Source organism: Gymnoscopelus microlampas, assembly GCF_963454915.1.
Source record: "Gymnoscopelus microlampas genome assembly, chromosome: 14".
Taxonomy (NCBI): Eukaryota; Metazoa; Chordata; class Actinopteri; order Myctophiformes; family Myctophidae; genus Gymnoscopelus; species Gymnoscopelus microlampas.
The window spans coordinates 32079056-32310024 of record NC_139951.1 but is presented as its reverse complement, the minus strand read 5'-3'; the positions used below and the strand labels follow the sequence as shown (position 1 = coordinate 32310024).

General features: G+C 41.8%; 12 protein-coding genes across 21 annotated transcripts in view; 3 read left to right on the top strand and 9 right to left on the bottom strand.

Moving 5' to 3' along the window:
- Window positions 1-26422, bottom strand: part of llgl2 (LLGL scribble cell polarity complex component 2) — a 30409-nt gene extending 3987 nt beyond the window's left edge. The window contains exons 1-23 of the mRNA XM_084078877.1: window positions 26066-26422; window positions 15805-15923; window positions 15231-15328; window positions 14238-14319; window positions 12606-12721; window positions 12001-12159; window positions 10983-11145; window positions 10626-10758; window positions 10474-10528; window positions 10024-10178; window positions 8727-8938; window positions 8187-8254; window positions 7590-7743; window positions 7277-7381; window positions 6720-6815; window positions 6381-6577; window positions 4997-5147; window positions 3577-3724; window positions 2052-2168; window positions 1668-1834; window positions 847-1111; window positions 325-475; window positions 206-234 (exon numbers count right to left, since the gene is read on the bottom strand). Coding sequence (XP_083935003.1) covers window positions 206-234; window positions 325-475; window positions 847-1111; window positions 1668-1834; window positions 2052-2168; window positions 3577-3724; window positions 4997-5147; window positions 6381-6577; window positions 6720-6815; window positions 7277-7381; window positions 7590-7743; window positions 8187-8254; window positions 8727-8938; window positions 10024-10178; window positions 10474-10528; window positions 10626-10758; window positions 10983-11145; window positions 12001-12159; window positions 12606-12721; window positions 14238-14319; window positions 15231-15328; window positions 15805-15879 — 2896 coding nt within the window. The 5' untranslated portion in view covers window positions 15880-15923; window positions 26066-26422. The remainder of the gene's footprint in view (window positions 1-205; window positions 235-324; window positions 476-846; window positions 1112-1667; window positions 1835-2051; window positions 2169-3576; window positions 3725-4996; window positions 5148-6380; window positions 6578-6719; window positions 6816-7276; window positions 7382-7589; window positions 7744-8186; window positions 8255-8726; window positions 8939-10023; window positions 10179-10473; window positions 10529-10625; window positions 10759-10982; window positions 11146-12000; window positions 12160-12605; window positions 12722-14237; window positions 14320-15230; window positions 15329-15804; window positions 15924-26065) is intronic.
- An 826-nt stretch (window positions 26423-27248) lies between these two features.
- Window positions 27249-34488, bottom strand: galk1 (galactokinase 1). The gene is made up of 8 exons (XM_084078489.1): window positions 34132-34488; window positions 33710-33899; window positions 33375-33494; window positions 33080-33215; window positions 31419-31600; window positions 31008-31158; window positions 30215-30377; window positions 27249-27562 (listed from the first exon to the last, which is right to left on the bottom strand). The coding sequence occupies exons 1-8, from the start codon at window positions 34294-34296 to the stop codon at window positions 27488-27490; spliced, it is 1182 nt and encodes a 393-aa protein (XP_083934615.1). The 5' UTR covers window positions 34297-34488; the 3' UTR covers window positions 27249-27487.
- LOC311060345 (BTB/POZ domain-containing protein KCTD21-like) lies at window positions 28129-29370 on the bottom strand. The gene is made up of 2 exons (XM_084078498.1): window positions 28843-29370; window positions 28129-28693 (listed from the first exon to the last, which is right to left on the bottom strand). Exons 1-2 carry the CDS (start codon window positions 29248-29250, stop codon window positions 28223-28225), a joined length of 879 nt encoding a protein of 292 aa, XP_083934624.1. The 5' UTR covers window positions 29251-29370; the 3' UTR covers window positions 28129-28222.
- A 4420-nt stretch (window positions 34489-38908) lies between the features above and the next one.
- Window positions 38909-39989, bottom strand: LOC311060344 (hemoglobin subunit alpha 1-like). Its single transcript, XM_084078497.1, has 3 exons — window positions 39830-39989; window positions 39494-39704; window positions 38909-39149 (listed from the first exon to the last, which is right to left on the bottom strand). Exons 1-3 carry the CDS (start codon window positions 39922-39924, stop codon window positions 39021-39023), a joined length of 435 nt encoding a protein of 144 aa, XP_083934623.1. The 5' UTR covers window positions 39925-39989; the 3' UTR covers window positions 38909-39020.
- Window positions 39990-42881: 2892 nt separating this feature from the next.
- On the top strand, window positions 42882-43794 carry LOC311060343 (hemoglobin subunit beta-1-like). Its single transcript, XM_084078496.1, has 3 exons — window positions 42882-43038; window positions 43214-43436; window positions 43593-43794. The coding sequence occupies exons 1-3, from the start codon at window positions 42947-42949 to the stop codon at window positions 43719-43721; spliced, it is 444 nt and encodes a 147-aa protein (XP_083934622.1). The 5' UTR covers window positions 42882-42946; the 3' UTR covers window positions 43722-43794.
- A 4632-nt stretch (window positions 43795-48426) lies between these two features.
- On the bottom strand, window positions 48427-51600 carry LOC311060341 (aquaporin-8-like). Its single transcript, XM_084078494.1, has 6 exons — window positions 51181-51600; window positions 50131-50257; window positions 49464-49678; window positions 48781-48915; window positions 48575-48694; window positions 48427-48531 (listed from the first exon to the last, which is right to left on the bottom strand). Exons 1-5 carry the CDS (start codon window positions 51438-51440, stop codon window positions 48652-48654), a joined length of 780 nt encoding a protein of 259 aa, XP_083934620.1. The 5' UTR covers window positions 51441-51600; the 3' UTR covers window positions 48427-48531; window positions 48575-48651.
- A 2002-nt stretch (window positions 51601-53602) lies between these two features.
- LOC311060342 (aquaporin-8-like) lies at window positions 53603-55883 on the bottom strand. The gene is made up of 5 exons (XM_084078495.1): window positions 55593-55883; window positions 55211-55337; window positions 54519-54733; window positions 53883-54017; window positions 53603-53785 (listed from the first exon to the last, which is right to left on the bottom strand). Exons 1-5 carry the CDS (start codon window positions 55850-55852, stop codon window positions 53743-53745), a joined length of 780 nt encoding a protein of 259 aa, XP_083934621.1. The 5' UTR covers window positions 55853-55883; the 3' UTR covers window positions 53603-53742.
- A 1642-nt stretch (window positions 55884-57525) lies between these two features.
- LOC311060162 (aquaporin-8-like) lies at window positions 57526-63362 on the bottom strand (the record flags this gene model as incomplete). The annotated part of the gene is made up of 5 exons (XM_084078292.1): window positions 57526-57662; window positions 59931-60065; window positions 61030-61244; window positions 62383-62509; window positions 63091-63362. 5 exons carry the CDS (start codon window positions 63360-63362, stop codon window positions 57614-57616), a joined length of 798 nt encoding a protein of 265 aa, XP_083934418.1. The 3' UTR covers window positions 57526-57613.
- Window positions 63363-63830: 468 nt separating this feature from the next.
- lcmt1 (leucine carboxyl methyltransferase 1) lies at window positions 63831-80071 on the bottom strand. Of its 2 annotated transcripts, none has more exons than XM_084078492.1 (12): window positions 79852-80071; window positions 79302-79490; window positions 78488-78579; window positions 76343-76464; window positions 75709-75785; window positions 75340-75401; window positions 74796-74898; window positions 72800-72920; window positions 70778-70879; window positions 70231-70322; window positions 69243-69340; window positions 63831-65888 (listed from the first exon to the last, which is right to left on the bottom strand). In XM_084078492.1, the coding sequence occupies exons 2-12, from the start codon at window positions 79391-79393 to the stop codon at window positions 65866-65868; spliced, it is 984 nt and encodes a 327-aa protein (XP_083934618.1). In that variant the 5' UTR covers window positions 79394-79490; window positions 79852-80071; the 3' UTR covers window positions 63831-65865. The 2 variants fall into 2 exon arrangements, with proteins under 2 accessions (XP_083934618.1, XP_083934619.1); XM_084078493.1 differs by having other exon boundaries at window positions 79302-79413.
- Window positions 80072-85825: 5754 nt separating this feature from the next.
- arhgap17a (Rho GTPase activating protein 17a) lies at window positions 85826-134282 on the top strand. Of its 8 annotated transcripts, XM_084078483.1 has the most exons (23): window positions 85826-86331; window positions 102981-103020; window positions 110651-110755; window positions 111462-111497; window positions 112529-112605; window positions 114244-114355; window positions 114565-114641; window positions 115245-115362; window positions 117417-117485; window positions 117828-117909; window positions 119763-119890; window positions 121683-121794; window positions 122058-122139; window positions 122683-122877; window positions 124619-124710; window positions 125526-125679; window positions 126623-126904; window positions 128076-128227; window positions 128388-128420; window positions 130321-130383; window positions 130562-131128; window positions 131699-131722; window positions 133768-133905. In XM_084078483.1, exons 1-22 carry the CDS (start codon window positions 86279-86281, stop codon window positions 131701-131703), a joined length of 2634 nt encoding a protein of 877 aa, XP_083934609.1. In that variant the 5' UTR covers window positions 85826-86278; the 3' UTR covers window positions 131704-131722; window positions 133768-133905. The 8 variants fall into 8 exon arrangements, with proteins under 8 accessions (XP_083934609.1, XP_083934604.1, XP_083934605.1 ...); XM_084078478.1 differs by lacking the exon at window positions 131699-131722 and having other exon boundaries at window positions 133768-134282; XM_084078479.1 differs by lacking the exons at window positions 111462-111497; window positions 131699-131722 and having other exon boundaries at window positions 133768-134282.
- Window positions 134283-161134: 26852 nt separating this feature from the next.
- Window positions 161135-215225, bottom strand: grid2ipb (glutamate receptor, ionotropic, delta 2 (Grid2) interacting protein, b; the record flags this gene model as incomplete). The annotated part of the gene is made up of 26 exons (XM_084078477.1): window positions 215184-215225; window positions 210014-210267; window positions 209523-209843; window positions 208552-208706; window positions 186971-187264; window positions 183325-183410; window positions 181586-181655; window positions 179916-180056; window positions 178934-179089; window positions 177993-178144; window positions 177035-177166; window positions 175291-175376; window positions 174394-174550; window positions 173378-173709; window positions 172317-172355; window positions 168924-169703; window positions 168182-168334; window positions 167760-167847; window positions 166177-166266; window positions 164942-165138; window positions 164029-164184; window positions 163699-163785; window positions 163475-163604; window positions 162145-162263; window positions 161800-161964; window positions 161135-161206 (listed from the first exon to the last, which is right to left on the bottom strand). Exons 2-26 carry the CDS (start codon window positions 210257-210259, stop codon window positions 161135-161137), a joined length of 4404 nt encoding a protein of 1467 aa, XP_083934603.1. The 5' UTR covers window positions 210260-210267; window positions 215184-215225.
- Window positions 215226-216325: 1100 nt separating this feature from the next.
- On the top strand, window positions 216326-222277 carry zdhhc4 (zDHHC palmitoyltransferase 4). 2 transcript variants are annotated; one of them, XM_084078491.1, is made up of 7 exons: window positions 216326-216446; window positions 217290-217424; window positions 217809-217882; window positions 218455-218633; window positions 219009-219134; window positions 220751-220995; window positions 221631-222277. In XM_084078491.1, exons 2-7 carry the CDS (start codon window positions 217302-217304, stop codon window positions 221934-221936), a joined length of 1053 nt encoding a protein of 350 aa, XP_083934617.1. In that variant the 5' UTR covers window positions 216326-216446; window positions 217290-217301; the 3' UTR covers window positions 221937-222277. The 2 variants fall into 2 exon arrangements, with proteins under 2 accessions (XP_083934617.1, XP_083934616.1); XM_084078490.1 differs by having other exon boundaries at window positions 216354-216582.
- The last annotated feature ends 8692 nt before the right edge of the window (window positions 222278-230969 follow it).

Sequence of the window (230969 nt, the reverse complement as noted above, 5' to 3'; positions counted from 1 at the left end):
CAGGCAGTCAGCACATCAGTACGCACAGGCACATACAAGGGGAGTGTGTGTGTGTACAAACAGACAGGTATATTGCATATTAGCACAAGCACATAGCTAGTTGACAACAAGGGCGCACTACATTAGAGAATGTAGTATTGTGAATTGTGCACAGTTGGGAATGTCGTGGGCTTTTTCATTATTGTCTCACAACATTCTCTTTTACCTGCATCATCACTGTCCCTTCTGGCATTTCTGGAATGACACAAAAAACAAGAGTTGATCAGTACAGAAATAAACTAGTTTCTGAATGAGTAAGAAGCCAAGCAAATAAAGCCAGTGAACCTGTGGTCTGCAGACGCCCCGTCAGGCTGTGCTCTGTGTTGGGTGGAGGTGGGTGAAAGAGGCGGCACTTCCACGAGGGACCGCGGCTCCACCACGCAGCGGGCGGACACAGAGAAACGCTCAAACTCAGATGGAGAGATTAGGTAGAAGCCTGAGGAGTGTGTGTTCATGGGTAATAAAGAAACAAAAAGACAAGCACATTCAGAATAAGTCAATACCAGAGAAAGCACTTATCGCAATGGGTGTACTATAGCAATGGGTGGTCTAATGGGGCAAAAGTACAGAGTCTGCACACTGTCTTGATACTTACAATAAACTTAATTTGGTCAACGTTTTGGGGCTTCATCAAGTAAAACAAAAATGTCTAGCCTATGGATATTATGGATTATAATGCATTTAAGAAATTAAGAAGGTAAGAGGATGTGTCGCTATCGAAAACCACAGATTTTCAAGCTAGGGACGCGTCTTAACGTTGTTAGCTTGTAAATCAATTGTTTTGTGTCCCGGACAAGCCTTTCTTACCCTGTCCGTGCTTGGTGAAAACACAGGAAGCGATGCCGCTGACGTCCTCACGGCGGATACACGGGTACTGCACTTGCATCTTCACCCCCGGCAGCGATATCACGTGGACGTCTCCCTGGTTGGTGAGGACCACCAGGCCGCTCTCCCCATAGTCCTCCGTCCGACTGCTGCCGAACCAGGCCACACCCACCCGCCGCACGCGGGAGCCGTCGATGGCCGTCAGCTTCAGCTTCATCTTGGCACTGACTTTTGGCAAAGTGAACACCTAGATATGCATGCACACGCGCACACATAAGGAAATAGGGTCAGATTTTAAGGGCTCCACTTGGGGTGAAGTTGCTATAACCAGTTAAGACATATTAAACAAATGGTGCAATTATATTGGTGCAATATCTTTTATTAATGCATTTTGACAATTTGATCAACTTACATCTTTGTTTATTGCCAAACTTGGTTTTGCGATTGCCACAATCACTTTATTAATTATTATTATTGCGTTCTTTCTTATTTTGTTCTGTTAGGATATTGTTTCTATTATTCAGAGTACCTCTGAACCTTTGTAATTATTTTTACCCAGATAGTTTTTTGGCAACTGCAATATTACAATTTCCTGTAGCATAAATGAAGTCAACCTGAATCTAATGCTGCAGTCTACAACAATGGTTCCTATGGTTCCTCACCCGGGTGGTTCCTCCCCACCCGGGTCATGTGTGAACTGTGGGACTGCTGCTTTGTGTGTGAGTGCTGTGTGAGTGTGTCCATGTTAAGTGTTGGCTGTGCAAGAGGGGTGTGCAAGAGGGGTATCCTGAAGTATTCCTGACCTTGAACTGCTCCTCGGATATAACTAGTAGATGGTGGGAGCCCTGCATATCGGGCGAGCGGGCCAGGTCGTGGGCCACCTCCAGGGGTTCAGGGAGAGGAGCGCCATGGCCATCCATCACCACAATACCGACCACCGGGGCACGGTGCATTAACTGTATTTCCTTGGCTAAAAGAACGGAGAGAGAGAGAGAGAGAGGGGAAGAGATGGAGGGGCAGAGGAAACGAGAGGAAGAAAGGACAGGAAGCAAGGGGGAAAGGGTGTAAGACTTAGATGTAATCAAGTGTGTTCCTTTTTTATCAAAGGCCTATTGTTGGAGTTGGCAAACACTTTGCATGTCGACGTGCCAACTACTCCAAACAGTTTGGGTCTGCAAGGTTCTCACCGGGTTGTGCGCTGATAGGGTCATCTGCTCGACGCTCTACAGGTGGAAGCCGGAGCATGTAGGCAAACACACAGCCGCCGTTGGTCCCTGCCCACAGGGAGGGTGTGTTGTGGTTGCCTGGGGGGGAAGAGCGGGAAACATCAGTGGAATGTGCCTCAAAAGCATCCAGATGTCAATAACTTAAATTTGCCCTTTTACCCACATGAACCCTGGCGTCCCTATTCTGGGGCGAGGTGAAAATAGCAGATCTACAATCTCACAGCGTGCCGTGACACGTTGTGAGCTTGTACATCGGCCATTTTGAGCTAAGAGATTTGGTGAGAGGGTAAAAAAGGAGCGGGCCAAGTATAGACCCCTGGGGGACCCCGGTCAACTAAGTACGGTATATAGTAGGGATGTCCGATTTTATCGGCCTCCCGATATTATCGGCCGATATTAGCATAAAAATTGATATCGGGAAAATATCGGTATCGGTTTTTGAAAAAAAATTTTTTTTTTTTTTTTTTGCTTTATAAATAAGTTACAGGAGTTCTTACTGTCAGGGTCCCCACACATTTTTTGCAATGAGTTTCCAAAACTTTTCCAAAACCTTTCCAGAATATTTATCCCAATTTCCAGGCCTATAAAACAATCATTCAGCGCAATAATGTGTCTCTCCTATGTGCAATGCCCAAAGATAGGCAGTGTAGCAAAAATAAAGCATAGAATATAAAATAGTACAATTTCATTCAACATTTCGTGCAAAATTAGGGCATAGTGACCCTGCGAGCGAAAATAGGAGGGGTGGACGACGACGTTGCACGGTTCGTTGTCGCTCGCGGTAGGTCAGGACGGTCTCATTCAAAAACATGTATTTTAATGAGATTTCATCGCCCGCTCGCTTCGCGTCACATCGCTGGCAGTGCGGATGGGGTGTTACACAGCCCGTTCGGCGAAAAACTACTTATGTTACATATTTCGTGTAATGTTATACATGCTTATGAAAATGTTTTGTATTAAAGAAAATTGCCAAAAACAATGCATAGCCAAATATTTTCCAGGACCCTTGATAAATTCCAGGACCTTTGATCAATTCCAAACCTTTTCCAGTACTGGATTTTTTAAATTTTTATTTCAAAATATTTCCAGGAATTTCATGACCGTGGGGACCCTGTACTGTATATGGTGTGTGTGATATGAAATTTGAGCTTACCCTAATCACAATAATCCCCGCATATATCGGTATCGGTTGATATCGGTATCGGTAATTAAGAGTTGGACAATATCGGTATATCGGTTATCGGTAAAAAAGCCAATATCGGACAACCCTAGATAGGGTGGTTAACACATCTGGCAGAAATCATCTTCAGGAGTGATAAGGAATCAAGCTTTCTTGCCCCCACCCTTCAAAAAAAGCCTAAACTTAATAATACATTTTATTTATAGTGCATAAAACAAATCTACAATACAGAGTAAAATATTTGCGACAAACAATACATAAAAAGGCCTTAATGACGACGTGGGAGGTTGTGAAACGTAAACTCACTGTCTGAGAGGAAGGTGTCTGCGAAATATAGTGTGCGCACAAGGCCGGTGAAGGAGTCGTCCGAGGAGCGTGCTTCTATCTTCCTCTGGACCGGAGCCAGCTCCATCTCTGCTAGCTCAGCTTCTAGACGTGCGTTGGCTTCCTGGAGCTACACAGAAACGGCAGAAGGTCAGAGGGAGGAGAAAAGAAATCGATCAGAGAGAGAGTGAGAAAGAAAGATGGAGAAAGAGAGAGATTGTTTAACAAGTGGCCAAATGCATATTTGGCATTATATTTTCTATTATATTCTAATTCACACAGAGTTGCTCTGTTTTTGCTTGCGCTGAGAGCAAAATGGAGGCCATATGAACTAATGAAAGTCCCGTGGTTCTCAAAGAGGGGTCCAGGGACCCTCAGGGTTCCTTGAGGGGGTTCCAAATGGACCCTTAAAAAAGGTCTGTAACTCTGAGGGTGTACAAATGGAACCAAATGGGGGTCCTTGAAATTAAAAAGTTTGATAACCAATGATAGTCCAGAGGTTCTCAAACTGTTTTGGCTCAAGTACCCCTTTCCCTGATTAATACAAAATCTAAGTACCCCCAGCTAGTATGATGCCATGAATGAACAATAGCCCACTTTTTGAAGAATATAAGATAAATGTAATCACAAAAAAATAAATTTAGATTTATTTTAAGCTGTGGCCATAAAATTTCATTAAGTACAGTTTTAGATGATTGTTTTATCAAACATTTTTCCATTTAACCACTTATCTAGTCAACTGCGCTGAAAAGGGTAGTTGTTCCCAGTGAAATGTTTTTACATGGAATAAAGCTAAATAAAATCTCATGATTGAAACATTTTGTCAGGCCAAGTACCTAATCTGTGATTTGTGAAACACCATGAAAGGAGCCCCCCCTCACACTAGGACTCTGTTTCCTAAACAATAAGCGCAATATGTAGAATTATGTTTGGGTATTATCGTTCTAAACCAGGGGTATGCAACCTTTAAAGTCAAAAGAGCCATTTTGGACTAAAAAATAAATACACAATCTGTCTGGAGCTGCAAAACCTATTTTAGCCCACTAATGCCGGTGCTGTGCCAATAAATGCGTTGCAGGCTTTGACGCATATTTGACAGAAATGTTGAAGCTTATTATTTATTCTACACATCTTTACAGTATTGGAGCATGTAAGAATCTATGTCTCATATTACAGCAACGATGAATACAATGTGACAAAAACGAAAAAACATTGCTAATTTCCATAATGTTTTCTATAGCTACAGGGAGCCACAAGGGAAGGGCTAAAGAGCCACATGTGGCTCCAGAGCCGCAGGTTGCAGACCCCTGTTCTAAACCTATGTTCTTGCCGTTCTGCATACAGCCAAACCAGCGAAAGAAATGGCGTTGTGGCAACTGAGAACCTTAATCCATGTGTTTACCTTGGCAGCGTTGTTGGTGACGTGGTGTTTCCTTAGGGACACTCTGCTGCGACGGATCCGCCTGAAGGACTGCCGGAGAGACTTCTTAATGCTCTTCACCCTCGACAGAGGACCCTCCATGGCCAGCTGGTCACTGGGGTTCAGGGTACACCTACGGAAGAGGCAGGGCAGTGTTTCACAAAAAAAATCATTTTAAAAAAGGACCCCCCAAGTTAGATATGCATTAGGCCATCGTTTCTCAAAGTAGAGTCTGGGGATCCCCAGGGGTTGTTTAGAGGGTTCCAGGGGGTCCCAAGCAAAATGAGTTAATATGGCATCAAAATCAGTTTAACCACTTAACCCTATACTGTACTGTATATACACAAACACAAATCTAGGGATCTTTCATGTCAGTTTCAACCCAAATTGTGTCTGCCAGGTCTCAAGGTGAAACACTATTCATTGTCACCATCATAGGTCATATGGATATGTGACCACCCCCATCACCTAAGTGGCTAGCTTATACTGGGGAGGGTGGAGGATATTCAATGTCCTATGTCCTTACACAATAATCCTCAAAAATATCATAAATAGTCTTAAAGGTAGTGTGATATGTTTTTGTTTTAAAAAGTTAAAGCTCTATATTCAGAGAGTAATCATTGATAGAGTGTTTGTTCAGTAACAGGGGTGTCCCAGTCTCTCCGGTTATTTAATAAAACAGAAAAAAAAATTCAGGTGGGTTGCCAATTTCACCCAATCAGGAGAGAGTACCCATTTATTAGCTTCAATTTAATAGTGTTCCAGTTCCAATTTTGTCTGCTCATTTCTTTGTGTCATCACTTCCAATTTCACTAAGAACTGGAGGGACAGGAGCCACCTGTTACTGAACAAACACTCTATACTGTAGCAATGATTGCTAACAGAATATAGAACTATTTTACACTTCTTTGAACAATAAATATCACTTACTGCCTTTACAAAATGATGAGTAATAAACATGGCTACTTTGTGCAGGCAGACAAGTATGGTATGCATAAGCAGGTTCAGGAATACAGACATTTATTGTCCATTTCCTGTATATATTGTTATCTTCCTCACACAAAGGGCAATATGGCAAATACAAGATAATCTCTGACTCACACACACACACACCCTTTTTATCCTTGCAGCCGTTCGACTGATTTACATTGACTACACTCATTTTCCAATTCCACCCTTTATCATCCCAACTGCATGGCCTTGACCTTTACCCAAACCATTATAATTCAAACTTTAAAAGCAAGTCCTAAACTCAAAAAAGCCTCGACCAAAGTGACGACCAAAAATGACCTGTGATTGTCCTCCTCTTTCTGTCCTTAAGGGAACATTAGGTTCTCACAAAGTACAAGCACACACGCCTCCTTACTTGACAAAGACGTTGTTCTTCTGTTGGTAGTCATACAGTCCAAATCCGTGGCTGGTGCCAAAGGCTACCAACTTCCACTCGGAGTGCAATGTGAGGGCAGTGACCACGGCAGGAGGCTGGCACTGGACCAGAGCAAAGGGCTGGAAGCCTGGAGGAAACATCACAGGCTCTTCTCGTACGTCCAGACGAGTGTGGCCCTGAACCAGGGAGTATAAACACCTTAGTCTTAGTGCTACAGCATAGATGAGTGATGACTATAGATACGCTCTATATTGATCAGATGAGCATATCCCATTAGCAGCATGATCATCCTGTCTGACTGGCACGGTTAGTTATTACCTTCCAGCGGAATCCCTCCTGGCCCTGCAGCAGGTCCACTACTTTAGCCTCCACTGTCTGCTCTGCTGCCTCATCATTCAGCTCCAGCACCAGGATCTGGACAACGCCACACAGACAAGATGGAAGGGAAACAACTTTAACCACATGAACCCTAGCATCCCTATTCTGGGCAAGTAATTCTAGGTGAACATTCAGGGGAAAATAGGCAAGCATTCAGGCAAAGTCAGCAGATCTACAAGCTCACAACGCATTGCAACATGTTGTGAGCAAGTAGATTGTTGGGGGACCCTCTGGTCAATGAAGTATATAGGGTTTAAGTGGTTAATATTTGAATTTGTCTGGAAAAAATACATGGCTCAGTGATGACAAATACACTATAGCAGCTATCGACAACCAACCAAATAACAGCAATTCTTTGGGAGTGCAGAGGCCTGGTTGCAGTTTAATGACAGATATTAAAACACAAATGACAGGCACTGGAGCTTTCTGCCATGATAAAATCCTGCTATCAGATGAGAGCGGTTTCAGTTAACATATGTATTACAGTGCTCTTTTACCTGTCCAGCAGTTCCCGCCACAGTCAGGTAACCACTGTATTTACACAGGTGGATCTTTTGTACACCCAGCCTTGGGTCATCGCTGTAGGGATCAAAACAGCCTACCTGAAAGAGAGGCAAGGAAGAATAAGGGAAAATAGGTAGACTTGTGCCAAAGTATATTATAGTCAATAAGAGTAACACGTTTGTCGTAATTGTGCGTGACTTTTCCTCTGGGAAGTTGTCCTTTATCTTTGCCCTTTTTGTTATGTTATCACAACATGCACTGTTTTGAGGGCCCTCTTTGTGTGTGGACACGTGAATGTGCACGTACCTTCCTGAACGGAGGCCATTCTCCTTCAGTGCCCTGGTTCATGTTATCATTGGGGTCGGCGTCCGTGTGGAACACGCTGGCTGTGCTCAACTTATACATGGGATAGAGACACACTCCTGATGCATCCCAGAAGCGCACTGTCCCGTCCTCATGCCTACGGACAAAAATGAATACACCATTGCTAATATATCCAAAAGATCAACCGAGTCAACATAATACCACAGAGGCGGTGCGGACAGCCTAGAACCACACCGGAGGTTAGCTTTCCTCCAGTCAGGATATATACGCTAAGCGTACCGTCAAAGACACTAACCGCCCCAGCCAAAATCTGTTCAGACTGCTACCAGCAAGCAGCCGATACCGTGGTATCAAATGCTGAACAAATGGACTAAGGGACCGTTTCCACAGCCAGACTGAACCCTGTTGCCATGTCTTACATGCTGCTCCCGTTACATTGGTACGATAACTTCTATATGACTGAATACATTCCCATATTTGATATCTGCAGCAATTTGCTGCTAGTTGTTTTGATATTAAATATTTTACTTCTATTTAATCTAACAGTAGGCAGTTTGCACAAAAAAAAATTAAACTGACCCTGTGAGTAGCAGGTCTCTCTGAGGGGGGTCTGGTGCCAGGTTCTGGCCTCCTGTGACAGGCCACGGCTGCAGGGAAAGAAACCACACAAGGGGAAATTAAAGTTTAACAATAATACCACCATAATGCGGTCAATTCCAACAAAAGATTGAGGCAACATCTATGTTTAGGATGCGCCATTCCAATAATACCACCATAATGTGGTCCATTCCAACAAAAGATTGAGACTACATCCATGTAGAATGTCTCAATCTTTTAGAACAAAAGATTGAGACATTCTAGGAGCATTTCTACATATGTCAGTAAAGAACATTTAATATGCTTCAAGCAGAGTGCATCCTTTCTTTATTTTTGTTTGTTTGCACAGTAGGTGGAACAGGGTTATAGATGCTCCTGCAGAAACTGATATATGACAGCCAGTCTAATAAGGCTTTTTGAACTTAACTTCTTTGCAAACTTTATTTATATATTGTATACATTAAAATGCCATTTCTATCAAGTGAAAGCGCACAGATGAAAAGTAGGTCAACGTCAGCCTACCTTTTTGGAGTAGTGTGTGCTCTGCAGCTCTCCGGCAGCGATGACGCGCTCCCACAGCTTGAGGGGGATTGCGGAGATGTGGTGAGAGCAGGTGATGGCAGAGCTGTGGAGCGGTACCAGGTAAGGAGTCTGGATGACCGGCCAGCCCTCTGTCAGCAGGTCAATGACCACCAGCTCCTCCTCCACCAGAACCACCAGAGCACTGGGATCACCTAGCAGACAGTAAGGCATTGGGAGACTCTAAACTCAAGGGCTCAAACTCCATTATGAAAGCAATAATGCACCACAGACTTTCTAATCCAATATCCAGCAGCTACAGTTTGTAAATGTGGGGTTCAGGGCTACTTACTGCTGCCATCATTAAAAATGATAAAACTTCTTCTGTGAGTGCAGACTGTGAGTGAGACTCTTTCTTATGACTGTTTGCTTTGAGCCAGCACACATCCTTGATTTCTTAAAATACTGTCAGTAGGAGCACACTCAGCTCGGGACATTAGTCTGTACAAAAACTGAAAGTGTCAATCTGTGAAACTGTTACACAGACAATAAAAGAGGCTGAAGTTGTAGAAGTGTACAAGGGGTCAGTTCCTTGACATATCTTTTCTTACAATTTAGAACTGCTTGACATGATTCTTCAATGTTATGTTCCATTCCACTAGCGGTCTTCACAGGTCTACCTCAACCGAAAAGATCCAACAATGCCCGAGACCCAAAAGGGTTCAGGTCCTTGTTTTATCATCATCACTCAGGTCTGGGTCAGTTCAGATTCTATGAAGTGCTGCGTGAAGTGCTGCGTGATAATTAGGCTGCACAATAAGAGTGAGAAAAAAAGTTGCGCTGTGGGTCCAATTATGGTTAAAAAAAAAACTATTGGGTCTCGTCATTTTGGACCCGAGCAGAGCTCAACATTCCACTTCAGGCTTTTGCCTGTGCCCTCCGTCAGCTATGCCATATATTTTAATATAGATTTTCCACAAACGGAAAACATACTTCCATTTGTTTGATCTTAGCAGGGTATACTGTAAATCTGTTCTTACCATTGCCAACAAAGTTAAGTCTGTTGTCAGGTGACTACACAATTATAAATAGCATTTTGACACACTCATACAAATCACCAACAGCCCAGAGGTATTGCCGTTAGCATTTTGTGACATGTGTCAACATTTGGCTTCTTAAAATATTTGGCAATGGTGATAACACAGCTGCCAAAAACGTAGCATAAGTGCAGTATGTCAGCCATGTTTATGAAAGAAGTCAGTGCGTGGGTTGGTTGTTTGGTTTGGTGTGTAGGGCCCACCTGTGTGCTGCGGCCCGTCTCTGATGACAAAGAAGTCAATGATCCGGGAGGTGAAGTCCAGAGCTACGTGTGTTTTATTGTAGATCACACTGATGCAGTGTCTGTCCCCATAACTGGCCCTTGGCATGCCACCACTGAACAGCAGGAACGGAGGCCTGCACACAGATAGAGAGGAAGGGAAGGGGAAAAAAGTTCAAGTTCAGCTCTATTTGCTGAGGATTAATGTATAACAGGTTGATGTGAAACACAGGTTAAACATTCAGATGTTCATGACACCAATAAGCTCAGTTACCACTTTCACTGAGAAGGCAGAAACAGAATGTCAATGTCACAAAGGAAGGAAGGAAGGAAAGAAAGACAGACAAATAATAAAAAAGAAATTAAAGAAACAAAGAAAGGAAAATATAAATAAAAAAAGGATGAATGAAGGAGTGCACTAAGAGAGCTTACCCTTCTGCTGTAGGTAGCTGAACAATTTTGGAAATGGCCTTACAGGGGAAGTGTCCTGCACAGATTAAATGAAGAGGGGTTTATTTGTAAACAGCCTGAAGAAAATTGCTACCCTGGGACGTTTGTAGTGAGGCTTGCATTTTGATCCTCACCGTAAGGGATATCTGATTTCTCCTCTTCGTCCTTTGAGTCCTCCCCACCCACTGTCCATCGACAATAGCTGCCGTCGCTATGGGAACTAAGAATATGGCCGCCGTCCTCTGTCCACCACACGCTTTCCAGTTGCTGTGGAAACAAACGGCGACGGTTACGGGGCAAATTTATGACGAACAAACAACTGAAACAAGTGAAAGAACGCCGCTCCTTACCAGAACTCACAATCTCAGTTTATACAGTACTGGGTGGCGTTCTTTCATAACAGGCGTTTTATATAAAAAAAAAGAAATGAACGTAAAGTCTTGCAAGAGCGGCACGTTACATTTTATTGGCTTGACTGCAGAGTAATATACCTGTGTAGCGGGTATGTGTTGGACAGCACACTGTCTCTCCAGGTCCCAGACGACCATGAGACCTCGTCCGTAGCCAATAACCACCTGGTTTGGATCGACTGGGTTCTCCTGCAAGGACTCTACGTGTTCCAGGTTCCTCCGGCCTATATAGTCCTCTGGTACACTGGACAGAGGGAGAGGGTGGACAAAAGGTAGTGTGAGAAGAAGGGAGTATGGTAAAAAAGGGAGGGAGACAGGAAAACAAAGACATTGCAGTTAAAATGTCATTATTGATCTGCAGCGGCCTAGAGCAAGGGTGAATTTGTGACCACGTGTGTATAGCAGTGATGTAGTGTTGGTGGCAGGTTTTATTTCCTATTGTTATGGAGGAGAGGGGCTATTAAGGCACACTGTCAATAGAGTTTCCATTTGTTTAACCATTTCATTAAAGGCATACCTTTTTTAAATACCCACATTTGCAAAAATAGATACATGAACAGACATGACATTTTTAAAACTATGGATTTGAAACATTAGGCTTTGAGGTTTTGAGAGTTAATTGAAAATAAGAATTGATTATTTTTCTATTACTTTTCTAATTCCATTACTCATGCCTCATTTGTTATTACATTCAGTCTTATTATTGGAGAGAACATATTGTCCAGCCCTAGAATTTAACCACTATCAACCTGGCGTCCCTATTTTGGGCATGTCATAGGTATTTAAAAATATAGTGAAAATATCAGACCTACAAGCGTGCAACCTTGTGGGCTTGCAGATCGGCTATTTTCACTATTTTTGAAATAGTGGAAATAGAGGTTAACCACTTGAACCCCAGCAGACATATCATGGGGGGGAACATTAGCCGCGCGCCGTGAGCTTGTAGATCGGCTATTTTTGATGAACAGATTTGGTTTAGAGACGGGGGGTAAAAAGCGGTCCACGTACAGAGCCAACTCGGGTCCAGTTTACTAAGTCAGAGAGTTTAAGTGTTTTTTAAAGTGCGTAGGCGTGGGTCTATGGTGTGATTGACACCAACCTGTTGGCAACTTGATCCAGGCTGATGTTTCTCTCCTCCAGCTCTCTGAAGCCAGGGACCTCAACCACAAAGACATGGCCTCCTTCCGTCCCCAGCAGTAGCAGCTCTCCTGAAGAGTGAGCCAGCACCGCGGTGACACGGGTGACACTGGGGGGAGCACTGAGTTGGGAGATAAAAGAGAGATCATGAGGTCGGTAAGCCAGAGATACATTAGAAGAAAATAAGGTCATGTGTAATTCATTGTCAATCCTCTAATCCACTGGATTCTCTATGTGGGGTCTGGAGACCCCCAGCGGTCCACGAGGGGGATCCAAGGGGTCTCGGCCAAATGATTGATAGTTAGGAATCAAATGGACCTTTTACGGATCTGTAACTCAGATTACATTTATACTCAGATTTTAATCAACTTATTTTACAGTGTAGATGGGGTCACAAAAAATAATCAAATGGGGATCTGTGGCCTAATGCAAATCAAGCTTGTCGTTGAAATTAAAAAGGTTTGAGAATCACTGTTCTTCTCTACAGAACGCTGAGGTATACAGTTTATTGAGTGTGTATTGACAGAGGACTAAGGGCGCGTGTGTGAGTTTGTGTATGCGTGTTACCCAGGGGGTCCAGTTAGCGTGAAGCGTCCTATCTCCAGTAGTTCAGACATTCCTTTGTGAGCTCTCAGAGTCCACATGTGGAGACTGTTGTCATCCAGTAGAGTCACCAGTTCAACCTTAAGTCATTATATAAACACAGGGACGTCACCAGTACAACCAGCTTAGTGTGAAAGATGAGTGTTTCAAGTCTTGTAATAACAATGGAATGAACGCACTGAAATAACCTGTGTGAATCCATTTTTGTTGTTTTAGTTGTTTTTTTTACAAATTCTCTTTCTTCTGTTGTATTATTGGGGGATTTGATATGTTAAATCCAAGAACGTTTGTATAATCAACCAGCATAATAAAAACAATAGCAAAATGCCCTATATGTAAGTAAGTAAGTACATTTAATTTATAAAGCACCTTTCGAAATAATGTTACAAGGTGCTGTACAATGGACAACAACATAAACAATCAAGTTAAGACAAGTTAAAAGAAGGCAATAGTGCAACAAGAAGTAAAGTAAAACATTGACCTGCACAAGTGGGTCAGGTAAAAACTTCATAAGACAAAATGCTTACGAAACAAATGTGATTTTACCAAGTTCTTAAAACTGTCAACTGACTCAGCATTTTTTTATTGCCAAGGGTAGAGCGTTCCACAGTGTAGGAGCAACCACTGCAAAGGCCCGGTCACCCTTAGTTTTGAGTCTGGTCGCGGGTATTTCCAAAAGGCCTTTGTCAAAGGACCTGAGAGATCTCACATTGGGCTTTGAGTGCAGTAAGTCTGTGATATAAAGTGGGGCTAGCCCATGTAATGCTTTATAGGTTATTAAAAGGATTTTAAAAACTATTCTGGACTTAATGGGCTCTACGATTGGTGTTGGTGAGAATTCTGGCAGCCGCATTCTGTACTAGTTGTAGTCGATGAATACAGGAACAGCTCAGGGTAGTATAGAGTCAGTTACAGTAGTCAAGACGGGAAGAGACAAAAGGCAGGTTGAAGTATGATTTTTTTCCAGGTCATGAGTAGTAAGGATTGGTTTGATTTTTGCAATATTGCGTAAATGGTAGATGGTTCTTTACATGGAACTAAAAGTTCATGTGGTTGTCAAAAAAGACACCCAGGTTCTTTGTGTTACATTGGATGCCAAGGAGACAGCTGAATTGCATTACTTAGAAATACTCTCAGGGCCTATGACAAGGATTTCAATGTGTGGTTATTATATACTGTGTTCCTCTGTCGTTTAGATGTTGCTCATTTTTCTCTCTATCCCAGATGCTTACCAACGACAGCATTGCTGCTGAGGAGAAACATATGGTCTAAACACTAACTATTCTAAATACTTAATATGTTCTCAGATTTTATCATAATCTTCCCCAAATTCCACAAACTTCCGTATCCAATACTTGAAATCAGTTTTTGTGTCCTTATTCTGTGATTCTGCCTCTTTGTTTCCACATCGCAGACATCGTACGTGCCAAAAAAACCTTGAGTGCTGATAAGGAACGTTCTGCCATTTTATCCAAGCCTTATGAACAAAGATTTTTCCATCCAAACTGACTTATTAAAATGTATTTCACTAACAATGGTACAAAGGTTCTGGGTGGGTACGTGACTGAGTGTGTGTGCGCGTGTGCGCTCACTCACCTGGTGTGGCAGGAAGTGCACCTGTGTAACGGCAGCATTCTCATCATGCAGACCCATGAACTCCACCCCTGGGGCACCATACCTGAACAATAGTCAAGAAACAACTGACCGTGGCGTGCATGCATGCGCTCACACTGGACAAACACACACACACAGAGATAATGGAACACAAGGACAACAGATACAGTATGTTCGTGCCCTGCATTCATACAGATAAACTGAGGCGCAGATGGCACAGTATACTGTACATTTGTCATGCTGTGTGGAACTAGGTACTTCGAATCATTACCATTTTGTGCAATAACTTGTAGCATTAAAACAATCTGTCCAGGCAGTCATTAAAAATAACACAATCTGCTCTGTTCTTTAGTGATTTAGCCTGAAGCATCTTGTTCTTAGCTAATAATAAATTCATTCACAGATTTCCCTTCATGGGTCCCTAGTGTTATTTTATCACAGAACAATCTGCCTCATTGTATGAATGGATTAGTCTAACGAGAGAAGGCACTGGGGTTATCACAGCCAGCGTGTGTGTGTGTGTGTCTGAATGTGTGAATGGGTAGAGTGTACTGACTGGCTCCACCACGCTGTCAATGAGTATAATTGTGTGGGAGGCTATAGAGAGAGATAGACAAGAGACGCACACACAGAATTCAGTGTCTGAGAGTACTAGGCTGCATTGGGCAACAGCGTGGGAAAATTAAATACCTTCGTCAGGTGCCCATGTGAACCACAGACGAGGATTTAAGCAGAGTCACAGCCACACATTAGCACCACCTGTCTCAAGTTCAAACATGACACGCACGAAAACGTAAAACCTAATTCCACCTCGTGCCGTGCTCACGTCCTCGCAGGAACATGAATACACGTGTTTGCACACACCCACTCCTTCCAATGCAGTAAAACCCTTAGTGTTTATTTATCCAATTGTAGCTGAGAATGTACAAATTAACACCGTGTAGGATTAGGCAGTATAGGAACCACAGAGGATACAGTTTGATGGCTCCGGAGCGGGAGCCTATGGCCAGGAGGTCCAGGGTGGGGCTGTAGCCCAGAGCACTAGGCTGGTGGGGGAATCCATGCTCCACTGTCTGAAAAAGGAGTGAAATGTAGAATGAGGCAAAAACCATGAGTGTAAGAAGACAATACCAGGACAGGATGTGGACAAAAAGGGGGGAAAGGCCCAGACGGCTAGGGTAGCGGTCCCGGCACCTAGGCTGTTGATGCAGCCTGACAGTGGGTCGCGGGTTCGAATCCCAATGATCTTTGCTGCGTGTCACTCCCCATCTCTCTCTCCCCATTTCCTACTGTATAAATGTCTCTTACTTGCACATTTTTATAAAAGAAATGTGTACCTTACCTTATGTACTTTTGATACTGTTGTCTGACTTTTTCTTTTGTTCCTTTCCCAGTTCTTATGACTATGTTTTGTAACTGCATATCATTGGGAGCTTGTAAATAATTTCCCACACACTCTTTTACACTGTAAACGTGTGGTGTGACAATAAAACTTGGAAGTTCAAGGGCGGCTCTAAGATACAGATGGTTCTTCTTGGTCTCCCTTTACCTTATTGAACTGGAAGAGCTCCTGTTTGATTCGGTCTCTTTGGGACTCCTGTCCATGTCGCCTGAACCTCCTCATCCTCTCAGCCCGGAGCCAACAGGCCCAGTGCCACTACACACCGCCTGGACGACAGAGAGAAAAATAAGATTTAGTTTATAGAAGATGCAAGTTTGGGCTAAAGCTAAAATCCAGACTTATTTTAATGAATAAAACATTATTCTATCTTGTACGGTAAAGTATGTTAATACAATACTCTTGTGTCGAAAAGGGCACCTTCTGGTTGACAACGTCAATAAAAGTTATTTGAAGCAGACAGCACAGATGATGTGCAGCCATCTTTGTTGTTCTTCGGACACTGTTGCAATTACATTATTCTATCGGGAGAGGCCATACACTTCGGAATATAGCCTTCATTACATTTGACTGGTGACTGGCTAGATCACTGTCATTCATTAAGTTCAAGATTAGAAGTTCTGAGTGGAGCGGGGAGGTTGCCAAAGAATGTGACAGCGAGATCTAAGAGATGACAGAGCAGTTCAGACCCCTGGTATGAAAGATAAAACATAACGTTCTTGGAACAGCCATAGGGAAGTAGAATTACAACAAACGTCTGTGGAAAGAGGGAACAAGCTTTGGAGTCATGCAGACTCAGCTCAGGTAGCTCAGGGAGTGTGTGTGTGTGTGTGTGTGTGTGTGTGTGTGTGTGTGTGTGTGTGTGTGTGTGTGTGTGTGTGTGTGTACTGACAAGGCTGATAATGAGAGACAGGAATTTTATGGGCAAAGTCAGGCCCTTCATCTCTTGCAGCCTGTGAAGTCTCTCTCTGACACACACACACACACACACACACACACACACACACACACACACACACACACACACACACACACACACACACACACACACACACACACACACACACACACACACACACACACACACACACACACACACACACACACGTTTTCCATTCCCTGGCTTTCCCTGGATCCTCTCAGACAAGAGACCAGGGTCAGGGGTCAAGTAGAGCACAAGTGAGAAACTATTGTTTTGCCACAGAAACCACACAAACACAAACAGTTAGCAGGCACACGCACGCTGATGAAAACACCTGTCATAGAAGTGGACAGTTTTTTTAAAGCATGAAAAGAGGGGAAAATCACAGGAAAGGGGAGGGGAGAGAAAGGGGAAGAAATGTCTTCCTTGCAATCTTTTGCTCATCAATAATGCAAAAGAACGGGAATAAACTGTGACATACCCCCCATACACACACATGCAGTACACAACCATCTGAACGAAAATTCTTGTCATAAGATACAGGCATCTTTGTTGATTTCTGGTATGATACCACCATAAACCAAAAAAGATGCCCATATCCACAAGGGATGAGTTCAAAATGTTGTTGTGCCAGTCCCAAAATTCGATTTATTTCTATCCGTTTGTACAAATAGGATCTTTTATTAAGCCCAGTAGAATATTCAAAATGTAGTTTTGGCAGTCATACACATCTCTATTACGCACCGATTATCCAATTAATAGAAAAAAATATTGATAAAACAACTTTTGTTGCAGGCCTGAAGGACGCAATATAACACCTTTCCTTACCATTTAGCCTAGAGAATTTGACTGGCTCCCATCATGTCTGTGTCTTATCATGTCCTAGATACAATACTTCTGGGTCATTTAGTTAACTCTGTAAGTTAACTTCCGTAGCAAAACAAAAAAGACTATTCTGACCCCAGCTTGATTTCCTCACCTCACAGAGGAATGGACTTACAAAGCTGTATCACGTGAAAGAAACGTTAAACCACATGTTAACCACATGTTAAGGGCCTCAAAGCCTCATTGCATGTGTTCTTCACTTCTTCTCTGCACAGGCACTCAAAAGCTAGCCGTTTCCCTTTGCCGAGTGACACTAAGGAATGTCCACGTCAAGAAAAAGAGCACAGAGGTTGTAGTTTCATGTGTGCAGGTTGAGCCAACAGAAAAAATAACAGTAGAATAGGAAAAATCAGACAACAGCCACTCAGCCAGACATATGATACACGTATATAAATATAAATCACAAGTCCATGACACAGGCCTAAGCTATGAGTCACAATTTCCATCCAAACCAGCTCATTTTTCTCAGTCCAAATGGAGACATAGTTCAGTTATTACCCTCATATCAGCGCCACTGGCTTACTCATTTCTGGCATTCACAGACTTCCCAAGTAAACTTCCTCAGACAGGACAACAGTTGGGCAACTTGGTTCCTGATAGGCCTGGGGGGTTCAAACGGGTTCAGCAGTCACTGGTTGCCAAACTGTACAATGTCTGGACTGGTGGCATCTGGAATGTTTTATCAGACAGAGTGAAACCACTCTGAGCCAATAGAGAATTTCAGTCATCATGAATCATGTGGACTATCAGGTAGAAATGCTACAGTAACAAAATAACCAATGTAGCTCTCACACTCACACTGCTGGCAAGCTCAAGTGAGATGCAGCAGTGGGACAGGCCTGTTGTCCTTGCAGACATGAGCATGTGGGTGACAGTGTATGTGTGTTTTTGTGTGCGTATGCACACTTGTCCCACAAGAGCCAGTGGAGCAGAAAGAGGGAGCTCAAAGCCATAAGCCTTGCTAACAATGGCAGGGTGGGAGGTCTCTTTCACACATTGAGAATGGCTTCCATGGACTCCTTCGACTAGGATAAGAATCCCCTGATGGAAAAACAACCAATATACACACACTCACGTCAATGTTTGGTAATCAATAAGTATTTTAAACTATTGTAAACTTGTTTTATCATACATGTATATCATCCCATAGCCACGTTCTCAACTTCAGTCCTGGACTCCTGGGGAACCAGACTACTCTGAGAGCCCAGTCATTTTATTGATCATGTGTCTCTCAGGTTTAAATTACTCTCCGACTAGAGAGGTCAAATGAAAGCCATCAGTGCTCTTTGGTCTCCAGGAGCAGAGTTGAAAACCATTGCACTGTAGATGGTTTCCATGTTCCATTGTCGCTGGGAGACATCAAACCCCCTTGTCATCATCCTGTCAGTTATTTACACCACTAGAAAAACAAAATAATTTATTAAAAACAAACAATATGGACATTTTCTGTAGGTAGGTTAGTTAGCTAACTAAGAGCTGTTTCTGAGCCAGGGCAACAGTTACAAAAAAGGAAGTTCACAAAGGTAATGTTCAGGACAATGGCATTACTGTTTTAAAATGTCTATAGAGAAAAGTAAACGAAACGTACACAAAGCGTTTTCCCTCCCCAGCGTTCAGACGTGCTAAGCTAATGGCAGTCCAAGTGGATTAATTGTGGCCTTTCCAATATCTTGAGAGACATTCGAGTGCAGCTTAACTAGCTATTAAATGCACTGGAGAGTATTACACCCACACCCAGTACTTATCAGGGGCTCGGCTTTAAATGAACAGCACAATTAACTTGGCAGAGCAATGTTTAATACTGTCAGATATGTCAACCTCCTCCTTTGCTCCCGAAGTATATAGCTTTGATTTAAGGTGCATCTGTGCCCATGTGTAAAAAGAAAGATATTATCAAACTCAAGGCTTTAACCTCTGTTAACCATGGGTCAACAATTTAGCAATCCTTAGGGACTTTGGAAAAATTCTATGCTGCTAAGCATAAAAAGACTAGCGCTGAAGCGGAATGTCATATGAGATATTTGAGGTTGGTTATAATATTGTAGAGGAAAATGGCAAAACCATCAACGATTAAATTTTCCACAGCAGGTCAGGTTTGGCGGGGATCATGTGGATACTATGTTTGACTGCACATATACACAAGCTTTGTTTGCCTTTGTCAGCCTGTGGACGACGTTCTAAAAGTTGCAGGGAAGTCCCTAAAGCAAATGCTTCCATCAGTTTCAGGTCATTCTGAAAAACAATGTCAGGTCATGGGTGAGTGACAGAGAACCGGAGTGGACTATGGACCATTCAAGCCAAACACTGAGCAATGGCCCATTCTAATTCTCTTCTCAGTTAAGAAAAGGCATTCCCTGACAACATATGGGCCAAAGAGGTGTAAATACCTTGAGTTAGGAAATTGGTTACATTCGACAGGGCTCCAGAGTGCGACCAATGCGGTTGCACATATGTCACAAAATTAAACTTTTTAACTGGTCGAACAAGTCTAGTTGTACAATAAACACAACATGCAGTACCACGATAAAGAGTCGCCTACAGCAGTGGTTCTCCAACTTTTTCATGTCAAGGACCCCCAAATCAATTGGCCATGGACACCCATCTGAAAATATTTTGTACCAGGGACCCCAATACAAGATTTGTGTTCAAATGTTTCAAAGAAATATTCTAATCCTGTCACGTTGTGAGATTGTAGATAAGCTATTTTCAAATAGCTGGCTCAGAGCTGATGTATATAGAGTCAAAGTGGTTAAACTGGTTTGGATGCTATATTAACACATTTTGTTGAGGACCCCCTGGAGGTCACCGGTACCTACTTTGAGAACCACTGGCCTACAGAACCCTCCACGGTGCAACGCAGCTTCCCAACGAAGCTTGGTGCACGGCGCTGATTGTAAAAAAAGATATACTGTTAATCATATTGTCATATTGCTTATTACTAATGCAGTACAAGATGAATTTAGCATCGTTGGTAAGTAAAGGTAAACATCTGGCACCTGCAATTGCAAGCTACATTTATTCCGATACAAGCATTTACTTAATGTGTTAAGAACTTGTGTATGGGTCCTATGGGAGCTGACAAATCTTTGGGTGCACCCAAATTTTATGCTGGTGCAAGTAAATGAAAAAGGTGTACCAGTGCAAGCTATATGTAAAAGGTTAGTCTGGAGCCCTATTCAACGTCACTGGATGCTTGCGTTGTCGGCACTTTGGTCGCCGTATTTGATCTGCACAGGGTGAGCTACTGTTGGAAGAACACTAGGTCATAAATTCCCCACTGATGTCAAATGCAAGAGATGGTAATAAATTCCCCAGTGATGTTAAATGCAACACACTGTATGTGTTATGCACATCTACACTCACACAAATGCCCTCTGAAAGAAAAGCAAAAAAAAAAAGAATGCAGACTTGGCCCATATGTGTGGCAAATCCTTCAGCTGTCCACACTCTACAATATAATTCCAAAACCTGTCAGTCTGAATTCATTAGAAGCATTGCTGTTGTCTACTATTGCTATGATCTACTAGTGAGGTCATCAAATTCCCAGTATATCAAGGGAACCATCTGAGTGGAGAAGGGAGTCAATGGAGGAAAGAAAATGTCCTAAACGTGCCTGGACATGGCAACAACAAGAGGAGTAAACTAGATTAGACCAACAAAGCTGCAGAGAGAGTTCTGTCTTTAAACAACATAGTTAACATACTACCCCAGCGTAAGAATGATTGGCCCGGAAATGCTTGGCATTCAAAATATTCTACTTATGCAATGGTTGGCTATGTCAGCACTTGCTGAGACAGAGAGAAAAAAGGCATAGTACTAATGAGCCGCTCCCTTGACAAACTCTTCATTTACAAAAAAAAAGAGACTAGCTTAAGTTCATGATGTCAAGAGAGCCAGGCTATAAAATCAAATTCGCACAATCTGAGAAAAACCTGCTTGACGCCTACAATTAAGATACTGCATACAGTCTGAGAGAATTAGCTCTGTAAGCAAATGAGGAATTCCCCTCAAAATGATCACATCACACCAAACAAGCTTCCTTTCTTTGCATTTGCAATAAAAGCATCGACAACACAAAGAAACAAGGGGTGCAGGACGAAACCTGTGACACTTCAGAGATCCATGATAACTGGGGCACAGCTTGGCTATTCTTGGCAGTGGTGACACTTCTCACACTCATTATTAAATGATATGGTGTGATCAGTAATATTATAACAGGTCACCAATAAGAGTGTGTGTGTGTGTGTATGTGGGGGGGGGGTCTCAATATAATTAAGTGCACATCCAACTGAAAGTCCTCTCTTAAAAACACAAGACCAAGAAGTCATGTATGTGAAATATAAATTCCCTCCCCGTGTTTACAGAGAGAAGAATGCAGCTAATAAGAGAGGCGAGAGGGAGGCGTGTTCATCATGAACGCTACAGAAAAACATTGTGGAGATGCTTCCTACCGCAGCTCGTCTTCTGCACTGTCCCTTACACAACAGAAATAAGATCTTGTCAGTTTAGGGTGTGGTTGGCAGGATGTCAGTGTCCCAACAACCCCCACCCCCTTTTCCTGTAATCAGACCCAGAGGGTGGTGATGGTGGGTCAGGAGGAGCACAGGTTTACATTGGTACAGCAGAGCTCCTCACCTCACTTTCAACTACTAAACTGCCCCTGACATAATCAATTGGTTTCTTTTGGCCTGTACTGTAAACATACTTTGTAGTAAAGGTATCACCGTATGGTGTTCGCCTGTGTTTTGACTTAATGCATCTCGTAAAGCAGGAGAATTCAATTTAGTGGAGGACAGGTTATTTTATAGCTGCTCAACATCCTATTGCTGTCTTATTAGTAAACCACAGACAAAGCTTTTCTCATCTGCTTGGTAAATCTCTTCCACATCGCAGAGGTAAAACAGGAATCAGATGAAAGAGGTAACAGAATTACCAGCATCAGTGACTGAGCCCAAGGATGCTTGGTCATAAAAATCGGTTAAGAAGAGCAGTGGTGGAAGAAGTACTCAGATGTTTTACTTAAAGTAAAAGTAGCAATACCACAATATAGAAATACTTTGAATGAATAAAAGTACTCATTATGACCCAATTTCACAATTTATTAAAAAACGTAAAAAATATTTTTTTAAAAAGAGCTGATATACTAGCTCACAGCGCATCACAATGCAACGCTTTGTGAGCTTGTAGATCAGCTAGCTTGTAGATCAACGTGCTAGCCAAAGTATAAGTTATATGTTTTGTATTAATCCTCCTAGTTACACATTAAAATTGGCTAATGGGAAGGCCGGCCGGCCAGCCAGCCAGCCAGCGGGTGGACCTCTGACTAAGCCATAACCATATAAGGAGTTCCCGATGCTGATACGGAACATGGGCACAAAAGGGGGCATGCCCATATATGGGCATATACTGGTGACATCAGTGACCTCCATATATGTGCATGAAAGGGCCATGGACTGACAGATACAGAGATCCGGTTGTCCAGAGCATGTATGGGACCGACCGACTTCAAACTTGGCACGTGCAACGGCAAGGACTCAAGGGGGTGTGGTGCCCGCCATTGAGTAGTTCGGATATCCAGTTATCCAGAATCGCCGGCACCCATCCAACCAATATGCCCATATATGGACATTCCAATATATGAGCATATACTGATGACAATATCAGGGATCTCCATATATGGGCATAAAAGGGACAAGGACTGACAGATACCTCCAAATATGGGAATAAAAGGGACACGGGTAGACAGAAACAGACCCCAACACTATGACTCAGAAATATTGGTCGGATCGGCAGTGCGGCGTAGGCGTGAGGGCCGCATAGCGGCCCGAACTCTAGATGTGAGGGCTACATAGCGGCCCGAACCTCTAGCAATCTAAATCTAGACTAGTAACTAAAGCTGTCAAATAATTCTAGTGGAGTAAAGTACAATAGTTGCCTCCGAGATGTAGTTGAGTAGAAGTATGATGAAGATGAAGTAAGTATGAAGTATTGAAAAAGTAAACATATCACAAATCTGATATCTAAATAAACTCTTCAGACTCAAATGTAAACATATGGTACACTGTGTAGTGTGCTTTGTTGCACTAATTTCGGAACCAACCTACTAGTGTATGTCAAATTCCTTATAGTAGAAAACATTGTCTTTCTTGTCGCATAATTTCTTCAAGTAAAATTGTGCATACAGAACATGGCTAAGTATAGGCTAGCTGTCATACCACTGATATTTTGATTTAGCACTCTGACCTGGCCGACCCATGGGAGGGGATATTTATTTTGCCATCACCAACAATAGTTTCAGGTGGACTTTACCATGCTGGTGTAATGGCACTAGGTTTGTTCAGAACAAAGGCTTTTTGTTTAGTTAGCCTTGCACTGAATGCAGGTGGGAGTTGGAAGGACACTGCTCAACTGTCCTTCACTTATCTTAGCCCATAGTGAGAGAGTCTATCCTGGACTCCCTTTCCCGACTCGCACCTGTTTTGCCTCTCAAAATGAATAAAGGTGATACAGCGAGGTATGAGATGATGTCATGTATTTACACTGACAGAGTAGCATGCCATATACATAAAGTTGAACAGTTGGTAACAGCTTCACCTACTTCCGATGTGTACTACAATAGCTTTGTCAGAAGAACTAAGAACGTAATGTAGACTACATTTGCAATTTGGTGTAATTGTATTTCTACTGAGGGTCGAGGTCAGATTGTTGTCGTGTGGATCATTGCATTAGTCGAGAACTGGACAAACCGGTGAGGCAGCTTCCCCCCCCCCCCCCCCCCCCCCCACACACACACACACACACACACGCCCCCCTCCCCAAACAGACTATTACTCATGGATGAAACCAGACCGTTGACTCAAATGGATTACTACAAGGAAGGCAGACACACCTTTCTGAATCCACCATCATACTCCTCTAGCCAAACTTATAAGTTTCCTTTATTATGCAAATGTAGACCACTATGAACTGACTTCAGCCTCGGGTTTACTACAATAAACACCACGGCTACAGCAGCACTTTTTTTTGCCTGCTATCCTCTCAACAAGGCATGTCCAAATGAATGAGTTGGTTCCTCACTGACACTGACTAAGTTAAGCACACATGCTAGCATGCTAACCAGTGTTGCCATATTCTGTGAGAGAAACAAGCAATTAGGTCTATGAAAACATAGCCTGGGCAGCATTCCATTTTCGGGTATATGATCCGGTCGAAAAAAAAGAAAAAGTGGCCGGATAGGCAGAACCGGAAAGACGTCTCACCCCAAAATAGGTCCGTGCTAATAAAATCCTTGATACGGCATTGTTTAGCTTATTTTTTAAATGTAAATGTGCGTGCACTATCCGGAGACTATTTAGCGTCGGTATTATCCCACGGGGAAATTCTATTCCATTTAAACCGCAAAACCGGATAGGCAGAACCGGAAAGAGGATTCTTTTTTCTTTTTTTTTTTCAGTAGGCGTGGTCTAGACAGGATCATATGTTGTCTTCTGGAACGCAGACCAGGCTTTCCTCCGAGGTGGAAAGACTGGTGATGCGAGGTTAATGAAAACAAGGCCAAAAGAAGCAACTGGCCACATGAGCATTTATTTGAAAATAGCCGAACTAGCTCACAACACGTCGCATCTGCTATTTTCAAAAACTCTTGCTAAAATGTGGAATATGTTTTTTGAAACATTCTACACAAATACTCCCCTGGGCACAAAACATTTATGAAAATATTTGAGAAACACTGATTTAAATAATAATAATAAAAAAAAATGGAAGCAAGCCTAAATAAGCAACTACACTTTAAAAACAAGCCAAAAAAACCGCAACCGCACAAATATTTACAAGCAACTTGTAAATACCAAAGTGGCTTATAATAAGCCGACATGGCAACGCTGATGCTAACGGCAGCTATGCTAGTTGGTCCACTCTCCACCAGATTAGCTGGGATTTAGTTGAATATTGATTATGGCTCGTTAGCTAGCTCTGTGAGATTATAGCCAGCTAGCATTAGCGTGAGTAGAGTTGCATTTGTATTCAGACAAACACTAATTTAAAGTTGAGACTAACTGGTTTAATAAGCCGTTTGTTTGAATTAACTAGGTCGGCACCGAACACCTGTGGGTGACCAGACATGGCAGGCAAAAAAAAAATGACGTACCTTCACCTGAAACAATGACGTCAAAATATTGTCATTTGGGGGTTGGGGGAAAAAAGTGTCAACGGGACTCGCGTCGACACTTTTCAGTCGAAATAACGTCGTTACGCCCCAAAAAAAGAACGGATCTCCAAGCCGCAACGAAGCGTCGCTAGTTTGTAGATCAGTTGGTTAAGTCCCAAAAATAGCAATTTTCTGGACGCGCGACACCGTCGTACGGTGCTTAAAGTGGAGCTGGACGTCCGGGGGCCTCCTCTAAAAGCAATGGTTCTCAAAGTGGATTCTAGGTACTGACTCTCTGGGGTTCTGTAATGACCCTTATAAGTCTGTAACTCTTGACGGTGTACAAATGGAACCAAATGGACCCGTCAGGTCCATTTGGTTCCATTTGTACACCGTCAAGAGTTAAGGGGAGACCTTGAAATGTAAAAGGTTTGAGAAGGGCTACTCTACAAACTCACCTGACTCCCAAACGATCGGTTTGTTTCTCCGACAACAATGTTCCACTGATTTTAACCGCAACTCCTCCGTGTGTCAGTCAGTAGTATCCAGGTTGGGTCGGGTTGGCTATAAGCAAGCAGCACGGCTGTTTGTTTCCCCCCCCGAAGCGAACTAGACTGGACGCAAACCCACGTATATTCCCTTCCCACTGGTGGTGCCGTGGTGGTGGTGTTGCTGCTGCTGCGGTGCCCCACGTTGTTGTTGTTATTGTTGACTGAATAAATAGTTCCGTACTCGGAGGTTTTTAGAGCTGGAATAGTTGTGGCTGGCTGCTGCTTTTCTTCTTTCTTGTTCTTCCACCACTCACTCACTGCAGCCTCGGTGTTTCCTGAATCATCAGCAGCAGCAGCAGCCAGCGTCCAGTGTTGCCAGATTATGTGAGAGAAATAAGCAGCCAGGTCTAGGAAAACAAGCCCAAAGGAAGCAACTGGGGGCACTATTAGGCCAAAATATCTTGAAATAAAATGTGGAATATTTGGAATATTTTTTAAAACATTCTAACACCACAAATCTGATATGAGGAGGAGGGGGCGTCCCTGGCACACATATTTTCAGATGGGGGGGGTCTGTCGACAAATACATATTCATTTGGGGGTCCTTGACATGAAAATGTTTGAGAACCACCGGTTTATAAACAGCCTTAGGAAACAAGCCCAAATAAGCAACTACCAAGATTTACAAGCAATTTTACAGAAAAAGAAGCTTAAAGTCGCTTACAACAAGCAGACATGGCAACACAGCCAGCGTCCCTCCGCAGGGCTAAACTTGACTCGATTGATAACTCCTCCCTTAACCCCCCCCTTCCTCCAGGGAGCTCATAATAATAGAACAAAACACATAATTTAATCCCCTTCATTTAAATAAATAAATTCCTCTCTTTTTGATTTCCTCAGACACATGAAATAAAAATACAATTGATTGTAACTTGAATTTAACTGAAGTAGGGCAGTCATTCCCCATGACCAAATAGTGTTATTTATTTCAATTTTCCTATTGCATCGAACAAATACATTTGGAAAACTATTTAACGAAACAATTGTGTTTTTCTTTTTCAAATAATTAATAGATAGACAATATGATGTTATATATATAATTATGCAGAAATAAATAAGAGAACTTCATTAATTTGCTGCAAGGCACTGAGATTACTTGTTTTATTTTGAAGGCATATTTCCCATATACAATACATACTATATATCATACTAACATTTGAGTCATCAGATGGCTGATCTTTTCATCTTCATTCAACAGTGTTTCTTTCAATAATCCAGCTGAGAACATTAAAAAAAACATTAAGATTGTAGAGAGGAATGCATCTTTTGTGGCTATACCACTCAGAATAGACTTGCGCACACACACACACACACACACAGTATTTGAGGTCATGACAGACGGAGAACCCGAGCTCCCTCTGAAGCAGTAGTGACATAGAATGTTGGTGATCCACTGTAGCGCTCCTGTTGAGAAGAACACATTGCCATTGAGTGCATGAAACTGCTTATCCAGTAATGAATTAAAATCAATACATGGATGTTTTGGAGGATTTCTCATCTCTCCACATTGCAGGAAGGAGGTTGAGGAGGGAACAAGAGGAAAGAGCCACAGGGGTTGTTTTGCAACCAGGCACCTTTCCTCTCTAATGGACGCAAATCTTTTCCTCTTGCATACTTCCTTCAGCACTACTTCCTCCTTGCTAAAATTACACACTCAGTCCATATCTAATCTGACCACTCCAGAATGAGAGCATCTCACTCCAAAGGCGGATGTACAGAATTTTCATTCAGGATGAGGAAGGAAGGACTTTCAAACATTTTAATAAATGTTCATTGCATTTCTACAAGCATCTATGCGCTAAGACTGGTCAACATTTTATAAAGTAAATAATTATTTAAAATAACCAAAACTAAGGTAGATGTTCAGATACAGAGGGAGGTAGAAACATTTATACATACATTTGTTTTAGTGTTTTGTGGTCATATAATTTCATAATTTCTTTCATCTCTATATTACGGTCATGACGTAACATGACAGTGTTTTGTTAAAAATGAGGTAACATTATTATTCTAGAAAGTTAAGTACTGGGGGTAGTGGGTTAAGTTTGTTATTTGGCCAAGAATTCAGCACTTGACAAGCCGCAGTGAGGCACAGTTAAGAATATCTGTGGGGTCAGGGGTCACTGAATCAACTTTGAAGCCCTCGGCCAGTGACACAGTCAGCAGCTCTTCCATGAAACTCTGCCCATCTGTGATGTCACGGGGGCTCCGGTTTGTACTGATGATTTCATCTGAGTGAGCCTGAGAGAATTCAGGGTCAGAGATGGTTAAACCCCGGTAACGCTGTTTGTCATACTGGTCCAGTGGTAGTTCATCTGGCCGAGGCACCCACTCTAGTTTCAGCCTGTTTTGTCTAGAGTTGCAGGGACGGGGGTGGGCCAGACCCTGTGGGGTCTGGTAGGAGAAGCGTTCACAGAGCAGTGCCACAAAAGCCTTCCAGGTACAAAAGAGGTCGACGGTGAAGAAACGCACAGAGCATGTGCGAAGCTCATAGTTCTCTGGCCCGCGGCGTAAGTTAAAGTGGAGAACTCGCACCTGGGGACGAGATGGCACAACATGCTGATGATGCATTCTGAAGAGTGTACACAAACAAAGAACTGGTCTTTCCATGCCCCCCCACACAGCACACATACACGCACACGCACACAGACAGTTTTTATGCATACAAAATAATATGCACACACCTTGCAGTCAACATCAACCATCAGCATGGCTGCTAGTGGCCCCCCTCTCTGGCTGAGTGGCACCGATGCCTCACAGCGGCGGATCTCCTCCAGCAGAGGGCGTATCTGGAAGAAATCTGCCTCTCTCCGAAGCAGAGTGAGCTCCCAACACTCAACCGGTAAATCCAGGGAGCTGGAACGCAGGTAATTCAGAATGTGCCTGAAAACCTTCCCATCGCGGTCTATGAAAATGTTTCCATGCTTGTCCCTGAGTGCGGGGATCTGCCCAGTGAACATGGCCCCGAGCATCGAGTCACGACACCGTGTCAGAGTGTCAAGTGTTGTAGTGTAGATTTCACCACCTACATTCAGCGATACTGGGTCCTGGAGAGAATTACTGTTGCTGTCTGGCGAGTTGAGGTTAAGCATCTTGGACAGTCAGGGAAGCCAAACTGCTGAGATTTTATGATCCCGGGAAGCCTTTTCAGCACTGGGCTTGATGGCCTTTGTGCCTTGTCTGGGCTGTGGATGCTGCCGTACAGAGAATAAGGATCCTTCTGCACTGTTCAGGAATGCAGCAGAGTGAGAGATGTGGAGTTTCAAGTGTTTCTTTTGCTCCCAAGAAAGACTTTCTCTTCTTTTGAGAGTCAGCAAGGCACATCAGTAACCAGGATACGGACAAGTTACAAAAGATGCAAGGAAATTTGCCAACACTGAAGATTTATTAAAAGAAAAACCGGTGTACCTTACAAATACAGTTCTCCACTTTGTTTTTGCTCCATTCTGTTGTATAAAAACAAACTGATATTCACAAGTTTCTGTGAGTTTCCGTGCAGGTCTTTTCCCATGATTAATTGTATATCCTTATTGATTCCTCTAGCCGTGGGATTGTAGACGGTGTCACTGCCAGTAGCCAACAGCAGGCCTGTTGCATAAGCCCAATTTGACAGCGTTTCAGTAGCCACAGACAGAGAATGGAAGTGAGGGGCACAGTGACAAGACTAGCATGCTAATAACGGGACTCTTCTGTCTCAGCCTCAGCGGAACTCGCTTTTATTCTCTGCTCATACCCTCCCAATCTCACACACAAAGTTGTGTACTCATGCTCCCACACGCACACACAGAGATTCTGGGGCCGTCCGGGCAAGACACGGGGGACTGGACAATTTATCTGAAATGTCCTTCTTAAAGTGACAGCCGAAGCACTGAAAAGTGGCTTTTATCCTCGGTGAACAACGCCCAGTTGAATTCACCTTTGAGTTAACATGTTTCTTCTTTACACAGAATTAGAAAAATGAAATTTAGCCTAAATACAAAAAAAGTGAAATGTTGGTTCAGAATACTTGAATGAGTGATTTACTCTCTATTTCTGTGTGTGTCTATAAACACCTACCTGTATATGAAGTATAGTCCTATCAATGACGTGGGCCGGCAGTAAAGTGACGGTGCATCCACCAAACCCTCCGCCTGTCATCCTGCTACCAAACACGCCATCCACCTCCATAGCTGCAGCCACCAGTTCATCCAGCTCCCTGCAGCTCACCTCATACAAGTCTCTGACAGAGAGGCAATGCATACACCGTGTCTTAATATGATTATCATACACAGCCTCTATCTGTCAAAATGATCACTGTGTACAGCAAAATCCAGTGTTCATTTCATTCAAAAACGTTGTTTTCTTTATCTTTTCTTTTTATGTTTCTGCCCAATTCAGTTGTTCTAGCAATTCCCCTTGAACAATGAACTATACAACAACACAGTCCCTGTCACGGCTAATCCCCAAAGTTGGCCAGAGGGTGTATACAACCGCATTGCCAGTCAGTTTCTTCTTTTCACCACACAATGAGGAGTTTCACCGGGAGGTTGTGAGGTGTGCCGCATAACACACTACGTTTCCCAGTTCTGTGCCCCGACCAACCTGTAATAGTCACCAGTGCAGTGACAAAGAACACAATCTCATGCTGGCTTCCCACTGATGAACAATTGTATTTGTTTGAATTGTGTACGCAGCAAGTACTTTACATCTACTGTACGTCACACGAACACCTCCATTTTTACCCTTTCATAGTTAAATCAACATTCAGGATTTTACTGTGTGTTGTGGGGATGATGCCACTTAAAAAAGAAAGGAAGGAAAAGAGGAATTGACACTTTAAATGTTTTTACAGTAACTGTGTGAGCCCTACCTCAGGGAGTTGTGACTCTCCACCATAAGCTTTCCAAATATTTTATATGAGCTTGTCTTCAGAGCTTCGGCAGCCTGGGAAGTCCTCTCTATCTCTTCGATAACATGACGAGCTCTACGATATGTCACATTATCCATTCGGTCCCTTGAATCTGAAACAATTAGAATAATGAAAGTCTTCAAATAGCTAATTTAACTGTTTTACCCCCTATTTTCTCACCAAGCACGGTTTTGTGGTTAGAAATCATACAGTAAGCCACGCCTTATCAATGCTATGGTTGGTCCTGTGTTTCAGGACAAGCTTTAAATGTTGAACATGAAATAGTCTATGGCACCACAAGAATTAAGCTGCAGAATTACGCAGGTTTGTTTTTTGTAATGTCAACCACCAACAGAATAGAGCATTATATACCCTCCAGGTCTTTCATGGTAGCCTCCCTGAGGCTGGCCTTTCCCAAGATGGAAGCAGCCTCCTCACATTGTCTGCGTCTGGTGGGGTACTCACTGCCAGTCAGAGAGTGTTTGACATTGGAATTGGTGATGAGTATGACCAGGCTTGGATCAGACAATGGAACTGAGGTTGCCTCCAGGGACCTGAGTAAGCGGCACAGAAATACATGATTGATAGTATTCAAATCACCAAAGCTAATGCATATCATGAAATCTTTTAACAGTGTGGCTGACGGCCGAGCCGTCTAGAACAGGGTTTGTCTGTATGTAGATCAATCATTACTCACGCGGCTAGTTAATGACATCCCGAAACAGAATATTAACAGTGCCCTGTTAGAACTCGCAGACACACATCACGACACAGCAATTAACATATATTACATAGTCTAATAATAATGACATAATAATAGTCTCCCCTCCCTGTCCAATCATTAGATATCAATAGCTTTTAGACTTGTAGTTTGTAAACAGCATAAATTTCGCAGTGTTCAGATGGCGAACAAATTGTTAACTTGCTGTGTTGCGATGTGTGTCTGCGAGTTACACCAGGGCACTGTTAATATTATGTTTCGGAATGTCATTAACTTAGCCATGTGAGTTTTTTTCCTTCTTTTTAATGAATTTCAATTTAGTCATTGCCAATTCCCCACAGTCCCTGGCAATATCCACTGCCAAAACCTACTGTGATTTTGTGACAACCACACATTATTACTGCAATATATACAACTATATAAAAAGTTATGAATTATGTTTTTATCTACTATATCAGTACTATGTGCACACTCATTTCCCAAAACAGAGGCAGATTCTATACCTTAAAACAGCGGTTCTCAAATATGTTCATGTCAAGGACCACCAAATTGGTCCCCATTTAAAAAGATTTTGTGGCAGCGACCACAACATTTGTCAAGATTTGTTTTGAAAATAGCAGCTCTACAAGCTCCCATTGCAACACACTGCTGTGAGCTTGTAGAGCTGCTATTTTCGAATAGCCGACAAATAAAAAAGCGCTTAATTGTCTTCCTCATTTTGCTTGGGACTCCCTGGAACCCCTTCAAGGACCTCTGGGGGTCCTCGGATCCCACTTTGAGAACCAGAGCCTTAGAAATACGGTGTATATATTTTAACCACTTTTGTATTTATTTAAATTGATCACGTCAAGTTTTCTAAAATAATGAAAATAGCAGATCTACAAGCTCACAACACAAATAGCTAATCTTGTAGATCATCTATTTTCGCTATGAGTACAAGTGTACCTTCAGATTTTGACTTGCTCACTGGTATGCCTTGAGTACACAGAGTTTTAAAACCACTGGTGTAGACAACCATGTGTATTCCACATGGAGTTGCCATATGCTTCTTTTCACCTGAAGTGAGGAGTTTCACAGTGAGGGCATAACAATGCCATCCTCCCAGTTGTGCTCCATTCTGAACAGCCACCAGGACCAAACTGTAGGACTCACTAATGCAGTGAGAGAGAACACCCTCCCATGCCGGCTAGCCAACCCAGTCTCCACCATGGTTGGCAGGAACTTTAACCCTGTGCCACCTGGACGGCGGAGACCTGAAGTGTTCCTTGTAATTGAAAACACATTGGAAACTATGTGCAAACTTTTTCATTACCTGCAGTCAATTAGCAAAGCATGAGCCTCTCTCCCCAGAACAGACACAAACTGGTCCATGATGCCGCAAGGCACGCCAGCATGGGTGTGTTCTGCCTGCTGACATGCCACTGCCTTGGCCACCTTGTCTCCATCATCTGAGGACAAGAAGTAGAAAATAAATCACAAATCTCAGCTCAAATCACCATTAACCGGTTTGTGCCATCAGTACAGATTAGAGCCAAGTAAGTAAGTACTGAACTGTATTGTGATCAGTGATCACTAGTGTGCCATCAAACCCAGGTTCTGACTCTGACCTGGGTTAAGCTGCTGTAGGAATGTGTAGACAGCCACCTCGAGAGATGCTGAGCTGGATAGGCCTCCTCCCAGTGGCACGCTGCTGGCTATGACGGCCCTGAAGCCAGGGACAGGTTGAGCTGAAGAGAGTGAGAGAGAGAGAAAGAGAGAGAGAGGGAGGGGGGGGGGGGGGGGGTGAGAGACAACTTATTGTTGTGCTGGTGTCTGTGTGTACACATCGCAAGTTAAATTCCATAACTAAATCTGGTGTTCGGCATCTTCACAAAAACAACATACATGCAACTTTTGGCATTCAATGGTTGTTGTTTTCTTTTCAGTTCACTCATTTCTTTACCCCTGTAATGCTGCACTACACCCTTCACGTAGTTTGCCCATTTGGGATGCCCAGGAGACAGAGGTGAACCATCACTGGGCAGGTTGAAGTCCACCCTATTGGGCTCCTCAATATCCTTAGTTACTGTTACTATGGAGACAGTCTGGTCAGAGGTTCGACTCCCTACCACCACAGTCACCATGGGCAGGGCCTAAGAGAGAGAGGCAGACGCTGTCATACATGTATGGAATATGGAAATGTTTTGTATTGTAATGACAATGTTTTATTTGCAACTTGAGGGGATAAACAATTTATACCATAATTCACAGTGTTCAGTGTTTTATGACGTTGTTTGTACATACAGTGAGTGACCAATGACCATACCTAAACATGGAAACCACAAATATGATGCATCACATTAACGTTTGATTGTGTTATGTTACCATTGGCAGCACGAATCCTTGGTTGTAGTCGGTGTGTTCCCCTATCAGGTTGACTCTTCCGGGGGCACATACCGCCACTTCAGGAGCCTCTCCGCCGAACACCTGCTCGTAGGTACGGCGAGCCTCCTGAACCAGCTCGGACACACTGGGAACTGGACTGGCCATTGAGAAAATGTGGTACAAAGTCCAATGTAATTTACTTTAAAGTAAATAAAGAGAGGCAGACATTAATACACTCACTTTGTCCAAAATGTATGAAACAAAGTGGGAGCGGAATAAGATACAACACAGACAAGTATAACGACAGTGAACACAAAGCATAGACACAAAGTTGTAATATTTGGCATATGATGACAAGTCAGCTGATTTAGTTCCTGGATTAGTTTGATTGGTGTAGAGACGTCACATGACCGGCTATGGCTTATGTTTGTCTTGCGCAAACATTTTTGTTTGTTCGATTTAGTCCTCATTCATTCAGTTAAAACGATTTGTTGTCAAAGAATTGCATTTACTATATTACTTGAATGTGCCAAATGTTCGTGGGGTATTAGTATTTATATATGCTTTTTCTCATCTCTGTTGAGCATCGAGGGGAATTAGCTCAAATGGTAGAGCGCTCGCTTAGCATGCGAGAGGTAGGGGGATCGATGCCCCCATTCTCCAAAGTTTTTTTTTTAATGACATAATCATCTTTCAATAAAATTCTTGTATACCCTAATATCATCATTTAAACCTCTTAATGTATTGTATTGTAATTGTATTGTAATAGAGACCCAGACTATAGGCTACTAGTAGCTCCATAAAGAACCTCTCACTCCGCTATACAGCTCCGAGATGAGGCTCTATGTCATGTGGTTCTCATCCGGGATCGGTCGAACGTCCGCCAAGGCTCCGCTGTTTACCCTTTTGTATACATCGTATCCCAAAACTAATGGTAGATTCCAAACCTCACGGATGTTTAAGGTTTGGACCGGAGCATAATATTTTAGGTCTGGAGCGAAACTACCCGTTTAAATCGCTTATTTAGTCAGCCTGTGGCCATGTTTCCCATTCAACCCGGAAAACCCCCCTACGTCCGCTGCCAGTACTGCTCCTGGTTTGGCTACAATGGGAAACATGGCCACCGGCGGACTAAATAAGCGATTTAAACGGGTAGTTTCGCTCCAGACCTAAAATATTATGCTCCGGTCCAAACCTTAAACATCCGTGAGGTTTGGAATCTACCATTAGTTTTGGGATACGATGTATACAAAAGGGTAAACAGCGGAGCTTGGCGGACGTTCGACCGATCCCGGATGAGAACCACATAGAACCTCATCTCGGAGCTGTATAGCGGAGTGAGAGGTTATTTATGGAGCTAGGCTACTAGCACTCCTAAGTGTATGTAAACAGCTAAATCAACCAAAGTTTACTTTAACACGGCTGAATTATATTGACAAAATTAATAAATTAACAAATCTGGTTACTTCATCTTCTATTATGCAACACGTTTGATATGAAGGGTTTGAAACGGAATACATTTAGTTGAAACTGAATAAATGAAGCGATAAGCTCGTGATGTGTGGAGTGTGACTCCCTCTGGTGGTTGTGAGGTGCGACGGATCTGCCCATAGAGTCCATAGAGTTATGATCTGCCACCCTGCCTGCTTCGTTGTTGTGGATCATGTCGCGTTGCGTTGGTGCCTTGTTCTCAATGGTGGAAAGTAACTAAATACATTTACTCAAGTACTGTACTTAAGTACACTTTTCAGGTATGTTTTACTTTACTGGAGTATTTCCAATTTTCAGTAGCCTACTTTTACTCCACTACATCTCAGAGGCAAATATTGTACCTTTACTCCACTACAATGATTTGAAAACTTTCTGGTCTCCAATTGGAGGCGTGGGTTCAAATCCCACTTCTGACACACGCTTTTGCGTATCACATTCACTGATGTAGCGAAGGTTTACATATTATAAATAAATATGTTACGTTTATGTTATTTGCCAACAAACTACATGCTTGTGGGAAGAGAAGACTAGCTCACAGTTGGAGTCAGTGTAGCCATGGTTCACATGACGCTCGTCTGTCATGTTTCAGGGCTAGAGTCAGTGGTGGAAAAAGTAGGCTACTCAATTGTTTTACTTAGGTAACGTAAAAGTATCAATACTGCAATGCAGAAACACTTTGTTGTAAAAGTCTGGTAATCAAAATGTACGTGAGTAAAAGTACAAAAGGATTGGCATCAAAAATATACTTAAAGTAGGCTACTAAAAGTAAAAGTACTCATTATGCAGAATGTCCCGTTTCACAAGTAATCATAATGTCTAAAATGTAGAAACATATTTTGAAAAGATCTGATACAAGCTCACAAGGCCTCATGATGCAATGTGCTGTGAGCTTGTAGATCAGCTATTTTCAAATAGTAACGTTTAATAGGGCTGAAGTGGTTATGTATGTTTTGTAATAATAATCAAAATCCACAAAAAGTTACTAGTAACTAAAGTTTTCAAATAATTGCAGTGGAGTAAAACTACAATATTTGTCTCTGAGATGTAATGGAGTAGAAGTAAAAGTATAGAAAATTGGAAATACTCCAGCAAAGTAAAAGTAAGCCTACCTCAAAAATGTACTTAGGAACACTACTTGAGTTAATGTACTTAGTTACTTTCCACCACTGACACACTGGATAATGCATGCTCCCCTTACCAGAAAAGTGAAAAACTAAACAAAAAATCACACCTGTGTGAAGGTAGCGGCGCCTTTGATACATTTTGTCATCAATAAGTGTTTATAATGTGTTTATAGCCACGTGTCACGTGAAGCTTGACCAATCACTTTGTTGACGTGTCTGACCAATCAGAACGTTGACGCAAAAGCCAGGTATAGAGGGCTACCGCTCTATACCTAAAGGTATAGAGCGGCTAGCGCCGCTAAAAACCCACAGAGACAAACTTTCAAATATATAGGCTACCTGAGCTGAGCTAACAAACTAAACAAACTAAACAAGCTGGTGGGAAGAGAAGACTAGCTCCGCAGTTGGAGTAAAGCAGTGGTTCTCAAACTTGTTCATGTCAAGGACCCCCAAATTGACACTTATTAGCCCACGGACCCCCATTTCAAAAGATATGCCAGGGACCCCCATAAGAGAAGATTTTTTTACGGCTCTAGCAGTGATTCTCAACCATTTTAATTTCAAGGATCACCAGTTTGACATGCATTAGGGCGACAGACCCCCATTTAATGGCATTTCTATCACTTGGACCGCAATTTATATTGTAAAATCTAATTTAACTCTGCGAGGGTGTAAATGGAACCAAATCCATTTGGTTCCATTTGTACACTCTCAGAGTTACAGACCCATAAGGGTCCATTTGGTGCCTAATCTATCATTTAGCTGGGGACTCCCTCAAAGACCCCTGGGGGTCCCCGGACCCCACTTTGAGAACCAATGGAGTAAAGGACCATTTGGAGGTGGAGGTGTTCCGAAGAGACGCAAATGAGGAGCCCCAAAAGCCCCGTCAGCGGCCCCTAGAGGCCGTGCTGCTTCTGATACAGAACCAGACATTTTGGCCAAAGGGTGGCGCTAAAGGAAAGGCAATGGTGTCACCAAAATCAGTAGGCTTCTTAGTTCTTCCATAATAAAATGTCATTAACATACGTTACCCTTACCATGCCATGCACATCCACCATGGAAATAGAAAACTAAATACAAGGACCAACGACATGTCATTTAAAGTTTATTTTATTTTATGTCATGGACCAGCTAAGAGCTCCAATCTGTTGAAGTTATCAAGATAGGACTAAAGACTATAGCTTTAAGGTTCACACCCTATAGGCTTTTTTTGCCCACATATATATATTCTATAGGCTACTGCACTTTGAGATTTGTTGCAAGTGTAAAGTGCACCACTTTATTTGTGATCGATACTATATTGTGCTGTTTATTCTCCTAATACATAATGTCTGTTTGACAGTCTGATTATCTTTCATTCTAATCAATTGGTAATGATCTACTCGCCCCTCCTGCCCAAGACCTCTGGTTGAAACATTAGTTTAATAAACATTCTGCATCGTGGCTACGAGTGTGCATCCTCCTCATCCATTTGAATTTAACCTTTTATACCAAGGTCAGAATCTCCACAATACTGGTGTGTGACTGTGTGCACCTTCCTCTTGTTTGTTATTTAGATACAGTAGCCTACCGTGTTTTCTTGTCTACAAATGCCAAGTGTTATTTAGCATGTTGTTCAGTCAGGTATTCCTCTACTTTGTAGCAAGGTTTTCTTTGCACTCTATTTACTTGCATTTAAGTCGTTTAAGTCATTTAAAGACATCTGCTGAATTGCAAATTGACAAATAGTCAAATTCATTTGTTTTCCTAATGGCTCAATTAATTGATTAACTATAATATTAATACTATAACATATATATAACAATTTCTTCGCCTGCAAAACAAACGCTCTTCTATACTGCCTTACCTAAATGAATCTAGGTATATAACCTATTTATTTTTAAAGAAGAAATACAAATTTAGATCGCCTAAAACTAATAAGTAGCCTATAGGCTACATACCTATCATTCTGCTCTCTGTCCTGATCCAGTGGAGATGTAGGCCTCAGGGACGTGCTTGGACTCTGCCAGGCCATTTAGCCAGTTATGGCCAACTATTATGGACTATATTAAGATTGGGTTAACTGCTGTGCTAATGCTGATGTCTTACAAAATGTATTTTTCTAATTAAAACATATTTTAAAAAAAACACCAACATATTGACATATTGAATAAAAGACAAGGTTTAAGTTTTGTATCAATTACATTTATTTATTATTTTCACCAGGAATGACAGATGTGGCCTTTCACTCGGCGGACTGCGTCTGGCGTGCAGTCTATCCAGGGCAGGCGCAGCTTATCTGTACTTGTCAGAGAGGGCCAGGGCTACGAGGTTCAGGAACTTATCCATGGCCAAGTGCATAACAGGAGTGAACTCATCCGGGAAAGATTTGGCAATCGTCAAATGAAGGTTGTAGATCAGGAACTGTGGACAATAAAGAAAGCGTATATTTAAGATCAGAACAGAAGTGTAGGTAGCCTACATTTAATTAATGCGACCTCAATCTGACAATGATTGCTGGTATCATTGTGGGGTGTTACTGTAATTATTATTATAATTATTATAATAATGCTATTATTATTTATAATAATAATTCAAATGATTTATAGTGTTGTGTACGCGGAAGGAAGCGCAACATCAATCTATTAAACAATCCAGTCTTAATTTGACAGGGCGGATTTATTTTTATTTTTATCTCATCAGCACACATATATAATTCTCAACCACGCACACCACTGTAACACAGTTATAACCTAGCAGTGACTCACCTTGTAGTTGACGGGATCCACACGGAGCTGGAAGGCGTGCTGCTCGCTAAGAGACAGCATGTCAGCCTCCATGGTGTCCATGTTGGCCACACAATCTGTGATGGCCTTCATGACCTTCTGGGCCTGTTTCTTCACATGGGGGCTCTTCGCGCTCAGGTCGGCTCCCCAGTGAGCAAAGTAGGTCTTGGATTGAGGGTTAACGAAGAACATCCTGTCAAACAATCAGAAAATATTTAAAATCGAGAAATTCGATGTGTTGCTGTAGACATTATGCATTGTCGACATAGCGTACTTTTATTGAACTGTATCTTTAATAATATGTAACACTATGCATACCTGGAAATGGCCTCAATGCCGATCGCATCCGATCTCTTTGCTACCATGGCCCACCCGACCTTGACCAGGCCCTTGTCTTTACTGTTCAGACTCATGGTGGCGGTTCTCTCTCTGTTTCTGGTCCTGAATCAAAAGGGGAATGGAGAGCACTGGGGTGGTCTGCACAGCCAACATGCTTTTATATTCACATGCTTTCGGGAGGGGCGCCTCTTGAATTGGTGCCAAGTCAGTGACGCAGGTTCACCACCACCCATCTTCCATCTTCAGCTGATAGACCTCTTCATGGAGGAGAGCCAACAATGTAACATATCATTGTAGGCTAGTCTGCATTGCGAAAATAGTGGAACAAAATGGTGTGAAATAAAAAATACCTCCATTTAACGTTATTGATTTAACGAATTTTAAATGTAGCTATTGATGCACAGAAGAAAAAATACAATGTTAATGCAACTTTGCATGTAAAAATGTATGTTTAATTTTAGGCTTATTGATTTATACTTCTCGATCTGTTCCAGTTGTAGGCTAGCCTACTAAATATCATATTATCCCAAGATTAGCAGGCATTTTATCGGCTTCTACATCTTTCTCGCCGTTCCCTCGCTTATTTCATGTTTCCTCAACAGGCAACACATTTTGAATTTAGCCTCAGAATATAATAATTATTATGCTATCACTATCCGATGTCATTGACACATTCTAATATCATGTAGGCCTATGTGTAGTATCAGATTTTCTTAAATATAGCCTGTTAAGGCCTATGGAATAGACCTATCTTGTTTAGTGACTCAACTTTAAGAGTCACAGATGTTGTGCGGGTGGTGGGTGCAACATGGAGAACGTTTGGCTACAATAAAACGCAAGTCTTGCTGTCGGGCAGAAACCTTGTATGCCCCAGAAATTATAATCCTTTTTAGCCTGTTAGGCCTATTAAAAAAGTGAAAATATCCAATCTACAAGGCAATGTTTTGTGAGCTTGTAGATCGGCCGTTCTTATTCTTCCTTCATGGTTCATGCCATGAGAGACACTCAAATTATGGTTGATATCAAATCATGTGCTCACATGTAGGCCTAGCCTATCTGACTGGTTATCTGAATGACTATGACATATTTTGTTTTCACAAGTTAATGTGTTGGGTCTGATTTTGATTTTCTGTTTGGGATTTACCTGATTGGGTTTTAGATTAGTCAGTGTTATTATATATAATTCAGAAAAGCTTCCTGTGGACAGGTGTTGAAAATTAGTACTCGTGCTATATACACTTTAAACAATGCATCTGTTTTTTTGTAATGCAATTGTGATGCCCATATCAAATTAATACACATAACATAACATAACATAACATAACATGAATAATTATCTACACATCATCATTACCGTATTCACTATTCAAGCATCTTTTCTGCACAACATCCTAGAAAACGTGTCTAATAGTGCACGCTTCTTCTTCTATCTCACCCAGCACCGGTCTACCGTTGTAGTGGTCTATGCGAGTTGCATTGACACATTAGAATGAACAATGAAGGATGGTGTTTGCACACAGACAATGCGTTTGACATTTCTCATTCTCTCAACATACCATTCTTATCAACTTATTTTCGTTCAATCATTCATAGTAGCTTATACATTGTTTTGCTTTCTGAATATATGAATAAACAAATCACATAGTGGGGTTTGGATAGGCCTATTGTAGCCAAACCTGCACCAACATGACTTTGATATTTCATTATGTCTATCAGTTCGTGCTGGGGTATAGGTCCGACATCATATCTATCTAGCCATGCCATTTGTTGGTTCTCAGCCATTCTGATCTTCTGGCTGAATGTCATCATCATCATCATCATCATCATCATCATCATCATCATCATCATCATCCTCACCTCCTCTCCTCCACAAGCTGCTACTCTAACCTGATATTAAGCTAACGGTAACAAAGACTAATTGGCAGGTGAAATCGGGGTTATAGGAAAAGCGATTGTAGAAATTGATATATATATATATTATATATTAACACCCCTAGGCTAAATTAACACTCCTACTTGGTTCCCACTGCCTCTCAGTAAAGAAAATAGACTACTGTGTATAGTGTTGCCCTTATTTCAGAATAATTAGTAATGCATCATGCCAATTCAACTGTGGGCTGTGATGGGGTGAGACGGAATCCTATAGCGTATATATCATATACATTGGGAGGACAGATATATTATTAGGCCTATTTTTGTTTTTATTTTTGCTTTCTTTTCTTTGGCCTAAAAAAGTTGTTATTCGTTATGTTTAGCGTCTTTGAGCGCTAAATAATAATTAGGCAATCATTAAACATATTACAATATGAACATGTCTAATATGTCTTATTTACACAAAACAGTTTGAATAAAAAATGTGTCTCGTAAATGTAGAACGAGACACCATTTAATGCAATTAAAGTAGTCTAGGCTACCGTTCTTAGATTCCCATGCAGTGACCATGCAGTGAATGCCATACTAAATAAATAAATAAATAACGCGTTCTGCTCAAGTAGGCAAGTTTCTTAATCAAGACCTACGTATTTGGTCCTCTCGTTGGCAGGGTGGGGGTGGCACATGCTGCTGGAGATAACACTTATGTTTAGACAGATAATGTGGAAAATATACTGTGCGACTGCCTGGTTTGCAAAAAAACGTAGGCATATTTGAACACATTTCCTGCGACATAGTTTAATTTCCCATTGGATGAGATTAAAAAAGAAACGAATGAATACAGAACTGCATTTCACCTTTAAGCTTAGGCAGATTAAAAAACACTACAGTGCTATAACGGGTTTGTGTGTTTATTTGTTTGTTTTGGTCCAGAGGGGCATCGTGAGGGCAAAGGGTGGTGACTTGAGCCACTGTTGCCACACCCTTCTGCAGCACGTGCCTGTCAGTAAAGATATACAAGCCATGGTGGTGCATCTCAAATCCAATCATCCACAAGCTAGGTTACGAAAAAAGCTCAAGCTTATCGGATACCTGCCAATGCCATCTCCAACCTATCACAACTCGCCCTCTCGTTTAGGGCGGAGGAAGTTTTAGGTATTTATAGGGCAGACGGGCCCTTTGGGGCCAGAGACTGTTTCTAAGTAACTCACCAAGAAAGCAAACATGGTTGTGTGGACAGATAGCGAAAAAGATTTCATTGCCAAAGTCTTCGCCAGTTTGGACTTTGACGACATCGGACCCAAGGCTCTGTCCAGGTATAACTCCACTCGGAATTAGTTGATTATAGGCTATAGTTCCAAAAAAAACATTATTATGATCCTATTATTATTATTTCTATTATTATATTAGATATTTTAACATAATATAAGCTGTTCTGATTATTCTGTCCAACTGCATTTCAATTTATCAATGTGAAATATATGTCCGCAGGTGTCTGATCGTGTACCCATGGACACAGCGGTACTTCGGGTCCTTCGGTAACCTGTACAATGCCGAGGCCATCCAGTCCAACGAGATGATCGCAGCCCACGGCATCAAGGTGTGCCACGGTCTCGACAGGGCCTTGAAGAACATGGACAACATCAAGGAAACTTATAAGGAGCTGAGCATTCTGCACTCAGAAAAACTGCACGTCGACCCCGACAACTTCAGGGTAACATTTATAAAACACACATGACATATAGCTAACTTGTAACTTTGAAATGATAAAATGGGTTTTCAGAATTTTCTGTTAAAACCCATAGGTGTATTCACATCACATGTCATTTTAAATATATATCTAATTGTGAATGTTCTCTGTCTCCCCCAGCTGTTCTCTGACTGCCTCTCCATCTCCATCGCCGCCAAGTTGGGTACAGCTTTCAACCCCGCCATGCAGGCCGCCTGGCAGAAGTTCTTGAACGTCGTTTGCTCTGCTCTGGGCAGGCAGTACCACTAAAGGGTCTCTAGACCTGAGGGAATTCAGCTTCTGTGCCCTTTCCTCAATAAAGAATCATCATTTACTAGACGTAGCCTATTTGTTGTGTCTTTGTTTTTCCTCTTACGCGTGCGTATTTACGCACGAGTCGACCTTAAAGCAATTTTTGTGGTAAGATCCAGGTCAGATTAGGCATTAAAGATACCATCATTCATATTTAATTGATTTGTCACAATCTTTGGATACATTTGTCCAAATTAGGCAAAATAAGGGGCTAGCTCAGTGGTTTTCAAAGTGGAGAGGAGAGATTTTTAAAATAAATAAATAATAATAAAACCATTTTATTTGATTTTTTATGAATACATAATGTATTAGTTTATTTGTATGTTTATTTAAAGGTACTTTAATATTTAGGTGATATTTTTTGTTAAAGTAAGCGTTAAATAGCTCTATATTACCATAATCATTGCTATAGACTAGTATTTGTTCAAAAACAGTGATCTCCCAGTCTCTCCAGCAGCTCTTTAGTAAACTGAAAATACATTTTCAGCTCGGGATGCCAATTTTACCCAATCAACAGAGAGAACTGAAACTTTAAGTGATGAAACAAATAAATTACTGAACAAAATTGGAACTGGTCTGGAACTGAAAATGTATTTTGTGGTTTCTAAAAAGCTGGAGAGACAGGGAGACCAGACCTCCATTACTGAACGAACATTATACTGGTTACTATCAAAATATAGAGCTTTATAGCTGTTTAACAAAAGTTTTGTTTTAACCAAAAATCTCATTTACACTACATTCAATTATTTAATTTCCATAATTAATTTCTAGATTATTGTACATCCTGTGAGTGCGGAGTCCCTATTTTGGGCATGTCATTGTCAAAGATTTTCATAAAAGATTACATCACTGATTACTGAGTCTGTTACATATTTTTTGTAGATGGGGTATTTTTGCAATTTATCCATTCTTTCTGGGATTTATGAAACAAATAAAAATAGTTGCCACTCCATTTTCTGTAAAAGATAATAATATTAATAATAATAATACATTTTATTTATCTGGTGTGAAACGAGAAAATCAAAAACACACAGGGTAGATTCCTAGCTCTGGATAGACAGAGAAGGCCAAATTGGAACCTAAGAAACACAATTAAGCTAAAGATGAACTAAAAATAGAAACAATATTTTTTACATGATATAAAAAACTAAACGCATTGGGAAACAGGGGTAGTTCTATACACAAAGTATTAAAAGTGAGAATCCAATAGGGTTAAATAAATATCATCTATAATAAGTAGGTGACATATACAAGGAAAGAGGAGTATAGGGGTGAGATGGAGTCTGAAGAGATGAGTTTTCAGACAGTAGCAGAAATGGGGAGTGAGTCTGCAGTCATGGCTAAGGGGGCTGTCATTAGCTTGGGAGCCCGAGGGAGAAGAGTCTAGGAGCGTTGGCTAGGCTAGATTCTTGTTAGGATAGGATGGACAGATGATTGTGTTAGTCATCACTACTATGCAACTAATAGAGCTATCAAATATTAGGCCATAAATATGAAATATACAAAACATAGGCCTATTTAACCTAGGCGGAGGGAGAGGTGATAAAGAACCCGGCTCTTATCTCAAGGCTAAAGTTGGCCATAGTCGCATTACTATCTCACCCAGCCATTATATCAATGATGATGTAGCCAGTAGCCTACAACCCACCAGGAAGGGAGCAGTGTTTTTATGGTGTGGCTCCTAGGGGTTCTGCTCTGCAACTTGCCACAACACAGATCCATTTCATGGCTCGAAAGAGCTCTCTTGTAGCAGGGAATTGCAGAAACAAGTTAAGAAGTGAATCAATTGCTACAGTTTTTAATATAAGGACAAAATAGAAACCTTGCACTGGTCATTTATGACCAGCATGGGAGCTGAACCTTTTTAAGTAATTGTTTTAATGGATGAGTTGTGTTGCTCAATTAATAGGATTATGGAAGGAGGAAGGGTTGGGAAGGGATGGGATGATGAAAGGTGGGTAAAGGGAGAAGGGTGGGGGATGATTTCGATAATGTTGATTTTGCACTGCTTGAGATGTAAATTTGATTCCATGTGAAAAAATCTATAATAATTGAACGAGGAAAAAAAAACAAGTCACTTTAACTCCATATACAATAGGGTTCCTGAGGTTGCCACTGGTGACTTCTAAATATGGCCATGGATTACCTGGATGGTGCAAAGAAATGTGTATGATTGCTATTTATTGACTTCTCGCGCTTTTTTTTATTTTCTTTTTTTTTCTTATGATTTAGAGTAGCCAAAACATTTTTTACCCCCCATTTCTCCCCAATTTAGTCGTTAAGCCAATTGATTCCTCCCCACACACATTTCTGTGTTGTCACTGCTGTCGTATCCTACTGACTCACCTGCCAGTGCGGAGCCCCCACCGGGAGGACTTAAGAGTCTTCGTCCTACTCCTCCCGCCCAACACTCCATAGCAACACTCCTGACGCTTTTAACTGTATCGAGCCTCGCATTTTAGGTATTTTTGACACTATTGTGTCCATGCTCAGTAATGATGAAACTGACCATGGTCCTGTGGTGGATTAATCTATTGACTGGTGCAAACACCCCTTCTTGGATATAAATGTGTCTAAAACAGAGGAAAGGAAAATTGAATTTAGGAAGAAGCCTCCCTCTATTCATGGCCAAGCTGATGTTCAACAGTATTTGAGGACATAATTCATGATAATTTAACCTTTGAACCAAATACTGGTGTTGTTTGCGCCTACATAGCCCTTTCAGTGTATGTATTTGTAATGGAAGTTAGTTCAGAGGTTTCAATGTTGACACCACCTTTATGATAATGTTATATTCTTGTTTTATAGAATCGGTTTAATTTTCTCTTTTATTTGCTGATTTGGGCCTCTTACGAACCTTGAAAAACAGGAACAAGATATAGAAGATATAGAATGTGCATTAAATTGAGGGTTTTGAGGGACCTCCCCCATGTCTACAAAGTCAGAGCCACAAAGAAGGCCCAGTCAATTATTTGCTGACGATAGTCACCCCTTGTTCAGTGGGTTCAGGTTGCTCTTATCTGGTTGCAGATATGAATTGTCTGTCTGCCAAGATGCAAGATGCAGTACCAATACCAATAGATAATCTGTCCCTCCCTGCTTCTTTTGGCCTTTTAAATAACACTATTTCTATGTGTAGCCGCCTTATGTTTCTGTGTGATTGCCATGTGTTGGTTGTTGTTGTTGATGATACTGCTGACTGTGCAAAGTGCCCTTTGAGGATAATACATCCATTGTGTTAAACCCTGAAAGTGTCAAATGTACCTTCATGTGTAGCCGGAGTGGCTAGCAGGCAGTGTCTTAGTCTTCGTCTGCTTAGTTTGTTGGCCTTGTCTTCTCTTTTTCTCAGACAAACCCTGTTAACAATCCATGGGCTAGTATTCAGATGACCTATAGCGAACTGGATCGACATGGAAAATCCAGGAAAACTAGGCCTACATGGTTATTGGCCGTTTTGACCACAATGAAAAGACAGTAATGAGGAACAACAGCCTTCCTCTTCAAATGGGTTATTCCACCAAACTGTGGCACAGTTACCACCTGTCAACCATTAGGCTGTTGAACTAGTGCTGAGCCCTGTTGCCATGTTAGTCTTGGTGACACAGGTTGTCACAAAAGCATGATCACATTAGCCTATTATGTACATCTTACAATGATTACACTCCATTGCTGCTGCACTGCACTGGCACTGGCACTATCGCTTATGGGGCACAAGTATGTTTGAAAGCTGCTGCTAAGTGATCTCTCTCACCTGCACAAATGTGATTCTATATCTGCAGCAAATGTTTTTCTACTGCACAAGCATATTCTGACAAATTTCTTCTATATTACAACCGAAGACTCTGACTCACTAGTCACTTAGGTTGTGCCATTGCCCGGTTACATAAACACTTCTCCATCTCCGTGGACATGGCCTCCATGGACAATTGCTCCATGGACAATTGTTTGCCTCACATTCAGCCATCCACACACCAACTGCAGAGGAAACCATATAGGCTACATGTTCCTGGTGAGCAGCTCTTGTGAAGAGTGAACCATATCTTCATATCACTGTACCTCACTGATGCCCATTATAAGATGGCACAATTTCTGCCTTTCAATGGTGGGCTATGGACAGTTCAGAAAACTGCCTACCAATGATATCATCGATGGGGAATCCAAGCTATTAGAAACTACAACCTTTCTCTTCCTGGAAGGTTAGCGTGCTGTTATTGCATTGATAGTTTGAAATCTCTCTGTGTGTGTGTGTGTGTGTGTGTGTGTGTGTGTGTGTGTGTGTGTGTGTGTGTGTGTGTGTGTGTGTGTGTGTGTGTGTGTGTGTGTGTGTGTGTGTGTGTGTGTGTGTGTGTGTGTGTGTGTGTGTGTGTGTGTGTGTGTGTGTGTGTGTGTGTGTGTGTGTGTCTGTCTGTCTGTCTGTCTGTCTGTCTGTCTGTCTGTCTGTCTGTCTGTCTGTCTGTCTGTCTGTCTGTCTGTCTGTCTGTGTGTGTGTGTGTGTGTGTGTGTGTGTGTGTGTGTGTGTGTGTGTGTGTGTTTGTGTGTGTGTGTGTGTGTGTGTGTGTGTGTGTGTGTGTGTGTGTGTGTGTGTGTGTGTGTGTGTGTGTGTGTGTGTGTGTGTGTGTGTGTGTGTGTGTGTGAGAGAGATACTGTATGCAAAAAGGACACATTTCAGTTACCTTGTTTTAATTGACAATAATGATATGAAGAAAGAAGAAAACAATAGAAAACACAATAGAGAGTACATTAGTACTATAGTGAAATGACATCTTCATCATTTCACTATAGTACTAATGTACTCTCTATTGTGATCTTCAAGTATTTACTGACATCTGCTGGTGGATAAAGTTCTAAGCAACATTACAGAAGGGAAACATCTACACAGAGAAGTTTATCACTTCATAATAAGCCGAATCTCTTCATCACCAAGGATGGTCCTGTAATAAAAAAATTAAAATCAAGATCTTTTCTAGGTGTTTTTGCTTTGTTACAAAGCACATGGGAAGGCATACACGGCACCTACCTGAGAAGTCCAACAGCCAGCAGGGCTCCACCTATTGGTCCAGCCCAGTAAACCCAGTGGTAGGTCCAATAGTTGGCCATCACAGCTGGACCAAAGGCCCTGGCAGGGTTCATGCAAGTCCCTGACACATCTCCACTGGATCAGAACAGAGAGCACAATGAGAGCTTTTGGGGGGAAAGTTGTTGGCTAGTTGGAATTTGCCAAAATATTCAAACATATATATAAATTATATTTCTTAAAAACTGCCTATTTAAGAAGGCGAGACTGTGGTAAGATGGTGAAAATGCTGTTTTACAGGTGAAGACAGATACAGCTTTTTAGGTTTTAGCTGTAAGGATGGCTATGTCCGACGGTTGGTTTGTCCAGCCATCCAATGCTTCTGGCTGGAATGCCATGGAATTAGCTGTGCAACTCCATGCTCTGTAGAGCAGTGGCTCAAGTATTCAAAAAGTACATGCTTTGGAAAAATATTTAAAAAATAAATTGGAGTGGAGTCAAAGTGCAATATTTGTCTTGGAAATGTAGTGAAGTGAAAGTGAAAGTCATAACTATCCAAAAATACAAATACTCAAGTTAAGTACAGACGATACTCAAAAAATGCACTTAAGTAGGCCTACAGCATTCTTTACTCTGCACCACTGTTCATTTCAAGGCCAAAGTTGGCCACAGCCACATTATCTCACCCTGCCAGGATCGTGATGATGACGGTGCAGCCCACTAGGAATGGAGCCAAAGGGTTTTTTGTCTTTTTGTTGACTGCCACCAGCAGCACCACCATAGTGATTAAGCAGGTCATTGCAATTTCTCCAAAGATGGCGCCCGCTAGCTGGTTTTCTGACTTAAGAATGTTGAAAGCAGCTCCAGTGGCATTGAAGTAACGGTCTGCAGGTGTCATGATCTAGGGTGAAATATTTGTAATAATAAAATCACAGATTTGTACTGTATTTGTACTAGCCTACCGTATGTTAAATGTAGTAATTTGTAAGAAACAATTAGGCTAAACTATATCAACTGCACTTCAAAGCCACACCCACAAGAAAACACTACAAAATGCACAATTTCACAGCTAGAAAGTGTCATACTATACAGCAGTTTCACTTGAATAATTATGTAGCCATGGCTTTATATTAAACCCTACATTTACTTAAACCCTATATACTTTGTTGACCTTTATTGACCGTCCTTTTTCCCACTTCACCGAAAATAGCTGATCATCAAGCTCACTGTGTTGCAGTCTTCTAGCGCTTTATGAGCTTGTCGATCTGCTATTTTCGAGGAATGTTCACCCCAGAATAGGGATGATAGGGTTCAAGTGGTTAATTTACCAATGGCTATGGATTTGACACTGACCTTTGCCATCCCAGCTCCCAGGACACCTCCGATGAGTTGACTGACAAGATAGGGCCCCACCATCATTAGCTCCATGCCTCCACACAGGTAGATGGCTATGGTGAAAGGCGGGTTGAAATGGGAACCACTGGGAGTGGAGTGAGAAATGAAGAGTGAGAAACAAAGACCAAGAGCAGGTGCCATATGGCCATTGCAAGTTAAGCCTATATGTGCACTGCAAGTGATGCAATTCTATTCTGAATATGCATTTAGCATTTTCCAAAGGATGCATAATAAGACAATGAGAATCAACAATACTGATTGTAAAAAAATCACACCCTGTGTGAAGGTAGCGGCGCCTTTGATACATTTTGTCATCGATATGTGATTATAATGTGTTAGCCATGTGTCACGTGAAGCTTGACCAATCACTTTGTTGACGGGTCTGACCAATCAGAGCGTTGACGGGTCTGACCAGTCAGAGCGTTGACGGGTCTGACCAATCAGAGCGTTGACGGGTCTGACCAATCAGAGCATTGACGGGTCTGACCAATCAGAGCGTTGACGGGTCTGACCAATCAGAGCGTTGACGGGTCTGACCAATCAGAACGTTGACGGACCTGACCAATCAGAACGTTGACGGACCTGACCAATCAGAACCTTGGCGAGCCTGACCAATCAGAACGTTGACGCAAAAGCCAGGTATAGAGGGCTAATATCCGCTCTACCTAAAGGTATAGAGCGGCTAGCGCCGCTAAAAATAAGATATAAAGCAGCATTTCCATATTCTCAGTGTAAGTCAGTGCAAATCTATTTTATTTGAAAAGAATCAAACACAAACAAAGAAACACACCCAGTGTGAAGAGAGTGGTGCCTTTGAAAGTGTAACTGGTTACATCCTTGTGTTGCAATCAGCAACAATATGTTGTCACGTGACACGTGACAACATATTGTCACGTGTCACGTGAAGCTTGACCAATCAGCCGTGCTCAAACATACGGACGGACATACGGACACACGGACAAAGTCAAATGTAGGAGTGGTTGGCACCACTCAAAAAACAATAAATACCTGATGTTGCCCATGACAGCAACCAGCACTGCCACAGCCAGTCCATGCACCAATGCCGGCTGCAGCCTTCCTGCTGCAGGCACATTTTCTATGACAGACACACAGCCAATGAACACAAAAAACATGGTCCCCACGATCTCCGCCAGGCAGGGCTGGATCACTGTCTCGAACTTGTTGGGAGGTCTGGCGGCAGGCGGCTCCTTGCCCTTCTCCATCAGTGTGGAGTCAATATCCTCCATCTCCATTTTTTCAGATGCCATCGTGGGTAAAAAGGTATTCTTGACCTGACTGTTATATAGTAATGTGTACAACAAACCCACTGTCCATGACTCTCTGTGGCCTGTCACAAGCAACACTGGATGAGTTCACTCTTGTTATGCACTTGGCCATGGATAAGTTCCGGAACCTCGTAGCCCTGGCCCTCTCTGACAAGTACAGATAAGCTGTGCCTGCCCTGGATATACTGCAAACCGGCGGTGTAAACATGTATGTTTTAAACCACTACTCCGGCTGTAAAACTATTTGCCCTTTTGGGACACTAATAAAGACCTTGACCTTGACCACATATCCTTGTCATTCCTGGTGAAAATAATAAATACATGTAATTGATACAAAACTTAAACCTTGTCCTTTATTCAATGTGTCCAAATGTTCTTTACTTCTTTATTTCTTAATTTTTGTATTTCTTTATTTCTTTATTTGTTCTTTTTTGTTCATCAGCATGATGAACAAAGCAGACATCAGTATTCAGCACAGCAGTTAACCCACAGGTCCAATAGTTGGCCATCATGGCTAAATGGCCTGGCAGGGTTCAAACACATGCATCTCTGAGGCCTACATCTCCACTGGATCAGGACAGAGAGCAGAATGATTGGTAGAATGATGTAGCCTAGAGGCTACTTATTAGTTTTAGGCGAACTTATCTAAATTTGTATTTCTTCTTTAAAAATAAATCGGCTATGTAGGCTACCTATATTCATATAGGTATAAGGCGGTCGTAATATAGAAGAAAGGTTGTTTTACAGGTGAAGAAATATTTTTTAAATCATTACTATAGTTAATAAATGAATTGGACCAATAAATACATTTTACTATTTGTCAATTTGCAATTCAGCAGATGCCTTTAAAAAACAAACGACTTAAATGCAAATAGAGTGCAAAGAAAACAAAGTAGGGGAATACCTGACTAAACAACATACCTAAATAACACTTGGCATTTGTGGACAAGCAAACACAGTAGGCTTCCGTATCTAAATAACAAGAAAAATCAAGGTGCACACAGTCGCACACCAGTATTGTGGAGGTTCTGACCTTGGTATAAAGATAAAATCAAAGGTATGAGGAGGATGCACACTCGTAGCCACGATGCAGAATGTTTATTAAACTAGGAGGAGTGAGTATGTATCACTAATTGATGCTCAACAGGGACAATTTGCAAGTCACCCCTGCAAAACAATAAACACGTGCAGCCCAGTCGAGTGCTCCAGTATATTTTATTTGATGAGATATGAGAATGTTATATTCTTGTTTTATTGAATGTGTTTAACCTTCTCTTTTATTTGCTGATTTGGGCCACTTACGTACCTTGAAAAACAGGAACAAGTTAGAAGATATAGAATGTGCATTAAAATTGGGGGGCAGAAATATATATATGACCTCTCCCATATGTACGAAGTCAAAGAAGGCCCAGTCAATTAGGCTATTGCTGACGGGGACCTACCAGCGACACAAATGTTACTGGTTCAAACAACAGCACCAGGTCATTTTCCAGCTGTAAACTGGTGAGAGAAGAAGCTAGTGCCTGGTACTACATCAATGTTGCCCGTGCCCAGAGCCGGATTTTGGGTTGTGAAGACCCCTGGACTTGAATCATTGATGAGGCCCCCCTACCAAAAAATGATAAACTTCAACTACGCAAACTAGGAATTATGACACATGCATATCATTGGCATAATTTAAAGCACACGAGGAAAAAGCAAGGCCGTACACTGAGAACGACAGGAAAAGCTATACAGGGCATTAATGGCTTCTGATTTTTGCAAGTCAACTTGTTGTTTGATGACGTCTCATCCCATTGACACACAAAGGGGCACCACGCACAGACAGCTTGGTGTCCAACAATGAGCAACTTGTTGGCCTGACTACAATATAGTTAAGTGCAGCAGCATGATTAGGCTACTGTCAACAACAACAACAAATACCATATGGCTTTTGGCTACCTTAAATTGTTTGGTAATTTAACTGCTCATGATGCACAATAGTGGTTGTACAACGTTATAGCATGTGGGTCTGTCTTTATTTCTGACATCTAATTTTACGGTCTCATGTCGGTGTTTCCTACAGTGCGTGTGTGTCTAGGAGATATGCACAAAGGACAAATTTAAGTTACCTTGTTTTAATTGACAATAAGTGAAGTGAAAATAGAAAACAATAGAAAACACAATAGAGAGTACATTAGTACTATAGTGAAATGACATCTTCAAGTATTTACTGACATCTGCTGGTGGATAAAGTTCTAAGAAATATTTCAGAAGGGAAACATCTACACAGAGGAGAAGTTTATCACTTCATAATAAGCCGAATCTTTTCATCACCAAGGATGGTCCTGTAAAAAAAAAAAATACAAAATAAAAATCAATCTTTTTTTGTAGGTGTTTTTGCTTTGTTACAAAAGCACATGGGAAGGCATACACGGCACCTACCTGAGAAGTCCAGCAGCCAGCAGGCCTCCACCTATTGGTCCAACCCAGTAAACCCAATGGTAGGTCCAATAGTTGGTCATCACAGCTGGACCAAAGGCCCTGGCAGGGTTCAAGCATGTCCCTGATACATCTCCACTGGATCAGAACAGAGAGCACAATGAGAGCTTTTCGGGGGAAAGTTGTTGGCTAGTGGGAGTAAAAATATTTAAAAATATATATATTTCTTAAAACTGCCTATTTAAGAAGGCGAGACTGTGGTAAGATGGTGAAAATTGTGTAGGTTTTAGTTAAGGATGGCTATGTCCATCGATTGGTTCTGAATGGACTACCATGGAATTAGCTGTGCAACTCCATGCTCTGTAGAGCAGTGGCTCAAGTATTCAAAAAGTACATGCTTTGGACTTTTTTTAATTGAAAATTGAGTATTGAAAAGTACAAATTTCAAAATAAATGTAGTGGAATCAAAGCACAATATTTGGAAATGTAGTGGAATGTAAGTGAAAGTCATAAATATCCAAACATACAAATACTCAAGTAAAGATGATACTCAAAAAATGCACTTAAGTACAGTATTCAAGTTACTGTGCGCCACTCTACATTTCAAGACCAAAGTTGGCCACAGCCACATTATCTCACCCAGCCAGGACGTTGATGATGACGGTGCAGCCCACTAGGAAGGGAGCCAAAGGGGTTTTTGTCTTTGTGTTGACTGCCACCAGCAGCACCACCATAGTGATTAAGCAGGTCATTGCAACTTCTCCAAAGATCGCGCCCGCTAGCTGGTTTTCTGACTTGAGAATGTCAAAAGCGGCTCCAGTGGCATTGAAGTAACGGTCTGCAGGAACCATGATCTAGGGTGAAATATTTGTAATAAAAAAATCACAGATTTGCACTGTACTTGTACTAGACTATGTTGTAACTATAATAATAATTGTGTAATAATTTGTAAGAAACAATATAGGTTAAACTATATCAACTCACTTAAAAGCCACACCCACAAGACCCAACAAGAAAACACCACAAAATGCATAATTTCACAGCTAGAAAGTGTCATACTATACAGCAGTTTCACTTGAATAATTATGTAGCCATGGCTTTATATTAAACCCTATATTTACTTAAACCCTATATGCTTTGTTGACCTTTATCAACCTTTTCCCTGCCACCAAATTGCTTCAACGAAAATAGCTGATCATCAAGCTCACTGTGTTGCAATGCAACGTGTTATGAGCTTGTCGATCTGCTATTTTCGAGGACTTTTCACCCCAGAATAGGGATGATAGGGTTCAAGTGGTTAATTTGCCAATGGCTATGGATTTGACACTGACCTTTGCCATTCCAGCTCCCAGGACACCTCCGATGAGTTGACTGACGAGATAGGGCCCCACCATCATTAGCTCCATGCCTCCACACAGGTAGATGGCTATGGTGAAAGGCGGGTTGAAATGGGAACCACTGGGAGTGGAGTGAGAAATGAAGAGTGAGAAACAAAGACCAAGAGCAGGTGCCATATGGCCATTGCAAGTTAAGCCTATATGTGCACTGCAGGTGATGCAATTCTATTCTGAATATGCATTTAGCATTTTCCAAAGGATGCATAATAAGACAATGAGACTCAGCAATACTGATTGTAAAAAGATATAAAGCAGCATTTCCATATTCTCAGTGTAAAAGCAAATCTATTTTATTTGAAAAAACAAAAACAAATACCTGATGTTGTCCATGACAGCAACCAGCACTGCCACAGCCAGTCCATGCACCAATGCCGGCTGCAGCCTTCCTGCTGCAGGCACATTTTCTATGACAGACACACAGCCAATGAACACAAAAAACATGGTCCCCACGATCTCCGCCAGGCAGGGCTGGAACACCTTCTCGAACTTGTTGGGAGGTCTGGCGGCAGGCGGCTTCTTGCCCTTCTCCATCAGTGTGGAGTCAGAATCCTCCATCTCCATTTTTTCAGATGCCATCGTGGGCAAAAAGGTATTCTTGACCTGCCTGTTATATAGTAATGTAACAACAAACCAACCGTCCACGAATCTCTGTGGACTGTCAGACGCAACACTGGCACCTGTGATTATATATGGTCTGTGTGACCTATTAGAAATAACAAAATCTGGCAGAGCTGGACTGATATTACCACATGTCATAAAACCTCAAAGAGGGCCTGTTACAGTTTATCATTAAGCACGTTGACTGACCTCAATCTTTATCCCAAAGCCTACTTCTTGGCATCTTGTCCAAACTAGAGTGTAGATAAAGCTGGACAGTTTTACATGAAGGGATCAAAGTGACAGTGTGTAAGGTGAAAAGCTGCTGTAGCAAACCTGCTAATCTAAACTGATATCAAGCAAACAGAACAAACCTAACAGACATGGGATGATCAAAGCTTCCACTCTGCAGTTCTGGAAGTGTGTGGAATTAGGTGAAATTGGAGTTAGGGAGACATAAGCAGGACTCGATTCCGTACGTATGTCCATCATGACCATCATCACTGTTTGTGTGCAGATCCACAAACATCCGTCTGTGGATCTGGTTTAGAAAGAAATCCCACCATAGCCCTCTCTGCAGTGATTTTTCTGTCTCTTCCTTGATTGTCACAGCCTCCAAGTAAAGAAAATATAGTCCCTCACTCCCTGGAATACTTATTCATTCAGAACTGAAATTGTGAGAAGAATCCATTTGAATTAGGACATCAAAAAAAGGCATGCGAGAGATCAATGCATGCACGTATACTCGTATAGTATGTGCAAACATTACACATGCTTCGTGCTTATGTGTATGCAAATGCAACTGGCATAGCATACATTCATGGGGGTGCTATGGGGTGAGATGGGTGTAGAAACATTCCTTAATCATGCATAATTTGGGAACAAAATATGTTCTGACAGTAAAGAAGGAGGCTGTAGGCCTGCATTGCTACAGTATGTTACAGTTATGTTTAGGTGCAGACAAGGGCACTGCTTTATATGACTTTAATCTAGCTTTATTGTGCAATTCAGTGCCCTGTCCTTACTAAGTAATAAAATTATAGTAGCATGGTTTTCCATTCAAGAACTTTGAACCAAACAATGATTATAAAAAGACAGTAAACCGATAACAAACATTTAATCATTTGTCAGTATAGATTTTATTAATACCTTTCATACAAATTGCTCCAGCCACATAAACAAAGACTTCAGTTCACTACAGTGGCGTCATTTGGGGTACGGGTATGGCACTTGCCTCCCCCTAGTGTTCATATTTAACCTCAAATTCTGTTCTTTTATGCATATTTTCCCCAACTCTGAATTTCTTCTTTTTTTTGCAGATGAATCTGATTTCAGATCAACGCTGTTGCTGAATGCATCTCAATCCACGGACCACGCCCGTCCATCTACATGTGACATGTGACACATGTTATAGATATGCGTTTTTGTTTAGTCTGCAACCATACATTTATTAACCACTTTCAACCTGATATCCCATACATTTACCAACCGCTTCCAACCTGACATCTATATTTTGGGCATGTCATTATAGGCGAACATTTTCAAACATTCCCCACCACCCTCTATTTTTTCTGAAAAGAGGCCTAATCTAAATTAAATGCTCTACATTTGAATGACCCAGTGACGGACAGTTTTCAGTTCTACAATCCAATCTCTGACTTCCCCTCAGCCTCCCAAGAAAAAGGGTGCATAAGTGTAATGCAAAAGTTTTAAAATAATATAAAAAATGGGAGGCCTTCTCTAGTCGTCTTTCAACATGACCCGAGTCCCCTGGTCTCCAAACAACAATCTGCAATAAAGAACAAAAAGAAATAAGTAAATGGATGTCAGAACTGCCATTGATAGATGAGCAATAAGTTAACACTTTTAGGGTACACCAGAGTGACGTAGTACAGCTGTAAGAAAAAGTCAACATTTTGTATCAGACCATTCTTGTGTTGTGAAGCAAGGACACAGGCTTTCTGGCCTGGCAAATAGCCTACTGTTAAGCAATCCATCATGTCTACCAAATTCATGCAGAGAACATAATTCAGCCGTATGTGTCTAAAGTTTAAATTCAGTTTTCCAGTGTGTGGCCCCTCACTCACTTTATCAAAGTCAGTATGGCCGTCTGGAAAACAAATGCTGTACTAGAATAGACTACAGTCACAGTCACCAGCCATATACTAATATACTTTCATTGTGAATGGTACATTTCACAACATTTCTTCCTCTTTGGCCAGGAGCCAAGTAAAACATTGGAAGTTTTATTCTCAAAATCCAGTTGGCTGGTAAAACAGAGGTGTTTTCAAAGCAGGTAGCACAGCGGAAAGAAAAAGTAAATCCAAATTGTAGCAATGCATTTCATCAAAGTGTCCTTGACCAGACACTGAACTCTGTCATTAAGTTTGTCTAGACTAGAATCCATTGTCCGCCTTCCGATTGATCCCTGACCAACCAACCAGCAGGCTCCTTCCTACTGCCCTGGTTCTGCCTCCTTCCATTTCATTCCGTTTATGCTGAGTTTGCAAAAAAAAAAGAAAAATATCCAGCTTTTGGGGGAAAAAACATGTTATGCCCTCCACCGGAGATGTTACTTTTTACCGAGGCCAAGTTTGAAATAATTATTTTATACATTAAATCAATAGGAGGCATGCAGGAGGCAAGTGGTAGTCGTTGGAGAGAGTAGACTTGACAATTGATTGAATGAAATTTCATCAGTATGCCCATATATTCCCATATATATGAGCATATCAGTCAGATCAGAGGTTATGGGCTGATAAGCTGAAAGTAGTGTAGATGTGTATAGTGTGCGTCTATCACTCAAATTACAAGTGTTGTAGGGTTTCCGGATTTGGCAGCAGTTCAGTTGGCCTACAGGGCATTCAATACTGTACTACAGTAGTTGTATTGTTGACGCCTCAGAATTGTCCTTGTTCCGAATAGAAAATGACATTGCTTTATCACTTTGTAATATCTGTGTTCTGTATGCATGTGCTCATTACACAAACAGTTCTAAAGAATATACAGACATACAGAAGACACAAATATAGCCTACTACTTCCCGATGGGAATTAGCAGAAAGAAGAAGAAGACTTCACCACACGTATCCAGTATTCCTGGTGCCAACTCTGCTTTGGTACCCAGTTGCCCAGATTTCCCAAGTGCCTATTCTACCTCGGTGACCAGTATTCTCCTGTGCCCACATTTTCTGGTGCCCACTCTTTATGTATTCTTTTAAGACTAGTGACATCAGCCAGTTGGTCACTATTGTTATAATTGCTGTTATTTATTGACCAGTAAGCGACTAGGAAATACTGTCTACTGTGGAAATAATAATGGTGGTGGCTGCATGTTAAGAGTATTCTCTCTGTTGAAAACAGAGAAAGAGAGAGAGAAAAGAACAAGGAGAGAATAAACAGAAGACAGACTTAAATGTTAACTTAGACAAGGTGATATACATATATAATTAGAAAACCTTTAATACAACCCAGAAATAATACATGATTTAGCTCTGACCATTGCTCACAATATCTTGGATTATAAAGAAAAGCACAATTAAAGCGCAACCTAGTGGCTGCTGTCTGAAACTGTGAAAGTTAAAGTTGGCATACTGTAAATAGGCAATGATGATAGATATGCCAAAGTTACATTTTATTGACATAAGGCATAGGCAAACGATGGTGGTGATATTAAAATAAAGTCAATACCTACAAATGGTTTATGTTTGCTAGAACAAAAGGCAAGTTTCCTTGTGCCAGGATTAAATGATTGATAAGTGTTAACTTTCAAATCAGAAAATGATCTGACCTATAAACAAACTAGAACGACATTCATGTTTTACCTAATAATCAGTTGGAATTAAGTTAAGTGAGTCATGGATCCCATTTAAGCACAGCATTTGACCCCCTTTGCACAAAATGTTGAGTATAACAGCATATTGGCCTGGCTATAATTTTGCAAGTTAAAATAACAGACAACCACAAAATGACTCTAGGAGCCTACCTACAAAACAAATTTCCCAGAATTTCCCATGGATCACTGAGTTCATAGCTAGTTCTACAACCTTAAAACATACCTGACGAAGCTGACAGAGAGCAGTGATCCACAGAAGGGTCCAACCCAGTAGATCCAATGATGATCCCAGAAGTTGGCTGTCACTGCAGGGCCGAAGGCTCTGGCTGGGTTCATACAGCCTCCAGATACGGATGCTCTGAAACCACAATTATTGGGTGAACCCACAGGGATGGCTTCTCATTTAAGATGCATATAATGCCGCTTTTTTAACAGTTTCAAAGATAATGTACAGTATGACTATCATTCCAGTACGGAGAAGTTCCTTGCAAAAAATAAAGAAGAAAAAAGGCGAAGAGCTCTTAAGACATCCAATAGTCAAATTTACTGTGAAAGTCGAAAGGGAGCAGATTTCAGATGATTACTGTAAAAGTAAGAGTATTCATCTGCATGCTAGAACAACAACCTCACTGAGATAATGGGCATAGGACAACAACCTCACTGACAACTTGGTATTTACACCAAAACAACATGGTGAGGATGAACAAGCAAATGCTCAAACGTGTGAGAGCCTGTGGGAACTAATGCACAAATTGCTTTATTGGGTCATGTCCCATTTTGAATTATTTTAGTAGGCTATCACTATAAGGGTTCAGGTTTGGGTTAAATTGTGAGGTCTACTTGCTCTGTAAAGTAGGCTATCACATGTAGTGGTTGGGGGATGTGTCGGATACGCCTATTTATTTTGCAATAGTTCTGAGAATGTGTCCTGAAACAAATAACATCAATCTGACTTACTTACTAAATGTCCTCAGATTAAAACAAATGAATAAGTTGCCTATAATCACATAATGTGAAATAATGTTAGTTTTTGTTTGTTTGTTTTATAATATGTGAAAGGCCTACTGGCAGCGTGGCACTGATCGGTCTGCGGCGACAGACACACAGACAATGCAAAAAATTATAAAACACATTCTGAACATAGAAATATTCCCTGTATACTAAAAAACATAATCATCAATACATTTGCAATGATATAATAAAACAATTGAAGAAAATTACACTGACACCACTGAAACTAAGCTGAGCCACTGAGCTACCCAACCCTATAATGTAGGGTTGTAGATGAAGGTTTTTACAGCATGCTTTGCTCTGAGCCTTACGTGCCCAGTACACCAGTAGTCACAGTAAGGCCGATGACGAAGGAACCCAGCATGGAACGGGTACGGCCATTGACAGCTACCATGCACACCACCAAGGTGAGGAAGAAGGTCATCATCAGTTCCGCCACAATGGCTCCACCAAAGAACTCTGAGCCTTTCACCTGAATGAAGGCACCGCTGGAAAATAATAAGTTCCGTGCAGTGGGGAACATAGCCTGGATATAGAAGAGAGATTAGGTTAGTTATATTATATTTATATTATATTGTGAACTGAAATGATATATTATATAATTATTATATAGTTATGAAACCGGAGACATTGGCGTAAATTCTATTAAATATTCTACATCTGAGAATGTTTTTCTTTTGTTTCCATGGCAAAGCAGGAGAAAGGGAAACCATAGACCTGTGTATCCATTGTATTTGTCTGTTTGTCAAATACAATATTTGTCCGGTGCCATCAGAGGGTGAGGTGAATAGTCCAATAACGTGCTTTTATGATGTATCTATGACATAAGATTCCAAATTTCTCGCTCCCTGTGCTCCGCCACCAGACGGACGGACTCTCCTATTAGAGGGGAATATTTGGCAAGCTAATTACTGTAGGTGCCCTGCCATCGATAATCCAAAGCACCATGTTGAGCCTAAATTGTGTTATTCTGGCCCATACTGGAAGCCATTTCCAAGACAAGACAGAAATTATTTCCTGTCTACACGTTTCAGTGGGCCAACACCACCCTCACCTGCTCTGTTCTGGACAGTTTTTCTTGGTTCAGGTCATTATGGGACCATCAGTGCTGAATCACAAGCTTATAAAACCAGCTTTGTATAGACGAATCCACAGACGCGCTGCCTGTAGGCAGCCATAGCTGCGGTGTCAACGCTCCGCACCGCAACACCGCAGCAATGGCCGACTACAGGCAGCTACAGGCAGCGCGTCTGTGGATTTGTGTATTGAGCAGACAGTGCTCATGTTATTATAGTGTAGAAATAACAGTTGCCCCCAGACAATTTGCCAAAAATAATCCAATAATTTTCTTTTGACAATGTCTTGAATAGTTGTAAGCAAAGTGTCTTATAGTCCACTTTTGAATTATGTAATAACTTTGGTATGTAAGCTATGTCCAAACTAAGTACAGCAATTCAAAGTTTCACAGTTTGTGAAATGTTGAGTGATTGGTAGAAAAAGTAAACAGAAATGAATCAAGATAGTATTTTTTTGTAAAAAAAAAATCTATTCAATGCAAGTCTACTCAATAATATATATTATATGATGTAATATGAAAGGATAATAAATATGAAGTGTACATATTGACATTGTGAGAAATTATACTAAAACCAGTTGACTCCTACCTGGGCCAAAGCGGCACCAATCATTCCTCCAGTTAGCTGAGCCAGGAAATAGGGCAACAGTAGGACAAGCTTCATTCCTCCACACAGGTACACACTCAGAGACACTGCAGGGTTGAAGTGCCCTCCACTGAAACCATAGAGTCCATTACCTTAGGTCAACTGTCTCTGCACATTTCTTTAACCAGTACATAAGCTCTGGGCAACAGTAGCATAAAACTGATCATAAAATCTTCTGCCTTAAGGCTTCCCTCAAAACAGGCCTGAAAATCCACCATTCAGGGGGCCAAAGGGGGAGGTAAACTCCAATAGAAAGGTGATGGCATTCACAGGCTACAGTTCCCCCCCCCCCTTTTCTACTCTGTACATACATTTTATATTTGTTGATATTGTATTTTGGTGTTATATTTTTATACCATGTTGATGAATTTAATACATAGGACCACAATGGAAACAAGTCTCCAGGACTTTGTGTTATCCTCTTAGCTAAAATGTCTGATCGTACCTCATGCGGTTTACATTTCTGTCTAATTAAGTTTTCAATCAATCAATCAATCAATCAATCAAAGGCCTTGCAACCCTTCCAACCCCCCACTTATGAGCCACAGCCCACTGGCTTACAAACACTACTCCAGTCAATATTACATTCAAGATCAAGTTCCCTAGTTCACATGTAAAGCTTACACGCTTAGGTTTTTCTGTGTGCCTTACCTGATCTCTCCAAACGCTGCGATGAGCAATGCAAGTGCCAACCCTTGTGCCACAGCAGGCTGGATGGAGTGTGGAGCAGTGTTATCCATCACAGAGGCACAACCCGCGAACACAAAGAGGGTAGTCCCCAACAACTCAGCCAGACATGGCTGGGCATACTGTTCAAAGAACGAGACCTTCTTGCTTTTTGATTTGAGTTTGCCTTGCTCTGCCTGCATCTCCCCGGCTATGGTGAAGACCTCCGATGGCGACTTGGTCTCTGTGCCAGACATCTTGATTGTTGTTGTGGTGTGTCAGGTGCACCTGCTGGTTCTACTGGTCAAATGCTCAGATAAGTTGTGGACGTCTTTCTGATGCAGACAGGAGAGGACACACGCACATCCCTGGCTATTTCTGATGCCCCACCTACTCAGTATTATTCAAGCCCTCGTTGTTATTGGCACCAATCCATAGAAATTAATAGCTCTTGGTGTCATTGGCTATCAGAGAACACAGATGGACAGATAAGTATGAGGAATAGCTTATCATTACAATACAACAGCAATCAACAATATCCAGAATGATCACACCTTGAGCTGTTTTACAGACAGCATTTCAAAATAAGTATCATACGGTTACGGTATGCAAGCAATGACAGAATCCTTTTGACGACAAATTTATTTTAACTTAAGCAAAAGGTTGTCCTTTATCACACATGGCCAAATGCCACCATTGATGGTTAAAACAAGGTCACATTGGCTTATTGTTTCTTGGTGAAAAGGGGTAGAGCTGATAAGTTAATGAGCTACCAGATATAAAAGGTGTTTTACTGATGAATGAGTGGACATCTTGCTTCTAATGACATTTTAATCTCACCCTCAATAGATTATGCTGACTTCTGCATTCAATAACATCCAGTGGCTTCAGATTGCATTAATACTGCCTGACGTTTCATGCATTTTGTGGTTGTTGCAGCCTGAATGGCATATTTACTTGATTGACATTTTGTGTCAATGGTCAAATCAAAATACCTTTATAATCGCCAAGTGACATTATGCGTTTATTATGAGCAGATGAGTGACACAGGGACAATTTAATCTATTTTGAATTCAGGCTGCAACACCAACATGGATTCAAAGTCAAGGTAGTTGATGTTGTTCTGAGGGCACCATGTAACAGAATGTTAAAATGATCATGTGACTGGCGTCTACACAAAAAGGATGTCTTTATTCAACTGCACCAGATTAGCATTCATCGTTTGATAAATTGGTATCTCAGTTTCTAATATTTGAAGAAAAATAGCTGTCACTATCACATTTCTTTTTCTTTGTAGAAAATTTGTTACGGGCAAATACAAATCAGCCAGCATTGGCATTTAAAGCAAATCAGGTAATTCAATACTAAAAACGAAAGACGCATGCAGGTGAACATAGTGCCCAATTTTTTATGTTTTATGAAAATATTTTTCTGGGAAGTACAACTTATAAATAAATGAAAGAAACAATGGCACAATGAAAGACAAATGACACAAACAGGTACAATTAGGGTTGCCACATATGATGCTGACAAACTGAGTAAGTCAGACTTATGCAGAGTGAAACTCTTCAGTCTATGTTCCATATTTAAAGGGGTTCCAGGTTTTACATATGCCTAGTGCAGAAGCCAGCTTAGTGAATTAGTCAGCTTTGTGAATTATCCCCTACATGACTAAAATGAGTTGGGGTAAACAAACAAAACAATATACCTAAGTGTATATATGTTCAGTTTATGGGTCAAATTACATGTAGGAACTAAGTAAAACTGGACGCTGCATACATCTAATTGAGTAATACTATATGTATGCCAACACTCAAAAATACTCACATTCCTGGACATTGCCATTTTCTTCCTGGACCGACAACAAAATTCCTGGACTGTCCAAGTGAATCCTGGACATGTGGCAACCCTAGAGACAATTACAAGATCTCTGAAGTCCTTATAACTTCTTTACATTCTTCAATCATCCAAAACATATTAAAATGGCTTACACAGAGTGGACACATGATCATTTACACCTGCTTGTGAACGCAAACAGCCTGCTCTTCCAAACAGCAAATACTGTATATAAAGTATCCAGACAGGGTCAAGAGGTTCATTCACTGATAGACTAATTGCCTGTTTTATACTTAGTTGTGTGCTGGTGTCACACACCAAAAATAGCTGATCTACAAGCTCATAATATGTCACACTGCGATTTGTTGTGAGCTTGTAGACTGCTATTTTCGGTGTGCAAAACTGAAGTACAACTACTGTATGTATAAATCAGGCTTAAGCATTAGCGTGGGAGAGATGCTTTATTTAAGCGACTTTGAACACAGCATTATTGTTGGTGCGGTGGTCCTAGCAGCCAGCAAAAGGGGGTCCTACTCAGTACTAGGCAGGTGTGACTAATATTTCACATGTAACCCTAAATAAATGTCATCCTATAATCAAGAGCAGATCTGATCCATTCCTTCATATAGGATATGCTTCACTCCCACCTTCTGTAGCGTCACACTTTGTCACATAAATCACCCCCCTCTTAATCATGGCACAAAAAAAGACATGCTGCGAACACTTCAGGGACGCAAAGAAAACAAAGAGCCATTTCTGCTGATGCTTAGAGAATCCACACGTTTGCTGCTTCCAGAGAGGACAAGCTTGGCGGAGGAGACGGCTTCCTCTTCCATATGCCTCTCCTTCCTCTTCCTTTGCCAATTGCTGATTGTGGCACGCACCGATTCCCATGCTAGTCTGACCAGCACTGTGATTTCACACTCAAAACGACACCTGTGACAGACCTGAGGAAACAAAACATGACATGCTTATAGTCAAATGCTCCAGGAACAGTATAAAGCAGTGCAATGACTGCTGACGCATGCATGACCCATGCTAGTCCGATCGGTGAGGAGGAGTGGATTTATGGAATGAAAGTATGAATGAATAAAGCCTGATACATACTACACCAGAACAACCGTGTTCAGTTTGGTTCGGGAGGGCTCCCGAACCGAAAAAGCTGTAAACAGACACATTTCACAGTTATGGAACCCAGACCCGGCCAACTACTCTCACGCTGTTTGCTCTGACAGAAGCAGTGTACACTACAGCCAGCATTACTACTGGAACAGATGCAGATGCTTAACCCATTGAGACCTGTTGCTACCTATACGCTGTTATACCTTTCAATCCGGATGCCACCTCTGTGTCTCATTAGTTGTTGCTATAATATAGCAACATCATTTTTTATTTTTTATTTTTAGTAAGAATTTGAATGTTTTCAGAAAACTATGGTTAGGTTTTAGAAGGCGTTTTTAGAATCGGCCTCAGGTCTAAATGGGTTAAATTAATACCTGGATATCGCCTGCGATGCAGGGAATTTCCTGACAGAGGTATGGAAGTTTTGCCTTTCTAGCGATAGGTTGTGTTTATGAATGGTCACTAGACAGGGATTTCAGAGGTGCTTGCGCCTCCTGGAAGTTGACTTGTGTCTCTTCGCTGGTTTCACTGGTGACAGAATGAACTCGAAACTAGGCTGAACAAATGAGGAAACAATGCGGAACGTCTGACCATTCACTGTAGCCGAACTAGTTCGTAGTTGCAACATCTCAGAGGCGGCACGGAACAACTGACAAAAGTTCTGATTCAGCAGCAGCCCACGTGAACCGCTTAATGAGGCCGTATTGTAGTCTGGACCCAACCGAACCGAAGAAACGTCAGTTGTTTAGCTGTAGTATGCATTGGGCTTAAGTGTAACAAGAAGTTAGCCTGGAATCCAGACGGAGGTGCTTGTTCAGCCTTTATTTTGAAAAATCACTTCACTTCTCCATCTGGCTATCATCCGATTTGAAAGGTCGCCACGGCTTCTGATTGGTCTGTGGGTGGGGCGGGACCAGTGGCTTCCAATATAAAGGTCTGTGGGTGGGGCGGGGCAGAGCCTTCTTATGTAAAATTTGAGTTACTTCCTGACTTGCCTATGTAATTGGTGACGTTTTGAAATCCGGCTCAATTAGGATGATAGCCTGGGTTCCAGGCTAACAAGAAGTGGCAGTAGTGAGGTTAGAGCACAGGTTTCAAAGTGGTGGAGTGGAAAGGGGGGGGGGTCATTAAAATGTATATATATATTAAAAAAGAAAGAAACCAATTCAAATTCATGAGATTATTGTGCCAGTTTAACCATTTTCAACCAGGTGTCCCTACTTTGGGTATAACAAATTTGTCAGAAATAACATCTACAATCTATCTCAATTTTGAGGGTAGCATAGAGAAGTTTGGGAACCCCTGGGTTAGAAGGTTATATCAACAAGCTCAGTGGTTTCATCTCTGCAACATCCAGTGTATGTTGCAACATCTAGTGTGTCAAGAAGAGAGACAATCATTTGTCACTCAGTCATACAGGTACAAGCAACAAAAGACTCTGCTAACAGCTGCAAGCTAATAGAGATAACACTGGATGGATTGTAATGACATTTTAAGAATGAGGTTAAAAAGTAGAGGTAATACCTTGCAATGTGTGGTGGGGTAAGGTATATAAAAACAAAACGAGGACTCGCAACTCACTTTTTGAATGCTCCAAGTTTTTATTTGCGACAAACAGCAGATACAACGTTTCGACCCTTTTGGTCTTTTTCAAGTATATACTTGACATATACTTGAAAAAGACAGAAAGGGTGGAAACTCGAAATGTTGTATCTGCCGTTTGTCGCAAATAAAAACTTGGACTGGAGCATTCAAAAAGTGAGTTGTGAGTCCCCGTTTTATTTTATTTTTATATAAATATTTATATATTGGAGACTCAATATTTTTTACACGCGCACACACACACAGTACCTGCATACATCAGGTACACTTATCTATGTACATGAGTTTAAGTAACAGCGTGAACAAAACAAGAATGGTTATTTACAGATGAATACAGTTTTTGTTCTCTTTCAGGGCTCTGACAGCCACACTGACAGCTCTGACAGCCCTATGTTTTCATGAGAAACAGTGTTTGTATCGTGTGTTTTCATGAGAAACACTGTTTGTAGCACCAGGTGTCTTAACCTCTCACGCTGCAGCGGGAGAGGCGTAGACGAATGGACACTCACGCATGTGCGATGAGGCTGACGCCCCCCCCTCAATGGCCCAGAAAAAGCAGAAAATAGCTAACCAAAGCTGGATAGGCACAGAGGATTGGCGTCATCATTCAGCTGAATCTGAAGTGTGCAATATTTTTTACACGAATAGGCATCAACGAATAACACGTGCAAAGCAACAGGGCCAAGACCGCATTCCAGGGCATGTGCTCAGATCAAATGCAACACAGTTATCAGGAGTTTTTATGGATGTTTTCAACCGGTCCCTCCATGAGAGAAGAGATCCATCATGCTTTACATAAGCTACAATCATTCCAGACCCCTTTTACCTCCCACACTTTCTGCAAATACGTAGTATAGATAGATTATGCAAACACCCATATAGCCGGTCAAATGAACATTTGGCCGGCCCAAATGTATGTATGTATATAAACTGCCCACAAAAAGTTTGTTAACGTAACTTCGGTCGATTATTTCTCCCCTTTAATAATACTAATTGGTATTGTATTATATCATCACCTTTACAACGAAACGTGTGGGTAGTGCCACCCAAACATTTGCCAAAATCGTGAAAGTCTTTAACTTCACCAGTCTCACGGAACTTGGTCCTAAGGAAATGGTACCAGGGCTCACACCAAATAATGCTGCCCCTCTGCATGCTGGAACACCAGCTTCCAGTTGCCCTATTGCCCTGAAGGGACAAACGTGGCATCTTTCCACCAGTGTTGCTGCTTGGAGCATACACAAACTCAACCAAGTTACAGGACCCATGCTCAGGTGCCTGGCACACACCTGCCAGCACTTTAAGTTAAAAACAAGAGTGAGTGCCAACAGAACAATATTGCAGGGGATTTTGGCAATTTTGGGGGGGCACTAACCACACATGTTGCTGTGTTGCTCATTCCATGAATGCTCAATTGTAAAGGTGACTAATCAACGATACAAATTATATAAAATACAATACCAATTGATATTTTAAAAGGGGAGAAATAATCGACGGAAGTTAAATTTCCAAACTTTTTGTGTTATATACAACTGTGAAATAACGGTTCCAGCAAATTGCTTCATGAAAAACCTTACCCAGTTTAAGCTTGTCTTTGGTGGCCCAACAGATGCTGTAGTGCTGAAGAAGTTGTTGTAACAGTTCCTTCTCGTCGAGGAACTCCAGATGTTCAATTCTGGAAGCAAATGACACACAACTAGATGAGACCTAATACACGTAATATAATAAGACAACACAATTATATGTATTAGAATACAACTGGAGTCAGGAGGAAGTTGCTTCATGTGTGGCATTCCATACATAAACTACCGTATATTTCCAAATAGTAGCCCTACTGCAAATAGCCGCCCACTACCTAATACTCGCCTGGGGTCTTACACCATTTTGCGTATAAAACGCCCCGTCCAATTAAGCTGGGGCTATTATTTGCAGTTTCTTCAGCCTAATTGGAACCGTAACCAAATAATGGCCTGCGCCAGTGCAAAAATAAATAAAAGGCTGCTGCAAATAGCCGTTTGGTTCGTTTGAAATGCCCGGGGTCCAAATCGATTTTGCGTATGGTAAATGGTAAATGTTACATTTATATACACTGTAGCGCTTTTATCCAAAGCCCTTTACATAGATTACATTTACCCATTTACACACACATTCACACCCCGATTGCGGAGGAAACCATGCAAGGCACCAACCTGCTCATCGAGAGCAATTAGGAGTTCAGGAGCGCGGGATCGAACTAGGAACCTCGCGGATGTCATCCGGCCGATCTACCGGCCACTCTACCCCTGAGCCACTGCCGCATAAAAGCCTAGGCTACTATTTGGAAATATATGATATGAACATCTTTGTTTACATTCCAGGCTCACATCCAGAGCAATGTTCAGACCTTCCACGGTGTGAAAGTTGCCCATTAAACAGCTGTATATTTTATGCAGCAATGCACCCATATGGGATTGCTAACTACTGATATCCCTTGCAATTAAAAAAAAGAAAAAAAGTCAGAAATGATAACTCTCTGTTACATCCCATATCTGCCTATAACTCTTGGGTGAGGTGGATCTGTATTACCTTATTATGTCCTCCTGTGGAAGAACACTGTATACAGTCATCATGTCCAGAGCATCTGCATTCTCCCAACCAGTCTTTAGAAACCGCTCTTTCTGAAAACCACACATACACAAACTTGTACTAGCAACAACACATGCAAACATGTCTTTTGAGCAGGCGATCTATAAACATTCTTTAAATTATCAGTTGGGCCATGACCTTTCCTTTCCACCATGTGAGTATTAAAAACACTGGCTGTTTGTATCACATTAGCAGTGCATTCACCTATTTGTATTCTTTGTTGACATTAAGCAATCCCTGGGCCTGGAAAAGTTTGGTAGAAAGCTTGTGATAAATTGCACTGCAAAATCTAGTGTTAATTTATAAGGATTAGTTCAGAATTTTATATTTGGGTTTGATACCACACTTTCCAAGGTACTGGTCAAATTGTAGTTTAACCCCCTTCTTCTAATATGCACTATACAGTTACTGTAACTATGTAGTTACTGAGAAATGTGCATATTGCAGCAATGCTAATAGAAACAAATGATATCATGATGTGAGTTACCTGGGATTCCAGAGACTGGCAGGCCTCTACTCCTGCCAGGTTACACTGTCTGCGCTGTAGGTTCTCAATCATTACATGGCCAAAACGATCCGTCATGTTCACCTGGATTAAAACAGAGAGTCCTGTTTAGAAGAATACCAAATACATAAGAAGAGTAGAAAGTAAATTGCTTTGAGAACCAACGGTTCCTGAGTCATGTGGCCCATAGGGCAGGAGCCTATCTCCTGTTTCTGTAGTGTGAGGAGGCTTGATGTACAAGTACATCCCCCTGCCATGACATGAATGTTGCAGGGACTTTAATATCCCCAAACCAACCCTTGATGCTGAGTGCCAAGCAGGGAGACATTGGGTGCCATTTTTATAGTCTTTGGTATGACCCGGCCAGGGAATTGAACCCTAGTGACCTCCCAATCTCATGGCGGACACTAAGCACAAGGCCACTGAGCTGGTAGTGTAGTAGTAGAGTAGTAAATATACGTAAATCACAGAGATAATGAAACGCCCATCTTTTATGAAGTTCCGGTTCTCCATTTGGGTCCTGGGGACACAGAGTCCTACAAGTTTATCCACATAAACCCTCTATATACATAGTAAATTGGACATGAGCTACCTCTGTACTTGCTCCACTCTTTTTTACACTCTAAACCAAATCCATTGCCAAAAATAAACGATCTACACACTCGCAAGTTGCAACACATCACAACGCCTGAGCTTGTAGATCTGATTTTTGGTGAACATTCCCACCAAAACAGGGATGTTGGGGGTTCGGGTCATTAAATTAACCTGGGACATCAGGTGAATGACAAGTTGGATGTAGCCTGAACAACACATGAAAACCGAAAACATGGAAGCTGAATTATCAATGTATGGATGTGAAGGAACTGAATCTGAAAGAATGTGCTTACTGTATTTACAAGACAGCAACAGCCCAATAACCAGGGTGGTTTGTGATGTTTCCAGCATCTTACAAATTTCAGTCAAACATCCATTTCAAAAGCCAAATCTCAAGCATTTAGGTTTTGTGAGCGCATGTCACAACTGTAATTGGTTACCCACCTCAGTTAAATATTATTGAAGAATCTTTATCCACACAACACATTATTGATCTTATAACACATTGTGTGTTGAAGAATTCCCAAAGCACTGTACCATCAAAATGTCTTAGTCAGAGGCACCGATCCTGCAAGTTCTTTGTTGCTCGAGCACATCGGAGAAATATAGAGCACCCAGTAGAAGAAGGTGCCCTTGATTTTAGCCGTTGTGCGGGGCCAGATTTACATTCATTTGATAGCGAACTCCACCCAGCCAATGCTGCGCAGCATATCCTGTGTTGCAAAACAATTTGACCCACCCACTGAAGTTTAGGCAATCCACGCAGTGTCTACACCTATACTACTTATAGGTCACACTATGGACCATTGATATGCATACGCTGTTAACACTCGGCAGCTTTTGTAACCTTTAGTAGATGTGAAGAGGTGCGTGTGTACGCACAGTGCACATCCATGCATGTCATGGCTTGCCAATGATAAGATGGCAGCACCAACTCGAGGGAGTGAAGGACAGTCAACGAGAGACACAGAGAGAGGGCGAGAGATGTTTCGTCCACAATTTAAATATAAAAAACATATATTAGCACTCGTTTTTTTTTCATACTACTTCAGGCTCCTGAAGTGAAAGTAATTTAATTAGTTATGAGGTGATATTTATCTGCCTTACTCGTTAGTTAGGCTAAGCCTTTGTGAAATCTCGAATCCGGCTTATAGGCAAAATATTTTGTGTGATTGTAGGCTATGCCTGTTGATATGGTGCTGAAATGTGCATTTGGCAACATTTTCCAACAAGTCATATGAGTGAGTCATGTGTCATAATAAGCCCTAGGACATACATTGGAAAATCGTACCAGTGTACTATCAGCAAACTGTTAATAAAGTAGGCTATTCAATCAATAAAAAAGGGGTTGGGATTTAGCACCCGTGAGCACGAGCATAACTCGGCGTCTATGGTCTTAGTTACAGTTACCTGTTCATAGTTGATAAACATGGCAGTGTGGAAGTTGTCTGCAGCCCAGTGCAACAGGTTGGAGGACTGGGCAGGGGTCATGTAGACCAGCACACACTCTGACACAAGCAGCGTAGGCAGCCTGGAGGAGAATACAATGTGATGTTATAAGAGAATGACTAGGCATGTTTTAACAGGAAGGCATTGTGCCGAAACACATTTGTGTGCTGTTGCCCGATCTAAAAGAAGTACCTGAAGGGCATTCCGTGAGTGCTGGCATTACTCTGCTTTCATGTTTTAACAGGGAAATTGGCTATTAGAACTCAAAATAACATCCCAGTGATGGCTGATAATCGATTATGGAGACTGGTTGAGTAGATACATACCAACCACAGTTACTGTTGTCCACCATGATTATAGATTAGTTCAGCATAGAGCATTTTCGGTAATAATCTCTAAACATATAACAGTCCCAACAGTCAACAGCAGAGGGTTGAACCATGCTGGAAGTCCCTCACTGTAGTAGGGTTAAGTTTAAGTATGGCTTCAATCAATTAATTGTAGTTAAGGTTAGGTACTGTTAGTATGGTTGAGTTTAAGCACAGGTTTAATCTTTATAAAGGTTAAGGATATGGGGAGGGCCTTCATTCCATGCCCAGAGGATGCATTTAGTATTTCCCTGGAAAAGAGACAGTAAATATGGGCCGCTTTTACGACATCTTCAACGCGATGTCAAAGCTCAGCTCTTTGATGCAGAGATGAGAAAACTCATGGAAAATTGAAGAGTTCCTCAGGGATGTGATTGCCGTCATTGCGAGGCACTGCATGGTACGATTTCCCAGTCATATAAATATGAGAAATGAATTTAGGAAGAGGTGTCTACCAGACAGCGCAGTGTCACATACCCTTTCCATATCAAACTTCATACTGCACTAAAACACTGCTGTTGCTAGTCTGCACCACTGTTAGTTAAATACTCTTTATACATTTCAACCGATTTTCTTTTACCATTAATGAAATCTCACATATTCCTTAAACTATACACAAAGACTACAAGTCCTGCACTACCTCGATTGGGTTTATATAATAGTTTGAGTGAGAACACTTCAACAACATCTATATAGTCTCATACAGTTCAGGTAAAACTGAAAAGCTGCATGGCTTAAGACTCATTGAGGGACCCTACAGGTTTTTTTTGTGACCAACTTCTCTATATTTTATTAAAAGCTTTTCAAGGGGAAGAGACATTACATTGTATTCAAATTATGTATTCATAGACAAACAGTTCACACAAAATCCCACAACTTGATTGGAAAGTTGCTTTAATACGATGAGTTGGGATTCTTGGGAAGTCTAAAAGTCTGAAAAGAATCAAACCAAATATTTCATGCTCTACAACTAGAGATAAACTGACTTGAGGAATCAATTCCATAGAAGGCTCTGACACAACAGGAAAAAAGAAGTAGATACCTCCAATTCCACACACTGACGTAGGCTGGATAGCCGAAACGTTTGTTTTCTTGTAAGGCGAAATAAAGAACTGACACACTCTGAGTGCGACCCTTCACTCTTGCCAAATGTTTGTGTTTTAAGAGGACAACGCACCAGAGCACGGTGGTTAGCTGCAATTAATCACCACATTTCTTCTGGGACATGGTCTGAAAAATATCATATATCCTATATCTCCATATTTCTACTTAATGTTTTTTTCTTTCCATAAATTAATGCCATACTACAGTGTCACACAAAAGTAGCACAATAGCCTATCTACATGTACAAGCTCTTGCCGCATTATGAGCTTGTAAAATGTTTAAGTGAAAGTGTTTAAGTCTGTCTGTGGGCTTTATAAATATTTAACCAATGAAAAAGGTATTAACGAGAGCTTGTGGCTAAATAATAACTAGTACACAGGATTTATTCGAACACAGGTTATTTTTTCCATTTCCTGATTAGTAATAGTTTTGGACATATGAGGTTACCACCTAACAGTGACGATACGATATGTATTTTAACTCACTCTGGGTTAATCTGGAACTTCTTCAGTTTCTCGTCTAGACTTGAGATGTCTCTGAGGTCCGCTCCAATGATGCAGAATCGGTCTGAGTCAAGGCTATGGCTGTCTGAACACAAACGCAGAAAACGACACAGTAAAACTCTCTGTAAAATGATACCAAATGAAACACTCTGAGCTACAAAAGGATAAATTAACACTGAGAATCTTTCATTGTATATAGAAGGGTTGAGAATATTCTGAAAGAGTTCCAGCCACCAAGAATGAAGAGTGTTTTATTAATGTATGTATTTCATACATTATGTACTGTAAAAAAGAAAAAAGAAATCAGGTGCATGCAAACTAAAACAAGTTTAGGTCCAGTGCTGTAAAATATGAGTAGTAGGAAGAGGATAAACCTAAATAAGAATAATATAAAAATGAAGTAAATTAATATTATTAGTAAAAATAATATTAATAGTAATAAATACAATTTTTAAAAAATCGAAACATAAATAATTTACACAAGTCAATTTCTTGAATGACTAGAAATGTGTTTTCAGTTAATTACCTAATAATAAGGAGTCCGTGGAGTGGGTTTCGATGAGGGGTTTTGATAGAGGTGGTTTTGTCCTAAATAGAGAAGAACAGCAACATTACATTTCTTGACACAACGGACTGTTATCACAATTCACTTACTGCTAGGGGGTCTGTATCATTAAGAAGAGCTTTAAATTAATTGTGAATGGCTATGTCTCTCGCTATAGGTCACTAGCCCATCTATAAATTCAGGAATCTGTGTGTGTGTCCCTTTTATGCAGAAATATGGAGATCCCCGACCTCTCCAAACGTGTTTGTCATAGACAGGTCTCCGAGTACTCTGACAATGGGTACTGCACCAGTATTACAAACAAATAAGCCAATAGCACTATTGTCTTACTTTATACTGTGGATCTTACGGGACACCACCACTGGGAAGTCAACTTCAAAATACTTTTTAGGTAGGAGGTCTTCATCCTGTAAGCCATGTGAGCATGCACACATGCGCGCGCACACACACACACACACACACACACACACACACACACACACACACACACACACACACACACACACACACACACACACACACACACACACACACACACACACACACACACACACACACACACACACACACACACACACACACACACACACACACACACACACACACACACACGTATAGTCACATATACGGTACATACAAAAAACATAGTTCAATACAAACATGGAATATGTTACACAAATCTTCGAGGATGAATTAATTATCTAACCTAGACTAGTAATAATGTAGAATTAGTAATCATGACGAAAAGCCCAACAATATAATGTCAGATTCTGACCAACACAACTGCAGTTAGTTCAGGTCCATTTGGGGTTGATATGCTCACTTGTGTTTCCGTTGCCATTCTACAGTGCAGTGCTCGTTTTATTTAACCACTTACACTCTACTCAGTATAGTATTAATAATATAATATAGGATTACTATTATTACCATGCTCAGGCGGTCAACATGGCTGGATGATGTGTACCTTTAGCCTCCAGAATGTGGTGTCTAGACCAGCACCCAAGTTGATAATCTGACAGTTACACTCAGTCTTTCTGATGAACGCATCAAGGAGGTGGTTCACTCCTCGCACGCGGGCGTAGTATCCTGCCAGGATAGATAGAAGCATTACACTAATGTACAAAACATAAACCAATCCACTGAGACTATGACCACAGGTTTTCATTCACAGCAGAGGAAATAAGGGTGATGGTGATGCAGTAGGGGCTTTACTGGGTCTCCAGGGAAAATTGTAATTCTAAAGTAAGTATTATTTTCTACTATTATGCTGGTATGTTCAGTTCAGATGCTGTTTACCCGAACCCCACCCCCTCTCTTTGCAGACATGTACGAAAATGTGACTGTGATCTGAAAACGAGTTGAGGTCTGCTCTCGCTACTCTGCCAGCTCAGCCTACTTAAATTAACAATGATAGACCCATTACTCCCTGGCGTGACTCCTGTGATTTCCTCACTGTCAATCGCATGCATGATGTGGAAACGAAAAGTTTATCAACGTAACGTTGGCTTTACCAACCTTGAGAGGCCTCAAGGTGCTCAGTAATAAGAGCTTAAAAATGAACAAATTGGATCATCTCCAAATGACGCATGCTCAACATCGGGACAGGTTAAAGGAATGTTTCATGTTTAAATAACAGCGTTTCAGGAAACTGTTTTGACAGAAGAAAAGTAAGTCAGTCCAAGTGTTTGTTTGTGTAGCAGAATTGTTTAGGTGTGTCTTTTAGTTGGTGAATAGTATGTTGCTAGATAACCCTACATGTCCGTGCTGCAATTGATTATGTTATAGCCACAATTGACAGAGATTAACAGAGAGGTGTGTGTGTGTGTGTGTGTGTGTGTGTGTGTGTGTGTGTGTGTGTGTGTGTGTCTCAGTCACACACAGACAATAATGGAGGGAGAAAATAATTAAGAGTGATATATTAACATATTTTCAGTCAAAATCGGAATATAGGAAAATATTAATTTGTTATTAAATGTAGTCGTCTCATAAAATGCTGTATTTTCAGGTGGAATAAGTGAGAATGGTGATCGTTAATAATATCCTCTTTGTCATCTACCTGTCATTCAACGGGAAGAGGGCAGCACTGATGGCATCATACCAAGTCAGCTTCCACTTTGCCAAGGCAAAGAAGCCCCATTCCATTGGGGAGCAGCTGATAAAACAGTGTTCAAATGACGTGTGTCTCACAATCTTTGGTGAGGAAGAAAGTTGGGATTGTGACTGACTTCATCTCAAATGAAACTCTTGCAACCAGAATCAAAGACATGGCAGCAGTTATTAGAAAGTCAGTTACAGAGGAAATATTAATGCGACGCTCCCTCAACCGGACCATCTCGACCCCTCAGTCAAGACAGCCAGTTTAAAAAAAAAAAACCTTCTGATACTTTTTATTTAATAGCTAGCGCCGGGCCTGTACAGACCTGTAAATAGGACCTCCTGTAAATAGGAGCCTCAAGCGTCCTTGAGGCTCCTCAAGTCCTCCACAGACCCGTTTGAGAACCACTGATCTAAGCAAACCTTCCTATAGATCTGTCCCATACACACTTAACACCGCATCACTCCACAGTTGACGTCACAAGCCTGGAGGGATTGCCAAAGGATACGATAAAGAGGGAAATATAGCTATGGATAATACTCAGGAATTTTATAATAATTAGATAATATTCAGGTCAAACATTTTTTACTCAATGCACTTATGTAATGCAGTGACTTTTTAAATAACAGAGGGCAGTCCTCTCCACATTATTCATATTATTTTATTTTAGATGCCAGACATAATCCCAGGCCAATTGCACCTCACCACCACCTACAGGCAGGACTTTGTTTAGTATTGCGTGAATTACTTTACTACATGTTAGTAAGTTACTGTTGTGATATTGCAGGGATTTTTCGGAGCACATTATGCTCAGCTGTGGGGTCCTTGAGTGCAGACAAAGCTTCACACATTGAAGTAGATGTATTATGAAAATTGGGCTTAGATTTAAATGACCCGTGTCAAGTCCGTTTCTTTCTCAATAGTATCAACGATTGCGTAGAGAACAGATAAAACGGTTCAAAACAAATTTTAAATAGTAATAAATAATAATAATCATAATAGCATCTCACTTACCTCTATTGATCTCAGGAGCCTTCCGTTCCCCCACAGACCTCACAAAGTACTGAATGTATGGATCTTTCCAGTAACCTTTACTGGATGCAAACCTAGAAATTATTACATAATGATGAAAAAGGGGAATGCATGTTTCCCATTCCATGATGGACACTGGACACTACCACTGCTGTAAGTGGTGTAAAGTAACTAAGTACATTTACTCAAGTACTATACTTAAGTAAGATTTTGAGGTATTTTTTACTTTACTGGAGTATTTCCAGTATTTCTGTATACATTTCGGCCATTTGAAAATAGCAGACCTACAAGCTTGTGATGCAACGCACTGTGAGCTTGTAGATCTGTTGTTTTCAAAGGATTTTTATACATTTGAAAATTGTGAAATGGGACATTCTGCATATTGAGTACTTTATACTTCAAGTACATTTTGATACCAATACTTTTATTGAAGTACATTTTCAATTCCGGACTTTTACTTGTATCAGAGTATTTATAGTACTTGTACTTAAGTAAAACATTTGAGTACTTTTTCCACCACTGATAGACTACAGTAGGTTCTTGTTCTCTTATGCACGCGAGGATGATGTAGTAGATGCTAAATAGACCACTACTTCATGTATATTATTCCTCCTTGTGAAAACACAGTGCGTGTGAGACTATTATATATAGCTTTGTAATATAGCAGCGTCATTATCATGGTACATGTAACCCAGCTGTAGTCTGACGTAACGTTACCTCAGTTGTTTACGATGGACGGACGGTTATTATATCTACTATGTGTATGAATGAATGGCTGGAACTGAGGTATACGGACCGTTTGCATGTCGTCGCATCGTCACACGTTGCCCTCACACCCTCGTCCGCAGTGTCTGTGTCTGGGAAGACTCGCCGAGCTGGAGCTGCCATCAGTGCGCCTTATATTCTCCCTGTTGTAGTTTAGTTACCATTCAAACACGGTAACCACTGTGTTGCCAGCTTGTGCGAGAGAAATAAGCAACCAGGTCTATGAAGACAAGCACAACAGAAGCAACATGAGCACTACATTGGCTATGTGACCATCATAGCCAATCTACACAGCTTTTATATATATGCTATTTTCAAAGAAATATCTTGAAGAAAAGTGAAAATTTAGGCATATCTTCAAATTCACAAAATCTTGTATGGGGGTCTCTCTGACACAATGTTTTGTGCCAGAAACCACACTAACATTAGAAAACAAGCCCAAATAAGCAACTCCGCTTTAGAAACAAGCCCCAAAAAACGCAACCCGCAAAATACCGATAATTTACAAGGAACTTAACAGCCCAAAGTCGCTTATAACAAGCAGACAAGGCAACACTGACGGTAACGTTAAGCAACTGCACCTGCTAAACAGCAGCTTCACAGACCAGGCTCAGCTGTCTGAACTGTCCCCAGGCTCCTTATGGGACAGAGGTGCGTCTACATACAATGCTGGTGAGCTATGTAATAGGTTATGTAGATTAGACACAGTCACAATTAATGTACAATCGTGGGATAATTAATAATATGCGTGCTAATAACAGCTAGCACAATGCTAACACAACTCTGGTTTCTCGCAGCTGAAGTGGTGACTCCTCCCCATCCGTCTCTCTATCGGAAGTACCGCGAATTGCCCAAACAAAATAGCAGATCTCCACACACACGCTAGCAATGCGTCGCAACGATAGTTTATAGGTCTTTCTTTTTTTTTGTAAGCGGCCGCACAGTTGACGGGGGCTAGAGGAGCAGCAGCAACATCTTTTGGTACCTTGTTGTCTAGCCCTTGTTCAGAGCGTGTTAGAGGGAACTCACTAACGCACTGAACCCATAGAGGTATAGTCTGAACCAGGGCTACTTGTTGTCGTTACATGAGATCAAGGAATAAAAGGGATGGAAATCAAGCCCCCAGAACCGCAGTGAAGCTGCCGCCGCCTGGTGGTCAAATCTGAGATTGCAATACTTTCACATTTCAAACTCTACGCCAGGGGTCTTCAACGTTTTCAGCCCAAGGACCCCCTGGCTGAGAGAGAGATGAAACAGGGACCCCCTCTATATTGTATAAAATTGTGTTTCAGATTAAACTTTTTTCCTCTTTTTCCCCTCGGCCTCTACACCTATACCTCTTTGCCAAAAATAGCCGATCTACAAGCTCACAACGCCTTGCGCTGAGCTTGTAGATCTGCTATTTTTTGGCCAAAGTTCTCCTCAGAAAAGGGATGCTAAGTGTTCAAGTGGTATATGTAAAAGAGAAAATCAGATCACAAAGATTTGGCAGACCCCCTAGGGGTCCTCAGAGTTGTTTTCCCCTTTTGTTTTTGACGATGGGTTCCCAGATTGGATATTATAACTATGATGGAGATGCACACACACGCCAAGAGAGACAGTTAAATCAGTGTCAGTGGTGGAAATTAACCAATTACATGTACTCAAGTACTACTTAAGTACACTTTTGAGGTATTTTTTACTGGAGTATTTTCAATTTTCAACACTTCTACTCCACTACATCTCAAAGGCAAATATTGTACTTTTACTCCACTACAATTATTTTACAACTTTTGTAACTTTGTAGACTTTGATTATTATTACAAAACATACATTAAAGGGGAAATCCACCCATTTTCAATATTTAACTATGTCATTAATATAGCATAAAGGAGTTGTGTGGAAATAAGAAAAAAGTTCCCCCCTTTCTGTGTTGCCTTGAACTGGAGGATTGATTGTGGGTTTAACATTGCAAATTACAACATGATGAGTCATCACGTTGTAATTTGCAATGTTAAACTCACAATCAATCCTCCAGTTCAAGGCAAAAAGAAAAGGGGGGAACTTTTTTCTTATTTCCACACAACTCCTTTATGCTATATTAATGACATAGTTAAATATTGAAAATGGGTGGATTTCCCCTTTAACCACTTAAGCCCTATATATACTTTGGCTATTTGAAAATAGCTGATCTACAAGCTCACGCGCGTTGTGAACTTGTAGATCTGACTACAAGTTCTACTGTTCACTGGAAGGTCTTTTCTGCCCCAAAATGACTTGATGTCATTCTTGGGGGATATATTTCAAACACTATTGCCCAGTCAGACCAATACACCAGTGGACATACCTCTAAAAGGCCATGTAAGCCATAATATGCATTATTACTTCTGCCAGCAGCTCCTACCTGGTGAAGACTGGTGATGGCGAGGTTAGGTTAGGTGACTGGAAGGTATTTTCTGCATCATGAAAAAGGCCCGGTTTCATTCTTGGGGGGTTCATTTCACACATTATAGCTCAATCAGATCAATGTTTCAGTGGCCATATCTGTAACTTTTAGCTCTGATGAACACACTTATAACAGCACAGTAATGTATAAAGCAATGAAAGAGCTAACTAGTCTTCCATCACAACTCATACAGTCAACAAGTAAATCAGATTTTAAAAAGTAATTAAAGAAACACCTCATGGAATATGCTTTTTGATTAATAAACGATGTGCAGTATGCATGTGTCTTGGTCTGTGTAGACTATATGTGTAGTAGTATGTGTAGAGTATATCTGTATTAAACCTTAAATTGTAACCATGGTTGTTGAGGTATCATTAAGATGTTATATTTATGTAATGATTTACCACTCCATATCATTGAGATTGATTTTTGATTTGGTTGTATTTTAAGTTTTTAACTGTTCTCTTATACTGTCATCTAATGTTTTATTTCTGTGTGGACACTGGACCCCAGGAAGAATAGCTGCTGCGTTGTAGCTAATGGGGACCCAAATAAACAATAAAAAGTGATTGTGGCTTGCCTCCTACCTAAAGAAAGGTTATTGTTTCTGCCTCAAAATGACTTGGTTATATTTCAAATATTATGAGACCAATAAACCAGTGGACACATCTTTAAAAGGCCATATTACATATTCGCCCTAATCTGCGTTATTACTCCTGCCAAAAAGTGATTGCAGCTCCTACCTGGTGACTGGAAAGTATTTTCTGCATCAGAATGGCTTGGTTCTTGTGTGCTATATTTCTATACATTTATAGTGCAATCAGTCGAATATAGCAGTGGTTATACCTGTAAAAAGCCATACAGTATATGGCTATATGCCATAAAAAATAAGTTCTCCTCCTGCCAAAGGTGATTGCAGCTCCTATCTGGTGACTGCAAGGTATTTTCTGCATCAAGTGCCTGAGTATTTCCTTGAGTTTCCTTGAATTCTTATTGCAACTCAAGTGTTGTGAATCTTGCGACTGTTTCTAATTTTCAATTGAGGAACTCTTTTGTTTTCTTCAGTCCATCTAACATTTTGGAAATTTAAACCACCTCAGCTGCTAAATGTAAAACTATACATAACTGAAAATTCTATCTGAGTTTAAAATATCGGAGCACCAGGAAAATGAATCCAAGGTGGTTTTAATGTTTATTATATATTATGTTTTTTTTTGTTTTGCAACTCTTAGCCCTAGAATGTCTGTGATCTTACATACATGAAATGTATGTAAGATCACAGACATTCTAGGGCTATGCAACTCTATACTAAAAAAAGTATGTAGGTCTTGTTGTTCAGTAAATATGGAACAATATTGATTTAGAAAACATAACTTTTTTCTTTATTTAAAGTGGTGGTGCAAATTAACTTGTTTCAATTAATAGTCAACAAATGACATTTTAAGCAACAAAAAAAAACACATCGTTTTAAAGTCGACCCACATATATGCACAGACGCACGCACGCACGCACGCACGCACCCACGCACGCACACGCACACACACACACACACACACACACACACACACACACACACACACACACACACACACACACACACACACACACACACACACACACACACACACACACACACACACACACCACCATCATCATCATCATCATCATCATCATGCAACACCATGCAATCTCTCTTGCTGTCTGTCCCTCGTTCACATTTTCTTCACCCTTTTGTCTCCCCTTTACCTTTCTATTCGTCCGGGGGGGGTTATAACCGTATTATAACCGATATATATTATAACCCTATGATTATAACTCTATAAGCTGACGAGGCTCCATGTACCACTTCATGGCGTTGAAGGCAGCACTACTCCTGTGGCTGCAGAAGGACTGTTGGCTGGCTGTGTTTTGCCAGTGTTGCCATATTTTGTGAGGGAAATAAGTAACCAGGTCTAGGAAAATAAGCCCAAAAGAAGCAACTAGGGCAAGGCCACATGAGCACTTTTGCATCGGCTATTTGAAAATAGCCGATCTACAAGCTCACAACGCGTCCTTGTAGATCTGCTATTTTCAAAATGTCTTGCAATAAAATGTGGAATATTTGGAAGATGTTTTGAAACATAACATTCTAACAACACAAATGCTCCCTGGGCTGGCACAAAACTTTTTCATGAAAATATTTGAGAAGTTGAGAACCAATGGTTTAAATAATAATTAAAACATTTGGACGCAAGCCTAAATATGCAAGTACACTTAGCCCAAAAAGCAGCAACCCGCAACTACCAATTTTTACCAGCAACTTTACAGAACAATAAGCCAAAATCGCTTATAATAAGCAGACATGGCAACACTACTGACTGCCTGGTGTCCCGTTAACACATCTATGTAACACACTCGTCAAGAGAGACCTAAGTAAGCGGTCAACTTCCTGTCAGTGGACTTCAAAACAAGCCAGCTGCCAGCTGTTCTTGGATAGCATGCATGCTTACTCAGCAGCCTCTGCAACTTATGCCTACAGAGGCTGCGCTAAGCCACCACAATCGCTTTATTTATGAACATTTCAAATGCCTAGTGGATGGTGGTAGAACATTTGTTAATACTACAGGTGTTTTCAAACTTTTCATGATATTTATTGCATCTGTAAAAAGTAAAGGTCACAGCTAATTTTACTTGCATCATGCACATTTAACTTAATATATAGCCTACCTTAATATTAACAGCTAACACATTATTCTATCACTGTCCAGGCACTTAAAATGTAATGACTTTTTACAAGGGCCAGTTCCGAATTGCAGCCACCTGTAAGTGCTCTTTTGGAGTGGTTTTGAAAGAGAGTAAGTATTCAGACTTTTTTTTTATAACTGTTGGTAGGGCATTCCACATTTAGTTCCTAGAGTCCTTAATGTATTCCTACTGACCAGTGAGATGATCCTGTACACAAATCTTGTTCTTTGGTTGACTTTTTTTCACTGGAAAGATTTGCCTCTAAAATGCAACTCAGGTAGGTAATTTCCTCTTTACTACTTGTGATCACATTTACTGTGAAGCAGTCTGCCTTGCAGAGGTTTATTTTGGACCCAAAGAGAAAGGATTCAGTTTTACCCAGGTGTAATGATGGTTTGTTATCAGTGAGCCAGGTGCAGATTCAGAGCTTTTTTTCACTGGAAAGATTTGCCTCTAAAATGCAACTCAGGTAGGTAATTTCCTCTTTACTACTTGTGATCACATTTACTGTGAAGCAGTCTGCCTTGCAGAGGTTTATTTTGGACCCAAAGAGAAAGGATTCAGTTTTACCCAGGTGTAATGATGGTTTGTTATCAGTGAGCCAGGTGCAGATTCAGAGCTGAGGATTTTTTCGACCTATAATTTGTCCTTGTCTGGAACCAGGAGAGCCGAGTCATCAAACAAGAACAAATTGCAGTCACAAGCTGATGTCATGTCGTTCCTTGCGGAACACCACTGCTCACTTGTAGGGGGAGGACAGGGTTCCGTTCACCTCCACCACCTGTTCTCTCCCTTCCAGATAAGATTGCCTCCAGTTCACTGATGTGCTATCAAAACCGATATTTACGGTGTCAAATGCCTTTTGGAGGTCCAGCATGACCATGCCGCAGTATTTGCCCGGATCCACCTCATGTATGATGTGGTCGTTCAAATAGAGAAGGTATGGGTCAGTGGAATGAGATGTACTGAAGCCCGATTAGAATTCGTACATTAGTCTTTTTTTCCAGTAAGATACTTTTCAACCTGTTCATAAACTATTTTTCGCATAACTTTAGAGATAGAACTAAGAATAGAAATAAGGCGGTAGTTGCCGGGGTCTAATTTGTTTCCTTTTTTGTACAGAGGGGTTACTCTCCCTGGTTTAAATCTTCTCCATCAACTCATCAACTCTCCATCAAACGCGTCCCGGTTTGATGGAGATGTTTATTATGTGGGCAATGATTGGAGCAATGGAGTCTCTAATTATATTTAAATTATTAATTAAGTAAAAAAAAAACTGTAACAACAATGTCACTCTCAAACCTAATCTAAACTTAACGAGGCTTTATTTTGAAGTCCGCCGAGCGGAAGTGAAATGCTAAAGTAACGCTTAATGACGAACGTGTTCATATTTATGTCTACTGAACAACAGTGGTGTGTCAGCGTCAGGACGGATTACATCCATTCACTGCTAGTTTTAAGTCCCTCAACGTTAGTTAGTCGTCGGCATGCAAGACGAACTATGATCACCTGCGGCAAGCAGTGAAAGTGGATTCGTGTGTTTTCATGTGCGACTTTCACGCACGGGAGAGAGAGGGAGTTTCGAGGGGGATCATCATGCCGTCACCCCAAATGTTTTTTTTTTCCTAGACATTTTTTTCCAAATTAGAAAAGGCTAGCCCTACGAGGCTAGCCAAGCTAACCAACTGTATTAGATCCTTTTTGGGGGGCTGCTCAATGGATGTCGCTTGTTGTTCTTTTCCCTCTGCCACCTTATTAACGAACGCGAGGAGAACGTAAAGGAGGGGATCAGTACCGAGCTTCATGACAAACCAAAGAAGTGTCCCATTCTGAGACGACACAAAGCAAAGGGACTGAAAATGAAGAAACAGTTCAATCGGATGAAACAGCTCGCCAATCAAACAGTCGGCAGGCAAGTACCGTTATCTACAGTGGTGGAAAAAGTAGCCTACTCAAATGTTTTTACTTAAGTAAAAGTATAAATACTAACGTAGAAATACTCTGTTACAAGTAAAAGTCCGGAATTCAAAATGTACTTGAGTAAAAGTATAAAAGTATTGGCATCAAAATATACTTTAAGTACTAAAAGTAAAAGTACTCGTTATGCAGAATGTCCCGTTTCTCAAGGTATCATTATGTAATGTATTAAAATCTTTTGATGCATTAACGCATTGTGAGCGGCTATTTTCAGTGGTTAATGTATGTTTTGCAATAATAATAATCAAAATCTGCTATAGTTTTGGAGTAAGTGGAGTAAAAGTATAATATTTGCCTCTGAGATGTAGTAGTGGAGCAGAAGTAAAAGTATCAAAGTAGAAGTAAAGTACAAATGCCTCTTAAGGTACAGTACTTGTAAATGTACTTAGTTACACCACTGCAACGTTATAACGTCATTGGACATCATATTTTTTTTCACCAAGTACATTTCTTCCAAGTTTAGCTTAGCCTGACCTGCTGCTGCTGGTTTCAGTGAAGTTAAGCCTAATGTATACTTCATCGTACAAGTGTCAGCATTATTGCGGCTATACTTTCCCTACACGTCACATACAGTGCATTTATTAATGTAACTGTTTTATATCCTATATAAAAATTCCAGCAAAGAAGCGTCCGTCCGTCCGTCCATCAGAATGCTGTTAACACATAGAGGCTATCTTGACATAATATATAACGCCACGCATTTGGTTTTATTACTGACAGCGACTCATTGAGGTTGGGACGGCTTTTAATATCGCTGTGATGTGGCGGATGCATTTGCTTAACTATTTCTGTGTGTGCATGAGTGAGCGCACAGTGCACTCACACAACTTGATGAGTAATCAGATTTCGTCGTCACGTCACCCTAATGCAGTGGTTCTCAGCCACATGATTGGGTGGGGGGGGGGGGGGGGGGGGAGACAGTGTAGATGAGATGACAGTGGAGTGACCTTTTTAATGCCTAAAAAAAAAGAAAGAAAAAAGACCATTACTGCATCAAAAGTAATCAACAAACTACTATAAAAACGGGTCAAATTGTCGAATAATACAAGAAAGATGCAAACATTGTGAAAATAGCTGATCTACAAGCTCACAACGCCATCACACAACATTTATCTGTGGATAATATACAAACAAAATGTGATGCTTCAACTCCTTCAATTCCAAGTGCTTGTCAGGGTGGGGGGGTCCTGACTCCCCAGTTCAAATATGATTATTTTGGGGGATCACGGCCTGAAAAGGTTGAGAACCACTGCCCTAATGAATCAGCAACGCACATCATTTTCAATAGCCTGCTGTCCATCCCAGCTCGTCATCCCTATGGAGACAGTGATGGCCATAATCAAACAACATTGAGATGTTGTTCAACATAAGCTCATATTCGGAATGCTACATCACCAGTCTTCTAGGTTCATGCACAGACCAATATCAGTGCATGGGAAGAATAGCAAACCACTTAAGTGGTGCTGGTTATTTTGAGTGTCTAATGTAATCTGCTTTTTGAATGAAGCTATGTTCTGCGATGTCATGCTGCACTGTGTGTGAGATCTCATTTCCATGATGATGTCATGTGCTTTGCCTGTAGTCTGTATTAATCATCCAATTGTGGGCTGTCATTTTGTCCCATCTGCCAGGGCAAATTCCTTGTGTAAAACCTACTGTATACTGCACTCTGCAATAAAGTGGCTTATTCTTTTGAAGGCAAATAGTTGGACTACTATACTCTGTGAAACTGAACTAGATAATGTAACACACAATGTAACGGGACTAATGGGATATATTATTACTATGGATGTGCAATTTCAAGGCATACTTTCACTCAAGCTTCATATACTGTACATGTCATAGTGTCAATTTGAGACACCATATGAAACAGGACCTTTCAACCCAACCCATCAAATAATTTAATGTCTTTAAAAGCTACGTCTACGTAGATGAGTATCAGCTGACTAATGCTCCCTGTCTAGCCGTGATACTGCCCTAAAAGATTATGGATTCATTCACCTTTGGAGAGATGAAGCAGATGGCAGAGAGATGTTATCTTTTAGAAATAACAGATAAACATCCAGAAGATTGTTGATTGAGTTTTGTTTTCCCAATAAAGGGTTTCACTTTGAAACTACTTTCCGATGTCAAATCATGTCACTCATGGAGTTGGGGAACTTGATCATGGGGGCTGGGGGTCTAGCTTGGCATATTTGTAAATGTTTAGAGACTGACCAGTGCCAGATTTTGGGGTCTGATCATCCTGGTTGTGGAGAGACCTAGAGTCCTAGACCACCCATTATCAGCAGTTTCCCCTAGGATGAACAAGAAACAGTAGCGCTGAGCATCTCTTGCTGCTCTTTGGGAGTTCCGCTGATCCGACCGACTTTCCACTTGCCGATATGCTCGCCAATCTTGACGTTGGTCGGTCCCACATATGGGCATGCCTAATATTCGGCAGTTCTAGACAACCGGATCTCCAGTCCATATACCTGTATATGGTATCGGTCGGATCGGCGGTTCTGGACATCCGCCTATCCGACTGACTCGACACCAGGCATGACACTCCCTCAGGCCGATTTTGAAGTCGGTCGGTCGGTTCTCAAGATACGTGAACTACAGACAGAGGGACACACAGACAGAGATTTCGCGCAATAAACAAGTAAAACAATAAATTAAAAATTCACATAAATTGGACTGAAAAAATGGACTATAAAGCCGATCTACAAGCTCACAACATGTTGGATTGTGCCGTGTTGTGAGCTTGTAGATCTGCTTTTTCTTAAAGGTTAAAAATCCAGACACATCGTCGGTTACATATTGTGCATAATTGCTGATGCTAATGTAAAAAATAGGCAAATAATGACCGATATATAATCGGCCAAACTATAATCAGTCTGGCTCTACAAATGTTCTTATGCTGATATGTCCTGATGAAGGTCTGTCCCTGTAACAGGATATCATAAATTGAGAAATGATGAGCCCTGGCCTGCCCTGTGGGGGAGGACAGGAGGGACAGCACTGAGCTGTCGGAGGATGTTATCATCACGTGAACCTGGCCAGCGGTTGTTGTGATGAGTGCTGTGTGCATGTGTGGGTCAGTCAGAGACGGTGTGTGAGTACATACATGAATGTGTCTGTGTGCAAGCATGTGGGAGTCAACAGTATTAGCACCTCTGTCAGCCCAGCACTGCATGGCTTCCGATATGCAGTCGGCCAGGTCAATCTATAGCCATTGAAGGGATGAGAACGTGGTCTCGTCTCGTCTATCCACCGGAACAAAAACTGTTTTACCGCGATCGTCCATTTATTCTGTTATCGGCAGTTGAATATGGCTTGTTTTCATTAAAAAAATTGAAATCTGAGCTAGCTGTGTTTTTCTACATCTCATAACATTGGAGTGGATGGAGTGACTTTTTTGGGATGATGTCATTTCTGCTTCTATCATTCTCTCGCAGTCAAGGGATCATTCATAGATTAGCGAAGAGCGCCCTCTAGCAGGAGATCTCCGTCAATGGCAGTCAAGTGTTGGATTTGAAATGACGGAGATCTCCGTCAATGGCAGGGAATGTGTTAAGAGCTGGCATAATGTCATGTGGGGGAATGGTTTAAAATGGGAACACTATAATATTGCTGTTGAGCCTTTTGGATGTGTCATGGGGCATAATTCAATTAAACTTGTGATGGGAAGTGGCCACTTCATAACTTAATTCCATACCTGATCTCACCCTCCAACAGAAAAGCCAGTTTCCTACACTATCTGGTACTGACCCATAAATGGCACAAGGGCTATTTACTTTAGGTCATTTGTATTAAACTGTTTAAAGGTTAGTTTGCAAATACAACCCTAGCTTCTTTTTCTACTACTAAGCTAAGCTTACTTCTTGGTTGTTAAGCAAAGCAATTTGCATTGGTTGTTATGCATAGCAATTTGAGTCATTGGATTGGCAAAGTCAACGTGGAGTTGGCAGAGATGCACTCATATGCAAGAGCTGCTGTTCCCCTTTGCAAATCCTGCTGTTTATTTGACTGTAACCTTATCTGCACAGTCTACAGAGTGAATCTGAATCAGTGGTCCACTCCACAGCCTTGGCTTCAGGATCAATGCTAGCGGGGCTGCTGGAATACTCATCGTTTCCTGACTGTATTTTACCAGCAATGAATTGGGACAGGAGAGTGGTGTGCAATGCAGAAAGCAGACGTTTCTGTTTGTGTCTGCATGTATTGTGTATATACTGTATACAGTATATGCGTGCACATGAATACCTGTATTTCTTGCTTGTGTTAGTACATATGCTTATGCACTCATACCTGTGCATGTGTGTAGGGCTGTGAATCTTCTGCTATCTCACGATTCCATTCCGATTCTTTAGGTCACGATTCAGATTTTTTTCCTTTTTCTTTTCAAAACAAACGATTCTCGATTAAAAAACGTTTTTTTCCCGATTTTTTCTTCTTTCCCCGATTCAGCCCAGAACTTGCCACTTCTCAAAAGTTTCATTATACAAAAATAATTGTTTGTTTTTTGTATAGTTTTTTTTAAAATGAGAATCGATTCTGAATCGTGATTCGTATTCTAATCGATTTTTTCCTGCAGCCCTATGTATGTGCGGTACACATTTCAGTGTGTGTGTTTATAAGAGTAAATATATGCATGAGGGTGCACAGTAGCTGTGCACACAGGCCAATACCTTCCTGAGCAAGTGCTTGCCCTGTGAGTACTTGGATTAGTCCAGTACATTGTGGGGTATGTGTGTGCCTGCTGCTTACAAGAAGCCAGTGTTCGTCTACTAAAGTTTGAATGGAGGGTCCTTCAGTCCTCCCCCTGGGTTCCTGTGATTGTGCGAAGGCAGAACACTGTGTCCAGCCGCTCAGAGGAAATCTCCCCTTCTTCTTCTACAAACAGGAAATGGCCTCCCAGAAAAGTGCTTGCGTTTCTAGAGAGAGAGCAAGAGAGAGTGTGTGTGTGTGTGTGTGTGTGTGTGGGTGGGAGGGGAGCAGCAGTGGAGAATTCTTGAAACGGAGATTGCACGTGTGTCTGTATGTGTGTTTGTAAGAAAGAAAACATTAGGTAGAGAGTCGGTGAAAACAACATGCCAGGGAAAATGAATGGCATTCTCTGTAGCTGAAGGATGTTTCTCTAATCAGCCCTTTGAACTCCTGCTGCGCTAACACACATTCATGCTGGTTATTTACAGGTTGGTCTGAAGTGATAACGAGACACCATATCCAAGAGTGCAGAAAATAACCTTCTTCTGTTCTGATCCAAAAATGCTTGCAAAATGCACAAATTTCCTATTCGATGAAATGTCCTCTCATAGCCAGTGAATTGATAAATTGATCAGCTTGGTCATCGTCGACCAAGACTTTATTTGTTGATTAGTCATTTGTTATGCTTTTTTCCATCTACCGGTACATCTCTTGCAAACTCTGATATAACACTTTAATTCTACCAGTCTATTAGCTTCCAATAGCCATTGTTAAATCAACTGTAGAATCACTCAACCTCACCAACCTGAAAATCTTGGTGTTCACCGTATGCAGTAAACATAATTGTACAGATTTTGTTAATAAAAACAACTACCGGTAACTTCTTCGTCAAATTGCTATGACTATTGGTCGATGAAGACATTTTTTAGTTGAGGACTGTCTTTAGTGTATACGCAAAACCAGGGTACGAGTGCTGTGGAAGGATATAGACTTGGGATAGGGTGGGGTGTACAGAGACGAACAAACAAACTAAGCTCTCCAGAAGACATGATGAGATCAACTTTGTTTAGTCTGCCTATTTAACAGCATAGATTTGAGCTAGTCTGAGATGGTGACCTCACCATCTGTTTGTCAGGAAATCAGCCCTTTGATAACTTTAACAGTAGCTGAGGAAGTCATCAACTCATCTTGCGGTTTGGACCAATCACAGTTTAAATAGGCAGCTGATTAGAGCAGAGTCATGCCGCGGTAAATCTGGAGATAAGATTTGTAGTCGTGTGAAGACCAGGGACCTGTGAAAGCAAAGACACCGGCATAGATGAGCTGATGAGTAATCTCTGACATGTCAGGGCTCATACAGGTGCTGGAAACCCTTGAGAATGCCTGGATTTGAATAATTTATTTCCAAGATCAGAAATGTATTTGGATTTTGAATGAAGTGCTGGAAAATACTCAGATTTATTACATCGGTAGTTAAGTATTCTAATTATTGAGACATACTCTCACAAAACATTGCCTATCTTTATTAATAGCATAGCAGGGCATTTGAAATGCCTAGTTCTTGACTAAAACAGAAAGGCACCAGGAAAGTTTCTGTTGATCTCAGTCAGGTAGCTCCTTTCGGGTGTTTCCAGTGTTTCTCACCCCGCCTGGGCCTCAAGGGAGATGAGGTGTGTCAGTCATGATGCATGAGAGATGACGTTAGCCAGTGTAATATTGCTTATCATAATACTATATTATAATGTATTTGGCTACATCATAATCGTAGGTAGGTATAAAACAGAGCAATGTGCGTAGCATATTTGGTTGCTTTGTGTCATTGTGCATTCATTGCCCATGCCTCCTGGAAAGAACTGTGCCACTTAGCGATTCTACATGTGCTGCATTCTTTTTTGCAACCTGCATTCGGTTGAACTACAACCCCATTAGTCGCGCTCGTGGTTTTACCACTACAAGAAACACTGGATAACACCCCTCCAGTTCTCTCTCTAATGTCAGATTAGACTGCTACAGCGCAAGCCTAATGTAAGCCTAATAGCCCATACAACTATATCAACCCTAGGCTACTTAAAACCAAAGAGCTGCTGAAGTCACTCAATTATTCTCCTGTTCCCCTTTCATCTGGCCCCAGTATCCATTACCTTTATGAGCCTTGAGCTGCCAGCAGTTGCAAACAACAGACACGACCCCACCTACTCCTCTTTATCCCTACTGATTGTGTGCCGTGGCCTGGTAACAGTTGTTGTATTGTTCTTATGGTCACGGTGTTCATTTACACCCCCCCTTTGATAGTAGGTCTCCATGGCTACCATTACCATTATTATGGCTACCATTATCAGACCGTGTGCAGAGGAGTAGGTACATAGCCACACAGTGACTTTCTCCAGAGGCTGTACACTCCCTGCTACCGTTATGCCTGCAGTGGGGTCAACTCCATTCACGCTGGCTCAGCTGATGTGGACCAAAACAATTGTTGTTTTGTTGTTGTTTTGTGCCTCTGTGTGCCTCTGGGATACGGGCTGGCAGGGCAAGCCTATTTTCTGCCTCACCTATATGCAGTGTTTATGTTGACTCCGCCGCTTTCGCACAGCGTCGTCGTTTTAATACAGTGATCCCCAGCGTACTGGATCAATGACCAAATCACACCGGTAGTCTGTGACCCATAGTGTTGTGTCTGTGCCCAGAGAGACGGGCAGGTTCAGTTTTCAACATGAGCTGCTTGGACAGTCAGGGATACGTCAGGAGCTGTTGAACATGATGCGAGCGTAAACCAGAACAAGAATTCAGCAGTTTCACACTTGAGCTGTGTGTGTGTGTGGGGGGGCATTGGCGTGCATGTGTGTCTGTATTCTGTGTATCCACTGTTCTTCATTATGGCCAATGTGGCTCAGATATCCTCCTCTCTCCAGTCTCTTGGATCCTGAGGATCTGGCAGCTTGCAGATCCTCTCTCTCTCTGATACATGTTAGACGTCACCAGCTTGGCTCGGGGCGTCCCTCCGGAAAAATGCTCCTGCACTTGACGATTCTGGTTTGGCACACTGGGCCCTTTCACCCCCATGCCATGTATCTCTCTTCCCCTCTCTCTTTCTCTCTACACCCCCCCCCCCACCACCACCACCCCCAGTCAGTCTTGGTTTCTCTGTCTGTGTGTTGTAATTGAAAGCAGCTGTCCACCACCACTGTCACAAGGTTACTATAGTTCATTCATACTTACAGATCGTTTTTCCTTAATTCTTTTCCTTTTTGGCAGTGGGTCCTGTGTTCTGTTCACAGCTCCTATTCAACATGGCAGTCTATGTGGATCAAACCTATTGACTAGTACTACAAAACGTATCACCCTATTTCTGGCTGAATGCCACAATATCGATAATGTGATGATAAATCGTGCATTTATATAGCATCACAGATTCTCACACTCACATTCATACACAGACGGCGGAGGAAACCATGCAAGGCACCAACCTGCTCATCAGGATAGATTAGGGGTTCAGTGTATTGCTCAAGGACACTTTGTCACTAACTCTGATGGAGCCCGGGATTGAACTGGGAACCTTCTGTTTCCCAAGCGGCTGTCTACCTCCTGAGCCACTGACTGCCGCCCAGTACATGATATTTTGGGGTTGTCTATTGGCGCTTGCCCGGTCAAGATATTTACACAACAAAATGTGGAGAAACTGTGGTGCCCAGTGGCTCTGCCAGGTAATGCATGGACCACATTCTTCTTGTGAGACAGGGGGGGCAAGGGAATAAAAAAAGACGACAGGGTAATGGTATCTAGACTATCTACATATTTACACATAGCATATCCATCCAAACATTATGTACATGAGGTTTAGAAATTAGGTGTATAAAGTAATACCCCAAACAAGGGATGTTTTATTATTATTATTATTAATATTATTATTATTTCAATGCTTTTTTATCATAGGGATTTCAATCTATGCAGAAAATCTGATAGTTATTTGGTTAAAACTATAATCCATAACTTTTATATCCGTTGTCTCTATCTCCTGAAAGAGCGATGATTGCAACAATGTCCACACTACAATAAAGATGGCTGCGCATTTTAGCCATATTCATGCAGCCCAAGGCACAACGTGAGATCCTGTTGTCCCTGTATGATTTATAACTGTACTGTTATTATGTAATCTGTTCTGTTGATATGACAAAATTCCAGGCTGTTTGTTGTGCTTGTCTGCTCAAGTCATTATGACTGTGATGCATGACCTTCGTTGTGTGAGTCATCTTACCCTTCTGATGAAAATACATACACTAACCAATATGCTTGTGGCAACTATAATCATGTAGGTCGGCTTGGAATACTGATCGGCCGGACAATATGAGTCCATATCACTGACTGATTTACTACTGTCTGGCTGGGTGACTGACTCCCCATTGTTGAAATACATGCATGAGAGAGTTATCTGTTCCCTACAACACATGTACCACGGATGCATAGACTGAGAGTGATGAAGTTACAGCATTATCCTCAGTTGGCCTAACAAGGAACTAGCCAATCACAGAGCAATCGCCCCTCCAGGCTATGGTAAAGGGCTGCAACTAACGACAATTTTGATACTAGTATATCGATTATTGAAACTATTAATCGTCTAATAGGATTATGAACGGCACAAGTTGTCTTGCTCTTATTTAGCTATCAGTTTTTTAATTGAGCTTGAGGTTGTTTTAGGCATGTGCTAACTAAAATGCTAAATGCAATAAAGATGAGTTAAATAAACTTAGCTGCTGAGTTGCTACTGTTGATAACAAAAGATGAATTCTAATCAGGTTTTTGTCATTTAAAACCACGCTGATAAAAAACTATCAGCGTGATAAGTGATAAGTATCCTTGTGCATTCATTTGTATGTGCAAAATTACAGTATACCGTACATATTAACACATAGCATATCCATCCAAACAGTATGTACATGAGGTAAAGAAATGAGGTGTATACAATAATACGCCAAAGGAGGGATGTCCATTTCATTATTATTATTTATTATTATTTCAGTACATGAGCTCCAGACTGAATCTGAGCACTGAACAGTAAATGGAAACCAGGCTTTATGCTTTGGAAAGCGCTTTTCAAATGCTTGTGAATTACTGACGTGCTGAGTGCTCCCATGTCAAGCAACGTCCTGTGTACAGTACAATGTAGGCCTACAATATGAAGCCATTGTCAGTATCTGTCAGGCCAGGCCCAACAGTCACAGGAGAAACACCTGATTTAAGTAAAACCCTGGCCAGTTTTCCTGCCTTTTTTAATAGCATTCTCAAAGTGATCAACACGCCACGGTAAACTCAAAGTGTGTGCCGATACTGCAGTATGACTGTTCAGGCCTGCAGACAGGAATTATGGGTGGGGGACAACATTTTCTAAATGTGTCAGTCAGACATCGCTGTGTGCCTGTGTTGTTTTGCCAAGTTAAATACACACATTTTCCCATTTCAACATAACACCATTAGAATGAGCTGTAATGTAGTCTTTTCAGAGCATCCCTTTTAAACAACTCCCATATTTTCATATTAGTTAGCTGAGGCTCCTATTTTATCTTTTCAACATTTCATATTTGACATCATCAAAATGCAGAACAGTCACACGCACACGCACACACACACACACACACACACACACACACACACACACACACACACACACACACACACACACACACACACACACACACACACACACTCTTAGACTTGACTCACATGGCTGCAGCAAACGCTTCAATAATCTTCTTCAATAAGTAATTCAATTTGTGGGGAATATGGTGCTCATTTGCCATTTCGATCAGTCCACTCCATTCAGAAGGTCTTGACTCTCTTGAAGTTGACCAATTTATAGTTGTTTTCATGAGTTTCTTTGCAACATAGGTTTGAAGGTTGAACAAGCATTTATGAAACGTATTAACAATCTTTTTATCAGGAAGGCCAAGAATTAAACAAACGGGATCAAGTTCAATCTCTGTATCAAATATCACATTCAGCTATTGTACAATGCCCAACCAATATCGTTACATTTTATAACATGACCATACAGTGAATGTAATCTCCCACCTCAATCTTACACGTAAGGCAGAGAGGAGGGTTCATTTTATGGCGAAGGCTAGAGAGATCTGTAATCAATGAATAGTTCTCAGCTGAATCAAGCAAGCTCATGAATAATTTATTTTAAATAATCTAACTTCATGGTCCATTTGCTGCTCTATTAAAGACTTGTCGCAAACACATAGGATGTATTTTATATCTGTGTATTGTGTGTACCGGTATGTCAGTTGAAAATATGTACTTTCAAGCCTAGAAATAATCACTGATAATTGGACACAAAACAAATTACCCATATCTTTAATAATGGACTGTCCGTCCCCCTTGCACGCAAAGCTGAAGTGACAAGCAACTGAAAATGTTTTTTCTCTAGAAGCCATTCAAGCCAATGATATTAACAAAATAATAATTATGATAAGCTTAGTTTACATTTAATATCACACACCATATGCACTCCTGAAACTTTCACTAGCAAAATGTATAATTTTTTCAATTTATTTTTATCGAATAATGTTGCACTCCTAGTAGCATGTACCATGGGTACTTTCAGTATCAGTATCAGTTATCATCCACAGATGTAGGATGGTTCCACCTTCATTTTCAAACATTAAAAAAAATAGCGTAAATAGCCGATCTACAAGCTCACATCTCGTTGCGATTTGACAAGTTTTGAGGTTGTAGATTTCCACTATTTCTAAGAACATTTGAAAGTATAAAATTATCTTGTTTCCGGTCATTGTTTGTCATTTCTTTGTATATTAAAGTTATTTGTCATATCTGTGCAATGTGTGTTTAAAAAGCCTAAAAGGCAACCAGAAATTACATTTTAATTCATACCTTCCAATGTCCAATGCCAGAAAACACACATTTGTTCGACAATTACTCGTCAAGTAAAATGTCATGATTGTGACAACCGTTTGTGTCTGCAATGCCATGGCACCAGGCTGATGTCAAGAGTTGTGCATTTGACCCCATCGTGTCAACAATCTTCACATGCGATAAGCGCAAAAGGCAGATCAAAATCACACATAACTAGGACTTTTAGTCCACTACACAGTAGCGAAGCCGACCTGGTCTCAGGTCTGTGTGACGGAGTGTTGATAAGCCATTAGAGCAGTTTTCCCAGCCCCTTCTCCCTTTAACTAATCTAATCTGTCTGACCTCTCCAAGCCCAACTATTAGCCTACTATTAATAGGCTCAGAAGAGGGGAGGGGAGGGCTGGGTGCAGAGACACACTGTCAGGCCTGCCAGCTATGGCTTATGACAAACCACAACTTGTTGAATGCTGACAAAAATAGGCGTATGGAGTATACTGTTTGCAGTTTTCATGAAGCTTCTGTTTATCTTTGAAAATGGTCAGATTCAAATGTAGGCTATTGTTTTTATGGTCAGGAATGTGCTTTAACCATGGATTAAAGTTCTCAGTCACCACAACTGATTTCAGTCATTTGGATTCCATGGAAGCCAGCATGTCTTCTTCTATGGAATCATGTTGTGTACTAGTGAAAATAGCCAATCTACAAGCTCTCAATGCTTCATCGTAGATGGGCTATTTTTGGTTATTATTTTAAGATTAGAGCATTTAAAGTGGTCAAACTAGCAACATATTCAGCAGCATCTTCCATAAAACCATAATGGTCTCGGATATTTCATTAAAGCGAAGTGTAAGGCCTGGTTGGCAGTATGTAGAACAGCAGGAATAATATTACTAAAACATCATAATTTTACATATTGTGTTAATTGTTTGGGAAACAGCGCTAGTGTGGAGGGCTCCTTTTGATAAGGTTTCACAAATCGCACATTGGGAAAATGCTTCAGTCGTGAGATTTTATTTTGCTTTAATCCATGGCTTTAACCCATTCAGACCTGAGGCCGATTTTACAAATGTCTTCTAAATCATTTATTTTTTTTGTTGAAAAGACCTAGCTATATCAGTGGTCCTCAAACCTTTTCATGTCAAGAACCCCCAAAATGATATGTATTTGGCCGCGGACCCTCATCTCAAAATATTTTGTTCCAGGGACCCCCCAGGAGCAAAGATTTGAGTTAAAAATGTTTGCTTGAAAAAATATATATATTCAAAGATTTGCAAAGAAATTCACGATAAAAAAAAAGCAGATCTACATCTGCTTGTATATATGCTATTTTTGAATAGCCAAAGTACTAAGTGGTTACACAGATGTGTTCCCGGTTTTAATGGGTTAAAAGGCCTGGACAATGCTTGAACTTAACTTGTGCAGATAACTATTAGGCTATTATCACAAACATTTTGATATGGTTTCACAAACTGTTAGCCCTATCGCAGAATAATTTTAAGTGAGGTGTGGTTTTTGTGTTGGGTGGTACATTGCTGAAACTACTATGTGCTGGAAAAAGTCTGTCTGTGCAACTCGAAGGCACTTGCAATGTGCTTCAGTTTGACTATTGAAAACCTCTACAAACTCTGTGCAATACTGCCTGGTCCCGTTTACCTACATTTGTCCATTTTGGTAATTTGGATAGATGCCCAAGAAATGTCTGAAACTTTGCCCAGACACCAATGGAGATTTCTTCATTTTAGTTTTCTGGCTGCAGATTGCCCTCCTCCTTATGTACATAACAGTAGGGTTTCATGACATAGGCTACACTTGCATGCCTGATTCATTTTTCCTAATAGTGGAGTGGACTGGAGCTATAATATAACAGTCGGTTCATGGCAACACAGCACTTATAAAAGGAAAAAGCAGAAAGGGGGTTGTCTGTCTGTTGGAAAGGGACCAACACTAACATTGAGGGCATCCTTCAGAGACTTGTCCAACCTGGCAACCTAGCAATGCTGTAGGTTTTGGGACTAGTCTGGCATAGCCTTGATATTGACACAAACAAATTATCAACAGCCTTCAAATCGGCAGCCTACAAAAACCCACACTGGTGGAACGCTGATTAGGTGTAGCAGTCTGAGGCCAATGTGGCTACGAGACTGTCCATCAGTCAGCTGTCTAGAGTAGACCACCCACCCAGCTGTATGTTAGACAGAAAATATGGGCCTCCCTCTAAACTAGTATGAGAGGATGAGAGGCTTTTAATGTGGAGCTGACTGATGAGTCAGCGCAGCCCGCTAATGTGAAGACTTTCATGGAATTCAATGTTGTCTCTTCCTCTGTAAAAATCATTTAGGCTTCATGTGAGTGAACCATTTGGGGCAGGAAGAGTATGAGTGATAAAGGGAAGTGGTTGAGCTACAGATTTAACCTGATCCTGGCTGTGTGTGGTAAAGAAAGACTGTTCTGCATATTCTCCACAGAGTTTCACAATATGATTCAAGGTTCAGTTGTGTACAAGGCAAGCTATAAACAAGAATTCAATTCGGTAACTAGGACTGCACAATATATTGTTTCACCATCAACAACACAATCTACACAACGTGAAATAGTGACAATGACATTGCAAGGGATAGCTAAGGGAAATTGGGCCAGGCAGTCCCACTACTTACAACACTTTTACTTCTTTATAGAAAATGAGAACTTGTGCACTCGGGTGGTGAAATGCCTGCCCACCACCACGGAGGTTGTTTGGTTCGAATCCACCGTGGTGCATCCAGCTTTGTCGAACGTCTAGATACAAACATAATTGGTCCGTGTTCGGGGCAGGGAAGTCGGGCGGGGAGGGTGATATTAGTCACTGCACGTATTCCTACTGCGGCACCTGTCAGCAGGGAGTGTTGGGCGGGAGGAGTAGGGCGAAGGCTCTATGTCCTCCCGGCGGGGGCTCCTCACCGGTCAGTAGGATACAACAGCAGTGACAACACACTAATGTGTTGGGAGGAATTAATTGGCATAGCCTAAGGGGTAAAAATGGGTACAAAAAAAACTGGCAAGGACTTTATTTTGATGATGCTATCTAATCTGATGATGAATAACATAATGATAATGACTTCTTGGTAACTGTTCTTGCAATTGTATTCACAGAGGTATCATGTGTCAGATAATTGACTACTGTAGCTACTTAATTTCACCCTCTAAAATCACTCTAAATATTGCTATTGATACTTTCTTTCCAAATGGAGGTATTGAAGTTAAGAGATATAGCAGACCTGCATCTGGTGAAATTATGTAACTCCTGCTTTTGTATATTGCAATCTGTGCGTTTTCACTTTGTGATGACAGTGAGATGCAGTGAACTGGCCTGTGTTTAAACATTCCCAGGAATGCCCATATTAATACCTAACCATGGTTTATAACCACTGTTAAAGCTCAGTGTGGAATTTAGACTTTCAGGACCTGACACCCGTGTCCTGACACCTGCATGTAGTACGTATAGATCATTTTACATAGACCAAGACCACACAGCAGAAATTATTCACCTTCATGTGGGTGATTGTTTGGTTCTTTTTTTTATCATATGTAAAGCACTCGGTAGCATAATGATAAAAACAATACTACTACTACTAATAAACGTATTATTATTATTAGTTGTACTGTAGTGTTGTGTTATAGGCCTTTACCACAGATATTTCTGACCTTGCATTTAGCACTCTGAACACATTTACAGTACCTTACTTGTAACCTAGGCTACTGTTGGTATTAAAGTAGTTTTAATTTTACTCACTTTGTTTCTTTTTCTGCGAGGGATTTTTTTTAATGAGAAACAAACAAACAAACAAACAAACAAACAAACAAACAAACAAACACATACAGCACAACAGTAAAGAGCCTCTAATCATCTCATATTTTGCCGGTGTCCTAGCATTATGTAGGATCTTCTGAGGAGTAAAAAAGAAAGTTAATTTAGCTAATGTTTTTGTGAAGTAGGCTTTTATAGTCGTGCTTTGTTGAAACTCGGCCTTCAGCCTCATGCCTAGATTATTATTGCTTAATTATGTTGATTAATTGATACTACAATATTAATAAAACCCTTTTAATAAACTGGTGAAAGTGATTTACTACAACCAAAGTGTAGAAAAGAAATGCAGATAAAATAGAAACAACAATAAGAGCTTGAAAACAAATGATATAGGAGGCTACATTTCAACCTGTGCTTTTGTGTTTGTGTTTGATTGTGACCAAGTCACATGTGCTTTAACGAACCTGTACACACTGGCATTCAATGGGTGTGAGAAGGTATGGCGACCTCGGGCAAGTACAAGACAGTCTGTAGGGGGAGTGACATATGGCATTTGATACATGTCACAGATAACTGTTGTCCACAGCACAGTACAATATACTGTAAGCATGAATCTGTCATCATCCCTCAATGAGTCAGAATAATCAGTTTTGTTGGAACAAGAAGAAAGGGTCAAATAATGGTGTGGCTTCCCTATGCAAACTGTAGCTATGGATAGCAAGTTACTAGGTTTGCAGTTTGTGAGCAACATCCTGATGTCATCAATATACTAGGTCTGGGTGATATTGTCTTCGAATCAATAATTACGCAATTACTTCAAACCTTTGCATGGATTACGATTAATGATTATATTATTATTTTTTGTATGCTACCATTGTGGCTTGTGGTTAATCAGACGAACGATTTAGACGATTACCGGTATAAAACAATCTATTGGAATTCTTTCATGTTGATTAGTTCATTTATAAAAATTATGTCGGTCATTGGTTCTAAATATTGGTTTCGGTGTATTTTTGGTTAATTGCCCGGCCCTTCATCAATATGATGTCAGTCCTACCCAAATATAGATTTGGGGTACAGTACATACATACAAGCACTGCTCTAGACTGCTGATGCCTTCGGTCCCATGCCATAACTAAACTGTTTAGTTGAATCATAAATGTGATTTAAAGATAATTGACAACATGCCAGTTGGTGCATTGAGTGCTCATGCTATCTGTTGTGTTTCTGACCCACAGGGCGGAGAAAACTGAAGTCCTCAGCGATGACCTCCTGCAGGTAAAACATTAATTTGACACTCAAACTATGTACCCACGGACGGACTCTACAGTGCTTAGCTAGTTATGTAAACATCAAGACTGGAAATGTAAAGTTAACTTTTTGATTGCCTGTTATTACACCATTTTAACATTAACAGGCTGTTAATATGAAACCTTTATAACAACAGCAACAATATGAATAAGCAAGTCTAAAGGGCTTTTCCTACGGGGAGAGACACAACGCCTGCGTTCTCGCTTGGATCAGCGGGGTCGCACTGCGCTTCTCATGTGAATACAGTCAATACATACACAGACAGACACTCGCTCCGTGAGTAAACGGCAGGCGATCTGCGCCTGCTTCAAACTGTGTGACGTCATTGTGTCACTGCATGTCACGTAGAAGAAAGTTGACCACGATCCAGCTCTTCTTGCGGGCAGGCGTGCGTGTGAAATGAGCACAAACATCACAGATTCATGGGACTGCGCCTCCCTACCTGCCCGCTTGTCTCTCATTGAGTCACTTCCTGTGTGAAAAGCCCTTAAGTGTATCTATTTTATTTAAAGAATATATATATTGTATTGTATTATCTTAGTTTGGCTCTTACTTGTTTATGCTTGACTCATATGGCTATTTGTTGGTGCTATGACACTTGAATCTTCCCCCGCAGATCAATAAAGTTTTATCTTATCTTTATCTCAAGCAGTATATTATGAACATCAGTGCAGTTGTCACAAACAGCCTGTATGGGAGTATATTTTCCAGTCTTGGTTGCCACGCAGTTGAAAATTCCCATGGAATATGTGGAAAGTTTTTCATAGATTATTCTCCTAAAAATCTGCCCTGTGCTCCTAAATATTTCATGTCTGGAGCTCTTTGGCTACGACGCTATCTTAGAAACCTGAGCGTGACTTTGTCAATATTTTACAGCCCTTGAATGCACCTCAAGGGTGATAAGAGTTGAGACAGAAGCCATGGCATAGGCGTGTGATTTCTTGCTCCGGCAGTGGCAGTTCTCTTCAGGAAACTGAAACCTTGCAGTTTTGAGATAAAAAACTTCTTGGGGCATTCTTTCTGCCTTTTATTGATAGTCCACAGTGAAGATTGACAGGAAACGAGGAGAATCAGGGAGTGACATTCAGCAAAGGTCTGATGGGCTCGGGAATCAAACCCGGGACTCACTGTCAGGCATCAGAGCTTATGTGGTATGCCCCTAACTACTCAGATATCGGCGCCACTCAAGAATCGGTCTTTTTGTATGTCTGCTTGTCTGGTTCTGGAGCGTGAGGCGGCTTGATGTACAAGTACGTCCCCCAGCAATGATGTACCAGTACACCCCCTGGACATGACGCTAGTACAGTATGTCTCCACCCTGTGTAGGCCTGCATACTTAGCCCTGTGTTTGCCCAGGGCTCTAGACTAACATTTTAGTTGGTTGCACTGGTGCTTCTAACGTTTTCATAGATGCACCCCACCAGCAGACACAGACAGACTTGTTAAATGTAAGGTGCACTGGTGCAACCAATGAAACATTTTAGTGGTACTGGACAGCAATACAAGCTCACAGCTCACAGAAATACAACCTTACAACGACGTGATGCGACATGCTGTGAGCTGGTACTGTAGATGGGCTCTTTCCGTTTAAAAAAATAAGTAATTTCTATACATATTTAAGTTATTTATCCTATCTGCCCTGTACGATTTGTTTACAAAGCCTAAAAGGCAAACAGAAATTACATTTTTATTCATATGTTCCAATGCTCAATGCCGAAAACACTAGTCACTAGAAAACAATAGTCGCAATTATTTGTCGGCAAGTAAAATGTCATGATCGTGGCAGTCCTAACCCTGATGCCTGTCTGTGTCTGCATGCATGTGTATCTCTGAGGAGGGCTTTCCCAGGGAGGGGTGGGGGCTATCCTCATACCGTCTCAACAGAGGCGACAAGACAGCAGGTGGTGCGTCGGTGAGAATGCCGGGCGCCCGGCACAAAGTGCATTCCCACCGCTTTTAACTCTTGTCACTGTGGAATGTCCCTCTGTGTGAATGGCAGACATACTGTAGCTAGGGGAACGCTGACTAAACGAGACGACTCCACTTTGTGCCACTCCTTGAGAACAAGTATGGCTCTACATTTCCATGAATGACTTTCTCTATTGATTGCCCCACCCTTGTTTGAAGTCACTGTATAAACGAAAGTCAACCAAAGGACTATATATACAGTACAGTATACATATTTCTTGTCGCTATACAGTAGAACTGGGGATATGGATAAAATCAAACATCAATCAATATCAATGTTTGACCAAATACCTCAATATTGATATTGTGACGGTAGAATCATATTGTGATGATGATATAAAAAAAATCACACCCCGTGTGAAGAGAGTGGTGCCTTTGATGAGCCCCGTATCGTATTGATGTTGTCATCAATGTTTGTTTATTGGACAGACATACATACATACATACGGACACACGGACAAAGCCAGATATAGGAGTGGTTGGCACCACTCAAAAATACACAAAAATTGCCGATTGCCGATCTACAAGCATCACACCACATGTCTATTTTTGAAAATGTTCTTCCTTTTCACCCCCGGTAAGTATAAAATAGGGCATAAGTGGTTAAAAACAGGAAAGGCAACACTCATGCCATATCATGATATTATGATACCAAAATCCCAGATGATATTTAGTCCCATATCACAATATCAATATAATATTGATGTATGACCCAGCCCTACTGTATAGTATGTTATAGTATGTCTCACTGGCCTGTTTGAAACTGAAGTTAGGTCAAGGGCATTTGTGAGCTGCTTTCACACATTTTGTAGACTTCTCCTACCCACCTGTCACCAACACTACACTCAGAAACCTTGTTATGACAGCTATTGGGAAACAAGACAGGTTCTAATGTGTATCTCTGTTGTCATGTTGATGACGTCATACTGATGTCAGTCTAGCCCAAATATGGAGGGACGCTGGATCTGATATTATGAATCCGCAAATTCTTCCGTGACCTAATGAAATGTGATTAGCCCTGCTCTGTCTGGCACGTTGCAGACAGTTGTGCATCTGATGATGGAGATAACCAGTCGTTAGTGGTGGTAGGTAGATGCGACAAAGAACCCTGGAGATATTGAGTTTGTGAGAGACCATCATAAATAGCAACTCGTTTGTGTAGCAGTTATTAAGATGCTATTCTAAAGACCTGCGTAAGTTCCGGTGGCACCTGCAAGTAGCAAAAACTATAAGGGTCAGGGTCACGGTGCCCAGACAAGATGCCAGCCTCGTCTCAGCATGTGGGCTGTCTTAAGTTTCATTTTATCCAGCAGTGTTGAGGGTGTTGCTCCTTGTACTATACTTAGCTTCTCCTTAACCACCTCCATCCCAAGCGCTGTCACATACATGTCTTCATCACGTGGCACAAAGCTTTCCCATCATTGCCATCCAGCTGTCTAGTCCTTGCTGTCCATCATGCTTCAAGGGCTACCGCATAAATACCAGAGAAATATGCCAGGCTGCCAAAGAAGGGTTGCACCCGGGGAAGGGAGGGACTGTCCCATGTTTTCATGGTTGTGACGAAGGGGAATATTTTGTAATATAACAACAAGTGGCTATTATGCAGCTCTGCAACCACATAATTTGTTGACAATCTCTCCAGGCTACCGTCATAAATATTTTGGGTGTTGTCAATACCGTAATGGATAAATCTACCCTCTCTGTCTTGCACCATTTCATTCATGCTATTTCTGTTCCTTCTGTACATGTCTAGGCATGTTTTTCTTTCAAGCACAAACGATAACACACGCACACACACACACACACACACACACACACACACACACACACACACACACACACACACACACACACACACACACACACACACACACACACACACACACACACACACACACACACACACCCAAGTCTCTCCACATTTACCTTGAATATCTCAATTTAGCATTTTTTTGGTCTCGCTTCTTTCGTTCTTTCTCTAATTCTCTCTATTAACCTCACACTTCTCTCTCACTCTGGTCTATTCAGCCCCCTGTTTTCTATATGTTTTCTCTCCTCCACCCTCTCTGTCTCACACTCTCCTCTTCAGTTTGGGGATTCCCTGTTAAGCATGTGATGCGTCATAGGACTGACCAAATTGTGGCCTCGTCTACCGACAGGAGCACAACACACCCTAGGCTTTGTTTAGGCCTTCTAGCTCCCTTTGGCCTGCGTTTCTCTACACCTCAGCCGTGTGCGCGTGTTTGTGTGTACGTGCACACTGCGCATGCATACATACATGTATGTACTGTATGTGTGTATGCGCTCAATAATTCTTATGTCCACATAAATAGTGGACTCCACTACTTATGACCCATGGAAGCACACAGCAACACCCCAGCGCCATGTAACCCAAACATATCAAACACACGCAAACAAACATGTACAGTACAGACACACACACACACGCACACACGCACACACGCACACACACGCACACACACACACACACACACACACACTCCTTTCCTTCCTTGCATAGAGGAAGGGGATTCCCCTGTTCCTGTGCCAGGTACTGACTGAGACTAAACAGTGGTATTCCCACGACAAATGTGTCTTCTGTATGGCTGCATCAGCTTGTCTTTTTTGTGTGTATGCGAGTATAGTGTGCACGGTAAGCTCGTGCATGTTTGTTTACACCTATGTGAGCTTGTTACACGTGAGTGTTTAGGGTTCTTTATCTGTATTAGCTTGACGGTACAGTGTGTGCGCCTTTCGTTTGCATGTTTGCATTTCAGCCAGCTGTTTTGGGAATGCCAGAGGCCACCATGGGTCGAGAATGACGTAAGCGCTTTAGAACAGAGGGAGGGAGAGGGAGAACTTAAGGGGTGTCTGGGAGGCGGATATCTCCTCTCCAGGCTGTGGAATTCCTGAGCTGCGACTCCACGGTTCTGTTTTTGGAACACAATTGTCTGGCGCACCCTCCGTGTTTTGTCCTCTCGTCCCGCTTCGAAGCATTTTTGCCCTCTGGCCCGCACTGTTCCAAATGTACGTTGTCAACAGTGTTTGTTCCTGCTCTTCAGTTGACCACCCTCCATCCACCCACCACCTTTAAAGATGGAAAAATACATTTTTCACCCTTTGAGAACATATCCGCAGTTATATAATGGGAACATGTTTAACAATAGATGCCAAAAAAGTTAAATAAACAAAAATCAAATTTTTGTGTATTTTTATTTAAGTCCAATCTCAATTACTTCCTGTCAAACAAAACTTTGTTTGTGTGCGATCAGCAGGTACTAAGTATTAACCAATTTAACCTATGATATTATGACATGCACCTGTCAATACATTTTTCACATGGGTTTGTCTTGTCTGTGTTTTTCTCATGTTAGTTGTGCTGTTTTCGATCAGCTGGACAGCCCCTCTTTTTGTTATGTTTTGTGTGGTGACAAACGGTGACCTGTCTTTTGACATTCAGACGAGCGCTGGGCAGACCAAACCAGTTTCCATCTCTTTCAAGCCCTGGTGTCGGCTGGTGTGCTGGACCAGATCTGTAGAGAAATGTGAACGGCGGCCCTGCAGATCTATTGATGGGGCTTGATGACAGTAGGCCTACATAGCACAGGTTTTAACGCCTAACGCTGTCTGCCCCGACGGGGCACCTGGCAGCAGCATAGCCCGGCGTCGTCAGAGGTTTTAGCCGACCTCTCTGTCTTCCAGCCAAGTTAGCTGTGACTCTATCATTGACCGGCTTATCAATGATAGCATTTATAGCTAGTCTGACTGAAATGCACAAAGTGGATCTGTGTTAACTGTGGTGGCAGACAGGAGAAAGCCTGTGTGCTCCCAAAAAAAAAGGCCCTTTAAAACCTTTAACAGAACCCCCCTCGCGGCTGGTCACAGCCCAGTGACAGTCTCCATGGAGACGCTTCCGATGACTCATGTGTTTCAAAGAGAACATTCCGGCTCTGCCCTGCTGGGATCAGCCTTATCAATCATGTTTGAACTTTGACCCTCCCCTCATCCTCTCCTACTCCCTAAAGTCAGCTGCAAATCAAAACTGACTCGCATATGAAGCTCATTAGTGCTAAACAGGGGAACAGAGAGAGAGGACTGGGGAGGAAATGTTTTTATTAGCAAAGCAATGCAGCTAGTTAATGGTGTTTTCCCAAAGAAAGCAAACATTTGCATTATTACACCATCTTTACTGGCCAAGTATTTTATCTGGGCGTATCCCTAGATACTTGGCCTAATTCATGACTATTAAAAGTTTTTAATTATTGCACCAGATAATCAGGACTTGTCAGAGTAGTATGTTTGCATACAGTACATAATATACTGTATGTGCCACGTATAGGCTAATGTTATATGTGTTGCTGCTCAAAATTATACTTGCACAATGCACATAGAAATAGGCATTGGCAAGTCATTTTGATATGTATGCCTTCTGCCTCTTGCACATTTGACACTGCTGCTAAAAGATATCATACCTGACTTCAGAGGTCTATCTACCTGCTAATTGTTTTACATCCCGTATTATTATAATTTTTTAATCTTGTTGTATTGTTGTGTTAGCAAAGTCTCTGTGGATGATGTCCCACCAACATTTGGCTGCTTGTACCTGCATAAAGAAGTGACAAATAAATCCCTCTTGATTCTTGATAGTCTCTCGAGACAGACTTGTTGGCTCACAATGCTTCCGCCTAACAGTTTGTACTTTCATTGCAGTTGCGTAGTTAATTCCTACTGGAAATCTAATTAGTCAGCCTATCTAGCTTGCTGAAACGGAAATTCAAAAACATATTTTAAAGATTTTATAACACATTGTGTGAGTGTGTGACCGTAAATGACAAGCAGATGACAGCTTCCTGTGCAGAACTTTTACCAGGCAAAATTGCAGATTCTGTAGCATTGAAAGATCATTCAAAGAGTTCTCTGGCTTGAATGGCTAACGTTGATATGGGAACGCCGCCGATGCTGGTCCATTTATCCGTATTCACAGACATGCAGCCAGGTGCTCCCCTTTCAATCTGTTTCTCAGGTCAGTTTTGACGTGAAAAACAGACAATTGGCTTTAAATTAATAATACAGAAATTAAATGTGAATTAAATCCATAATTGAGTGCTGTACTCTCTCTGACTGCAACAGTGAGACACAGTACTCTCAGACATTACATATTACGTTGTGTGTATTAAAAAATAAAATTAACCCCCACACGTAATAATTGAAGCTTATACATGTAATAATTGCCATTTGCCTGTTCCTCTACTTTGGATATCAATGGTACAGTGTGGAAGAATGATTACAACATCAGATTCTACATTTTCTATTATCTTCTATTTATTCTATCTTACATCAACTATTTCTTTCATGTACTGTAAATCAGTGGTTCTCAAAGTGGGGTCCGGGGACCCCCAGGGGTCCTTGGGGGGGTCCCAGGGGGTCCCCAGCAAAATATAGCATAATTTACCACTGTAACCACATTAACTTTGGCTATTAAAAAATAGCAGACATACAAGCTCATAGTGCGGCACTGTTGTTGTTGTTCGCTCAGCCCCGATCGGAAACAAGTGTCTTCCCTCTGTGTGTTCCTGAGTGAGTCTTGAACAAAGGTTGAATTGATTGCATGTTCTTGTCCTCTGCACAGATCGAGCGGCGCATGGAGATGGTGCGTGTGGTGTCGCACAACACACACAAGAGGATGGTCACCTGTCTGCAGGGCCACATCGGAGCCGAGGCAGAAAAACGACATGTAAGTCAATGCTGTGTTGCAAATGATGCCCTTCAATCACAAGCTCCACTTAATGCATTTCCTTTATTCATTTTTGTTAAGCTGTAATGCATTAATGTAAAGATTTGTTAATAACCTGATGTTAATAAATGCTCTTGATGTTGATGTTTGCAGCCATCTGCGATGATCAACAGTAAATGTGACAATTAGACCCCAATCAGACAGAATACAACAAAGATTAAATTGCAGCGTGCCTTGAGCACTCTATGGCCCTCAAAGCACCCTGGACGCCCCCAAGTTGAAAAAATAAAAATTCAACTCAAAGCGAAAAAGGTGGTGCAAGATGCTGTAGACTTCGCAGTGCGGCACCCCCTGTGTTTTGCGGCCTGTAAAATGCATCCTGTCTGATCTATTCTGCTGCTGCTTCTATACATACACCTTATGAAGACCAAATAGTAAGGAGTTCAAGGGTCAGAGCCATTGTGCCCAGACCAAATTTCTGTGATCTTAGAATGTCTTTAACAACCGATAATATTTATTTAATTTCGTCCCATTTTATGATGTCTGGTTTTCAGTGTCTCACTCAGGGACATTGTGTGTGAAATTAACATGTGACTGTTTGGTTGCAGGATGGTCTCTCTAAATGTGAGGCCACCCTGCAGCACCCCCTGACCCCTGTTTTCTGTTTTCTGTTTTTTTGTTACCCACTTCAAAACATGCACCACAGTCCGTCCCACGCCTCTATACAGGAGGAAATGGTCAGGTAAAAAAACAAAAAAACAAACGACAACTAGAGATGATCTTGTTTAGATTTTTGTTGCCCTCACCGCTTCTCATCTCCATATCTCGTCCACCTGCAAGCTTCACTGCCTTCCAATGGGAGTAACTGTGCATGATACTATCGCTTTGGGATTTATACTATGATAAAAAACAGGATATTGGCGCAACCTAATTTTTCTCAGTAGCTTAGGCTATAGGGCTGCACAGTTTGTTCAAAAAGCACAACATTACAATGGATGATGGTTTCCAAACCGTTCGGCTTCTAAATTGCACAAGACTGGAATTTTGTCTCTTAGAGTGCATAGTGCTTTTATAACAAGGTGCCTTTGTGAGATTTTTTTAACTGAGCAAATTTTAAGAGTTAGCACCTAAACAATAGGGACCTGTGTCCATATACTGTATGTATTATAATTAATACAATTACAGTGTTGCTAAAATAGTAGTCTAATATGTTTTTTTTCCTGGATATCGTGCAGCCCTACTAACGTACCTGTAGGTCTTTGTGAACTTTGGCTTTCATAATGAGATGCATTTCTATCATGTAATAGGATTGATTCTCTAGACTAGAATGCACCTCATATTCCATTTTAACATCTGTACAGTAGAATCCTCTGTTAATTTAACTCTGAGAGTGAAAAAAATACATGTCCATTTAATTTGTTAGGGTTAAATGGACCTCAAATGAACATTGAGGATTTTACTGTTTATTCTCCCTCTTGCCTCAAGTAAGGTTCTCTCTGCCTTTGTCTCCGTAACTTTCCAAACTTCCTCTTCAGCCACTGAATTTCAAATGGAAACTTCTTGATGGGTTTTCCATTGGCTTAAGTACCAAGTAGTGAAGGTAGCAAAACCAACACTGGCCTCGGCCACATTTTGAGGCTTTCTGTGGTTTATTTAATTGCTAATCAGTGTCCACATCTCTCTCTCTCTCTCTCTCTCCCTCTCACTCTCACTCTCTTTCTCTCTCTCTCTCTACTTCTCACTCTCTCTCTACCTCTCTCTACCTCTCCACAGAAAAAGCTTCCTCTGACAGCACTATCCCAGGCCATGGTGGATGGCGGGAACCAACTGGGAGAAGACTCTCTGATAGGGTGAGTGACTGGTTGACATCCCAGGCAGCCAATTGAAGCCTTCGCTTGGTTAACTTTTGCTATATGGAGCAGATGCACCCCAGAGAGTGTGAAATAGGAGGCCATGTCTTCGGGGCAAGCAATCACTCTGCCTTTTTTTACCTACCAATCGGGTTCCCTGTAGTTTATAGAATATAGAAGAAGATCAGACGATTCCCTGTTGATAACTGACACGATTCTGTGAGGAAACTGACCGCTGACGGATGAAAGGGGATCCGTTACTGAAACTAGAGAGCAATTCTGCTTTTAAAAACAAAACAAAAAAAGATTGATCCTGGCAAGTCATGAACAGGATCAGAAGCAGAAATGAAATGCTCAGTAAGCTCATCGACATATATAGCCTTGTAAAAGTCTCCCTTTTTACTTAATCACTACCGAGTCTGTGATGGCCATCACTGCAAATTGTACTAATGCAGTACAGATGAAGGCTAAAGCATGAAGGGGGACTTCTGTAGTGGTGAGATTCAGAATTATGTTTGTTCCCTTCCTTCATGATGAGTTTGAGACAAACAGAGAACACATGGAACAGGAGCAGACAGACGTAGACATAGCGGATCTAGAAAGTGAATGCTCCGTGAAAAAATCCCACAGATCCGCCTGACTGTCTCTATAATGTATCTGACTGGAACTAATGAGGAAGAGAAAGTACCTCTGTCAGCCTCTGCCAGGCAGTGTGATGTACACGTTGTCAGACAGGATTATGCAAACATGCTAACACTTTGTGTTTCTAATGCAATAGTTACTAAAAATGTTCAACAAACCTGGGGAACCCCTGGGGGCTTCTCATGGAGACCGTACAATGCTGCACCAATGTTAGATATTGGCTGATAACAATAACCCTTTCCTCAATAATCTCCTTTTCACCTGGATGATAAACTAAATCTAATGAATTTTAGTTACACAACCTCCGATACAATTTAACATCATTGTTTTTTTTTTTTTTTCGACAACATTCCTCCTCCAAATGGAAGCACATGCCTGTGTTTCTTCTTCTTTTTTTCCCCTTCCAAAGGTTTGAAACCTGTCCAAGACAGCTGCATTTAATAACGAAAATCCGGAAAACAAACACAACTCTTTTGTGTACAATCATCCATTCAGGAATGCATCCATATAAAAATCTATCAAGCCTGATTTATACGTGGCTGTACCGAAAATAGACAATCTGCAAACTTTGCAACGCGCTGTTATGAGTTTGTACACCGCCTCTCTCTGGTGAGACGATGGTGTATGACACCAATGTGCAACCAAGTTTAAATCATAATCATTCATTAGCTACATGCAATATATTGATGCATACATTCGTGCAGCCAAAGATGTAACCAGGACTGTCAAGACCCTTGACCCAAATGACAAGCTGGTAATGGTGAACTTACACTGACCTGGTTTAGTTTCCTGTTATTGATTGGTGCCAAAGGCAGAACTGGTGGGACAGATTATTGACAGATACATTGCTGTTTGTGGGAATGAATGGATGAACTCACGATTCATGTTTTCTTTCTTTGTGTGTGTGTATGTGTGTGTGTGTGTGTGTGTGTGTGTGTGTGTGTGTGTGTGTGTGTGTGTGTGTGTGTGTGTGTGTGTGTGTGTGTGTGTTGACAGGAAAATGATGGAGGTGTGTGGAGAGGCAGAGAACCGTCTGGCCTCGGAGTTGATGCAACATGAGCTGCAGCTGGAGAAAGATGTTCTGGACCCCCTCAACCAGCTAGCAGAGGTCCGAAAGTAAACGCACCTCACACCTGGGCAGAACAGGGAAAATAGGCAGCAAAATCTTGAGAAGTGTTAATTTAACTCATGGACCTACAAAGGTCCATTTTTACAGCCTTGTGCCATGGAGGGATGAGTGCCTATTGACTTTAATTCTAGCCTAACGGCAGATGATTTCACTAATTAGCTGACCATAATGTGGCCTGGTTATCGCAGGTGGACATCCCCAACATCCTGAAGCAAAGGAAGCAGTTGGCCAAACTGGTGCTGGACTACGATTCAGCAAGAGCACGGTGAGTCCATCTTTAGTGGTGGTGCATGATCACATGGCATCCCCCTGTCTATCTCAGTGGTTCTCAACCTGGGGGTCGGGATCCCCAGAGGGGTCCCCACATGATTTTGGGGGGGTCCCCAGATGACAGTAAGTGACAATTTAAGGTAATACCTAAAAAAAATTAAGACAATTTGAAAATATAAAAAAAATGTGTCAGACATTGGCCGAATTGTCATATAAGAAAGAGGTAAAAATAGCCGATCTACAAGTTCACAACCGCGAGGCGTTGTGAGCTTGTAGATCGGCTATTTTCACTAAATGTAATACCTACAATTCTAAGTGCTTTTAGAATTGTAGGTACAATTCTAACTGGGGGTCCCCAGTTGAAATATGATTATTTTGGTGGGTCGCGCCTGAAAAGGTTGAGAACCACTGATATATCTGACTCCTGCCTATATAGTAAAATCCTGAGTGTTCCAGGTCTATATGGTTCATTTTCTACACTCTCATGGGTTACAAATGGATACATTAACTATGAGGACTTGACAGTGTTTCAGTGTTGATTTCAGTGTGCCATTGTCTGTCTCAATCATCCTTGTGGTGTTTTCCCCTCTCAACGCAGATGGTTGCAGGCAACCAAGTCGATAATCTCAGGAACCAACACTCAAGCACTGACGGCCAAAGCTGATCTTTTGAAGGAAGAGGTGGATGAAGCCTTGAACAAAGTGGAGCTGTGCAAGGTAACAAGCCTTGCTGGCCTACCAGGTCAATGGTTGGAATCTCCATATTGGCCACCACCATTTCCATAGCTCAAATTTTGTTGACACAGGGAAAGTTATTCCTGGCGGCTTCCTAAAACAATAGTCCAGGGGGAGGCCATTCTGAATGTCTGACCAACAAATCAAGCTACTGTACACATCAGTGAAAAAGGAAGTCTTTAACCAACTGCTGTCAACTTGCTCTGTTTATCTTGCACACAGCCGGGATTGGCACTCGCACTAGTGGGAAGGATCACAGATCCAGGGGAAGCAACAGATTAATAGGCCTATCACAATGATTACATAATTGCCTGAATCGCAATTATTTGAGAGAATCGCTATTTTTTTGCATAATTGTCAATCGTTTCCATGTTGAAAATGTTTCATCCATTTTCAAACGCAGATATACAAACTCACTATTTCTTAACAATGTTGAGTATAAAATAATTGACTATGGCCTATTTTGGCATAATACATTCCATGTGCAAAGTGTTAACAAAGCCTAAAAGCCAAACAAAATGCATTTTAATGTACAATGGAATTACACAATTGAATCGTTAATCTCAATTATTTGTAGGACAATTAATTGTCAAGTCAAATTTGTCACGATCGTGACAACCCTACAGATAAATGGAGAAGAGATCATTTGTTTGATATCTTATATTGTTCCTTCCTTATATTCTTTTGTTGTTAAAAAGTTAAATCTCTATATTCCCATAGTAATCATCGCTATAGAGTATTTGTTCACTAACAGGGAACTCCCCGTCTTTCCAGGTCTTTAGGAAACAGAAAATACTGTACATTTGCGGGTCAGGATATAAATGTTATCCAATCTGGAGAGAGAACCCCACAAAGATCATTTATCAGCTTTGATTTTATAACGTACCAGGTTCAATTTAGTCCTCATACTTTTTTGTTTCATCACTTACAATGTCACTTGTTTATCCTGTATGAGTTCTCTGCCCTGATTAGATAAAATTGGTATGCCTGAAAATATATTTTCTGTTGTGTCTGTGTAAATCTAGTCTGGAGTGTGGTGTATCTCAATCAATTTGTATGTCCTCCTCGCATGACTGTATGTGTAACCCTGCACGATGTGTCAGGTTTTCTGTCCAGGAAATCCAGAGCCTTGTGTTTCCTCTCTCTCTCCCTCTGGCTCACATTGAGACCTGCTGCCAACAACAGGAAGATTTGTGACTCACAGAGAGCGCAAACTAACGGTCTCAGCTGACCGCTAACTACACCCACCACTCTGCTACCTGGCTGACACAGACTCTCTCATATGTGTCAGAGGGGCTGATGGGTTTATTAACGATATGGCAAAACCAATAGCCTGGAAGGGCTTTGTGTTTCTTTATAAAGGGAGACGTGGCAGACCACTTTCCCTTTGTTTGTTCTGTCGAGACAGACAGGAGATATGATGGGGGAGATGAGACTGACGTGTGTTGTAAAGGTTGACCTGGTCAGAACGCTGCTATCACGGAACAGTGCATACCGGTATATGTTTTTGCACAGCTGCAACATAAAGTCAAACCCAAGAAAACATATTTCTAAATATAGAGAGTAAACTGACGTCCACATTTTTTTCTGAGCTGGAGTCATGGGTTTGAATTCAGCTTTTGTCACACGTAGCCTCTTCCCGTTTCTCTCCCTTGCGCTGTCTAATAAAGTGGAAATACTTTTTTTTAATGACAAAATATTATATATAAAGGATAAGGAACAGATAGGTGGTCATTATTGAGAAATAACCCCTGACAGGGTGATGCATCCTGAATGGGTTTATTTCTCATTAATGACTATTATATAACTATAACCATTATATGGCTACTTAAAGAAATCAAGAATTTGCAAACTGCAATCTTTATATAGTAATTGTCATGATTTACCCAGGACTTCTGTTTACCCTATGGCAGACGTCTTTGTTCAGTCAGGCAGTGAGGCATTCTGTTTGTTACTGGCATGTACATTAGTTTCAAATGGAATTTCTCTTAATCTCTTGGTCTGCTTCCAATTGTTTCCTGTATTTTTTGGCACAGGATCAACTTGCAGCTGACATGTACAATTTCTTCTCCAAAGAGGGGGACTATGCTCGCTTCTATGTAATGGTGAGTGTGCCGCATTGACGCGAGCTTCACAAAGCTCCAAGAGTGAGTGTGTGTGCATGATGATTCGTGGGAATGTTCACAGCTGTACACATTAACTGAGAGAGCAGAGAATTGGCCAGCTTCTTATTGACTTTGCTGTCATGTCTTTTATTTTTTTTATAGTGGTTCTCACTCTCTGCTCCCTACGTCCTTCTTTGTCTGTCCGTTTCTTCTCATAACCTCTGACTGTTCTATCTTTCTGTCTATTCTACTCTCTCCTTCAAATTGTCCCCTACAGTATCACTTTCTTTTTGTAAATGGCTATTTATGTGTGTGTGTTGTTCTGTTCTGTTCCATTCCCAGCTTCTAGAGGCTCAAGCTGATTACCACAGAAAATCTCTCACTGTTCTGGAGAGTGTCTTGCCAACCATCCAAGCACAGCAAGGTACTGTACAACACATACACACAAACTCTAACACAGACTTTACACACTTTCCCCTGAACAGCACAGCACTGCCATTCTGCTCCACCCCCCTCCCCAGCCCCCTTTTTTCCCCTCAACTTTTTTTTTACAATGACGAACTGTGCAGAACACCACCCGACCCCCTTTTATTCCCCCACACAGCACAAAATGCACCGCCAGCACCAACACTGACCCAAGACAACTCCTGTGTCCCTTTAGTTTCAGTAGCGTGTGTTGTCCCCATCCCCCACTCCCACCATCCCGCCTTCCTCAAAGCCTCTATCATACTGTGCAGGTCTAAAAAGCTCCCTTCAGTACCGTAAAGGTTCTGACCGAGCACAACAACAGGAACCTTCGGCGGGCAGAGAGCTGACGGGCTTTCACTCAACAGAGGAAAACATTAGCCCGCTCAAGTTTAGCGGAGAGATGTTAACGCTGCAGTGCTGCTTTGTGGTCTCATGTGTACTACTGTTCACTGAAGGCCTGTTTGATGGCAGATCCGGCTCGGCCGAGGCCAACTTTGAACGCCACAAGCGCGCCACAGATATTCGCCAAAAGCCAGAGTCGCTAAGGATACGGCTGTTTTGTTTCAGCCTCTCCGTCCCATAGCTGTCGCTTCTCTCACTCACTCCTTCTCTGACTCTTTCAGTCTTTGTGGTCGTAAAGTCTTGTCTTGTTCTTTGGAGCTTGTTTTTCTGCGGTAAACACATGTGGTCCTTTTACCAGACGAGCCTGCTGGCCTCCCAGCATGTGGCGATGACTCACAAACTCCATACACGCGCACACACACACACACACACACACACACACACACACACACACACACACACACACACACACACACACACACACACACACACACACACACACACACACACACACCTTCTCACATCACTCCCACCTGGGCTTTACTTCAACCCCCTGACTCAACTCCACCCAGTTCCCTCTCTCTCACATGCATGCACGCACAAACTTTTGTAGTGAAGTTGTGAACACAGCAGTGCACTGTGTGTACAATTTATCTGACAGTGAAAAAACACATGCATGAACCTGACAAGCCTGAAAATAACCGATCTACAAGCTCACAGCACATTGCATCACGACGTGTTGTGAGCTTGTAGATCTGCTGTTTTCGATGCGATATATACCCTGTCGTACGACAGGGTATATATCAACATTACCTGTACCATTCTTTAATTTGATATAGAAAATATAGTATAAATACAATATTTTAAAGTTTTTGTCTTAAGAAATAAATAAATAATCATTATAGTCATTTATCTGGAATCTAATTTTGTAAAAAGATGTCTTATGGGGATCCCAGTATCGTGAATCGTGACGAATCGTGGGTTGAGTGAATCCTTACATCCCTAGTGTTGGTGACTTCTGTGCAGTACTGTACTGTACTGTACCTGTCAGTCCAAGTTGACACTTGGACTGACAGGTACAGTACATAGTGACATACATGGGATGAGGACAGCAGGGCTGTTAGACTTGAAAACAAGGCAACAACGTATTGATAGCAGTTAATGCATTGTTGCCTTATAACAGACTCATTTGTGAGTCTGTCAAGTTCAGTGTCTGTCTGTCTGACTGACTGACTGACTGACTGACTAAACGGTTAATTACTGTAATACTTACAGTCTAATAACTTCATCATTCGACCGTCTATTACTGCTCTTGTTTATTATTCTATTATACATTTTATTCTTCACTGAGACCCCAAGAAACAGCAAAATGTAAAAAAAAACATTATTTGGCTCACCGCGCTGTTTTTGCTTTCTGTTTTTCTGTTTTTGCTCTCTCTCACTCTCTTCGGCTGTCTGTCCATCAAGACTCTTGGACAGAAAAGCCGGCATTTGGAACTGCCTTGGAAGAGCACCTGAAGCGCAGCAGCAGAGAGATCGCTCTACCCATAGAGGCCTGTGTTATGATGCTGCTGGAGACCGGCATGAGGGAGGAGGTACGGGATCAGGGAAGGGACACGAGGGATGCAATGGATGCTTGTGATGATAATTTGTTAGGTTCACAAGCATGAACATTAGTTTATCCTGTGCCTCTATACCAACCATGCACCTCATATTTTTGCACATTTTTGGTTGGAAAATGTAAGTGCTCGAACCATCCAATGACGAGAAGAAACAGGGAAACGGTGGCCGGTGTATTATTCTGCTAATCCTCGAATGGAGGAACATTTTAGCAACTGCGGTGCTGTGTGAGAAGTGAGAACATTGTGTCTAAACTGTGTCTTTGTAAGAAAAGCTCATTTCGGTGTGTCCATTTCCAAAAGAACCCATGACCCATGAAAAGACCCATTGTGTTTTAATCACTTGAACCCCAGCATCCCTATTGTAGGGAGAACATTAGTCAAAAATAGCAGATCTACAAGTTCAATTTATTTTTGCCGAAGAGATTTGGTTTAGATGGAAAAAAGCAGTCCAAGTACAGCTGTAGCTCAGGTCCATTTTACTGAGAGTAGAGGGTTTAAGTGGTTAACATCTGGTCTCTCACCGCCAGAGTTTTGCCGGTCCTGTCAGTCCTGCATGTCATTCAAATAGGCTGTTGTATAGCGCTGTGCACAGTTGCGTGGGACCACGCCTGTCATTAGTGGTTCCCTCTGTCAACGGAGTGAACGGACGTAACTGAAACCAATTGTTTGTTCCCATGAACATCTTCAGTCTGGAGTTCATGGGCGAAGAGATGAACTGTAAACAGGGGGAAAAAAATCCTCCTTTGATTTCCGTAACACTCTTTCCCACATTCGGAGAAACTTGTCAACCACTTGTGCTGTAATAATGATTCATGATATGTTTGTTTTTGATGACTCCTCCCTTCCATCAGATTTAGAATACAATGGAATATACACGCCTCCTGTCCTTATGCATCAGATGTGCGTGTGCGTGTGCGTGTGTGTGTGCGTGTGCGTGTGCGTGTGCGTGTGCGTGTGCGTGTGCGTGTGCGTGTGCGTGTGCGTGTTGAGTGGCCATGAGGAAATTCCTCCTGACTTTATACAGGCCTATTTTAACGTTAGAGCCTAGGTGTAGCATTACGGTCAGGTTAAGGTTAGGATAAGGATAAGGGTTAGGCATACAGTGAGGGTCAGGTTAAGGTTAGGATAAGGGTTACAGCTGTGCTAGTGGTGGTGAGGATTAGGGAATGAATGTAGTCAATGGAAGGTCTTCACAAGTATGGTAACACAAACGTGTGTCTGTGAGTGTGTGAGAGAGTGTTTGTGTGTTTTTAGTGCATACCACATTATTTGTCCTCCCATTCATTCCCTAGTGAGCCCGGGCAGTGTCAGTGTGGTGTGAGGACAGGCTTGGTTTTGTATGAAAATGAAAGCTGTGCTATGAGTGGCAGGGTGTCTTTGTTTACATGTAGGCTATGCATCTGTGTGTGTGTGTGTGTGTGTGTGTGTGTGTGTGTGTGTGTGTGTGTGTGTGTGTGTGTGTGTGTGTGTGTGTGTGTGTGTGTGTGTGTGTGTGTGTGTGTGTGTGTGTGTGTGTGTGTGTGTGTGTGTGTGTGTGTGTGTGTGTGTGTGTGTGCGCGTGCGTGTGTTTTAAGACTCATTATGTGGCACAGGGAGGATGAGGGAATGTGTTGAATCTGTACCAGGGCCTGTCTAAAATCCTCAGTGTTAACATTGAGTATTTTACTGTGTTTAAACTAAGGCTTGCCATAAATGTGTCGATACAGGGTCCTGTCCTGTTTGCCTGTAGATCATCCATTTTATTGTGTGTGTGTGTGTGTGTCAGGGTCTGTTCAGGATCGCAGCAGGAGCCTCCAAACTAAAGAAGCTGAAGGCTGCACTGGACTGTTCGACGTCCCAACTGGAGGAGTTCTACTCTGACCCCCATGCTGTCGCAGGTATGCTCCAACCCAAATGCTACCGTCATATTTGCCCAATCTGTGCTGAGCTCAAGTTAAAATCTATCTGTCTGTCTGTCTGTCTATCTATCTGTGCATGTGTGTGAAATATATTTTGAATGTACTTTCTAAGTTTGGCTTCACCTGACTTAGACTAGGAACTAGGACCACTATGATTTAAGAATTGATATATGGTTTTATGCCTTGTATAAAACACAAATCATAGAATGCTGTGTCTTATTTTTCTCATGCTGTGTGTGCAGGGGCGTTGAAGTCTTACCTTAGAGAACTCCCTGAACCTTTGCTGACCTACCATCTCTATGATGAGTGGACCCAAGCATCCAGGTAAGAATGGAAGTCAAATATCTCTTTAGCTTTTAATAATATAGACATTCCACAGCCTCCAAGTGAGGTGAAAATGCATGTCTGACTGTTGTACTTTATTGAAACCTGCACATGACAGGAAATTTGTGCTTAGCGTATGGATATCTGAGATATTTACCATATTCATGGGTGTGGCCCTGTTCTATATCTGGTCTCATGTGCTCTATTCAACCAGTGAAAGAACAGAAATTGTTACTGTAACTCAAAAGAGAATGAAAGGAAGGGAAGGGTTCTATTGGAAAAACTGATGTTTATTCATCTTCTATGTATAGAGAGTGGATGTGTATGTCTGTTGTAATTTGTTTAAAATGTGTAAGGTCCCCCTGTGGTGAATGTGAGGTCCTGTTGTCCCTGAACCGTGAGCAGCAGTACTGTATGTGCTTACGTCACTGTTTGAGTTGTTGATAACTTCCTGCACCAAGGTCACCAAGCACATTCCTGGTCTTTAACCCAGTGGATCTCAGCTTTGGTCCTCTTCTCAATCTCTCCCTCTCCTCCTTCCAGTGTGTCGGACCCAGACAAGAGGCTTCAGGCCCTGTGGGTGGTGTGTGATCAGCTGCCAAAGAACAGCAAGGCCAACTTGAGGTACCTGGTTAAGTTCCTGGCCAAGCTGGCCCAGGAGAGCGAGGTCAACAAGATGACCCCCAGCAACATCGCCATCGTCCTGGGACCCAACCTGCTCTGGGCCAAGACCGAGGGGTGAGAGATGGTGGAAGGAATGCGAGAATGTCCATTCTGTAACTGTAAGGTTGTCGGTTCAATCCCCTTTCTGGCCATCGATTAATCATGTGTAACCTTGAGTGAAACACAGGGCAGTGTGTGCAGGTTTTCATTCCAACCAATATCTACATAATGTTTCCGCACCTGGTAATGCTGGTTTTCCATCCTACCAGCTATGTTGCATTCACCTAGTGTCCTACAGTAGGTCTTAAAGAGCTGGTGCCATGTTTTTGCACTTTTTCTGTTTTTCATGTGTCTATGAGGTTGATAGAACTTCATTAAGCCCCCCGGTGGTGGTTTTATGGTGGTTTTATGGTGTCTTCTCTGACTATTTGGAGTTTCTTCCTGGAGGCTGAAACCTTGAGGGTCAAACGTGCCAATAGAGAAACAGCGATTTAGTAACATACCCTCCCCCTCATTATCATAACACAGCAGGTGTGGGCATGAGGAGGAGGAGGGACAGGTGGGTGGTGCTAAGGTGGTGGAGGAGGTGCTAAGGTGAGAACCAGGTATACTTAATGAACTGGAGGCGTGTCCACATAAAAACATAATTTTAACAATTTGTATACTTTTTTGAAAAAAATCTTCCTCCTAGTATAACCATAATACCTGATTATGTTTTAGGGGGGGGGGGAATCACTGAAAATCACAGCACCCCGTCTTTAACTTTTACGAGGTGCAGTCAATTTCCTGTTAGGATAGAAAACCAGCAGTAGGTGTTAGAGATTGCAGAGGACTAGGGTTAAAGCCAATTATACTTTGTAACACGGCTGACAAAAATGACATATTCTCAGCGTATAAAAAAGTGCTGAAGTATAATTTATGTCTTCGGAACCACTGCTCTACACTTCGGAGCCCCACCCTGTCACTCTAGATAAGAGTGGCTGTTCTACGACTAAAAAGTTAAAGGGAGGGTCGGAGGAAGGAACATGAGGAAGTAGCGATGATGAGGCAGACGAAGGGATATAATTCACTGGCTAGCTACTGTGTGTATACACCAAAGAAGAAGTATGCCTTCCCCTGTGGATATCACAGTCTAAACAAAGAGAGTGGACAACATGGCAGGTTTCTTAAGAACATACTCTCTGTTATTGTAGTGAAGACCAACCTTTTTATGTGGGAAGGCATCCTAATCCTGGTTAGGGTCAGGATTAGGCATTTAGAGGTGAGGTTTATGGGTTGAGGTTAAGTTGAGCCTGATTTATTCTTAGTTGTGCACCAGTGAATTTTGGCGTTAGGGTTAAAAATTGTAAAACTGCCATTCAACTTAACACTTAACCTGCCAGAGTTATTTCAGATTTTTTTGCACAGTTTTCTGCCAGAGATTTTTCATTGAAATAAAAAAAAACATGTTTTTAAAATGTATTTTAAAAACGCATATATGCGTTATTGGCAGGCAAGTGATGGATTCTAAAGAACGCATATATGCGTTATTGGCAGAAAATGAGTTAATTGTCACATCACAGGTTTACAGAAGGGGGTGAAATTCATTTTTGCACAAGCTCAATTTTTTGTTTTAAGAAAGGGACAAGAAGAAAAAGGAGGAGGGAGAGCAAACAGTAAAGAAGCATAGCCAAAACTAAATTTATATCTAAATTATATACACATAATGGTGGGATAGGCATTCATAAATTGACCATCTTAGAATGTTGATGTCCTCACAAGTATAGTAATACAAAGATGTATGTGTGTGTGTGTGTGTGTGTGTGTGTGTGTCCAGGAGTCTGGCCGAGATGGCTGCAGCTACCTCTGTGCACGTTGTTACCATCATAGAGCCCATCATCCAGCATGCGGACTGGTTCTTCCCTGAGGGTGAGGAAGAAAGCCCCCCTGGGGCCTCATCATGTAGAATAAAATGACCTTTTGATTTCATGCTATGTCATTATTTTAAAGAATACAATTTAATCGCTTAGGCGAGAATTTTCCAAAATAGCTAACATAGCAGATCTATAAGCTTGCGTGTGAGTGTAAAATAGGATAAAATTAGAATGAAAACAAGCAGCTGGATTTTGGAGATGAATATTTGTATATTATAATATAATTACAGTAATTAATATGATTATATAGTCATTAAAATGGAGAAAGAATGGAGTGTGACTAGAGCCAAGGCTAGCTGATAGCTATTTTCCAGGGGATGAAAGAATGGCTGCACATGGTCATATCCTGTTCCATGAATAATCCCTGGAATTCAAGTACATGAGAGCATTTTATTTCATTTCAAGTCAAAACAACTGTTGGTTTTAGAAGTAGTCAAGTCCTCAATATAACATACAAGATGTTCATTTAACCCGTTAAACCTGGTCCCCCAAGGCCCTATCCTTTTTCCCCTCTACACACAAATCTCCTCGCCTAAGATAGCTGATGTACAAGTTCACAACTTATTGCGATGCGTTGTGAGCTTGTAGATATTCTTTTTTAGCCGAACGTTAGCCATTTTCCCCACAATGTTCACCTTTTATGTCACACCCTGAATACTGATCTTAGGGTTCATCTAGTTAAAGGATTTTGGTCCAAAAAAATATCAACGCTAATAATTACAACTCCTAATCAGCCATCAATATCAACTACGGTAATCCTTATATAGCTGTTATCTACTGACGCGTGACATGAATGTGGTTTTGCTGTAGATGTGGAGTTCAACGTGTCTGGCATATTTGCCATGCCCACCCCTCCTTCCAACCACAACAACCACAACCACCTAGACTACGACTGCAGCACCATTGAGAGGAAGAGACCTGGGAGCATGGTGGGACCAGACAACGACACACCTCGCAAAGACAGGTAAACAGCCAGGAGAACCACACAGAGGTGTCCCTGGGGCCCAACCGGGGTCCTGAATGATATGTTGCTGTTGGCATGTGATCCAGAATTCCAAACATCACTCCTGTCTACTATTCACACTCATCACAGTGGTCAGCTAAACACTAGGGCAGCTGGTTTTTAATGGCGGGTGTTTCCTATCTTGCTCTCTTTAGGCCTGAAGCTATATATCAATATTTATAACCAGCGAACCAACCAAGCCAGCTAATCTGTCTTGTACTGGAATTGCATGACGAACCATTATTAGAATTGTCATAGCAGTGCCAGATTTGTATATTGAACAGTAAAACACATCTGTCTCGGAACTGAAACATTAAAACTCCTGACGGCAACATCAAAACACCTGACGGCCGCAAAGGGAGCCAAACGATTCAGCATTAGCTCAGCTCATGTAGTTAAAAGTTGCCCTATTAATAAATTAGCCCCCTTTAGTTGTTTTGGTATGTGAAATTTGTCTTCTGCATTTACCCCATCCTAACTATTAAGAGAGGAGGGGAAGTGCCATTAATATGGCACCCAGGGATTTCCAGTAATGAATGACGTATGGAATAATAGACTGTGATGATGATTACTTTACAATTTATTTGTTTTGTCTAATCTAACCAAATCAGTAACAATGATATGTGCTTAATTGTGTGATTAATTGTCCTGTGAAATGTGGGTGCTGAAACTGGTATTTTTCCTAGTTTTCCTTAACTGTGGCCTTTCTTGTGCTTAAATTAATTAATATATAATTCCTGTAATATTGCTTCATAATCTATCCTGACTACACTTTGGGGTGTGTGTGTGTGTGTGTGTGTGTGCGTTTCTCTTAACCTGGTGGATTTTGGAGCTTTCTAATTTTCTAATCAGAGCTGCGGTGTCTTTCTCTCCTTTATTGCCTTTCCCTCTCGTCTCCATGTAGCATTTCTAACAAGCATTCGGACCACACCCTCCGTAGAGGCAGCAACACCTTAGGTAGAAAGCAGCATGCCTCACCTGCCTTCCAGCCTCCATTACCCCCCGTGGAGGCTGCAGGGCCGGGGCATGGGGCTGGGCAGGTGGCCCACGCCGTGACAGAGCCCCAGCCCCCAGCCCCCCCATGGGGCTCGGGCTCATCTGAACCCTGCCAACCTAGCTTGGCCCAGAGCATGGCTGCTCTAGCAGCAGCCCAACAGCTTCTAGCCCAGCACACTGAGGAGCTCAGGTAAGGGGCTGCTTGTTTGCCACTGGGGTGGGAAGGGAGGACACAGCATGCCATACAGACATGCAATTACAAAGTACAATGAGAGGAAATGTATTCAATTGCACGTGCAGGAAATACATGAAAGACCTCTGGAAGAAAAAACAAACAGAAAGGACAACAGTCCTTCCAGATTTTGGTTTGTGTTTAATGGATAAGATCAGTCTGATCAATCATTTTGTCTAAAAAGGAAGCAGAGCTCAATATTAAGCCGAGGCTTGCAGACACAGCAGTTTACTTTTTGTTCACTTTGCGCCTCTCTGGCAAGGCCGTCAGTCTTAAAACAGCTCCATCACTTGTAGCAGACACAGGCTCCTCTCACTGCCCTCACTGCCCACTGAAACAGCAGCAACAATGGCTGCTGTCACGTCTTAACATTCCCTCCCAGGCCGCTGTCCTCCAAATGCCTCCTCCCTCCCTAAAACACTGGCATCAACTGGAAACTGGGACTCAACTGCTCCGAGATGGGAGCCTGGACGTTGGTGCTTCTTATGTAACGATTGAAGGGTGTCTTTGAGTCAGTCAGTGAAAGGAGGCCATTCAGAGCGCAAGGCATTTCAGACAGATAACTCCATTCAGTTCCAGCATTCTTATTGATCCTACAGGCTGAGCTGGAAAGGTAAATTCAGGAAAGAGGCACACTCTCACAAATGTGGTTAGATAAGGCTTCTTGTAAAATAACTTAACCACTTAAAAATATAAACTGCTCAAAGAAATGTAGGGAACACTTTGGTCCCTTAATATTTTGAGTTTTCATGAACTGTGTACATACTGCTAACAAAAACTGCTCAAATGAATTAAGGGATCAAAGTGTTCCCTTAATTATTTTGAGCAGTGTATAATTAGTTGACCGCAGTGCCCCATGTCTATACTAGGCCCCCTCTTTTTCCCTCTACACCAAATAGCTTTGCAAAACAAGCTCACAATGCGCAGCGTTACAACGCGTTGGGAGCTTGTAGACTGGCTGTTATCGCCGAACGTTCGCTCCAGAAAAGGAACGCTAGAGTTCTTGTGGTTAAAGCACAGACATCAGATCACAGGTTCCACACTGTGATCTGATGTCTCTATGTCCAATGATTATCATCCAGCATTTTGAAGAGCTCAAAGTTTGAACAGGTGATTCCTCTCTCTCCAGCAACCCGAAGCTACGTGACCCCACCTCCACTCCCACCCCTCTGCTGCAGAGGAATGGCTCAGCAGGGGGGCTAAGTGGAGGGGCCGGGCAGTTGAGTGTGGGGAACCCCGGGGCCGGACCCATGGGGCCCAGTCCTCACATGATGCGCCGAGGTGAGCAATTCAAATCTGCACAAGATATACCAGAGACATACTGTATTATCTTCCATCATAAATTGGACACCCTTCTCTTTACACACACCCCTTTGCCCCCTTATTTTTTCTTCAATCCCTTCTGCCTCCTGTATTTGCTCTTTTCATTATTTTTGTGAAGGAGGCCGATGCACACCTCAAAGGTTGGCGACAGGTGCGTAAGTAAAAAATGCACAATTTAGGAGGAGATCTCTGATGGTTAAATCAAAAGAATAGGACCCGCACACCGCTTCGGTCGTTAGACCTTCATCAGGACAAACAATTGTCTGTCCTGATGAAGGTCTAACGACCGAAACGTAGAATAAAGAGCTACATAATTTTTTGCAAGTTTCTGACAGTTAGCGGGTCTTATTCTTTGATTTGACCATCAGAGATCTCCTCCTCTCTTGTCATTATTACCACTGAACATCCCTTTTATCTGATCCCTACTGTTTTCTATGCACTATTGTTTTGACCTTGTACTCCTTACTATTGCGTGTTTGTTAATCTAGGCATTGGAGCTTATTCTGCAGTTGCACTTGTACATCGCTCTGGACAAGGGCGTCAGCTAATGTCTAAAATGTAAACAAAGTCCTCTTTGTACTGTGTACAGCAGTAGCCACCGCAGAGGTCCCTGCATTAGTACTGCAGACAAGTCATTATTCAGTGTTTAGTGCAGTAGACCCAAATTAGTATGAGTTCACACAAAAACTCAAATGTCTCAACCAACTAGCTAACAGACCGTTGTCTTGTAACATCCAACTTCCAAACAATGTCTTTTGGCTGTTGGATAAGTTGAGTAAGCAGCTTGGAGTAATGATTGGGAATCAAAGGCCACATCTGTGCTCCACTTTGTTTACTAGTTAGAGAACAGGGAAGCAAATCTATGACTGTACAGGCTCCAGGAGCTACACTATGTGACTTTGTTATTTGTCTCACTGAACTGCAGTGTATAAACAGGATTTAATTTAATTGACCTCCTGCTGAAACGTGAAACAAAGACCAGTTAGTCGTTGGACCATACTGCATTGTCCTTGTTCCTGCATAGAACACGTGAAATTATTTTAGTCTTTGTAAATGTTGTTATTAATCGTGTTAAAGTCTTTATTAGCATCTTGGTGAACTTGACACAGAGGAACATAAAGGACACTTGCTGCTTTAAACTTGATGCAGTTGGGTGAAAAGTTAAACATTTTAGGTTGTTTGTTCAAGAAGGAAATTTGTTTTTAAGGTACCTTGTTTGGTCAGATTTCAAAGGAAGCATATCAGCGTTCTTTAGGTAGTGTACAAACACTTCCACAAACCCTACACCACTGTTTCAGCACAGAATCATTTAGATAAGATTAGATAATTCTTCGTTGTGTGTTGGTACAGAAATTAACTTTTTATGTCCCAACACACAATACTGCATAAACAAGACAGGGTCCAATAACTGCGTGGCTTCATGTGGCCAGTTTGTGACGTCAGTCACCTACTGTATGATGTATGTGCCTTTGCCCCACCGTTGCTCCTCTGTTTGACTGCTAGTGTTCCAGTATAGTCCCAAGTTTTTCTCTCACAACCTCAATGCTGATGCATTGTTTGCACCTACAAGACTGTTGCGGACACCGCCATGCCCCCCAAACACCCGTATGTGTCTCTCAAAGAAAGACGACTAGCGTCTTTCAGAGCCATGTACTGTAAAGAACCCCAGAGCATAAGACAGACCATGTTACAGAATAAACATATTATATGTTATAGAATAGACATAGACAAGGTTAAGAAACTATAACCTTCCTTTCCTCTGAACATTATTACTAATTGAACATCCGGATCCGCGGATCCAGTCCGGGTTTCTTCTTTATAAAAATAGAAAAATCAACAGGAAGTAACATTTTTTATTCAAAAAAAAAAAAAAACAGTACTGGGTTTGGTGATGTTCTATATTGTCTGAATCACCTTTGTTTGTGTTTGTTTATGTGCTAAAAGAGTGACTTTGAGAGCTGTTTAACCATACAATGTAAGTCAACGAGGAGCATATTTTGAATTATCCATTCATGGAGCAATTATTTTTGATTTCTTGTCCACCTTTGGAGTTACATCATGGCAAGGGAACTACACAACCCAAACCTCTACCAAAGTGGTCTTGCCCTTTAAAAGTCAGTAAGTCAGTACTCAACCCACAATACATAATAAACCAACTAACATAAAAAAGGCAAAAAATATATAATAATACATTAATGCCACAATTATCAGAAATGTGAGGGCTCTATAATGCAATCTTAAGGGTTTGTAATGTAACTGTTCAGCATACTGATAATGCTCTTCACCTTCCAGGTACCAAGAAGCCAGCTCCTGCCCCTCCTAAGCCGACCAACCCTCCTCCTGGCCACCCCACTAGCTCGACCAACCACCACCCTTCCTCTACAGGCTCCTCCCAGTCTATCAGCCCTACCCCTCGACCCCTCTCCAGCCACTCTCCCACCTCGCCCACCTCCCCTACCCCACTGCAGCCCTGTGCCACACCCAGGCGCCACTCCAACAACCAGACCCCCATCCAGGCACCAAACCATCCGCCCCCGCAGCCTCCCACCCAGGTCAGCCCTCCAAGCCAGCCTCGGTCACTTACCCAGCTCGCCACAGACCATCACCAGGGAACTGACCATTCACCACCAGGTACCCCCACCCCTCCAGACACCCCTCCGCCTTCCACTGCTGCCGCCAGCCAAGACAGCCCCGCCGCTGCACCTCCTCCGTCCCCCTCTCCCTTCCAGTCAGGCTCCCTCCCACGGCCACGACCCGTTCCCAAGCCTAGGAACAGGCCCAACATCCCGCCTCCGCCCCAACCCGCCACAACAGCTAGCGATACCAATGGGATCTGTGCAACCGCTTACAAGATTATGGGTGAGTGTCATTGCCTTTGTAAAGGTTGAGGTTAATTTTATTGCTCATTTTTGCCTCCTGTTCTCACATGCCATTAATTTGCGATAACAGTGGGCATTCTATCTCAAGTGAAACGTTCTTAATTCTAATTATCGAAACTTAATTGTGGAATACAATTGTATACAAATAGTTGTGCAGCCCTACGAAAAAGTTAAAATATAGTGTGTGTGTGTGACGTGTGTATAAAACACAGTCAAATTGGACCAATTGTACGTATAATGAAAATAATCCACTGATACACTAACTTTTGCGTTAGCAAAGCTTTTGTTTAGATGTGATGCTGAATCTTGCTGCTATCTTTCTTTTGTCGTCAGTCTTGTTTTGAACAAATAGAATGTGTTATAAGTCAGTGGACTCCAGTCATGTTCCACGGAGGACTGAAAATATTGAAGCTTATTGGTTGCTTGTGCTGTCGTCTGTATAGTCTGTACTCTGTAAGCGTTCCTTCAGCCCTCAGCCCTTCGTGGGGCATACAGTATGAACAGCTGTTCTCTCTCTCTCTAATAATGTTGTATTGCAATGCGTCCACAGGTTAAAAGGAGCACTTGTGGAAAGGTTTGTTGTTAATTGGACCTTACATTTGCAGCTCGTGCACTTTTTTGTTTATCTTTTGCAACATTTATCACCCTGGGCCATTCTTGTTTGCCTGCCTGCTGTCTACACAGACACCATGGTCACAAATCATTAACCTCCATTCCAAATGACTGAAATGTCTTTTCAGTAACATTATTCACCAAGGGTTTGCAACTGACAGCAAGGTGTTGATGATCGATTTATCAATACAATGATTTATTTAGCTAATTCAGTCATTTGAGTTTCAGCGTGTCATTTTCAAACCCTAAACACACCACAGTAAGGTTTTAATCACTGCAGTTTAGTCAGAATACTGTATATGAGAAATTCTACATATTGATCTGAGTATTCTCCTCATAATGAGCCTCCAAATTTGTACAACAAACACTCAGTATGAATCATGTTTAAGTCTGTAATGCATGCCTATGACTTGAGATGCTTTGTACCTGCTATGTATTGCCTAGTGCCTGTGGTTCTCAAACGTTTTGATTTTAAGGACCCCCCCTCATTGAGAGTGTACATCTGGAACCAAATGGACCCTTATGGGTCCATTTGATTTGAGTTACAGACATGTACGGGTCCATTTGGAACCCTCTCGAGAGTGTACATCTGGAACCAAATGGACCCTTATGGGTCCATTTGATTTGAGTTACAGACATGTACGGGTCCATTTGGAACCCTCTCGAGGAACCCTGAGGCTCCCTGGAGACTTTGAGAACCACTGGTCTAATGTACCATATGAAGTCAGAGTGCATAACGGCCTGCATGCTTCCAAGCATCCAAAGCTTAGCACAATATGCACTCTGCTAAGGCTTGCAAGGATCAGCTGTTTGGTTTCCCTGTCTTTGGTCTAGAATGGGGTTGGTTATTGTTAGGCTTCAGTTAATTCTATGCACTTTTTAATCATACATAGTCATATTCTGCTGTTTTATATATTTAAAAAAAACATTTTCTTCTTTCATAAAGGGGGAACATTGAGTATGATTCGTTCTTCTTTTGCAATTTATTGGTCACTTTAAACAATTATGATTTCCATCAATTACGATATACTTTATCAGCTCAATAACCAGCCCTATTTCAGATTAGCAAGACTATTATTTCAGTTATTCTGTCACCTCAGCTTACCACAACTTGTTGCACGTTGATGGCACTCTGGCCAAACAGCTCCACCTACTGTTAAATGACAAATCTGTCACACTTGTTTGATTGCAGAACCTTGCATTTTCCATTTGTTTAGCAGATGGAAACTATCATATTTGTTGAATGGCACAAATGGTATATTTGTCTCTTCAGAACATGGAATCCCTTAAAAGAATAATTATTTGTTTTTTAGTTTTGTTTTTTGAGTTGTACATGTACAGTAAATGTGGGCATGTAGTGTAATAATTACCATGTCAAGATATGTGTTACATAATGTGTGGTTGCATCATCACACCTCATTACTTGTAATGCATGAGAGAAGGGTTTGTCCTAACTTACTAACTGTACAGAGTTGTCACAGCATGCAGCTTTGATTATGGCAGCCATAATATGAAACTAATTATAGTAAATGTCTAGCCTGAGTGAGCTTAGGTAATTCCCCCAATTTTATGGCTATTATTCTGCATTATTGTGGTCCATAATTAAATGTATGACAAGTTCTTCACATCACAAGCACCCCCAACTACAGGACATTCAGTTTGCAGGAAGACATGCCATGCAATACCTGCTCACAATAGACAAAAGGCACATCAAATATAGGCGACACGATTCATTGAATAATAAGTGCAAAAATGACCCAGGAAGTACAAGCATTAGAGGGAGAGTCTAACTTACATGGAAAAAAGAGAAAAAGATTGTCAAATGTAAGTACGTACGGTATATTGGCTTTTCGGAAGTAAAGAAAAGAAAAGAAAAAAAGGCTAGTTTTCCAGGCTAAAACAAGTTGACCCAAAGAAAATGGATAGAGACACCACTTTGGGTCACACCAGTTAACAAAAACACTTGCTTTTTGGAGTTTGACGTGACTGTTGTCGTGTTCTTTTCAGACCCAGCCATGTCCTTTAAGGGGCTGACTCGAGCCCTGGTCCCCGAGCTCGCTGTGGAGCAGCAGCCCGCGACCACGACCCCCACCTCCTCCTCACTGACCCCTCCCAAAGACTGTGACCTGGACTCGGAGAGTACCGTCCTATGAAGAAAGGAGAGCGGGAGGGACAGAACACACCTCCACACCTTGAGTCCACCTCCACCCATTTCTCATCCATTGTCCATCATCCTCCTCAATCACTACACTGCCCCCCAACAGATACACAAACCTGCTGTTTTCTTCCCCACTCACGTGTAACACAACACGTATACACATACACATACACATACACATATACAGTACACGCGCACACACACACACACACACACACACACACACACACACACACACACACACACACACACACACACACACACACACACACATATACTGCCGACACCATACTCCACTCCATACCAAATCAAGACAATCGGCTCCTAAACAGTAGAATTGGGGGGGTCTCCTCCCTTTTAGCACCCTTACCTATACGATTGTAACGGTAGCACTGGCAAAGCCCTTCATGTAGCTTTGTCGAGTTTTAGATGACCCGCAGCAGTAAAGAGCTCAGCTGCTTTCTTTGGAGGAAAACTGCATGTCTTTCTCCAGGGCGCCTGAATAGACATGACTAGACGTTATGGGTTTCATTTGGAAAATGTGGACTGATGAGGCTTCTTTGGCTATTTTGGTGTGAGGTGTGAGTTTTTGTTTTGTATTTTTTTTAGGTGTTGTGGGAAAAATGGCCTTAGAACAATAAATAATGAAAGGTATTTCTGCAGCACTTGGGGACAGGGGACGATAGAAATAAAAATGTTAGCAAAGTGAAAGTGTTGTTGCTGAAGTGTAGCTGGTGACTGCAGGCTTCCAGTCATCTCAAACACTTTATTTTTCCTTTGTCCCCCATCATGTTTTTGTATGAAACCTGACCGTTGCTCTCTTTATCTTTATCTCTTGTATTTATTTACAAAAACACACATTCCCTGTGGCTTTATGTAATTATGCAGTCTTTGAAATCAAAATAATGCCTTACTGGTTCCTACTAGAACCATATAATGATACTTTACTGTATGGAAGAGTCAGAAAGTTCATTAATACTTCAGTATTTACAAGGAACTGCTGTCACTTGGCAACACGAATAGTTTGGGGATGTATGAAGAGGCCAATTTACCCTGCCTGTGATAATACTGTTGTTGTACACCAAAGCTGTATGTTTAAGATATGTCTTGGATGTTCAGTATGACTTTGGGTTCCACAAATAGGAGGGCTACGTTGCCACACAGTGACACATGAAACGCCCATTGCCCTGCAAAGCCTACAGTACGTTGCTTCATGGCAGGGTTTCAATTGTAAATACTGACTACTCTTCCTTCCATGACTTTTCTTATGTAATCTAAAAATCCAGGAGCAGTCATAGAAGGATGAGCATAAAATGTTCATATGGCTAGAATAAAATAAAAAAAAAGCCTTTCTAGCAGGCCATCAGTATTTCACCTCTTTATCTCCACTTGTTCTGTCTGGCGTTGCCAGGGCATTACGAGCGACGGACTCTGTATGAAATGAATGTTGGTAAAAGGATGATTTTCAAGGCGCTTGCCCGCTAACTCATCCTTGACAGTGAATCGCTTAAAATGGTTGATATTGCACTTGAGCACCACCCAAACTCAAGAAGCTATTGTTTTTTTTGGGTGTTTTCTTTTTTAGCCGGTTTCCCCTAACTGGGAAGACCTTCTCTTTCCCCACGGAGCTGAGTGTACAAAGTGCTGTACTAAACTCAGTAGTGAGGTGGTGTTAGATTTTTTTGACAGACAAAATGGTTTTGTGGTGATTTCCTGATGTAAACTCTTGCGCTCTCTCTCTCTTTTTTTTGCCTTGAATATAACTCGGGAGGGGGGAGGGGTCCAGTTCCCAGGGAAAGCCAGCCCAACATGGTACCAAGGGGAGGGGAAAATATGTCTCAGATGCTGCAGTTGCCATGGAAACATCTGTTTGTACTGCATATCAGAGACCATCACACATTATAATTGTTGAGTCAGTCTTCCCCCTTCTCTCTTTCTGCTACCGTACCTCACTGCCTTATTCTGCATCGAGACTGAGGGTCTCGCAAAGCTCCTCAAAGACAAGCAAATGCCATTAAAACTAGAAAACAATAATGATGCATTTGTAAGCTCAATTGTTTTGTATGTACAGTATGCTGTCTGGTGAGTTTAAAACCTGAAGAGAAAACAGATGTAAGGTAGGATAAGGTAAAGCTTTAATGTGGTTTGCAACAGCAGTGGAAAAAATGGATCAGAAAAAAATAGAAACAAGTATACAGGTGGTATACTATAACATGAATGCTTGGTTATACTCTCTCTCCAAAGAAAATAAAGTGTATGATAAAAAATTGACCAAGTTGTGAATTTGTGCTCATGTCTTACTTTACTTTTGTTTATGGCATTGTGGTATTGTATTTGGTCATAAGATTTGATGGGCTGAAATGTATTTGTTAGACACCCTAACTTTGCTTGTGTGCTCAGTGCCTTCTAAACACAATGAAGCTGTCACTCTTTGCCTTTATGTATGTGCTTGTATCATCTACTGTATGTCCCTATGGATGATGCCCTTAATCCATGTTATTCAGGGAAGGGAAGTGTCAATAGGCTGTTTTGGGTTACTTTTTTGGTTATAATTTTCATCTGTTTTATCCAATTTACCCTTGAGGATCTATCTTATGTATCTAACACTGTATCTCGTAGGAGACACGGGAATTGTTGAGTTTGTCCAGGCACTCTGACACCAGTGTCTGTACAGGGTTATTCAGAGAGGAACCATCCTGTGGGCTAAGAGGAGGGTTCTGATACAGGAAGGCCCACGGAGGGAACATCCGATACTCAATGTCACAAGAGATCAGTAGGATGCAAACTTTCGTCAAATGAGTGCTAGAGAGGTTAGACAAAGTAAAGTCTGCACAAAGACGAGGATCAACGTTAGATCTCAACTGGATCTTCATCAGGATATCGCACTTTCTATATTATTGTCTCTGTTATGGTACATTTATGCACTTTTCATTAGGTTACAATTTGAGGAGCCCCCACCGACAGGACGTAGAGGCTCCGTCCTACTCCTCCCGTTCAACATTCCCCACTGACAGGCGCCGCCCAGCCTGTAGGAGTGTGCACTGCATTAACAAATGTCACTCTCCCCAGTCCCCACCCTCCCGGCTTCCCTTTACCGAAAAATTGTGTTTGTTTAGATACTTGGCAAGCCAGAATGAACCGCAGTGGATTCGAACCCCTAGACTCCGTGCTGGTGGGAACCTGTAATTTACTACTGCGCCACCCGAGCACAGTTGTAAAGATGTTCCCTCTTTCTGCCAGTAATTGATGCTGCTTTAGGCAGTATTTAGCTAGCAGTTAGTACAATCAATTTTAAAAAACAAACTTCAGATTGTTTTCATGAACCCACATGAAAATATAAAGGTTCAAAGTGAGCCTGCATTGGGCTGAATCTAGGCCGAATTGTAGCAACAGCGACACCTGGAGAGTGATTTTAGTTTTGGGTCAGAAACCTTTTTTGCACATTCAAACTAACTTGGTTCAAGACATAGTAGTTGTTGCACTTGCAATATATGAAAGACTGGATGCTTCCTCATGTCTGTCCATCCATAGACAAGACTTTTCAAAGAAACTGAAGGCCTAATAAAACTGAACTACTCTCTGTCTGCCAGTTCATCAGAGAGAACCTTCACCAGCTAAGGAACAGGTGTTCTTTGGATGAACCTGGGCTGGCCCAGCAGCTCACGGTAAGAAACAATGTTAAAGGGATATTTCACTTTCAAAAAAACTTTTGGTCATTTTATGGTCTACTCAGGCTTTAGTGAGCCCTCCAGACCGTTTTTAAGTTGCTTTATTCAGTATTTAGATATTTGATATTCATTTTACCAGCCACGCCCCCTTCCTATACAAACCCATTATAACTTAAAACTCAATTTTTAACCTGTTTAACCATCAAAAACACCCGTCCTTGGTTCTGGTGACTCACCCTGCCCTCCTAATGCGTGAGGGGGCCGTGTTTTTTTGATTACTTTTTTCATTTATTTTTAATATATATTTTTTGTATTTAATTTTTTCATTTTCCAAAAAAAAATATTAAAAATAAATGAAAAAAGTAATCAAAAAAACACGGCCCCCTCGCGCATTAGGAGGGCAGGGTGAGTCACCAGAACCAAGGACGGGTGTTTTTGATGGTTAAAAAGGTTAAAAATTTAGTTTTAAGTTATAATGGGTTTGTATAGGAAGGGGGCGTGGCTGGTAAAATGAATATCAAATATCTAAATACTGAATAAAGCAACTTAAAAACGGTCTGGAGGGCTCACTAAAGCCTGAGTAGACCATAAAATGACCAAAAGTTTTTTTGAAAGTGAAATATCCCTTTAACTAGAAAAAGTGCTCCTCGGAGCACAGGTCTCCGCCAGGTCAGGTACGTTATTGTGGCCTCCTGGTGGCGCTATAATAGGCCAATTTGAAAAGGGTGCCATTTCTTCTTAGGCCTTTCACGGCAATCGGACACTGCATTCATGATTTGTGGCATTTTGTTCCAAAAATGTGTTTTGCTAAATTAGACCTGCTGGTGGCGCTATAACAGGCCAATGTCAAATGGGTGGCATTTCTTCCTCGGCCTAATGGGAATGTGCGTGTGAAATTTCACGGAAATTGCAAGCTGCGTTCATGATTTGAGGCATTTTGTTCAAAACGGACCAATCCTGCAAACTTTGGAAGCCAACCTTAGCCAATCAGGATGGAATATGGGAAATCGGGCAGATCCGGGTTGATCACATGACTGTAGAGATACTGTGTACCAATTTGCATGAGGTTTGGATAAAATCTGTAGGAGTAAGGTAAAACAATGGGTTTTGCACAAATCGGCCTCCTGGTGGCGCTATAACAGGCCCATGTGAAAAATGGCAGAGGTTCTGAATTGGCGTCGAGGGAGTGTGTGTGCGTGTGTGTGAGTGTGTGTTTTGATTGTATTGCTGTATGTATTGTTGTATTGTGCTTTCTGCTTTGGCAATGTAAACGTATGTTTTCTCATGCCAATAAGACCTTTGAATTGAATTGTGTGCACAGTTTCGCAGCGAGCGGGCCGACGGTGCCGGAGATTAGCTGGTAACACACGGACAGGACACACACACACACACACACACACACACACACACACACACGGACGGACGGACGGACGGACGGACGGACGGACGTACAGGGGGCAAAACATACTGTCTCGCCATGCCTTTCGGCCTGGCGGAGACAATAAGCAGGATGTAATTTGCATACATATGTGAGGGGACTTAATTTAACTGGCTACATTTTATTTGTTCTGCGATGGTGTCGCAGGCTGAAAAAGCAGATCTACAAGCCAACAAAGCGTCTCATTGTGAGCTTGTAGATTTTAACAGCTTACATTATATTTATAAACTAGTAGCAGGGCGGAATTTTGATACCATAGTGCACTTGGTGATACAAGCGCGAAATTTGGCACAGATGACCTTCATATGACCCTAATTGATAATCAACCTCTGGCCACGCGGAATTCCTAAGATTTCAAGATGGCCACCACCAGTTTTCAAAATGGCTGCAACTGGGCCAATGTTTTGGACTATATCGCTTTGCTGGGGCTTATTTTAATATAAGAGAATATGTTCTGGAGGTATTCCTACCATGTAAGATCAAAAATAACATTAGGTTCCAATATGGCGGCATGTATTCCAATATGGCTGCCGATAAATTGCAGAAATGTGCATCTGCTTATGGTTTATCCACATGAGCTTGTAGTACATGTATTTGTATTAATTACCATACACAGAATCCATTTATGGAACATTTGAAAGTGATTTATTAGCTTGGTAAAGCTTAGTGTTTACTTTTTGTTTTGTTATCAAGTCATTATAAACACATTCTCATTTACAATGGTGGCTGGGCAAGTGACAGGCCAGTGTACTAGCAACTGCAACCAGAGAGGGGTGTGCAGATAAGTCCAAACTTAAAGCATTTGCAGTGTCCAGAACATGCTTTTTTACATCCACATCGTGTCAGCTTCTGGCATAATTTGGCAAACAGGACTGCACAAGAGTGACTGGCCCTGTATATGTCCTGCTTGGAATGCACTTCACTTGCATTCACTTCCTTGTAGGAACTACTTCTATGAAGTTCTATCGTACGTGAGTACTATGAACTCCTTAATGACTTGCATATGTTTATCATTTATTGCAACAGGTGTTGAACCTAATTTGGAGAAGTTGTCTGCCATGCTGACCTTTTTCCCCTTCCATGGAAGGACAAAACTGTGTGGCATCCCCTGAATGCATGAAAGAAGCAAAGACCTGATGACTTTGATTCAATAGCTGATGCAATTTCATGAACGGGATCCATCTGAGAACCTTCCCTCCTTCCAAAGGCAATCCACAGCTAATTCAAGCCAAGTCTTTGAACAAGTGAAAATGTCAGTATCTGAGGCAGAGCTGCAGAGGATAGCATCTGACACACCATGATTCGCAGCTCCGATACTGACGTTGTTGTCATAGCAGTTGCACTTGTTCATATTAAATAAGTCTGAGACTTATTGTCAGTATCAGCTGAGAACGCAGGGGTCTTATAGACCCCCTGGTATTGCTTAGGTGGAGCGCCACACTCACCGTACCTACTCATACACTGATCCTGATCGAACCCATGACCATGTGATCCGAAGGTGAAAGCTCTACCGACTGAGCAACCCAGACACAAAGACTTGGCTTGAAAAAGCTGTCGAAGGACCTCAGATGGATCCCCCTTCATGAAAATGCATCAGCTATTGGATCAAAGTCATCAGGTCTTTGCTTCTTTCATGCGTTCAGCAGATGCCATACAGTTTTGTCCTTCCACGGAAAGAGAAAAAGGTCAGCACCTGTTTGAGAAAATATCCCTATATATATCTAAGTTTTTGTATTTATTGGTGAACATATTGAAAAGTCTGTTGCCCTAGGTCATTAAAAAGCTACCAAATCACTTTAAAATGTGCTATAAATAGATTCTGTGTATGGTAATTAATACAAATACATGTGCTACAAGCTCATGTGAATGTACATTTATGCAATTTATCGGCAGCCATATTGGAAAATATGCCGCCATATTGGAACCTAATATATATTTTTTTATCTTACTTGGTAGAAATACCTTCAGAACATATTCTCCTATATTAAATAAAGGAGGAAATCAAAGATTTACAGCTCCAGCAAAGTGATATAGTCCAAAATGTTGGCCCAGTTGCAGCCATTTTGAAAACTGGTGGTGGCCATCTTGAAATCTTAGGATTTTTGCGTGGCCAGAGGTTGATTATCAATTAGGGTCATATGAAGGACATCTGTGCCAAATTTCGCGCTTGTATCACTAAGTGCACTATCGTGTATTGAAAACGGCAAAATTCCGCCCTGCTATAGTGCCATATTGCGTCATCTCTTTTTTAATATGTTGATTTATTGACCACTTCCACTTGCTTTATTCATTTTGTCCACACGAGGGCGACAAAGACCGTTGAATAAAATGCACTCTATTAGTTCAATGCATCTATTAGTTCAATGCATTGGGAACAGTGGCCAGGTGCTCCCAATGCACCTGATTGCACCCCAATTCCCCAACCTACAGGCCCTGTGACGGACACAGACACGAGTACACAAGACACAACACAGGCCCTGGTAGGCCAGGCTACAGTGGTTGTGACAAAGCATAGCCACAAGGAATGGATGACAGCAGAGACCCTGAAAAGGATAGAGGAGAGGAAACAGAGGAAGGCAGCTAGGAATAACAGTCACACATGGGCCAGAAAAGCAAAAGCCCAAGTAGAGTACTCGGAAGCAAACAGAGCAGTCAGGAGAAGTATAAGGGCAGATAAGAGGAGCTATATAGAGGCGCTGGATGGCTCTGGCAGTGGAGCAGCACAGCATAGGAACATGAAGACCCTGTATGACACGATTAAGAAGCTATCTGTGTCCAAGGTGTCCACTGGATGCCATTTCTTTTGAGATGTAGTTGTCTTCATGACCCAGTCAATGGCCAGCAGGAACAGAACACGTGACAATAGGCAGCCTTGCCTCACTCCTGTCCTCACATGGAGGTGCGCAAGGAAACCAGGGTTTTGGTCTGCCTTCAGCCTTTCACTTCCGGTGGTGCGATGTTTTCATTCCCACTAACAATATTTCTACACAGAACACTAACACCACTTCTCCCAGACAACATGGATCGTTTTGGTTATAAGCCCACTTCTTTCTATGATGAAAGAGCAAGTTAAAATGTGAATATCTTTCCTGGGTTTTGTCTGCTCCGAGGACGTTATTGTTAGATGAGTTTCGGTTTGTTTCTAGTGGGGAAGGATCGGCACACACGTAAATCCCATCCACTACATTTGATTGGGTAAAGCGCGGCCTGCTTCCTGATCTGAAGGCACGCCCACTTGTAGGCCAGTGCGTACGCGATATGACGAACCCCCCCGACAGATTCAAGCAGAGAGCAGAATCTGTTCTTGAGAGATTAGGTCTGTGGTGCCCCAACGAACCTCCGGGGTTATGGATAGGTACAGGTAGGTACAGCAGCACTGGATGATGTCCATATTTATCCTCCACCTTTCTGTTCGAAAACAGGCTGTGATGATCCGTGGGCCATGAGCCTCCCATCCAATGAGAGCCCTCTGTGCAGACTTGGCCAACATCAGGGCCACTCCCTGGCTGTGGGATGCGTTGTCTCCCTCGTGGCCTGAGAACAACAACAACATCTCTCCTGTGGCTAACCTTTTCTGACCGGAACCGGTCCACCTTGCTTCACTGATTCCCAGGAGTTCCAGATTGTACCTTCTCATCTCGGCTGCCACTTGTGTTGTTTTTTTGGAGCTGGGCGTAAAAGATGTCCTTGTCTTCCTCTGGGGCATCTTCTGCAATTGCATAGACGATGCACGATGGTCACTTTGGCATGTCTGGTGTACAGACTTGCCGTGATGATGCGTTCGTTCATCGGTGTAGGGAACCAGTAGGGAACCACAAAAGGCAGGTGTATATCGGTAAAGGGGGTTAATTTATGGAATAACTTAGATAAAGAACAAAAAATGTGCAAAACAGCCCACTACATTTAAAAAGATGTTCAAAAATAAGTTAAATTAAAAATAAAATTAAACAAATATAAAACATTATGATAAAGTATTCCAACAGTTAGTAAAAATAAAAAAATCCAATGTACAGTAGCCAAAGTTGACTTAATACAGGGATTAATGCATTATTATTGAGGAGTAATGGGTGCATTCATTTGTATACTTACCGAACTTGGCACCAGCTTTGGACATGAATCGTATGTATATGGAGAGAATATTAGTAATGTGTATGTGTAATGTGCTTCTTTTTTGACATAGATACGTGTGAGTGTGAGTGTATGTATGTGTATAAGTGTGTAGCCATGATATGGGTGTATGTGCTTTGGTGTGTATGTATGTGTATGAAAATATGTGTGTGGAGCTAGAACCATATTCTGTGACCAATTAGCCACAGAGTATGGTATGGTGAAGCATCGAAGGTGCATTGGTGTGTAAATATGGACCCATATTCTGTGGTCAAATAGCCACATAGCATGGTGAACCATAGAAACAAATTCTATTAAGTGAAACCTGACTTGTTTCCTGTATCTGTTCTTGGACAGTCTATCCTTTTGAATTATCCAATGCATTCAGTTTCGTTACATCAGTGTTTTAAAAAGGATATTTTGTTTTTGTTTTGAAACTTCTGTTACTTTTGTTATCTTTGTTACTCTTTGAATAGTGTATGTAAAAGCCAAGTATTTTGCTTAGATTTGTCTTAGTTTTGTTAAACCAATGTTTGCTTAGATTTATTTCTTTATTCTATCAATTTGTCCGATGTATTTAGCTTAGTTAAACCAATTGTGGGAAAATGTGTTACTACATTTTATTTTTTTTAAACCTAAGTTGTTTCAAAAAGGGTAGGCAAAATAATTTTAGGTGCCACTAGCATTAGTAGACTTAAATGTATGTATTTATATTTGCTCTTTTTATTTAATGGACCGAAATAAAGATGTACTACTACTATAGTGTTAATTGTGTCGACTAAGACTAAAAGACTAAGGTTTTGGTATTTAGTCGACTAAGGGCAGGTACACACTGTAGGACTTCTAAAGTGGTCGGGGATTCATCTGATCATTGAGCATTACACACTGCAGGAGGTTATTTCTTGAAATTGGCTGTCATATATCGTTGTGGTTTTCACACTATAGATGGACCCCCATACAAGATCTGTGGTTTTGGAAAATATTCGACAATTTTCAATTTTTTTCAAGATGTTCTTCTTTGAAAATAGCCTACAACGTGACCTGGTAGATCGGCTATTTTCAATAAAGTGCTCATGTGGCCTGCCGCTTTTGTTGGGCTTGTTTTCATAGATCTGGTTGCGTATTTCTCTGGCAAAATCTGGCAACAACAACAAAAATAGGCACGGGTTCCCGAGTGACAGACACGCCGCTCAGGCACACACATATCACACACACACACACACTAGCTGCCAGATCGTCTCGGAGAGCCTTTCACACACAGCGAGCATTATCTCGCCGATCAAAGGCTGATCTGCGTCAGATCGGGAGGTTTTGTCGACGAGCGCCCAAAAAAAGTCGCGGACAGCATAATCGGACCAAATATCCTGCAGTGTGTACCTGCCTTAAGACTAGACTAAGACTAAGCTATTTCAGAAGACTAAAACTAACTGGTGTGTTATTCAAAAGACTAAGACTAGTTGCTCCATCCATCACGAGGCGCCCCTACCCAGTCCATCTCATCTCACTAACGCCTAGTATGTCGAGGCAATAATTACATTACATTATTACATTACATTATTACATTACAGTCATTTAGCAGACTCTTTTATCCAAAGCGACTTACAATAAGTGCATTCAACAAGTAGTTAAGAAAACTACTAATCACCAGAAGTCTTAAGTGCATTCTCTTCTAAAACAAGTAACTAAGAGTATACCTAAGGTATACGCTAAGATAAAAGTGCAATATATCAGCTACCTAGTTTCTTAAACGGATGAGACAAATAGGAAAATCAAATGAGTAAGAGCTAAAACAAATAAGTGTATCAAATAAACAAGATCCAATAAAACAATAGAACAAGAGCTCGTACAACTAGTTAGCAACAAGTAGGCAAGGCGAAGATAATCTCTCATCGGCTTCAGCACCTGGTCCATACGACCACACTGGAACAGTGTTTGGACGTTTCAGGTGCCTACTCTGGTGTTGGCCTTGGTGTTGAAGATTGGGGTCAAGAAAGAAAGAAAAGAAAAATGCTCATTAGATTGTTCATGAAATAATAGGACCATAAGTAGCACATTCAGATTTTGGATTGTATAGTTAGTTACCTTGCCATGATGTAACTCCAACGGTGGGTGAGCAATCAAAAATAGTTGCTCCATTGGTTAGAAATTAGGCCCCCCCCCCCCCACGTCCCGTCCTTTCGAATGATCTTTTGGACCTTTTGAAATGACCAGGTCCAGGCCTGGATTTACAGAGGCTTATGTCTAAAAACTGAATTGAATGCAAATTGTCTCTCTCACACACACAAACACACACACACACACACACACACACACACACACACACACACACAAAATAACAGCCACAACACTACCAACATAGTCGTACTACAACCTGAAAAGAACTACTTCGTAGATTCAACCTGTAAACAATAACTACACCAACCAACATAGTCATAGATTCAACGTCGGCGTTCCGATTCCACAACCTGAAAAAAAAAAGCTGCATAGCAACATCTTTAACCACATCAGCACACATACGACACAATCACACATACGCCACCAGCAGCGTCCAACAGCATACGCCACATCCAACAAACTGCAGCATGAGCTGCAGCATCCAGCAAAGGTAAAGGAAAACATTTTCCTACTTTGAGGTGTCTTCAGAGGAAACGCCCGGCGGACCGAGGTCTTTGGCGGAGACCACCAGTGGAGACCGCCGTGAGGTGACCAGAATTCTGATCACTCAGCGATCAACCACAGTGGAGGTCCACCGAAGACCAGGGTCAACAGCGCGGACGAATCCCCCCCATGCGGACGAATCCATGGATAGAGCGAGATCTCCATCTCTAAGGGCATCCTCGGCTTGAGCCTTCCAGCGGCGTGAGAACCTCAGTCTTCTGGTGTATGGGAGGGTGTTCTACTGTAGGTGAGAACCTCAGTCTTCTGGGCATTCAGGGCACAAGAACAATCTCAGCACAGTCTGTGTCTCCACTCTGAGAAAGAAAGAAACAAAGAAACAAATATTAATTCAAGTGACCGAGAGCCAGATATACATGTAGTGTTCCTGTCACAACATACACAGCCTAATGTATCAAATCAAACTTTATTTATAGAGCACATTTAAGCTATTGTGCAGGGGCATTTAGATTTATCATAAAATATATTTTTTAGCGGCGCTAGCCGCTCTATACCTTTAGTGCAACATTATGTTCTCACTCAACGGTAAACAAACCAACATACAGTATAAGTGTATACAGCAGGGGTCTTCTACGTTTTCAGCCCAAGGACCCCCTAGCTGAGAGAGAGATGAAGCAGGGACCCCCTAGCAAAGAGAGAGATGAAGCAGGGACCCCCTAGCAAAGAGAGAGATGAAGCAGGGACCCCCATATTGTATACAATTGTGTTTCAGATTCAACTTTTTTTGTTTACGTTGTCTGCTCTTTTTTCCCTCTACACCTAAACCTCTTTGCCAAAAATAGCAGATCTACAAGCTCACAATGCCTCGCAGAGCTTGTAGATCTGCTATGTTTGGCTAAAGTTCTCCTCAGAAAAGGGATGCTAGGGTTCAAGTGGATAAGGTAAAAAAGAAAAACATCACACAAAGATTTGGCGGACCCCCTGTAGTAACTCTGAGGACCCCCTAGTGGTCCAGGGTATCTGCACATTTATAAAGTAACAATTTAAGGACTTTTAAGACCTTTTTAATACCTCTGAAATGACAAATAAAAATAAACTAATAATAATTACTGCGTCCAAAGTAACCAAATATACTATAAAAAGATTGTGATACATTGGCCAAATTGTCAAATATTACCTAATAAAGGCAAACATTTTGTAGCCGATTTTGTAGCCGATCTACAAGCTCACAACACCTCGCACTGCGAGGCGTTGTGAGCTTGTAGATCGGCTACTTTCATAATATTTATCTGTGGAACCGAGTCAAACTGAACAAATGTCAAACTAAAAAGCAAAATTCAAATATGATTATGTTGGGGGGTCCCCAGTTCAACTATGATTGTTTTGGGGGGGTCCCCAGTTCAAATATTATTTCGGGGGTCCCCAGTTCAAATATTATTATTTGGGTGGGTCCCCAGTTCAAATATGATTATTTGGGGGGGGGTCCCCAGTTCAAATGTGATTATTTGGGGGGTCCCCAGTTCAAATATGATTATTTTGGGGGGGTCCCCAGTTCAAATATGATTATTTGGGGGGGGTCCCCAATTCAAATATGATTTTGGGGGGTCCTCAGTTCAAACATGCTTATTTTGGGGAGGTCCCAAATAACATAACATAATAACATTATATTATACTATTATCATAGGTATACCATTGTAAACTAATTGTACGATTATTGGATTATTATTACATACTAGGTCATTATATATCATATATTATACATTATCTATAGCTTACAACATAAAATGCACACGACACTTTTGTACACTTATGGTATGGCCCAACACAGAAGACCAAGCCCTGATAGACTGTAAACTGTGGGCTCAGACCTGTGTCCACAAAGTCAGTAACAGAAAACAGTGGGTTCATTTTAGTTACATTTCTTAATCCTTCCTTGAGTCCAAGTCCTGTACCCTTTTACAATGAGACTGTGGATGATTGTGGGTAGAGAGATGAAGCAGGGACCCCCTAGCAAAGAGAGAGATGAAGCAGGGACCCCCATATTGTATACAATTGTGTTTCAGATTCAACTTTTTTTGTTTACGTTGTCTGCTCTTTTTTCCCTCTACACCTAAACCTCTTTGCCAAAAATAGCAGATCTACAAGCTCACAATGCCTCGCAGAGCTTGTAGATCTGCTATGTTTGGCAAGTCCTGTACCCTTTTACAATGAGACTGTGGATGATTGTGGGTAAGCGGTCAAACTAAGGTGGGACTCAGGGTGGTTGGACGCCCCTGCCATGCACAGCCCCCAGTGAACATGCCTCACAAAGTTCACTGGTAAGTTTATTCCATTATAGTTCATAAACCCCTGAGATGAGCACAATTTAGGAGGGCCCCCTCTGGTGGTCAAAATAAATCATTACACATCTCTCCAGTTGGGACAGTTTTTGGGAAGTGATAGATAGGCCAGTGCACAAGAGCATTTAATTTGCATTTTTAAACCATCAATAACAATACCTAACCCTAACCTATCCTAACCCTGTTCATTTTCAGAAATTAACACTTGAAAGCTACACTTAAGAGAAAACAACATATCAGGAACACAGGACACTGTCAACCCATTCAATCCGGGAACGTGTCTCTGTCATTTTAGATTGTTTTGGCTATTCAAAAATAGCAGATCTACAAGCTCATAGCGCGGCACTATGAGCTTGTAGATGTGCCGTTTAAAAAAATCTTGAACATTTTTGCAAATGCTTCTGGGGATCCGCGGCCAAATACATATCATTTTGTGGGCCTTGACATGAAAACCACTATTATAGCAACATGTTTTTATTTTTTATTTTTGTAGAATTTCGTAGAATCCCCCAGAAGCAAAGATTTGAGTTAAAAATGTTTGCTTTAAATATATATATATTCAAAGATTTGCAACAATTTCCCATGATTTTTCAAAAGAATAGCAGATCTACAAGCTCATAGCGCGGCACTTTTGCAAAAATGCAAATCTTTGAATATAATATAAGTTTTAAGACTAACATTTTGTAACTCCGATCTGTGCTTCTCGGGGTCCCTGGAACAAAATATTTTCAGATGGGGGTCTGCGGCCAAATACATGCATAGCAAAATATGTATTTTTTCAACAAACAAAAAGATATATGTATTGAAAGATTTGCACACATTTTCACGATTTTTCAAAAACATTGCAGATAGCGTGGCACTCAGTGCCGCGCTATGAGCTTGTAGACCTGCTATTTTTGAATAGCCAAAGAAATGTAAAAATGACAGAGATGCATTCCCGGTCTTAATGTGTTAACTGCAAAAGACCCTGTGAGGGTACATTTTTACGCTCATGCACATCAAACTGGGGGTCCTTGAATTTAAAAAAAGGTTATAAACCCACTGGTCTATAGCATTGGTTCTCAAAGTGGGGTCCGGGGACCCCCAGGGGTCCTTTAGGGAGTTCCAGGGCTGTCCCCAGCTAAATGATGGATAGTTAGGAACCAAATGGACCCTTTATGGTTCTGTAACTCTCAGAGTTAAATCAACATTGATTTTACAATATAATTTGGGATCCCGGAGTACTATACTTAAGTACAATTCTGAGGCGATGCAACGCTTTGTGAGCTTGTAGATCTGCTATTTTCAAACATTTTAGTTCTTTTACTTTTGGTACTTTAAGTACATTTTGATACCATTACTATACATTGTCTTCATTACAAGCTGCTAGAGCATGCTGTTGAGGATTTATCTGCATTTTTTTAAAATCTGTTTCAGACTTTTCACCAATGGCCTGATGCGGAAATATAATATGTCCGGTGGTGGGCAGCAAAACAAGAGGGCGTTCAAGAATACAAACTTCTTTTACCTCATCCAGGGTAAATAGAACAATTGTCTGTGCTAGTTCTTTGTTGATGCTTCTTCGTGTTATAAATGTGTGACTGACATGATGACATACATTAACAAAAGATATTTGTCACTGTTTTGATTGCAGAAGCTGTTCGGGAGAATTTCGTAGAGGCAACGGAGGCCCAGGTAAGCGCATCAATGGCCGACCACTTCAAGCAGGCGCCAGCTCGAAGTGGTGGCCGGGGGGGGGGGGGGGGGGTGGGGGGGTACAAGAGGCCAAGGACAAGGACCCCAAAATGACTTTATCAATTACTCACCCCATGGAAACTTGAAGTCATTGATTATTATTTTTGTCTCATTCATAAGCCAATAATTTGATGAGCATTCAATATACCAGAGCTGTTTCGCCAATACACAAGCAGCAAGTTTGACCATTATTAATATTATGTATCAGTCACTCTATCTACCTGATTTGTATGTAAATACACAGAGACAGAGCCTCACCTCGGCAGAAGGAGCCCACGTTGTCCACGCTCTGGCGACACACACTGCACTGACGTTTCTTCTTGAACGTCTTCTCCTTGAAGACGTGAGGCTCCCCCTTCCCCGCCTGCAACGCACAAACAAACACACACACCAATGTACACTGTTACAACTACAGTACATGATGAGAAGTGCTGAATAAGTCTGTTGTGGCCAAGAATCCATGTTGGACCTGTTTCCAAGAGTTTGACTTGGCAAATGTACAATCTGTGCTGACAGCACTCTCATGGTTTCTACACAGCATCTTAGTTTTTCTTTGACAAGGTGACAACAAAACGCATGATGTGGACTGACCTAATCTCCTCTCATCAAAAGAGGAATAGAACAAAAAGGGAAAGAAAGGCTGTACAGAAACATAAGGAGAAGTATGCTATTATTATTGTCCTGTGACAGCAGCTCTATGTCTGAGGTGGAACAAGGTGTGCGTGCGCGCTCTTTCTACCTGCCTGCTGTACCTCTGTTCTGGTTGTGTAACTGTCTTCTAGTACTAATCCTTGTGGTTCCCGTCCAGACCACCATAATCCTGCATATTTGTGTGTGTGTGTGTGTGTGTGTGTGTGTGTGTGTGTGTGTGTGTGTGTGTGTGTGTGTGTACGTGTGGCGTGTGTATAATAAACTCAGTGTGTGGGGAGGGATCAGAATGTGTATGATAGTCAAATATATATGTGTGTGTGCTTGTCTATAGCAAAGTGTACCCACAAGTATAGTAAAGTTCAACAAATTGTTATATCTTGGTTTGGTTCTTGACTCTTACCTGCACCTCTCCATTGTTTCACTCAATATGAGGTGAAAAATAAGTTAAGGAATAAAAAAAGTTACATTTTGAATAATTGTTGAAACATGTATTGTGATTGAAATATAGTTGAGGGATAGTTCTGTTCAAAGTAGATCAATTTGAACAAAAATATATTTATTTATATCCTGTTGTACAGTATAAATAATTATGACATTAGTGTTACACTCAAAGCTATTTAAAATATCCAGAAAAATGGAACCAAATGGACCCATAAGGGTCCATTTGGTTCCATTTGTACACTCTCAGAGTTAAATCAACATTGATTTTACAATATAATTAACCATTATAATTACAATATATTAACCATTATCATATGCAATGATTTGGCGGTGTGACTCTGCTCATGTGATATTAAAAGATTCCCTGTGCAAAATGTCACAGGTCTTCAATCACAAACCCCCCAGAGCAGTGCATAAAATACAGTTTTACATAACATTGAACCTTCAATGCATAATTAAACTACCACAATCATAGTACAATCCATAGAACACAGTACAATACACAGAATCATAGAACCACAGTACAGACACGGAATCTACCTATAACAATATGAACTAAAAGCCACGGGGAGGAGGCCGGGTAGGTGGAGGGAATTTGAAAACAAACAGCTGTACACCCAGCTTAGACAGCGAAGCACATAGACTGAATAGAGAACAGAGGCTGCTTAAATGAACCGCCAAAGTTGCACTGTGGGTATCAGGGCGTGAGTAAATAGGCTCTATGCACAGCAGCCATATTGGGAATGAATTGGGCCCCTTCCTTACTTCCTTCATAGGTGTTACCAATGATACTAATTAAGGCTCTGTTCCATTTAGTGTGGCATAGTGGTTGTCTTATTTTAACGAACCCCCATAACTCTGAGAGTGTACAAAGTGTCCATTTGGTTCCATTTGTACACTCTCAGAGTTACACACCCACCATAAGGGGCCATTTGGGAACCAAAATGGAGTGTTTCTACTTTCTAGTGAGCCAACATGCACAATATTAGCACCCTGACCAGAATGGAACAGAGCCTTCATTAGTATCATTGGTAACACCTGTGAAGGAAGTAAGGAGAGGCCCAATTTCTTTCCAATATGTCTGCTATGCATAGAGCCTATTAGCTTGTAGCGAATGAGAATGACAAGAGGTTGTACGTACTGACTTAAAGGAGAACGAAGACTGTATAACTTGTTAGTTAGCGAATGGGGGGGGGGGGTCCGGGGAGTGTGCATGACGTATATATCAACATTCTGCCTTCCGTGTCTACATGAACTATCGTTACACTGAATTCTATAGAGTCAGACTATAGTGTTGGGACTGACCTATGAGCAGCACAGCACAGGGACCAGGCTTCGTAGCGCCATCGGTAGCAGGGTTTGACGGGACAGGGTGTCTGCACTGCTCCATCTGGGAGGAGGGACACGGCCTGCCGTCCCCCTGAGGGGCCTGGTCCTGGACCGCCAACCTCCGGCGCCCCAGCTTGCCTGGAGGACAGAGAGACATGAAGACACACCGTGGAGACAATGAGAGACTGATGAGTACTGTGGTGGACAGTAACGGATAAAAGCGTCTGCTAAATGACTGTAATGTAATGTCATGTAAATGTACTTGAGTGTATTCAAATATTTGCACACATTTTTTCGATTTTTCAAAAACATTGCAGATAGCGTGGCACTCTGTGCCGCGCTAAAAAAAATAGTAATAGTATTAAAAAAAATAAGTAAAATAGACTTTGCACTGACTAGGCCTGTGTGTCAGCGTCACAAACACATATATATTCACTTCACACATATGCTACATTGTTGCTTTTTACAAATAACATAAAAGTGAAATGACTCGCAATTCAATCAATTATTTTAATTCTAAGCACATAATTAGCCAAACTCACCTTTTTTACACTCTTTTAACTTAGTTTTAACAACAAACACTCGGTCGTGTCTAGTGTTTGCTGCTGCTGTGTGTGTGTGTGTGTGTGTGTGTGTGTGTGTGTGTGCGTGTGTGTGTGCGCGCGCGTGCGAGTGTGTGTTGTGTGTATGGGGCCGCAGCATAGAGTTAAGGGGCCGCAGCTGCTCCATTGCCGCCTTCTGTCCCTTTGATGTCACCGCTAAGCGTTATTATGAATCCCACGCCGCGTCCTGGCAAACCCGCTGTAAACCCGCTGTGATTGGTCAGTAGTCGTTGTGATTGACAGTTCTCGTTTTTGCTATTGGAAACACTCCAGTAAAGTAAAACATAAAAAAAAACCTCAAAATTGCTACTCAAAGTACAGTACTTGAGTACTCGGTTACTTTACAGTATACTGACTATAGGCCTCAATAAAACACATATATTCACTTAACAATATGCTTCATACTGAATAGTTGTTGTCTTTTTACCAAGTAACATAAACGTGAAAATTACATGCTATTGTTACGTCATCAATTCCTTTAATGTATAAGCACTTATTAGCCAAACTAACAACACCTGTAGAAAGCTTACATTTTTGGTGATAATTCGCTTGTTTTTTTTTTTTTTTTGTAGCTTTCTTCACCTCCCTAATAAACACTGATAACCTATACTCATAACCATGTGCACTAATATTACGGTATGAGTTGTTTAGTTCACTATAATAGCCTTTTTACAAACTTTAACAAACTTTTCGTCTTGTGGCTCGGCCCGCTCGTGCAGCTCTCCCTGCTGGTCACTCCTGCGAAGTGCGTAGAAAAGACAAAAGAGAGTGACGTCACGTCGTCACCCTTTGATCTTACCGTAAAGCGTGGTCCGCTGTGGGCGTTTCTACCGGGTCTCAGTAGCAGGGAGCGGGGAGGGGGGGGGACTTTAAAATAAAAATAAAAAAACGTGTATGTTTTGTTTTACCTTACTTATATATTTTTTTGCTCCAGCAAAAACATTTAGTGTTCAGTCAAAACTGGTGGAAAAAGTACTCACATTTTCTACTTAAATAAAAGTACCAATACTGCAATATAAAAATACTCTGTTACAAGTAAAAGTCCAGAATTAAAAATGTACTTCAGTAAAAGTACAAAAGTATTGGCATCAAAATGTACTTAAAGTACCAAAAGTAAGAGTACTAAATATTTGAAAATAGCCTAGGTATAAAATAGGGCTAAAGTGGTTAATGTATGTTTCATTATATCATTTATATCTGAAAAGTAACTAGTAACTAAAGTTTTCAAATAAATCTAGTGGAGTAAAAGTACAATATTTGTATCCGAGATGTAGTGGAGTAGAAGTAAAAGTACTGGTTTCTAAAATATTCCTAATTTTTAAAAATGTCTTCCAAGATTGTTTTGGAAATTGGCTTGTTTTCATCAACCTGGTTGCTTGTTTCTCTCACAAAACATGGCAACGCACCCTGGTTACACCCGGACGCAGTAGTAAATATTGACATCTCAGAGCTCCGTTCAAATCACTTTGATTAGTGATTATTTATTACATCATTACTAACCTCGCATCACCAGTCTTTCCACCTGCAGGTTCTCAAGCTATATACGATTTGAAATATAAGTACTGACAATGTTTGATATAATCTGTAGTATGGAAGCTGTACTGACCAGCATTAACATGGTGAAACCTGCTGTTTGTCTTGAGGAGGAGTTCTGTCAAAGTATGAAGAACCCTGGTTGTCTCAGCTATGATGGTGACAGCTCTGATCATCCAGACAGACAGACATCTCCACTCTATGTGAACAGGAGTTCATGACTTTGAAGTGAAGAAGCTCATAGGTAAAATATGTTTCAATGTTATGGGTTTACAGCAGGGGTCTTCAACGTTTTCAGGCCAAGGACCCCTTGGCTGAGAGCGAGATAAAGCAGGGACCCCCATTATATATTGTATAGAATATTATTTTTTTCATGGATTTCATAGGCAGCTTCATAGACTTGTTTCACAGCACTGTCATGTTGGATTCATGTTGATGTGTATTTCCATTTAACCATGCACTTAAACAATACTTAGTAAACCTGACCTTTCACTCTGTACTTAGCCTGCTCTTTTTCCCCCTATACTAAACCACTTTGCCAAAAATAGCACATCTGCAAGCGCACAACGCCTCACGATGCGCTTGTAGATCTGCTATTTTTGGCTAAAGTTCTCCTCAGAATAGGGATGCTTGGTTGAAGTGGTTAATGTAAAAAAAACTAAATCCTATCACACAAAGATTTGGCGGACCCCCTGTAGTAACTCTGAGGACCCCCTAGGGGTCCCGAACCCCCTGTATTTAGAGCACAGTAATGTTATTTTGATAGATACTGTACAAGAAGAGAAGAGTGTGCACTAAGAAAGAGTAGGCACTAAGGAAGTGGGCAACTCAAATTTGCTATTTTGTCCAACATGTAAAAAAAAAAAGGAAAGTGTACATATTTGAACATGCACGGTACATCATAATCACACTTAAATGTACGCTTTAACTCCTTGTTTATGCCCAAAATGATTGGAAATACAGGTTTTGTAGCAATTTAGCAATTGTAGAAATATTAGACCTTAATGGTCAAATGTTCATTCATATTCTCTAATCATTTATAGCTTACATTGCTTAAGACCCTTTTCCAAATCTCTCTCTCTCTCTCTCTCTAAAATAGACCATTTTACATCGAGGTGCCCACTTTTCCTGTTACCGTTCTGATATACAAAGTGTGGTGTATAATAAGGGTGTCTACTTTCATTCCTCTGCAGAAGCCTTCCATCTTGATGAGGTTCCCGGTAACTTTGTCCGCTCTGTGAAGGACTGCATTTTCTCCAGATCCATCGTAACCTCTCTGAAAGGCCCGCTGAGACTGGCAGCAGTTTCTAAGGTGAGTTTATAACATTGTCACATGTTGTGACTATAAGGCAACCTTTATGTAATAATGTTGTGAAGTAACATAAAAAAGCTAAATTATATTAATACATATTTCTTTGGTACATCACAGGTGTAAAGAGCATTTTAACCACAGCCTGCCTGTGATATTATAAGCAGATTTAAGCAACAGTGCTGTCAAAGCTTTGATTGATTGATTGATTTGATTGAATACTTTATTAGTCAGAAATGTAAACAGTTAGTGGTACAGTAAGACCTTAAGGCTAAAAGGATAACACAAAAAAAGTCCTGGGGACTGACTTGTTTCCATTGTGGTCCTATGTAGTCAATTCATCAACATACTGTAGCGTAGCATAACAAATTAACACAATAATACTGTGACAATGACAATACATGTCATCAACAAATACAGTACAAAACACTACACTACACTACAAAAAGGGAAAACGGTGGCAGTGAATGACACCTCCTTTCGATTTGCCTCCCCTTGTAGTCTCCTGATGTTTTTTCAGGCCAATTTTGAAAGAAACCAGCCTTTGGTCCATTCACTTCTTGTTTAACATCTTACTGAAAAAGGCTGTATCTCGCTTCCTAAGCACTTTTTTTTTACAATGTATTTTTGGCTCTGGCACTCAGAGCCAAACTGCCAGAAATAAGTCAGGCACTGAATGAGTTAATGGATGGTGTCAGGGCAGTCCACCTTTTGGTGGCAGAGCAGTAGAATGAGAATTATCTGTGCTGTCCGACCTCACTGTCAAATGGCTCCTTGTGTCTCCATCTACGGTGGGTACGCTGCTGATAGCGTCACAATCATATTTAACCACTTAGCTTTGGCTATTCAAAAATAGCAGATCTACAAGCTCATAGCACGGCACGAGTGCCGCGCTATGAGCTTGTAGATCTGCTATTTTTGAAACCTCTTGAGTGTGTGCATATCTTTGAAATATATATACATTTTAAACTCAAATCTTTGCTTCTGGGGGTCCCTGGCCCATTTTCAGATGGGGGTCCGCGGCCAAATGTATATCAATTTAGGGGTCCTTGGCATGAAAAAGGTTGAAAACCACTGTTCTAAATGGCAGTGGTTCACAAACTTTTTAGCTCAAGAGTCTTGAGGCTTGGGTCCCAGCTCCCGGGGAGACATCAAATTTCTCTTTGATGTCTTCCCGTCTTCACTCAAGACAAAAGAGTCTTGAATGAAGACTCAGGCTCCCGGGGAGACATCAAATTTCTCTTTTGATGAATTTGATGTCTCCCCGGCGAGATGGTGTAATGGGATAGTGATCTGACTCTCAGCACAGAGATGAATCTGTCAGACATTTATTATTGCGAACGCGGAAGGAGGCGCGGCGCGCGCCTCCGCCCAAGTGGAGCATACTATGAAACTCTGCTCTCGTTGTGTCTCTGTCTGTGTGCAGTATGTGTGCACTGCACTGCCTGTGTGCAACCAACAGAGTGGCGCCAGAGTGCAGTCAAAACACACACACACACACACACACACACACACACACACACACAGTCCGTAAATGCACAATATTTTCGAGCTGCGTTCGCTTCCAGCGTTCGCGCGTCTTACTTGTAATATATAAAAAATCTGTATATTATCAAACATCTAACAACAATATGAACTATAGTGTTAACAGAGTGACAATGACATATCACACAAGTCATTGTGAAACAATTATGATTCATGGTCACACTATTTCAGTAATATAATTAAATTGATTATATCTTATTGTATTTATTTCATTTTATTTGAATGCAGGGTCATTGAAATTAGTCCATGGTCCACACATGTGTTGAATTAACTGTGGAAAAACAAGGCACTGGATTAAGTAAGATTGGCTGTAAGCCTGGTCCCTACCAGGCTAACTTCACAGCTACATTTCCATAGTAACTAAGGTAGGATTGCGTAAATTTTCTTTAGTGAATTCGAGTCATGGATAAACTTATCTGGCAAGATAATTCAGCTTTCATGAAACCGATTCATCGCTAATCCTGGCTAAATTAAGCCAGGATAGGTGTTAAATCCAGGCTCAACCCCTAATTCTGCTTTCGTGAAATAGGCCCCCTGGGCTGGAACTGCAGCATTACGACATTGCTGCTGTCAAACTGAAAAAGCAAAACACAAGGATGTCAGGCAATTTTATTGTCAAGCATGATCTTTTACACAGATCAAAGACATGTTCATTCAGTTGGAAGCGTTTGAGCAAACAGAGGTAAAATATAACCACACATAGTCACTTACATAAGTAGCTTTCAATGAAAACATATAAAAGTTAAAAAATACAAATTACTGTATATAGGTAACAAATGTTTACTAACATAAACACACAGACCAACATAATTGTTTTAACTCTAGTGAAGGTAAATTATACCAGATGCTTGTTTAACATAAAATACAACAACTGCACCAACATGCAAATGATCTGAACAATAAACACTGTACTGCACAAGTAGCAGCCAGGATTACTTTTATACAAGAATCACAGTTACCTTGAAAGCCTGACTAAAGCTGTGCATAAATAAAATTGTGCTTTCCTGATGACACACAGTACTTTACAGAAGAACAGTTCAAAAGCCTAACACTGAAATTCCCTTAAGAAAATAAATCGTGTACAGGACGGACTTGCAGGCCATGTAAGGGCATATAGTACAGAACAAAAACATTGAACAGTGCAAAGCTAACTATTAATGTGCATTCTAAACGATACGTCCTCGACATAAAATACAATATAGCTACAGGTGCATTGTAGTTCATGAAGTTATCATGACAGCCGGGAGGAGCAGGTACTTTTTCTTTCATTCAGCAGCCGTCCACTTATTTCACGCAGGGTTGTGTTAAAAGCACTCTAATAGTCTACTAGAAAGTGCAGAACCATTAAACTCTATCAAAAGCTCACAACCCAACTTTTTTTTTTTTTTTTTTACAAAAGGGTACAAAAATGAAGAGAGGTCACACAGCTCGTGGCCACAATGCAAAAAAAACATTTTTTAATAGGAAACCAACGTCTCAACCTTACACAGAGGTCTTCTTCGGGGAATGCCCTGAAGCTGTGCGACCTCTCTTCCTTTTTATACCTTTGCACCGTGGTCAGCACCTCAGCACTACTGGTGTGCGCCCATCCTTCCAGCCTGTGTTGTTACACAAAAAGGTACACCACCTTTTGTGCGAAAGAAAGGTTTGTGTTGATTTCTCTCCAAATTGAGAGAAGGGGACACACACACACACACACACACACACAGAACATTGGAAAAATGTTGACTATGTACCACCCATACATTCAATTAAACTGAGATAATTTATGGGCTGGCATTCACAAAGTGTCTCAGACAGCACTGTGCTGATAATATAATTTAGATTAGAACAATGAGTGTTACCATGAATATCGCCACAACTGGCAAGCTGATTCTAGATCAGCACTCAAGACTCTAAAATGCTTAAGATACAGGCTGTGGTGAATGTCAGGAGGCAGTACGAGTGTGACTGGTGTACTAGTATATATATATATACGTATTGTTTTGTGATTGAACAGCCAACATGTGGGGCATTCAACCAAATTGTCACATGAATTCTCATTACTGTAGTGAATTACATTGTTACTACTCACATTCATTGCATTCTGGGCATCTCAGCAGCAATTCTAATCAACCGGCTTCAATCTACATAAAATGGCTTGTTGCAGTTATCAAATATATTCAGATAGAAAATATAGTTACTTTATATAATCATTGTAATAAATGTAGTAATTAGGCTAATACATAGGCTATCCAGAATATATATATTTTTAATAATGTATCACTGTAGGGTGGGTGATGGTCACACCTAGAATGAGATATAGATATGACTACACACCTGTTTTGCACTGAGCTAATAGATGCACAAATCAGCCATCCCCACACACACTCATGGGGAGCCATTGGACAGTGCCTTCCATCTGCTCTCCCTGTAGCATTTTGTTCCTGTGTAAGCGATACACTGCCAGTGTTGCCATGTCTGCTTATTATAAGCGACTTTGGGCTTGTTGTTCTGTAAAGTTGCTTGTAAATTATATTGGTAGTTGCGGGTTGCAGGTTTTTGGGTTTGTTTGTACAGTGTAGTTGCTTATTTGGGCTTGATTCCTAATGTTTTCTAAACCAGTGGTTCTCAAACATTTTCATGTCAAGGAAACCCCCCAAATTAATATGTATTTGTCCACGGTCAGCCGAAGTATATAGGTTTAAAGTGCTCATGTGGCCTATAGTCGCTTCTTTTGGGCTTGTTTTCATAGACCTGGTTGCTTTTTTCTCTCACAAAATCTGGCAACACTGGTCACTGCATGGCAAGCAGCGCAACCGTATGATTCTGTATCGCACTGGACAACAAAGAGCTTGTTAACCCAAATATTCTGCTGTCATCAGTCCACAACAAAAACTCTCCCACTTCTTTACACCTGTAAAGCTGTGATGTGACAATAAAGTTGAATACATTCTGATTCTGTGACAGGGTCTAGTATCACCCAAATCAGCCATCACCCCCCCCCTCCAATTACTTTTACACTGGTGATATGCAAGTGAGAAGCTATGTTGGGAGCAAACATTAGCTCAAATCTATCTTTTATAGGTTAGTAGGTAGCATTACATTGTGTTTTTAAGAAAATATATGTAGCCTAAGGGAAGGAAACACTGATCTAAATCTTTTCCTTGTGCAGTGATTTACTGACTTAATGACTATGGACACTGCTCTGACCAGCACCGAAAAGTATAGCACTATTCATAGTCTTATTATGGCATGTTTGGAGAGTGGCGACTCAATGCTTACGATAGGACATTCCAACATGTTTACCACAAAGTAATTGTAACGTTATCACATCTTGACAAAAAAAACTAAGAAAAAGGCTGTGGTCGGATTTTTAACAAACTATAAAGGGGGTGGCATTAACTACTTGAACACTATATACTTCATTGACTGGGGTCCGCTAGGGTTCACTACATGGCCCCCTCCTTTTTTCCCTCTACACCAAATCTATATTAAGCAAAGGCCTAACATAGCTGAGCTATAAGCTTGATAGATCAAATTTTCCGCATATTATGATATGCACAGAAAAGTAACACTACGGTTCATTCATGTAGTACCCAGTGTATGTATGTAAGTAAAAAGAGGTGATAATGTTATAGTCTTTGCTTTTGTTGCCACTCTGACATGGTGGCAAGATCCATAACCATTTGTTATTACCATCTCTCCAAACATTCCTTGACAGGCCTCTATTGTGTAAATATACAGTAATACCGTATGACTAATATCTTATTCTTTGTTATAGACTACCTGGTCTCCATGTTGGTCTGAGTGTGTTGTGTGTGTGTGTGTGTGATCTTGGCACTTTGGTTGACGAGGGCAGAGTGAAGATGGGGATAAACAGCCTCTTGTTGATGGCTAGATGGTTAACCAAGTTTTCTTTTTTTTACCAGGCCGGTGGAGAAGACAGTCTGGGGCTTCTGGGGTTGTCTGTGGCCTGGGTCTCGTTGAGGGCTCTCTGTACAACACATCAATTTTATTATTATTTATTTTGTTTCATTTTATTTAGAGATTTACAATTATCTTTACCCCCCTTTTTCTCCCCAGTTTAGTCATGCCAATTAATTCATCCCCACACACATTAAATGTGTGTGGGGGAATATTTAATCATATTATATACTAATAATTAATAAGTACCCTTGTTTTGCTGTTTTTGACACAGAATTAAATGTTTTATGGTCATGATTCACCAGGAGCCTGGATGGCTTGGTTCCAGGCTTAAAATAATTTATATAAATATCTTCGAAATGTCTATGGGAAAAATGTATGGGCATTCTATCTGTGGCACAACAAAATGGCCGCCACTGCTATGCCCTATAGCTGTGATGGCCTTTACCACACACCCCTATTGCATAAATAATTATAATCATGTAATTATAATTGATTAATATCAAGTCTAATTATCAAACGCCTGCTTTTGTTAATCAACATTGATATCATTAACTACTCATTTGCAACACAAAACTCAATTGCAACACAGGATCCAAGTTTACCTTTGCATTAGCAAGTCCTAACAATCCAATCCAAACTACATCGCTGCATTTTGCTCACCTCAAATTTAGACATGAACTCTGCAAAGATACCAAAGAAGGCCTCTGTGCTAGTGACTTTGCTATCCTCTCCGAAGTAGGAGGCCACCTTAGAGAATTCTTCCATGGCCCGGGTCTGTAGGGACCCCAGAGACTGGACAACAGGGTGGCTGTTTTCTAGGAAACTCTGCCGCAGCAAGGGTCAAGGGTCAAACATCAGTGGTCAGTGCCCATCAATGTTGTAGTCATGGAGTAAGGTAAAAAAAACAGATCAAACCTCCCTAAATCGTGCAACATGCACCATAGTATTCTGCATAGTCCTGACAGTAGCAGCCATGATAGGGGCTAGTTTGGGGTTTAAGGATACACTCATTACAGAGGTGAAGTGGTCCTCTGATTTGACAGGTATCTTCAGACAGGCTGCTCTGATGTCCTGGACGGTGGACTGAATGTCACTCAGCTCTGCAGTAATGGCTTTCTGGTTCACTGGATGAAACGGTCATAGTTTACAAACTTTGTATTTAGGCACAGAGGACACAGAACGAGAGAGGCACACACACACACACACACACACACACACACACACACACACACACACACACACACACACACACACACCCACACCCACACACACACACACACACACACACACACACACACACACACACACACACACACACACACGCAGACACAGACCATGCACCTCTGATCTACATGCATGTGCATAGATTTAGTTAAAGCCCACATCTGATTAACACCAACATACTAAACGAGACAACATACAACGCACAACCATGAAGTGCGTGCATGCATACACACGCACCGGACACAGACAAAGAGACAGAGACAGAGAGAGGGAGAGACATGTAGTTTGATGTTACTGCGTCACCCAACAGTGTATTATTATTGGGGCATGCCTCCTGTCCTGACAGAGATTTGCGTCCGCCGAGCACCCCTTTCTAGTTTATGCTATATTCACTTTCACTACTTCTTTGTTCCATATCAAACTAAACGTTTCTGCTTTTGAATCCTGGGTAAACATACTCTATTAATTAATTTCAATATGTCTGTTTGGTTCAGAACTGTGATGAGTATTTACAGTACCATTATGTAGGTTATTGCCTTATTTAACTATTCTTTTATAATCTAAAATGAATCGCATTGGATTCATAGAATAATTAAAATAACAATTGACACATACTGTAGATTATTAATCAGTTAATACAATTTTTGTTAGTTACAGTCCTAGGAGAAACAAACCATGACAAGCAAAGACACAATTGAGTGAGTGAACATAATCTAGATGATAACTGTCAGAGTGATGCTAATTTCCTGCACTAATTGCTAACAGCTTGTAGGGCAGTGGCAGTGGGAATAGCATGCCCACTGGCCATAATGGAGAGCAATTCAACCTTAATACGAACTCTTTCACATGCCCTTTCATTCTACTATCAGTTTAATAGAAAACTTTCAAAACTAAAATCTAGTAATTGTAAACACACAATTGCATAAAACGATATACAGTAGGCTTTCATCAGGGGTCTTCTAGTCCTGCTGTGAAAATTTAACATTGTGCTCTATACAAAATGGTCTGGCATATCCCACCATGGATCTACTAGATTCTGCTACAAAATGTCTGAGGTAGGAGAGCAGAAAGGAATTCTCCACTTAGTGTTAGTGTATTATAATTATGTTACCTTTGGCTGCCAGACGCACTGTTGTAAGGTCTCTTGCAAAGTTGAGCAGCTCTGGAAAATGTTGGCATAGAGATTTGGCCAGGATGTGAAGGAAAGTGGATTTCCCATCTACTGTTTTGGTCGTGCTCAGCTGTATGACAAAAGTGAAGAGTCAGATGTGACCAAATAGACAGAAATGAAGTTGATTCCCAAAAATACTGTCAACTCGGATCTGGCATCCATACCTCAGTTAGGAAGTTGATTTTAAAACCAGTGGTCCTGCTGCACTTGGGCTGGCCATTGTTAAGGTAATTCCCCATGGCCAAAACAAACTGTAGAGCAAGGACGCAAAGAACTGTTACGTTTTAAGAACATGTAATAATTTTGCTTGGTGTCCAGTGTTCATTAACTAAATTAGACCCTGATAAGAAAGAATGAAAATCCATTTTTAAAATGAATCGTATTCTAACATCTTTAGATTACTACTATTTTTAATGTTTTCCCCTTTCTAAAAACATCCACTTGCACAAAGGTCGATGTCTGAATTCCCATCTACTAAATGTGATTGACTGTACCTCAAGGATTTTGGCAAGTTTCTTGCTGCTCTTCAGCTCCATGGAGGCCTTGTAGATGTAATCATATGCCACCTTCATCTCCTCAGCCCTCTCCTGCAGGGTTGTTTTAAAATGAAGGCTCCTCAGTCGAGTCTTATACTCTGGCACCATCAGCATCTGACAGAAAGAAAATATAGAAAATATTTATTATACACATTTTCAGGCAGCTACGTGGCCAATCTAGTCCTATTTTGAACTGATCAGAGCAATGTCACCCGCGTTATGGCCATTTGAAGTGTTAAAACACTGCTGTAGTGCCCCATGTGTGTAATTTAGTTTTTTTGGAGTGCCAGACCCCTGAACAGTGTTTGCGCCAAGTTTGGTCCACTGCCGCCACTCCCTAGGCAATTTCTATACATACAATAGGATACTGTATATCGGGTGACAAAGTAAAGGGGAAAACAACATAAAGTGTCTTAGTAAGGTGTTGGACCACCATGAGCCAATAAAACAGCATCTCTGTAGACCAGTGCCCATGGGTTTTGCACCACTGAACTCTCAAATGTGCATTGTTTTTTGCAATGAGGGGTTTATGCACTGCAACTCTACCTTGACCTTGTCAGGGTCACAGCAACCTCACGTCTGTTCCGTTTGATGAATGATGAAACGTTCACTTGGACTCAAGGATCAACTGATTACAATTTGATGGTCAAAGGTCAAGGTCACATTTACATGCACACAATGTGTGTGGATGAGCACAATTCAATACATTATTTTTGCAATTCATTTGTATTTATTCGTGTATAAGTGAGTTTATGTGAGTCCAACATGTGCATTCAGCAGTCTTGCGTTAATCTTTTAATGTTGTCAAACCCAATTCAGCGCATATGATTTCTGATTTCGTTTTTTTATTATACCGTAGTGGCAGCTTTACCTGGAAGATGAACTGGTCGGGGTCGCTGAGTTTAGCCGGGTCCTGGTCAAAGTCCTCGTACTGCTTCACCTCATCGTCATTGGGGGCGTAGAGCAGCAACTGCTTGATGTGCGCCGGCTCCAGCCTCTCTGTGGTCATGTTCATCAGCACCTGCCGCAGCTCTCCTGGGGACAGCTTCAGGTGCGCTATCAGAATGGCTGGGGTGTGGAGGGTGGGTTGCAGGGGTGGTGAGTGTGTGTACTACTCTCCCCCCCCACCCCTCTCTGCACAGCACATATAAAGGCTGTTGCACACTGTATGTGGAACTGCATGCACGTTGAAAGCATAGCTGCCTTCAATCCACTGTTAATAAGTGATACAGTCAGTGCAGACGTTGGCTCATGGAGCTGACGTCCCAAGCCCATTTTTTCTGTGACCCCCACTCACATTTTCTCACTGCACTAGATGGTTATTTTAGCATCATACAACCAAAACGGTTTCTCTGCTTCCATTTAACAGGCATTTTGGTTAGGGGAACTCAGACGTATTTTTATCCAGGCAACATATTTAGGTGCGAGTGCATAACTCTGAATAAGGTTTGTCTATCTATCTTGTTTTTTAAATGAGCAACACCATGGAATAAAGCTTCTGAAACATTATTGTGTTGATGTGTGCTGATGATGCTTGGTGGATATACTTTTATTGTAAATATCAAATAAACAAATATGATTGGATATCAGATATCGAAAATTAGCTGAATCATAGCTACTACTTCTATATTTTAACCGAAACAAATTGAAACATTGTACTTTGCATTAGCAGAGATTGTTAGGTTTGAAGGTTGCATAAAGCGTGTAGGTGTTTGACAGCTTTGTGCTTGAGGCATGAGTTTGGAGGATAATATATGTATGCATGTACACAATGCATATCTGTGTGTGTGTGTGTGTGTGTGTGTGTGTGTGTGTGTGTGTGTGTGTGTGTGTGTGTGTGTGTGTGTGTGTGTGTGTGTGTGTGCGTGTGCGTGTGCGTGCGCCTGCGCCTGTGCCCGTGTGTGTGGTGTGTGTGTGTGTGTGTGTGTGTGTGTGTGTGTGTGTGTGTGTGTGTGTGTGTGTGTGTGGGTGGGTGTATGTGTGTAACTGCATGTGTGTTTGTGTACACGTGGGTGTATTATTATCCATGCAGTGCTTAGGATGCCACAGTTTCAATAATTGTCTCCATGAATCTCGGTGTGAACCTCTCGTCTCTATCATACTTACAGGCGTTGTAGGCCTTCTTGTGTGAGAGAATCTCCACCACGTCTTTCTTTTTAAAGTTCTCGGGCAGGAAGGCCGGCTCTGGGGGTGAAACTGATAGGTTGAATGAACAGTGTAAGAATATGTTCTCCAGGCACCAGGGGATGGGCACTAAACAGACTGGCTACAAATAACTGCTGGTTGATACTGTAATAGAAGTCTGTCACAGAGTGTTTGGACAGAGATTTACATTTTCTCCCTGACAAAACTATGCCAAATTTTTGCACAATGTTCGGCTTGTGGAAATTATACTGTAAAATGGAGAAACGGATCAGGGAGAAACAGGTGGTGTCATTAAAAATACAGTCTACTTCCAATTTACTTTTTGTTTTTAAATTATTGCCACTCCAACACACAATGCTATGACAACTCTTCAAACATTCCATAACAGACTTCTGTTTCAGAGGTATCTAATAAGAGAGCTCTGTCATAGGTTTCTCTGGAAAAGCACAAATGGGTCTACATCAGGGGTCTTCAACAGGGGGTCCGGGACCCCTCGGGCATCCTCAGAGTTACAACAGGGGGGCCGCCAAATCTTTGTGTGTGATAGGATTTCTTTTTTACATGAACCACTTGAAAACTATAAACCCTATTCTGAGGAGAGCTTTGGCCAAAAATAGCGAATCTACAAGCTCCTCGCGCGTTGACTAAGAAAGAAGACTAAGTACATAATGAAAGGTCAAGTTTACTAAGTATTGACGGTTTACGTGGTTAAATGTCTAAAAATACACATCAACATGATCCAACATACACCGATGATAGTGCTGTCAAACAAGTCTATGAAGCTATCTATGAAATCTATTACACACAATGTTATACAATATGTAGTGGGGGTCCCAGCTAGGGGGTCTTTGGCATGAAAAACGTTGAAGACCCCTGGTCTACATACAATGCCTGGACAAAAAATATCAATGGTTTAGTAAGGAATCTTGCGAAAGCTGTAAAGTTGCTATTCGCTTAACGACAGAACTCTCTCATCATTGAACTGTGGTAGATTAGAGAGGGATGGGGAGGAGAGGGTGCCTTGTGGAGAATGCATGTGATGAGGAGCTGAACAGACAGGCTCCATATAGCAGCTTATGGAGCACATGGTGGAGGTGAACACTGAACATGGTAACTGTGAAGGTACAAAACAGGGAATGTCAGTCGCAATCAGCATAGTCACATAGAAGCCTACAGTATATTTACATCATGAGCTTTCCAACACCAGAACCAGCAAATACAGAAGCTACACCATGCTATGCTATGATATATTCAATTTTCTTTTTTACTAAAACAGTAGGTCATGTTTTGTGAACTCACAAAACATTGATTACTGTACTTAAACCAATACATCAATTTAAATAATTTTCTAGTGGTTTATTAAAAATTCAAGCACCAAAAATAACATATAATTGAAGCATGCAGTGTGCTGATTTAACACATCAATGAAATACCGTTCAAATGAATACAATTATCATTATGTTTTGATTCATGGGAATGACACATTGATGTGATGTATGATGTGAGAAGATGTAGGCTCCAGAGAACCAGAAGCTAAACCTTACTTGCTCTGCGCTGAGTCCCAAAGTGCAGCTCCAGGTCCAGGTATTTCACCATGTCACTCAGTTTGTCATACTCTGAGTCTTCTCCGAGCTACGACCACCAAACAAACAAGGATATATTTCAAACCCACAGCTACAGCTTTTCTCAGTTGAAACGTAGATTTCTATAGTAACATAATGTATACCACAACTGATCAAACAACTCAAATCAGACAATAATAGCGACACAGAATTTCCCACGTGGGATCAATAAAGGTCTATCTATCTAGAATTGGGTAAAATATGACAGAAGAGTGTCAAACACTGTATTAAGCCCTACTACTTGATGGTAGTGTATTCAAAAGAAGAGTAAAAAATATTATGAATTATTGTTAGCTTCCGTTTGGGATATTTATAGTTTTTTTCTAACCACTACCCTCACTTACCTGTCCCCATATGGTGCCCTCTGAGTTCTCCACCTGTTCCCAGCGCAGTCTCTTCACACTCATGTGACTGGTGTCTGAGGCGTTAGGGCTGGCGGCCTTGGGTAGTGGGGGAGGATCACAGGGTGGTAATGGTGGAGGAGGGGGCGGGGGTATCTTGGAAAGGCAGAAAAACAACACTTAATTCTTTGTATTTACTATTGAATACAGTTCCAGTGTGCCAGTTCACAACTTCGGTCACAATGTTTAGAAAAACGCTGATGTCGCCCCACCCGTAGCCCCACACACCTCATTGTGTCCAAAAGAAACTATACGAGCTCCGCATCTGCCACCTTCTGAATTCTGCTCCTGTTTATTCTAGTTTTCTCTTTTTTTGGCATTACAGTACAGTCCCTGGACTATAAGGTCCCTGGTTTTAAGATTAAGAATTTGAATTTGAAGCAACAGTCTATGTTCCTGAATTTCTCTCACAAAATCTCTTGACTGTTGAATTGAGTAAAATCTCATTGAGTACAGTAAATCTTTGTGTAACATTCATCACAAAAAATGTATGCATCTGCATCAATTGTAGTGAGTTATAATATATATTTTAAGCCAAAATAAAATGTTATGACAAATGGCACTCATTTTTGAGAACTTGGAAGCTTGGTAAATCCTTTTAATTGTCTATATTCCACTACCATTATCATAATGGAGGTCATAGATTTACATGTACACCCCTATATCAAATATCTTGTTACAGTACCTTTTGTGACTGGAGATCTGGCTTTTCATAGGTCTTGGTGTGGGTGGGGAGAGTGGAGTGACCAGCCGAAGATCTGGACAGTTGAGAGGAGGCAGGGAGGACATGGATCTGACTCTGGCCTTGGGTCTGGGACTGGGTCAGGGATTGCGTCTGAGTCAGGGATTGGGCTTGTTCCTCCAGTGAGGGCGGCATCGGTCCCTGGTAGCTGTGTTGGTGGTGGAGCTGGTAGTGCCTCTGGAGAACCAGCTGGCTGGGTCTCAGCGGCTGGGGGGAGGGCTGCGGGGACGGCTGACACAGTGGCTGAGGCTGGCTGGCTTGCCTGGGCAGGCGGCTGGGCCGCGAGAGTTTGGGAGAGCGGCGGGAAGACAGGGTCTGGGAGTGGGATGCAGTGGGGGCGATGGCGTTCGCCACGGCAGCGGTGGTTCTGTGGAACCGCGTATCAAACTCCTCTCTGGTGGGGAGAACTTTGTGCAACGGAAGCCGGCTGAGGAAGGCCCTCATAGGGGGCGGAGGCGGCGGGATAATGGGGTGCTGTGGCTGGAAAGTGGTCCGCGCGCGCGGCATGTGCTCCGGGGAGAAGTGGATGGCCGGCAGGGGGTCGGTGAACTGGATCGGAGGAGGTATGGCGACCTGGAAGGGCGGGGGTGGTGGCGGGCTCATGTCGGGCGGAGGGGGGATGATGTGGTCGGAGCCGGAGGAGTAGGAGGCGTCATCGCTGCTACTGCTGTTGCTCAGCTGGCGAGGCATTAGGCCCAGCTCCTGGTCCTCATGGAAACTCATCTGGAGAGAGCACAGCACACTCAGCACAGCGTCACAACTCTACCTCCTCCCTCCTTTATTCACTGGATTTTTTACTTCAATACAATTATTGTTATTATACATATACTGTATAATACACAGCTGTACAGCAGGACAAAAAGCTTGTTTGCCGGTCTCTCAGATGCAGCATACAACAGTGCAAGACGGTACAGCGTAGTGCACGACTGCAGTCGTAGTAGCAGCATATATAAACAGGATGGTACTGCATTTATTATTAGGTGTCAGGGTAGGGCAAATAATATTTGTAATATGTAATATTATTGCAGGTACAACACTGGAAAGAGTGTAACAGTAGCAGCAGGATATTAGGGAGAATGTGCAATGGCAAGGCTAAAGTGCAATCGAGGAAGAGGTAGCAGAGTTGTATAGTAGTGTGTATAGTAGTTTGCAAGTAGTCACAGGGTTATTGCTGGGCTTAAGTGCAACAATTTAGTGTCCGGTGTGTGGGAGTGTGGGAGCCAGCAGCTTGACAGCGCCAGAATAAAAGATATTGTTCAGTTTGGTTGTGTGTGACTTTGTTATTTGCTCATTTCAGTTTTTCATGACACTACTTCATGTAGTACAGGACATATTTGATCTATATACTGTAAATTAACAAACTATACAAAAGGTCAGGTCATAAAAACTGAACAGTACAGCCAATTTTTATTTGACAATATATTCCGCAGCCTTCCTAACTTGTCTGCATAACCTAAATGTGCCTTTTGTCTGAGGGCGGTAACATTTACAGTTATCAACACTGCTAACCAGCAGGTGCATCAGTGCACATCAAACCACGAGAGTTCCTCTGCTAGTGCCTAGTGGGGCTAAAATGTTAAAGCTGCAATACGTTTTCATATTCTACGTACAGTGGCAGCCTCAAGACGTAGCTGTTTCAACACTCGCATCACTGGTTGAAGCAGACTACTGCAAGTCATTGTGATAAATGTTCAGCAATTCAGGTGCAATGGGCTGATCTATACGTTTTCAATTCCTCATGTGATTTATAACATTAAACATTTTGCATTTTTGCTTAAAAATCTTGCATAAAGCATGGCTTTAACATGAGAGAGATTGGAGATGCAGATCACACCAACCAAGTAGAGAAATCGCAAATCAAATATTACCTCTTACAGTAGGTGAATTGATTCTTGTAACTATTAGTAAATACTCTTTTGAACATCTCTCTGTCCCTGAGAGTCAAGTTAACCCTGAGGATTTCACAATGTAGTCATCCCTCACCACAGTACCGTGCTTAGATCGGATGACAGCAACACAACAACCCAGAGAAAGGCCGAATACTTACAGCCACAATGTCTCTCATAGCAAAGCTTCAATACTGTGCTTAATACTGTTAGCAACATATTAAAGGAACACTTCACCCATTTCCAACCTTATCTTATATAATTGGTCCTCACTAACATTACAAGATGGCACATTTTCCGTCTACTGGTCTCACTGGTGGGCAGTGGTGAGCTGTGGATTTTTGAACTAAGGGTACTGTATTTTATGACATCACGCGCGCGCACGTGCGCGCACATAGCCACTCAGCTCAGTGCTAGTTGAAATACTGTATTCAACATGTGATTATTAATGTAATCATATGTATTATTATTTTGTTGTATTGTTAATTTGTTGTTTTTATTTTTGTTTCAAATTAATTATTTTATTTTCCTTTTAATTTGATATAAAAGCCCTTTACATAGACTCACCCACACATAAGTAGGCCTACTTAAAATAATCAGACTACTTGTCTTTGTCTTGTCTCAGAGAACTGGGTCCTCTGCTAAGCGATCCCCTTCACACCTTGCAGTGCAGAGATGTTGTCAGTCATTGTGAGAGGAATGTACATACACATTCAATTCAAGTCTGTGTCTTTTCTCGAGTAGCCTAATGTTATGCAAAGCAGCCAGGTAGACGCTATTGAGAACGGCTCGCCACTGACGGCGCGAACCTTGAGAGGCTATTGTTTTTAAACTTTAAGGCGTTAAAGACTGCCGCTGACGGTGCGTGCACGCGCGCCCCCAGCTCCCACAGTGTCAGAACTAAGGGTACGCCGTACCCCCCGTACCCCCTACAGCTCAACCCTGCTGGTGGGCTATGGACAGCTCAGAATCCTGCCTACCAATGACATCATCGATGGGGATTCCAAGCTAACCATAGACTTTCCCTTCCTGGAAAGTTAGCATGCTAAAATAGACGCCATTGTTCTTGTATTAATAATGATAATTTAAAAGGAAAACTTTTTTTTAAACTACCAAACCTCCCTACCGATGTTCTCACTGGTAGGCAGATTTCTGAGCTGTCAACGTTATTCCTCTGAGACACAGACGGAGTAGTCAGAAATGCCATCTTATAATGAGCATTAGCGAGGACCAATTATAAGAAGATACTGTACTGTAGGTTGACAATGGATGAAGTGGTCCTTTAAGTTTATCTTCAACTTGTTTATCTTATGGTGTGCATATGTGCATCAAACAAAGCTTAGGCAGTGGATGAGCAGTGTACTGCTACACATACACCTTATAGTTATGAGATATACTGTAATTATTCAGTATGGTCCAAATCTACTGAGGTTAGTCAATTGTTACTTACAGACACATCTCTTCTTCTGTAACCATGACAACCCGATATCTGTTTATGTGACACAAGCGTTCATTGTAGCATACATCAGCGTTGGTCAACAACTGCTATACAGTTATAACTGATGCACAATAATTATTTCATTCATTATTCAACAACTAATGTGGCAAATACATAAACAACCCCAATGCAATTGCTGTAAAAAGGCTTGAAACATACATTTCAGCAGTGGTTCTCAAAGTGAGGTCCAGGGACCCCAGGGGTCCTTGAGGGGGTTCCCCAGCTTAGTTAATATAGCATAAAAAACAGTTTAACCACTTTAACCCTATATATATATTGGCTATTTGAAAATAGCTGATCTAGATAGGTAGGTCATAAAATCATTTTGGAATATATATATATTTTTAACAACACTAATCTTGTAGGGGGGTCCCTGGCACAAAATATTTTCAGATGATGGTCCATAGCCAAACATATTAATTTGGGGGTCCTTGACATGAAAACGTTTGAAAATCACTGCATTACAGTATGATCATGGTGAAACATTCACTCACCTAGACCCTACAAAACTAGCATATAAACAAAAAACGAATACATGGACATTTCTATAATAAAAAAGACTGCAGTGACAAATGCTGTAAACCATATCAGGGATGCACCAATGTAAAACAAACATGGACCACCATACCAGTACTTTGCCTATTTACAGTACAAGTATGCTATGCCATTAATTTAGGTTTTACCTCGGCAACAATTACTGTAAACAGAACAGAACACAGTTTCAACTACACAACTTACTGTAAGTAATAGGAAAGTCAAATATTTATCATACTATAAAATTCCTCCAAATAATAATGCACCCTTTACAGTTTTGAAACCAATAATTGGGTGATGCATTGGTGCAACCCTAATATACGTACTGTATATATATAGAATATAGAAGTATAATATATTGTGTATGTATTTCAACGTATCATTCACTGCTCCATTTGCATTACACATTAGTAATACAAATGATATGATAGCGTAATGGGCAAGGTGATGACGATGATGACGATGGTTTTGATCCTCACCTCTTCGTAGTCATTCTCTCCGGGTATGAAGTCGTCCACCAGCGTGACGCGGTGGCCCAGCTGCTCGCTCAGTGCGTCCAGGAACTTGTCGGTGTCGCGGCTGCGTGGCGGCCGGGAGAAGGTGAACAGCTTCTTGCGGCGGCTCATGGGGCTGGGAGGTGTGCCGTCCTCCTCCTCTTCGTTGTCGGAGCGCTCGGGCGAGCCGGGGACCGGCGGCGGGCTCTCCAGGCTGACGTATGGGTTGGAGTCGATGCTGCTCTGGTGGTAGATTCCATACAGCTGGGTGGGCAACGGGTCCTTCCATGACAGGGTCAGGCCTGACTTGCTGCTCCCTGCAGAGATGGTAAGAGAGCAAGAGGGGGGTGGGGGGTGGGGGGGGGGTTAAACATCACCACCACAGGTGTGGCAAGTCGATGAGTCGTGATTAATGTGGCTGAGTTTAATTGTGTCGGTCCCACATCATGAGCCAACAGTACGCAGGTTTTCACTCCAACCAAAAACTGCATCAGCTAATTTCAATGAGAGAGGGAACTAAAGGGAAATAATCCATGAAGTGACCTGTTAACGTGTTTGGCTAGAAACACATCAACAATCGAACATACTCTTCAGGGTACAGTGTGAATAACTTTTTAAGTGTTAAGTGGATGACTGCATGCTGCAGATGTTTAAGAACATTGTTGACGATTCCTTTTCTCAGATGTAGTTCTATCCGTTTTGTCAAAGCTGTTGCCACAGCAACACAATAGTTTCTGACTGTTGTTTGTCTGTATATTTGTGTTCTGTGTAATTGAGTGTGATGAGGTCAAAGGGAGGGTCTGAGGGTCCGAATGCACATGCACATCGTCTATCAGCGTGCGTGTGTGTGTGTGTGTGTGTGTGTGTGTGTGTGTGTGTGTGTGTGTGTGTGTGTGTGTGTGTGTGTGTGTGTGTGTGTGTGTGTGTGTGTGTGTGTGCGTGCGTGCGTGTGTGTGTGTGCGTGTGTCATGTACGACGACTATGTCTCGACGCCAGAGTACCTTTGAGAGGGGGGAGTGTGAGGGGGGACAGAGGGCGGCTGTAGCCCTCAGTCTGCTCTGGCGCCGGCCCCTCTGGGCCCGGTGAGGAGACGGCCCGCAGCGGAGACACGCTCTTCCGCGTGTACACGTTCTCCAGCTCAGTGTACACGCCTGACATCTATGGGTGGAGGCGTGGTTAAGCTTGGTTAGCACAGACAGCCATGGCAGCACACACGGTTTGAAGGTGCTCTCTCAGACAAAATGGATTGTAAATAATTTGCTGGCCACTTCTACTTACACATACATATTTTGGGCAGCCACAAAATGTCTTTGGTAATCACAATGTGATTTACAGTATATATTGTAGAGACTGTGTATACATTTAGAATTTGAGTAGATTTACAGTGAGTTTGATGTATCCGTCACAAATTAATTTAGTCTCACACATTTCATGAAAGGCACATCGGTGGACCACTGCACTCAGATCAGTCGATGTGTGGCCCATAAAAATAACTCCATTGTCAATGCATTGTAATAATCTAATTTATTTTACTATAGTAATTTCATTGATTTCTTCCACTGCACTCAGGCAGGCATTTTTTTCCCAATATGTTCATCAAAGGGGCCAAGAAAGTAGAGCAGACCTTCAAATAATGTGAAAACAGAGAAGCACAAACAACATTAAATTAAGCAGCAACATTGAGATCAAATGTTGGTTACTGCATACTGAAGACCAGTGTTTCACAACCGGTGGCACAGACCCTAAATATAGAGCAATACTGTGTTGTAGTGTGAAGAAATACAAAGAACAATACAAAGAATGATATGGCTGTAAATCAGGTCCTGACTTAAAGGTCAATGCAACGTTGAGAAACCAGTTGGGAACCACTGGTGTAGGTTAGCAGTAAGTGTACCCACATGTTTGAGGTCGGGGGACTCAGGAAAGGAGGTCCCATCTCCACACTGTCTCTCCTCTGGGCTCCCAGACGTGTCGACATGAATTCCTGAAGCACAACAAGGCATGATTGGGAACAAACACATGGACAGTGAAGCCTGATTTATACTCTGTCATACGACTGCGTCGCTTGCCGAAAATAGCAGATCTACAAGCTTGTAGATCATATTATATATCGGCTTATAGATCAGCTTATAAATTAAGCATGAGCATCGCTGTTCCATCTCACCACTTCCTCCAGTCATGAGGGAGAGAGGGGGTGGGAATCGTGACAGAAGAGCATGGGAGAGCAACAGACAAAGCTTGGCTCGCTCCTACAAGCAGGAGTTGTCGGCTGGCGATGGAAAACAGGAGAAACATGGACTGTTTCTGCCTGAAATTGCCTCAGAAATAGCAAAATCCTGATGAACTATGCGCTTTTGAATTTGACAGTGTTGGGTTGCTAAGGCCAAAGCCAACTGATATCATTTATGAACTCAAACGTGTGTGGTTTAGTTGCTTGGTTTGCTTTAGTTTAGTAATGGGTTTTAATATAGCAGCTTTCAGCCTTTACTGAGCAAGAGAAATTCTGCTGAGAAAGCAACTTTTCAGCCAGGACCCTGCTTCTTGTATTCTTAGAGTTTGCTTGCATTCAGACATGGCAGCTTCCCCAGTACAAGCACAGCCTTCTACCATGGTTGTACTGGAGCAGTGGAGATAGTGAATTACTTATTCCCCATCCACTATCTATAATATGCTGTTGTAGAGTAACACGATCCAACAACCAAAGAAAGAGTTGAGAACTGTTTTCCTCTACTCAAAAGACCCTGTTTTTAAAAACAGCACTCTCAATTTAGATTCCAATAACAATCTCTCTTGTACTAGCAAATAAAACCACTTAGAATGAAAATGACTAATGACATGCAAAGTCATGCTGTTCGGTCAAAGTGTTCGCCTCCACAAACAGCCCCTAAAGCACAACGCTTGTTTTGATCCTGCTGTCTTGGTGGGCGTAACAGTCATAGAGTAGAGGAATGTATTCATTAGACATAATCATAAATTAATAAATGACTGTCCCCTTGGAATCAGGCCTCACACAGTTTGGTTAGCACACTTTTGTTTAGTAAAGCTGACTAAATCTGTTATTTTTTGGTTGCAACTTCTCTGTTGATCTGGAACGTTTTCATTGGAATTGTTATGGAATTTGTTTTATTAGGCATGTTAGGGCTGGACAATATATCATTACATCGCCATTGTGATATGAAAAATTATAGGATCTGTGATTTTGGATGTCATAATATCGTGATATAGCATAAGTGTTGCCATTTCCTGCTTTCAAATCTACATTACAGTAGTGACGTCATTTTAAAATATTAACTGACTGTTCTAGCGGTTCTATTATTTGCCTTTACCCACTTAGTTATTATATAGGCATTACTGATGATTATTTATCAAAAGTCTCATTGTGTAAATATTTTGTGAAATAGTCATCCCTACAATAGTGTCAAAATATCGATATCAAGGTATCTGAAAAACAATATATATCGATTAGATTTTGTCCATATTGCCCAGCCCTAAGCCAAGTACTTATCCTTGATTTGGTGGGTTGCTCTCATAAAAGTTAAGGTTGTTGTTGTAATTGTTGTTTGTGGTTGTTGCTGTGATTATGGTTGTTGATGTTGTTGTTGTTATTAGTATTGTTTTGGTGGTAGTTGTTGTAATTTGTACCCCTTCCCAGGTGTGTTCCTATGATGCAGTCATCGTGACTCCTGTCTCGGACGCTGCCTCGCTGAGAGGAGCTAGACACCCGCATGGAGCTGCTCCGACGATGGTGTTCTGGACCCAGCTCCGGTTCAACTGCTGCTCCAATGCACGCACACGCACCCGCACACACACACACACACACACACACACACACGCACACACGCACACACGCACACACGCACACACGCACACACGCACACACGCACACACGCACACACACACACACACACACACACACACACACGCACACACGCACACACGCACACACGCACACATGTACATGTACATGTACATGTACAAACACAAACAGACCCGTAATTATACCACTTAGATTATGTAAATAAATACTGTAGCTGTACTGTAGGTTCTTTATCAATGTGTAATATTGCATCATTATTTTACTGTACAGTACATCTGCTACTCCTTGTGTCTTTGGGGAGTAAGAAAGAAAATTACTACTACGAGGTCAGTGTCTTAATCACTATGCCACGGCCAATATAATTTCCATGTTTTTCATCGATACAGTAAAATCCTCATCGTTAATTTATGTGTTTCTCTGAGAGTGTACAGCTGTAACTATCAGAGATAAATGAACACTGAGGATTTTCCTGAATACGTTACAGTCTAGTTCAGGGGTCTTCAACAGGGGGTCTGGGAACTCTAGGGGGTCCTCAGAGTTACTATTAATATGTTGGATTCATTAGCATGAATCCAACATATTAATAGAAAAGATAATGTGTGTCAAACAAGTCTATAAAGCTATCTACTGTATGAAATCTATGAAAAAGTTGAATCTGCAACACAATTATATTCAATATACAGTCGTGGGGGTCCCTTCTTCGTCTCTTTCTCAGCTAAGGGGTCCTTGGCCTGAAAAACGTTGAAGACCCTGCTATAGGGTGTCTGTGCGTCTTTCTCTCACCAGCGCTCTTGAAACCCAGGAACCGGGAGATCTTGCTCTGGCAGTGTTCCTGCTCTTCATAGGTCAGCAGCTGGTAGACGAACTGCCAGATCAGCTGTTTGGCTGGAGTGTCCAGCACAGGAAACACGTCCACTATCAGGGTGTCCACGTTCCTGTACAAACATAATGCAAACATCAATATGTTATGCACCCTCTGCCTGACATCCTTGTGTTTCACAGCTAACACAACTAACACTAGTTCTGTGTTAGTGTGTTGATGCTCTGGTGTTGCAAGCTGTTTTTCTTATTTTGTAGTAATGTTCCTGCATTTCCTCTCTGCCCTTGTTGTTGTTATCCTGTCTTGTTAAACCGCCTTGTGATTATTAGTTATCGTCTCCACGTGTGTCTTGTTTAGTTCTAGCCAATCCCTGTGTTGATTGTACTTTGAGCTCACTTTTGTCTAGTTCCCTATGTACCTGTTTGTTGCTGTAAGTCCTGTCCGACAATTACTGTCCATGTGTGTATCTGTTAGGCTTAGAACCATCCGATATTGTTTATTGTTTGTTTGTGTCAGAGCAGAAACTTAGTCTACATTTTAAATGGGTGTGGGGGCTGGTAAAGGAGCTAGATAATGGATTGGGGGGGCGCTGGCCCCAAAAAGGTTGAGAACCACTGATGTAGGAGGATGGCAGAATAATGCCAGAAAGAGGCTGTGTGTGTTTGTGATCTTGGGAATGGAGTTCTTGACATGCACCCTTAAATTGAATAATGCATTCTATAGTATATTCACATTTGCAAGCCTCAAGTATCTCCACACTCATATCTTAACCAATAGAATTCGTTCTGTTCCTGATCCCGAATCTGATTCAGAACCAGATTGTGACCCAGATTTTAAATCTAATTATGACTCTGACCCTGATTTTGATCACGGTTTAGGTTCTCATTCTTGTGACGGGACTGACCTGTGTTGGAAGAAGGTCTCCAGGGCCTTGCAGACAGTGTATCTCTCCTGGACGGTGAGGAGGTGGTCTAGCTGCTGGCTGAAGGTGCGACCGTGGACTTTGATGCTGGGGGGAAGTATCTCAGCCACCCACTGGAGAGAACTAAGGGCTGGGGACCTGGACGACACACACACCCAGAGAAACCATACAGCACTATATCATCACTAACATCACTGACCAGGTTATCCTATCAAAATACATGAAAGATGATGTTAAATATTGTTTAAAAACCGAAACATTTCTGTGGCCTGTGTAGCAAGACAGTACAAGCTATAATAACATGCAAGTTAAAGGATAATAAGCCCTTCAAATAATTAGGGCATATAGACGTCAAATAATACAGACATAAAACACAAACAAGACACATAAATAAGTACATGAAAAACCAAATGAATAAAAACAACATTGAAATTGAAAATACATTGAAATAAAACTCAACAACAATCATATACATAAAAGATCTTTTAAGATAGGATCATCTCTTTAAATGGCACACATTCTTATGCGCTGTTTAATGTTATCATTGGCTAACGTGACTATCCTATTGCGACTTAATATAAAGTATGTAATTTATGTTTCAATGTCACCAAAATGACCACAGACCGAAACCTAAATTGCCAATCAGAAATAATCCTCTGTGTTTGATTCGCAGTGAGTGAGAGATTAATTCCTAATTTATGTTCTGTTCTGTTGTGAGCTTGTAGGTCTACTATTTTCAGTGTGCGATGCCGCCATGCGACAAAGTATGAATTAGGCTTACAACCACTTGAACCCCAGCATCCAAATTGAAGGGGAAACAAAAAAATTGCCAATACAAAGCTCAGAACGTGTTGTGTAGCAACGCGTTCTAAGATTGTAGATCGGCTATTTTTGGCAAATAAATGTGGTGTAGAGGGTGTAGATGCAACTCATGTCCAGTTTACTAAGGGTTTAAGTGGTTAACCTGGAGCGTGGCAGGGCCAGGTTAGGGGAGTCCTCCGCGTCGTGGTCTGAGGAGTAATCACATGGTCCCTCCTCCACCACCAACGTGGGCATTCCTCCACTGCCCTGTAGCATGGACACCACCTTCTCATGGGAGCAGTTCCTACAGGACAGGACGTAGAGCCAGGGAGAAGAGAGAGAGGGGAATCAGGGACATGGATGAAGGTATGCGGGGGGCAAAGAGGAGACGGGAGCAAGTAAAAGAGATAGGGAGGGAGAGAGGGAGAGTCAATGGTATAAGACAATGGTGTGTGTGTGTATTCTTATCCTATATTAAAATTGCCTAATGGGTGGGTGGGTCAGTCGTCTATGAAGTCATATCGCCCAGTCCTATGTCCAGTCTATGGCATGAGAACCACAGGTATAAGAGGCACTAGAGTTTTGTGTTACATTAAACTAATCCATAATAATAATAATAGGAGACAGTGGAATGATCACAAAGACTGAAGCATCGCCTTGTAATGTATTGACCATTTTCAACCTGGAGTCCCTATTACCGGCATGACTTTATAGATGAAAATCAAAATACAAATTTCACAAATTTCAACCATTTTTGAAAATAGCAACACTATCCGATCTACAATCGTGAGCCTGTAAGACTATTGGCTATTTTTGTATATTTAAAAAAATATATATTGGGCTCAAGTGATTAACTAAACAAAAGGACTGGACATATTGATGTACTGTACAGACAATGATTCAAAACCACAGAGCTACAGCATAGGGATTCCTAAAACTGTTGTGCAAAAGGCTTCCAGTGCAATAGCCACAGAAAATTGCAAATGGTGCAGGCACAATACATTTACACAGTAGTGTCTGAACATCATCATTCTCTGATGAACAACTCCCACCTTCTACCACTGCAGCATCTTAACCATGCTGAAGTCCTTGTACACCAGCAAAACAAATCAGTCTATGGCCGCAGCCATGGGAACAAGTGAGCAAAGCTATAATTGAGTTGTCAAGTTGGCGCGATACCAGGGGAAAGTAAACAATGCTTCTAGGTGAAATTGAAAAGATATTGACCGTGCTCCGTGAGATGAACTCTTAATTAAAGTGTAATGTAATTTCATCTTGGGTTGAACTCTTATCGGTACTTGGTAGGTGTCTATGGAGGTGAACCTGAGAAACACTACAGAGATGGTTGCAGAGGAGTTAGTAAATACTGTAGCAGCACCAGGTTCTGACACTGGGAAAAGTGGACATACGCACATGCACACACATGTCAGTGGTTCTTTAATTTCAAGGAAAGTTGCGGATTGCAGCTTTAAGTCAACAAATAATATTAGTCGACTCTACTGTAACTCTATGTAAGTCATTCTGAAATCACTTGATGTAAATATGTAATCCGATAACCACAGAAACACCCATAACTCTCACCTTTCATCCCTACTTTGTCATACTACAGTGTCAGAGTAGCAAAAACAACTCACGTTATGAGCTTGTAGATGGGCCATTTTTGCAAAAAAAAGAATTGTGAAAGTGGTTATGGTGTCTGTGGTTTTTATAATGAAAAGTATTAAAAAGAGCTCGCGACTAAATAATAACTCCATTGGATCACAGTTCTTTCCTGAAAAGTACTGTTTTGGACAAGGTTCTGACTGACAGCACGATATACAGTATAGAACTGACCTCATGTCCAGTCCATTGAGGAAGAGGATACGATCACCTGGTTTCATACCACAGTCTTCAGCTGGGCTATCTGAGAGTGAGATGGTAGATGGGAGAAAAAGGATCATAAGGCATGTCTTCTGGCGATAGCGCAGAACTAGCATACACACATGCATGCGAGCACACACACACACACACACACACACACACACACACACACACACACACACACACACACACACACACACACACACACTAATTAAGTGATTTATCATCCAGCATTTATGTGACTATGGTCGTACCGTAAATACCGTACAGTAAAGCCCATTTAGAAATGGAACAGGTTACAATAAGTAGGCTAATGAAATAGGCATGGAAATAAGGAATTCTACACTACTGTACATACACTGTACATGCATGCATAATATATGTTTTGCTAGTACAGTTATTAGACACATTTCAACTGACTGTTGAAAAATGGAACGCTTCTTATATACAGTATCTTGTAGAAGGCAATGATGTGTTTTCAAATCCAAGAAAACACATCAAAACAAATGGATGTTCCCCAGAGATCTGAGGCTGAATCTCATTACACAATGAGAGTCTCTGAATGCCGGAGGGGGGCAATTGTTTTGTTTTGACAGCACTCTGGTATCCCCATCATCCAGGCATTACCTTCTGCCTGTCTGCTCGCCACAGCACTGACTGTCTCTTAAATCAGATATCATGTAATGTTTATCTCTCGCTCTGTTATTATCTGACACTGAGGATATTGCATAACAGCCTTTTCATGTGGTAATCAGAGTCTCTAGTAGGCACATTCTCACACCACGAGGCGAGTCTTAGCACAGTGGCAGCGGAGCTTCACGCCAATCAATAAAAAGGGATTTCTGTTTGAATCACGACGAGAGCCAGGATTCCCACCCCCGCCATTTCCATATCGGGCTCTGTAAGGCCCACAGAGTCAAGCAGCTTCTGACGCTACAGAGCAGAGGTGGTGGTGGGCAGGCGTGATGCCCACATACACACACAGTTCCCTTGCACCTCTCAAAGCAAACACATGGAACATCTGCAATATTCCCCTTCTATATTATTCATCAGGATATTCTTCTCTATTTCTTCTACTTTGTAGTAGTATTAGCACATTTCAATTTAAGTTGAATTGAAATTATTTGATAGTCACTCTGAAGCTTCTCAAAATTAGTTTCCACAAGAACTCTGCAAAGTTACACAAAGTTCATTCAATATTTAATCAAAGGGACTGAGATGTTCTCTTGGATGATAGTTATGCAAGCAAAGATCTCATGAACGCCTCTGCCTTCAACATATTGTCTCGAAGACTCCATTAAGTTTCACAGTTACTTCAATGTACACTTGCGTAGGGTGTATTGACGATAAGGGCTTAGTGTGTGCAATAACAGGATGCACAAGCCCAATACTTAATGTACTTTTTTATTTATTGCGTACTCACTGCCAGACATATCTGCAATAACTAGATTACAGTAGGACTGATCATGTCCCTTTGAGTGTTTGTATTTATTCATGTTTTAATGTATGTTCATCTTTGTTAATAGCTGCATTGTTTTTTAATCTCTTGAGCTGTGCACTATAAGGGTCCTGTAATTTGACAATAAGACATTAAAGGTCTACAGCATGTCTGTCTGTCTGTCTGTCTATCTATCTATACATACATATATACATAATAAATACACAGGGAGGGTACGCATAGGAGTCTCAACAGTTTAGAATAGAAGCAGTACCTGGGATGACAGAATCAATGCAGACAGGTGCATGGCCTCGCAATGTGAAGCCAAAGCTTTTCTTTCCCCTGTAGACACGAACGGTCCTGAGGGAGAAAGCGGGGGAAAGAGAGTGGGGGAAAACAGAGACAGAGCAAGGCTATGATAAATAGTTCAGACGGGACAGGTAGTTTCATGTGAAAAGATCTCTAGAGCGCCATGAACAAAACTGTATCATTTTATATAAAGCTGTGATTATCAATTTTGGACCCAAAGTACAGTAGGCTACTGCTGGTTTTCATTCTGGTTGTTTAATAAGGGACTCATTTCAATTTGGGACACCAGGACAAACCCTAACATTAGAGTCACCCCAGAGTGGTATTTGGTTGTAGTTAAGACAGACTGCTCACTATAGTCAAGGAACAGTGAAACCCTTTTTCTTTCTTTTCTTTTTTTTTCCAGGAGCACAACATTACAGATCAACATTACAATTTCAAATAACAGGACAAAAGGCAGTTACAATACTGGAAAAATAAAAAGAAAAGACAGAAAAAGTTAAATAAATAAGCTCAAGGTTCAATTAGGCAATTAGGAAATTAGGCAATATATTCATCACAGATTCTTCTGGTTTTCATAGCTTTAGTGTTTGTACAATGTTTTAAGGTTTCTAAGTATGACAACAATAAGGCTTTAAAAACAACAAGATTTGGGCATTGGTTAGCAAATTTGGTATATGAAATATACCAAAAAAGAATTAAGAGAAGGTTGATAACATATATTTGGTCTACGCCTATTTTGGTCTACGCTTTTGAATTTATGAAATCATTAACATCAATCCAAAATACGACAGTAAGTACAATCCCAAAATAAATGAGATATTGTTTTGTCAATCCCAAAAGAACAAAGTGTGACCAACAAAGATTGGTATTGACAGGATAACATCTATGAAGTAATTTGAAAGTAACCTTGTGTACCTTATTTGTAACAAGAAATGTTCTTGGCAAGACCCAAGTGTTCTTCCAATCTATGTCATTATATAAATTATTCCAATAGAAAACTGTTGCAGAGATGGATCAATCTCTCTCTCTGAAATATTTATGGGGAGAAAAATTGTGTGAGTACATCATTGATCAGGATAATAAAAGTTGACTATGAAAATTAGATTGTTTAACTTCGGTAACTTAGAAATATTGTAATTACATCTCAGCAGAAAATCCAATCCTCCTAGTGAGTTGGGCAGTCATAAAGTTCCAAATTGAGTTGGGATTTTTAAGAAAAAGTTTGATCCATTTAATTTTAAAGGAAGAGTTTAGGGAGGTGAAGTCTAAAGCATTAATGCCACCATAACATTCAAAATGTTCAGATAATCTAGAGCTTTGGTTCTTTTCGATTGTAACACCAAGCTATTTAATCTTGTGCTTGACAGGGATCCCTGAAATAATAGTATCTGTGCTGTTTTTAATTGGAAGCTCACATTTTGAAATGTTCAATTTGAGACCAGAGGCCAATGAGAAAGTGTTAGACCTTGATTGCTACACCAAGTTGAGATTTCTCTTTTAAATATTTTTTGTGTCACCTTCAATACAACTGAATCAAGTGATGACACGAAAATGCCAACGCTAACCAAACTATCTGTCGCCATGGAAACTACGCGAAGCTACACCAATGCGAGGTGAAAACGGAGGCTCGTGGACATACAAGAGATGAAAGGAAGAGAATAAAAAGAAAAGTGGATGCATATATTCTTTGATATCCCCACACAGTATTGCAGTAAAAAAAGAAACGTTATGAAGAGTGGGATATGGAGGAGGGGAGCGAGGAAGGTTGGTTTGTTTTGGGCAGAAACGCTTGTCCAGTTCGGAGGCTTATCTGCAACATGTTAAGGCTGCAGGGTTCAATTTGTGGGATATAGTGGGGGATCCATGACTCATTTTGATATCCGCCTCCCTGGTCATTTTCATGGCTGGTGGGGATGTTTTATCCCTGCTTCTAGTCAGACTTAATTAAGTAGATGCATTTCCTTTTGGCAAATGTAAACTGTCTGATATGTTTGAAATGTATGTTTGATAATATTATAATTTAACAATTAATAAAAAAAAACATAGTAACACTGCGGCATCCCTATTTCGAGGTTGTTTTTTTGTCTGGAAATTTAGCTGTGCTGATTGGTCAGCTGACATACAATCCCTAGGGTAGTAGATACTGTAGCCGACCAATAACTTCCCTCCCCATGGCATTTAAATGTTGGTAAAAGGTTATGTGATAAACGTTTTTGTAAGATGTCAAAGCATAAACATAATGGTGTGTCCAACATGTTATAAAGATGTAGGTATTCAGGAAGTACTGTACCAAGGGTGTTACGCAACAATACTGTTGTACGTTTATGAATTAGACAGTATTGTGAAGGGCTGTGGCCGTACCATTTCAGCGCGTAGCTTCTGATTACAATGGCCACTTAAAGCCATTATAGGTATTCTGTCCCCCATCATTATGTCACCTACTGCAATGAGCTGTGTCCTATAGTTAAGTGTCCAGCCAATATGAATACACTTGACATTCACTCACACTGCATCAAGGATAAGTGAGTGAGTAAGCAGGGAAGGGGGCGGAAGATGGTGTGTAAAACATGTCAGGATCGTGGGTGGGTATAAACGGGTACCGTGAAGCTGATGTTCTTACTCAGCAAGTGTGGCGAGGGAACAGGGTGATAATTTGGTGTTTCTGCGAGTGTTCAGTTCATTTCAACCTTTATTGAATTGAGCTGATATGATATGTGTACAGTATGTGTACAGTACTGTATGTGTGCATATATGCTATTACATTTACATTGTAGCCATTCCAAAGCTGTGTTGACCTTCAGTGATCCCAGAATTATCGTATACATGCGCATAAGGGACAACAATATAGACAATAGAAACACCAAGGAGACAAGTAGAAAGGATTATTGTAACCGAGAGAGAACAACAGTTGAGAAGGATCATCGGATTCGTTTCTTTGCCTAATAGGTGTGTAGGCTTTGCCCTGTAATCCTGTCCCATTGTAGTGTTATTAATCAGTGTGATAGAAGACTAATCGTTAACACTGCAGCATTTGCATGTTGAATACAAGTCCCTACATCCAAGAGCACTTATACTGTACTATACAGTATGTCATTTAAACACATGAACCCTAGCGTTCCTAATCTGGGAACACATTGGAACATTTGGCGAAAATTTACAGAAAAATCTACAGCAGATCTACAAGCTCACAACACGTTGCGTTGCAATATGTTGTGATCTTGTAGATCTGCTATTTTTGACAAAGTATTCAGTGTAGAGGGGGGGGGGGGGGGCTAGTATAGACCCCTGGGGGACCCCTGGAGTCAATTAAAGCCCAATACAGGCTCCTTCCAACGTCCGAACATTTGTTCGGAAAGGGAAGTGATATAATTACAAATTAACGTCATTCAGAACTTGTGATGGGCGGTTCAAACCGGTCCAAACTTTTCTTAAAACTCGTGCACCCCCAGATGTCCTGACTGTCCGAACTAGTTGGGAAAGCCTGTCCAACCCGGCATTAAGGATACAGGGTTTAAGTGGTTAAGCTGCAGCGAGGATAACGTCAGCATGTCAGCACAAACAATTGATTCAAGAATCCCACGTATGACTCATGCACACACCGTACCCACCTCTGATTGGCTCCCACGTGTCCAGATATTCCCGAGGTGGACTTCCTGTACCCTCTGTCTCGGTCTCTCTCGCCTCCTTCTCCCCTCCCTTCCCCTGTCTCTCCACCGTTGTTCCGCGGCACGGAACTTGCCCGCTTGCCGCCATGGGGGCGATCAGGGTGGTCCTCGCTGCGGCTACGGCGGAGGCGTGAGCCCTGTGGCTCGCTGATGCTCTTGCTGCGGTAGATGCGATCGATGAGGTTCTGCGAGATGGCCTCGTCGAAGCGCTGCCGGTGCTTCTTGGGAATGAAGATCCTGCTCAACATGGCAGGAGGAGGAGGAGAATAAGAAGAAGGTATAGAAAATAAAGGAGAGGAGAAAGCAGCATATGAGGGGAAAAGTCAATGGGAATTGATATTTTTGTTTGTTTGTTTTTTAGTTTTTTTGACGACTAGTTGTCTTTAGTTGTCACTCTTGGTAATGAAGACCTGTTTTAAATGTGGTGGAGATGAGTGAAGGAAAGGCACAGCCAACGTGTGAGGGTCAATAGTCCATGTATTGTCTATAGAGACTGCATTACTTTGGTGATATATTGTCCAGTTGCCTGCAGTCTAAATGATCTGTCTGCCTCATGAATTCCCCTCAGATGATTTCAAAATCCATGACCAAACAAGAAAGAAGCCTTGGATTTATAATTCCAGATAAAATAACAGCCCAGAGACGTCAGCAGCTCGTCACGCATCCAGTCCAAGGGGAGCCCAGGAGGGACAATGAACAGGACCGATAGTTTGCTCTCAGAGTAACTGAATTCACTTCAAGAGGTTTCCAATGAGTGAGACCCCCCATAAAGTCTTCTGTAACATAATAAAGATAAGCTGATGCCATCCGTGAGGTGACGGTCAATCCTTAGAAGAAGAAAAAAATAACCGGTGGTGCCGATGTACTGTACAGTGTGTCTGTCTCTGAGGAGAGCCAGAAACACATGTTCATGATGTCTATCTCTGTTCTGTGGTGCCTTGTCGATGCAGAGGTACTGGAGAGACAGAATAGCAACAGCAAAGGTGTGGGAGTGAACGAGTGGATTTTTTCATTCTCTCTGTCCTTGTGTGTGTGTGTATGCGTGTGTGTGTGTGTGTGTGTGTGTGTGTGTGTGTGTGTGTGTGTGTGTGTGTGTGTGTGTGTGTGTGTGTGTGTGTGTGTGTGTGTGTGTGTGTGTGTGTGTGCGTCTCTCTCTCTCTCTCTCCTACAGTATGTCTCCATCTCTCTTGTTCTGTATGTACGAATAGTAATTGGCATCTCACTCTCTTCACTTTCACTTCTCTTTCAGTTTCTATCACTTTCTCCTTCTTCCTTTTTTGCTCTCCCTGTTTCACTCTTACGCCTGATTTATTTATATTTGGTTGCGCGCCGTGTTGCACACTGAAAATAACAGATTAACTTTCTTCTCCCTATTTCTTTCTCCGTCGCTCTCACATGCACAGTGCACACGTATACCCACTCTCTGCGCACATCACCTCAGTTCACCATTGTGTCAAGCTGTCATCAGTTTGCTGACTTAGGACCTTTTGGATTTTCACATTTCCAAGCACATGACAGGTAGACGTAGACATCAACACCATTATTCCAGTATCTCAGCTACAGTGAAGCTCAGAGGCATCGGTGTGTGTTGATTGATCATCAACAGACAGTATTCACCATTTACACACGGTTAAGAGTGGTGATGGATCATGTCTCTTGAGTAGTAGAAGATATAGAACAAAGTAGTAAGTAAGTCAACTTAATTTATAAAGCTCCTTTTAAAACAAGAGTTACAAGGTGCTGTACAATGAACAAAAACAATCATCCATCCATTCCATTTTCTTCCGCTTTTTCGGAATCGGATCGCGGAGGTAACAATTCCAGCAGAGAATCCCACGCTTCCCTTTCCCGGGACATATTGGATACTTCTAAGTGGGGAATCCTGAGGTATTCCAAGGCCAGCGTAGATATACTGTATAATCCGCCTATCTGGTCTTTGATCTGCCCCATGGCCTCCTCCCAGCTGGACATGTACCGAAGACCTGCCTAGGGAGATGCTCAGGAGGCATCCATACTACTACTGTGCATGCCTGAACCACCTTGGTGGAAAGGAGCCACTTTATCCAACTGGATGCTGCTGAAATATTTCTGCGCGATACAGCGATATTAGAGCACTGTTTCTGCTCCAGCACCACTCCGGGGACAACATTTTAGCACCGATATAGCGCTGTAATGTACGTACAACAGTCCTTAGCTTTGGGGGGGCGGGGTTTGATGCCCCCCGGAGCTTGTCGCCCCTAGGCTGCAACCCCTTGAACTCTCTGCTTTACGCTGGGCCTGGTGTGTTTTAACTGACAACTTTCACACTAAACTATCACACTGACTCTGCATTTCTATTACTAAGGGGAGACAGTTCTAGAGAGTTGGGGCTACCACTGCAAAGGCTCGGTCACCCTTAGTTTTTGGCCTAGTTTTTGGGATAGCCAGAAGGCCTTGGTCAGAAGACCCGAGAGACGTCACATTGTCAAGGGGATGCAGTAATTCAGATATAGATTGTAGAGCCAGCCCATGTAGTTCTTTATAGATGATTAAATATTTGTAATCATCTACTGTATAAATCACACCTGTAACGAAGGATACGACGCCCAACATGAAAGCACCTAATTTGGGCACAATGCCAGTGTGACCTCACAGCAGGACGTCACATCTCTAGTTACGTATAAGTCAGCCTTTTCCTAGAGACACTGCTCTGCTACCAGACGAATAGAAGAATATTCTCAGATACACCACGAAGGAATAGACACATACATTCTCAAGAGGTTCAGAAGTATAAGCTACATATAGCTACATATATTCTCCATAGAGACACAGACGAAGAACCCCATTGAGTGGACTATAATTCCTATAGATAGTCTATATGATGTCATAACGTCATATAGACAAGTATAGCCACCAACCTCCATCCCAGGTACCAAGATTGAGTCTTACACAGTCTTCCACATCTATACATATACATATTTCCATATTCCATTGCACTCTGGCCCTCCGGGTCTCAACCATACTGAGACCCACCTCTGCCCTACCACCGTCATCTGAGGTTTAAAGTGACGTACTCGCCCCCCAACAGCGTCCTAAGAGATAACTAATAATAATATACTATTGTAAGAACAGAATATCTTGTGCAACACAATATCCTTTCCTACAACACCAGTATGATATGTGACCCCTGTCATGTATTAGTTTGTTAGAGTATACACACACACACACACACACACACACACACACACACACACACACACACACACACACACACACACACACACACACACACACACACACACACACACACACACACACACACACACGCACGCATACACGCCACAAAACAGCACAGAAGGAAATGATTTGTTCACAAATGCCTAGCAACGATAGGTAAAGATTGAACAGGGAGGCTCAGGCCACACTGCTAATAGACTCGTGTTTGCTTTTTATGCTTCATACACAGTTTGATCATACTGCACCTCCATGCTATATGTCTTTAAGTCAGATATGTTGGAGCCCTGTACATGAACAGAGAGCTAACTGTGTGTACAGGGGAATCACGTGGCATCTTCCTGAGCGAAGACCCAGTGCAACAGCTGACAGCAGAGAACAGCATCTCATTCAAGTGATCAGATTCACTGGCAGGAACGCAAGACGCCCACACACACACACACACACACACACACACACACACACACACACACACACACACACACACACACACACACACACACACACACAGACACACGTGCAGACGTGTGCAGGCATGCAGGTGCACAAACGTACTTGCATGCACACATGTGCATGCACAGACAATTTCTCGTGCATGCTCGTGCCCAGTCAAATGCACACAGATAACAGTACACAGACAGAGGAACAGCTTAGTAGATAAATGAATAATAGTAGATCATCAGCGCTTCAATTTGTAAACACAGTTTTAATCGCTCACTGCAAAGAAAAAAAGGAAAGCCTTGCAATGAATTCATTGACCAAAGATATAAGTTGATCAGTGGTATGCTGTTTGGATCCCAGTAGCATTAAAACTCAATTGACCGTGGCAGCTTAAACCCAGAGTTGGAGAAAAAACTAAAAGCACAATACTTTTAGACTCCCACCAACCCATATGTCATTTATGAGAGCTTGATTCATCACTAAGCCCCCTCACAAATGTCACTGTAACTTTCAGCTGTGACGACTAGAAGAATCAGCAGTCGAAGAGTGAGTTCTGCCAAAACTACAACACCAGTCAATTAGCAACAAAAACGTGCACGTGTTTGAGAGAGAGAGAGAGAGAGAAGAGAGAGAGAGAGAGAGAGAGAGAGAGAGAGAGAGAGAGAGAGAGAGAGAGAGAGAGAGACACAGAGGGAGAGACAGAGGGAGAGAGAGAATGGGGGGGCAATAGGCACAATGCTGATGCACTTGTCCAACAAAAGCTAATTATTGCTGCACTCAAAAGACAACTTTGACAGCTAAATAAAGCAAATGGGACACAGATACTGTACCACATGGAGAGGTAAGGGAGGAGAGAGATGGATACATGCAGGGAAGGCGTCAGGAGAGGAAGCACGAGATTAAGACCAACTAAAGCGCGAATGTGGTCATTGTGTGTGTGTGTGTGGGGGGGGGGGGGGGTCCATCTGCAAACCAGCGTTTTCCACACTCTTTTCTCTCTCCAATTTAGTCACTGCCAGTATAGTCCATGTCATTGCCAGTATAGTCCATGTCATTGCCATCCCCTACTTGTTGATCTTGGGGAGCAGACAACTCTTCCAGATAATGTGTAAACGGTGATATACTGTATCCTCTTCTCTTTATTGTAGGTTGTAACAGGGAAATAGGAGTGCTACAGTTTGTAGACCTAAAAAGCCTCCTTTTTTAACCACAGTTTTTGGAACCAGATTAGGAATCAGAATGTTGGGCCAAAAATGTGCACATAGTGTCGTTGTAATTGTTATTACAATTGATTATAATCGTTTCTAACATTCCAATTGATGCAGTTGACTCACCACTTTAAGTGATTTTGTCAAATATTCATGGTACTATGACCATGCACCTTTTGTAAGTTGGTCTGGATAGAAGTACATTTGCCATGATATGTCCAAGGGTGTGTGTCTGTTTGCATCATGTGTACGATAACTTAACCAGTAACCACTAATTACTAAGTAATTACCACTTAATAAGAAATATTATTATCTGCCATTATGAGCAAAATGATTTCCTTAAAGTTTTGTATTTTTTGGGGCTTTTGACCTCTGGTAGCTATGTGGTCATCACAGCATCTGTTTGAAGTGTGATTCCCAGAAGTCCTTTGGAAACTCAACTAGTAGCACATGGAAGCAGCTCCCCAAAACAAAGAAAGCATGTTCAGAGAACGGCGAATGTTTTGGAAAGCATCAGCAATGTCATCAGAAGTATTATCTCATAACATAAATAAATACATTTCCACTTCCTCAGAGCGCCTGCGTCATTTTGGCGCATGTGTCAGGGGCAGACAGTTGCAAGTGAAACGGTAGAGAAACAGTGGTCAAACAACGCATTTATGTGGAAGGGGTTTAGTGAAAAAAATGCTGGTGATACATTCTGTCAAAAACTTGAAAAAGTTACACAGTATGACTTTAAAACGAACTCGGTGCTTGATTTGACCTCATTTACAAAGACTGGCAATCTATTAATATCTGATGTGGTGGGTGGGGGCAGGGGAGGAGGTGGAAGGACGAACATTTGGATTTCTCCAAAGGGAGGAATGACAAGCAGAAATCTACACAAGACTTCATTTCAATTCACATGAATCTGGATGGGCATGCTACAGGCTAGTGAGGCTGCTATGCTGTGTGCACTTTCTGTTAACATACGTAGTAAATACTGTGTGATAGTGGTTGTGTGTGGGCTCAATATTAAAGCCGTTAAAGCTTTGGGACAACCCCTTTAATTATTTGTTTGTTCTTTTTGTCATGCAGACACATGGTTAATTGTAGTAGTATGCCACACATGTACTCAGTCCAGTGGAATTTATATATAATTAAATGACTCATAATCTGTTATTAGAGTCACTGTGTGAGTGTGTGTAATGCTAAAACCTGAAAGTGAGTTTGTAATGGGTTCCCTCAACAAATTTACTATGCTACTACTATAACTATACGTATGTTGCCATCTTGAAAAAGAGTTGGAAATCTCAATGTGGTATTACCCTGGTTAAATAAAGGATGAATAATAATAATAATGTTTCTGGTTACCATAAGCCAATGATAGTTTCATGTTTTGCTCCACAACATAAATTGTACACTTTTTAATACTGCAAACATGAAGTCTGAAGCTATGTGCTTCTTTAAATGTCAAACTAATGAATTGCCAGTGTGGTTAAAAACATACAACACATACAGTATGTGTTGTGGTGGTTATCTTGTTGAACAAAATTCCACACGCCTTTCTTAGCTACAGACCTTATTTTCTTAATTTGTCCAAAACCCAATGCAAAGTAATTCCATTGTAAATCTGTGGTGGGAAGCCATGCTGGAGAAACCATCTCCGTAGTGAATTCCTCAAGAGCCTTGTCTGCTTGTGTGTCTCATACGCCGTCTCCCTCTCAGAGCCGGCCAAAAGCATAAGCAAACTACGCAGCCGCATTTGTCTGATTTATATACTTATATACAGTATATCACGCACCGAAAATAGCTGATCTAAAAGCCTACTACACGGTCAGATCCTTAGTATCAATTTATCCACTTGTAGCAATCATTTTATGCACACTACCGAGATATTACTGCTCACTGAAAATTACAATATCTTAATATCGTAACATACACACGCATTCACACGCACACATTATCACAAAATCCACTTGGGATAACAGGTGCTATTAGCTTTTTGCCAAATAACACACAGACATGCCCATTGCCCACAGACGCACATGCTTTCTCTTCCTGGAAAGTCAGCATGCGGAAATAGCATGAAGCCTTTGTTCTTGCATTAAAAAAAGAAATAAAACTATTTGAAATATTGTTCAAAGTTACCATCAATGATGTCATTGGTAGGCACATTTTCAAACCATCCACAGTCCACCTCTCAGACACCGGGTGTGTCAACAGAAATGGCAAACGTCCCATAGTCTGCATTAGAGGAAACGTACAGTATATGGAGATGATACAAAAAAGGCAAAATGTCCAGGAGAGAAAGCCTTAACCAATAGGTCACAACTGTGCGACTGATGCGTCACATGCCGTTGTGGGGAGTTCAACAATGTTGAACTCCACAGTTGGACGCATGCGTTGATACTCCCCTTCAGTCACGCATGTGTGTCCGTACCCTTACGGGCAGTAGGGCCATCTCTGCTGATAGCGTACACACGCGCACACACACGCACACACACGCACGCACATGCGCGCGCACGGGCGTGTGCACACACACACACACACACACACACACACACACACACACACACACACACACACACACACACACACACACACACACACAAAATATCAACATGTCAAGGCACTCAAACCACACACACAACTCAAACATGTACAGTAGTGCATTTATTATGCTCTTAAATGATTCAAACATGAGGATCACCATTTTGTGATCAATAGAGCAAATAACAGAGCAGGGACATGCACCTCACATGCACCCGAAAACCAATGGGCATGCAAACTGTGTGCCAGGTGGCGGGATGATCCTGTTAGTCGCCCGCTGCTTATCAATGTCCGGCTCTCTTGCCACAGTGCCTTGCTGCAACACAAGCCCTGAATGCGTTCACAACATTACAAGCACAACTACAGCTATAAACCAGTGTTTCTCAAACTTTTTTCATGTATTTTGCCACAGACCCCCATCTGAAAAGATTTAGTGCCAGGGACCCCCAGAAAGGAAGATTTCTTCTTTATTTTATAAAGGTCTAACTTATTGTCTCCGCCAGGCCGAAAGGCATGGCGAGAGAGTATGTTTTACCCCCTGTCCGTCCGTCCGTCCGTCCGTCCGTCCTGTCCGTCCGTTAGCAGCTAATCTCTGGCACCGTTGGCCCGGCCGCTGCGAAACTGTGCACACACACTCCCTGGATGCCAATTCAGAACCTCTGGCCCACATTTTTCAGATTGGCCTGTTATAGCGCCACCAGGAGGCCGATATGTGCAAAACACATTTATTGATACTACTCGTACAGATTTTGTCCAAACATCACACAAATCGGTACACAGTATCTCTACAGTCATGTGATCAACACGGATTGATCCGATTTCCCATATTCCATCCTGATTGCCTAAGATTGGCTTCCAAAGTTTGCAGGATTGGTCCATTTTGAACAAAATGCCTCAAATCACGAACGCAGCGTGCGATTTCCGTGAAATTTCACACGCACATTTCTATTAGGCAGAGGAAAAAATGCCACCCTTTTCACATTGGCCTGTTATAGCGCCACCAGCAGGTCTAATTTTGCACAACACATTTTTGGAACAAAATGCCTCAAATCATGAATGCAGTGTCCGATTGCAGTGAAAAGCCCTTGAACAAATGGCACCCTTTTCACATTGGCCTATTATAGCGCCACCAGGAGGCAACAATAACGTACCTGACCTGGCGGAGACCTGTGCTCCGAGGAGCACTTTTTCTAGTTCCTAATGTTTCACAAGATTTTTCAAAATGATTCAACAACAGCAGATCTACAAGCTCACAACACGTTGCATCTTTATCCATTGTGAGCTTTTAGATCAGCTATTTTTTTTAAATATATAAAGTATTTGCAAAGAAAATATTTGCAGGTGCATTGGACATTGACAAATGAAGCAATCATGAACAAATATTCATGAACAAAAATCCTGTGCAGGATTTCTGTTTGTCCATGATCGCTTCATATATTCAAAGTATTAAATAGGGGTAAGGTGGTTATACTGATTGTGACCTTATTTTGCTGGGGACCCCCTGGAGCCCCCTCAACGACCCCTGGGAGTCCCTGGACCCCACTTTGAGAAACAATGGTATAAACAACATGCATAGGTAAACAACCACATCTCAATAACCTTGTCCTTTAGTCATGAATAACTCTCCTGTTTAGAGGTCTGTCAGAAACCCATTGAAAAAACACTTCAGAAGTTATTAACCTTAACCTTAACTACAATTCATATGAAGAAAAAAGAACCTTCAAACTAAACCAATATTTGAACCCGAAGTGAACCTGAAATAGAGTTGAAGTGAACAACGTCCTCACCCTAGACAGCTCATCTTGTCAGCATTCTGCCATGCTTCACCAAATCAGCCCCGAACCTGTGTCTGTCGGCAGTGAGCGGGAACAGCGGACAGAACAGCGGACAGCATTATTCCACATGTAGCTACATACAGCACAGCTCTCCTATAGGAGGACTGCTATGATAGCTGGAGACAGAGATGCATGGAGGTTACGCCTCGGTGTGTTCAGGCAGCCCAACCCACAGTGTGAATGGATACACGCACGCACGCACACGCACACGCACACACACACACACACACACACACACACACACACACACACACACACACACACACACACACACACACACACACCACAGCGGGTGGGAACAGTGAGGTGGGGGCTAGTGCCTAAAGAGAGAGAAGAATCCATTGGAGCTTCCAGGGAGAGGAGATGGGGGAGAGAGATTGAGGAGGGTACGAGAGAGGTGAGGGAGAGAAACGAGCAGTGGTGGAAAAAGTAGATGAAGTAGCAATTTTACAATGTTGAAATACAATGAAGACAACATTACAGTATGTATACAAAGGTCCTGTATTCGAAATTGTACTTGAGTAAAAGTAAAAGTATCGGCATCAAACTATACTTACATGATCAAACATAAAAGTACACATTATACAGAATGGCCTAGTAATGCACGTGTTCACCACTTTAACGTTGCAGCCGGTAACAAGGGGCTGATTTCATTACTTTATATGCTGCAGGGTAGCTTTAACCTAATACATTATCATTTATGAGTAAGTGTATTTTTAGCGGTGCCAACCGCTCTATACGTGGCTTTGACTCGGTGTCTGTGTGTGTGTCTGTGTGTCTGTGTGTCTGTGTGTCTGTGTGTCTGTGTGTATGAGCCCGGGATGAGCACGGAAAAGAAGCAACACATACAAACACACGCACACGCACACACACACACACACACACACACACACACACACACACACACACACACACGGACTTGGAGATTGCCTATGCCATCTCTCCTCTCATTTGCCACACGTGCCACCGGTTATCAAAGAGGGGTCCAGGGACCCCCAGAGACGTCCGCCCGTATGAGCACGGGATGAGCACGGGATTTTAAACAGCTATAACTCCAGTTTGCAGCATGCCACCAAGTCCAAATTTGGTATGTGGACTTAGACCACCAATACGGGCCGAGCATGAATTGCTCAAGCCCCGCCCCCTCTGTCTTCCCATTGGCTGGCCTTTAAACAGCCATAACTCAAGTTCGCAGCATGCTACGGAGTACAAATTTTGGACATGGACTAAAACCACCAATAGGGACAAACTGTAATTACTTAAGCCCCGCCCCCTCTGTCTGCCCATTGGCTGGGCTTTAAACAGCCATTATTCCAGTTTGCAGCATGCTACCAAGTACACATTTGGTAAGTGGACTCAGACCACCAATAGGGACGAACTGAAATGAGTTAAGCCCCGCCCCAAAGGCACCGCTTCCTTCACACAGGGTGTGATTTTTTGATTTAATAAAACAAATCTGCAAAGTAAGTTGTGAAAAAATTGTAGTGGAGTAAAAAGTTCAATATTAGCATCTGGGAGTATAAAAAAACAATTGAAATACTTAAAAGTGCAGTACTTAAGTAAATGTACTTAGTTACATTTTTACTTTCCAAAATGACAGAAAGATTGTGTAAGCAAGAATGGGAGAAAGACAGAAGAGAGAGAGAGAGAGAGAGAGAGAGAGAGAGAGAGAGAGAGAGAAAGAGAAAGAGAGTATGTGTGTGTGTGTGTGTGTGTGTGTGTGTGTGTGTGTGTGTGTGTGTGTGTGTGTGTGTGTGTGTGTGTGTGTGTGTGTGTGTGTGTGTGTGTGTGTGTGTGTGTGTGTGTGTGAGTGTGTGTGCGTGCGTGTGTGTGTGTGTGTGTGTGTGTGTCAGTCATTTATGGCGCTATTATTGAGCTTGTACAAATGGTAACATTCCTCCTAATAGCAGCCCTACAGGGAACACTCTGTGGACACCATTTGAATTATTCATCAGTAACCACTTCCTTCTTCACTCTGAACACTGTGTCAGCACAGGTGGAACATTAATTAAATACAAACTATACCTGTTCTCACAAATAATTAGGATAAACTCCAAGCCTATACATGGGTCCCAGTGGTTGGGACCCACGCACGCACGCACGCACGCACGCACGCACGCACGCACGCACGCACGCACGCACGCACGCACGCACGGAAAACAGTGCAAAACAGTGCAAAACAGTGCAAAACATTGCAACTGAAACACCTGGACACATTGGCCGTGACACTAGTATGCACCACCATTAAATAAATGTCAGGTACCCAGTCACAGTAAGGCGAGGACAGCCTGAATGAAGGGACCCAGCATTCCTAATCCACCCCTAAACCAACAAGCATACAGCTTTTATGACTGGACGTATCAGCCTCGTTGGCCATAATAATTGTAAAATTTAACGTCCAGTACCTGTCTAACTCTTCTTTTGTGAGCTGTGAGAAAAAGGCCTTTGTCATATCTACTGATAGCCATAAGACCTCCTACAAATCATATCCCACCTGATATTTTTTAATTTATTTTCAAATCCGGTTTAGACCGGATACGGAAACGGCATTTATGCATGCCTATTTGTGTGTTCAAATTACCGGATACAGTAGGCGGGCTCTAGACAGGATTAGATCACTGAGCAGTAAATAGATTTGCTCCCTCACAACCAACCAAACCACACACTCTTGACATGAGGAGCACAAGCAGAGACTAATTAAATCCCACCAACATTCTAAACATTTTTGTCATTGGTCCAGGCTGACACATGATGAAGAGAGTTAGTTTAGTTATGAGTTATAGTTATGTTTAATTCAATTTCAAACAAAAATAATTTGTTAAAGTAATACTAGGTAACGTTTTCAGTAAAACTAAAGTTAAATTGTATATCTTTTGTAAGTGGCAAATGTTTCACAACACCCACTCCATGAATTTCACCTCCGAAAGCCTTTTATTTATATATTTTCTATTGAACGCTGTCGAGCATGACTTTCCCTCGGAAATTACGTCAGCTGGCCGGAAAAAGGAAGCGGAAATCCACCGGGTTCCTGTTTGGCCAGGAACTACCGCGCCGGTTTCCTGTTTGGCCAGGAACTACCGCGCTAATAACAAAAGGAAACTCACGCTGATTTTAAGATATTGTATGATTTGAAGAACGAAAAAAAAACAGAAAAGGAAAACACAGCTCACGGTAACTAAAGCTCCACTGGCTAAGAGAAACGATCCACAGATCGTATAAAAACAATTAAAAGAATGCTTTTTGAAACACTTCCGTCTTCCGGTGAAAACGAATGGAATTCTGGGTAACAGAGGATAAACGAACGGCCTGCAGTGACGGTAATGACCAGCAGAGGCTGCTAAAAGTCGTTTTTTTTTGGAAATTTGCACAGAACAACTTTAAATTTGATATTGAAGTTAAGATTAACACATCTGGAAAATAATTGTTAAATGACTTCCGGTTATGCAGGGTGAGGAGTAGACGCGTCCTCTCTCTGCTCCCCCGCTTCATATCTTTACCTAAACAGAAATCCCACTACCTTCCTCATAAATGGTATGGTTTGAATTAAAAAAGTTTGCGTTTAAGTCTTGACATCAGAAAATGATCACTAGGGCTTCTGCTCACGTCAAAAAAGACACTATTTTGATGGAAGCCGGTACCGCCGCCGCCGCTAACGACATTAACATGGAGGCCCTGACTAGCCTACTAGAAGAACACAGGACGGCTCTTTCGACCGACTTTAAAACGAGCATCGCGACGCTGGAATCTAAAATTGACCTTATACACACCACTATAACTGATCATGGCCAGCGTATTACTTCATTAGAGTCTAATGCAGATTCTGTCAGTGATCGTATAGTTTCCTTGGAGGCCGCATGCGCGGAGCTGGCGGCTAGCAACGCTAAGCTGCGTGCTAAAGCCTCGGATATCGAGTCGAGAGGTCGCCGCTGGAATGCACGTATAGTCGGGGTAAAAGAATCGGTTGAGGCTGGGACCAGGCCCACTACCTTTTTCTCCACCTTCCTGTTCGAACTTCTGGGGGACGAGGTTCTGTCTGAACCACCCGAGCTGGATTTAGCTCACAGATCGCTAAAGGCTAAACCGGGTGCTAACGACAAGCCGAGGCATGTCATCGTCCGTTTCCACAACCTTCCGATCAAGGAGAAAGTTATTCGGGAGGCACGCAAGCGGAGGAACATGCAGTACGAGGGTCAAAGAATCGCCATCCATGAAGATTATCCCCAGGATGTTGTGGAGCAGCGCGCCAAGTACCGTGATGTGATGGCCGAATTGTACAAGCTTGGCTGTCGGCCTGCTCTCCACCACCCGTCTAAGTTGATGATCGCTAACGAAAATGGCGGAGCTAAGGTCCATTTGGCGTCCGTTGAAGAGGCCGAAAAGTACATCACATCTAAACGCAAGTAATGGGTGCTTCGCTTATGACTTGATCTGTTCAGATTTGGTTTTGATAACTGTATTTGGCCTGGCAGATGTACTGTTTTTGCGTGGATTGGTTTAGCTGTTAGCTTGCTAGCCTAGCCGTTGTGGAAGGCTAGTTTAGCCGTTGGCTGGCTAGCTACGGCTGAACACTGATTAACACTGCCGGGCTGAAGATGCGCTCTTTTTTCCTCTCTTTTTCATCTGGACAGTATTTTTTCGTGACTCTCAATCTGATTACTCTATCGCTTGATGTTGAACCGATTCGATTTCTATTTTTATTTTTTGCTCTTTTTGGACATGGACATAATAGCCCGGACTGGTAGGGCTGTTAGCTGGCTGGCTGGGCGTCTGCCTGGTTAGCCACAGCTCAGCTGGGACGGCAGCACTGTTTTGATGCAACGCCTTTCTTTTTCTCTCTTTTTTTTTTGACATCTGCTCATCTCCTCTCCCTACCTCCCCCCCTCCCTTTTATTTTTATTTTTGTTGTACATGGTGCGTCAGGCCGCTACTACATTGAGATAATATATACATTTAAGGTGCATTTCATGGACATGGTAATTGTATTTAGCTTGACTGTTGTATTGTTACGTGAACTAACCCGGCTGTGACTGATTGACTAGTCTTGACGCTATCTAACTTAGGATGTGATGACGGTCCGTTCTGTTATAAATGCATTCTAGTTTCAACTCGTCATTTTTGTTATAATCTTTAATATGTGTGTTTTTGAGTGAAAATTTGCCTCTCTGGCCAATTTAGTTTTTATATAGCAGCCGACTTTCCTTATGTCTTCTCTCTTTTTTTTTTCTCTTGTACATCAGACTAATAATATCTCCTTAGGAGTGTTAACTGCGTAGCTTACTCATCCTGGGGCCAATCATTTATTTAATTGACTACTATTACAGACGCTCTCCTTTTTTCTTTTCTTCTTTTCTTCCTCTTTGTTATTGTTTGATGGCATGATTTTGTTTGGCACACTATTAGGCCTGTTGGACATGTTTTACTAATTTATGGTTTGCCTTTATGTGAAATCCACGGGCCAGTGTGCTTGTTTGTGATGCAGAGGAGTACTAATCAGGCTTATTTGGACCTGCTTTATTTTTTGTTTGGCTTTGTATGTTTTTGATTACATGTCTGTTATATTTATGTTTGTACTTTTCTTATTTTCCTTATAAATAGTCAGCTGCGTTAATAACTTAAGTCAATATGCCTTCTTATATGGGCTTTTCTTATCTAGTTTTGAACCTCAACATAATGGTTGTAATATGGCCTTGATGCAGCAGTTACCATAATGTCAGACCTCTGTAATTGAAATACCTCTAATGTCAATTTGATCTTTAATAGACTTTAAGACGGCCAATTGTTTTTTGTTTGTTTTTTTTCGTAAGGGGGGCGGCGGATGGGGAGTGGGTGGAATGGGGAATTCAGAGCTATTTTGTTTTACTTGGTTTTTAAGGTTTTATTGTGAAGGTTTTGTTGTCATTGCTCTTTATATGCACTTTATTTATGTTGGGATGGGTGTTTTGGGTGTGCATATGCTGTCCCGAGCTTTCTCTCCCTTATATTTTTCACTATGAAGGCTATAACTTTAAGTGATCTTGGGGTAGTCTTGTATTTTTGGGAAAACAAGTATGAATGACACTCTCGTTTACATGATTTTTTCCAAAATGGTTTTGTAAAAGCTTATTTGTAGTTTTTCTCTATATGTGTATCTTACCCCATTATGATTATGATTATTATTATGAAGCTTAAACCTAAGTGAAAAAAAAAAAAAAAAAAAAAAAAAAAATCATTGAAATTATTATTTATTTTTTATTTTTATTTTTTTACCTGGGCTTTTACTACAGGTTGTATTTGTAGGATATTTTGATACTACCTTACAGGTGAGGTTCGCTCGGGATGGGGTGTGTACGCTGTATTATGCCTGATTTTTGTTTTTCTAACGTGGAATGTATTTTGTTATGGCCTGTTTGTTGGTGATGTTATAACATTGATATTCAGATTATACCAGCTTTAAGGGTCCATAATTGCACTTAAGATGTGTGCTGAGTGAATATGGAAGGGTGATGTACATGTTCTCATTTTTATCTCGTTTTTGGTTGTAAACCTTTTCTCACTCAGTGGTTTGTAGGAGGGTGGGTTATGGGGTTATTGATTACTGTTCAAGATAGGGGGAACGGAAGTTTTTTGGGACTGACTAATGTCAGGACTGTTTGTATCCATGGTGATACCTGTATCCATGGTGATACCTGAGTTAATGCTCCCATTGGGACATTTTTTGTGTTTTTTGTTTTATGTGTTGTGTTTGTTTTGTTGTTCGTCTGTCAGTGGTGTGTGTGAGTACCCTCTCCCCCCTTCCCTCCCTCCTTCCCCTCCCTCGTCTACCCAGCCGCCAGTACAGCCGGTGCAGCCTATACAACAGGAAAATCAATGCCTATGAACGGTAGAAATATCCATTTTATTTCTTGGAACGTTAAGGGGATGAACATTCCCACTAAGTCTGGTAGGGTAATTTCACATTTACAGCAATTAAAAGGAGACGTTTGTTTTTTACAAGAGACACACCTCCGTACTGCAGAGGTATCACGCATTAAAAAGCCGTGGATGGGTCACTTGTTTCACTCGAGGTACTCAGAGAGGTCTAGAGGAGCAGCTATAATTATACATCGGGATGTTGCGTTTGAACTAAATACCACTGTGTCTGATCCAAATGGCAGGTACGTTATAGTTTCGGGTAAATTGCAGAACGCTCCGGTAGTTTTGGCTTCGCTATACGCTCCTACTTGGGATGACGATAAATTTATTTCAAAATTCTTCTCCTCAATACCAAATCTCAATGATCATCAAATAATCATTGGTGGCGACTTTAACCTGGTTCAAAGCTTGGATCTGGATAGATCATCTACTAACCAATCGGCGTTATCCAAATCGGCAAAAATTTTAAAATTTCATACTGACAAACTGGGCTTGGAGGATCCTTGGAGGGCCAGATTTCCTTCTAATAAAGTATTCTCTTTCTTTTCACATGTCCATCATACTTACTCTCGCATAGATTTCTTTCTACTCGATAACAAATTGTTGCATAACGTTGTCTCATGCGATTACCATAGTATAGTTATCTCCGACCATGCCCCAACCTCGGTAGTTGTTAATTTTCCACTTGGCAGTCCACCCTCCAAATTTTGGAGATTCAGTCCTCAATTGTTATCTGAACCCACTTTTAAAGATTTTCTTACATCACAAATACATATTTTCTTTGAGATTAATGATACCCCGAATATTAGGAGCGATATACTTTGGGAATCGTTTAAGGCTTATCTTCGTGGACAGATTATTTCTTTTGTCTCCTACTTCAGGAAAACGGAGCAATCTAAGTTGATTAAGATAGCAGCTGATATACGAGATTTGGACAATCAATATTCAGTTAATCCCTCCGCCACTCTATATACAAAGCGTTTGCAGCTTCAGTCCGAATACGATTTATTATCAACCAGCAAAGTCGAGAGACAGCTTTTGCAGTCCAGGCAGCGTTTTTTCGAGCAGGGGGATAAGGCAGGTAAATTGCTTGCTTATCAGGCGAGAGTAGCTAGTGCCTCTAGACTGGTACCAAGAATAAAATCAACCACGGGAGAGATTGTGACAGACCCTACAGCAATTAGTGATGTCTTTTCAAATTACTACTCTGGTCTATATTCCTCAGAGTCCAACATACAAGACTGGAACGGGCCCAATCCATTAGATACCTTAACATATCCCCAAATTGAGAAGGACCATGTTGCCGGCCTTGGAGCCCCACTAACTCTCCTTGAGGTCACGGAGGCAATTAAATCTTTACAAAGTGGCAAGTCACCTGGACCTGATGGTTACACCACAGAGTTTTTTAAAACATTTGTTGAAATTTTGGCTCCAGTCCTGGTACGAGTATTCAATGATGCCTTCCAGAAGGGCCAGCTCCCACCAACTTTGTCGGAAGCTTCAATATCTCTGCTGTTAAAGAAGGATAAGGATCCGCTCCTATGTGGTAGCTATAGGCCGATATCCCTTTTAAACGTAGACTTTAAGATTATGGCCAAGGCTCTATCAAGTCGTCTTCAACTGGTGATGCCTGGCCTCATTGATCCTGATCAAACTGGTTTTATTTTGGGAAGACATTCTTTTTTTAATACTCGAAGATTGTTTAATATCATTTACTCCCCCGCTACCATTTCCCCTGAAATAGTTCTCTCGCTAGATGCGGAGAAAGCGTTTGACAGGGTGGAATGGGGATACTTGTTCCACATACTTAACAAATTTGGCTTTAGTTCTGATTTTGTCAAATGGGTTCAACTTTTGTATGCATCTCCAGTGGCTTCAGTTAATGTTAATGGAGTGAAGTCTGGTCAGTTCACTCTCTCCCGTGGGAATAGACAAGGTTGCCCTTTGTCTCCATCGTTGTTTGCACTCGCCATCGAGCCGCTAGCCATATGGCTACGCAGTGAGGAGGGGTTTAAGGGGATTTCCCGCTTTGGGTTCACGCATAAGCTCTCTCTGTACGCCGACGACCTGTTGCTGTATATTTCCGATCCTGCATCTTCTCTCCCTGTTATCTTGCGCATCATAGAGCAGTTTAAAATACTCTCGGGCTATAAACTTAACCTTCAGAAAAGCGAATACTTTACGGTTAACGCTATTGCTGATGAACTTCCTCAATCCCTCTTCCCCTTTAGGAAAGTTACTGATGGATTTAAATATCTGGGTATCCACGTTACAAAAGTATTTACAGAACTTTTCTCCAGGAACATTGGCCCACTAGTGGACCGCTGCAAAGAAGACTTAGCTCGATGGTCCTCCCTGCCTCTCTCTTTACTGGGACGAGTTAATTTGATTAAAATGGTGGTACTGCCCCGGTTTTTATATCCCTTTCAACAAATTCCGATATTCATAACTAAAGCTTTTTTCACTAAACTCGATCAGATTATTAATTCCTTTTTGTGGTGTAATAAGAGGGCACGTATCAGGGGAGCAGTTCTTCAACTCTCTAAATCCGAGGGCGGATTAGCATTACCTAACATTCGTCGTTACTACTGGGCGTCAAACATTAGCAAAATTCTCTTTTGGAATACTAACTTAGCAGCAGGCACTCAACCCCGATGGGCACAGATGGAGGCATCCTCCTCAGATATCTCGCTTTGGTCAGTGGTCTGTTCTCAGCTGCCAATCCCAGTTAAAAAACAAGTTTTTCGCAACCCATTGGTGTCAGATACCCTCAAAATCTGGTCTCACTTCAGAAAACAGTTTGGTCTTCATGTGTCCTCGGGTTTGGCACCAGTGTATCGTAATCATCATTTTCTCCCGTCATGCTCGGATCCCGTATTCCGAATCTGGTCAAGTAAGGGCTTATGCTCTATTAACGACCTTTATGTTAAGGGTATATTCTCCTCTTTTGCAGATTTGTCTGTTAAATTCAAGCTCCCTAATTCCCACTTGTTTCGTTTTTTCCAAATCAGACACTTTGTTAAAAATAAATTCCCCCAGTTTCCAAACCGCCCACCGGATTCCATGATTGATTCCTTTCTATCACTTGGAACTGGGATACCGAGGCTCACCTCTATTATATACGATATTATTTCTATTCTTAACCCTACCCGTCTAGACTCCTTAAGAGCTGCATGGGATCATGACCTCGGGATCACTTTGTTAGACAATCAATGGGATGAAATGCTGGATTTGGTGCATACATCATCCATATGTGCTAGGCACAAACTGTTGCAATGCAAGATTTTGCATCGAGTCCATTTTACAAACGCAAAATTAGCCAGGATTTATCCCGAGAGATCTGACGCATGTAATAGGTGCAAACAATCTCCTGCTGACTACATACACATGTTCTGGTCTTGTCCCAAGCTGTCAGGATTTTGGGCTGCAATATTTGATACCTTGAGCAGCGCTTTGGGTGAACCAATCGACCCTGACCCTCTTACCGCCCTTTTTGGTCTCAATTCTACTCCTAATAAATCATTATGGCGAGTCATCGCATTTACAACCTTGCTAGCCAGAAGGTTGATTCTCCTTAAATGGATACATCCGTCCCCTCCCACTCATAATAGGTGGATCCATGAAATCCTGTATTGTATTAAACTTGAGAAAATCAGGTTCTCCCTTGGCGGCTCGTTAAAGTCTTTTCATAAAACGTGGCAATCACTATTGGACCATATTGGCACCCTGGTTGTTGAAGTAGAAGTACTCAATAGTTAACTTTGGGTAGACCCCCCCCCCCCCCCCCCCCCCCCCCCCCCTTTTCCCCTCCCTTCCCTCCCCCCCCTCTCCTCCCCGACCATGTCAACTTCCCCTCCCCTTCCTTGTCCTGGATTGAATGTGAGATGCGCGTGTTGTTTTTTGTGTTTTCTATGATTTCTTGTTCTCATTTGTCTTGTTTTTTGTTCTCTGTTGTTATGTTTACTTTTCTTGTATGTATCAAAAAATTGCAGACCCCTTTTGTTTACACTATCATCCATTCACTGTCTTTGTTTTTCTGCCAAAAATCAATAAAAGAGATTTGTAAAAAAAAGATTAACACATCTGTGGTACATACACAATTAGATGTTTTCTATATATCAAGTGCTTTATGTGCTTGTAATTTCAAAACAGTTTAGTTTGTAATTTCAAAGAAAAGTAACTGTTGAGGTTGATTTGTAATTTTTAATTTTAAGGTTCAGGTTTCTTATTACATCAAAGCAAAACAAGTTGTAAGTTTCCAAAAATAAATCTGTGAAGGTTAAATCAGACTCCTCCATTCATTGCACTGACCCAAATTTATATATTTGTAGGCCAAAGACATTTTGTGAAACACTGAGATAGAGCTACAGTAGAAGGCCGGAAAAGTAATGCTTACTGATTGCATAAATCTTAACAAAAACAAAACTGGCCATAAATACTTACAAAGTCATGCACCACTGAACACTAGTGGCTCACACATATCCATTGTGACTGAGACGGTCAGTCACTGTGTTTTCCCTATGCAGGCTGACAGATGGAGCCCACCTAAAGTGTTGTGGGGAACATTGACACTCAGCAAACGTCCCCCCCTAATCTTCCCCCGGCAGAATGAGCAAAAACAATAGCCTGTTTACCAGGTGATTACATTTAAATCCCAGCAGATTAACATTACTTTTCATTGGCACTGCAAAGTGAGGATTGGGGAAGCATTAGAGACGATACTAAAGAACAGAGCATTGGAAAACCAAAGCTGTACAACAATCTACAACAGCAACAAGGAAGTAACTGCTATGAAACCTGCAATGAGTGCATTCTATTTTGTATTTTCATTTTAGTCATTTTAGCGGACACTCTTATTATACAGAGTGGCCACTAGGGAGCCCTCAAGCTAACATGAAATGTAATACTTATTACTACTCGGTTATCCTACCTGTTTTATATGTAGACATACATAGGTGACATAAACTATTGCATGACCATACAACACACAATTTATGAGACATACATAGTGGAATTTCATGGAGTCCCTGGCCACTATGCCCAAAGAAATGATATGCACTGAGGCCACACTGGCCATAATATAAATTATACTGCCCTGCCCACACAGCACCAGGTGAGCTCAGCTAGACGTGGGCTAGACCCCTGTGGATTAAGCCTGGCCAAGTTAATCATGTTGAGTGCTGTTGCCTTAACAACCAAAATTCTGAGTCGTCTTTCAACCATAAATTTAGCAATCCTTCCACGGAACGGTATAATTTTTTCACTCATTGCCAGGATGAGCCTTCTTTTGATGTTGTATTGTCTGTGCTGTTGTATAGGCAACTTGCATTTCAGTGTCCCTAATACAACAATAATGGTGTTGATGTGTACAGCAGAGCAGAGGCAAAACAGAGTCCTCAGTTACCTGATGCTGGAGATAAGTTGACGCTGCTCATCGGTGATCAGTATGTCTGGCAGCACCGAGGCCAGCCACTCAACTTTCTTCTCGGCAGCATACTGCTTCAGTACAGCAAACAGCCTCTCTTTCACCTCGGGCTCCGCACCCAGGATCTGCTCAATCTGAGGACAATGCATGAGAATGGTTAGAGGGTTTTTTGAAAGTTGATACCAAGCGTTTTTGGAGTGATTCTGCCGATATTTCATAGAAATATTAAAGGAAGACGCCTGTGTTGCTTGAAACGTCATTGCATTAAATAAAACTATCTTTCTGCTCTAATCTACAGGGTACATGATATATACTATTTATTTATTTTTACCCCTTTTTCTCCCCAATGGAGTCGTTATGCCAATCCTCCCCACACACATTTCTGTGTTGTTACTATACTGTCATATCCTACTCCTCCCGCCCAACACTCCCCGCTGACAGGTGCCGCCACAGCCCGTAGGAAGATGTGCAATGATGACCAATATCACCTTCCCCCCATAGACGCCCGACAAAGCCGGATGCACCACAGTGGATTCAAACCCACAACCATCAGTGGTGGTTTACCACTGCGCCACCCGAGCGCAGTGGTAAAGTCACCCATGATATATACAATATACATCCTTGCGTTTCAGACGCATTGTCTGTCGTGCATTATGTGAGTCCGCCCCAGGTCTGCCATTTTCGGTGCGCGACACTGTGGTACACAGAGCATAAATTATAACACCAAGCCCCTATAGACGAATCCACAGAGCGGAAATCATAACTGTGGTGTCAAGCGGCTGCCGCTCCGCACCGCGACACCGCAGCTACAGGCAGCGCTCTGAGAGATTCGTCTATAGGACACATATACTCGGAAGGAGGAGTACGGGTGAGCAACATGCATTAATGGCCGGGGATTCCTGGTCCCCACTATAATATACATACAGTATGCTTAACCCTGGCACACTGACCTTCCTGTTGAACTCCAGGGCCTTGTGTTTGCGGTCGGGCCTCGTCCCCATCTGGCTGTCCTCCACACTGCTGCTGCGTTTCTGCCTGGGGCCAAGGCAGAGCACCCCGAGACGCAGCGTACGGCCCTGGGATGACTTGATGAGCGTGGCAGCCATCTCGTGCTGCCTGACAGGTATGCCGTTGACCTCCATGACATAGTCGCCGGCCCTCAGGCCGCTGCGGCCCGCTGGAGAGCAAGGAGAGCAGTCCTCCACCAGCAAGGGGCAGTCTCCCACGATGGTGAAGCCAAAACGACCATCAGGCCCGGGAGTAATGTCCATCTGCAAAGAGTCAGTTAATTTTCATTTGCTTATGATTAGCAGTTAATCAAAAGCCTGATTGAAGTAAAATAGACGCATGTATAACATGGGGACAAAGTAACAATATCATGAATCATAAATGGTCCATAAATTGTGATATTTTTATATTATACTGGCCAACTCTTCAGTACTTGTTGTATGCGTGACACCACTCCAATGCTTGGCGGGATGTTCTTCTGGGTCTGGGCTATGGCGATGACGGCCTGGGAGCCTAACGTTGACACGTTTTGGCCTTCAATCTCCAGCACCTGGTCCCCTGGCTGCAGCCCCGCCAGGTAGGCACTGCTCCCTTCCTCCACGGCCAGGATGTAGGTGGGGCCGTTCCCTCCCAGCTGGAAGCCAAATTCTTCAGGCCAGCCATGGTTGGATGTGGGCATGTTGATGTCTGGAGGGGAGAGGTAACAGGTTCAGACCACTAAATGCTTGAGCGACATGTAATCCCTTCATGGCCTAAGATCAAACCAACCCTCTCACATCTTTTGTTATTTCTCTCATCTTTTCAATCATCTTTCTCAATAAATGTAGAAAGCTAATAAGCGGACCAAAAGTTCATGTTAGTTCCCTGCGATAACAAATGGTAACAGCCATGCATCTGGCAGAAATGTCCTTGAGAAAGACCTCGACCTCTACCCACTCAGTCACTTTTAACTTGCTCTGGATAGCACCAGTTAAAGTAAGATTAAACAATATACAGTAGATTTGTCATAATCCTCTATACAGTACATGCTTTGGGCAGACCACCCCAATCATTTTGAAAGCTATGGTGAAGTAAGAGTTTCATCAAAGACAAATACTGTATCTGAAGCGCAGCGTGAGACTAGACAGATGAAGACATTTGGGTCAAACAACACACCATAACCTAAAATACCCTTTCCCTTCCCTCCCTCAACAAGCCTGTGGAGACGTAAGACAGATGAAGGAAAGCATTTGCGCGCACGTGCACGCACACACACACACACACACACACACACACACACACACACACACACACACACACACACACACACACACACACACACACACACACACACACACACACACACACACACACACACACACACACACACACACGCTCACACACGCATACAGTACCTGTTTCTGCCATCGGCATCAAACTACTCTATGTCAGAAAGAAACAGTGATCAATAAATCCTTGAGTCTTATCTATCCAAATAAAATGGAAACGATTGGCCCGGTGTCACTTGGTCCTTCTGTCATCTCTCCTGCCTCAATCCCTGCTGCCTGCAGTGTGGCTCTGCATCCCTCTGCTCTGAACTATGACACTCTCTCAGCCAGGTCCCTATAGGTGACATGGTTTAATGCTCCACAGCAGCCAATCAAATGACAGACTTTTTGACCTCGATGAACTTGAAGGCACACCTCTCGTTCACCCACTAAGCACACACACAGCTCTCTGCTGTCGAGTGAGTGGTGATTTCACAGGGCCTATAGTAATAGGAAATACTATCAAGTGTACGAAGTACTGCATAATGCAACAAATAAAAGGGTAAAATAAGAACATTACAGGTTATTGTGGTTTTGGGGTGTGCCATCGTTTAAGGGCAAATTTGGACTTTATAAAAGAATCAACCCGCATGTAACAGGGTCCAAACATCTTCCTGGCAAGACATGCCTTACCCTGCCAGAAAATATCCCTGAATTTAAATCGGGGCTCTTTTTAGTCTACCCTTAACCGCACAACTCAGCGTGAGCGGCAGTGGTGTAGCACCGAGCCTCCAGTGCTGTGGGTCCCATGGTCAGACACAAAGCTGTGACACAGAGGACTTTCAGACTTACAGGCTTCTCTAGTTGGAAACGACAGTCTTCTCTGTCGAAAAGACTGTCTGCCCTTTTTGTTCTGCAGGAACTTCTTCATCTTGGAATCACACTGCGTGGGATAGCAGGTGGCTATAGGATCCAATCTGTCTTCTTAACTCTCAAAATGACAGGAAGAGAAAGGCCAGCAACAAAAAATGGAAAAGGGGGGAAAGAGCTCCCCAGCTGACTTCCCCCCTCCCCCCTGCAACAACATCTGGTCAAACTACAGAGGAGAAGAACCGCAAAAATGCTGCCCCATCTTCATCCTTCTGTCATGGACAGAGCATCGTCACCTCCCTCCACAACAAGCACAGGTGACTGTGCAGGAAAAAAGTGTGGTCTCTGTGTCTGGGTGTGCAGAGCGAGTGAGCGAGTGAGTGAGTAAGTGAGTGTCCTGCATCTCATTCCTGATTCATCCTTAGGGCCAGCCCGCTCACCACAGTGTTAACCTGAAAACTGGGACACGTGCGCCCGCGCTGCTCCATTCCTTAATAACTCTCCCTCCAAAAAGAGCTAAAGTGAGGCCTCATTTTTCTATAAATACTCCACTGTGACTCTTTTCCTCTGTCTTCTCCCTGCTCTTCTCTTTCTCTCTCAGCTAGGTGGCTCTCCAAGGGACCCGTTCTGGCCCAGAATCGCTCACGCTCACCGTCGAGGCATGATGAGCACTAATTGGAACGCATGCCTAAATGGCCGTGTGTGTCTGTGTGCATATGTGTGTGTGTGTATTCACACGTGGGTGTACGGCATGTGTGCATGTCTATATATGTGTGTAACATCCATATGTGTGTGCAGAGTGTTTAGTCGATTGAGAAGTAAGAGCAGGGGGGGGCAATTTAGGACTTTAGGATTAGTGGGATTATGGGTTGGATCTTCGGATCTCCTGAGGCGTAAACAGGGGCACATGGTCCCCTGCCTCAAACATACACAGAGCAGTGGACTTTTTAATTCGCAGTGTATGAACTTTAGTAGTGTTTTGGTCAATTGTTATTGAACCCTCCTATAGATGTGTATTAGGTGTTGGTATACAGTGGTATCGATGTTAGAAGTTCCCCTTCATGCATTCATCCTGCAGGACATCTTCCATGTGTCCCATGTTAAGCCCGTTACCTCCCCTCCCCTCCACCCAGGATGATAGATGACCACCCTGCCTATACTATCTGGTGGCTATTGGATGTGTGCTGCCGGGGACAGTTTTTTTCAATTATCTGGTCGATTAGGAGGGCTATGGCCCCCGAGGAACGTTCATGGGTTCCCCATGCCCAGATTTTGGACCCATGCCTCATCCAGGAGTTCCGCAGCTAACAGCCGACTGGCTGAAGGGGAGGGTAGGCCTACTGTCACGCTCCCCGTATCCCGTCACTGTGATGTCACCATGGTGTGTCATCATCGCGGGGGAGTAAGACCCATTTGACCCTTAAGGCTTTGTCGTACAGTTACGTTTCCAAGAAGTAGTTACTTGTAGTTGCTGCCCACTTATCCACACCAGTTTGAAAGTGGTTAATAAAAAAGAGCCCTGTGTTGAACCCCATGTATGTACCTCTAGAGGTTTAAGCCTGAATGTATATTGTACTTAAACATAAGACTGTATTGTTCACTGGAAATGACTGATTTTCCTGTATGATACGGTGCAATATCCTGTACTTTAGGCTTTTGGGTTTTTTATCCTGCCTGTTGTCTCTCTCTTAACTTCAAACTGTCAAACAGTTGAAAAACAACTGTAAATTGAAAACAATTACGTATATTGGAACAGTCTGCTCTCATTCAAAAGGCTGTTAGTAATAAGTGAGGAAGAACGGACGTGGCACACACAGTAGCTACTGGACAGGTCTGACTATGAGTGAAGCGTCATTATTGGCACAGCAAACAAGAAGGAACAACCTGTACTGCACCAACTGAATAATTCAACACGTAGTTCAAGTGGTTGGATTTCTCCACACACACACACACACACACACACACACACACACACACACACACACACACACACACACACACACACACACACACACACACACACACACACACACACACACACACACACACACAGTCAAACGCCCATGTCATGTGACTGAGTAAAAAAAGAGCAGGGGAAAAGAGTACAGTATCCTTTGTCACGTATATACTGTACATCTGCTGTACTTTAACATTTCTGGTGAATCTTGCATCGACTTTACATAACAAACAAACAAAACATCATTACAACAACCACAGAACCTACAAAATCGTATAATATTCATACCTACTGCAATGCTGTAACAGTATTGTTGCTTTTTGAGAGCATGTCGCATGCAGTTAAGGTACCTCTACCTACTTACCTCAATTTAAAAACACACACAGGAAAACTCAAGTGCAAACAACACATACAAAAAAGACATGCAAAATGTACAAAACAATTAAAAGGTGCATTCCTTACCTATTTGAAAAGCATCCACATAGGCTACATGCAGCCTATAAGAGTGTCTGAGTAGCCTTCTCCTGTTCTCTCTAGCACTGGACATTGTAACTTGAGTGTGGAGCAACTAGATCCAACAGGTGTGCTGTGATGCCTTGCTTCACTGCATTGCAGTGGAGCAATATTAGGGCAGAGAGATGGTTCAACTAAAGGATGATTTATGATGGTTTGTGTTGAAGTAGCTGTACCATGGCACATTGATAATAAAGAAAATATAATAATAATAATACAATAATAATAATAATAATAACAATATTAATATTAATATTAATATTCATAATACTAATAATACTAATAATAATAAAAGTGATATATAACAGATTTTGAATTACTAGGCTAAGTAACTCAGCTTGCTGTAGGTGAAGACAAAAGAAAGAAAAAATATGTAGGGCCTATTGGCCTAAGCCTTGAAATATACTGTATGGGATTTGAATTGTTAAACACTATTTTTTTGTTGTTGCTCACAACTCCTATGACAACTCCATGCTCACAACACCTGGCTATAGACCACTTAACAGACGACGTCACACTGATAAGAACCAGTATGCGCTCAATGAAACCCATTCTGTCAGGTCTTGCATGAAACAATCACCTGTGCGTCCAGTCTCAATGTTGGCAAACAAATAATTGGTCTATGACAGTGGTTTTCAACCAGTGGTCCGGGGACCACCAGTGGTCCTTGAGGGAGTTCCAGGGGGTCCCCAGCTAAATAGGAACCAAATGGACCCTTATGGGTCTGTAACTCTGAGAGTGTACAAATGGAACCAAATGGACCCTAACACACTCAGAGTTAAATTAACATTGATTTATAATATAAATTGTGGTCCCGAGATAGAAATGCCATTAAATGGGGGTCTGTAGTAGCCTAATGCATGTCAAACTGGGGGACGTGAAAATCGTCTCTTATTGGGGGTCCCTGGCATATATTTTCAAATGGGGGTCCCTGGGCTAATGTGTGTCAATGTGGGGGTCCTTGACGCCAAAAAGGTTGAAAACCACTGGTCTACGACAACTTCATCCATGCTCACCTCGGAGGAAAGCCTGGTGTTCGTTCCAAACTGGCCCGCGTGATCCGGTTTATAAAAAATGGGGGAGGGGGGGGAGAATCGTGTTCCGGTGGTGTGTTCCGGTTGGCGTTGCATTGTTTTTGTTCCCCACATAATGTGGTCTCGCGGACGCGTAGACTATGCATAATGCAAAACAATTAGTTTAGTCTCGCTAGTCCATAGAGTTATAATATATCGCGCTAGTCGCGCTGCGAGTTAGAATAAAAGATGGACGTACCAAACGATTATTATATTATACCACAAGAAACGGAACGATTATACCAAACTAAACACATTTTAAACTGGGGGAATCATTTTGGAGGTGCACGGTGTAAAAAGTTCCGGTCATGTGTTCCGGCCACCTGATGACGTAAAGTTATTTCCGCTCCGACCGGATCAGAAACCCGAAAATGATACTTGATCTTAATAACTAGTTGCTGCCTAGCTCCGACGGAACCTCTCCCTCCGCTGTATAGCTCCGAGATGAGGTTCCTCGTTAGTTACTGCCGTCTGTTTTCGAAATGGTCGCACGTCTTCCACTTTACATGTTTCTTACCCCTTTCTGCACATCGTATCCAAAAAGTAAAGCATTTCCGCCACTCTCTCAGATGTTTTAAGTTTTAACGCGCCATAAAAGCTACCCAACGGGTTGAAGAAAGTATTTAATTTGCCTCGGTTTTCATCCGGTTACATGGTTTTTAAGACATTGCGCAAGAGTTGCGCCCGTAGAGATAACATCACTGGTTACCCTACTGGTCAAATGTTGAATTGCATCTTCTAATGCAAAATATTATGGAACCGGATGAAAACCGAGGCAAATTAAATACTTTCTTCAACCCGTTGGATAGCTTTTATGGCGCGTTAAAACTTAAAACATCTGAGAGAGTGGCGGAAATGCTTTACTTTTTGGATACGATGTGCAGAAAGGGGTAAGAAACATGTAAAGTGGAAGACGTGCGACCATTTCGAAAACAGACGGCAGTAACTAACGAGGGACCTCATCTCGGAGCAATACAGCGTACAGCGGAGGGAGAGGTTCCGTAGGGGCTAGTTGCTGCCAGCAACTAGTTACTGCCTTTAAGTGAGGTCAGTATACGGCTTCGATGACGTCGCTTGCCAAAAATAACTGATCTCCAACATGAAATTCAACCTGTCGCGAGGCGTTTTTGGCTTGCAGATCTGTTCTTTTCGCCAAGCTAGCTTTAGCCACAGATGATACGGAAGTAGTTCAAACATGGGTCGAAAGTGAGGCGTTTTCCTCTTTTATATGGTTTAGTTTTCCTACCTACTACACTGTGCTGTTACTTCTTTACTGCAGCTAACCATGTTGATAAAAATACATGCTATGTATTGTTCGTCGCTATGATTAACTTGTAACACGGTAAGGGACTAATGGATAAAGACACTGAACAATAATGACAGCAGGAATGTTACACAGACAAGCTTTGCCAACAGTTGGAGTATAGCTGCTGCTAGGAAATCACATTTGAAACAAACGTTAGTTTAACGTTAGGTTTGTACTATTATCACTGTTGTTATCTATACTGCCGCAGTATTACTACTAACCTGCAGTGGTGTAAGTAGCACATTTACTCAAGTACTGTACTTGAATACAATTTTGAGGTATTCTTTACTGGAGTATTTCCACTTTTCAGTACTTTCTAATCCACTACACCTCAGAGGCAAATATTCTACTTTTATTCCACTACAATTGTTTGAAAACTTTAGTTACTAGTTTGTATATTTTGATTATTATTGCAAAACATACATTAACCATATATACATTTCTACAAGCTCTGAATGCCTCTGCGACAAGCATTGTGAGCCTGTAGATCTGCTATTTTCAAAAGAGTAATACAATTTATACATTTGAAAACTTGTGAACTGGGACATTCTGCATAATGAGTACTTTCTACTTTTGGTACTTTAATTACATTTTGATACCAATAGTACATTTTGAATTCCGGACTTTTACTTGTAAACAGAGTATTTCTACATTGCAGTATTGATACTTTTACCAAAAAGTAAAACATGTGAATACTTTTTCCACCACTGTCTACTGTTCTAATGTTACTATTAACGTGGCAGGTGATGTGAACCATGGACTTCCTCACTCTGTTTGCTATCTATGTCGCTGTGGTGTTGACATGTATCGCCCTGGTCTGCAAATACTCAGGACAGCGACAGACCCCGTTTAGTGTCCTCCAAAAATACACATCCAAGGTAAGCTGCAGTTCAATATATAACCACATAGTGGCACTGCAGCCTTGCAATAAAGTGCATGAACTGGCAGAAAGGGTTATAGATAAAGTATCCATTTTGTATAATGTATATATGTATTTATTTACCAAAGTAAATCACTTACCCTACCCTTTTTTGTTGAAATTTGGTTTTTATTGTGGTCATCGTGTGTACAGGCAGTTTTATCTTTATCTTTAGAAAATGATTGTGAGTGTAAGTTAAAATCCAATTTGATCCAACTAAGAAAGTTTAGAAAACAATTGCTCTTTGGGAGAAATGCATTATCCATAGTCGTCTACTGTTTTATATTGATATGCAGTTTGGACATAACCCCGGGCCTTCAATGTCCTCTTGTTTTTTTCCCAGTTACTTGCACTAATTACACCAAAATGGCTTCAGAGGTTCTCGCAGAGGATCTTACACAGACTGTTTCATCAAAGGTGGGTAGATGGAACTACTGGTATCCAGCATTAATGGTCAAGTCATTACTACCTACTTCTACTACTACTCAGTCATAGTATAGCTTTTCTCTTATACATTCTGTTTCTAAAACATCCTGTTCTAATATGAACATAAACTCTTGTCTTTTTCCATCATAGTCTCACACAGGTTTATGTTAGAGATGTACCGATTCCAAATGGACCCTTACAGGTCTGTAACTCTGAGAGTGTACAAGTGGAACCAAACTGACCCTTTGGTTCCATTTTTACACTCAGAGTTATGGGGGTCCTTGAAATGTAAAGGTTTGAGAACCACTGATCCAGGAATAAAATAAATATATATATATATATTACACAGTAGTGCATTATCAACTGAAGCATTCAAATTACAAAATAATTGATCACAGTAAATGACATTTATCATTTCAATAAATGATGTGGTATGGGAATCGCATAGACTGCCATACTCACCGATACCAGCATTTTAGGCAGTATCGGCAGCTTTTCCGATACTGGTATCGGTATCGGAGCACTCTAGTTTATATTTCTTTGTCTTTTGTTCATTGTCACAGAAACAACATGTTCATCTACCTGCATCTCCTACTGGAAGGAGCTGTGTATGCAGAGTTTACCTACGAGGTGTTTGGCTACTGCAGGCAGATGGACACCGCTCTGACCAGCCTATCTGTGCCTTATGTCCTGCTGGCCGTCCAGACCTACCTGTTCTACCGCTGCATCACAACAGATCCAGGTTTGTGATTCGTTCTCATAGTGGTTAATATCCTCCCCTTATGAACCACACGTGTACCTGAGATGTACAAATTGTAATGTAATGTACATTTGAATCGCCAGAATACATTTTTAAACGCACAAGTACTATGTTATACTTTGTCATATGACGGCATCGCACAGCACAAATAGCCAATCTACAAGGTCCCAACATGTCACAGTGTGACATATTGTGACCTTGTAGATTAGCTATTTTCCCTATTTTTTTAAACGCCTATAATGAATTTCCCAAAATAAGGACACTGGTGGTAAAGGACACAAGTGGTTACATTTTATCTGGTGCCACTGACCCAAAAGGTTTGTTCTCTTTTTAACAGTTGCTCTTGTCCTTTCACAGGCACAATAACAAAGAAGAGAGTGGGTGCCCTGCTGCAGTTATATCCTTATGACAAGAGGATGTTCCATCCTGGGGTATCCTGTCCCACCTGCCAGCTGGTCAAACCAGCTCGCTCCAAACACTGCAGTGAGTGCTCGAAATACTACCGTATATGGTTTTAATGGCTCTCGTTGGAAGCAACATCTGCTGGCATGAAAGTTTGAAGTCCACACAGCATCTCACATGGTGTTCTCTGAATCTTGGCTTAACACTTAACAATGAGCACATGGTTAACAAGGTTAAGTGTCTCTCTCATGATCTCCTTGCTGAGAAGGTGGGGAATGGATGGGTGTAGACACTATTCAGCATTACATCAGGCTAGAAGAGAACAGCTGAAAATACTGTTGTTTATGGGTGCGTTCGGAAATACAGCACTGAGCGCACTGGCCAATACAAACTAATAGGCGAGTGCGCTCCGGTGCGCAATTTCCGAACACACCCATAGTTGGAGAAGGCGTGACACTCGCCGATTTGCATTGAAGTTGGACATGTCCAGTCCATATATGGGCATATTTGTCCAGGCAACACTCATAGACAACTTGTTGAACTTAATTGATGGATTGATTGAATACTGTATTAGTCAGAAATCTTAACAGCACATGGTACAGTAAGACATTAACGCTAAAACGATTACACAAAAAAGTCCTGGGGACTTTCCATTTTGGTCCTAAGTATTCTATTCATCAGCTTATAGAGTTCATAGAGCCATTAATAGTATCCTGTTAATGGCTTTATTTTTCAGACTTCAGAATCAGAATCAGCTTTATTGTCACATCACAGGTTTACAGAAGTAAAAAAAGTGGGTGAAATTCGTTTTCATTTTCAATAGAAAAAAGAGGGAAGAAGAAGGGGGGGGGGTATCAAACAAGTTATCTACATATTTACACATGGTACCTGAGATAAGGTATAACGGTGCGTGAGCATAACAGCAGACGTATACTGTGCATGAAATACTTATGGACGTTGCTAAAAACAAAAACACAATAAAAAGACAAAAGTCAGTGCGTTGCACATGGGATTAAGGTGCAAAATGTCAGTGCTTGTCGACCGCATAATCCACATAAAGTAGACAGACACTGGTATAATAAGTAGGTCCATGAGGAAGAGCTAAGAAAAAAAAAAGTCAAGTCACTTTTCCCTGGTATAATCCACAGGTAGGTTCAAGGAAGAGCAAAGGTCCGAGACCAGCCTGACAGCACCGCCTGTCACCAGGCTGCTCAGCAGTCTGACGGCAGCAGGGTGAAGGCGTTCGAACAGTTTGTGACTTGGGTGGTAGCCTGGCGTAGACAGACTATATCACTGTGTGGATATGAGTCTGGTGCTTCCATGAGGACGTTTTTTTTCCCCAAGGGGCGGGATCAAAACAATGGCCCTCGACGCAATTGGTTAGACCTACAACCAACTACCAATTACAGTCTCCCATATTCGAATACTGGGCCCTGATTGGTCACACACGTCTTCTGGAGCAGGAAATGGATTCTCTATGGAGCGGTGCCAGACTCAAATCGCAGAGTGCAATTATTTTTTGCACTCGCAGATTCGTCTGGTCCCAGGCTACTTGGGTGGTGCTTGTCCTTGATGATGTGCTGGGCTTTGACTGCACACCGCTTTTTGTACACTTTGTTATGAAAGTAGCAAAGGTACAGCTCAAGGCAGAAATAGCTTTTAAGATATTTTTTAAAGCGCCTCCCTGTACATTTCAGGAGTGTGCAACAGATGTGTGGAACGCTTTGATCACCACTGTGTCTGGGTCAACAACTGCATCGGGGCCAAGAACGCCGGCTACTTCCTGCTGTACCTGTGCAGCATGTGCGTCATGGCCGGAGACATGGCTCTGCTCATAGCCGACATGCTGCTACACGCTGTGCTGAGGTCAGGACTCCTGAGAGCCAGCTACATAGACCATCACGGCCAACAGCAGCCCACAGGACCACTTTTTGTTATACAGGTAAGAACGAGTCCTGTTCAAAATACAGCACAAACGCACTGAGCAGGAAGGGAATTTAGAGGTTAGTTTCTCATTGCACATAGCCCAAAAAGGTTGCTTAGTGGGCTAAATTGCGATGGGTATTTCTGCTGTATAGCAATGTGTTAATTATCAATTTTGTTTGGACAGCATACACTACTTGGTTACACTAATTTATTTATTGCTGGCAACTTGTCCACAGTTGTCCATTCCCCTTTTTAATAAAAAAAAAATCAAATCATGTGGATCTGGGGAACGGTGTGGATCTCAGACTTAACGTGGCCAGCCTGTAACGTCAAACTGTGGTTTTTTTTAATGGCACTCTCCCTTCATTATAACAGCCAGTCGTCTGACATATTATCATTGACGATATGACTTCCAATTTCAACAAGGTTTCAGGCTGATCCAACACCCATTGACTTCCATTATAAAAATAAAGTTAGATATTTGTTACTACTGCGAGTGTGCATACGAAGTTTGTCCCTGATCCGCCTAGTGGTTTGTGTAGCTCTATACACACACACACACACAGACCCACACTCTTATAGACAGCTATTGTCCTGCAGAGCCGCGCAGTGAAAACAACATCTTGCTTTACCACCTCTTACCCCTCATAGCATCTGTTCCTGACCTTCCCTCGGATTGTGTTCATGCTGGGCTTCCTGGTCTTCATCTTCCTCCTACTGGCAGGCTATGCTCTGTTCCACGCCTACCTGGCCCTGGTCAACCACACCTCCAACGAGTGGTACAAGAGCCGAGGTTACGTCTGCCAGCACTGCCACCCCGCCTCCACAGCAGACCACCTCCACGGCCCGGCTCCGGAACACGCCAAAGGACACTTCTACAGCCGCGGATTACTCCCAAACCTGAGAGAGGTTTTCCTCCCTCCACGGCCCGGCGCCGTTCACAAGAAAGACAATTGAGCAACGCAATGGTTCTCAACTCTGCTCACCCAGACCACTACTAGTGGTTTTCTGTCGGTGTCACTTGATCCCTGATTTGACTGCTGGAATGCAAACCAGCAGTACTGTAAATGTCCACGTTAAAATGCAAAATCTTGAATGTTAATTTAACTCTTGAGAGTGTAGAGATGGGGTCAGCGGGTCCATTTGGTTCCATTTGTAATCTCAAGAGTTAAATTAACAGTCAGTATTTTTGCTGTGTAAGACGTGAGAACCACTGCTGTATTGTACATAGTTTTTTAGATTGTGCTGTGCTTTATATCTTGTAAAGTAATGTTTCTTTGTATGGGGAAGCAGGAACTTTAATAAATAAAAAATGTCTAAGTAATTCATATTTTTCACATATTGTGACTGATTATTATTTTATATATATAACTTTCATTGTGTACTGGAAGTCAAAAAAGGGCAGATTGGGCTGAAACTTTGCCCACGTATGGACATAAATAGTGCCATAGAACTGTCACTGCCCCTCCCACTCATTTTGGAAGCCAATTACAGCTAAATGGTATGGAATATCAAACAGTTGTTTGTGTCACGAGTCACTACTCCCATGATCATGTGTACATAATTTGGTGAAAATAAGTCCAAAAGAAATCCTGTTTCTAGAACAAATGGTGTACGTTTTCAGATTTGTGGCACTCCCAAAGAAAGTGAAATTACCCACGGGGGACGAAAGCAATATCTCTGGCCCTGCCTTTGCCCTGGCAGAGATGATGTTTACATACTGTGTTTATAGTGTTTCAAATGTTAATGCGTTTAGAATCATCTAATGTACCATTTTATTGACTTGAGTGAAGCAACTGCTGGCATGATAGTTTGAAGCAAAACAAAAGTCCACACAGCAGCTCATCTGAATCTTAACTTAACACTACTTCACCCATTTTCAACCGTATCTTCATATTATTGGTCCTCACTAATGCTAATAATATGGCACATTTTCCATCTACTCACGCTGCGTCTCATTGGTGGGCTATGGACAGTTCAGAAACCTGCCTACCCAGTTTGACATCTTGTTTGAAATGTCCAAACTTGCCTATCGATTATGTCATTGGTAGGCAGGTCTCTGAACCGAGTAGACAAAAATGGCGGCTTATAATGAGAAATTAGTGCCGACCAATTATATGAAGATAAGTTGAAAACTGGTGAAATGGTCCTTTAACAAAGAGCAGAAGGTTAACGTGTCTCATGATCTCGCTGAGAATGTGGTGAGTGAATGGGTATACTGTAGGCGCTGGTCAGATGAGATGAGATACTTTATTAATCCCTGCAGGGAAATTGAGGCGTTACAGCAGCATAATGTGATCAAAGAAATAATCTATAATCTACAAGACGCATCAGAAGCACATGGACGCAATCACAAGAACAGGGCTGATACAGAACCACATGAATTAAGGGAGAGAGTTGTCATGCATTATGCAGTCTGATAGCAGTTGGCATTAAAGAAAGTCTGTACCGTTCCGTTTTCATCAGCGGGAGAGTGAGCCTCTGGCTGAAGGTGCTCACCCTCTTCTGCAGCTCGCCATAGAGTGGATGTGAGGGGTTAACCAGGATGGAGTTGAGTTTGTCCCACATCCTCCTCCCTGCGACTGACTGTAGACCTTCTATTTGGAGGCCAACAACAGAGCTGGCCTGCTTTGTGATCTTATTGAGCTTGTTCAGCTCCCAGGCCTTGATACCACCTACCCAGCATGCTACTGCATAAAACAGAATGCTGGCTTCCACAGACTGGTAAAACATTCTCAGTAGCCTACTACACACATTAAATGACTCGAGCCTCCTCAGGAGGTACAGTCTGCTCTGTCCCTTTTTGTAGACAGCCTCTGTGTTGTCTCTCCAGTCCCGATCTGGACTGGAGGGTCCTCTTCTTGCTCCGTCTGGTGTCTATCACCAGCATTATATAACATGCTAGAAGAGAAGAAAAGAGTAGGAGAGGGGAACAGTCTGACCAGACGGAGGATTAGGCATCAGGACATGTACTACATGAAGAGGAGACATCTCATTCAGAGTGACAGAACACCATGACCCAGGAAATGCAGGAAGCTTAGCAGAGAATGAAACCTAATGCATAGTCAGTTTTTTTGTGTGTTGGAAATCAGTTATTTCCAGTGAGCGACAAGTACGTATGAATTAGACATAAGTAATGTATCTTTGTGTTTCCATCCAGCCTGTGCCTCACTCTCTCTGTCTCTCTCTCTCTGTGTGTGTGTGTGTGTGTGTGTGTGTGTGTGTGTGTGTGTGTGTGTGTGTGTGTGTGTGTGTGTTCCCCCCCCCCCCCCTCTCTCTCTCTCTACCTGCATGGCAGAAGTGAAGATATCAGTGATGATGGTGGTTAATGAATCCTACTTGTCCAAAGTTAATTATTTGGTATTATCAAGTTTCTCCTAGTAAACCCCTTTTGTTGCTGTACATGCATTAAATGCCACAAAGGATCTGTGCATGGGTAGACAGAGTATCTGCTGGGACCAAACTATATGGCCAACCACTGGTGAATCACATATATACAAAGTGCAATAATGTGTCTGTACATCAGAGGGCAGTCTTGTACCGCAGCTTTACAGAGGAAAGTCTGTATAAGTTGCTGTTCTTACTTGCCTGATCTTTGAGAAACTGAATACAAAGGTTGGAGAGAAAAGATCTCTGTATACTGTATTAACTGTAGAACGGCAATGTTTGGAGAGAGATTCTCTCATAATATTTTATGCAAGGTTCAAAACAGTTTCTATCTGAAATCTTAGTGTTGGGGAAAAGAATATTTGGAATATATTTTATACTATTGTGTGGGGATGCAACTCATGACTTTTAATAGAAAATGAGGATGCCATGTTTAATGTGGTTAACATCTATACAAGTAGTACCTAATACAAACTTTGTATTAGGTACTACAGAAAAGACTATTTTGCAGACAGTGAGAATACAGAGATAAAGAGATGGACAGAAAAAGATAAATGGAAATGGAGAGAGGATGGGGGAGGTGGGAGGAGCAGAGAGAGAGAGAGAGAGAATGTGACAGTGATAAGGTGGTGTGAGTATAGAGGTAAAAGGCAGACAAGGTGTGCGTAAAAACTGCATGCACACAAGCGTGCTCATGCTAACTGCTTTATGTAGCTCTCATATGACTTAGCCAAGGCCATCTGTTGCACTGGTATCTTTCTCTGTCATTAACCTTGCTAAAGGGCAGCGCACCGTGACCCCAATGGCTCCTTTTAATGAGTGGTGGTGGTGGTGGTGGTGGTGGTGGTGTGTGTGTGTGTGTGTGTGTGCGTGCGTGCGTGCGTGCGTGCGTGCGTGCGTGTGCGCGTGCGCGGCTTTGCATGTGTATGTGAGTGGTGTTGATGTGTAATGTCTGTGTGTATTTGTATGTATTCTGTATGCATGCATCTGTGGCTTTGTGTGTAGTATGTATGCATACCATATGTGCGCGTGTTCACCAATTTACTTTGCATTTTGTGTGTTTGTGTGTGTGCGTGCGCGTGAGCTCCATGTATGTCACTCACTGGTTACCAAGCTGCGAACTGCTTTCCACTCCACTGCAGTTAAGTAACACCCAATCCTAAACCAAGTCATGTGGTCAGTCCTAAGGAAATATATGGCACCTCTCAATGATGGATGTCAAAGTGTGTATGTGCGTGTGTGTGCATGCGTTTATTCTCAAGTGTGTGTGAGTGTGCGTGTGTGCGTGCGTGCGTGCGTGCGTGCGTGCGTCTGCAGACACTTTTGTCTTAAATAAGGCTTGTCTGTCTCAATACATCAGTCATAACAGATGGTGAGCAGACATGTCTGTTTGCTCTCTAGCATGACCAAATCTTTCCAGTAACTGCACCTGCAGTAGACATGCACAACAGTCTCCACACTATACTGCTGTTGCTTATTTTTTTCCACAGCTCGTACACAGTTTGCTCAATTTCCACAGAAACCGTCCACGTTCTATACAAGTCATCTTGACTGAGATGATATAAACAGGCAACACAAATAGAGAGATAAGATAACACACAACTTTATTGATCTCTGTAGACAGAAGAGGTTGCGGAAAACTGATGACAAACAGAGAGAGAGGGAAAAAGAAGATATCTCAAGCTAATTCAGGTATAGATACTGCAGATAGATTTGTAATTAGGTTAACAAAATACATTTAGAAGGGAAATAAAGGCTGCTTTATACTCACTAGACCATACCCGGTCGGCGCAGCGCATCCGTGGGGGGATATGCGCACATGATCTGGCAACCCGGGAGGCAGTTCGTCCCATAGCTGGGCAGGCCCGTAACCATGGCGACATTGTTTGACACATAAACGCTAATAAGAAGCTGAGATTTGATGAAATTGAAAAACGGGCTTCACAGTTGCGTTCAGATGGTAATGGTCAATGGCTGTGTGCAAAATCAGAGCAATTGCTCCAGCCACTGAGGAGAACCGGGTAGCTTCACGTACTCACCTACTCACCACTACAGACAGAGGTTACTAGAATTATAGTAGGATAAGATAGTGGTTAGAGACCACAGTTCACGTCAACACATTTTTCTTATTTGCATTTTTTTACGGTCAATGGACACTTATGAGTATAAAACAGCCTTAAGACATAGAATGAGAGGAGTGGAGGTGGGTACAATGCTTGTTTTGTTTGGGCTGTTACAGTAGGTCTGTTACAAGGCTTTAGCTCTGTCTGTCTGTCTGTCTGTCTGTCTGTCTGTCTGTCTGTCTGTCTTATTTGAAGCCATTGTGACTGCTGGTGTGAAGGAGCAACCACACTATGACCCATAACTCTGCAAAATCAATATGGACAAATGTGGAGATGTTATGTTGCCGAATATCTGAATAGAAGAGCATAGAATAGAATAGACATTTCCACAATTGGAAATCTGTGTGGTTTCATGTTTAGTAACAGACTTTTTTTCCCCACCAGAATCACAGCTATCATTAAGACAATAAGTGATGTTGTGATGTCACTTGATGTTATGCTATTTTATGTTATGTCAAAAAGAGGGAGGGAGAGAGAGGTAGATAGATGTGATGACAGTTTTGGGCGGCCGTAGCTGAGCGGGTATAGAGAAGCCGTCTGAGATACGAGTCACCCGTTTGTCTCCCGGCCTGTCCCTGAGCAAGACACTTAACCCCTAACAGCTCCCCTAGGTGCACTCGTCATGACCATCTGAGCAGCTATCAGCTGGGTGAAGCTGAAAACTGAATTTCCCCCACAGGATCAATACAGGTCTACCTATTAGATGAGATGGATGGATGGATGGATACAGTAGATAGATGACAGTGTATCTGCGTTCATGTGTGTGGGCGATAGATACTGTAGATATAGATACATTTCCTGTCTTTGTTATGATTGACTAGTCGTGTGACAGTCTCATGTGAAACAATACAATACACTACAAAACAATGCATCAATTTCTATGCAGTAGCCTAATTATGCAAATAATTACTGCTGTAAAGAAAAAAGATGAACAATGGCTAGTCAGTTTAGAAATATTGTTGACACACATGCCACCCTTATCTGATGGCTGAATGACACGTGTTTGCATTATGTGAGCACTTTACTCCCGTGTTCAATGTGTAAATTGAGTATGTGTGTGACACCAGGGGGTTTGTTGCTGTTCAGTGGCATAGAGTCAGTTATCTTAATGCAGAATGATGCTTCTGTGTGTCTCTGGAGACGGTGTTGGGGCTTGAAGCATCATTTATCTCTCGCTGGGTGAGATCGATGGGAGCAGTGTGAGTTGACTTGTGAGAGACGAATGGGTCCAACCGATGTACTAAGTCGATAGGTCCATTATTCAGATTTATCACACAAGCACTGCAAATTCCCCCTCCACCTCGCTTGCCATGTTCAATGATGTCACAGATCATGAACCGATGTAATAATGTAATAATAATAATAATAATAATGATAATACTAATAATATATCATAATGTCTGACACAGCCTAATTCAGCCACAGAACAGGCTGGGAAATGTCAGATGTCCTCACATTATGATAGGATTCAGGTTAGAAACCCACAAAGTTTGGCAACTTAAAAAAAACAAGAAGAAACCAAAAGGTCACACTGTCTCCCCATCAGAGAGCTCTCAATCAGACAGACAGACAGAAACACATACACTACACTACACATTTACATACTGTGCATACAGTACGCAAAGACAGACACACGTGCTACAGACATAAACACATGCCTTGGTTTGTTTACTTTTCCGTTGAGTAATCAGCAGCGCTATGTGGTTGTGTGTTTTGTGTGAGAAAATGAAAGAGAGGGAGAGAGAGGCGTGCAAGAGAAGGTAGGAAGAGAACGAGAGAAAGAAGGAGAAGAAAACTCAACGAGACAGCATGGAGTTTAGGTTCTACAGTATATGCATGTATGTGGGTTTTCCTGGTGTAACATTTAAACATGTTCCATCCCTATAAGCAGTAAGAGAGGCAGTCAAAGTCACTGCTGTGTCTAGGCAGGCTCTCATCTCTTCCCTGCTTCTCCATAACACCTGCACGTCTAAAATAAGCCATTAAAGGCAAGGCTAGCCTGGTATAGGGGCAGAGTGCTGCTACCTCCATAGGGTCTCCTCAGTGTGGTAATGTCGTAAGTACCCTGTCTGTGAAAGCACATCCTCACAATGTCACGATGTGACTGCAGGAGAGTCTATTTATGACTGCTGTTAGTGTACTGTCTGCACCTGTGTGTTTCTGCATCAAGTTTCTTTATTAGTATCTATAGTTTCTTTATGTACCATCTCGTTTTCGAGGGGGTCCCAAAATAAAGACAAGTCTATTATATGCTGTGTTAAGTGGAACAAGATGTGATTTCGAGGCATTTTGATAAACCACGTTTGAATGGTTGTGATGTGAGTGCGTGTGTGTGTGTGTGTGTGTGTGTGTGTGTGTGTGTGTGTGTGTGTGTGTGTGTGTGTGTGTGTGTGTGTGTGTGTGTGTGTGTGTGTGTGTGTGTGTGTGTGTGTGTGTGTGTGTGTGTGTGTGTGTGATTGTTGGTAATAGTGATTGTTTCCTTTGTCTCTGTAGAGCCTTTACCTTTAAGCCTACTGCAGGGGCAACTGGGTTGAGTTTAGTTAAACGCGTGCATGAATTCAATGTCCAGAGCTGATGTATCATTTTGAACATGTCAATCCATGTATTGACCATAAATCATAGATACACAATATACTCAAACAAAAGCATTGAACGCCGACCTACGTGGCAACATTTTCACGGTCAAAAACTGTGTGGCTTTTCCTCATTGCGCACCTGGCCACAATCACCCACCACCAGGTATAAATGAGGAACCAACCCCTGTGGTGGTTGCCATGGTGAGGAATAATGCCACACCTCTGCACAATGAGATAGATATTAGGGCCACCCACTGTGATTTAAGATGACGTCAGTGTCATTATCACCAAGGCCACATCATTCATTTACATATAACAAACAAAATAAATATAAAGGCAATTTGGCTCGAACAGTCTCTAAATATAGCTGTATTTCTTAGCATGCCACTGTTCAGCAGGTGATTAGAGAGGTGCACACAGTGGTCTGACTCTGGCAGGGGGTTGATGGCTCTGCCAACATCTGACTGGGAAATCAAAACTGTGAGAAAGAAAATCATGGTCTTTGTCCCCGTGTTTTTGCAACAGCAGTGACATTTGCCATTCGTCAGCTATTTTAGTGAGGGTACTGTACTGTAATAAGTTGCAAGGGAGATGTGAAGAATAAGCGCAGAAGAGGAGGCTCTGGCACTGAGCCAACAGGAGTACACAGGTTCCCCTCTGGAGAATATACCGTAATGAGGGGGTCTTCAAAGTTTTTCAGGCCAAAGACCCCTTAATAACTGAGATATGAAGCAGGCAACCAATCTACATATTGTATAGAATTGTGTTTACTGCTATTTTTGATGAATGTTCACCTATAATGACATTCCCAGAAAAGAGATGCTGGGGTTCATGGGTTACATTGATTGGCACTGCATTGGCTTGCTTTCCTCTATTCACTCATTTAGTCATACAGAACAGATTGTGTTGTGTGTTTATGTGACTTAAGGTGTGTCTGTAAAGTGTTTCACATCCTTGCACACATGTGATGTTGTGAGCTGAAGGTGGCTGACGTGCTATCTTGTGTGTTATGCTGTCATATGATATAAGACGCAAGGTGCAGTGTGTGTGTGTGTGTGTGTGTGTGTGTGTGTGTGTGTGTGTGTGTGTGTGTGTGTGTGTGTGTGTGTGTGTGTGTGTGTGTGTGTGTGTGTGTGTGTGTGTGTGTGTGTGTGTGTGCGCGTGCGTGCGTGCGTGTGTTTTTGTGCGTGTGTGCTTGCTTGCGTGTATGTATTATGTGTCACTTAGCAACTGTTCTCATCCAAAGGATGTCCAGGCCACCTCCGCATCTTCCTTCCTTAAGTCATCTTCAAATGCCCCCTCCTGCTGTTTCTGCACAAAATGGATGATTTCTGTACAACTCAAACTGAAATGTTGATTTCCACTGAAGGGCAATGAAGGCTGACTGTTCACACACTGTTAATGATTTGATTTTGCACATTGTTGTTTGTCTTGTGGTGTTGTCGTCCTGTTTCTTGTGGCACCTTAACCAGAATCCATTCCGATTTGTCCTATGCTGGTAAAACAGTGATTCTGAGTTCTAAATTAAGCACAGCTGTACCTCAAGTTTGGGCCAAATACTGTACGTGTACATATTCTTTTGGAGGTCCTTGACATGAAAATGTTGATCTTAGAAGCCAGTCACCCAGCTTAATTATTTAACAGTTTAACTCTGAGAACACACCAGCTTGCCTGTCTTCTGTTCATTCTAAACATCACTTACAGTTGTAGCTAAAGGCAGCACAGACATACAGTGAGGCTTTTCTCTGTGAGGTGGCTCAAACCCAGGATTCCTGCGTGGGAAACCAAACACCCATATACTGTGCCACTCATCCAAAGGGGAATGTCTTCTGGCCAAGGAGCATTATGATTCAGGCAGGCCTGAAATTGTGGAGGTGTATGAAAATGTCATTCAAAATGTGTGT

What these genes read in the sequence shown, in the direction of transcription:
- LOC311060345 (XM_084078498.1), bottom strand. Translation starts at nt 29,250, where the DNA reads ATGCTTAACCTCAACTCGCCAGACAGCAACAGTAATTCTCTCCAGGAC. An exon ending in TGGTTGATGTTGACTGCAAG is followed by an intron (nt 28,694 to 28,842) that starts GTGTGTGCATAT and finishes TCTCGTCCCCAG; the next exon opens with GTGCGAGTTCTCCACTTTAA.
- galk1 (XM_084078489.1), bottom strand. Translation starts at nt 34,296, where the DNA reads ATGGCCAGTCCAGTTCCCAGTGTGTCCGAGCTGGTTCAGGAGGCTCGC. An exon ending in AAGGATTCGTGCTGCCAATG is followed by an intron (nt 33,900 to 34,131) that starts GTAACATAACAC and finishes TCTCTCTCTTAG; the next exon opens with GCCCTGCCCATGGTGACTGT. An exon ending in TGTAGTGCAGCATTACAGGG is followed by an intron (nt 33,495 to 33,709) that starts GTAAAGAAATGA and finishes CACTCTCTTCAG; the next exon opens with CTCAACCTGTCCCTGGCTTC.
- LOC311060344 (XM_084078497.1), bottom strand. Translation starts at nt 39,924, where the DNA reads ATGAGTCTGAACAGTAAAGACAAGGGCCTGGTCAAGGTCGGGTGGGCC. An exon ending in GGCATTGAGGCCATTTCCAG is followed by an intron (nt 39,705 to 39,829) that starts GTATGCATAGTG and finishes ATTGTTTGACAG; the next exon opens with GATGTTCTTCGTTAACCCTC. An exon ending in TGGATCCCGTCAACTACAAG is followed by an intron (nt 39,150 to 39,493) that starts GTGAGTCACTGC and finishes TATTGTCCACAG; the next exon opens with TTCCTGATCTACAACCTTCA.
- LOC311060343 (XM_084078496.1), top strand. Translation starts at nt 42,947, where the DNA reads ATGGTTGTGTGGACAGATAGCGAAAAAGATTTCATTGCCAAAGTCTTC. An exon ending in GGACCCAAGGCTCTGTCCAG is followed by an intron (nt 43,039 to 43,213) that starts GTATAACTCCAC and finishes ATATGTCCGCAG; the next exon opens with GTGTCTGATCGTGTACCCAT. An exon ending in TCGACCCCGACAACTTCAGG is followed by an intron (nt 43,437 to 43,592) that starts GTAACATTTATA and finishes TGTCTCCCCCAG; the next exon opens with CTGTTCTCTGACTGCCTCTC.
- LOC311060341 (XM_084078494.1), bottom strand. Translation starts at nt 51,440, where the DNA reads ATGGCATCTGAAAAAATGGAGATGGAGGATATTGACTCCACACTGATG. An exon ending in GCTGTCATGGGCAACATCAG is followed by an intron (nt 50,258 to 51,180) that starts GTATTTATTGTT and finishes CTCCACTCCCAG; the next exon opens with TGGTTCCCATTTCAACCCGC. An exon ending in ATCATCACGATCCTGGCAGG is followed by an intron (nt 48,916 to 49,463) that starts GTGAGATAATGT and finishes GTTCTGATCCAG; the next exon opens with TGGAGATGTGTCAGGGACTT.
- LOC311060342 (XM_084078495.1), bottom strand. Translation starts at nt 55,852, where the DNA reads ATGGCATCTGAAAAAATGGAGATGGAGGATTCTGACTCCACACTGATG. An exon ending in GCTGTCATGGACAACATCAG is followed by an intron (nt 55,338 to 55,592) that starts GTATTTGTTTTT and finishes CTCCACTCCCAG; the next exon opens with TGGTTCCCATTTCAACCCGC. An exon ending in ATCATCAACGTCCTGGCTGG is followed by an intron (nt 54,018 to 54,518) that starts GTGAGATAATGT and finishes GTTCTGATCCAG; the next exon opens with TGGAGATGTATCAGGGACAT.
- lcmt1 (XM_084078492.1), bottom strand. Translation starts at nt 79,393, where the DNA reads ATGGCAGCTCCAGCTCGGCGAGTCTTCCCAGACACAGACACTGCGGAC. An exon ending in TGTTTATCAACTATGAACAG is followed by an intron (nt 70,880 to 72,799) that starts GTAACTGTAACT and finishes GTTTTAATCCAG; the next exon opens with GTGAACATGACGGATCGTTT. An exon ending in CAAAGACAAGCTTAAACTGG is followed by an intron (nt 65,889 to 69,242) that starts GTAAGGTTTTTC and finishes TTGTTTCCTCAG; the next exon opens with GTCTGTCACAGGTGTCGTTT.
- arhgap17a (XM_084078478.1), top strand. Translation starts at nt 86,279, where the DNA reads ATGAAGAAACAGTTCAATCGGATGAAACAGCTCGCCAATCAAACAGTC. An exon ending in CCCTCAACCAGCTAGCAGAG is followed by an intron (nt 114,356 to 114,564) that starts GTCCGAAAGTAA and finishes TGGTTATCGCAG; the next exon opens with GTGGACATCCCCAACATCCT. An exon ending in AGTGGTCTTGCCCTTTAAAA is followed by an intron (nt 130,384 to 130,561) that starts GTCAGTAAGTCA and finishes TTCACCTTCCAG; the next exon opens with GTACCAAGAAGCCAGCTCCT.
- zdhhc4 (XM_084078491.1), top strand. Translation starts at nt 217,302, where the DNA reads ATGGACTTCCTCACTCTGTTTGCTATCTATGTCGCTGTGGTGTTGACA. An exon ending in TCCAAAAATACACATCCAAG is followed by an intron (nt 217,425 to 217,808) that starts GTAAGCTGCAGT and finishes TTTTTTTCCCAG; the next exon opens with TTACTTGCACTAATTACACC. An exon ending in CTGCATCACAACAGATCCAG is followed by an intron (nt 218,634 to 219,008) that starts GTTTGTGATTCG and finishes GTCCTTTCACAG; the next exon opens with GCACAATAACAAAGAAGAGA.